This window comes from Diabrotica undecimpunctata, chromosome 1, assembly GCF_040954645.1.
Source record: "Diabrotica undecimpunctata isolate CICGRU chromosome 1, icDiaUnde3, whole genome shotgun sequence".
Classification (NCBI taxonomy): domain Eukaryota; kingdom Metazoa; phylum Arthropoda; class Insecta; order Coleoptera; family Chrysomelidae; genus Diabrotica; species Diabrotica undecimpunctata.
The window spans coordinates 54318331-54562123 of record NC_092803.1 but is presented as its reverse complement, the minus strand read 5'-3'; the positions used below and the strand labels follow the sequence as shown (position 1 = coordinate 54562123).

At 32.4% G+C, this 243793-nt stretch overlaps 3 protein-coding genes across 3 annotated transcripts; all 3 read right to left on the bottom strand.

Annotated features, from left to right (window-relative positions):
- Positions 1–5307: 5307 nt before the first annotated feature.
- LOC140447602 (transmembrane protease serine 9-like) lies at positions 5308–87007 on the bottom strand. Its single transcript, XM_072540389.1, has 12 exons — positions 86895–87007; positions 86551–86713; positions 86137–86263; positions 84052–84165; positions 77031–77177; positions 71462–71597; positions 67896–67993; positions 30808–30842; positions 28014–28140; positions 15778–15897; positions 15361–15501; positions 5308–5613 (listed from the first exon to the last, which is right to left on the bottom strand). The coding sequence occupies exons 1-12, from the start codon at positions 86965–86967 to the stop codon at positions 5467–5469; spliced, it is 1428 nt and encodes a 475-aa protein (XP_072396490.1). The 5' UTR covers positions 86968–87007; the 3' UTR covers positions 5308–5466.
- A 10091-nt stretch (positions 87008–97098) lies between these two features.
- On the bottom strand, positions 97099–122615 carry LOC140447527 (trypsin-1-like). The gene is made up of 4 exons (XM_072540268.1): positions 122460–122615; positions 110604–110723; positions 106558–106695; positions 97099–97371 (listed from the first exon to the last, which is right to left on the bottom strand). The coding sequence occupies exons 1-4, from the start codon at positions 122613–122615 to the stop codon at positions 97219–97221; spliced, it is 567 nt and encodes a 188-aa protein (XP_072396369.1). The 3' UTR covers positions 97099–97218.
- An 18973-nt stretch (positions 122616–141588) lies between these two features.
- On the bottom strand, positions 141589–205186 carry LOC140449357 (trypsin-1-like). The gene is made up of 6 exons (XM_072542504.1): positions 205050–205186; positions 176152–176299; positions 173230–173371; positions 170740–170853; positions 158881–159033; positions 141589–141855 (listed from the first exon to the last, which is right to left on the bottom strand). The coding sequence occupies exons 1-6, from the start codon at positions 205168–205170 to the stop codon at positions 141709–141711; spliced, it is 825 nt and encodes a 274-aa protein (XP_072398605.1). The 5' UTR covers positions 205171–205186; the 3' UTR covers positions 141589–141708.
- Positions 205187–243793: the final 38607 nt, after the last annotated feature.

Sequence of the window (243793 nt, the reverse complement as noted above, 5' to 3'; positions counted from 1 at the left end):
ACAATTACTATTTTACAACGATATTCAGATATAATCCAATTATAACGAGGACTAAAAACGACTTTACCATTCTTCCAGTATGTTCAAACAACTAACGTATATTACTCGACATAGATATGAGTTGGATGATCACAAACCGACAAGGACCTAAACGTTCTCTACAAGCCACATCTAAACGACCACAACTATACACAAATCTCCACTGAACGTATAATTCGACAAGAGTCTCCGCTGAACACTCACTAATACACACAGATCTCATCTGAACGTATAATTACTCAAGAGTCTTATCTACATATCCACTACTATACATAAATCTCCAAGATGACTATTTTACGATTTGTTGCATATTATATTTTATCTACAACAATTACCATTTTACAATGATATTCAGATATATTCCAATTATGACGAAGACTAACCAACGAATGATTACCATCCATAAATTATGTTCAAACAAACTAACGTGCCAAAAGACCATTACAATATATCTTCGTTGTTATTTATCCGATTTTGACGTACAAGGCGTTAAATAGAAGGTGAAAGGAAAGCGTAAATATGTGCATACTATAGTTTATCTACGACGAGCAAGTAATTTATTGTTTTAAAGTGGATAATAAACATTGGTCTCTGTAAGAATATATGTTGGTCATAGACGGTTCTTCGATAGCCATCAGGCAACAATTTCCCCTGATCATGTTTATAAAACATACGGAATGCACTGTATATACTTAACCCTAGTTGACAGCGCACTTTGCAGGTCCCGTCTCACGATCAACTAATAGGTTTAAGTACAACTCCCTTCGTGAAGGTACACAGGCGTAAATCCGTGCAAGAAAATGTCGACCAATCTTTTTATACTCCGTAAAGGACCATCAAATATTCAACGTTAAAATATTTCGGGTGTATTAACAAAGAAAAATTAAATTAAATACATTTTTAGAGTATATATAATTATAGAGTATATATAGTTTTAGAGTATATACTTTGGATGTGAAAATTGAAAGTAAATATATTATGTTAGATAAAAGAAAAACTCAGCCATCGAGTAAAGAAATGACTACCACAATACACTACGGTAACTCTAAGACAGAAATGATGTACATGAAATGATAGAAAAACATGTATAAAATATCTGATATAAAAGCATGTAAGACAGAAAGCATGGACAATAATGATGGAGAATGTACACAATATCCGACATAGAAACACATAAAAAATAAACGCTGTACATAAAATGATAGAAAATGTGTGAAATATCTGAAATACAAACACGTAAGGCAGAAAGCATGGACAATAATGATAGAAAATGTATAAAATATCTGACATAGAAACATGTAAGACAGAAAAGCTGTACATAAAATGATGGAAAATGTATAAAATATCCGACGTAGAAACACGTAAGAAAGAAATGCTGTACATAAAAATGTATGAAATACCTGACATAGAAACACATAAGGCAGAAAGCATGGACAATAATGAATGAAAATGTATAAAATATATGACATAGAAACACGTAAGGCAGAAAGCATGGAAAATAATGATAGAAAATGTATAAAATTGCATGTTTTAAATAATACATAAATTAATAAACAATATGAAAAAAACCTGGAAAAAAAAATGGATAACAGATGTGGTATAAAACCAAAATTTTAAAATATTTTTTGTATGTCTCTATTTTTTTTAATCAACAATTACTTTATTATTTGTCAAATGCACTGTTCCATTTTAAAAACGAGAAAATTAAACAACATATTTACAAATAATATTGCATGTTTTAAATAATGCAGAAATAAATTACATACATAATGACAAACTTAGAATGATGGTGTATAAAATCAAATACAAGCCCTCTAAAATATAAAATAGTACTTACTTTGTTTAAACTGTTTTACTTGTAGCACAAATTTTTTGTAACACAAAACGAACACGTTATTACAAAGGTGAACTGCAGACTGAGTATAACAGAATGGATTCGTTCATTAAATAGGCAGGCTGGTATGACGTAACTCGACTGGAAATTATCGAGAATTGCAAGCTGAAGCTTGTTTATACGTTCACCGGATAATCTCGACTGTTAAAACGCTGAATCGTGGGAGAATGTTAAAAAGGAATGTAATAATATCCGCTAAAGTTCGCGTTAGCAGTGTTTCGCATCATATTACGTCCAGCCGTATATGTATACCTATATGACTAACAAGCTGATTCTTGAAAAATTGTTGCACGTGTTTTCGACGACCGTGTGAGAAATGTTAAAGGGAAATGCACATCCGCTGGTTAGAATATTTATAAAGATTTATAAGTTTAACTATATAATATACGAAGTTACTCGCAAATTACTAGTAATATATAAATTGAAAAATCAACGAATTTTTGGTATTAGACTATTCGTTGTAGATAAAATATATACGAGGTTGATTAAAAGTTACTCGTAAAATATAAATTGAGAAAATTTAAAAGTTCTTAGAATCACGTAAAAAAGAAATGTACATAAAATGATAGAAAATGTATAAAATATCTAACATAGAAACACGTAAGAAAGAAATGCTGTACATAAAAATGTATGTATTCAAACTCCTAAGCCATATATTTGGTTATTTAATTTATTAAAGCGATAGCGGCTTTCGCTAAAAGATTTTATCTTTTACACATTTCGCATAGCGCAAAGGATACAGAAAATGATATTATCATATCGTTTTCGTTCACGGCCGCCAAAGCAGGTGGCGCCTTTGTAGCTAACTACTGTTGTAGTGAAGTTTTGGGAGACATTCGTTGGACATTCCGAGTTTGAATTTGTATCAGCCCAAAGTGTCTGATGAGGCTGGGCTAGGCCGAAATGATCATAACACTTTATTGATACCGATTCGAGCACGGGAAGTTTAACGAATTTGTCCTCCTAAGCCATATATTTGGTTATTTAATTTAATAAAGCGATAGCGGGTTTCGCTAAAAGATTTTATCTTTTACACATTTCGCATAGCGCAAAGGATACAGAAAACGATATTATCATATCGTTTTCGTTCACGGCCGCCAAAGCAGGTGGCGCCTTTGTAGCTAACTACTGTTGTAGTGAAGTTTTGGGAGACATTCGTTGGACTTTCCGAGTTTGAATTTGTATCAGCCCAAAGTGTCTGATGAGGCTGGGCTAGGCCGAAATGATCATAACACTTTATTGATACCGATTCGAGCACGGGAAGTTTAACGAATTTGTCCTCCTAAGCCATATATTTGGTTATTTAATTTAATAAAGCGATAGCGGGTTTCGCTAAAAGATTTTATCTTTTACACATTTCGCATAGCGCAAAGGATACAGAAAACGATATTATCATATCGTTTTCGTTCACGGCCGCCAAAGCAGGTGGCGCCTTTGTAGCTAACTACTGTTGTAGTGAAGTTTTGGGAGACATTCGTTGGACTTTCCGAGTTTGAATTTGTATCAGCCCAAAGTGTCTGATGAGGCTGGGCCGAAATGATCATAACACTTTATTGATACCGATTCGAGCACAGAAAGTTTAACGAATTTGTCCTCCTAAGCCATATATTTGGTTATTTAATTTAATAAAGCGATAGCGGCTTTCGCTAAAAGATGTTATCTTTTATATATATATATATATATATATATATATATATATATATATATATATATATATATATATATATATATTTATAAGTATTTTAGACATTATCTCTTTGAATAAATGAGTTTTGCTTTGGAAACAATATACAATTGTAATATCACTTTCAGTTAAACATCAACGAGAGTAAAGGTTCCCATATCATGTTCTAATGGTAACAGAAGGGACTATTCAACAAATCATAATAAAAGTAAAATTTCAAAAATTATCTCTTTGAATAAAGAAATCTAGTTTTGCTTTGGAAATAATATTCAACATTTTAAACTTTACCCGACAAAAAATAAGGTTTTACTTTTGAGGAAAGTTGCATTCCCTCTTCTTTACTATTTTCAACAGAAAACAATAATGGTTGAGCAATAGCTCTTAACTGTAGCTCACTACAGTACGTTACTGTTAAGAAAAACTGTCATATTTTGAACGATATATTACAAAAATAACAAAGAGATCTTTATTAATTTTTTTGGTGTAAAAGTGAAACGGCTAATTATTATCTACAATAGAAATGATGTAATAATCATGTAATGTTTTTGAAGTTAAATTAATCATTGGTAATACGGCCCAAAGTATTCAGCAATATTAAAAATTTAAATAAAATTTACCACGGCTCGGATTTGCTTCTGGCTCAAGTTTATCGTTTTTTAACATGTCCAGTATAGGCTGTGCTCTCGATGACATGGTTAAACTTTTAGCTAAATTTCTTCAACTAAACCAAACCTTAAAATATGTTTTTTTCAGATTATCCTAATAAGATCTCTTAATTGTTACAAACAAAACAGCTATCAATTAAAAAAAAAACATGCACTAACTTCGTCATAACGTGCACTAGGTTAAAATTTTTTCTTCTAAATTTCTAAAGAAATACAGCCTTTCTAAATAGGAAATAATATTTTTTTTGTAGCCATTGGTTAAAAAGTTATTCCAATTGTTTATATGCAATAAATCGATATGTTTTTGCAAAAATATTTTGAAATATTTAAAATAATTTTTCCTTAGTTTTTTACAATAATAATTATCAAGTACTTAAATCTCTTTTTTATATAAGCTGTCCATATAATTACTATAACTACATAATTTTCTGACTTATATTATTGCAAAAAAATTAAATTTTGAATAAACAAATTAAATAACTTTTTAACTTTTTGACCGATTGCTTTGAAATTTTGGTTATATTTTAAGCACTACATGGTCATGTAGTCCTTAAAATGTGATGGTTGTAGGTTTATTTTTAAAAAAGGTAATAACATTTATATAAAACCAACATTTTTGATTCATTTTGCAATTTTAAAAGCAATAAATAAGGATAGAATCATTTAAAAAACTCTATTTTAAAGAATTTTATATGACTAATAAATTTCTTACTTTCTTCAAATGTTGTTGTCTTTAATTGTTTCAAATGCTTCACTTTTTGCCGATAGGTGAAAAAGGCGAAAAATTACCGTTTTTTGACTTTAATTTGTTAATAACTAATTAAGTCAAAAAAATCGACTGAAGGAAGCATACAGGTTTTTGTTATCAATACTACTAAAACAACTGTCATTTGCCTGGCCGAACGAGTGCCACGAAAAAAAAAGCTTATTTCCCTGGGCTATAAGTAAACAATAATTAATATGATTTTTGTCGGGAGATATTTCCAGATAATAACAAACATATAGTAAAAGAGTAGATATGCAGAAAATTTTTATTGAAATATTTTCATTTATTTTAAAATTTATTGTTAACTATACTTAGTTTATTATAATTTTTGTAACAAATAGTCTCAATATTTTATTAAAGAGATTTTCTGCCACAACTATAATACTAATTAGTTTACAATAATTATTTTCGATAGGCACTAAATGTCAATGTTTTTGTTAATCCATGATACAAAATCTGATACTTTGGTATAAATTCCAGGTGAAAAGGGTGCTCCACAAATTCCTCCGGAGGATACGACGCCAATTAATGTACCATTTAACTCCAGTGGTCCTCCCGAATCGCCCTGTAATAGTAAATATTTCATACTAGTTCAGTAGTACATACTTATAGTAATTGTTAAGGAAAAATAAAATAAACATGTTTAAATACACAATTTGTTGTACTTTCAAAATATTTCACCAAAAACGGCAAATTGAACCTAAAGAAAAATTATTTGCTATCTCTAATCAGAACAAAGCACAATTTCAGCTAAAAATAGGTTAACATATGTAGACTTGTTTAATTCTACATGTAAATATGAATCTCAGGTTCTAGAAGTAGCTAATATTTAAAAAAAAATTCTACATGACAAACAGAATACATATAAAATCCATTTAAAACTTCAACTGAACTTCCCTCTCTCAAGCGTAATATGCAAAATAGTTCCCTAGCTTATTTTTATCAATTTATGGAATCACAAGAAACCATAACATAAGTAGATAAGTTCTTTCAAAACAATAATTTAAGAATAAATATTTGTAAATCAGGATATTACGACGACGGAACCAAATAGAAACAAGCTAATAATTACTTAAGTAAATGTCAGCATCTATTAACAATTCTTCTACATACATATTCTACAAACTACATTTTATTTCTTATTAACTAACAAATAAATTCGCCTCCGGTAAGTGCTGGGTGGATTGAGTAGCTCAGTAAATGCCGGTGCTGGTTCCAAGCCTGGATAAATGAGGAGGGTTGAGGCGATGGGCTAGCAACTCATCCCTTGTCAAAAGAACTAGATGCTAAAAATTTCGACCAGAAGCCTCGAAATACAAAGGATGGATCATAACAAAGACGACTAATGCAACGGAAAAGGAAAATGATATTAGCTACATGGAATGTACAAGGACTTGTTACCAAACAAGCAATAGTATTCAACGAATTAGCGGAAAGAAAAATAGAGAAAAAGACCAAAAAAAAAAAACGTCAATAAACGTATTTTAACCTTTAATTGTGGCTTATTCCCATTTAAATATAAATTAAAAAAAAAGAGAAAAGGAAATGAAGAGATAGGAGAATATATAAGTATCTACAGTGGAGTGAGTATAATGAAGATAACAGAGCTAAGAGAGGAGTCTCTATTGCCATTCAAAAAAATCTGAAAAACAATATTAAATCGTGGACTGAAGTAAATGAACAACTGCTAATACTGGAAATAAAAAAGAATGGGCACAACATCGTAATTGTCTGAGTTTATGCCCCAAATGAAAATGCAAATCCAGAAAGTAAAGACGATTTCTACAACAAGATGAATGAAATACTCTCTGAAGTTAAAGAAAACTGTGAAATCTTTATATTAGGGGAACAAATAACCAATGACAACGGAATGCGTCTTAGAGATTTTTGTGAAACAATGTCCCTCCAAATTTGGAATGGATTTTTTCAACATAGAGACATCCACAAATTTACATGGATACAACCTACCAGGAATCTGCGCTCGATAACCGACCAAGTAATCCAACGTCAAACTTCCCAGCTGAAAGCAACTGACGTAAGGGTATACCGTGAATCAGAATGTGGATTCGACCATCGTTTACTTATGGCCAACGTGGAAGTTAGTATAGAAAAGGAACAAAAAGTAACATCTCTTAAATATAACCTAGAAAGCTTAAAAGAAGAATCAGCGAAATTTTTTACAAATTACGGCTGGCCACAAAATTACAAAATGTAGATCGAGAAAATATATATCAGCGGAAGAATTATACCAGTAACTTAAAAAATGCATTCATGAGGCTGCAAGTAAAAAATCAAGAATGGTGGCCAGAGAATATGCAAACATTAGTAAACAAGAAGAAAATTGCTTATCAGAAATGAATGTCAACGAGAAAGGAGGAATATTACAAAATATATAAAAAATTAAATCTAGATGTAAAAAAGGAAGTAGTGAAAATTAAAAATGAGATGTGGGAACGAAGATGTACAGAGGTGGATAGGTATATAGGTGAAACAAGAGTTGGGTAAGCTTGGAAGGTGATAAAGTCTCTCCGGAGGGAAGGAGAGGAAAAATTCAACTTACAGTTAGTAGATCTAAAATAGTGGAAACACCATTATGAGGTCTTACTGACATTAAAAGAATTCGTGTTCCCTCCAATGAAAACATTGGCAGGACCCTGGTTTACCTGGCCTTTCGGCATACGACCGTAAGCGGAACTACTGGCCCTTAGAGTCCGACACCATTATGAGGGTGGCGCATTGCACGAAACATCGCGGATCTCCACCCTCTCCGTAGTACCTGCGTTGGCGATTACGCACACCCATCCGTTAGTCCCCCCACCCGGGGGCGGAAAGGTGAACGCAGTTAGAGAAATTCTTCCTTGCACGGAGGCAAGTCGTCGCCGAGGATCTCTATTCTACCACTCTTGTATCTCCCAAGGTGGATACATGCCGGTCTCAGCACCCCTAATGGGGAAGGATTGCGTCAAAGTCGCAGCGTGTTCAACCGCACCTGGCTCTTGTGGAAATAAGAGTAGAGTGGTACCACGAGAGTCTCGTCTCAGATACTAGAAATGTAGACCGGTGACCGTAACACCAAAGCACCCTGCGTGCGTTTCTACAAACCCGACACCTCAAGCGATGGCTCTCCACCTCTCATTTTCTTCCGATTAGTCGCCTTTTACGACAGGCAGGGTGAATTGACTCGGCCGTATTCTTATCTCCGCGAGCCGAATGGAGGGTCTTACTGACAGAGGATAGAGGTAAATTCCAAGAGATCGAAATGAAAGAAATGTCCGAACATACACAAATAATTGAGATAACAATCGGAGAGTTAAGCGATGCCCTCAAAAGATCGAAAAACAGTAAAGCAGTAGGATCTGAAGACATCCAAATTGAGTTAGTAAAGTATGGACCAAAAATATTATACGAGATGTTGGTTAAACTATTTTACAAATCAGAATGACGGTATTAGATTTTTGTTTTGATAAAGTGCAGCAACAACCGTTGATACGTATTTCGACCTCCTTAAGTCTCTTCAGAACGGTATAGCCACTGCTCTGAACCAAAACAAAAATCTTTCCCGTCCTAGACAATAGTTATTAAAATAACTATATACAGACGTAACTACGCCATCTAAAAACAAAAAGAGAAATCAAACGATTTCTACTTAGCGAAACCGAATTCAAATCTTAACCACTGTGTTTCCTAAAATTTGCGAAACAAACAGCTGGATGAATTAATCGGCAAGGGAATCTAAAATTGCATTCCACAAGCCGTTCATCCTAGTCAAAATTCGTAGTGAATTCAGTTTCTCGTACTTCCAACGAAGTAAATAACAAAACAGAATGACGGTATTAGATTTTTGTTTTGATAAAGTGCAGCAACAACTGTTGATACGTATTTCGACCTCCTTAAGTCTCTTCAGAACGGTATAGCCACTGCTCTGAACCAAAACAAAAATCTTTCCCGTCCTAGACAATAGTTATTAAAATAACTATATACAGACGTAACTACGCCATCTAAAAACAAAAAGAGAAATCAAACGATTTCTACTTAGCGAAACCGAATTCAAATCTTAACCACTGTGTTTCCTAAAATTTGCGAAACAAACAGCTGGATGAATTAATCGGCAAGGGAATCTAAAATTGCATTCCACAAGCCGTTTATCCTAGTCAAAATTCGTAGTGAATTCAGTTTCTCGTACTTCCAACGAAGTAAATAACAAAACAGAATGACGGTATTAGATTTTTGTTTTGATAAAGTGCAGCAACAACCGTTGATACGTATTTCGACCTCCTTAAGTCTCTTCAGAACGGTATAGCCACTGCTCTGAACCAAAACAAAAATCTTTCCCGTCCTAGACAATAGTTATTAAAATAACTATATACAGACGTAACTACGCCATCTAAAAACAAAAAGAGAAATCAAACGATTTCTACTTAGCGAAACCGAATTCAAATCTTAACCACTGTGTTTCCTAAAATTTGCGAAACAAACAGCTGGATGAATTAATCGGCAAGGGAATCTAAAATTGCATTCCACAAGCCGTTCATCCTAGTCAAAATTCGTAGTGAATTCAGTTTCTCGTACTTCCAACGAAGTAAATAACAAAACAGAATGACAGTATTAGATTTTTGTTTTGATAAATTGCAGCAACAACCGTTGATACGTATTTCGACCTCCTTAAGTCTCTTCAGAACGGTATAGCCACTGCTCTGAACCAAAACAAAAATCTTTCCCGTCCTAGACAATAGTTATTAAAATAACTATATACAGACGTAACTACGCCATCTAAAAACAAAAAGAGAAATCAAACGATTTCTACTTAGCGAAACCGAATTCAAATCTTAACCACTGTGTTTCCTAAAATTTGCGAAACAAACAGCTGGATGAATTAATCGGCAAGGGAATCTAAAATTGCATTCCACAAGCCGTTCATCCTAGTCAAAATTCGTAGTGAATTCAGTTTCTCGTACTTCCAACGAAGTAAATAACAAAACAGAATGACGGTATTAGATTTTTGTTTTGATAAAGTGCAGCAACAACTGTTGATACGTATTTCGACCTCCTTAAGTCTCTTCAGAACGGTATAGCCACTGCTCTGAACCAAAACAAAAATCTTTCCCGTCCTAGACAATAGTTATTAAAATAACTATATACAGACGTAACTACGCCATCTAAAAACAAAAAGAGAAATCAAACGATTTCTACTTAGCGAAACCGAATTCAAATCTTAACCACTGTGTTTCCTAAAATTTGCGAAACAAACAGCTGGATGAATTAATCGGCAAGGGAATCTAAAATTGCATTCCACAAGCCGTTTATCCTAGTCAAAATTCGTAGTGAATTCAGTTTCTCGTACTTCCAACGAAGTAAATAACAAAACAGAATGACGGTATTAGATTTTTGTTTTGATAAAGTGCAGCAACAACCGTTGATACGTATTTCGACCTCCTTAAGTCTCTTCAGAACGGTATAGCCACTGCTCTGAACCAAAACAAAAATCTTTCCCGTCCTAGACAATAGTTATTAAAATAACTATATACAGACGTAACTACGCCATCTAAAAACAAAAAGAGAAATCAAACGATTTCTACTTAGCGAAACCGAATTCAAATCTTAACCACTGTGTTTCCTAAAATTTGCGAAACAAACAGCTGGATGAATTAGTCGGCAAGGGAATCTAAAATTGCATTCCACAAGCCGTTCATCCTAGTCAAAATTCGTAGTGAATTCAGTTTCTCGTACTTCCAACGAAGTAAATAACAAAACAGAATGACAGTATTAGATTTTTGTTTTGATAAAGTGCAGCAACAACCGTTGATACGTATTTCGACCTCCTTAAGTCTCTTCAGAACGGTATAGCCACTGCTCTGAACCAAAACAAAAATCTTTCCCGTCCTAGACAATAGTTATTAAAATAACTATATACAGACGTAACGACGCCATCTAAAAACAAAAAGAGAAATCAAACGATTTCTACTTAGCGAAACCGAATTCAATATATATATATATATATAGCTATACCGTTCTGAAGAGACTTAAGGAGGTCGAAATACGTATCAACGGTTGTTGCTGCACTTTATCAAAACAAAAATCTAATACCGTCATTCTGTTTTGTTATTTACTTCGTTGGAAGTACGAGAAACTGAATTCACTACGAATTTTGACTAGGATGAACGGCTTGTGGAATGCAATTTTAGATTCCCTTGCCGATTAATTCATCCAGCTGTTTGTTTCGCAAATTTTAGGAAACACAGTGGTTAAGATTTGAATTCGGTTTCGCTAAGTAGAAATCGTTTGATTTCTCTTTTTGTTTTTAGATGGCGTAGTTACGTCTGTATATAGTTATTTTAATAACATTGTCTAGGACGGGAAAGATTTTTGTTTTGGTTCAGAGCAGTGGCTATACCGTTCTGAAGAGACTTAAGGAGGTCGAAATACGTATCAACGGTTGTTGCTGCACTTTATCAAAACAAAAATCTAATACCGTCATTCTGTTTTGTTATTTACTTCGTTGGAAGTACGAGAAACTGAATTCACTACGAATTTTGACTAGGATGAACGGCTTGTGTAATGCAATTTTAGATTCCCTTGCCGATTAATTCATCCAGCTGTTTGTTTCGCAAATTTTAGGAAACACAGTGGTTAAGATTTGAATTCGGTTTCGCTAAGTAGAAATCGTTTGATTTCTCTTTTTGTTTTTAGATGGCGTAGTTACGTCTGTATATAGTTATTTTAATAACTATTGTCTAGGACGGGAAAGATTTTTGTTTTGGTTCAGAGCAGTGGCTATACCGTTCTGAAGAGACTTAAGGAGGTCGAAATACGTATCAACGGTTGTTGCTGCACTTTATCAAAACAAAAATCTAATACCGTCATTCTGTTTTGTTATTTACTTCGTTGGAAGTACGAGAAACTGAATTCACTACGAATTTTGACTAGGATGAACGGCTTGTGGAATGCAATTTTAGATTCCCTTGCCGATTAATTCATCCAGCTGTTTGTTTCGCAAATTTTAGGAAACACAGTGGTTAAGATTTGAATTCGGTTTTGCTAAGTAGAAATCGTTTGATTTCTCTTTTTATTTTACAAATGCTTAAAAGGACAAAATATCCCTGATGATTGGAATGTTGGATACATCAGCTCAATATACAAAAAAGGGGATAAACGCAAATACTCTAATTATAGGGAAATAACTGCTATCAGCTCAGTGGGAGGGTTGTAAGGAATAATAAAAGCAAGAATAGAATCAGAATACGAAGTAATAGAAGCATAAAATGGATTTTGTGCAGAAAGATCGTGCACGGATGGTCTATTAGTTCTGCAGCAGGTAATTGAAAGACGGAAGGCAAGGAATCTATCTACTCATCTATTGTTTGTAGATTTAGAGAAGGAATACGATACGGACCTTTGAAAACACTTTTTTAAACATTGACGAAAGTTAAGTAGGTCTCAGTAGAGAGTATGTGGATGATATCGCAAATATATACAAAAAAGCAAGAAGTGTAGGTAAAGAAGGAAACTTTATATCTCTGAATCATTTAAAATAACAAAGGGGGTATAACAAGGATATTCTACATCTCCGACCTTATTTAAAATATATATTTAATTATCGCTAGAGCAGTGAAGGAAGCAAGTATCCAGGATGGGAATATACATAGGAGGTGGTAAATGTCTAACAACTTTATTTTTCGCAGATGATCAGATAGTCATAGCAAATGACGAGGAAGACATGGACAACATGTTTAGAAAACTACAGAAAGAATATGAAAAATGGGGCCTGAATATGAATATGTCAAAGACAAAGTATCCTAAAATAGGAGGTGATGAAAAAGATCCACAGTTAGAAATTAGAAACACAAAAACATGCAATGGATATAAATATCTCGGATCTATAATATCTAAAAAAGCCACTACCAAAAGGGACATCGAAAACAAAACACAGCAAGGAAAAAAAGCGTTTCCAAAAAAAGGAACTCCAAAATTCTCACTGATACAGTTTTGAAAATATCTAAAATTGTTTGCTATAGCGGCACAACTCAAAAGTATCGGTATTGTATAGAAACTCGATATCGACAGGTTTCAACTTTCACAGCACAACTAAAAACGGCCAGTACTGCAAAAAACAATTTATCTCAACCGATAACATGTCATAGCGGGAACTAGTGATGTCTAGCGGAAATTTTTGCTAATATTATCGTACCAGCTTTGCAGGTCATAAATAAGGCTCTTTTTGTCAATTTTTGAGTTAAGCCACTATTGCGTACAACCGACGATATTAGCTACTAGAGTAACTGCTGCGCAAACATCAAGGACTTAATCACCTACAGTCCGAGTGGTTTCAGTTTCTTCTGGACAGAGATCAGATACAGATTCACCATCAACTTCCGTAGTTTTATCTCTTTCAGAGGTAGTCAAAGGTTTCAGAGGAGTAAACAAAAATGGAAGCTGCTTTACAAAATAACAATAGTGATTATGACTCAGGTGATTAATTGGATGATACAATTTATAAACTTGATGAGATTCCAGCTTTACGACCCGATTTATTAGATACCAATAATGAAGCCAACGATTTGGAGCAAGATTATGTAGTACCGAACTATTTCACGACTTATAGTTTGGAACCCATTAAGATATAATCAGTTCAAATATACAGATGAATTAGGAAAAATAGTTTATGTAATATAAGTTGAATTTAATAACTACTTCTAATATCCAAGATGTAGCTTTAGGTGACAGAAATATAAAAATACGATTGAAATTGAAGTATGGCAGTAGAATTATTATTACACAGAAGCCTGGACAATTAAAATTTATTTGTTTAATTGACACATACCAAGATATTTTAAGTCAAGTCTGGTCTGATAAAAAATACTTAAATGAAAAAGACAGGTGGCTAAATACTTTGAAAGCTGCGGTAGCAATTGCTTTTTTGAAAAAACTTGATGTGACATGAAATACAAAAATTCTTCTCTACCTGGTTGGAATGGTTACATTTTTCTAAGTCAAAAATAACATTTTTGCCATTTGTTCAACCAGCAAGTAATTACAATACAATATACTTTGTGCTTTAAAGAATGCTAAACGTTATAACCACAAAGTATGTATAATTACTTTTGATCAATCTCTGTATGCGAAAGCTCGCGAGACTGTATCTGCTGCCCCTGAACAATCTGAAGAATATAAGACTAGAAGGATTTCACTTGCTTATGTCATTTTTTGAAGCAATCGGTTATATTACGCAAGGAAGTGGTTTAAGATGATAGGCGCAAAAGCTTGGTCCAATGTTAATTAAATGCATTAATTTTTTTCGAATCCTGAGAAAAGTATTTTTTAAAAATTTAAACACTGAATATTACATTATTACCGAGGGCCAAAAGTCCCTAAAAACTTTTATATTGTTTATTTTAATAAGTTAGAGGGATGAAAAGAGAAGAGAAAATGTAGTGTGATTTTTAATTTCAAATATTTTATTCAAAAGAAAATTTTTGTTTATTCTGAGGGTCTTTCGACCCGCGGTAATTAGGTAACCTTTCATTCTGCGTTTAAATGTTTTAAAAGTAGTTATTAGTTTTCTTAGGATTCGAAAAAAAATGAATGCATTTAAATATTATTGGAGCAAGATTTTGCGCCTACCCCCTTTACTGGCTGAAGTTTATGCACCTAAATCTTTAGAGAAAATACTTAATGGTAATGCTTACGCGAGAGCCGTTCCAGCTCATGCAATACTTCGACTCACTTTAGCACTAAGAATATTAAAAGAGCTCGCTATTGATGAAGTAATGGATGCGAATCTTAGTATTACCGTTGAAAATATCCTAAATAACATTCTTTCATACTATAACATTAAAGAAGATAATAAAATATGTGAAAAATTACTTGATCAGTTTAATAATAAATTAATTCAATATTAGAAACGAGGGTCAACCGCACAATTATGGGTAAAAAACGCGCCGAGTACACTACCTCACAGGTGGCGTGAAAATAGTGCATTATCATGTATAATGTGATTCTTAGAATCGCCATATCTCAGGAATGGTTGCTCTTAAGAAAAAAAGTGTGGAAATCATTTTTGTAGAGAATTACAAGATCTACAAATTTGTTTAGAGATTTTTTTGATAAAATTTACTGGTTTCGAGCTAAATCTGAAAACCCTCAAATTTTGTCCTCGTAGCACACATAAAATCGATGGAGATTTTTAAAACTTTATTTGTAGTAGTAAATCCCAGCTCTTCACTAATATTTGGTTTCCGGGAATTTTTATTATTTTAAATGTCTATATTCAGCGGAGTATTAAATGTATACAGGTTTTAATAAATTAATTTATTACGTGACATGAATCTACTCCTCCATTTAGATCTCCTGCACAGATCACTCTTTCTGTTAGTTTGGCCTTGTAAAGCATATTACATATTTTCCAGTCAATTATGTTGATCTTGACTTCCATCAACACATCCGATCCTCTAGAAGCCTAGAAAATAAGAAATAAAAAATAAAATTAAATGATTTAAAAGTTTTTATTAAAACTATCTCTAATAATATATATATATATATATATATATATATATATATATATATATATATATATATATATATATATATATATATATATACATATATATTATATATATACATATACATATATATATATATATATATATATATATATATATATATATATATATATATATATGTATATATATATATATATATATATTTATATATATTTATGTATTAATATATTTACCCCTGCAACTGTATATCCCCATCCCGCAGTAATAACTGATGTTCCAGTTGGTACGTAAATGTCGGGTTTTGGTAGACGTATGGGTTGAACCTTGGACGAAAATACAACTTTTTGTGCCAACTAAAATTAATAAATTTGTTAAATAATTTTTATAACAAAATGCAAATATTGTGAAAAATATACCTAATGAAGCAAATACAAACAAGAAAAATAAATATTGTTCTGAACCTATTTCCTTATGGCGTCTTAATACAATTACTGTTTTTATTTCGCATAAGCCACAATCTAGGTTTAAAATAAGTTTATTTTTGACGTTTGGATTTCTACTTCGGAAGTCGTTCTTAAAATTAAACTTATAATTACATTAATAATACAAACAAATTTTGTGTTTTGCTGTGAAAAATTCTTTTACTAATTTATTTAATCATTTAACCTCATTTATATTAACAGTTTATATATTGACAGTTCATACACAAATGTTGTGTTTTGCTGTGAAAAATTCTCTTAATAATTTATTTTATCATTTAACCTTATTTATACTGACAGTTAATACATATATTATAAATTTTAAAATTCAAGACTTTAAAATAATATTTCCAATATTGCTGAATTGCGTTCCTGATACGACTTTATTGTAGGATAGTCAATTCGAATACATGAAATCAACTTTAACTTTAGAATATCCGTCAGAAAAAATCATAGCAGGTAAATCGTCTTTAAAAGACAACCACACGCAATAATGACATAACAATGACAGTAAATATATTCCATTCGCTTAGCTCGGGCATATTTTGACAGATTCATTGTCGGAAACCTACAACACAACAATTCCTACTTCTCAGGATTAATAGCTCAAGTATCCTACTATTGCAGACTTCTTTCTTTAAAAAAATAAGAATTATTCTAAATAGTGGAAGTGTATACTAAACCCATTAAATTTTGGGTAGTATATATTTTTATTGTATCGACTACAAAAAGGCATTTGATAGAGTAAAGCATGGTAAATTTATAAACATCTTGAAATAAGTGGGGTTTGATGATAGGGACTTAAGAATCATCTACAATTTATATTACAACCAAACAGCCAATATTAAAGTGGATGACCAAGTAACAGAGGCAATCTCCATAGATAGAGGAGTGAGGCAAGGATGCATTCTCTCCCCGGTGTTATTTAATACATACTCTGAATACATCTTCGAGCAAGCGCTAGGCGAACTACAAGAAGGCGTATTAGTCAACGGAATACGTCTAAATAACATTAGATATAATGACGACGCAGTAGTTTTTGCAGATAGTCTGGACGGTTTGCAAAGAATAATGTCGCGTATATCAGATATAAGTAGAGAACACGGACTTGATCTCAATACGAAGAAAACAAAGTACATGGTAGTCAGTAAGGGCGAAATAATAAATACACAGCTTTTGGTTAACCAACATCCAATTGACAGAGTGGACAGCTACACATACCTTGGTACCAACATTAACAGCCAATGGGATCACTCCAGTGAAATATAACAACGCATAGGAAAAGCGAGATCGGCGTTCATAATGATGAAATCTCTTTTCAGAAGTCACTATTTACCACTTGCTACCAAAATCTCTCTCATTAGATGCTATGTATTTTCTACGTTATTATACGGAGTAGAGGCCTGGACACTTTCCGAAGCTTTTTTAAGAAAACTCGAGGCATTTGAGATGTGGTGTTACAGACGTATTTTAAGAATTTCATGAGTGGATGGTGTGACTAATGTTGAGGTCCTACGTAGGCAAGGAACGCGAGATTATTAACACCATCAAAGAGCGCAAACTAGAATATCTTGGCCATGTTATGAGGAATGAACAGAGATACGGCTTGTTGCAACTCATTCTTCAGGGCAAGGTATTTGGAAAGAGAGGACCGGGGAGAAGAAGAATATCTTGGCTTCAAAACCTGAGAAAGTGATTTAATACATCGACACAATACAGTGCAGATAAATAAATATTGATGGTCGGTATTTCGCAAAGTTCTATTTTTTTACTATTTAGTTTGTTTACTATTAATATTAGCTATGAGTACGTGTGCTTGGTTGTATAGTAATTTCCAGCCACTTTTAGTCTGTCCAAAAGTAACTAACTTCGCAAAACAATAATTACTAAATTCACTAGACAGTTCTAGGACTGGGAATACCGAACCGAGTATAGCAGTAAAATTCTCCTGTTAGTGATTCGATAGTAAATCCTGAGGAAAAACTCAAAACAAGCCTCATAATTCTATCCCGACATAGTAAGTATTTGGTCTTAAATTAAGTTCACTCCTAATAAATAAAAACATTAAAAAATACCCCTTTTACTTAGCCAATATTATATCGAGGTTACATCATTTATGTTTTTTTAGATAACATACACATAAATATAGAATTTGGTGTTTATTGAAAGTAAACTAAATGTAAGACCAAATACTAACCATATCGAGATAGTATTATGAGTTTTTTTTTCCTGGTGTTTTCCTTATGGTTGACGGATATTCTCAAGTTAAACTTGATTTAGCCAATAAAAAACATATAAACCTAATAAAAATAGTAATTGAAAAAAATAAACATAGCGAAGGTGTAGCTAAATATAGCGATATCTCATTGCTGAATGTTGGGTATAAAATTTTTGAGAAGATATTAAAACGAAAACCGAATCCTACTACTTTGAGGGAAAAAATAAATTATTACACGGAAGAGTGAATATTAACTACGTAGATGAAAGAAAAGATTTAAAGTAAGTCGCTAAGATATATTGTCGAAGCTGACGTAGTGAAAATCAAAACATTCTGATCAAGATAAGCAGGTAACGTAAAAATAATGCAACCAGAGTTGTTAATCGGTTCATACACACCACTTTTGAACCCCAAGAGCAGCAGAAATTGGGAGAGATTTTTTTTAACTAGATCTGTAGTATCTAAGAAGATTTGTTGAAGCTATCAAGATCTATCTGTATAAAAGCAGATAGTTGGTTAGGTCCCGGACCACTCACATAAAAAATATGCAAACCCGCTGTTCTTGGAGAATTAGTTTCTTGCTTAGAATATTGAAAGATTCTAAACTTCTTGGTCTTCTTCTTCATTTTTGTATGTATGCTTTACAGCCTGTTTCTTTTTCAATATTAGCCTCCTTAATTGTATAAATTGTCGCACCATCTTTTTCTTGGTTTGCCAATACTTCTTCATCCATTTTGTGACTTACCTCGTGCTATTCGTACTATACTATCCTCTGCCATTCTTCTAATGTGTTCCTTCCACGCTTGTTTCCGTTTTTTCACCCATCCATTTATGTCTTCTATATTGCATGCTCTTCTTATGTTTTTGCTTCACTCCCTATCCAACAGACTTTTCCCTGATATTCGTCGTAGTATTTTCATCTCTGTTGTTTCTAGTAGTCGTCTGGTTTTAGATTTGTCAGCTCTTGTCTCCGCCATGTGTGTTAATATAGGTCTAATTGCTGCTTTATACATTCTTGTTTTTGTGTCTTGTCTTAGGTGTTTGTTCTTCCAGGCTGTGTCATTAAGAGATCCTGCCGCTTTACTTGATTTTAAGCTTTGTTGTCGTACTTCTTCTTCAACATCTCCGTAACGAGTTATACCTATTCCCAGATATCTAAACCTTGCTTCCTGCTTTATTATCTTCCCATCAATTTTGATTTTACATCGTAGTGGATATTTAGATGTTGTCATACATTTGTTTTTTTTTTCTGCTGATATTATTGTATTGTATTTCTTGGCTGTTGTATTGAAGATGTGTGTTAATCTTTGGAGTTCTTCTTGTCTTCTTCTCGGCGATTAATGTGGCGTTGTCTGCATAACCTAATATTTGGATTTCTTTGTTCTTTACTCTGTAGCCATGACCTTTACGTACTGCTTATATTATTTCGTCCATTATTATATTAAAGAGAAGTGGGCTTACGAGTCCCTTGCCTGACTCCGATTTGAACTGGTATACACTCTGTTAGTTTTTCATTTACCTTTGCCTGTAGTCGATTATGGAAGTAAATATTTTTAATGGTTTGTATAATATTGATTGGTATGTTTTTTTAATACAGTAGATGTAAGACGTCTTCCACTTGGTTGCGATCGAAAGCCTTTGTCAGGTCTATAAACATAGATATGCTGGTTTATTGTACTCGATGCTCTTTTCTGCGATTTGTCTTAGTGCAAATACGGCGTCTACGCAGGATCTTTCGGATCTGAATACTTGTTGTTCATCTGATAGAGTTGTTAGTTTATTGATTTTGTTGGTTAGGACTTTTGTGATAAGCTTAAGTGCAGTGTTTAGGAGATTTATATCTCTATAATTGTTGGGGTCTTTATTTTCTTTCTTAAACATCATTATGCTGTTTTGTTATCTGCAATATTAGTTTTTGTATAAGTTTTGTCATCTGTAGCGTTACACTTTCTGATTAGTGTTTTAGAAGCTCGTTGGTTATTCCGTCAGGTCCTGGTGACTTTCTATTTTTGAGTAAATTTATGGCTATTTCTACTTCCTGAAAACTGATTTCTATTTCGTGCCCTAATTCAGATATGTTATAGAGTTGATTATTATTTTCCTTAGCTTTAAACAGTTCCGTAAGTTATCTTTCCCATTCGTTTGCTGGTATGTTATTGTATTCCTTCAATTCTGCCATTTCTTTCCGTTGGTTTCTTATGAATCTCCATATTTGTTTTTGTGTACTGTAGAAGTCGCTTTCCATCCTTTTTGTAAACTGCTTCCAGTGTTCATTTTTTTTGTTCTTCTCACCAACTGCTTTGTTTTATTTCGTATTCTTTCATAAGTGTCTCGGGATTCTGGGGTATTTGATGTTTGGTACTTCGTGTAGGTCTCTCGTTTTTCTTTAGATTTCTTTTTTATTTCTTTTCTGAACTTTGGTGTACAGTTGTTGTTTTTTTGTTCAGTATAACCTTGCGTTTTCCTAGAGCTTCTGTTGCTGCTTCTTCAATGTTGTTTTTAATTTTCTCCCAGCTCGCGTTTATATCTTTAATGTCGTCTATTTGTTTCAGCTCTATTTGCTAAGCTATTCTCCTTGAGTATATTTCTCGTGAGAGAAATAGAGTCGTTCTACAGTGACTCTACATTGAATTTTTCCTCGGAGATTTCCTGAAAAAAATGTTTTGGTGGTATTTTCATTCTTAGCTTTGCTAGTACCAGTTTGTGTTCACTCCCTGCGTCTGCGGAGTCTATAAAATCAATCAGATTTATGTCCCCTGGAGTTTTTAAATGTATATTTATACTGGAGCTTATGGTCGAAAAATGTATTATTGATTCTCAGTGCGTTAAAAGCATAGAGATTAGCCATGAGTTTTCCATTTGCGTTGACATGGTTTTCAATAAATCTTTGTTTTACTCCTGAAACTATTTGATTTCCGATTTGTGCATTAAAGTCACCCATGCGAATTAAGGGCTTTTCATGAGGTATTTCATCCAGGATGGTTTGTAATTGTTTTTTTAACATTTAATTTTTGATAGTCCATTGTGATGTTCATATGTATTATTCTTTCGGAGATATAACGGCAGTTATTCATGTTGTCTTTAAATTTTTTATGGACAAGTATACCTACTTCTGCTCGTGCTCGTTCTTCCTTCTTTACTCCACTGTATGCTAGAAAATATTGGTTATAGTCTCATTGGCCTTTACCTTTCGTCTTGGTTTATTGGATTGCACAAATGTCTATGTTTTTATTTATTAGTTCTTCTACTATCTCTTGCTCTTTGTTATTGAAATAAGTAATGTTCCATGTTGCTAATCTGATTGTGGGCTTATTTTTTCTTCTCGTTTACCTTTTCTTTGCGTGGTTCGTCATCTTAGGTTTTTATCAGGTTTCTAGGTATTTTATCGGTTAATTGAGCCTTGTTTTCTTTTACTATGGATAGGATGCTAACCTGGCCCATCAAGCCTCCTCTTTTATCCGGGCTTGGGACTTACTGTGGGCATGAACGCGGCTTCTGAGCTACTCAATCCACCAATCATCGCGCTCATAACCCCCAGGAAGATTCTAAACTTCTTGGTAAATATGATTAAAAGAAAAAGTGTACGACTTACTTGCATTCAAACAATTTATATAAGCAGATTATATAATACAAAGCTCAAAAGATCTAGGTGAATGATACAAATTGTGGTATGTAGGGAAACGTAATGAGAAGTGGAGTTGGAGAATGTTTGCTGATTGAGAAAAATTAAATAAGATATGAAACAATACAAAAAAAGGAAAAGTATGAATTTTGCAGAGGCCTTGGATCGTTAGATGTAGTGATAAAGTTAATTACAAATATACAAATTCGCTGTCTAAAAATAGGTACCTACATAGTTTGTTTCTTTCTGGATATAAAAGAAGCTTATGATATAGTAGATCTTAATATGCTTTAATATAAAATGTGTTCACTTGGATTCAATAATAAAATCTGTAATAATATAATAAATACGAATAGAAATGCAAGGACAGCGTTCTTAAAATTCAAGCAATTGTTCTGTGACACAAATCTGAATACTGCGCTGAGACTGTGGTTTGTTGAATCTTACCTCTGGTCCCAACTAATATACGGGGTAGAAATATGGACGTTAAAAGCGCAAATAGTTAAGAAGCTTGAAGCCTTTGAACTTAGGATATACCGGAAAATGTTGAGAGTTCCATGGACTGCCAGGGTCACCAGTGAGAAAGTGCTGAGAAGGATGGGTTAAGACAAAAAATTGCTGAGAACAATAAAAGTACGCAAAACTGCATACCTTGGACACATACTGAGGAATGATAAATATAGTCTTCTGCAGGTGATCATGCAGGGTAGAGTCGATGGCAAAAAGGGAATAGGTAGAAAGAGGAAGTCATGGCTGCGAAATGTTCGAGACTGGACAAACATGACTGTAGACGAATTATTCTACATTGCAAAAGACAGAGAAACTTTCAGAAATGTGGTCGCCAACCTCCGTTAATGGAGACAACATAGGAAGAAGAAGATATTAAACATATATTATCACAGAATACTATAGTTAAAATATCCTTGAAATATTGTACATGAAGCAAGAGTTTTAAATCAAGGTCTGCCACAAAGTTCAGTACTAAGTTCAACATTAGTTTACTTATATTCTGCTAGTGTTCATAGATTGTTAAATGAATACTAAATGTTTACAATATGCTTATTACATCATTTCTATTGTAGATAATAATTAACCGTTTCACTTTTACACAAAAAAACAATTATAAAGCTCTCTCTGTTTTTTTTTAAAGATCGTTCAAAATAGGACTGTTTTTCTTAAGAGTAACATACTGTAGTGAGCTACAGTTAAGAGCTATTGCTAAACAATTGTTTTCTGCTGGAAATAATAAAGAGGGAGAAATGCAACTTGTCTCAAAAGTAAAACATTATTTTTTGTCGGGTAAAGTTTAAAAAATTTGATATTGTTTCCAAAGCAAAACTAATTTTCTTTGTTCAAAGAGATAATTTTTGAAATTTTACTTTTATTATGATCTGTTGAATATTTCCTTCCGTTACCATTAGAACAGAAGATAACAATACCTTTTCTCCCGTTGATGTTTAACAGAAAGTGATATTTTTGATAGAAGATGACAAAAAATGTTTTAGGTTCAAGTCCTGCTCCAAGTGTTTCACCTTATCTAATGGATCTGATTAATTTAGATGACTCAGACACAGATGCCAACTACAGTCCACTCGAAGACCTGCTTGCTTATGAGTCATAAGGTGATTATTACGAAGTACATAAAGAAAGAAAGTCGATGGACAGTAAGGCCCTTACACAGATTTGGTACTAGTAAGTGCTAATTATTTTGGAGCATATATACAAACAAAACCAACTGTTTTATCATTAGAATATAAAGACACGGATAATTTTGTAAATGAAATTAATCAAGGTACTTATGAAAAAGAAAACTCTGTTGAGACATCCAGTACTTGTATTACAGCAATACGTGCACAAGTTTCTCTTACAAAAGCTGAAACTAGAAGAAAGAGAGGATTAAAAGGTGAAAGCAGGAAAGTAAGAGAAGAAAAAAATGCTTTAAAAAATCAAGGCATGGAATACCAGACAAGCAAAGGAAAACCAGTAAAAGCTAGAAAGTTAAAAAAATTAGATTTGTGTAGGAACAAGTGTACTGAAAAGGTTTCGGACGATATCTGTAAAAATGTCTTCGCAGATTATTGGGACATAAATGACTATAACAGGAGGTGTCGATTCATAGCGTCATTATCAAAATGAACCCTAAACAAGAAGAGAAAGGAAAGAAAATAGTGACAAATTTAGACAGACTAGTGTCAAGTCACATTAAAGTTGATGGTAACAGAGTTGTTGTTTGCAAGACCTGTTTCTTAAAAGTATTCGGAAAAAGTCGGAGATTGCTAGAAACTAAATTTTGGAAAAGAATAAAGTAAATCAATTTTTAATTGAAATTCCGGCTTATAAAAGCCACTACTTAAGACGAGATTGTGGAAAAAAATTTGTTTCTACACATTTGACGATAGTGGCACTATATGATGAATACAAGCGTACCCTATCTGAAACCAGTTCCAAACCAGTAACCTATACTAAGTTTTCTAAGGAGTTCCACAACTTAAATTTAACAATTAAAAAGCCTAAAGTAGATACTTGTTCAAAATATAATAAGTTAGATGTGCAACTGAAAATATGTTCTGAGAATGAAAATCGGGAGTTTAAAAAAAATGACCACCTTGATAACGCTGAGCATGCGTACGAGTCTAAAAAGTTAGAAAAAGAAAATTCTAAAGTTAATGATTCAACCGAAAGAGTGACATTTGACATGCAGCAATGCCTTCCCACTCCACTCGTGCATACTTCTGTGGCCTTCTATAAACGACAACTTTGGACTTTCGATCTAACAGTTTACGACTGCAGTAACGGCACAACTTGCTGTTACCTTTGGCATGAAGGTGTAGATGGCAGAGGTGCTAATGAAGTTGGCTCATATGTAGATAAATTTATTTGTGAAGCTATAAAGCCTGTTGTAAAAAGTTTGACCATGTACTCAGATACATGCGGTGATCAAAACAAGAATACTTAAGTAGATGTGTGTATGGTAGCCCTGCAAAATTCCCCTAACTTAGAAGAGATTAACCATAAATTTTTGGTACCGGGCCACACGCATATGGACTGCGATATATCACAGGCTCTTATTGAGAAAAAGAAAACAGCTTTTGCTGGAAACATTCAACATCCTCATGATTGGGTGCAACTTATACAAAGCACTGGTAAGAAACGCCCTTTTGTTGTAGAGGAGATGAATCAAGATAGCTTCTTTGACTTTGCTAAGCTGCTAAAAACCGACCTTCAGCAGCGAAAAGACGATGTTGTTGGAAACAATTTTAGCTGGAGAGATGTATAGTGGCTGAAGTTTGTTAAAAACAAGCCTGCAATAATATACTGTAAGAATTCTTTAGATCCCAATCAACTGTTTTAATGCATTAGTTTTAAAAGAAGAGGCAAAGAAACCATTAACAAAATGAACCCTAATTTAGGTTACCAAGGAAAAAATCCGATACCTAAGAAGAAAAAAATGACCTCCTCAACCTGCTTTTATATATTTCACCAGTATTTCACCAATTCTATAAAGACTTAACAATCTCAAATGAAACAGAGGATACCTACCCTGATGAAGGAAATGAAGAGATAGTGCAACCAATTGTCAAAAGAAAGAAAGTAAATGTGAAAACCACAAAAAAATGACAGCTGACCAAGAAAATAAAGCAAAGAAACGAACTGGCAGGAAAAAGGAAAAAAATGTAAATACTAAATAAAACTTTAAAAAAATATTGATTCGTTTTTCATATCAGTTTTTCTTTATTTTTGTTATTAAACAGAACTTTTGGTTTAGTGTCACTTAAATGAATAAACAGAAGTTTTTTTTCTTGCTAAATTTTCTTGTATTAATATTTATTAAAACTTACTTTGGTCTCAAGAATCCCATTATTATTATTAAATATTATTTTTTATGCTTTTTATAATAGTTTGTGTTATGCGATAAGCGTGTTAACTTCATGTTATTTGTGCAAATTGTGTTAAGTCCATGAAGAAAAAGTTTAATATTTTTCTATGATACTTACATGGTTTGTTTATATTATTTATTGATTATGTTATTCAGATAAATAAATATTTAGTTGATCAAAAATATTTAAAATAATTTATAAAATCTCCAAAAGTATAACTCGAACAGATTATTGCAAACTTGAAACGCATTTTCTTAAAACAGTGTTTTAGGACTTAACTCTCTGCGCACAAAGCACAAATATTTTGACAGTTTATTTAACGAAGAATTTAAAAGAAAACAAGTTAAACCAATAAAGACAGCATAGGTGCAGCATTAGTTAAACACCATGAAAATATAGTAGTAATTGATAGAATTATACGTTAAGAAACTGAAATATCCAAAAAGTTATTTTAATTTGTGCAGGACAGATCAACAAATGATGAGATTTTCGATGCAAAGCAACTGACGGAAAAGTACAGGAATAAAGAAACATTCTATTCATTGATCTTGGGGAGATAATATAATAGAATTACACGGCAGATTCTAAATAAAGGATGGGCTCTAAATAAAAAGGCGTGTCCGGTGGGTATGCAAAGACTAGGAGAGATATGTAATAGGACGTAATAACTAGTGGTGTTTAGTTTAATGTTTATTTTAATGTGTGTTAATGTATGTAGTGATAGAAGAAAATACTGTTAGGAATTTTGATTAAAAACTGGAATAGTCGAGATTTATATGTTTATAATCTTACATTCATTGTTATTTCCTTTTCTAAGACAGAAGTTCTAGCCGGTTTTTAAGCTTAAATTTGTTTCCGTTTTTTATCAATTTTTATCAAGGATATCTCAGCGGATATTTCTAATAATCGTAATGTTAGGATATCTAATATCCTAATATCACGTGTATATCACATATATCTGCAACATTATTAAACATGAACATTTACACTACAAGTGCAGAAAACAACATTCATATTTTAGCCATAACAGTGGACAATATAAGGCTTAGAAATATAAGGCTCTAAAAATGACAAGATAAATCAAAACTAGCTAAATCTGGATAAATCAAAAGTAAATAACTTCTCGTTTATAAACCCAACAATATCAGAGACTTTAACAGCAATCAATCGATATATCAGCAGATTCGACCGCCTGGCGAAGAGATTAAAATCTAGACCTTTGATTTGTTACCATTGATAACGAAAGAAAACCACTGCCTACACGTAAGAAGAAATATACTTAGAAAAACATATTCTGCCTACCTAAATGCTACCACTATTTAAAAAAATGGTATAGCATTGTTAAACTAAAAGCATATTCATAGGGAGTTTAAAAGAGAATATATTTCAGGATGTAACAAACAATGTGAACAGCTTTATGACTATTTTATTAGCAGTGACAAAAAAGAAAACAATAACAATCTCCGTAACCTATGTAACGCAACAAGACACCGTTGGACTTAAGCTATATTAGCGTTTAGAATAATTAAGTGTTGTGGATGTAAAGTAATTTTTTAAATTTTAAACATAGAAATAGGTTTTTTATATTGAACAAAGATGACAGACTGTGATAAATTTTATTAACATTACATAGCATCATTGGTGATACAACCTCATTAAGTTTCTCCCTGATGAAGGACATAAATAAAAATTTACAAGAGTACACGTTTCATTTTTTATTGCTGCAAACCCAATATTTAATGTTTACTTCCTTACGTTGTCTCACTAGCACAGCAAATACTTCTGGTTCATTGTATATATATATATATATATATATATATATATATATATATATATATATATATATATATTAATTGTATTGCGTATATCCATATGCTACATAAATATATGTATACAGAAATAAAATTAAATAATGTACACAGATTGAACTTTTTTATAAATAATTTAAAGAAATAATAATATTCTTGAGAAATACCTAAAATAAATTGTAAAATCCATAAGGAAAAGTTAATTTCCTGTAAAGTCTGTGTATACCATATATCACAAAAAATATTATTTCAAACAATTTTATGCCATTTATGAAGAAAACACATTTTGGAATTGGAAACGTACCGACTCAAAACAAAAAGCAATAAGAAAATAGATCACGAGAAAAGAAAGTGGAAAACTACAAGTAGCTAATTAAAAAAAAAAGTATAAAATATAAATAATAAAAAGTGAAAATTATGAAAGCTCAGACAAGCTACATTGTATTATTTTTAGGACTACCAACCTTCACAATCGCTATATCATTATCTGATTTACTTCTTAGGGAGTCGTATTTCTCATGCAGCTTAGGTTTTTTAAAAGATAGGAAATTTTTTTCTTGTCTCAAATCAGAAACCCCAACTACGGCGTACCTAAAAATATGTAATTAATTAAGACCTGAATTAAAATAAAACAATTGCTATTTAAATGGAAATGAGTCACAATTAAAGGTTAAAGTACGTTTATTGACGTTTAAATTTATACTATCATTTTTATAATTTTCAAAATAATATAAAACAAGATCTGATGACTCGAACACAACTACGGAGCAAGATACAGTTACCTCAGGAAAGGATCACTCAGGAGCAGTGTTACCAATTGTAGCAACAATTTCACAAGATTTTACAGTTCTAAACGATAATTCCACTATTTGGAAGAGTAATTTCATCGTTTGAAGGCAGGGAAGTAGTGAAAGACGCATGAAAATCCAGTGGCGTATACTCACTTTTATTTCAACGTTAATTATATTATATTTTTTAAATATTATTTGTTCGAAACAGGCCACAATATAAATTTATTTACAGGTTTTTTTACTGACGTTTCGATCTCTATATCCAAAGACCATTGTCAGAAATATACACGATAGTTACATTTATTTTATTTGTTTTTTATTATATATCTATATAATATTATTTATAGAATCTTACATTATTTATTTTCTTTTTTCTCACTTTAGAAACAGTCGGTGGAATAGAGATCGAAACGTCAGTAAATTAACCATATAAATAGATATATTGTGGCTTATTTTCAAAATTCTCCGTAAAAGTATAGAATTCCACAAGCAAAAAGGTATAAAAAATAAATATATCTATCATTTATATATGAAAACGGTCTCTTTATAGAGATCGAAACGTCAGTAAATTAAACATTTAATTATATTTTGTGGCTCATTCCCTACATTCCCCTAAAAATACAGAATGCCATAAACTAAAAGCTATAATTGATGGATTCGACCGTTACTTGATGGAAATTTATTTTATGTAACAATAAAACACTGAAAACTTTGTTTTCGAAACTTTCACAAAAATTGTTTCACAAATCACTACAGCTGTTTCGGCAGAGAGCCTTTCTCAAGTGATCTATTTTTGATATGCATTTACACTTTATAGTCTTTAACCAACTTGAGACAAACAGTTCTCCCCTCCTCAACCTATTTCGTTAAAGACTCTAATGTATAAGTCCATACCAAAAATAGATCACTTGAGAAAGTACTCTGCCGAAAGAGCAGTAGTGATAAGATTTTATAATAAATTTTGTGGAAGTTTCGAAAACAAAGTTTTCAGTGTTTTATTGTTACAAAAATCTATAAAAAACAAATACATTTGCAGAAAGCTTATTGATGCTACCCGGCTGTCGCGGAAGTTACGCTAAAACGTCTATTGACGTGCCCTGACCAGGTTCTAATTTTGTTAAGATTCTCTTAAACCAGCACTCAAATACTTCGGAAGTCATTTCTTCATGATAATCTCCTGTTTTTCTTGACTCATAATTGATTAAAGCAAACCATTATCAAGGAACCCTGTATCACTTCCTATATGGATAATGATTAAACGTCGTCCCTTTCCTGATGGAGCTTTTAATCCTGTAAAGCAGCCTTCTATAAATGCTTCGCGTTTGCATTTGACATTTAAATCTTGCCAATCTTTTCCAACTGTATGACCTTCGTTAATCCAGGTTTCATCCAAATAATAGTGTTTTCCGTTCAATGCTGCGAAGTGTGCACACAATATTTTTTTTTTTCTAATAACATACTTTTTCTGTTTTTACATATCGAAAGTTCATTTCGCACATAGTTCTGATTAATACTCTACGAGATATCTTGGGTAAAAAGTAATTGTTTTCGAGCCCTTGAGAAATTTTTTCAGTGTTGGAATTTTACTCCGAAAATAAAATGTCTTATCTCGTCATCCAAAACAATGTTTTTTCTACCTTCAGTTTTACGTTTTATTTGTTTTTTTATTTTCGATGTATTTTTAGGCACATGATAAATACAGCTAATGGATACTTTTGTTAAACTGCTATAAATATCGACGGCTTGGCTAATATTTGATGCCATTTTAATGCATCATGCAATTCAATTCCTTCATCACTCTACAAATCACTCTTCCAAATAGTGGAATTTTACTATAGTGCTACAACTAACATAGCCACAGAAGATTGCGTTACATAAGTGAAGGAAAGCTGAAACGGTTTAAAAACAAAAAGGCACCATAATATTAATGCGAGGCTAGTATAACATAGACAAGGAAATAATCATTGATTAAACTCGTACCTCAGTAGAAATAAAAATAGATGAAGGTGAAAAGTAACCGTATTTTTTACTATTTAATGGTTATCAGTACGGTACAGCTAAGTTACAAAACGAGCAAATTAATTTGGGAAAGGACCTACAGGAGCCATGTGACCAATTATGAGAATACTGTTAGATCTTTCTTTTCTACTGAGTTGTGAGTTTTGCCAATAATTGTTTCCCTATTTATGTTTAGCATTAATTAACATTTTTATTTTTTATTAATTTTTTATTTTTAATACTGTAGGGTCTTCCGACATTATTGGGACGATTGGTAATACTGCTCCTGAGTGATCCTTTTCTCAGGTAGCTGTAGCTTTCTCCGTAGCTTTGTTGAAGAGTCACCAGGCTGGAATGCAGGGGCTTCTGACAGTACTTCCACAATTGGTCAGTTAACTCATGTAGATTTCTTCTTGAGTTATTTTACTCCACACCGATTGCGACCAAATAGACAGAAATTTATATTTACGATTGCTTTTCTCCTTTACCTAATACACCTTTTAGCTAATAGAATTATATAAATGATCATTCTTATCGAGGTTTATATAATATATTGTTGCATTCTCTCTTGCTTTTAAATTACGCGATATTTATGCCTGCTAGAACTGCTTAACTCCTTCACTGCCGGTCACGCCACTGTGGCGTGGTCGGCTATATACGCCATGTGCCGACCACACGATAGGTGCGTGGTGTACGTATGCGGAGAACGTATTTAACGATGTCTTTAAGTAGTCGGCACTTGCTTTATAGCTATCAGACTTCATCGACACTGCGAGAATATTTATTGTGTCTCAAATTTCATATCGGTTCGAAAGTCAGGATTTTATTTTGTAAGTAAATAAAAGTGTTTGATTATGGCTTCTGACAATAACCCAGGTCTGTCTGGCGCTAAAAAAAGGAGAACACAATTCGAATTGAAGAAGCCTTTAACGGATGAAGAATTACGACAAATACTGTAAAAATCTGATGATAACAGCTTTGATGATTATGAGTCGAGTGGAAGCGAAACGCCGATGATGAAGATTTAATAGATTTGACGGATTTGTATTGTGAATCACAGCATTCTAACCATGACATCTGACATCGCTACTGAGGTACAGGTACTGATATTTACTAATCAAAATAATTATATATGGGACGATCCACCTCTGATCAAACAAAATATAATTTTTATGGGAAATTTTGGATTATTAGATCAACCTGTAGGCAATAATCCGATAGATTATTTTAATCTCTTGGCAGATGACACATTTTTATCACTTATCGTTGATAAAACAAATAGGTATGCTGAAGAAATTTTCTTCGGTTCGGTTGGAAAAGAGAAATCTAGGATAACAAAGTGGAAACCAATTACTATAGGGGAATTGCGTATATTTTTTGGTTTGGTTTTACATATGAAAACAATTAAAATTAACCAAATAAATAATTACTGGAAGAAACACAAATTGCTCAATCTTACTTGCTTTAGTAACTATATGGGAAGAAATCATTTCCTGTTGAATCGTTTCCATTAGAAGTTAAAAAAAATTGTGAAATTAATTTTCTGGACCTGACTTAACATAGAGAAAACAGCACTATAACTACTTCATAGTACACCAAAAAAACCTGGTCGTCGAGATTTCTGAATTTCAACTCTCATCATCCCTTGTCTCAGAAGAAATCTGTATTTATCGGACTCGTTGATAGAGCTATCAGATTATCCGATCCTATCAATAGACCTCTGGTCATTAAAAAAGCAAAAACAGCACCAACACTTAATTTATACCCACACCACCCGTATGCTCTATATAAAAGGTTTATCTAAAGAACTTGCAAATCTTCTGTCTAAATATAACATTACGGTTGCTCAGAAAGGACACAATCTTCTGAAAAAGAATTTTACAAGATTAAAACCAAAAACCCCTCTATTAAAAAAATCGCATATTGCGTGTGAAATTCTCTGCTCGAATTGTGAGAATAAATTGGACAAACCAGTCAGCTACTTAACTTAAGAATACGTTCTCACAAATATGACAAAAAAAAACTCAACCGCTCTCACAAAACATGAAAACAAAAAGAAACAGAAACATAAATTTGAATTTGACAAAACCAAGATCCTAAAACTAAACATAACAGGAAGAAGAGAGAGCTCCTAGAGTCTATACAAATCAAATCAAAAAGAATAATAATGCAGTAAATGATAAAAAACATGTCAAAAATTTAAACAAGATATTATTTTAATTTAATTTAAAAACATACAAAAAAAATATCTTAAAACACCTATGATGTTAAAATAACTGATTGTTTAAATGATAAACTAACATCAATAAAACAACATAATAAATTTTAAAATACGTTTTACATGTAGTGACTTAGTGGGTATGTCCTATTCTTTTATTATTATTTTAATTGTGACGTTTAATGTAGACTTGTTGGGAACGAACTTTTATATGCTTATTAAGTCAAAAGTTTCTCTCTTAAACCTTATAGTGTCTTTTAAAAAAGGCATGGATTTTCTGCCGAAACCTAGAAAAAGATATATAAAAAAGTCTTAGTATCATGACAATCTTTTTTATAAACCTAAGCCAAAAAAAAATCTACTAAAAAATATATGTTAAGGTTCACGAACTAAACTCAAACTATATATAATATATAATAACTAATATATATTTATTTACAAGTTTTATATATAAATCATAAAGAAAGAATATAAATATAAATTTTGCTTAGATTTTGAATTTCTGATCTTTTGTTTAAATTATTATCACTTTTGCTAATACAAACCATTTCCAAAAAAATCCATTTAAATTTATTACTTTCACTTTGTAATGGTTTGTATTAGCAAAAGTGATAATAATTTAAATTAAAGATTAGAAATTTAAAATCTAAGCAAAATTTATAATTATATTCTTTCTTTATGATTTATATATAAAACTTGTAAAATGTCATATTTAATTCTCCATATATCTGTTACATTTTTTCAGACATCTATCAACGGTGAATAAATCTTCTTTTTTTTTGTTACTAAACAAAAGAGAATGTTTAAACGAGATTTTACTTTTGGCAATATAATTGTCAAAAATAAAAATTTTATGTTGGCATTTATGACATTGAGGCTTATTTGTAATTGGTTGCTATTTTAACATATTTATAAATTCAATTATTTTTGTATTAAAAAAAAGTTTTCAAAATTATAAAATTTTTTCAGAGAAGCATTTATTAGATTAAGACATTTTTATATTAATTATTTTTAAGATGTATTAGCAGCAATTTTTCTTTACTAAACTAATTTTTATTTGGTAAGTTAACAAAAATTGTTTTTTCTTTCTAGTTCAACCTTGTAAGATATTTTGTCTTTTTTAGCTCTTGATAATAATTGTAAACACAATTGAAAGCTCGAGATTAAAAAAATAGTTAACCAATAATATATATTTGTTCCAAACGAGTCACAAGTACTTCTTTTTTCTTATGTATATATATATATATATATATATATATATATAAATATATATATATATATATATATATATATATATATATAAATATATATATATATATATATATATATATATATATATATATATATATATATATATATATATAACTGTTTTGGATGGGTTGGAGTCAATAATAGGGCTATTGGTTAACTATTTTTTTATTCTCGAGCTTTCAATTGTGTTTATAATTATTATCAAGAGCTAAAAAAGACAAAATACTTACAAGGTTGAACTAAAAAGAAAAAACAATTTTTGTTAACTTACCAAATAAAAATTAGTTTGGTAAGTAAAAATCACTGCTTACATCTTCAAAATATTTAATACAAAAATGTTTTTATCTAATAAATGTTTCTCCGAAAATTAATATAATTTTGAAAACATTTTTTTTAATATAAAAATAATTGAATTATAAGTTCAAATAGCAACCAATTACAAATAGCCTCAATGTCATAAATGCCAACATAAAATTTTTATTTTTGACAATTATATTGCCAAAAGTAAAATTACGAAATTTTACTTTTGGAAATATAATTGTCAAAAATAAAAATTTTATGTTGGCATTTATGACATTGAGGCTATTTGTAATTGGTTGCTATTTGAACTTATTTATAAATTCAATTATTTTTATATTAAAAAAAATGTTTTCAAAATTATAAAAATTTTCGGAGAAACATTTATTAGATAAAAACATTTTTGTATTAAATATTTTGAAGATGTAAGCAGTGATTTTTACTGACCAAACTAATGTTTATTTGGTAAGTTAACAAAAATTGTTTTTTCTTTTTAGTTCAACCTTGTAAGTATTTTGTCTTTTTTAGCTCTTAATAATAATTGTAAACACAATTGAAAGCTCGAGAATAAAAAAATAGTTAACCAATAGCCCTATTATTGACTCCAACCCATCCAAAACAGTTATACATTTGTTCCAAACGAGTCACAAGTACTTCTTTTTTCTTATTCTTATATATATATGTATATATATATATATATATATATATATATATATATATATAGCGGAAAGGATAGAAGACACATTAAGTTGTCAGATAGTACGAGATAAAGCTATTTCTTAGACGTGGCTATTTGACTTCAGTCATAATTATACGGATGACCTCGAAAATATTTTATTTCAATAATTTCTGATGTTAGAATAAATGATTGAATAAATTAAATATATTATAGTAAAAAACATTAATTAGTAGCGATTTTAAATTATAAATCTTTAAGTTTATTTAATAATAAAAATAACTCAACTGAAATATTTGACTAAACTAAAGGTGGGTATGTTCTGTCCGAAAACAATTATTGTATGTGGAATCAGTGTAATAGTTAGAGACGTGGTCTATTGACAAGAAGATTGGAGTTCAATTCACACCAAGGATAAAATTTTTGTTTTACTCAATCAAAATAATACAAAAATTTGATACATATTAGGTAACAAGTTTTCGATTCCAATGTTATAAAATAGAAATACAAAATAATTCAAATTCAATTCCAGTTTTACAGTCTTCAGTTGTGAATGCAAAATAATCCGGTAAAGACTGGCTAATGTCAAATCCATCACTTAATTCTCAGTGTTAATATCAATTCCTCTGTACAGGTATTGATTTTCAAAACAACTGACAACATTGAAATGGATGCGCGCGAACAGCTGCCTGCTTTACAGCTAACCAAATCATTAAGCCTTCAGCCATCAAATAATAACATATCGAGAAGTGTTTTTGCTCGGTAAACAGAAACTTTTATTGAAAAAACAATTCGTGAAAATGGTTTTAACGGTCGAGGAAAAAGTGCAAATTGTTGTATGGCATGTGAGTGGATTATCAGACATGATTAGACAACAATTTGTAAATATGTTTCCAAATAGGCCGGCTCCAGCACGATCAACAATTCAGTCTATTATACGTAATTTTTTTACTTATGGATCCGTGTTCGCTCCAAGAGGAGTTCGTAGATGAAGGGAGGTAAATCCAGATTTGGAACTAAGGGACACTTTGATTTGTGCAAGTATTGAGCAAAATCCTACCCAATCAACATCTCGTCTCCGAGAACAATAAGGAATGTCAAGATTTAAAGTAGGTAAAATTTTAAAAAGACATGGATACCGTCCCTATAAACTTCATAAATCCAACGAACAATTCGCTGGGGATCAATATAGACGTTTAGAATTTTGTCAAACTGCAATGAAAATGTCACATCAAGATGAACATTTTTTAGAGAAAGTTTTGTTCACCGATGAATGTACGTTTTCATTGCATGGCCGTCACAATTCAATGAATGCTCGGTATTGGTCTCGAGGAAAGCTTCGTCAGATTTATGTCGCTCGTACCCAGCGTCCTCGAAAAGTAAATGTTTGGGAAGGCATAATAGGAAATCATGTCATTGGTCAATTTTTTATAGACGGTATGTTGACTGGGCGGAAATACTTGGAACTTCTGCAAAATCAAATTGTCCGTGCCCTTCGTAATTTACAAATACCTTTCGATTCCATATGGTTTTAACACGATGGTTGTCCTGCACATAATTCTCGCATTGTCAGTGAATATCTCAGTGCGACTTTTCCTAATCGATTGATTAGTGGCCACGGAGATATTTTTTGGTCAGCAAGATCACCTGATCTTGCACCTTGTGATTTTTTTGTGAGGGGATATATCAAGTCCAAACTATATGGAATTGAAGACGATAAGCCTAATTCTCTCCAAGAATTAAGAGAAAAGATCTCTGATTCAATGAGAGGTATTAGAGGTATTAGTCCAGAAACATTAACTAATGTTAGACGAAACTTTTATAATAGATTGGGTTATGGTTCTGCTGCTAATAAAGTCTTATTCAAACATTTTTTGTAAATACATTTCATTAGAATAAAATACGTTTATTTAGAATATTTTTATAGAATTTCTACCTATTTAAACATTTTTTGTAAGTACATTTATTTAGAACGTTCTTTTATGTTTGAAGAATTTTTACTTTATTTTCGAAAGTACGAGGTTTTTTCAATAAGATTTTCATGTTTTACTATAAACACTCCTAATAAAGACTGAAATAAATGTTTATTGATTTAAAGCAAAACGATATAATATCTGCATAATTTCAAATTTTAATTTTTAAAAATAAACCTTCATGTTGGATTCGAGACCTGAGCGCCTGGATGAGAACAACGTGCCTTGAACTCTGATCCATCAGACTTTTATAATTAATGATAACAGTTTGGGTTATTGTTCTGCTGCTAATCAAGGCTTATTTGAACCTATTGTAAATACGTTTATTTACAATATTTTTTTTAAATTTGTAGAATTTTTACTTATTTAAACATTCTTTAAACGTTCTTTTAATTTTGAAGAATTTTTACCTTATTTTCGAAAGTACGACAATACTGTTTTTTCAATAAGATATTTATGTTTAACTTTAGACACTTCTAATACTAGTAACGACTGAAATAAATGTTTAGTGATTCCAAGCAAAACGATCTCTGCATAATTTCAAATTATTAAAAAAAAAAAAGAAAACCACATGTGGGTTTTGAACTCTAATCGTCTGCAACGTCTGTGTCGCAGTGTCGAATTCTTACCACTAATCCACGAAAGATTGATTATTATTTCGTGACAAGAGTGTATGAAACTCCTCAAATCATAGTAGAAATTATTCTTGGTTAATAATTTAAAACTTTAGAATAAATAATCACTATTAATTAAATTATTTTATTCACATTTTTGCTTAATTGTGGTCAATCAGTTTTTACTTAATGCGAAATTAAAAAATGGAAATACGTCACACATACGACGTTACACTTAATAATTATGACCGATTTGATTTAGCTCGAAGCTAACGTCTAAATGTGTGAGACTATCGATAGTGGTAATGTAATGTAATGTAAATTATAGGTTTCTATCGATTATTTCTCACCTCTACAAGTTTCATCTCTTTTTATTTCACAAGGTAACTGTGTTTTCTATCTCTTACGTTAAAAAGCCGGGTGGTAAGACACTCATCACTATATATATATATATATATATATATATATATATATATATATATATATATATATATATATATATATATATATATATATATATATATATATATATATATATATATATATATATATATATATATTAACGTGATTATTTCGACCAAAAAACAATTTATAAATATGTTGGAAATATCGGGTATGTGGTCTATATTAAATAAAAAATCTTTGTTTTTTCTAAAGCTCAATATTTCGCCATTTATTTGATGGCTTTATCGGGAGTAACTGTAAAAAACAAACATTTCAAAACACTGACGTACACTTAGATTTACAATACTTACAGAAATTAAAAGATTATACACATAAATAAAATTGAATACTAAAATAACATTATTGTTGATGAAACTGTACATTTAATAAAATGCATGTAAAAATTTAAAATATCTTTGAGCACGTTCGTTAACAATAAATAAGATGGAACAAGTAAAAATTATTTCAAAATGCAAAAAATAACAATGTAAGAAAACATTAGAGGAATAGTATTTCTTTAATTATTCATTAAGGCTAGTTAGTATGATTAATCATTGAGGTGAGTGTAGTTTTAAATTTTGTTTAATATATTGCAATATATGTTGCTTAATTGCCCCGTGTCTGTTTTATAATTTAAAGTTTGTTTATTTTTGTTAATGTGGTACATCTCCAAAAATAACCTACTTTTGTAATTTTCAGTCTGTGCCAAAATACGAGTATTGTTGTAGTCTAACAGATGACCGGTGTTTTTGTAGTGCTCGACAACTGCGCAAGAATTTTTTCCTAAGCGGCAATCACTTTTATGCTGTGTGATACGTTGTTTTAGCCACTGCGATGTATGGCCAATGTAGCTTTTTCACATACTAGACACGGTGTTTCATATAAGGTTGGTACTGGGTCTTTAATTTTAGAAAAAAGTTGTTTGCTATTTATGGTATTGTATTTAGCTATATTAATATTGGAAACATCTTTAAATATGGATACGACAGACTGGGTTAGACCGTTAATAAAGGGGAGTTTTTTGTATTTGATTGACTCATTGTTAGAATCAAGGACAGAACCATCATAGAAATTACTGCTGTAAATCAGTTTTTTTTAAAATATGTTTAGGATAGCCGTTGTTTCGAAAAATTTTGTATAATATGTCCAGATTTTTTTGTAACAAATTATCATCAACAATGGACATTACCCTGTTTTTCATACCCAATACTGTATTATATTTTTGACGAGTGGTGTGGTTTGAAAAGTAATTCATATACCTTCCCGATGCTGTTGGCAATGAAAAATTTTACTCCCAAATTTTTGGAACACCTATGGGTTCCCATTAGTCCCATCCTTGCTACTATTGTAACTGATCATCTCTTAGACAATGTGATCACACAATTACCTTTCGAATTACCTTTTATATATAAATATGTCGATGACATCATATGTGCAGTTCCATCTTATCACATCAATACCACATTAAACATTTTTAATTCATTTAATGAACATCTTCAGTTCACAATTGAAACCGAGACAGATCTTAGTATACCATTTTTAGACACAAAGGTAATAAGAACAAATGACAATATTCTGACATTGGATTGGTACCAAAAGCCAACAGCATTGGGAAGGTATATGAATTACTTTTCAAACCACACCACTCGTCAAAAATATAATACAGTATTGGGTATGAAAAACAGGGTAATGTCCATTGTTGATGATAATTTGTTACAAAAAAATCTGGACATATTATACAAAATTTTTCGAAACAACGGCTATCCTAAACATATTTAAAAAAAACTGATTTACAGCAGTAATTTCTATGATGGTCCTGTCCTTGATTTTAACAATGAGTCAATCAAATACAAAAAACTCCCCTTTATTAACGGTCTAACCCAGTCTGTCGTATCCATATTTAAAGATGTTTCCAATATTAATATAGCTAAATACAATACCATAAATAGCAAACAACTTTTTTCTAAAATTAAAGACCCAGTACCAACCTTATATAGGAGTAATGTAATATATGAAATACCGTGTCTAGTATGTGAAAAAGCTACATTGGCCATACATCGCAGTGGCTAAAACAACGTATCACACAGCATAAAAGTGATTGCCGCTTAGGAAAAAAATCTTGCTCAGTTGTCGAGCACTACAAAAACACCGGTCATCTGTTAGACTACAACAATACTCGTATTTTGGCACAGACTGAAAATTACAAAAGTAGGTTATTTTTGGAGATGTACCACATTAACAAAAATAAACAAACTTTAAATTATAAAACAGACACGGGGCAATTAAGCAACATATATTGCAATATATTAAACAAAATTTAAAACTACACTCACCTTAATGATTAATCATACTAACTAGCCTTAATGATTAATTAAAGAAATACTATTCCTCTAATGTTTTCTTACATTGTTATTTTTTGCATTTTGAAATAATTTTTACTTGTTCCATCTTATTTATTGTTAACGAACGTGCTCAAAGATAATTTAAATTTTTACATGCATTTTATTAAATGTACAGTTTCATCAACAATAATGTTATTTTAGTATTCAATTTTATTTATGTGTATAATCTTTTAATTTCTGTAAGTATTGTAAATCTAAGTGTACGTCAGTGTTTTGAAATGTTTGTTTTTTACAGTTACTCCCGATGAAGCCATCAAATAAATGGCGAAATATTGAGCTTTAGAAAAAACAAAGATTTTTTATTTAATATAGACCACATACCCGATATTTCCAACATATTTATATATATATATATATATATATATATATATATATATATATATATATATATATATATATATATATATATATATATATATATATATATATATATATTATTGTGATATTTAAAGTCTTGGTGCGCCAAGCAATAATTAGCTAATTAATTTTTTTGATTAATTAAAATTATTTAAATGATATGATTATTACTCTATCACAATTTTAATTCTTTTATCTCAGGGTTAAATTCGTGCTTCAATATCTATGCTATTACATGTGAAAGGTAAGGTCCAGAGAATACCGGAATAATAAAAAACACATATGATCTAACACTATATATTGAAATAAAAATAATGAAATAATTCACACTCAAAAGTTTTCAATAAACAAATCTCATATAAGGATTCTCAAAATTTTGTTCTCCGTACGTGAACAATCAAAATTAATGGTACAAACAATATTAATTGAAATCTCAAAATCCCAAACTATTCTAACTCTCCTAATCAAAATATTTATATCCTTTCCAAATTACGTGTAAAAATTGTGTTATCAATAAAAGGAAAAAAACTGCAGAAACAAAATATCTCTCTCTGATGATGAGTGGTCCAAATCCTTGTTCCTTGTAGACTATATTATCTCCTCTCAACCGCTCCCTATGTAATCAGCAATCGTACAACAGATTGTTGCAAGTATATCGTCCTTAATGATCTCCTTCAAAAGCACAAATCATTCAAATTATGATAGCCTTTCTCCTCTCGATAAACTGAATCTCTCGTTGGCCCGAGTGAAAAATGACTCTTGGAATATCTTCTCTTTACGATAAACTGAATCTCTCGTTGGCCTGAACAGTGACTCTTGGAATATAAGTAGGAAAATATGACTTACAATATTTTGCTGCTCCAGCTTCTGTCAGATACACTAACTCCACAAAAACTCACTAACATTCAACACTACTGCTTGCTACTTCTCAGGAACCGCCAGAGAACAATCCTTGTTCCTCTTACAGATTTGGAAAACCAACTGATTCTATCTTTTCTCTCTCCTCAATCTCGCTAAACTTTTTCCTACATACTTATCCAACCTTTTTCAATCTCCGCCAATCAAAACTCGTCACAATTCCCCCATTTTTTCATTTCGATAACAAACAAATTTTTACCTATAATTATAAAATTTCCTAAAACTTATTTACAAATAATATTTTCTATAATTCTTAAAACTAACAAAAACCACTTTCTAAAATCTCTTCTATTTGTCTCTAATCACTGCATTAATGTATTTTGGAAAGCCCCGTTCAATTGTCTTTTTGTTTTCACTTAAAATTATGCGGGTCACTCAAGTATAACAAAGAAATAATTTATGCAAAGCTTATATTTTGTTTAGTACAGGTAATTCAAGAAATTAATAACTCTCCTTCTTCGAAATGTTTGTTGGATATTATCCTACTTATCTGAATTATTTTGATGTTATTGAATTTTGAAATATTTTTAAACAAACCAATATTTTTCTCGATTTTACATATCATAACAAATCCCCGCCATTTGATCTGCCGAAAACTCTTTGTTAAATTTTAAAAATGACAAAAGTTTTCTAGGATCAAATTATTTCACTATGTTATTAAAATCTACTTATGATACTGACAAATGTCGTGAATGTTAAAATACCCCGTATATTGCCTGTCTTTATACGGGATTGGATATATTTTCGTTTTAAATTTTTCCAAGTATTTTCCCTTAAAAGTAAGTTCATAATTTTTAACCACTTGATTTATTTTATTAACAAAATCTCCATGGTTTCCTAAAATCTTCTCTATTTCCTTCTCCATGTTTTTTCCACAATTTATTTTTCTTTCATCCACCTTTTGTTCACATGTGTTCACTGTCCATAATACTTCTTCACAAAATTCTGGATTCTCGTCCATCAGTGCCATTTTTTCTTCTGTTTTCTTTTTATCCTCTAATTCCCTTTGGTATTCCGAGCACCATGTTTCTATTCCTTTCATTTCTCTGATGATACCTTCCTTTTCTTCCTGCTTCCATTCTGTTTTATCGTCGGTTGCCAACAATTCTTCTGTACCTTCTATTTCCTGTTTTTCTCTGGTCTCCATCTTATTTTCCTGCTTTCTTTTCGAACTCTTCTTCTTTTTCTTCCTTCTCTTTTTCTTTTCTGTTAGATCTTGTTTTTGTACTTTCGGTTTATCCTCTACAGTCATATCGATTTCTTTGCGTTTTTCCTGTGCATTGATCCTTCCAGAATTTGTTTTCCTATCTGTTTGCTTTTCTTCTCCTGTGTTGTCTGGTTCTGCTCTGATTTCCAGTTTATTTTCCGAAAAATTTATGGTGATATCTTTTTTCCTCAATTCATCAATTCCCGCTATCATATCATGATTTAAATCTTCAATCACCACACATTTCATAATATGGAATTTGTTTCCCACTCTTATCTGTACTCCCAAGCCTTCGTTTACTGTCGTCAAATTTTTATTGTTTGCACCCACTAAATCAACCCTAGGAATCTTATACACAAATCTGTCCAAATTTAATTCTTTTACTAGTTTTTTATTGATTAGCGATATCTCCGATCCAGAATCAATCACAATTTTAATCGCTTTATGTTTTATAAATGCATCTAAAAATATTAGATTAGAATTAGAAATTTGTCTGTCGTTTCCTATTGCTACATGATTCATCTCCCTTCTATTTTGTTGTTGGAAGCTCTGGTTATTTCTATCGTCCCTTTGTTCGTTAGTATTCCTATTCGGAGGATTTTGTGCATCTCTATTCCTGTTGTGATTTTCATTTGTTCTATTTTGTGTATCATTCCGGTTATCGTAATTTTGTTGTCTATTGTAATTATTGTAATTTCTCGGCCTATATTCGTTTGTAGATCTGGGATGTCGGTTTCTCTGGTCATAATTTGATGAATACCTTCTTTCCGGTCCATTATATTGGTCATGTTGTCTTCTATTTCTCACTTCTTTTCTTTTCGCTTCTTTTAATTGAAGGAATTGGCACAAACTATCAATATCTTGATAGTTTCTCAAAATCACGTGATCTTCCAACGTTTCCTCAAAATGTCTGCTGATCATTTCTACCAGCTGTTCGGTAGAATATTTGTATTCTAGATATTTTGAATTGTTATATATCTGCAAAGCATATCTTTCTTCAGATATTCCCATTTTTTCGTGATATTTTCCATTCTGTAGCTCTTGGTTGATTTCTCTCTGTTTATTTTTTCCCCAGAAATAGTTGAGAAATTTATTTTCAAAATCTGTCCAATTTTCAAACTCATCTTCCTTGCTTTCATACCATAACGCTGCTCCTTCTTTCAAATGGTTTCTAATTGTTTCTTTGCAATCGTCAAAATATCTAATATGTTGTAATTTGGTTTTCAAATTTTTGACAAACGGTACTGGGTGTGTTTTCCGAATATCCCCGCCAAATTGTATTTTCGCCTCGCTTGTTCCATGGATGATAACTTCTTTTCTCTCTACCCCTCTTAGTTCAATTTCTGCCATTTGTTTTTCATTTTGCTTTAATCTTCTTTCTACTTCCTTCCTGTCTTCTTGTAGCGCATTTTCAAATTTTATTTCTAATCCCTCCAAATTATCTTTAATTCTCATTTCTTGTTCTTTCATATTATTTTTAATTTCATTAATCTCTTCTATTTGTTGTATCAGTTCTTTCTTTATCCCCTCAACACATCCTTTAATTTCCTGTTCATAGTTTTCCAGACGCTGCTCTATATTTCTCATTGTTTGTTTTGTTTCCCGTTGGTTTTCTTGTTGATTTCTATCCATTTTATCCATTTTCTTTGATGTTTTATTTTGGTTTTTCTCTATTGTTTGTGTCTGTATTTGCATTAGTTGTAATATTTTCTCTATTCCTGATAATTCTTTTTTCTCCTCAACTATTGTAACATTTCCTTCATTATCCGATCCTTCTTCAACAATTGTTTCCTCTTCTCTGTTATCCTCCTTCCTTTCTTGCATTTTGCTTTGACTCCTTGTGGTCGACATGTTGTTTCTTTTTGTTAATGTTTTTGTCCCCGCCAAATGTGAAATTTTACAACACTCTATATGTTTCAGAACACGACAATATTTCTCCCCAAATGTATTAAATTTTCACGACAAATATCAAATATGCAATCAGTAAAATTCAAATAATTCAAAATAAATATCAAATGTACGATTGGTAAAGAAAATAAAATCAAATAATTCAATAGCAGTAAATATCCACTAACTACGATCAATCAATAAATCAAATTTATATTTCCTGGAAAAATTGTCAAAATACTTTCAAATTCAAATTCCCTCAATGTTATATGTTTTTATCTCTGGATCACCTGTACTTATTCCAGATCTCTTTCCCTTCCTTCAAATGTAAAGCTGCGATATTTTCAAGCCCCACGTTTTGGAAGCCAGTTATTGTGATATTTAAAGTCTTGGTGCGCCAAGCAATAATTAGCTAATTAATTTTTTTGATTAATTAAAATTATTTAAATGATATGATTATTACTCTATCACAATTTTAATTCTTTTATCTCAGGGTTAAATTCGTGCTTCAATATCTATGCTATTACATGTGAAAGGTAAGGTCCAGAGAATACCGGAATAATAAAAAACACATATGATCTAACACTATATATTGAAATAAAAATAATGAAATAATTCACACTCAAAAGTTTTCAATAAACAAATCTCATATAAGGATTCTCAAAATTTTGTTCTCCGTACGTGAACAATCAAAATTAATGGTACAAACAATATTAATTGAAATCTCAAAATCCCAAACTATTCTAACTCTCCTAATCAAAATATTTATATCCTTTCCAAATTACGTGTAAAAATTGTGTTATCAATAAAAGGAAAAAAACTGCAGAAACAAAATATCTCTCTCTGATGATGAGTGGTCCAAATCCTTGTTCCTTGTAGACTATATTATCTCCTCTCAACCGCTCCCTATGTAATCAGCAATCGTACAACAGATTGTTGCAAGTATATCGTCCTTAATGATCTCCTTCAAAAGCACAAATCATTCAAATTATGATAGCCTTTCTCCTCTCGATAAACTGAATCTCTCGTTGGCCCGAGTGAAAAATGACTCTTGGAATATCTTCTCTTTACGATAAACTGAATCTCTCGTTGGCCTGAACAGTGACTCTTGGAATATAAGTAGGAAAATATGACTTACAATATTTTGCTGCTCCAGCTTCTGTCAGATACACTAACTCCACAAAAACTCACTAACATTCAACACTACTGCTTGCTACTTCTCAGGAACCGCCAGAGAACAATCCTTGTTCCTCTTACAGATTTGGAAAACCAACTGATTCTATCTTTTCTCTCTCCTCAATCTCGCTAAACTTTTTCCTACATACTTATCCAACCTTTTTCAATCTCCGCCAATCAAAACTCGTCACAATTCCCCCATTTTTTCATTTCGATAACAAACAAATTTTTACCTATAATTATAAAATTTCCTAAAACTTATTTACAAATAATATTTTCTATAATTCTTAAAACTAACAAAAACCACTTTCTAAAATCTCTTCTATTTGTCTCTAATCACTGCATTAATGTATTTTGGAAAGCCCCGTTCAATTGTCTTTTTGTTTTCACTTAAAATTATGCGGGTCACTCAAGTATAACAAAGAAATAATTTATGCAAAGCTTATATTTTGTTTAGTACAGGTAATTCAAGAAATTAATAACTCTCCTTCTTCGAAATGTTTGTTGGATATTATCCTACTTATCTGAATTATTTTGATGTTATTGAATTTTGAAATATTTTTAAACAAACCAATATTTTTCTCGATTTTACATATCATAACAATATATATATATATATATATATATATATATATATATATATATATATATATATATATATATATATATATATATATATATATATATATAAGCTGAATTATACGTTTAAATTTATTCTTCGTCTAAAAAAACGTACTTTATCGTGTCGTCCTCAAAACAATGTGCAGCAGTGACAATAGTGTCGTCATTTATAAGAGATCCACCGCAGAATTGACGTTTAGAAGCAGTCAAAAAAGAAACCATCCATGGGTGGTCCTCTATTTTGGCCTTTGTTCCTCCTATTATTCGCAGATTTTTACCTAGAAGTGTAAAAAATCTAAGAGTAAGTTGCGTATAATTTCAAATAGGGGTATAAATATATTAGAAATAGGTGTAATTTATCGTACGAATAATATAATTCAATGAATATAATATATTTGTTTAAACCGTCATGAAAATTTTAACTGTAACTAGGTAAAAAGTATGCCAAAGAAAGCAGTATTTAAGTCAGAAAACGCTGTAGCAAATATTAAAGCACTGCGACGAAATATTATAAACTATTTTCAATAACTGCAGCAATCACTCTGTTTAAATGTGTTGGATCATCTGCAAAAAAATTCTTATTTGAGCAGTAATGGTGCAATTTTTGAATATATAAGTTATATATATATATATATATATATATATATATATATATATATATATATATATATATTTATATATATAAGGTGATTAAAAATGGCTCCTCAGAGAAACGGTCGTGTTTACAACTCGGTAGTTAAGTGCTGTAAAAAGTGCTAAAAGTTGCACAAAGTGGTCTGTTATGTGCAAAATGTGGAACGTTATCACATAGTGACTGCCTGAAACAGTTAAAATGTAATAAATATATCGACGATGAACAGTTATATGCTGTGAAGAAAGTGTTAGGTTAAGTGATATATCAAACGAAATCTTGGATAAAGGGGCTGACGATGAGGATTCGAGGATAACTGAAATCAGGTGCTTAAAGAAAATTATTAATCATAATAATATTATAATATCAAATCAACAAATAACGATAAATTTACTGAAAGAACAAGTAAATTTATTTAAATATATGCAATTAAACGACCAGTCGCCATCTACTCAACAAAATCTGAATTTGATAAGCCATTCTAACAAAAACTTCAATTTTGAACGAACGATAGAGTCTAGCAGTAAAGAATACCCAAAAAACAAAAAAACTACACCTGCAAAAAATATTGCTGTTAATAAAAGTCGTAGTTGTTGATAACGAAAGGAGTTTCCCAACAAAAACTGTGTTTAAAAATGTTATCAAAAAAAATAAACAAGTTGTTTTCATTCGAAAATAATAAACAATTACCATCTGATATTTTAAGAATACAAACGGAAACAAAATGTTCAGATATTATTAATTTAAGAAACGATGAAAATTTGATAAATGTTGAGAATACAAATTCGGTTACAAATAATAGTGAGCAAGAATGGAAAATGGTTAGACAGAAAAAAAGGAATGGACGTTTTGTTATAGGTAATAATGAGATCTCAGAAATCAGTGGTGTCCCAAAATTTAGCCATCTCCTTGTTACTAACGTAGACCAACATACAACGGCATAAAATCTTAAGAAGATGTTAGAAAAACACTTTCCAGAAGTAATATGTACGTTATTAACTGCTAAGCATCTCAACATATATTCATATTTTAAAATTTTAAATTTTTGAACAAAATTTCGGTAAAGCGATGGACCTAAAATATGGCTAGTAGGCTCCTATGTAAATAGGTTTTTTATGAAGCGCCCAACACATACGCAAATAAAGTAAAGTCGGAAGAAATGAATTTTAAACAGAAAAAAGAAAATCCACAAGGAAAATAATTCCTGCAGCTGGCTGTATACCACGTATCACAAAAAGAGGTTAATCTTTGTAAATGGGTATATTTTATAAAAAACCCTTAAAAGGGCTACATCAAAAACACGAACATTTTCGGAACAACAGTTCCATCATCAGGTTAGAAATACAGGTTACCATGCCTGAGCCACCAAAATATTAGGGTAAAAACCCTTTAAAATATATAATGTTACCAAAGATTGTACATGATGGTTTTAATATTATTTGATGTTTAATCTTTTAATTAAATTTTTAAATTTTACTTCAGGTAACATACACTCATGCTTTAAGTGAGTTCCAGTGTCCGGAGAGTAAACCTCTTCAAACGAACTTCAGCTGGTAACCGCGGGTGTATGTTACCTGAAGTAAAATTTAATTAAAATATTAAACATCAAATAATATTAACAACATCATGTACAATCTTTGGTAACATTATATATTTTAAAGGGTTTTTACCCTAATATTTTGGTGGCTCAGGCATGGTAACCTGTATTTTTAACCTGATGATGGAACTGTTGTTCCGAAAACGTTCGTATTTTTGATGTAGCCCTTTTAATGGTTTTTTTTTTATAAAATATACCCATTTACAAAGATTAACCTCTTTTTAGAAAAAAAGAAAGGAATGAGTACGATCTCCTACTGTCAAATATTTAGGGACTAAATCAATTTAAAATGGATTGTTTATTTGCTGATTATAAAGAGTCTGCTTTGAAATTTCTTTGTATGACTGAGATGTGGTCAGCAGATGGCGAGATGACTCATTATAGCTTTCCAAATTTTAATATTGTAAATTCTTTTAGTAGATCCCAATATAAATTTGGTGACGTTGCAGTTTGAACAAGGGATGATATGAAGGTTAGTTCCATTTTACTCGATCAGTACTGTGTTGAAAAAGACCTTGAGGTATGTGGGCTGAAGTGGCACTATAATTCAAATCAACACACAATTTTAGTTTGCTACAGATCTCCTAAAAGTAAATTTGATGTATTTTATGAAAAACTTTATCTTATTTTAAATTCAAATTTTAAACCAAATCAATTCATATTTTTAACAGGCGATTTTAATGTAAATTCCGTGACACTAAATAATTCACTATAGGAAATTAGACGTAGACATCAGTAACACTCAGATGGGATTCAGAAAAGGGCTGGGTACAAGGGAGGCTCTGTTTGCAATGAAAGTTCTCTCACAGAGATGCTTGGACATGAACCAAGAAATTTACACCTGCTTTATTGATTTCGAAAAGGCCTTTGACAAAGTACAACATGAACCACTAAGACAAATTCTAATAAAGAAAAATATAGTCAGCCGAGATATTCGAAATATATGCAACCTATATTGGAATCAAACAGCAAATGTGAAGGTGGAGGGTAGGCTAACAGAAGAAATTCAAATCCGTCGAGGAGTCCGGCAGGGATGCATCTTGTCGCCACTTTTATTTAATCTGTATAGTGAAGCTATTTGTGAACAAGCACTCGAGGAAGAAGATCTTGGTCTGATAATAAATGGTGAGACGATCAACAATATAAGGTATGCTGACGATACAGTTCTCCTAACGGGAACGCTAGTAGAACTACAACATCTGGTTCAAAGTCTCAATATATACTGTAACAGTTACGGCTTGAAAATTAATTTGAAAAAAACTAAATTTATGGTAATCACGAAATCAAAGAACATCAGAGCTAATCTTGTAATAGACAATACAACGATTGAGCGTGTGTCCTGTTATAAATATCTAGGTGCTTGGATCACAGACGATACTGATCAAACAAAAGAGATTAGATGTAGAATAGAAATCGCTAGATCAGTCTTTAATAGAATGCGCAAACTCTTTTGCAATCGTGATATCAATATAAAGTTACGAATACGAATGCTGCGGTGTTATGTCTTTTCTACCCTGTTGTATGGAGTAGAGGCTTGGACACTAAAACAGTTGACCACAAAAAACATCGAAGCTTTCGAGATGTGGTGCTATAGGCGCATTCTCAGAATATCATGGATGAACCGCGTCACTAACACGCAAGTACTCCAAACTTTAGACAAAAGATGCGAAATTCTAAATGAGATAAAAACTAGAAAGATGGAATACTTGGGGCACATTGTGAGAGGTGAAAAGTACGAACTTTTAAGAAATATCATGCAGGGCAAAATTAAGGGCAAAAGAAGTGTGGGAAGAAGAAAAATATCGTGGCTTCGTAATCTACGTGAATGGTTCGGGTGTAGTTCGATTGAACTTTTTAGGCGCGCTGCTAACAAAGTCGCAGGGGCCATGATGATTTCCAATCTCCGCTAGGAGTGGCACGAGAAGAAGAAGAAATAATTCACACTGGTTTTCTGGTCTTCTAGCATCTTATGGGTTGTCACCGAGGAACTTTACACCTACAAGGTCGACTTCCACATGCGGAAATATTTTGGATCAGGTATATACAAATTGTGATGATTGTATAGGTACTGTAAATATAAATACTAAATCGGATCACGATATATTCCTTTTGAGGTTGAATTTTATTAATCTAACTATGACATCAGTTCGAAATACATTCAGAGTAACACATGAAGGCGCTATAGATGCATTCAACAATCTCTTGAGTAAAGAAACATGGCAAGATGTTTATCATGCAACTGATGTTGAGAGTAAATATAATGTCTTTCATGATAAGTTACAGTTATATTTTATTGTTACTTATCCTATTAGAAAAACCAAACATAAGTTTAAACATAAATAGGATTTCGACTCTGAACATAGTACCTAATACGTGTTTTAAAATCGAGCTCTCATAATTAATTTAAAAACTAGTGAAATACTAAAAATATTTTCGTTAATTAGTGATCCAGCAGTGAAATAACACAAATAAATACAACAGAGATAGTAAGTTACTTTAAACATAACAGTTTTTACAAAAATGGATAGTTCTATTCAATCTGAAATTCCTACAACTAATAATACACCAAACAGCTCCTCATCATATCAATTTAATGGATCACCTACATATTCTTCCGTAACCAATCAAACACCACAATCCAATATATTTCCATCAAGAAAACAAGCAATTATTTTTTATTCAATTGAAAATACCAAACTAGATGATTACTTGTCCGCTTTGAGTCATCTGATACAACCAACCCAGATATCCTTCTGTTTAAAATTATCAAATAATAGAGTATGTATTTATTTAGCAAACGAAAAACTAGCTGAGGATTTCATAAACAGAAATGAAAAAATTCAAATAAACCAACAACTCTTACAAGCTCGTAGACTAATTAGCCCCAGTCAGCGATTAGTATTGTCCAATGTCTGTCCCTCAATCCCACACTCAGTCCTAATATCCGCATTAAAATCACATGGATTAAATCTTCTGTCACCTATAACATTCCTAAGAATAGACACATCAACACCACAATTCCAACATATTTTGAGTTTCAGACACCAAACATACATATCTCCACTAAATAACCAGCCCTTACCTGATTCTTTTCCTATCACATATGAGAAAACGACATACAGAATTTTCCTTTCATTAGATAACCAAGCTTGTCAAACATGTAAACAAACCAACCACTTAACAAAAAATTGCCCAATGTCTACTGCGATTACAACAGATAATTCAACATCAAATAATCCAGTTCCAAATATAAACCCAATTGAAAATACAACTAATCTATCAACTCAAAAAACCCAGACAAACACTAAGCAACAACAATCAGAAGAAGAAAGCACACAACAAGAAACCCAACCACAAAATAACCAACAAGAAAAACCACACATGCAGCTAACCAAAGAAGATTCAGAAACAACAAACTACCCAAAAATAGATATAGAAAATAAGGCAACGCATATAAACACAGGCAAAGCACAAAACAAACGCACAATCTCCCAAGTCTCTCCACCAGCTACTACATCTACAGAGGAACCTACTTTTATTACACCAAAAAATAAAGAGAAGAAAGTAAAATCAGATCAAAATGTCAAACCACAAAAAACACTAGAAGAAATGCTAAGATACTGTAAACCTTTATTTGAGAACCCAGATTCCAACTACCCTATAACTTACGAACAGTTATTAGACTTTTTTGAAAACTGTGAGAACTCACCAGACCCGTTAAGTGTCACCAAAATGTATACAGAAGAAACAGCAGAGGTTACAGATCTATTAACTAATATATACCCTTACCTAAACGACCGAAAAATTAAAGTCAAATGCACTCGAATAAAAAATAAAATATTAAAGCAAATCAACTTAGACCTTCAAACAGACTTAGAAAGCGACGCATCAATAGAAAATTAATAACACATCATTTTCAACTCTCTAATTCAATGGAACATAAATGGGTATTACACCCATTTAGAAATGTTAAAATTATTAATTTCAAAACACAAACCTAGTCTGATATGTTTACAAGAAACCCACTTCAAAAACAACAAAGCTCATGACTTAAAGAATTTCAATTGTTTTTTTAGAAATCGAGAAAATTCGAAAATTGCAAGCGGAGGGGTAGCAATCTACATAAAAGATAGCTTTGACGCTAAACTGATAAAACTCACAACAACTTGAAGCAATTGGATTTAGAGTCACAGACACAATCTCTTTTTCAATTTGCAATATTTACATTCCCTCCAATAAAGAACCCGATTCAAAAGAAATTTTAAACTTATTAAAAATCAACTACCTGCTCCAAGGATAATAATTGGAGATTTCAATGCACATAATCCGTTATGGGATTCAGCAAAACTAACATCTCTTGGTCGAAAAATAGAAAAAATAATAGAAGAAGTCAATAAATATTCTTAACGACGGACAACATACGCGCTTTGACACAAGAACAGGTGAAGGCTCTAGTATAGATCTATGTATTTGCGAACCATCAATTACACATACTCTTACGTGGGATGTGTTACCAGATCTATATGATAGTGATCACTACCCTCTCATAATAAGCAATGAACTACAATCAACTACCCCGCAACAACTAAAATGGAATTTAAAAGGCGCAAATTGGACAGAATTTTAAAATTACGTTGAAAACAACCTGCAAAACCTAAATGACAATGTAGATATAGACAAAACAATATACTCTCTGACAAACGTAATCACAGAATCAGCAAAAAAGTACGTTGGAATAATTAAGTACGATCACAAACATCAGTCGGTACCTTGGTGGAATCATGACTGCAAAGAAGCATTAAAACAATCGAAACAAGCTTTTAATAAATTCAAACGACAAAAAACTCAAGAAAATTCTATAGAATTCAAAAAATTAAGGGCAGTCGCTAGGTATACCATTAAAAAAGCCAAACGTGACTCTTGGAGAGAATATGTCACCACAATACATAGTTCAACTCCTATAACAGCTATATGGAAAAAAGTCAACAAAATGTCTTGTTCCAAACCCCATAAATCAATAAACTTTCTAACTCAAAATAACACTATTTATAAAAGCCCAGAAGAAATATTCAATATAATACTAGCATCTACTTATGAATATAACTCAAGTAACTTAAATTATACTTCCAATTTCTTAAAAATCAAAATAAAAGAAGAAAAAAATCCTATAGAATATTACGATCAAAACAATAACGAACTTAATATACAAATAACAAAGGAAGAATTAGAAAATGTATTTCAAAATTGTAAGAACACTTGTCCTGGACCCGACAATATACCGTTTCTATTTCTTAAAAATTTAGGCCCTCAATCTAAAGAACACCTACTCTATGGAGCCATCGTCTACAACTCCTCCAAAAAAACACATTTGAAGTCACTGGATATTATCCAAAATAGATGTCTACGTATTTCTTTAGGTGCTCACTACACAAGTTCCATTCAAAGTCTCTATTGGGAAAGTGGAGAACTTCCTCTTTCTTTCAGAAGACAATATCTTAGCCTAACATATGCAGCGGCAGTGTCATCAAACCGAAATAATCCAGTACTGCATAACGTTTTTGCTGATCGATTTACAAATAAATTTCAACAAACACATCAAATTGGTCATCCTTTTTACTTTCGTATAAAATCATACTTATCCAAATTAAATTTTCAATTTCCAAAAACCTATGATACCTCTTCAATCCACAACCCAGCACCATGGACAATATCTATTCCTGATATCGACATCAGTCTAACAAACCTAAGAAAATCAGAGATATCATCAACCGTCATTAAACAAAAGTTTTATACACTATTAAACAGATATGGCAATACCTACAACGTATACACCGATGCGTCAAAAAATGAAGACAGAGTTGGAGCAGCAATTTATTCGGAAGACTCCTCAGTTAGTTTCAAATTGCCATCAATTACAACCATCTTTTCGGCTGAATTATTTGCAATTCTAAAAGCACTATTGTTAATACAAAACAAAAACAAAGAAAGATGTACAATAATCACAGATTCTTTAAGTTCATTATCCTCACTGACTCAATTGTACTGTGACAAGCCCCTTCTACTTTTTATTTAAAAAGAACTTAAAAACATTACAAATAAGAACATCCAAGTTCACTTTTTATGGGTGTTTTCTCATATAGGAATTGAAGGTAACGAAGTTGTAGATAAACTGGCTTAAAACGCACCAACTAACCCGATGTCCAAAGAAAGTAATATATTGGTACAAAACGATTTAAAACCATACTAAATACAAAAAATAATTCAAAAATGGCAACAAACTTCGAACAACACTCCATCAAGGCTATACGAAGTCAACAAACATTCACATCTTTGGAAACCAAAAATAAAAGACAGGAGAGAGCAAGTGATACTTACCCGCCTCCGTATCGGCCATACACGACTTACTCATGACTATTTATTACAGCGCAAAAATAAACCAGTGTGTGAAGTGTGCAACAGTGTTTTAACGGTAAAACATTTTTTAATACAGTGTCCCAAATATAATAGTGAACAACTCAAATATAACATATCCAACTCCCTAAGAGATGCCCTAGAAGAAAATACAGACAGTCGAAAAATATTTTCCTATCTTAAAGACTGCCAACTTCTTCAAAAGATCTAAAATGTACATTGTAACACAAAAAGATATTATTATTATTATTATTGTAAACTAATGTATATTTTACTTATTGTATCTATATTGTATTAATCTAAATACGCTAATGACCCTGCGTGGTTAATGCCTTAATAAAATAAAAAAAAAAAACAAACATTACCAAAACCAAATAAAAAAACATTGGTCACACAAGAAGTAAAATCTTCTTCAGATAGATAGTCTGAAGGATTTGTATATTTTGAGTAAGGCATACCCTGAGCTAAAAACTCTATATAGACAAAAAAATATCAGCAAAAGTTCTTGTTGAGACCACAAAGGGTCAGTTTTATTTTAACAAAATCTCTGAATCCTCTAACAAAAACAAGACCACAGAGGCTGTTATAAATGACCTTAATGAAAATCAAAGAAATCACGAAAATATTTGTCTAAAACTAAATGATACTAGGATTATAGATTCAGATATAATATCTAACATATTTCATGATTACTTTATACATGCACCAGTAGATATAATTAGTTAAATAATTAAACCAGATTTAAATTTTCAGCATTCAAAAATAGCATGTTCAAAATAGTTTGTTCCTATCTCATGTAACAGAGGAAGACATCTTAGACATAATAAAATATAAAATTAAAAACAAAGTATCGTGCGGTTTTGATCAAAAATTTCAGTTAAAGTAATTACTAAAATTGCGTCTCAAATTTTGACACCACTTGCTCACATTATAAATTCTTCTTTTAATACTGGTTTTTCCCAGTATGCTGAGAACTTCTATCATTTCATCTGTAATAAAACAAGGTGATGCTGAATTAATGTCAAATTTTCGACCATTGTCTGTTTTATCTGTGATATCTAAGATTACTAAATATGTAATGCTAAAACAACTTTTATTACTTTTAGATATCAACCAAATTATCACAAAGAATCAACATGGATTTCAAAATAAATTTTCTACTTCCACAGCCATTAAAATTTTCTATGAGGAAGTCTTAATCTCTATTGAAAACAGTCAAAATCCAACTGCCATTTTTTGTGACCTCAGTCGTGCTTTTGATTGTATGCAACACGATGTACTCCTCGATAGATTGTACAGATATGGTGTTAGGGGAGTTGTCCATAGTTGGTTTGGTTCCTATCTAAAAGACCGGCACCAAATAGTTAAAGTGAAAAATAACTTAAATTAAAAATAATTAAATAAATAAGTGAAATTAATAAAATTTCAATGTCTAATCCGATTGTCAATAGCAATGGAGTACCACAAGGCTCCATATTGGGCCCGATATTATTAATTTTGTATATTAATGAACTACCATACATAATGTCTGATGCATTTGTATCAGTTTATGCGGATGACTCAACAATGCTATATCGCAATGAAGACATACATTTTTTACAAGATAAAATAACAAACTCACTGAAGACCTTCTCTGATTGGTCCAATAATCAGTCGCTCCTGTTCAATGTTCACAAAACTTTTAAATGGAACGGGATGTAAATTTTTATCATTTACATCCCGTTCAAATCCTACTAGACGTGATTTAAGTATATCCATCAATGGTGAGGGTATTTTGAGTTGTAGTGATGTGAAGTTTTTAGGAGAACTTTCGACTCTCATTTATCTTTTAAGGCTCATTGTTGGAATGTATGTAAAAAACTCAATTCTAAATAATACCAATTGAGAAATTTGGGTAGAATACTTTTACAGCCGGTTTCCGAAAGGCTGATCATTATCAAAATTAGGTAATCTACTGTTAACAGTCGATTAAATGCATTTTGAGTTGCAGAAACATCGATCAAACTTCAATCACATAACACACGTTAACTAATCTAACAAGCAAATAATCGATGATTAACAGCCTGTCCGAAGTATTTTGGGTTTCCGAAACGCTAATTATCGTTTTATCTATGTCAAACTTCTATCATACTAGCTTGTCAGGTAATCTGAGATTTACACAGTATAGATAACAACATTTGTTATCTATACTGTGCGATTAATCTTATAATCTTTGGTTATGTACCAATGGTTGTAAGTAAATAAAATAAAATGTTTGATTACGTTGTAAGATACATAAACCTAAGGTGTTTTATAAAAAGCTGTTGTTTGGAAAGAACTCAAAAATATTGTTACAAAGGTTCAGTTTAAGAATTAAAGATGATAAATGACAAATTGGTAAACATTAACGAACGACACAAAATTATTAGTTAGTTAGGTTATGTTTGTTTGTCGATTTTCAGAATGCAGATTACACATAAACAGGAATGATGGTAAAGTGAAACAGCAACATTACTTTCTTAATTTAGAGCAAGATAAAGAACAATTCGTACAGAAATAATAAACGATTACAATCGATTCTACTGTTTCCATGTAAAATCGTATGTCAAATAATCTATAATCGGTGATCACGTAATTTTACCATAATTTTCGTTTCGGAAACCTGTCGCTTGTTTACAATTGATCAAATTTGATACTTGATTACATGATTCTAGATTTGAATAACGTTTCGGAAACCGGCCGTTAGTCTGCAACACCTTCGCCTTTTTTATTTTACTGAGGTACAATCGATAATAAGTTACGGTGTAACTGTCTGGGGTGGCTCTTCTAGTATAAAGGACGTTTTCAAGGCTCAAAAGGGTATTGTCAGATGTATTGCAGGTGTTCCGTATGGTTGGTCTTTTAAAAATCTATTTAGAGATTTATATTAACAGTGTATGGAATCTACATTTTGGAATTATTGATACTAATTCATAAAAATAAAAGAACTTTTTATGTAACAGTGATATTCACTCACACAACACAAGAAATAAGAGACAGTTTGTAGTACCCTATCGACATTTTGAAATAAGTAGGAAGTTATCTACTGTCTCTGGTTTACTACTGTATAATGAACTTCCTCAAAAATTTAAAATCATTAATTCAACTACAGCTTTTAAAAACCAAGTCAAAGAGTACCTAGTGACCAGGTGTCCTTATATATTAGGTGAATATTACGAGAGTGTATCTGTGAATGCCCAAGCTGCAACATAACCAAATTTAATATTATTTTAATTATATATATATATATATATATATATATATATATATATATATATATATATATGTACTGTACTTTTTTATGTATTTTAATGTTTTAAATATTTTTAGTGTATTGTTTCCATTTTTTTTTTTGTAATTGTTCTGAAGCTATTTTCTTGTGGCATTTTAAATTAATTTATATTTAAATGGGAATAAGCCACATTAAAGGTTAAAATACGTTTATTGACGTTTCAATTTCCACATTTTATTCCCATTTAAATATAATTTTTTTTTGTAATATTTATAATTTTAGTTTTGACTTGCTTTAACGCTTGGTGTAACCTACAGTTAAATAAACTATCTATCTATCTATTTAAATTAAAAAATAAACGTATTGTAGGCTTTCAATACTATTTATTTTGGTAAATACTGTATACATAAATATTACTAATATATTTACCTGTACTAGCGTTATTGCTTTTAAGCACTAAAACACAAACCAACAGTACTATATTCCATTTTGGACTATTCATGGCAAATTAAATGGATTTGTCAAAGTGATCCAAAAAATAAGTAAATACAAAAGACATATTCAGCAAGTTATATAGTTGGCTCATATCTTTAGTGACTATAAATTATACGTGCAAGGCATGATTTCGTGAGTATTTTTGCAAGAAATTTCGTGAAAATAGAAATAAATTAAAAATAAAGATTAATAATTACCCAATATTCAGTATCTCGTACGCTTACCATTTATAACCTAGTCATGCGAGCCATGATTTCGTTACTAATTTTTTATTAACGCTAGGAAGCCAAAAATAGTCACATTCTACAATGTTACTAAGGGAGGGGTGGACACCGTTACGAGAGGCTAATTGCCAACTTGCATTCCATCTTCTCATTTGACGGCTGGATGACATTTTTGAGACCAGTTCTTGAGGTTAGGTATTTATTATTATTTTATACCCTTCTACCCTGTATTTTTCCTTGCATTATTAATTGCAACACGTTATAACGCTCGCCCCTCATCATGACATGTCCCAGATATTGCAGTTTTCTTTTTTTTGTTTTACTTTAATTGTATTTAAAACAACTTTATCTTTGCCCATTCTTCTCAACGCCTCGACATTCGTGACTCTATCCACCCAGCTTATTTTTAATATCCTTCTGTAACCCCATAACTCGAAGGCTTCTCATCTGTCCGAAACATCTTTTTTTAATGTCCAAGCCTCCAACCCATAAAATAATAAGGATAACACGTAGCATCTCAGAAGTCTTATCTTTAAAGAAATTGAAATTTGAATTAAAAGAATTTCTTGCCTGTCCTATTCTTGCCTTAATCTCTTTTGTGTACTCATTATTTTCGTTAATTATTGTACCCAGATATTTTTATTTTTCAACTTTTTTAATTTGTTCTCGATGTATTATTATGTTTTCTTGGCACTGTTGGGCTTTTGTAATTACCATACATTGTGTCTTTTTTGTGTTTAGGGACAGTCCGTTTATTTCACTGACTTCTACCGCTCTGTCAACTATTTGTTGTAAATCCTCAACACATTCCGCTAATAAAATAGTGTTGTCGGCAAACCGTATTTTATTGATTGGTCGGCCATTTACTTTTGTTCCCATAGTTAGTTCTTCTAGTGCTTCCTGGATTATTTTCTCTGAATATAAGTTGAACAAAGTAGAAGACAGGACACAGCCTTGCCTGACGACCCTCACAATCTGTATTTCATTTGAAAAGACGTTGTTTTCTTTTACCACAGCGATCTGATTATAATAGATATCGCTAATGATCTTGATGTCTTTCATATCTAAGTTTTTTTTTCAAGTAATTCGATAAGACTGTTATGTCTGACCTTATAGAAGGCTTTGTTGTAATCCAAGAAACACATATATACTGACTGATTAACATCCATGCACCTTTGCACAACTACATTTACAGCAAATGGGGCTTTCCTCGTTCCCAGTGCATTTCTAAATCCAAATTGTGTGTCACTTATGTCCTGCTCAAGTTTGTTGTGTATTCTCCGGTGTATAATTTTTAAAAATATTTTGAGCGTATGACTCATTAAACTTATTATCCGGTGGTCTTGGCATTCTTTTGCATATTGTTTACTACAGATTGTTTAGGTAAATATATACGAAAAATAATTGTATTAATTGTATTGACATACCAATAAAAGTACCAAATTAAAACTGTTAGTTTCAAAAACTTGGTTTAATTCAACAAGGAAAAATGTCACTAGCGTTTACGTTGCGTTACATCAACAGGGCTGAAGTGTTGAATAAATATTGGTCTGATGAGATGTGTATTGATGGTACTCATGGGTTGAATGACATGAGTTTTGAGCTCATAGCATTGTTAATTTTAGAGGATATAAGACAAAGTTCACCACGGTGTTTAATAAGCAATCGCTCCGATCAAGCTGCATTGTCTCTATTTTTTAAAATCATTAAATAGAAATGTCTTATAAAGAGAGAAGCTGAGTTGCTTATTTTTTTAGATGCATTTGATTTACCAATACAAGAGCCATCTTCATCATCAGCTACCCCAATTGGTAAGATATTGTTTTATTAGAAAGCTGAGTTACTTTATATGTTTTTTTAGATACATGCTATTTCCCACTACAATCTAGATATTGCATCTCCAAAGTAGAGGGCAAGTTTTATTGGAGAGTCCCAACCAAAGTATGTACTACCAAAAATTATTTGTAGAAGGATAAAGACTAACTGCTTGTTTTGATTACAGTTTTGATCCAGTTGAACTGTGGTGCCAGCTGCTTAATATTGAAGTGGAGACAATGGCGGAAGCAGGTAAAAATATTTTATTCTAATGCACTATTTTAAAATTTCGTTGGCTTTGTCTAAAAACATTTGATAATGTTAACACAAAATTCTTATCTTACAGGAACACTAGCTAAAACTAAAACGAAGGGTTGTCTTCTTAAGCATAAAGGAGGTAGATGAAGTTTGGGGTAGGAGCCAATCTAAAATCGTAGAAGAAATAAGGTCAAGAAGTTGTAAAAGGCAACCATTAAGGGCAGAGTGAAATTGGAATATTTTAAAATATTACAATCTTTTGACAGATTTGAGGACTTTTGGGGCAATTTGTAGGTAGTTTGTGACAATGCATCATTACCATCATCCGTGTCATCACATATTTCTTCAAAACAATCCTCCATTCACCCGTGTGTCTGCCAACTCTTCTCCATGTTCTAATTCCAATAGATTTAAAATCATCCTCTAGGTTGTCTTGATACCTAAGTCTTGGTCTTCCTGTCAGATCAGCCCTCTTCTTTCAAAAACCTTTTCGACTGTTGCACCTACTTCTTGTCTGATTAAATGCTCTATCCATGTAAGGTATGCTACCTTAATGAATTTTCTCAGGTTTCCCAAAGCTTCTATACAACCCAAAGTTATAATATTTGTGTTACAAACCTTGTTCTTTGTAGTAGTATCTTTTAGGTGTATTTGTAGGTTTACTTTGTAGTATATTTTATGTTTGTTTTAAGTTTTAAATTTGTAATTGATTGTAACATACATGATATTATATTTTATTATAAACATTTTTATTTAAGAGTTTTAACATGAAGTTTGTAGCTATATTTATTTATATATATATATATATATATATATATATATATATATATATATATATATATATATATTATATATAAATAGTAGTTTTTGAACTACTTTGTAATATATTTTAAATTTGTTTTTTTTTTTGACCTTTTTGCAATTAATTGTAACATACAGGTGTTATGTTTTTTTTTATTTAACAATATATAAATATATTGATTATAAAACGATATCTTAATTATGATTTATTATGTTCAAAAACATTTTTATTTAAAAATTTATAATAGGGGAGAGTGTTGTACCTTTGGGCGCTTGTACCTCTGGACACTATTGTTAAAATTGTTGTTTTCTCCGTGTTGGAAAGAGTTTTTGCTTTAACGTTCTGCTATTGACCACTTGAGGTCGGTACAATAGTTTCTCTTCATTAATATAAAGACTTTGGAATTTAGTCAGGCTTGTGAATTTTTCGTGTTAAAAGTAAATAATTAGCGAGAACATAAAGAGTCAGGTGTGTTACAAAGTTGTGGCTGGTTTCATCTATAATTTCCCAGGTAAGAAATATACTATGTTGACTATTTAAAACTTGTATTCATTAATCCATAAAGTTTCATCATCATCATCATCCAGCCTTTATTTATCACGTCCGCTGTTGGACATAGGCCTCCCTTAAACTCCTCCATTCTTTGCGATTTTTCATTCTTTTCTTATAAAGTTGACATAACCTTAAAAAATTAATGTGTTTTGGTAGTCGTAAACATTGCTGTATCTTGGGACATTACGTTTGTTGTACCTTTGGCCTGGCCAAAGGTACAACTGGCAATGCCCAAAGGTACAACAAGACAAAACATTTTACTTTTTCTAATGTATCTGTAATTTCACTGGAAGAAGACACTAAAGTAAGGCGAAATCGGCACTGACGTGTGTTTTTAATGCATAGGCAATAAATAATTTCCAAATCAAAGGAAGCTCAGTAGTCTCTTTGCTTTAATATGCATTGCGGCATTAAGGCAATTTTAATCGCTCCTGTGATTTATTAACCTCACTGCACTCGGCAAATAAACTCTACAAAATTGAACTTTAATGCGTTTTTACTTAAATAACAAGTAAACTAAAACCAAACTTCTTTACAGAAAAAAAGCCACGAAGCAAAAGTGGAATAAAAAAAAAACAAAGTGGATGTAGGTGCTTTACAGAAAGCTGTCGAAGACGTCCTCGAAAATAAGATTCCTGTTCGACAGGCTGCCAAAAAATATGATATTTGTCGATCAACCTTATCTAATCATATTCGAATTCTTGTAAACTCCGTACGTTCTTCTATTCGAATACAACGCGAACAACGATGTTAAAAAAGTGTTTTCACTTGAACAAGAGTCACAGTTGGAGCAGTACTTGACACAGGCAGCGTCGCTCCATTATGGACTCACAAAAAGAGATGCAACAATCTTAGCATTTTAATACGCACGTGAAAACGTGAAAAGATAAAAATAACAGACAATTGGACTTAAAATGAAACTGCAGGCAAAGAATGGCTAAGACACTTCATGAATCGGCATTCATCATTGTCGTTAAGGAAAACCGAGGCTACAAGCCTGACAAGGTCAACCAGTTTTAACAAAGAAAATATCCACGCTTTTTTCAATAATCTTAAAACAGTAATGTCACACTATAAGTTTTCCCCTGCCAATATCTATAATTTAGATGAAACTGGGAATTCTTCAGTCCATGCCCCACCTAAGATAGCCTTAAAAGGTGTAAAGCAACTGGGTAGTATGACATCCGGAGAAAGAGGGATCAATGTAACATCGATTGGTGCTGTTAATGCCATCGGTAACCATGTGCCGCCCATGTTGATATTCCCTCGCGTGTTTTTCAAGGACCACATGTTACATGGTGCACCACCGGGTTCAATTAGAGGTGCAAATCTATCAGGATGGTCAAACAAGAAGCTTTTTTTACACTACTTGCAGCACTTTATAGCCCACGTTAAGCCAATAGAGCAAGAAAAAGTGCTACTAATACTCGATAATCACGAGTCCCATATTGGAGTTTCCGTGATTGATTTGGCGAAGGAAAATAATATTGTCCTATTAACGTTGCCGCCACACACCTCGCACAGAACTCAACATCTTGATAGCACTGTTTTTGAACCATACAAAACCTACTACACCATAGCTAATGAGTGGATGATGACCCATCCTGGACGTCCTATAAGTTTGTATGACGTAGCTGAACTCGTAGGCAAGGCATTTGCAAAAGCATTTACCCCCGCAAACATTATCAAAGGATTTGAAAAAACAGGGATATGGCCTGTTAATGAAAATACATTTGGCGACCACAAATATCTGTCGTCCCATGTAACAGATTGCCAAATTCAGAATCAGAAGAGAATACTAATACGGTATCTTGCTCATCAAGCCTTCAACTATCCGCAAATCCATCAACATCAAACTTGATACCGGCACCTCCACTGTAGTCCAATGACAACAAGGCAAATACCGCTGACTTCAAAAGCCCGTTTGTAGTGCGCTCATTCTCTAAAGCCGTAGCTCGAAAGACTTCTCAAAAGGGACGAAAGCGTTGTAAAACAAGAATTTTGACAGACACCCCGGAGAAAGAGGAACTATTGGAAAGTAAGTGAAAAAACCAAAGTCAGTAAAAAGGAAGGTTCTCTGCGATAGTTCAGATAAATCTGATGAAGAGATAAAAAATATAACAAAGGATTCAAGTGACGGGGATTTAGAAACTTTTCTGGCAAACGAAAATGAAAATTATTCATTAGAGCAACAGGAAAGCAAAGAAATACTGAGCTCTTCTAAGTTAAAAGAAGGTGATTTTGTTCTCGTAAAATTGGCCAACAAAAAGATTATTGCACACTATGTTGCCAGATAGTTGAAGTTTTAGATGACGAATACAAATGGTCAAATATTTAAAAACAGTTATTGGAAACAATAAATTTGTCTATTCAGACGAGGAAGTCTGTAGTGTCTCCGAAGGCGACATAATAAAAAAACTGCCTTTACCAGGTTTGGTTGGAACATCACAACGCCAACAAAATATGATGTCCTTTAATGTTAAATTTGATACATACAATGAAAAGTAATCATGTTTGTTATCTTATAATTCATGTAATAAATAAGATTCCGTTCGTTTGTGTTGTTGCTTCTTAATCGAAGGTAATTTGTTCTCTGACCACAGGTACAATATAATGTGGACAAAGGTACAACACAGTGTCGTACCTTTGGACGACCTGTCAAAAAAATTTTAAAATTTCTTTAAAAGGTAACTGAAAACAATCCATAGACCTATACTTTGCCATTTATAGATAAAGGTTGTACCTACTTCTGTATGCTTCAATGGTCACTATAAAGCAATTTTTAAACATTTTGAGCCAAACGACATGAAATTTGCCCAAATACACTCTCCCCTACAAAATTTGCAGCAATGGTCAACCAGTTTTATGTCATGTCACTAATCAAGTTATACATTAAGTAGATTTAGTAACAATAGATCAATTTAATAAATTTTTAAAGTCGTCTCCTTTCATTTCAATACATTTTTGAATTATATCAGAGAAATTTCTCCTAACCTTCAGAAATATATGTTCAGTTGATTTCTAATAAAATTAGCGGTATTCTCTTTTTTTTGTGCCATAATTCTTATAATACAATTTAAAAATACAAAAATTAAGGATTAAAAATAATTAAAAAATACAATTTAGGATATAGAGCGAGGCACCGCTGTACCAGCGTGCAAGTAAACAAAAATAAAGTATTTTTTGAGTATTTATTTAAACACCAGATTCGTTGCAAAGTACGAACTATCCCTATTTCCAATTAGTGCTATTGCTAATAATTACAAATTTAAATACAATAAACAAAACACAAAAATGCTGATTACCTAACCTCAATAACTGGTGTCAAAAATGTCATCCAGTCGTCCAAAGAGAAGATGGAATGCAAGTTGGCAATTATACACATGATGTTTCCCGTAACAGCAGAAGATAGCCGTTGACGGTGTTCTATGCGCCATTGAATATGTGTGAAAGTAATTACCAAGTGATCTATAAGATCAGCAATAATGACTACATTGAAGCGTCAAAAATATTTGCAATATTTTTGACTAAGAAATTGAGAGACTGGGATATAAGACTGCAGATAGTGATGAACCCTTGCCTTAACGTCAGAAAATATAAGGTAAATCTGTGGTGTGTCCCAGAATAAGAGACAGAAAAAGTTACTACGTGTGTTATTATTGCAGGCATTTTTTTTACAATATGCATCTTTTAACTGAGATACTTGGTCAATAAGGAAAGTCAGTAAATATTGTTATAACTTGTGTTGATGTATTCATATTTTCAATGTTGATTAGATTATAAAAAAATAAAGATAAATGTCTTTTGTTTTAAGTTCAGAAGTCGTAAGTTTTTTTTTTATTTCAGAAAAATGTTATGATTTTAAGCTGCTATTTTTGTTATTTTTGAACTGTGTAATAAATTGTTTGAGCTGATACTACTTTTTCAATTTTTTTAAAAGTATGCTCCCTTTCAAATAAAATGTATATCGTTTTGATGAAAATACTCAAGTATTGGATTTTCCAAGACCTATTTTGCTATACTTAGTTTATATCACACCCCACCACACTAGGCACGTAAGGTTTAGGCACCACACCAACGCAGGGTTAAAAGGTAATATTTTAGTCCAGTCGTCAGAGAGTTGACCCCTAAAAATTATACGAATCAGCTGAATTTGGCACAGAATATTAATTTTGTGTACAGATTCTGTGTAAATCGATTTTTTTGCGTTTTTGTCCTGGCAGGGGTGTTTTAGAGGGAAGCCCGGAGGTAAAAGTGGTAAACTCTATAGCATCTTGTTTGGGGTCCCAAATTAATATTCTTGTCAAAATTTGGCTTGTTCGTATGATTTTTAGAGGTTCAGTGGCATTTTCGTCTCTGACGACTGGAGTATTTCGCTAGGAAATTTAATTTCGAACAACTTTTCTGTTGATGTATATGTACGCAAAGTGCATATAATTCACCCAAATGCACCCTAGTGCAACGGAACTAATTCACTTCTTTCTCAAAAACTTCTCCTTTCAATGGTAGCGCTTTGTGTTATTTTTTTATTTTGGGGTCTATTCATCATATAAAATAATAAAACCCCTTTAACGTTGTAGTTCATTTAAGCCCTCCTTTTTTGGACATAATTAATAGCATATTACTGAAAGTATGTTTATTGGTAAAAACCATTCCCACTGCTTTAGATATGGAAACTTTAAATCGCTTGCCGTAGGATCATTCTTCTAGTTTTTTTTGTGGCCTTGGGTTTAAGACCTATTTAGTCAGAGAATTCGTTGAATACGTAAAAATAGTTAACTACTACACTTCCTTTAAATTCATGACTATTTCTTAACCGTTCGTTCGTTCACTCAATTTCCTAACCTTCCCATTGAAAACACGATTGAGTGACTATACAAAACGGATTGAACAGGAACACACGCTTCACGCTAAGGTGCCCTTCATAGCGACTTTTTTTAAACAAACAATACAGGCAACGGTTAAAGGTAAATGACATAAAAGGAAAGACAATGGGAAATACAACAACTAGCGTCTTACCATTTCGGATTCACACAACACTGAAAAAGGCAGTTAAGATTTTCCGTTTGGTACGTTTGAAAAATTCCCATAAAATCAATCTAATAGTTGGATTTTGACTACCTAAATAGAGAATAGAATAGAATCAACGCTCTGCGGCAGTATGATTTTTTGTTGGAAGATGCCTTGAAATAAAAATTTTATGGCTTCTTGATTATACCGACATTGAAACATCCAGTGGTTAAGGTCGTTATAACTGCCATTACATTCACATATATTAGTTTCGGAAAGTTTTGTTTTATATAGGTAATCGTTTACTGTAGCATGTGCAAAAAGGCATCTAACGTACATAGTATAAATTTTCCGAGAGATGGGATTTCTGTCATTTGGGGGAGTAGATGGAAGAATCGGATATATACTGCAGTATATATTTTTGCTACTATTAGTAAAGGATTACCACTAAATTTCCCAATTAAATCTTACATGTTTCTGCCTAGCTGAAACTAAATCCCATTTGGGCAACTCGTATTCTATACCCACTAAAGTAGCTTCTTTAGTCAAATGGTCTACTTTTTCATTGCCTGGAATATTATAGTGACCTAACCAACACAAAGTTAATAATTCTCTTTAGAAGAGTTAGGAGTCTTAGCTTTTCAAGCGCATCTACAATAAGTCTGTTGGTATACATGTGTTTAGAGAAGTGTCTTAATGCAAGAAGGACGGACTTTGAGTCAGATAAAATTATATATCGTTCGAAATATAATGTAGTGTATTAATTATCCAATTAAACGCCTTGGCAATGGCTATTAATTCAGCTGTGAATATTGACCAATCTGATTTTAATTTGTACTGAAAATAATCTTAAATATTGTCTTTGTAAATAGCACAGCCAACACCAGCAGTCGATTTTGAGCCATCGGTATAAATTTTACAAGAATGGTTACAGTCTTCCAGCTTGTTCTGTACTGCTAAATGCAATTGAAATAGATGAAGAAATTACAACAGCAGGTATATATATTTATATAGTATGTCATAATTGGAGCCAAAGAATGGAATCACTTCTCCATTGAATGAATATTGTGATCAATTGCGAAAAGCAACAGCTAGAATTGGAGAGGTTTTATTTGCCCACCATTTGTTTGTTAGATTTTCAACAGAGAGACAAGATATTTTTTTGTAATAAGCTGTTTTGATTATTAAACTAACATTTAAGAATAAATTTTTCTGCCAAAATAGATGTTTCAAGATTCTTTTAGTTGTTTTAGAAAATTTTGTTACGATTTCAACATTAGAGAGGAGTCTTTTCTCTTAATATAAACCATTAAATAATTATCTGCGTAGAGAAGTGCTTTTAAAGGTTTTTGTAAATTTTTAAATATATTATTTATAAAGATTAAGAATAACGCCGGGCTTATTATAGACCATTAAGCAGTCACGGTCTCTTCAATGTGTTTTTCAGAATGTGAACTTTGAACTTTTATGTTAAAAAAGTTTTTAAGAAAAGAAATATTTAACCCTCCGTTAGGCACTTGGTCTACAATCGTAGACCTCCTCTTTTCAAACACTTTTATATCTCTGTCATTTTCTCTTACATGTGCGTGCATCTCAATAGTTGTTGCTAACGGGCTTCTTATTCTAATTTATGGTTTTATATGTGTTTGGTACTTTACTTGAGTATTTCGTCAAGCATAGAACAGTACTGGTCTACGATTGTAGACCACGTGTCCACTGACGTTACAACATCTGGCTACACTGCAGATATTTGATTCTATTGTTTTCAAAATTCAAGGTAACTTTTATTTATTACCATTTGGTACACTTGAAGTTACTGTGATATATTTTAGATAATACTATGTCTGATAATAAAAGAAGACCGTATACCTTCTCAGAATTTCATCAAACTTATGCCTGGTACAAAAGGAAACGAACGCATTGTTGAAACTTAAATTGATTGCCTGAAGTTATTTCTGTTAACAGTAATTAGAGTAATAACTGTCTCGACAAATATTTTTATTGAAAGATACGGAGCAATTGCCAAAGAAATCAAGATTGTAGACAAACTAATAAAACTGAAATTCGTGCATGTATTGGGATATTCTTCTTGATTGGTGTTCTTAGAAGTTCCAGCAAAAATTTACATAAAATATGGGATAATTCTCAAGGATCCGGAGTTGAGTCATGCTACGTGGCAATGAGCGAGAAAAGGTTTCGATTTTTCATAAGATGTTTACGGTTCGATGATGTGGAGACAAGAACAGAGTGAAGAGAAATTGATAAGCTTGCACCCATTAGAGAACTTCTGGAAATATTTTTGGCGAAATTCCAAAATATCTTCATTCCTAGTGAGTATCTTACAGTAGATGAACAACTATTAGCATTTAGGGGACGTTGTGCGTTTAAGCAGTACCCAACGAAGCAAGCCAAATATGGTATTAAAACATTTGCTTTGGTAGACGCAAAGTTTTACACATTCAATTTGGAAACTTACGTGGGAACTCAGCCAGAAGGTCCATACAAATTTGTAAATACCAGTAATGTAGACACAAGGTGTCCTCGAGAAAGAATCCGATGATGCAATAATCAGGACCCGTCTAACGAGGCAAAATAGTGACTTTAAGACGGAAGACCAGTTGTTAAAGAATTGGAAGATTGGAGAGGATGCACAAATCCTCGTATATACGATGGCCGGGGTCTCCTACAACGCAATAAAGACTGCTAATTTTAAGGCGTATTATGGACTTAACAAGGCTTTATCATTTAAAATCATCAGAGGCTGCGATATCTCCAATTAGTCCTGCAAACAAATCTCCAGCATACGATAATTCCTGCAAGCGCAATTTATTATAAAAAAGTTGAAAATAATAAAATTTGCAGGTATAACGAAATAACTTATTTAAAATGAATATGCAGTTATACAAGATAAAGTTCAAGGGCTGGTGAAGAAGATTTGGAAAAGAAGAATAAATAGCAAAAAACGGTCTAAAGAAGCAATATTACGAATCCTAGAGCATATTATGCATACTGAAGCATATTCTTCTTCTTCTTCCTCTTTACACGCGATTTTGCTTGTTCATTGGTGGATTAGTACCTCTATGGAAGGTTGTCACTCCATCTTTTGCACGGTCGTCCTATACTTCTTCTTCCGACTGGTGACTTATCTCTTGCTATTTTGACGACAATGCAGCATATTTTAGGACAGAAATAATACAAATTGCAAGAACTAAAAGGGCACTACTCTGCTTTATGTAATATACAATACTCTTGCAAGCCTAACAAAAAAAAATTACTAGTAACTACACACAAAAGCTGTCGATGGTTATTATTAGGAAAATTTTAGAAGAATCAGATCCGTTTCCGACCACATTTTCATATTAAAGCAAATATTAGCAAAGTTTGCTATAATTTATCGGTGCATTCTGTATTTATAGATTTTAAACAGGCATATGACATAATTTGCAAAAACCTAGAACTTTGTTAACGTAAACTTTATACAGAAGATGAGATGCAACCGTCTTGCCCTAATTATTTTGACGCGTAAATTACTCTGATAATTTTTGTCCTAATTTTACATTACTTTTGCGTTTTTTATAGATGCCTCACCGCATTCTCATTATATTCTTATCTTTATTCTTCAGCCATAATTTTTTTAACTGGTACGTTATTATATGTTTTATCAATTTTTAAATATTGTATGAACTTCTTGTCTATACGCTATTAATTTTTCAGCTAGATCTTCATTATCCATACTGGACGTGTCTGGTCGAGAGCCACTTTGTTCCTATAATTTTATTAACTGTTTTTTGATTCTTGTCTTTAGTACGACTGTATTGTCTATCAACTAAGGAATAACTTTGTTAAGGAAATACTGCTTGTTAGAATCTCTTCTGTTCCTCTCCTTATGTATAGAGCTTATGTAAGCTAGCCTCTATAAATCGAGTAATTTATGAAAAGAAAGACAAATACAACATACAAATAAATATTAATATTTTATTAAAAGTAATATATGTGACAAATATATTTACTAAAAAAAATTTAATTTGATCGCCATTACAGGTCAATGTTTTTGTTTATCCATGATACAAAAGATGCTACTTTAGTATAAGCGGCGGGTTTTCCACAGTCATCTACCCAAGATGCGATACCAACTAATGTACCGTTTAACTCCAGTGGTCCTCCCTGGTCACCCTGCAATAATAGTAAAACATACATTGCAAGTATTTACATACAACAATTGTTTAGATATAAAAAATGTTTAGATAAAATAAAAATAAATTAAACATGTTTAAATACACCGTTTTTTGTATTGTAAAAATATCCCACCAAAAATAGCCAAAACGTATCTAAAATAAAATTGACCTCACCATTTTATTATAATTAATCTCACCATTTTCGAGAAATCAAATCAATGAAAAACAGTTTGGCTTAAACCGAAACCAAACTTATCTTAATTAGTATTTTTATTGGGAATACGCCACAATTTAAATTTCAAATTAATTTTTTCTTTTGACGTTTATACTTCAACTTCGTAAAATCGTTCTCAAAGTATAAAAAATTAACATTTTAAATAAATTTTAAAATAATGAATTGGTTCCCTATGTGAGTTTATTTTAAACTGGGTAGTAAAAATAAATAACAGACTTACTTACGGCGGCTAAAGAATAGGTCCTCGAAATGGGGGTTGTGGCGTTAAGAATTAGCAATCTAACACACAGAAAAACATAAGGGTAAGAAGAACGAAAATCACCAGATGAAAAAGCCAAATACGAAAACACATCCCCGGGTGGAAATCCACACCTCTGATAGAGGGAGCCCCATCGGATACGGGGGGCAATGTTGCGAAGAGTTCGGAAGACCCAGCCTTAACAAAAGATAGAACATCCATATGTGCAACATGGAATATACAAGGATGGAACAAAAAGGCGACGGAAGTGATCAAAGAGTTTAGAGAAAGCAGCATCGACATACTAGTAACAACAGAACAAACCCAAAAAGAAAGAAAATGGAACGGAAACAATAGAAGACCATATCCACTGCTGAAGCGGAGTTAATAAAAAATGTAGAGCAAAGGCCGGAGTGGGAATACTAATCAAAAATAAGTGGAAGAACAGGGTTAGAACATGGGAACCAATCAACGAGAGAATAATTAAAATGCATATAGACATATACGGTAAAAAGACAGTGATACTCTGAGTATATGCACCAATAGACGATTCCCCGAGAGTAGAAAAAGAAGATTTTACAGAACAACTTCAACATCAAATAGAGCTAATTAAGAAGAACGTGGAGATAATTATAACAGGAGACCTTAACGGCAGAAGCAGAAGGAAAGAAAACGATAAAGTAGTGGGGAGATTTGGAGAGGATGAACAAAACGATAACAGAGAACGTCTGATTGAATTATGCGAACTAAACAACCTAAAAATCACCAACGGATTCTTCGGACACAAGAATATTAATAAATATACATGGACGCAAGAAACATGAAAGCTGAAATCGATAATAGACTACATAATAATCAAACAAGATACCACAATAAAGATCAAAGATGTGCGAGTCAGAAGAGGAGCATAATGTGGGACGGACCATAAACTACTGACAGCAAAAATGGGCATTAATTGGAGACATGACAAGGCCCCCTCTACAGAAGAACCGTTGAACACTATAAGAGAAAAACAAAACAATATAGAACTGCTCCAAGAACAATCAATAAGAGAACTATACCAACAACGTCTAGACCAAAAATTAATAGAATTTAGATACGGCAACATCGATATATACAAGCATATAAAGGCGAGTATAAAACAAGCAGCCTTCGAAGCCCTTGGAGAAAAAGGACATATAACAAATAAACAGCACCATTATGAAATAAATGAATCAACAAAAAGAATAATTGAAGAAAAAAAGCAACTATACAGAAAATGGCTGACTACAAACGACGAAGAAATTTATAAAGAATATAGAGAAAAAAATACAGAAGTAAAAAAACAAATAATACAACAAAAGAGTGAAGAATGGGAAAGAACCTGCTTAAATATTAAAACATACATGGGAGGTACAAGAACTTCGGAGTCATGGAAAGTACTGAGAGGATTGAAACAAAACTCAAAAGAAAAAATTAAATTGGGAAATATACAGGACAAAGAATGAAAGGACTATTACAAGGAACTGTTAACAGAACAAAGACCACAATTCATTGGAAAAGAAAACAGGCGAAGACGAAGCAGATCCTCACAACAAGAAATAAAGATAACAGATAGAAAAATGAGAACGGCCATAAAAGCAATCAAAAATAAGAAAGCACCGGGACCTGAAGGCATCTTACCTGAGCTTATAAAATACGGATCAAAAAAATTACACCGGATGAAACAGTGGATATTTCAGAAAGCCATAAATGAAGAACAACTCCCAAAGGAATGGACGGAGGCATATATGACATCTATATTTAAGAAAGGAGATAGAAAACGATGCGAAAACTACAGAGGCATAAGCGTAATATCATCAATAGGAAGATTATATGGAAAGATACTGCGAGAAAAGATAGAGCAAGCAATAAAAGGCAAAATCGGAGAGGATCAGGTAGGCTTCACGGTAGGAAGATCATGCATAGACCACATATACACACTGGAACAAATGTTGGCAAAGAAAAAAGCAAAAAATAGAGATATGCATTTGGCATTTGTGTACTTGAGAAAGGCGTATGACTCTGTACTAAGGTCAGAACTATGGGAGGCAATGTACAAATTAGAAATACAGACGGAACTCATAGAAGCTCCAAAAACTCTGTATAAAGAAAATAAAGTGTCCCTTTAAATGGGAACAAGAATCATAGGAGACTTTACCACAACAAAAGGGCTCCTGCAGGGTTGTTCCATATCTCCAACCCTATTTAAAATATACTTAGAGAAAACCTTGACTACATGGAAAAGAAAATGCGACGGCATGGGAGTTCCGATACGGAACAAATACCTATATACGTTAAGCTTTGCAGACGATCAAGTACTGATTGCACAAGACCAAGACGACCTCAGCAACATGATAAAGAAACTACAAGAAGAATATACCAAGGCTGGCCTAGATATTAACCTCGCGAAAACAGAGTACCTATCTACAAGTGAAGAAGACATAGAAGATCTACAGATTGATGACAACGTAACAATCAAAGGAAAGGATAAATTCAAATACTTGGGATTTATAATCACGAAAAAGGCAACAACAGAGGAAGAAATTACACAAAGATTAGGACAAACAAAAAAAGCAATCCGACAACTTAACTCAGTATGGTGGGATAGACACCTAAATATGAAGACAAAAACACAGATTTATAAAACATTAGTGCGAAGTATTATGACATATGGGGCTGAAAATTGGATTTAAACAAGATGTTGATAAAATTATTATGAAAAGACAAATCTACAAAACTACAATGAGCATAGAAACATAGAGAAAATACAGAAAAACCAGCTACACACAAGACACCACACAGAACATAAGTTGTAGATTGATTTGTTCAGTACATATTATGGAACATATTGGATGTTTTTAGGAAAGGAAGAGAGACTTTGTTGTAATTAGAAATGTACCATTTTTTAGTGAAAACCTCATTAAAAGTATATGTGTTTCAAATGTCAATTAAGACAGGTTAGGAGGACAGCTCTTCTTTCTTTTTGTGAATTTGCTGTATGCTTTTAATGTTATTGAATCTATATTATTAGAATGGAGAAATTTGTAATAGTAGCCTTAATTATAAAATATTAAATAATAAATATTTTGTGGAGGAACACATACTTGAAAATAGGAAAAATGCGTAAATATACAGGATAACAATGTAAAATCCGAACTGCTGAGGCATATACTACAGAAAGAAGATTAGACACAAGTAAAATAAATATTGAACAAATAATAAAATAATAATCATAGAAAGAACGAGTACAAGGAAGAATGAGATTATGGTATTAGAAAATTACGCAGAATAAAAAATAATATTAAATGCGTGCAAGAAAGAAAAAGAGAATGGAATAGTCCTATCAGTCGAATAGTAAAGAATATAGCAGCTATAATAGCTCGAAATAGGACGCAAATTGAAAAAACAGGCAAATTCGTCTTCCAAAAAGAAACAGCACTTAGTCTTGAAAATTATTTTGTCTTCTCAATTTTGAACCAAATTTCTCATCACTCGCTGAAGATAACCCTTTACCGCTTGGTTCACATTCGTCAAAAAAATATAGAGATTATTGAATTCTTCTTCATCATCGTTGTCGGAAATTATTTAATCCTTAATTAATTAAGTATTTGTAATTTGACCTTCTCCTTGCATAATCGCCGAACATAACTTCTAAACGTGCACTCAGACCGAATACCACAGACCAATTAATCACAAACTATACTAAACTGCTCGTAATTAAAATAAATAAAGATAAGTACTGCACTATTTGAATGGAGAATATTTGCAGTAAGATATACAGGGATGAGTGCCTTAAGGACCGGCAAAATAACGCAAAAAATAGAAAACATAATACGTTGTGAAATAAAAAGAGATGAAAGTAGTAGAGGTGAGAAATTATCGATATTAACCTATAATTTACTTTACATTACATTAGAATTATCGAAAATTTCCCACCTTTAGACGTTAGCTTATGAGGTGGTTGACTGCAGTCATAGTAATACGTATCACGTAATGTAAGTAAAATCAGTTCAAGTAGGAGTATTTTTTATCCAAAATTAAAGTATTGATCAATAATAAACTATGATTTGAGACGTCGCATACACCCTCCTCAATACAGTATTATCATAGCTTGTGATAATTTATTCGTCAACACAGAATTAATTATCAAATTACTACTAATTAAACTGTTTACTTACATTTGCTTTACTGCCTTCAATAAGTTTTTACTTTATGCGAAATTTAAAAAATGTAAATGTTCGACGTTATACTTGTAATATTATGACTGAAGTCAACTAGCCCATAAGCTAACGTCTAAAGGTGGGAAACTATCGATAGTCATAATGTAATTTAATGTAAATTAGAGGTTTCTATCGATAATTTCCCACCTCTACTACTTTCATCTCTTTTTATTTCACAACGTATTATGTTTTCTATCTTTTGCGTTGTTTTGCCGGTTCTTAAGGCACTCATCACTGTACATAATATACAACACAGAGTTAAAATAAATTAAAATACTTCTGCTAAGTGACCCTTTTCTGTTTTGTACACCAGTGCTCAACTTGTTAATACGATTTGGACAGAAGAGAAACTTGAAGCAGCATATACCTAAGAGGTACAATATGGTTATTCTGATACTAAAGCCTAATGTTCCAAACGTATACTGAATCTTCAGACTAATTGCAATAACAGGCGTTGTGCAACGTTAAGTTACATTGCCATATTTGTGCATACATTGCAATTTATATTATCATTGTTTTTGGTGTTTAGTTCTTCAACTATTTTTATTATTTTAGAAATATTATCTTTCCTTTGTAGAAGAGTGTTATATCGGTTACTTTAATTTCATCAACGAAATTACTTATGTCAATAACATTAAAAAACATTGAATGTTTTTTTCTACTTAATTAAATACAGAAATTAAATTGATTTTATGTTTTATTAAATTTCTTTATTACCTGACATACACCTACTTTCCCATTTAGGTCTCCAGCACATATCATTCTCTCTGTAAATTTATCCCCATGTGAAAGTCGTTCTTTACATATTCGTGAGTCCATAGTCTTGATATTAACTTCCAGCAAACCATCCGAATTTTCTGCTTGCTAGAAATTGACAAATAAATGCAATAATAAAAAAATATAAAGAAATTTATACTAAAACGGTTTGAAATAATCTACATGTCCACCTTTTAAACCGTTCTTTACAGAAGAAAATTACCAGTAATTTGTATTTTGGGAAACTTTTAATTTTAAAAATGTTCAGATTTCAATTCATTATATATAGCTGGTTCCTAAAAAAGCTGCTACGACTCTTAGTAAGATTTGATCATTTTGAGCAGTGTATTTGATTGGTCTGACATTATATTATATTTATTACGACAGACAAATAAAATAAACAAACAAACAACAAACAATTGATAGCATAATGTTAATTCATAAATTTTAACTCAACAATGTATTAAAAAAGTTCGACTCGAGCAGCCGAACAGTACGGACGTGAGAGAGAAGCGTGCTTAGGTGGGGGCGACTGACCTATTGTCAACGGAGCTTTTCAGCTCCCGGTGGGTAAGACACCGAGTGTGGCATAGGCACTTGTCCTACATATTAGCGAAAAGCGGATGCGAGGTTGTTACTAGTTAAACCGTCGAGGAGCTGTTTTTATAGGCTCCTCGCGGAGGCTATAATAGCTTCGCGTTTGCGAAGAATTCGGGATCACCTCAGTGTGTCGTCAGGGATGACACTGTAAGGCCTTGACATTTGACAAGGTCGGACAGAAACGGCCCCTGCTCCTGAGGTGTGAGAAACAGGAAGAGGATCCCTCACTGTGAATACAGGGAGTGAACTACCGCGAGGTACCTGGGACGGCACCCACTAAGCCGTACTGACAGCGGTCAGTCGGTGGAAAAAAAACAGAGTCGTCTAAGTAGAATTTTCTTATATCTTATGAACTATTTGTTCACTGCCTTACGGCAGTATGAGTGATATTCCCCCCCCCCCCCAGAAAGTGTTGTCACGCAGGTGACAACACAAGAAGAAGAAGAGAATGATTTAGCCGAATCATCAAACCCCTCTGTTGACAGCTCGATCGAGCTATATAATAAATTTATTAAATCGACTAATCCCGCGATCGACGACATAAAAATCGTAATATCTGACGATGACTCCTATCTGCCCGAGTCGGAGGAAGAAAAAAGCGAAATCGACACCGATGACGATATCAATACGATGGACGCCATCGACGAAGAGCCGAGCCCAGCTGCAGAATCGCGCGAAGCCCTACCCCCAACTGTAGTAGAGACACAACCCGCCGTGGATAACGTCTCCAAAAATGAAGCCGAGCCCGAAATCGGCAAGAAAATGAAAAGGCTAAGGCCCAAAGAAGACTCTTCGGAAGACGAAGAAGTAAAGAAAAAGGCCAGAGAAATGGCGGAAAGGGAAAAGGCCAATGAGCTTTTAAGGTCGGTCAATGTACTGACGGAACAGATCAAATCCCTTAAAGAAGAAAGCCGTATCCGCGAGGAAAAGGCAAATAAACAAATCCAAGACCTTCTCGCTCAGATGACTGAGCTGAGAAACGAAAACAAAGAAAAGGACAAGGAGATACAAAAACTTGTACAACATATAATGGCATTAACAGCAGCCAAGGAGAAAGAAGAGTCAATAATGGAAATCGACCCGTGGAAAGCCTCCCTCGATAATGACGTTGTAAAGCTAGTGGAACTAGGAATCGGTTCACCTCCCCCCGTAAAGCCATCCGGTAGCAAAGGCAAGCCTAAAGAGCCGGAAAGAATCGTAACAACCAAAGAACCTGCAGGTTGGACACAAGTCCAAAACAAAAAAGGAAAAAAGACAGGCACCACTACTGAGAAATCAGACAGTAGTGTGAAAACAAAAATAAGCGTCGCCGAAAAGCAGACGCAGATAATAAATCAGCGGAAAGAAATCGAATTTAACAAGGCTGCGAAAGAGGCTCATGAAAGAAGCCAGAAAAAGAAAACTGCCCAAAATAACTTGAGCAAAAATTGCCAAGTTGAAAAAGAAAACGACGTACCAAAAGACTCACCGCAAACAAGCGAGGAGCCTATAGTAAAAGAGCCGAAACCACCGGCGATAATCCTAAAAACTGTAGGAGAACACCAAAAAATCCTGCAGAGAGCAGCCAACCAAGGCATAATATCAGTCAATAAGTTTGCACGATCAGGCAGATCGATTGTTATTAACACAAAAACCAGAAAAGATTACCTAGGAATGGTACACATCCTAGAAGAACACAGTCCAAAAGTAGAATTCATCGCATATCCCATAGATAGCGATAAACTAAAAAGAGTCATTATAAAAGGGCTATTTGCTACTACTAGCACAGTAGCAATTAAAGACGAACTATACAATAAAGGAATAGAAGCAACAAGGGTGATCAATATGATCTCCAAAAAAGCTGATAAAAAAGTACTGCCACATTTCATCGTCACCCTCAAAGAGGAAGACGTTGCAAAAATTAAAAAAATATCTGATATATGCTACATGCGCATCTATGTGGAGGATTAATTCAAAATCACAAAAGACACCCTACAGTGTTATAACTGTCAAGGTTTCTATCACAGCTCAAAGGCTTGCCATTGCGGATCCAGATGTGTAAAATGCGGAGAAAACCACATCAGTAACGACTGTGAGAAAAGCCGGGAAACCGACCCCAAATGTGCAAACTGTGGTGAAGCGCACACAGCAAATTATAGAGGATGCTCTAAGGCCCCCAAAAAGAAAACACCTGCCGCAACAAGACCGGTAGGAAGACCCATAAACAGCGCTCCAATCAACAAAGGAGTCAGCTACGCACAGGCAGCGAAAAAATTCAGATTAGAGCTCGATATCGTAGCCCTTCAAGAAACCAAACTAGTGGAAAGGAAAAAAACAAAATTTCCAGGCTACGATATCTATAGAACGGATCATAGAGCATTATCAGGAGGAACAGCTATATTAGTCAAAAGGGGACTCGAACACGAGCGCATCCCAACACCAGACGGACTGGTGACAATGGAAGCCACAATTATTCGACTTAAGGCCAACAACGAAACACTAAAAATAGTGTCAGCTTACGTTAGACCACATGATCCGATTTTCAACGAAGATTTGAGCCTAATACTGAACTCAGAAGAGCCAACTATAATTATTGGAGACCTAAATGCTAGATCTCCCAATTGGTTTGACAGGACGACCAACCGAAACGGAAGATATCTCTGCAACCATCTCGAGAACAGACCGAACACATATGTCATCGGACCAACAGAACCGACATGTTTCCACGGAGAACTCCCTACGTATCTCGACATTGCAATCCTACACAACGTGGGTCAACAATACGAGATACACTCTCTAAATGAAGGCGATTCGACACATAACCTAATCGTCCTGACCCTGGGCGCAACAGAATTGAACTATTTGCAGCCCCACAACAGAAAGAAAACAAGTTGGCCAAACTTTAGAAGAATTGTGAGCGAGAACATCGGTAACATCCCAACAATTAATAATATTACAGAACTAGAAGACAGTGTAATAAAACTAGAACAAGCAATAAACAATGCTATCGATGCCAGCTCCAAAACCGAAACAATCACAAGACAAAAAGGAAGATTCAGGGATATAAGTATAGAACTTCAAAACCAAATCAAAGAGAAAAACCGGAAAAGAAGAAGAGCCTACCGCACAAGAATGGTAGAAGACAAAAGGATGGCAAATGAGCTAGACAGGGAAGTGAAAAAACAACTTCAAAATCATAGAAATGAAAGCTGGGACTCCTATATCGATGAGCTAAATCCTAACAAATCCGCCTTCTGGAAGTTATCTAAAATCCTTCGAAAGGACAAGAAACCCATACCTCCCCTACACGGAGTAAACGGGATTGTCCATACGGAAATCGACAAAGCCGAAGTCATGAAGGACGAACTAGAAAGGGCGTGTAGAAACAACGAAGACCCCGACGATGACATAGACTTTGAAGAAGAGGTAGAAAGAACAGCGAGAAGACTTAGAAGGAAAAAGGGCAGAATAGGTATTACACATACATCTCCCGAAGAAATAAAGGAACTTATAAAAATGACAAATGCCAAAAAAGCCCCAGGACCCGACAACATCACAAATAGGACGCTGAAAAATCTACCAACAAAAGCTATTGTTTATATCACTAACATAATAAACAACATGCTAAAACTACGATATTTCCCAGATAGGTGGAAAGAGGCACACGTAATAATGATTGCAAAACCTGGTAAAAACGGCACATTTCCGCAAAATTACAGACCTATCAGCTTATTATCATCTATAAGCAAGATAGCGGAAAGAGTTATACTAAAAAGACTCAATGAAGAATCACAAATGCTAGGAACCATACCAGAGGCTCAATTCGGGTTCAGAAGCGAACACTCCTGTGAATTACAGGTACTATGACTTACAGAATTCATCACCAAAGGATTTAATGAAAAAATGTACACAGCTACAGCTTTTCTGGACGTCAGCAAAGCCTTCGACAGAGTCTGGCACCATGGACTCATCTATAAAATGAATGAATTTGGTTACAGTGAGGCGATAACATGCCTCCTTGCGTCATATCTTGCCAACAGAAGGTTCAGAGTTCGAATAGGGGCAACCCTATCCGAAGTCGGGACCCTGGAGGCGGGTGTGCCTCAGGGAGCGGTGCTGTCGCCGTACCTGTACACCATCTATACGGCCGACACGCCAAAAGAGCCAGGCTCTCTGTTGAGTCTTTACGCTGACGACACAGCAATAGCTGTTAGCTGGAGAAACCCGGATCATGCAGCTAATCATCTGCAAAGAGCACTAAACAGATTCCAAAGATGGTGCATAAAATGGAAAATAGCCCTAAATCCAGATAAAACACAGGCTGTAATGTTTAGTCACAGAAGAAGTGTACCAAATCGCGAAATTACAATCGAAAACACCCCAGTAGACTGGACCAACCAGGCTAAATACCTAGGGGTACATCTAGATAAGAAGCTAACGTTCACTGAGCACATCAATCAGCAAATACGCAAAGCCAAAGCGTTGAAAAGTCAGCACTCAACACTTATTGGAAGGAAAAGTAAACTACGATTTAAAACCAAAATCAGGGTTGCGAATAGTACTATCCTGCCAGTCCTAACATATGCATCCGCTGCGTGGGGACACACCTGTAAAACAAACAGGAAAAAGATACAGACTACTCAAAATCAAATAGTCAGAGATGCCCTTAAGATACCAAGGTACGTACCCTTGAGATATGTATATAGAGACTCAGGACAAACAAGAATCCTACGCACGCTAGACGAGAGAGCATATGAAATTTTTAACGGACTAAGAAACCACCCCAGCAGAATGTTAAGAGAGCTGACTAACTACAATGAAAACACAAGGACGGTACACAGAAGACCAAAACAACAGATAGCTCGATATAGGGAGAACCCGAACGAATAAATAAAGAATGAGATGGTTGCAAGAAGAACGAACAAAGAAATGCAGTCAATCAGAAAACACACCAAAAAAAAACTCTGGCGAGAGGGTACGCTTTTCTTTTTTAGGTTTTTAGGTTTTTAGGTAATTATAAGTCCAATATACACCGGGGTGTGTGAGAGCATTATACACTTGGGAATGCACACCCCAATACACGCACACAAATAGGATTAAGGAAAAAAGGATAGAATTGTTGCCCAGGCATTTTATAGTCCCGACGCCACAAGGAAGTCCACAAAAAAAAAAAAAAAAAAACAAAAAAAAACAAAAAAAAAAAAAAGTGTTTTCTGATTAAATAACGTAAATTCATATTGATACATTCATACTTTTCATTAAACCGTTTAACGTAAATTTACCTTATATAGCAAATATAGAAGGGGCCCGCCAGGCCTTCTATATACCGCTCCGCGGACTAGGCCCTTAAGGCAGATCGAAATGAAAGATCTACTCGCGAAATCCGAGCACTGAGGTCATGTGCGGCATGCATGGGCTTGGTGGCCGGACCCCTCTCGGGTGCTCAGCCGGCGAGGAGAACAAAATTTATTTTGCCAAATCGGCGGCTGAGTGACCGAGCACACACTCTTTTCCGGACATAGAGTCATCAGCTCAGGCTGATGGCTCTATGGTCGGAACACACGCTCTTTTTTCCTTTTTTAGGGACTCAAGTCCCGACGTAAAGCTAGAGTAAAATCAATTGAGTCAGTAAAGTAAATAGGGAGAAAAGCCTAGATGTGGCTACCCCTACAGTTAGGTGGCATAACCACATTCACTAAAAACCGAGGATGTCCTATTACCCAGGGCATCTTAAGTAAATTTCAGATCATAAGCCTCCTCACGTAAGTCACACGATGAGGAGGGGTGGTGGAAAAGCCTGGGGGTCAGATAGGTACCACTTCGACTAGCGGGGTGTGACCGGTTTGATCTTCGGACATGTGGATCCCATTCTTACATTGGTATACACATGTTCCTAGGGGCAGGGTTGATCACTGCGTGTGTGTATGTATGCAATGTATTAAAGCATGAATTGTAACCAAATTAAAAGATAACTGGGCACTATCAGAGGCAGCAAAACATTTTAACATAAGCAGAACCACAGTTTTTCTATTATTAAAAATGGAGGGAACAAGAAACTCTCGAAAGAAAGCGAGGATCTGGAAGACCAAAACTATACTAAATTTAGGTATGTAAAAATAAAATTAATATTGTGTACTATTTCTATCAGCATTAATGATAGCCTGTAGTCTTCTTGGTCTTGGTCAGAAATACGTATATACGGTTACCTTTCATCGATATACCTTTTTTGGTTTTTTTACATTTTACATTTTACTTTTACTTAAATATATATATATATATATATATATATATATATATATATATATATATATATATACATATATATATATATATATATATATATATATATGTATATATATATATATATATATATATATATTAATATATATGTATATAAATTTACCTCTGTAAGCCCCCAACCTGCAGTAATAACTGATGTTTCACTTGGTACTTCAGTGTCTTGTTTTGGTAGACGAATGGGAGAAACTCTGGTTGGCCATACAACTTTGTCTATCATCTAAAATAATAATTAATTGAACCTATATATAGTATAAAATACAAGTGAAAGGATTATCATATTAGTAATAAAAGTGAATGTAAAAAATAACTTTACGCATTAAAACGTCAATGCAAAAACCAAAACAAATTGTAATAGAATGATTAGATCCAATGAATGAATTCTCTTTAAGGGATATAAAGTTAGTCATATATAACTCCTTAAAATTTGAGATACAAGAATATTTTAATATTAATAATAATAATAATAATAATATTAAAATTACCAACTAATTTTTGAATACTTAATTATTCAGTCAATTTCTTTAATTTTCTTTAATTTATCAATAATTTTATCAACAATGGTTTATTTACTTATTATTTAAGTTCCATACTAATATATCAGAATTGGAATAAATATTTAAAAATACTTATACACACCATGACAGATGACTCACACCAACAATTATTTCAAAGAAAGTTTGTAATTTTGTTATACATTATACATTTTCATTACAAATGTACATATTTAATTTAATTAACGAATAATCACTTAAGTTTGTTCTGTAACTTTGACTAAGCTGAGTTTGTTATCATAGAATAAGTATTACAATTATTTATATTGTTACATTGAAATCAATTATTTAAAGTTTGTTAAAGTATGCCAATATTAACACATCAAATAACTTTAATATCTAAAATTAAAAAAATTTTAGATTTTTATTAATATCAGCTTATTTCATAAACTGGATAACTTAATTTACAGCATTTAAAATAGAAGAAGAACTGTCACACTTTAACCTACATTTGTCAAGTTTACCTCTAAAATCTGATATACAGCACATAAAAACTCATTGTCTCCTATTAAGAAATGTAGTTCTTTTGGAAATCCACTCCTTTTAAATTAAATGTCTGTTTCGTCCCCCGTTTTTTTAAGTGTCTTCTGTGTGTTTCTGTGTGTGTGTAATTGTGTCTTAATTTAATTTTAACATAAAAATTTTTGGACTTTACAATAATTTGCCAGATATTGCAACAACTTTATCAAAGAAATTTTGATAACTACAAGATTATACTATTGCACACCCACACAATCGGTACATCCATTGAAGATCATACAATCTGTCTCCTCAAGAACTTCCCCGTTTATTGTTAAATAATTACAATAGTTGACCTGAGCTCTCCAATCTACAATCCAAGATAGTTTGAACCATGTTCTTTCAACCATCAACTAATAGAGTACCGGCATGTAAGTAATGTTTATTTATTGGTTTATTTATTAATTCATTACAGTTTAATAGACTATGTTACCAATTTGTGGGTCGTACCTTGTCTGCTTAAACTTTTTATTCATTTATAAAACCACAGACATGTAATATTGGCATAATTACTGTAATTTATATAATTTATATCACCTCAAGAGTTAGGTGGGTAGACGAAATCAGAAAAGAAGTTGAGAAGAAAGGATTGACATGGGAAAGTGCACGAAATCTAACACAAGACCGGATAGCATGGAGACAACAGTGCAAATCTTAACCCCACCAGCCTTACACCTAACGGTAGAAAGGCTTAGGACTAAGTAAGTAAGTAAGTAAGTATATCACCTACCTATGTTTTTATCTTGGTTTTATCTTTATTAGACAACACCCTAATATGGGATTATTATTTTCAGCATTTTAACTTTGTATCGTGACCTGAAGATGCTTTGCATATTATAGAAAGCGAAACCGGTCGTCTGATTAGTTAAATTAAATTGATTGTGAGTAAGTCTAACTTATTATTTCTTTTACCTTTATTAAAGTATTTGTTTAAATATTTTTAGGTCATTTTTAAAAAACCATTGATCTGAAATAAGAAAACCGATAAGCCAGAACGAAATAATGTAAAAAATGTAAGATAGGAGGAAGAATTTATGTGCTACAGTAATATGTTTTAGGAAGGTATGAAAAATATGGGAAAGGCTAATTTATTTTGTACTATGTTTAGGATTACCTACCTTAACAATTGCTATATCATAATCGAAACTCCTTGCAGGGTCGAATTTCTCGTGTAGTTTAGGCTTTTCAATTCCCATAAAAATTTTGGGACGTTTCGGATTATGAACTCCAAAAAATATGGCAAACCTGAAAATATGTAATCAATTGTGACCGTTTTTAAAATAAAATGTTATCAGTTAGCTAATCGATGTTTTACGTCTTTATATCATTTGCGACATCCAATGTAGGAGAAGTGATTGCGACAATCGGTCTTAAAGTAACATTTTCTTGTGAATTTTAAATGGGTTGTACGGTCGTAAATGTAGGAAATCTATTTATGTATATTTTCCTTTAGGTGTAGATTTCCGTTGATACTTACGTAAAAAAACTAGTAGGTATGTCTTATTTCATATCTACTAGTTAAAAACACTTACAATATATTATTGTTGATAAAGCAATGGGCAGCTGTTACAATAGTGTCGTCGTTTATAAGCGATCCACCGCAAATGTGTTGTTTGGAAGGATTTGCAAGTGATACCATCCATGGGTGATCCTGGAGTTTTGCCTCTTTTCCACCTATTATTCGCAAATTGCTTCCTAAAAGTAACGAAAAATTTAAAATATAGTGAAATATGTATTATATTATTATTATGTATTATAGTAAAATATAATACCTAGAATTCCACAATTAAAATAATTTGAATATTATTTATAATAAAAATAAGAAATTTTATTATTTATTACATATATCATAAATATGACTAGTAATATATTGTACCTGCACTAACAAGATTTATTTCCAGCAATAAGATACCAAACAATAGCAGAATATTCGATATCGGATTCTTCATTGTAAATTATAATGGATTTGTGCTATATAAGTGAATAAATGCAATAACTAATTGCAGCATATGCATTTAGCTCCTTTTATACCGACCATGTATATTATACATACATTAAATTATTCCGTGACAACATATCTAAGAAATGTCACGAAAATTGAATTAAATTAAAAAAAATAATGATAGTTTTACTTGATGTATTTAATATCTAAGTTTATCTTTAATGATTTATTTTTTATAGCCCCATCACGATTCCTACACTTTTCCTTTTATTCGGACGATAACGTTACGTTTTATGAATTATCCCTTTTTTTTTAGCTAGAAAAAATAATGATCACTACCAAAGATTTCGTTATATCTAAAAATTAATTATACATCCATGATTGATTACTGCACAAACATGGTCAAAAACACCAATATAATCAAACAAAATGGTTGCTTTAAAAAACACTTACCTGGCTAGAACATAAATATCATAGATATATACATTTTTTTTTTTAGTTTAAAAACGCCTATTGAGTTTATTTACTCATTTGACCTATTTTCTCTAATAGCTTATAAAGTCTTTGATTATTATTTATCAAATATGTCAGTAGGTAAAGACGGAATACCAAGCGAGTTACTAAAATATTGTGGAGCAGCAATGACAGAACACAGAACAATTAATAGTAACTCAACGGGCCATGAAGGGCCATGTTATATATTAGCCTCAGAGACAAAATTCCTAACACCAAAATACGTCGAAGAACTAAAGTAACCGACATCATGGAAAAAATAGCGACATTGGGATGGCAATGCGTAGCACATGTACCAAGACAAGACACCAACAGACGGTCTTATAAAGTGACATTCTGGAGACCTCGAGAAACAAAAAGAAGCGTGGGAAGACCCAAAAAGAGACGGATAGACGATATAACAGCTGTAGCTGGAAAGCAGTGGATGAGAATTTCAAAAGATAGAAAAGCGTGGAAGCAATTGGAGAAGGCATATATCCAACAATGGATAAAGGAAGGCTGAAGAACAATGACAGAACAATTAACAACATTAATTAATAAAATTATAAAACACAATAAAATACCGGAAGAATGGAGAACGAGCGAACTAATTTTACTATTCAAAAAAGGAGACAAAAAACAGCCAGAAAACTACAGAGGTATAAACTTGTTAAATACTAGGCTAAAATTTACAACTAAAATTTACAACTAAAAGTATTAATAAATCACAGGATAAGTTTAGCAGATGAACAATGGGGTTTTCGTAGTGGAAGATCGTGTACAGATACAATATTCGTTATAAAACAAATTACTAAGAAATCAATAGAGTATAATAGACCAGCATTTCTGTGAATAATTGATCTAAAGAAAGAGTTTGACACGGTAAGACTCAAAGATGTAATCCTTCTTCTGTATAATAGAGAAATTTCCCTAAATATTATAAAAACTATCGATTACATCTACCAAAACAACAAAATGGAAGTCAGAGTAGATGGACAACTTACAGAACCTATAAAAATAGGCAGCAGAATAAGATAAAGGGATTCATTGAGCCCCATGATTTTCAATTTATTCATGGATGAAATTATCAAAACCCTTAACAAAGGAAGAGGATACAAAATGAGAAACAAAGAAATCAAAATACTATGTTACGCAGACGATGCAATACAGTCATTCGGGGTAACTTTGATCCACAGGGTCTAACTTTGTACCATTTAAAACATAATGACGGTATAAGATTTTTGTTTCGATCTGTAATTTATCAAGCTGTTTGCTTTACAAGTTTTGGAAGGCACAGTGGTAAAAATTTAAATTCGGTTTTGCCAGGTAGAAATCTTTTGATTTCTCTTTTTGCACCATCTACTTTTTTTGATATTAGTGTACGTTATAAGTAGTATTCTTACTGTTAAAACTATTTAATTTGGATAAATTGCGGAAAAATTTATTTATTGAATTTAATTTTTTAATTTTGTATTTCAGGATTTCCCGAATTGCCTAGAAAACAGAACAGTCTACATACTGGGGTCTATCGGTATGGAACTAAAAGCCGATATACAGAGCAACACCTACAAACAGTACTAGAACAGGTTAAAAGTGGAATGCTGAGTGAAAAGTAGGCCTCAAAACAATACGATATCCCTCGTTATACAATTCAAAATAAATTAAAACGAAATCATTCAAAAAACGTATTACAGTACAGTAATACAGTATTTTCTCAAGAAAAAGGAAAGTCGATAGCCAATCATGTTATTTCTTTAAGTGATAATGGAATTCCAATATCTTTGTTTGATGTGAGATGCATTGCACAAAGTTACCTAAATTCTCAAGGGAGAAAGGTATCACAGTTTAAGGAAAATTTACTAGGCTGGGATTGGAGCCAATTATTTTTGGAGAGAAACCGCACAGAACTTGCTCAACGGTTTCAAACGAATATTTCGAGAAGGAGGGCTCAAGTAAATGAAGAAATAATAAGTAAATTTTTTAATAACTTAAAGATAGAAATTTCTGATGTCGCACTCAACAATATTTACAATTACGATGAAACAGGGTTCCATGACGTTTCAACAAAAAGAAAACTTTTATTTAGGAGGGTGCAGGAATCCAGAGAGAATCATAAAATTTAACGAAATCTTGTTTCACCACTTTGTATTGTGCAAATGCAGACGGAGAGTTTCTACCTCCATATGTAATATTGAAAGGTAGTCAGAAGTGGTCAGATTGGATTTTTGGTGCACCTAATGGTACGAAGTTGAACACCTCAAAATCGGTCTGGATTGAAAATTCTGTATTTGATGACTGGTTTGAGACACATTTTCTACCGTACGCCAACAAAGGAACAAAATCAATACAAATAAATAGAGGCGTGAGACAGTGTGACACAATATCACCGAAACTTTTCAATCAGGCCCTGGAAGATATTTTTAAAAGATTAGAATGAGAAGAAAAAGCTATAAAAATTTGTGGACAACGCTTGAACCGTCTAAGGTACGCTGATGATATTGCAGTGATAACCGATAAAAAAGAAGAATTATTTAAAATGATGAAAGAACTGGACGTAGAAGCTGGAAAGATATTCCTTAATATGAATAAAAGCAAGACCAAAATCATAACAAATACAGATAAAGACAACACAATGAGGATCGGACAAGATGAAATAGAACAAGTTTAGGATTATATATATTAGAATCAAACTATAAAACTTAACAAAGAAAACCAAACAGCAAAGATAAAAAGACGAGTTAGACTGGCATGGGCAGCATTTCATAAACTAAGCTACATTCCTAAAAACAAAAGATATCCACAGCATCTTAAGACCAAAGTATACAATCAATGCGTACTCCCTGTTCTCACTTATGGTTCCCAAACGTGGACATTTACAAAAGCAAACATGGATAAAATCATAAAAACCCAAAGAGCAATGAAAAGACAAATGTTGCACATAAGACTAATGGATAAAAAGAGAAACTAGTGGATAAGTGAGAAAACAAAAGTGGGGGTTGTTAGACAAGAAGTTGCATAATTGAAATGGAGATTTGCCGGACACAATATAAGACAAAAAGAAGACCGATGGAACAAAATTCTTATAAGTTGGAGACCGTAAGAATATAAACGAAGCCGAGGAAGGCCCCAAATAAGATAGGCAGATGATATCAAGAAGCACGTGTGCTCTAGTTGGATGACTGTCGCGACAGACAGAGAAGAATGGAAAAGGATTGAGGAGGCCTATGTCCAAAGATGGACTGAAGAAGGCTAATTAGATAGAAAGATCTTGATAGGCGACAATATGGCAGCAGATATTTCAATAAAGACAATAACACTTGCAAGTGAACATAATGTTCGTTTAATATTTTTCCCTCCAAACTTCACCCACTTACTGCAACCGCTGGATGTGGGGTATTTTGCCAGTCTTAAAACATACTGACGCCAAATTTTAACCCAGTGGAGAGCGACCAAGGAAGAAAGAAAGACAGTAGCTATGCCGAAATCAGTATTTTGCCAACTTCTCAAAGCAACGCTAGACCTCGAAAAGGACACCGCAGCTCTTAATCTCAAAAAGAGTTTGAGGCTTCAGGAATTTATTCCACTGACAGAAACAAGGCATTGCAAGAACTTCCGCTGTATGCTTGACCAATCGACAAAATAAATGAAGATATTGGAAAAGAATTTAAATTATACGTATAAAAGATTCGTGAAAATGATTTGCAAAACGTTACGGGGACAAAAAATTCTGGGTTTCAATAACTTCTGGCAAAAGTGTTTCAGTCGAAGAAGTAAACCAGTATTATCAAAACAGGAAAAATAAAATATATACAAAACATTGCTGAGACCGGTCCTCACATATGGAGCAGAAACATGGACTCTAACGCAGAAAGATGAAAGACTTTTGGGAATATTGGAGCGTAAAATACTCCGCAAAATATTTGGAACTATAAACGACCAAGGGCAGTGGCGCAGAAGATATAATTTTGAATTGTATCAGCTCTTTAATGAGCCAAATGTCATAATGTTTATTAAAACACAGCGACTTAGATGGGCTGGACACATAATACGAATGCCAAAAAATACGATTGCTAAAAAGCTAACCACAGGAACACCTGTAGGAAGAAGAAGCAAGGCCGACCGCGAATTAGGTGGTTAGATGGAGTTGAAACCGACTTACGGATATTAAAAATCAGAAGATGGCAACATGTTGCCAGAAACCGAACAGAATGGCGACGAATCTTAGAGCAGGCCAACATCCACAGAGGATTGTCGAGCCAAAGATGATGATGATGATGGTTAAAAGTTACACCCATAGCGGGTCTAACTTTGAGTCGTATCGTCAAAATAGCAAGAGATAAATCACCAATCGGCAAAAGAAGTATTGGACGATCGCGCAAAAGATAGAGTGACAACCTTCCCTAGAGATATTAATCCGCCAATAAACAAGCAGAATTGCTTATAAAGAGGAAGAAGAAGAAGAATATGTCAGTAACGACCAACAACAAAGTCTTAAAATCTCGATAATCTATAGGTTTGGTTTATAGCAACAAGCTTTCTCTATTCTGAATTCAATAGATTGCTGATAATAGTGTTTTTCCTTATTTGCCAACAAACCTGTAGCTATGATATTTAATTTGGTTTGTGTTTCGTTCTCTTTGTTTTTTTAAATAATCTCTACAGGTGTTTTTTAATTATTATAATATATAATTATAATTTACCTAAATGCCCTATTAAAATAAAAGATTGCATTGATATTAGGAGAACAGGGACACACTCTTCTCGCCTAGGGACCTATCAAGACATTGATTAATATCAGACACAACAACACTAGGTCACGGAGAGAAGGAAGTTGTGCAGGGAAAGATCCAAGTAAAGAGAAGCATAGGGAGGCGTACAATGTCATGGCTGCGCAACCTGAAAGAGTGGTACGGATGTACATCAAATGAACTTTTCAGAGCAGCCGCCTCAAAAGTCCGAATAGCTATGATGATTGCCGACCTACGCCGCGGAGATGGCACTTGAAGAAGAAGATTTTGATTTACAAAAGAATATTGCTTCCACTGGTAGCTCCACTCTCGAAGCAATGTTGACTTGCAAGAAATAATACTATCAGAAAGCGTTACTTTATGTAGAATACCAGTATCGGTTGAAATGCTTTGTTTGGTTAACAAGTCGACATATTCATTTTGTTTAAATCCTATATGTGCTTAAATCCCGAGAAAATGTACGTTGATTCCTTTGGTTAGGTTCCAAGAGTTTGAATAATATGTTTAATTCTACAAATATATGGGCAGTCCTGTGAGTTTGGTGGTCCATATTTACCAATAGATTTTAACACTGCTAAGGAGTCAGACAAAATTATAATATGGGCAAAATCAACTTCAGCTACATATAATAAAGCTTTATATATTACTAATAGCCTCTGCTGTATAAATCGAAGTCTACGGGTTCAGTTTGAATTTCTTTGCTATATGTTCCGATGGTATAAGAAAAGCGAGCAGATACACCTTCGTCCAGAATATAGTAATGAATTCAGTTTTACCTTAAATTTTTACCTAAAGAAATAACACTTTCGTCCAAGTCAAATATTTTTGCATACACGCTTTCGTCCAGGGGTTGAGCTCCGCGGGGATCAATCCCATAATTAAAAAAAAAGTTGTCTTACTGTAAAATTTATCATCTTAGATTAGTGAATCTCATTTACAACTTACAATATAAATAGTAAATAATAAACTTACTTAAAAACTAAAATAATGGGATATATATTTAACATATTCTAGCCTAGTAAAGATTTTTCATTAAAATTTTCTATTTTACTTTTCAAAAATGTCTCACGAGCTACAGTTTTGTTATTAGGTCTGTTACATTTATGACTACTTTGAATCCTAATGTAGATCTCATTTTGATATTGATTGATAGCCTCTAAAACACGAATATATTCGGATGGTATGTATTAAAGGATTTATGTAAATGTGAATGAAAAGAATCACATGCATTGGTTGTTCTCGTAGTTTCTGATGATTTTGCAGCCCAGAGTATCGGTGGAAATGTTGAGTTTTTATCAACATATGTCTAAACTAAATAATCAACAAAGCATTTAGTTCGACACTTTCGGGAATAATGTCAATCAGGTCAAAAACTAAACAATCACCGACTTCTTGGTGATCTAAAAAAATAAGACCAAAGCAATGACCAATCGATTTTCTCACTTCAGTTCTGTTTTTGTTATCATTTGTTAAGCCAAGTTCTTGAATTTTACGCCGCCAAGCCTGCGAAAGATGGAATCTACATCCGATTATTTTAGATTTAACTGATTTAACATACATCTTTTGGAAGAAAATTTAAAGTTATCTCTGAACATTTGGTCCTTATCATGTCTTATATATCATCATCCTTAAACATGTTTCATATGTAGATGATAATTTATCTGGCAATAAACAAAATACTAGTGGAATGTAGTGGCCATTGTAGTATCAATGAATTGTATACATTTGATAATAGAATTTTGGGCAACATTTAAATGTACCATCCATATATATTCTAGAACACTTACATAAATATCTGAGATTTGTCTTAGATATAATAGTCAATTTTGCACTTTTATCATTTACCAATAAAAAGTTTTCATTTCTAGACATGATGATAGGGTCCTCTAATTTTTCCAATGATTTCAGTACTTCTTCTAACGTTTTTGGTAAAACTGGGGGTAATTTTTTCTTACACTATAAATACTTCGTTTCACTGATTTCAAATTTATAATAGTTAAATTGGTATTTTCTTTTTTACTTAAAACGCAATGCAAAATTTTTCTGGGTTGAGTACTTATATTTTCTGCCGCTTTACGCTTAGCTGCTACTCTTGCAAACTGTTGTTGAATCCAATTTCTCCAGATTTTCATGAGAATGATTTAAGTTTTGTCTAGAAAGAAATTACTACATCATTCCCAATTGTGTAGACGGCAGCATTACAACCTTTGGTACGACATCTCCAGCATGATTCCCCACTTTTTAACTTTTCGGCAAAATTGAATTTATAGTTATTCACGAATAAAAGAAGACCATCTCCTTTCGTTGCACTTTTTTTCAGCACCATACATTTGTCGAAATTCTCCATAACGTTTCAAGAATAAATGAGTTTCATAACACAATTCAAGACTATAGCAATATAAACACTTTGAGAATATTTTCACAAATGAATAAACTCAAAGATTCGTACATATTTATATATTTAATATTAATTGCTTCTTCGGAAAGCATTACGAAAATTTACCTAACCATTTGGACGAACTTATATACCTCAATTTTAGGGACTTGAACGAAAATGTATAACTTCTTTTATGACACTCATTATTTTGGACGAATGTGTAATCGCCGAGAAAAGCGCATCCATTTCCATCTGGAGATTCAGGAAAAAAAAAAAAGAAATCTCCCTTACTTTGCGAAGCGTATAATCAAAATATAGCACTTTTAAAAAATACAGATAGAACGAACTACATATTCAAAAACTACTCTTCTTTCTTTTTACATACAGTTATTACTGTACTAAATGATAGTGAAAACATTTGAATAAAAATATTGTTCTATCTATAACGAGCAATTACAAAGAGGCAATAGCTCTATATACAGATACGTCTAAATCTCCAGATGGAACCGGGTGCGCTTTTTTTATATCATCGGGACATATAGAAAAAGAATTGAAATTCTTTACAGGTTAAGTTCCAGGCATTTTTCCCGTAAACTCAAAATATTGTGTTTTTCCACCTACATTATTCGACAAATATCAAATTTTTGCTTATTCCCTCCCAATTTAGATGTACAATCATAATTTATTAACTAAATTAGTAAGAAAACATCTGTCGTTGAAAGGGTAAAAATAAAATCTAATAACAGAATTTACCAAAAAACGTGCTCTCATGCACCCATATGGGTGGACATTTTTGTTTGATTATTATCACGGTTGGGCTAAATATGAGTGATTTATTTTTATATTTTTATTCATAACTAAAATAAAATGGAACATGAAAAGCGTACAAGTAGCAATGACATGCCATTTAAAAAACCAGTAAGTGGGTTTTATCCAGTTATTCTGACTCCTCCTCCTAAGTGCCTTCTCTGTTGAGGTTGGCGATCAATATGGCAAATTTCTCTCTATTCTGGGCTTGATGAATTAATTCATTTCCTTTTGTGTAAGTCCAATCTTTGATGTTTCGTAGCCAAGATTTTTTCTTTCGTCCTATGCCCTTTTACCTACAATCTTGCCTTCTTATATTACTTGGAGCTGCTCAAATTCCCTATTTCGGATTGTGTCCTAGATATGACGCCTTTCTATTCTGACCAATATTATTTATCATAAACTAAACAAAGTCAGTTTTCTAAAATGACAATAACTGAAGTGACCTTCTGATTTATCTAAAAATAAAGATGTTATTGGTAATGCGAGCAATAAACAGTAAAATATTTATTCCAAATGACAGAAATTTTCTTGAATATTTGAGGAAAAACAGAACAGTTGACAGAATAATTGAACAACTCTTAAGTATCAGGATATAAATAGGGTTGGTACATATAGCAACGGGCTTATAATATTGGTCGAATAATAAAATATGTAAAAATGAAATGTATGCCTTTTTGACCAGAAATCAGTTCCAGATTTTGTTAAAACTTTGGAATTTTGGGGAAGATATTGAAGAAGACAGCTTATTATGCAAGTTTCAGACAATACTCTATTTGATATACGAAAAATTTCAACACACCAAAACATAAGCCAACATTTTTTGAAATACATATTCTAGTAAAACATTTACATATTTTGAGTTTTCTGAAAAAGTTTGTAATGCAAATAAATATATAGGAAATATATTTGAATTATATGTATTTATGTCCACCCATTTGGGTGCACATTTATGTCTACCTATCTTTTGTTATTAATAAAACAAATTAAACTTTATGTTGATTCTCCTTATGCTATTTCTCCACACCTCCTGATCTCGTTTACTCTCGTACCAAAACATATGCGACCTCGCCTCAAATAATTCTTATATTAAAAGTAAGACTTGCAAATTGTGGATTTAAAGATCTCTTCTTAGACTGTCACGGCTTTCTGCTGTCACAAACAACTTCACAAACTTTATTTCACGATTCACCACTTTATCTCGCAACGTCCACATCTTTCTTTCTTATCACAGGAGGCAACGTAACAACCTTTGGTAGGACATCTCCAGCGTGATTCCCCACTTTTTAACTTTTCGGCAAAATTGAATTTATAGTTATTCACGAATAAAAGAGGACCATCTCTTTTCGTTGCACTTTTTTTCAGCACCATACGTTTGTCGAAATTCTCCATAACGTTTCAAGAATAAATGAGTTTCATAACACAATTCAAGACTATAGCAATATAAACATTTTGAGAATATTTTCACAAATGAATAAACTCGAAGATTCGTACATATTTATATATTTAATATTAATTGCTTCTTCGGAAAGCATTACGAAAATTTATCTGATCCTTTGGACGAACTTGTATACCTCAATTTTAGGGGCTTGGACGAAAATGTATACCATCTTTTATGATACTCATTATTTTGGACGAAAATGTAATCGCCGATTTTAGCATAGAAGCATCTAAATTTACTATCGCAATATAAAGTAAAAAAGTAGATATGCAGCATATTTTTATTCAAATATTATTAGATGTACAATTTAAAAATTTTTGTGAACTAAATTTAGTTTTTTACAATTTTTTTAATTAATTGAAATTATTTTTACAAAAGTAGCAATATTTTATCTTAGATATCAATATTTTTGTTTATCCATGTTAGAAAATCTGTTACTTTGGTGTAAGCAACAGGAAAACCGGCAGTTCCACAGTCGAATCCAGATTTATAGGATACGATCCCAATTAATGTACCGTTTAACTCCAGTGGTCCCCCGGAATCAGCCTGTAACAATTTAAGAATAGATACTTCGTAGTACATACTTATATTAATTTTTAACGTAAAATAAAATGATTAAATGAGTTGAAATTAAAATTAACATGTTAAGGTATATAATTTACTGCACTTTCCAGATATGCCAGTGACACAAGCAAAACCTCATTTCATTCCATTGAAAATGGTAAAAATTATTTACCATTTTCAATGGAATGCTTATGAATGATTATGAATGGAATGGAATGAATATTTAAATGCACAAATTCCACATGCGCATAACAATCGCACCGCGTTGGCGAGAACTAATATTTAATTAATAATTCTACATGACAAACAGAAAATACATAAAATGCATTTAAAACTACAACTTAAGCTTCTGTTAAGCGTAATATGAAAAATACATCATTTACTAAAACCACAAGAAACCATCAAATACGTAGATAAGGTCTATCAAGGAAATATTAATAAATATGACATGACATTACTGAATGTTTTAACCTTGTTTAGGCCTGGGCTTCAAGGAACGCGGTTCTTCTTTTTTTTTCTGGAGTAGTGGGGGTGTGGTAAACGTCGATTACGTGATGTAGTTGTCAAGAAGTAGTGGACTACTAAGAAGCAAGGGGGAAAGCAGAAGGTGGCTTTGTTTATGTGGTCGATCTAGAGATCTAGGAGCGCACAAGAGGAAGTGGGAACTGCCTAGCATGCCAATTAAGGTACTTCAGGGGTTACCAGCCAAGTGGTTGGAACGCCCCTTTATCAGCGTTTGTGGTGCGCAGTTTTATCTGCGGTATTGGATGGGGAATGATTCTAAAATAACAAAATACTCATCAGGAAGTTCGTGTCCAGTGTTGTGAAAAAGTTTAGTTGGAGGGAAAGGAACTTTTCTAATGGGAAGCCTGGTGAGTATTTGCCATTTATGGTTGCAAGGTCTCTTTAGTGTTCGTTTTGCTCTGTTGTTCGAGCCAGCTATGGTTCTTAGGACATACTTCCTGCTGAGGGTTAGGATTCTGTCCTTGATTGGTGTTATATTGGCTAATATGTATACGTGGGCTGATGTATACTACCAATTCTTTCTCATGCAGTATCTTAGTATTCTGCGTTCAGTGGCCATGATGGAGTTGAGTTGGTGGGTCTTCAGAGAGACATGGACGCATGCCTTGTATTCGACGATCGGTCTAACAAAAGTTTTGTATGTGTGTAACAAGGTTTTGGAAGATGTCCTGCCCAGTTTACTGGACAGCACCTTCAGGAGGTTGAACCTCTGTCTCATCCTATCTAAGCTTTCCTAAACGTCGGCCTTCCAGTTAAGAGTCCTTGTAAAGCGAACTGCCAAGTAGAGAACTGAGGCTCTGAAGATGAGGTCTTCTCCTAAAAGTGATATCCTGCCCCGGACATCGCGAAAATGGAGAGATTTGAATAGTATTGCTTGTGTTTTGAAGGGATTTATGGTCACTCTCCATTTGCTGCACTATCTTATTATTCTGTCGAGGTAGTTTTGTGATCGTTAGAATACAGACCGTTGTCGCCCACGCTCCCTGTGAGAGCCCGAGGTGAGGATGGCCGTATCATCAGCGAATAATAGGAGAGACTCCGATCCTTGCTGTGGGCGGGGGATGTCACTATTGTAAACTGTGTATAATAGTGAAGCAAATATTGAGCCCTAGGGTACTCCAGCTTGTGGAGTAAAAAGAGTGGATAAGTGGTCAGCTATTTTCATCTTGATCGTCTGGTGAGAGAGATATGAATTGATTAACTTAACGAAAAGTGTGGACAGTCCACGAGGTGGAGTTTTTTAAACAGGCCTGTATGCCAGACCTGATCGAATGCCTTCGAGACGTCTAGGAATATGCCTATGACGTGTTTTCTTTCGTAAATTGATTGTAAAATAAAGGTTGTTGCTTCTACCAATGCATTTTGTGTGGAGTGACCAGCCCTGAATCCAAATTGGTAATCTGGAATTTGGAAGTGAGCGTCTAGGAATTCTACGAGTCTCTTCTTGAGGATCCTTTCGTAGACTTTACCTAGGGTGCTCAAAAGTGAAATAGGTCTATACGATTCAGGGTTGGCAAGGGTTTTCCCTTTTTTAGGGATCATGACTGTACTGGCTACCTTCCAAGGAATAGGAAAGTAACTCAGTGATAGAGATGCATTGATAATATTGGTGAGCAACGGGATTATATTCTGTGGAAGATTATGATGATATGATGGATGATATGATGGGATAATAAATATGACAAAAAATTGCATCTTACATATCAAAATTGTAAACAAAGAGTTTCGAATTACAAAAATTATACCCACATCTTCACTGATTCATTTAAGTCTTCCCAAGGCATAGGAGCAGCAGTATTCATAAACAACGATATCAAATATTTATTGAATAAGCTTTCCAGTTTATACAGTATCTAACATGGAAAACCTTATTCCATATTACGAGAGTCAAAATACGTGTCCAAGGCACAAACCAAACACTCTTTAATAATATATGGTTTACTCCATTTACTGAGACTCATATACCAAACCTTCACGGACAACACTATAGCCATATTCATCAAAGAAGTATTACATAGTCTTTGTAAAATAGAATTAAAAATAGTTTTCGTATGGGTTTCCTCTCAGTCTGAAATCAAAATGAAATCTGGAAATGAAAACGCTGATCGTTAAGCTTACATAGCTGAGCAAATACCTTCATTGGCAGAACAATCAATTCCAGCCCCGGATATAAAGCAAATATTAAAATCGATGACCATCAATTTACGGAAAAATAGACGATATCTACAAGCAAACTAAGAAAGATAAAAGCTAAGTTATCCTATATCCTACTTCGTTAGTCGTTCGAGCTGATTCGGATTCAAACCAAAAAGTTCAACTAATGTCTCTAAGATCTTCCTACTTTTAGTGATTCGAGCACAGACGTGCCCCCTGCTTTCGTGGCGAAGAACTAAAAAATTAAATAACTTGTTTTCTGTCCTCTTTTTTTCTTCTGTGCTCAAACCACTGAAAGTGAAAAGATTTCGGGGGCATTAGTTGGACTTTTTGAATTGAATTGGAGTCAGCTTGAACGACTGATAAAATTAAGACACTGAAATAACTGTTATATCGTTCTATTGATTCCGACGTGATTTAGACGTGAAAGTTTTGACTCATTTGTGCTCCGATTCCATAATATGTATATGTTTTTATGAAATTTGGAGCACCTTTGCAGCAAAAAAGAGCTTCATATGTGCTCGTTCTTGTTCAATATTATGTTCACACACAGCGTAAATTTTATTTAATAGGATTTCAACAAATTTTTAAAGTATGGCTCAATTGTTCTGTCTTATGAACTTTTATTAGTGTCTCTTGTTGTTGCATGGTTCGTTGCCACTCATTACATAATGTCTAGTTTGTTATCAATCAAGTTCCTTTGTCGTTACCCAGTGTCGATGCATATCTATAACTGTATAGATCAAAGCGTTTTTTATACAAATTAAAATTATCATGAATTATTATTTTATTGTTTTTTTGCAGTATTTCCGTAGCCAGATCTATTTTTCCTTTTTTTTTTTTTATCTTTTTGCGAAATAAATGATCTTTGTTTATGTATTTTTATTATATTGTTTCTGGATATTTCTTTTTCTACACGAAGTTTATTATATCTTGCTTCCATCCTTTTTTTAATTTAGTTTTCTTCGACACTGTTGTTTTTCAGGGAGAATGGGATATTTGTATTTATATTACTGTTTATGATCTGTAACTGTTTCGGTTTTTGTTCTTCTTAAGTTATGCGTTTTATTCTAAGGAAAGCAAATTATGATCAGACTGCCTCAGGAGAGGTTTTTATTAGCCTATTGTATCTGCGAAAGCGCCGGTTAATTAAACTGAAATCAATATAGCTACTTTCTATATTTTATTGCATATTTTGGAGGGAAGTCCATAGGTATAATGTTTTGTATAGATAATTATACCAAGTATCCGTAATTATGAATTCTTCTTCTTGTTAAAAGGATATAACTTGTTTTTCTTTGTCGTTAAGAGTACTAAGTGTACCCAGACGGTACTGTCCAATGACGCCTTCAGTTACTTTCTTCCCCAATTTAGAATTTTATTGCATTACATTGACGCCTTTGAGTGATTTTGTGTTTTTTGTCTGTTTTGTAGTAGTACGTCTTTGATTTTACAAGAAGGACACTTTAATTCATTTATTGCGATAGTCAACGCTGGGAGCGTAGATCTTTTTTTCTTCTTTTTCTTTATCTTCTTCTTTTTATTCTTCGTGCGACTAGGATTACTCCTGTTTGTCTGCCTCTTATTCTGTTTCAGTCGTTGTTGACTGTACATTATCTTTCCACCTATTTGGCGGCCTTCCAACCCGTTGCAACGGGTCTTCTGCTATACAGCTTGTTGTTTTTACAGATGATCGCTAATCTATTTGGTCCCATACGGTTTACATGTTCGTTCCAGTTTTTTTTCTTGTTTGTATCTTGTTAATATTTTGAATTTTACATTGTTCGCGTATACTTCTGTTGGTTTGTCTGTCTCTTAATGAGAGACTTGTCTGTCTCTCTCTTAATAAGCGTGTTATTGATCTTAATACTTTCATTTCGATATTGTTGATTTGTTGTTTCGTCTTTCTTGTATCGGTCCTTGTCTCCGCTGCATATGTTAGGATTGGTCCTACTATACAAAAACGGGTGTACATATGTGAAATTATAAATATAATTTCAGTTAATGAGGACTGTATTACATAGGGCTGGTTCAAATAAATTAGGATATGTGGTAAAAGGTTATACTTTATATTTAAGAGAGACTGGCCTATTATATCTTGAGTACTAATGTTATCAGAAGTGTTTTTATTGCGTCTGAGCTTGAACAATTGCAGAACTAAACGAAGTACTTATAGTTATTTCTTTCATCTCTTTGAACTGATTGGGGAGGGAGTCAGAGTAAAATGTATTTTTAACTTCTTTTTGGCCATTTATATTCAAATCAGTACTTTTAACAATGTATTTACTGGAAGTATTCGCCTTAAATTTTGTATCATCTTTAAAAGCCTGTTTAGCTTCCAGTTTTTCTTCTAAGAAACATAAAGCATCCATATATTTATCATAAGTAATATCTACTTCCTCACTTTCGAGAATAGTTTCGTCGTCAGCCAGGTTTTCCAAAGTATCCAAATACGATTTATAGGCTGCCCTAAGCTGAGTAATATATTCCCTAATTCTACAATTAGAGAGGCCTTGTTCATTTGAACTAACAACGTTCGCAATTCTGGCGATATTTCTTTGTGAAACGTGCATTGCATAAAAATATTCTGCAATTTCTGCCATTTTAAATTGAAGTATATTATAGTTATATAGAGTATAATAAGAGTGTACCAGACAGAAATGAATGATAAAGAGAATAAAACCTAGCGACTCTTGGAACGAGTAGAAAGAGCAGAGAAACAAATATGTATATATAAGAGTGTAATGAGATTATCAGTTTCTTGTTTTTATTTGTGTGAAAATTATATTTGGTATTGTGAATTTAATTTAAATTAACACTAATAGAGATATTTTAATTTTCATTGATTTAATACAGCAATTAATACGCAAATAGTTTCTGAGAGCAGAGATTATTGTAAAAATTTAGTTTGTGTCATCGAGCGATTTGAATAAAGCAATTATTATGCTAGGGATTAATGACAATAACAGCGGAGAATTCTTGTAAAAATTTATTATTCAGAACAATGGGAGAAAATCCCAAATTATTTACCTAGATGTGTACCTATGGCGAAGCGTGACAGAGAAAAATACAATTAGTTGGGATTATAATGAGTATCTTTGGTTGACAAAGGCTGGGATTTTTACTACGTCACAGGTATCTATCAATGGGTAATTTTACCTGACTTTCTAACGTCCTTTAACAATAGAATCAAAAAATTGGAATTTACACAGATAAGAATTATTAAACAACGATCTATCAATACATCGATTTATCAATACATATGTATACATATATATCAAAAAACATATACACATATATGGAAATACATAATTTCGAAGGACCAAATCTAATGAGATTTACAGCAGAGATAAGATTTATTTGAACCGAATTGGATCAAAATATCTTCAATCGAACATGAGATAAAACAGAGAGAATGAGGATTTACATATGACTCAAAAGTGTACCAAACTATGTAGAATCAAGATGTGAGACAGAGAGTGAGAGAGAGATTATGATATTATGATTTATATCCGACTCGAATAGACCACAATATGTACAAAAAGGGTGTACATATGTGAAATTATAAATATAATTTCAGTTAATGAGGACTGTATTACATAGGGCTGGTTCAAATAAATTTGGATATGTGGTAAAAGGTTATACAGATTATAGCGAATTAAGTTTATATAAAGTCTTACCAATTCTTCTGCTGCACATACACACACTCGCGGTATTTAGAGGCTTTCAGTCGCGGTTGTTCTTCATACGGGGAAACTGTCCGGTTACCGGTTTCTGAACACGTGTTTCGCGGTATTAACACTTAGATCACGATGTAGAGCACATTTGCGTCTGTACACGATTTAAAATAGTACTTGCGGTATTTTTCGCGTAACTATAAGCGAGAGAGATAATTAGAGTGGAGAAAAAGCTTGGTAAATCTGAACCAAGCGATAGGTAGCGATAGAGAGATTATACGTCTGCCTAGTAGGACTCAGCAGACGAAAGAGAGGACGACTGTTTCTCAATAGTCAGCAGTCAAGAGAGAGTGTCCGTTATCATCGAGAGACAACAGGCAAGAGAGTGTCTTTCTTCTTTGCTATCTTACAACTGTCTGTATTTCTAATGGAGTGGGGTTAAAATGTGAGTAGGAAGGATTGGAGAACGGGAAATAATTGTAAAATTGTGGTAGAATGGTAGCTAGTAATACAGCGAAAAATTTACATGATTTTTCGCATGTGAAAAAATTGAACACCTACTATTGTCTTGTATACTTTCATTTTGCTTTCCGTGGTCAGATATTTGTTTCTCCATATGGTTTCTTGAAGGCAACCTCTTAGTCTTGTCGCTTTTGATGCTTGCCTTGTGTTTTCTGTTCTTATATCCCTGTCACTAGTTATCTCTACTCCTAGGTAATTGAATTTCATTACTTGTTCTACAATTTTGCCGTCTGAGGCAAACTGAAGCTTCATACGTTTCTTTTTTCTCTTAGACTGGAAACTTCTAAAAATATACCAGATTAACCCATCGCTAGGGTTGGCTGGCGTGTATTGAATTCAGAGTAGAGGAATAAATCCGAGCCCATTCTAGCTTAGAAGAAGTAGGTCCTGCAAACAGATGCCTTCCTGTTATCCTGCCTACCATCTAAAATCGTCCTATTCTACTTGTGCGCAGTTGACTGTGGCACGTACCATACTCCGAAAGTGAGATAGTGGGATGGCCACTGTAGGGCTGACGACACTATCGGAGCACTACTTTCTCTTATCCATATCTTATCTCTGTCGTTGGTCCGGCTGGTTATTCTCTCCTTCTTTATTCTTATTAATTACTGTTTGAATGTAATAATGTACAATATTTTATCCCTTCTTACTTCCCGTGATCTTCACGGTCATCTCTATCACAGCAACAGGTTCATACCTGTTTTTCTATATATTCTGTTTCTCTTCACTGTCCATCTATTACACTTCAGCATTGTGTGAGTAACAGTGTTGAGAATTCACAGTATAGGCACTTATCTGTATCTGTCTTTCTGAATCTATGAAGATATGTCCTAAAACGCCCATATCCTGTGAGTACTTGTGTCAGGAAGTAATCCAGTCGCCTATAAATACAGTACACTTAGCCTCTTAGGCTCGGGATCAGCATCTTGGTCCACTGAGCAACATCTTCCCTGTTGTTTTCCTCCTTTTATCATCTTTCTGTTGATCTTCTCTCCTAGAGATGTCTTCGTTCTACTGCTAACACATTCAGTCATGCTAAAAATAGTTGATAGTCGACAAGGCCACCGCAGATAGAGTCCTGTAGATGCATGCTACTCGCAATAGACTTGTTCTGTCATATGATACTCGTATCATAAGCACTTTGTAGGTCGGTATGTCTATCGCCTCACTCCTCCTTCTTTCTGATTTAGGTCCTCCAATGTTAGGCATTACACTCCTAATCGCAGCCACACTCTATGCTGCCTTCTGGGATACCACCCGTATATGCTCCCATCTTCCGCCATATTGTGTAGTGTCACTCACTAGATATTTGACGCATTTTTTTGATGGTCTTTGTACTCCTGCACATTGGAGTTTCATCCCTTGTCTTTTCCGTTTACGCTTTAGAATTATGGCTTCGGTCTTCTCTGCTGCAAGTTGTAGTCCGTGATCTGTCATTTAGTCCTTCTCGACGTTGCCCTTATGTCTTATCCGAAAACAGAGATCCGGTCATATGCCAGGCTTCATAGCGTCGGACCCAAGATCGATCCTTGTGGGACTACAGCCGTTAAATCAACATGCGTGCCCTTCTCAGCCATGATATTTCTCTCGTTAAGATATTCCGCCATCACGTTTATCAGATAGTTAGGATACTTCCTCTCTTCCAGTGCCCGTATCACCTCTTTCCAGTACAGAGTATTAAATGAATTCCTAAGATCAAAGAGGAGCAGAGCTGCCCAGCGCTGTTCGTCCCCAATGTTGTGCAATGCCTCGATTACATACAAAATTGCGTCAACTGTGTTCTTCTCTTTACAAAAGCCGAATTGTCTCGGGGATAGGCCTCCTGATCTCTCAATCGTGTCGTTGATCCGCCCTCGCTGATCTAAATAATGTTTATATTTACAGGTTGTATTGTAAACTTTATTAATGTTACTCTCTCTCTATCAATTGCACGAGATTTCGTATTTAACTACTGAGGGATTTAGTAAGTATTATATCCAATGCTATACAAAACTACAAAAATACAAAACTGATGTAGAAAATTTTTAAAAGCAATGTTTAAGCTTTTTTTTTAAAAGAATCGATTAGAATACCATTTGTTCAACTTACAAGTGGGAATAATGTATCACATGCAGAAGATCACATACCTTAAGTAAATCTACTTTCTATTAATAACTACGGAAAATATAGTTTGTAAATTTAAAATATGTTGAGTAAAAATTAGACCATATATAAATAAGAAAAATAAGATATTATATATGTATAAATTTTAATTATGTTATGTATAAATTTTAATAAATTCATTTCTTACGTGACATGAACCTAGTCCTCCCTCTAAATTTCCTGCACAAATCATTCTTTCTGTAAATTTGAACAAACGTTGTTTACATATTTGCCTGTCAATTATGTTGATATTAACTTCCATCAAATCATCAGATACTGACGGGGACTAAAAAATAAAATGATTTAAAATTTTTCATCAAAACCGTTCCCAAATAATATAATATTATATTAACTATAAATATTTTTAAGTAGTATTTATTAGAAAAATAGACTAATTAATCAAATTATGGATGAAGTCATAAAAAGTGTCAATAAAGGAAGAGGATACAAAATGAGGGGCGATGGAGACGTTGAAAAAGAAGTAAGGGATGGAGTACAAGAAGCAAACAAATTAGTAGGATGCCTTAATAATAATATAGAGTGTAAGCGATACATTAACTGTAAGATAAAATCAAAAATTTATAAGGTTAGCATAAGACAAGTAATAGCGTACACATTAAAAAAAGACCCAGACTGCTAAAACTCAGTATGCTGGAAACAGCAGAAATGAGAGCAGAAAAATTACACGACACCCAATGAGTGACCGAATAAAGAGGGACCAGATAAGAACAAAATGTAATCTACACAGTATAAACAAGTGAATACTAAAAACAAAATAAAAATGAAAGAATCGCATCAGTAGAATGACATAAGAGCCATTCAAATAGCAAGAGACAAATCACAAGTGGCAGAAGAAGTATCGGTCTACCGCGCAAGAAATGGAGTGACAATTCTCTATAGAAGCAACAACACCAATAAATAAGCAAAATTTCTTATACTTTAAGAGAAATAATACTGGTAACCAGATACGACTGCATTTCGGAGTAAACTACGCGAAGTAGTTTTTCTTAGAGTGCCATAGGACTACTTATTTGTCATATCATGACTGTTTTTATTTTTGAAGTTGCTGCTCTAACAAATTAATCGATCTGCGTTTATACTAATCACGTGAATTCTTCAACCAAGAATTCTGACTTCGACCAACAGATCTTTTCAGATAGTTTCATTTAATATATATATATATATATATATATATATATATATATATATATATATATATATATATATATATATATATATATATATATATATATATATATGTTGAGGATGCAGTCAGTCTATTTTTCCCACAAGACAAATAAAACTCCTTGACTTACTGTCAAGCTTTCGAATTTATTTTCATTCTTTTATATTTAATATCTTTAATACTATCAAATTATCTAGTTATAATTATTAATTGTCTTACTTACTAGTCGTGAGATTACAGTTTATGTTGTAAATGGTTGTACTTTATGAAACGAAACATTAGACATACTTATATTAAATTTTTTTTTTAAATTTTTAAAATGAAGCTGAATTCTTTACCTGCGTTTTTACCCGACTACATGGGGATTTTAGGGGGAAGTCAGGTGGTAACAGTGGTAAACTTTTTTGCATCTTTTTGGTGTCTCAAAATTAATATGCTCGGCAAAATTCAGCTTGTTCGTATGATTTTTGGAGGTCAACTCTCTGACGACTGGACTAAATATACAGTGTGCAAAATTTTCTATTTTTTTTTGTAATAGAATATCCTGTATATTAGTAATGTATTTTGTAAAAACATCATAACCTTTTTTTTTGTTAAAGGTTTTTCACATATGACATGTTTCGTTTTTTAGTTATTTAGGTAAATATAGATTTTAAATTTTTGGAAATTTTTTATTAATAAATTATGTGTACACACCAAAATATAACAGACAAAAATTATAAAAATGATAATTTAATTTTATAAACATAAATCAAAACAACAAAGATGATACAGTAGGCGGTATAGTAGAGTATCACGAAGCTTCATACTGTGTTTTCTGTATTTTTTAAATTTAAATATTATTTAAAATTGAATAAAGCAATTTTATTATTTATTTGTTATTTTTTGTAAATTAAAGAAATCATATTTTATAAAATCATTTCAGTAAATTATTACCTACGTTTGTTTATTTTTACCAAGAGACATATATATATATATATATATATATATATATATATATATATATATATATATATATATATATATTGTTATGATGTGTTGTTTGTTTGAATGATGAGCAATGAGTATTTTTAATAATATAATATATAGGGTTTTTATCGCGGTTCTCAAAGAATTAGCTTGTAAGTACTTTTTTAAATTATCTTTATTATAACTATTATGAAACACACATATATATCTAACCTAGCCAATGTAAATTTAAAATAAACTATCTTTAAATTGATATTCTTATAAAACTAATTAAATTCTATAGACAATGTAAAATTTAAACAAACTATCTTCAAAATTGAAATTGTTATGACACTAACTAAATTATATTAACAAAATTTTGTACCTTTCTTTCACTGAATGCCTAAATGAACTGTTTTCCACTATATAGATTCTAATCATCACTGAATGTCTTCGTACTTCGGTTATCCTTGTTTTTGTGAAATTACTTTTTCCAATTATCAGCTTCTACCAATTTAAGATATAGTTTTCTTCACCAGCATTTATACACCACCAAGCAAACCAGCAAACACCATTTATATTTATTCTTCTTTTCAATATACCAATATCCAATTATTATAAGTTGATTTATACTAATCTCCAATCATAATATAATTTTAATTCCTTCCAATGTCCATCCAATATTCTTCTAATATACTTTTATAATCTTCAATAATTATTTGTGTATAATTATAAATGTGCATTAAATATATGCATAATTTTTAATCTTCATTTAACTCACTATATTAAACAATTTGATTATTTGTAACTGATTCACTGACTCCAACTAACTTTCATATTTCTTACTAAACTTTTCTGACTGACTTCTTGAAAATTCTGAACAATTTACTTCACTAACTAAATGTGTCTACTAACTTTCATAATAAACTGGCCTGACTTCTGACTAAAAACTCCCATCTTGAATCCAAATCACGAGTATTTATATCTTTTTGGATATTCTAGAACCATCTGGTAAGAGATCATGTTCCAATTTGTTCTATTTCTTCGATATGGATGTTCTCGAAAAATTATCTGTTCCATCCACCGACATAATCATTATTCCAGAATATTCGACCGTAAACAATGGTCACACTCTGCACTCTGGAGAATTCGTTAATGTTCCATTGATAATTTTGTTGACATTTAGGCTTTTCAGATCAGAATAAACATTTAAATCATTAAATATATATAAATTAAACATTTTAAACTAACATTATTATTATAACCCCACTTATATTCGTATTATGATTAATTTCTATCTGTCAATTTACTGTATAGTTGGTTGCCTATGCACATGGCTCACTTAAATATATTTACAACATTAAAATACAACTTTTTACACTTATTATATGCTAATTTATTAAAAATGCCCTCACATAAATATATTTTTATTATTAAATTCTCTAGTATATAACTTATTTAAAATAATCAAATACTTTTTTATATCTAATATTATGTAGTATATAACTTACAAATTAATTTTTTTAAACAATATCATTTCAATATATATATATATATATATACATATATATATATACATATATATATATATATATATATATATATATACATATATATATATATATATATACATATATATATATATATATATATATATATATATATATATATATATATATATATATATATATATATGAAATAAATGTCATATATTATGGCATGGAGCACAAATTAGTGAAACTTTTCACGTCTGAATCGGAATCACAAGAACAATATAACAGTTATTTCAGCATTTTGACTTTGTCAGCCATTTGAGCTAACTCCGATTTAAACTGAAAAGTCCACCTTCTCCAAAAGTCCCCAAAATCTCCCACTTTAAGTGCTTTTAGCAATGAGATGCTACCTGCTTTGGTGGCAAAGAACTAATCGATTAAATAAATTGTTTTCTATAGTTTGTTTTCTTATAAAAAAAATTACTAGTTTGTACTCCAATGCCATACTATATGGCGTTTATTTCATATTTTGTATTTTATAATATTATTATATATTAACATATTTACCCCTGGAACTGTATCTCCCCAACCGGCAGTAATAACTGGTGTTTCATTTGGTACGTGAATATCGTGTTTTGGTAGACGTATGGGTTGAACCTTAGATGAAAATACAACTTTTTCTGTTAACTAAAATAAATAAATTTATTAAATAATTTTAAAACAAAATACAAAAAATAATCCAATTAAATATAATGAAACCTATCGATTAATTAAAAAGAGAATAAAAGAAGCTGAGGGAAGAAGTGCCCTGTTACATGAGCAGTGCCAAGAACTAGAAGAAATTGAAAAAAAAATATGATTTTTTTAACATGCATAAAAGAATTAGAGAATTAACAAGACTCAGAAAAACACTTCAAAGTAGGCAACTAAGAGATGAAAATAATGCACTTATAAAAGATATAAACCAAAAAATGCAGAGATGGACTTAAATAAAATGGTGGACATATCGAACACTTACTTTGACAAAAAATTATGTTATTTAGTTTAACTATTTATTAATTTGGTTTGTAAACAAAATTTTTTGATTATGACTTTAATTTAACATAAAACGTAAAATGTTTGATGTAAAATCCTATTATTCTGTTTTTGTCAAATCCTATTATTAATTATCCTGCTGATATATTTATTTTATTTAATATTTCGTTAACCATTAACTTTAGTTAAAGGTATTTTATACCAAAATTTAGATTTATTAATGTTTTTGTCTATTTTTCCTTCGTTGCCTGGAGTAATTGCCTTAAATCAGAATTATGCAGCTGATTTTTAAAATTTTAAAACGCGATTATCCCGAAAACTGTTAAGTTTTAAAGTTATTAACAAGTATACCTTTTTTTGTTAAAATAATGTGTCTTTAATATTTTTTAACATAAATGGAGCTAACTCAAAGAGCAAAAAAGTTAACTGCAAATGTATGCCACATATGTGGCATATGTGGCGTCCTCTATCAGCTACATCAAAGTGTGCATCAAATTATAATTTCTTATATTTAAAAGTACCCAGTTGTAAATTTTTATGCATAAATCTTTACAAACATGAAAGTTATAGCGAAAAATAGAATTTTAAATTTTAACTTTAACACCCTGTATCTTTCTTAATATCAACATTTTATTAAAGAAAGTTGACTTAAACCGTAATATTTTAAAGTGTAGAATTTACGGTTTTCGTTTGTACAATTACTTAAGGACCACCCTGTATATATATATATATATATATATATATATATATATATATATATATATATATATATATATATATATATATATTGTAGGTAAAAGTGAAAATACATGAGTGGAAAAAATAAAAAAGGGGAAATTCAACGTTGCCAAACTTATTGGTTTTATTTGACCTGTTGTCTTTTTAGCATTTGAACAATGTTCTAAGATAATAGAATTTGGGCGAAATGGATTTAAATAGCAGCTTACTGTTTTTTATTGGAAATATGCCACAATTTTACTTAACATTACTTAACTACAATAAGTGTTATTTAACATTTTGATTTCCACTTCGGAAATAGTTTTATATAAATAAAATTTATTAATGTTTCGTATTTTAAGTACGATTTCCGAATTAAAAATCTAAACATCAAAATAAGCTTATTTTAAAGTCACATTGTGCCTTATTTCCAATAAAATAATAAACTACATTATAACGCCAACAATAAACAAGCTTCATACAAAATCATTTGGCAACGTCGCGTTGCAACATCAGTACCATTTCAACAACTTCAGAACCGGTATTCCACATGCGATAAATAAGAAACTAGAGGTAGGACGTTGAAATTTTTATCGTTAACGAAACTGAATCGTTTTTCGTAAACAAGTAACTAGTTGATTGTTACCAGTAGTTTCAAATAAACAAACATAATGGATATTCTCGTTTATGTGTATATTTATTGAAGTAAAAGAAACTAATGAAGGATACATTTATTATAACTTGAAAAATAAACTAAACAATACAAATAGTAAATCGTACATTTACATTCTTCCTACTTTCACTACACTGTCCGATAATCGAACGTTGGCGATCATATTGGCAATAATAACTTTGTTTACAGCGGCTCTAAATAAATTAGCGGTGGTCTCTTGATACCATTCCCGGAGATTTCGGAGCCAGGATGTTCTTCGTCGGCCTGGGCCTCTCTTTCCGGCGATCTTACCCTGTATTATGAGGTGTAGAAGGTTATACCTCTCTGGATGTCTCATGACCGAAATATTGTAACTTTCGAATTTTTATCGTTTTTGTTATTTCTGAGCTCTTTTTCATTCGATGTAAAACTATTTCATTTCTTATTTGATCAACCCAACTTATCCGCAATACTCGTCGATAAATTCACATCTCAAAGGCCTCTAATTTTTTTCATTACTGTCTCTGTAAGGGTCCAACTCTTTATCATCATGGATAAAATACCATCGTCCACAAAATGATTTGTAGAATTAAAAGGGCGATTTCTTGTAGAAGTTTTGGTCTAATTGTTTATGAAAAGCTGAAGAATTTTAGTCCTCAAATGTAAATTTTTGTAAATTTTTGATGTTGACCGGCCCCCAGACAATAGCTTCATTCATTGCATTGGATACTATTGGTCGTTCTAGTTCTAAAATTTCCTATTCGGAGACTTCATAATGTTGGGCAATGACAGAATCTATAGTAGTATATTCTTTTTCTTTTCTGGTGGATGCCGATACATCTCGTCCCAACGTTTTGGTATTTCCGGCCACAGTTTTTTTTTATTCTGTTCCAGAGTACTCGATTTATTTTCACTGTCACTCTAATCAGTTGGTTGGTACTTGTCCGAAAGCTACGTGTCGCTAAACTAATCCGATTCTTCATCTGACAGAATTTCTTGACAGAAGTTTTTGTTGCTATTTCTCGTACGACTGCATTAAACTGCTCTAGCCCACTCTCCTGCCCGAAATAATTCCACGGCAGCATTTAAGGCAAATGACTGTTTACATAAAGCTACCATAGTGCTGCATCAGTGTACCATCAGCAATGGAGGGCATAGAAATTACTGCAACGACAGATCTGTGTGTTTTACGTATACAAAATGTTCTTAACGTTTTAAAAACCAATGAGGTAGAAAAAAAAACGTCGATGTAGAAAAAGTCGTTTATTTAGATAATAATTTGATAATGGCTTTAAACATTTTTTACAGAGAAAATACGACAACCTTTTTCAATGAACTGACTTGTGAGGATTCCAGGGAATTTTTTAACTTTTGCAGAATGTCAAGCATAGATTTTGAATTTTTGCTTTAGAAAATTAAACCAATAATAAATAAACAGACTAAAGTAAGAATTCCAATACCACCAAAAATACGCTTGGCAATAACATTAAGGTGTTTAGCCACTGGGGACAGTTACCAAAGTTTACATTATTTATTTAAAGTATCATCACCAGCAAATTCGCTGATTATGCAGGAAGTTTGTAAAGCAATGAATATCACTTTTAAGGGCCAAATTTAAATTTAGAGGAAAAACCGCATCTGGTACATTGTGCTTTTTTTCGTGGTCTTTATGTGAAGAATCCTACAACAATCTCTCACTAGCATATAGCTCGAAAAACTTTAGTACTTGGTCATTCCTCCACTCAACCATAGCTAAAGAAAAATTTACCAAACCATAAACAAATAAGTCCGTGCACCAACAAGACAGCGAGCAGCATGTAAACATTCACTATCACTCGCAAGGCGTTTGAGTTCCGCCAAAAAAAAAAACACCAATGAAGGGAGCCTACGATAGCGGCAGTGGCATGAGTAATGGCAGCGCGAGCGACATATTTACATACACAAGCTGCCAACTTTCCTGCTTAATTTTCTGCTCACGGCCGCAGTAGTAAGCTGCATGTAAAGGGGGTATAAAAACTTCAGCACTTGGTTATTGCTCCAGTCAACCATAGTTAACGAAAAATTTACCACACAATAAACAAGACAGGTAGCAGCATGTAAATAGTCACTGTAAACACCAGCGAAGGGGGCGTACGACAGTGGCAGTGGCATAAGTAATGGCAGCGCGAGTGACGTATTTACATACTCAAGCAACCAACTTCACTACTCAATTCTCTGCTAACTGTCAAGGAAGAGAGCTTCACGTAAAGTTGTTATTAGAATTGCCGACATGTTATCAACAGGAATAGACAAGTCGTGATGCCACGTTGGACTCTCATGTCTCATAGGCATTTTGTGATAAAAATCTTGCTGGTGGCCGCGAGACTCCAACGTGGATTCACATTTTTAAAAATGAAATTTTAACCAAAATTCGCATTTTAGAGTGTTAGATTTTGATCTAAAAGTCAAAGAAAGAAATACTTTAAAAGAAAGTGATCAGCTAATGAAGACATTAAATAAATTTTATGATGACACTTAACCTGTTAACTTATATATATATATATATATATAATATATATATATATATATATATACATAAGCTGATTATACGTTTAAATTCATCCTTCGCCTTAAAAAACTTACTTTATACGATTGTCTTCAAAACAATGTGCAGCAGTGACAATAGTGTCGTCATTTATAAGAGATCCACCGCAGAAATGATATTTAGAAGCATTTAAAAAAGAAACCATCCATGGGTGGTCCTCTATTTTTGCCTTTGTTCCTCCTATTATTCGCAGGTCTTTACCTAGAAGTGTAAAAAATTTAAGAGTTATTCTTCGTTCACAAATTGTTGAGAGCACGAAATATGCCTCAAACTCATAAAACGGTCGTAAATCATAGGCGTTCCTAAGGTGTTTATTCATTAAATAATAATATAATGTTTTAATACTGTTATATATAAAATTGATAATATTTTAATACTAATATATTTAGCAAAAAAACAATTAAAACTTTCACGACTAATTTTGGTTATTATATTATATTAATAAAAATAAGAATTTAACCATTAACAATTTTGTAAATAAGAATACCTTATTTCAATACTAATCTTCGCGTTTAATCACTTTACTAGAAAACCTGGAATTCATATCCGAAGGTACTATTCATTCCAAGATAATTAAGATGGAATTCCCCAGATTTTTAATAATATAATTATATTCGAAACTTAACTTGAAAGGGTGAAGTTATTACGAATGAAAACAATTTTTTTGTTTAGTACGTTTTTGATCGCATGTAATTTACGGCTCGTCGGTGTTTCCGCGTCTACGGCAGTAATTAGCGTCTCGAATATTTCTTTTGCGAATTATATGCAGTGCGTGAGTGATTTTTTATTCCATATACCTACGAACATATACGTACCTTTCGCTCGTGCTCGTTTTGTTGGATTGTTTGTGATGGCTTCATCATCAAGTTTTACACCGGTACTGTTGCGTACAGTCAGTAAGTCTGTCTATTCACTAAGAGAGAAGACTATTGTCCTGAATGTTCACGATGCTCTGGTTTCTCAGAATCCCACAAACACTGTTCGCAACATAGTCGAAAGTTGTGCTAACATGACTGGCGTAGGAGAGTCAACTTTATATAGGTTCCTATCAGAAAGAAAAAAACACGGTATAGCTAACCCAAACACAAACGAACACTTAAAGAGAGGGAAAAAGCCTATTGAAATTGATGAATTTGCCAAAAATGGTATTCGAAGGAAAATTCATGGATTTTTTTTTCAAAAAAGAAATACCAAACCTACACAAAATTTTACAAGAAGTTAGAGACGACTCGGATTTGCCTCATATCGGACGAACCAAATTGTGGCATGTTTTAAAAGAATTCAATTTCCAGTGGGAGAAATCAGACCGAAAATCACTTTTGATTGACCGGGAGGAGAAGATGATGTTGGAGAAGAAATTATCTAAGATTCATACGAAAATTCCGGGTCGAAGAAAGGCCCATCTTCTACCAGGATGAAACGTGGGTAAACTCAGGTCATACTCTAAAAAAAATTGGTCAGATAAAAATATATTAAGCTCCAGGCAAGCCTTTATGGAAGGTTGGTCTACTGGTATCTCCCCACCTTCTGGTAAAGGCAGTAGATTAATAATTTCTCACATTGGCAGTGAAAAAGGATTTTTTAAGCATGGTTTGTTGGAATTTCATTCCAAAATCACAAAAGACTATCACGAGATGACAGCTGATGTTTTCGAAGACTATTTTGAGCAAATGATTGAACACATACCACCAAATTCAATTATAGTATTAGATAATGCACCTTATCATTCACGATTAGTAGAAAGACTTCTAACGAATGCGTGGAAGAAACAGGATATTCTTGACTGGCTGCGGAATAAGTATCTGCCTTACGAAGATGGAATGGTAAAAGCAGAACTTTTAAAAATGGCCCGGCAACACAAATCTAAGTTCAAGAAATACGTAGTTGACAAAATGGCGGAAAGGCGAAACATCACAGTCTTTAGACTTCCAGCCTACCACTGCGAAATAAATCCAATTGAACTCATTTGGGCACAAATGAAAAGTTATGTGGCTAGAAAAAATACGTCATATAAAATACAAGCTGTACGTAAATTGTTATAAATACGAGTCTTTATAACATATTACAAAACAAAACTGGAAAGATGCAGTAAGACATGTAATAGAAGAAGAACAAAAAATGTGGGATCTTGATAACATAATTGATGCGACCGTAGAGATTATTAACCTAATTATTAACCCTCAAGACGACTTAGATTCCGAAGTTGATCCTATTTATTTTGAATTTGAATAGTTTTCTAATCGTAATTATATAAGGTAAGTAATAGTAGTTGTAATCGTAAGGTATTAAAGGGGAAAGGCGCAAAATGTCGCCTGTCAAAATGTTCAATGTGTTTTAAATGTATCCGTTTTTTTTTTCAAATCCTGAGAAAACTAAAAAGCATTTTTGAAAAATTTAAAGGCAGAATTAAATATTTTTTAGAATAAATAAAAAGTTTCTTTTGCATGCAATATTTTCAATTAAAAATTATACTATATTTTCTCTTTTATTTTCACCCCTGTTACATAACATATTAAAATAAACATTGTAAAAGTTTTCAGGGACTTTCTGCCCTGAGTAATAATGTAATCTTTCATTCTGCGTTTAAATTTTTCAAAAATATTTATTAGTTTTCTCCGGATTCGAAAATAATGGATACATTTAAAACACATTGGAAATTTTGCCAGGCGACATTTGGCGCCTTTTTCCTTAATTAAATAAATCTATCTTTTATAAATGGCAAGAAACTTTTTATTTTTGAAAAAAATAAATAAGTTTTATTAAAAAATACAATTTACATAAGTAAAATTTAAAAAATATATTTATTTAGTTCAAATAAATGTTTCAATCATATACTCTACGACACTGGTCATTCATTTCTAACCATTTAAAATACCCCCGTAATAGGATTATAAGGTATTGTATTCCGTCAGATATAAGGTGGGTTAGTCGAAAACGTCTTAAACCGTCAGTTTTAGGTTGGTTTTTACTATTATATCGTATTACCTATCCTCTCTGTATTTTAGTTTTCTAATTAGGGTTAAACTTGTAGTAAGCTATCAACAAATTGTGAACCGGGTATAGTTAAATTTAATTTCAAATAGGAAGATATTAGAAAAGGTATAAATTTAATTTATCGTAAGAATAATTATTAATTTCAATGATTATAGGATCTTTGTTTAAAACCTTCATTAAAATTTTAACTATAACTAGAAAATGTTTTGTAGTAGTGCATAATTTCCGCTTACACTAAAATAGAAAAATGGACGGAATAATGGTTCTAGTTTAAAACAAGAGGCTTAAAAAATAGCAATGGAGCATGCCGAAGGAATCACTATTTAAGTTAGAACTTGCCTCAGCAAATATTGAAGAACTGCGACAAAATATCTCTTGTGTTAGGACAAAAGGACTAAAGTCAATTTTTGGCCAAAATGAGTTATCTACACAACATGAGTTGAAAATTGTGAGGAAGTTGGTTCTGGTAAAAAAGAATTAAGTCTATCTTAAAATACATATGGTTATATATAGGGTAAATAAGGTTAATATTAAGACTGATTCAACGAACATAAATTAGATTCACAATTTTTGTTTAAGCAAACGAACATATGTAACTTAAATACCTTTTAACGAAAGATTTTTTGTGGTTTTGTCGGATAAAACTTATAAAACTTAAGTCCTCTCTATCAATATAATGCGTTGGTTTAGGTGTTTCTGACATTAATCTTATTGACCCTGCTAAACACCGATTGGTGATTGATATACGCTAAAAGTAACGTGACTTTATCTATTTCTAAGTGTGTTTATTTTTACAATAATGTCTAAATGTATCTGATTTTATGTAGAAATAACGTATAGTGGTAAGTAAAATATAATAAAAATATAGCTATATACATTGTAATTAAATAGAAATTTTGAAGTTATGACTGAGAGTATATTACAAATTATTAGTTTTATTGATTTTAAACATATTTAAAGCCAAATATACTCAATAATATACACTTCTCCAAAAAATTAACGCACCATTTCAATAAATCAATTTTATTTGTAAACAGGCAAAAAATAAAAAATTAAACTTCGCCAGATTTATTCTATATTTTATTAGTAACTATAACAATTTGTCTAATCATCAGAAAATGTTGAAGTACAGGAGAAAAAAAAAATAAAACGGAAAATTCTAAAAAAATAATGATAAGAAAAGTAAACTAAGATATGAAAAAAGTCTTAATACCGAGTGTTTTCACCTCTACTACGTATAACAGCCTCACATCGTAGGCCGATATTTAAAATTAATTGCCGTATTTCATTTTGGTCTAGTTCTCTCGAAATCTGGATCAGCCTCTCTCCCACTTCCTGTAAGTTGTTTGGTTGGATCGGTGTCGCTCTTAATCGCCTAACAAGGATATTCCCGAGATTTTCAATCGGATATAAATCCGGACTCTGTGCTGGCCATTCCATAGTGTTAATTTCTACCTCTTCTAGATAATTTCTGACGACCTGTGCAGCGTGAGGTCTGGCATTATGTTGCATTAGTAAGAAATTTTCACAGATAAAAGGAGCAAATGGTACTACATGTTGCTCCAGGATCTCCAATATGTACCTTTCAGCTGTAACAGTTTTATTTTGTATGACCACTAGGACCGTACGTGCGTTCAAAGAAATACCACCCTACACCATAACGGGTCCTCCACCAAAAAATGTAGTGTGTGAGAAGTTACACTGAGCGTATCGTTCGTTGGGTCGTCGCAACACACGAACACGTCTGTCGTTATTGTACAAACAAAATCGGGATTCATCAGTAAATAGCATTCGTTCCCGGTCAGCCTCTAACCAATTAACGTGTTCTCTAGCAAAATGTAGTCTCCCCCTTCGATGCTCTGCAGTTAATAGAGGACCTCGGGCGGCAATCCTAGGTGTTAAGTTGTATTCCTAAGTCGCTGGCGAACAGTTTCAGTACCAATTTGTATAGCATGCACGTCTCGAAGCTGAATTTGTAGACTTCGATGTGTTACAAAACGTTGTTGGAGAGCAGAAATTCTTAAAAATGGATCTTGAATAGGGGTAGTTACCCGGTTTCGTCCTTGCCCTGGTCTGGGAGTATGATCCCCTGTTTCGAGGAATCTTTCTAACACCCGTGAGACGGATGTGTGGGACACATTAAAACGACGACCAATTCTTCGGTAACTCCAACTTTCTTCCGACAGTATCACTGCTTGGGGACATTCATCTCGGGTTAAATTACGTGATTGACGCTCCATAATAAACACAATTAACAATAATCAACAATTAAACAGTACCCAAATAAAATTCGTGAACACTTGAAAATTTTTTGCAAAAAAAACTATAGCGATAAAACACAGTCAATAAATATAAAGTGTACGAATAGCATATACAAGGGGCTTGCAAAATATAACATTACAATGAAAATTTTTATTAACGCTAATAAAATAATTTAATATTTCAATGCGGTGCGTTAATTTGTTGGAGAAGTGTAATTTATAAACAAGTTTAAAGCATAAGTAACCTTTTTAATAATAATGTTATCACAACTAATAAGTTAAGTAATAAACTTCTCAATAAATTGGGTATATAAAGTAGGTAGAAAAAACCTTTGTCTAATCTATAATTATTTTCTTTTTAGAAGAAAACATTGGTGAAGATCTTAACGAAAGTGAAACACTGCCAGGAAAAAGAGACAAACTTACAGAAACTAGCATAGATGAACCAGTTTTAACTCGTTTGGCTGATTAACAACTTTAATTGACACAAATATAATATCTGAAGAGAAAAACACTTCGAACAAAATAATATAAATATTATAAATTAATGATTTTTTCGAGATAAATGAAATAGACGATGATTATTATTGGGATGGTTATGATTCTGAAAAATATCCGTCTTATGTTAATTCAGAGTATTACTCTGCTAGCGGCGAAATATCAGATAAAAATAAAGAAATTCCCGAATTACTACCACAAAAAATAAAAATTTGCTACCACATAGACCATCATATCATATAACTGCTGAAAGTGCGTACCACATACAGTTCGTCGAAGTTAGCTCTGTCTTTCAGTTGCTCTAGTGATGCAAAAAATAAACAGAGAACGCATTCGGAGTAAAGAAGATAGCAACTGCGTTCGGATTATACTTACTTACTTACTTAATCAGTAGACCCATTTGTACCTTTCGGTGTTGGGCCGTTTAAAATACAATTCATTAAATTACAATATTTGACAGTCTTCTGAGGTGTCCTAGCTCTTAACGAACTTTCTCCATTCCTTCCTATTGGATGCCATCTGTGTTGCTTCCTGCCAAGTCTTATCCTTACTTTGCAGTATCTGCGAGATGTCACTGTTCCATTCTTTAATGGGTCTTCCTCTTCTGTTCTTCCCTATTGGTTTGGCGTCTCACACTCTTTTTACTTGTCCATTATTGTCCATCCGGGTTTGATGTCCGAACCATGCCAATTTTTTGATTGACTCGAGTATCGGTTTGATTTTGAGTCTTTCTCTTATTTCTTGATTTCTGATTCTATCAGTTCTGTTTACTCCTATCATTCTTCTGAGGTATTTCATCGCTGCTGCCTGAATTCTGCTCTAATGTCTTTTGTATAATATCCAATTTTCTGCCCCATATGTCACTGTAGGTCTATTTATTGTTTTGTATATTGTCATCTTGGTCTTTGTTGATATTTCTTTGTTATTAAGGAATCCTCTATTTAGTGCTGGAATAGTTTTCCTGTGTTTTCCATTCTGTTGTTAAGTTCGTCCTTGATGTCTTCTTTGTTGTTGATTACTGTTCCTAAGAATTTGTATGAATTTGTCTGTATTATTTTTTGTTGGTCTATCATTATTTCTATTTGATCTTCCGTCCCTTGTTTCCTTGATATTTTCATTACTGAGTCTTCTCTTTGTTTACGTTTAAGTTGTATTTGTTTGCTTCTAGGTTCCATTTCTCTAAGTTGTATTTCAGTTTTTTTGTAGTTTCCGCAATTAATACTATGTCGGATTTTAAAGTTATTTTATTATGGAATTACGACCGGGGAAGGGTCAATTGAACTCAATAGGTATTGAAATTTAAATAATTAGGAGTAATTATTCCACGTAATAATATGTGAGGAAAATTATCGATTTTAATTGTTTTTAAATATGAAATATATTGTAAAAAATTGATATTTAAAAGCCAAATTAATAATAAAATCATTTCAAACTTTGTTTGCTTTTACAGTGGAATAGATTTAGATTTATTTTATTTCATTACGTTACACATATAAACCTCTTATGCCCCTCAACGTAAGACCATTTTTGGTCTACAAATTCCGAAGAATTTCCTTGTCCATATTATCCAACTTAGTTTTGGTCGCACTTTTTTGTATTTTAATATTAGGTGTATGGAACAAATTACTATCACCATCTTCAACTGATCTTATTTCCTTTAAAATTTGCTTTACAGAACTAACACTAACACCAGTTCCTCGCAAAACACGTTCTTGAATTTTCGTTAGTTCTATTATCGGATGTTTGGCCTTCGCTTCTCGTTTCATAAAATATATCACATTTGCTATAATTTCACGAGGTTGACCACTCAAAACTTTACGATGACCTTTAAATTCCATAGTAACGGTACCGGATTAATAAGTCCTACACCAGTGTTATTGATATGCGTCTGATTTGTTTGCTTTTGCTAACAAAATGGAACTGAGTATATTCGGGCTACTGACGGATCCTCCCCTCCAAATTTATATTCTTGTCAGAACTCAGAGACATTGGTATTCTTGACGAGCTGTACATAGGTACAACAAGTATTAAAGAAGTACTCCAGAAAACTCTTCTTCTTCTTCTAATGGCGCTACAACCCTTTGTGAGTCTTGGCCTGCTTAACAATGTTCTTCCATTCTGCCCTGTCGGATACTTTCCTTCGCCACTGCCTGATGTTCATGGTGTTAAGATCCCTCTCTACGTCGTCTATCCATCTTTTACGGGGCCTTCCTCTTGTTCTGTTTCCTTGGGGCTTCCATCTCTGGACTACTTTTACAGCTCGATTATCTGGCATTCTTTCTAGGTGAGCAAGCCAGTTTAGTCTTTGTGATTTTACAAATCTGACAATATCTGCGCTCTGCATTAGTTCATCCAGCTCGTGGTTCATTTTAATTCTCCACGAACTATCGCTGCATTGGGTTGGTCCAAATATCTTCCTTAGTATTTTGCGCTCAAATATTCTCAGTTGATTTTCATCAGTGGTTGAGAGGGTCCACGTTTCACATCCATATGTGACCACTGGTCTAATTACTGTTTTGTAGATTCTCAGCTTAGACTCACGATTCAGTAACTTACTTTTCATTAAGTCTTTGTATGCATAAAAGAACTTATTACCGCTAAGAATCCGTGCTTGTATTTCTTGACTGATGTTGTTGTTGTCATTTATTATTGAGCCTAGGTAGGGAAAAGTGGAATATTTGTAGGTATGGTTGTCTACCTTCAGATTCTCATGTTCATTCGATTTTGTGCACTCCATATATTTTGTTTTGCTTTCATTTATATATAGACCAAATGACGCACCTTCTCGTTTCAGTTCTATAACTTTTTCGCTTAATGCCCTTTTGTTGCGGCTTATTATGGCAACATCATCCACATATGCGCATATTTGCATAGATCTTGTATTAATACAGCCGTTTATATCCAGTTTTCTAACAACAGCTTCTAAAGTTAGATTAAAAAGTATTGTTGATAAGGTATCTCCTTGTCTAACTCCATTTTCAATATCAAAGGCCTGCGTCATATCTCCATCTATTCTCACCATAGCTTTGGAACCCTCCAGAGTCATTCGTATAAGTTTAACCAACTTATACTTCAGAAAACTAAGAAAGAATAAAACTTTAAAACGACATTTAGGTCAGAAATATGCTACAGCACACTTAAGAATTCAAAGAAAATGCATATTAAAAAACTTCAGAGTAAAATGTAAGTAATGTAAAATGTAAGTAAAGTGACATTTTTGAAGGATATTAGGGACCAAAAGTCATGAAAAGAGACAATATCTTATATCAAATTGCTACACGTCAGCGGAAGTTGAAACACATAGAAAGAAAAGGCACAAAGTTCAAGGGAAAGAAACAAAGCTTAAAATATTTTTTCAAATAAACGGACAGTAACGTAAGACTTATAAACAATGTTTTCAATCAACTTTGGATGAAACTGATAAAATACAAACTGCCCTGAGAAACAAATCGAATACTGTAACTAAAATGTTCATGAAAGACCAAGGAGGAAAACACAAACTTTCTAATAAACATCTGACGAAAGGTTTCAAGAAGTTATTGCTCATCTTAAATAATTTTCTAACTATGAAAGCCATTACACAAGATAAGTCAATAATATACATTATTTAAACCCAGACCTCAATTTGATGAAAATTTACCAACTTTACTTGAGATGTGTCACAATCCAGTAGGAAGCACTATATATAAAAAACATTCATAAACTTAATCTAAAGGTTAAGGTCCTTTCAACTAATATCTGTCATAGTTGTAAAGAATTAAACATGAAAATTGCTGGTATTAAAAACGAGGAAAAAATAAACCAGTTAAAGGTCTCTCAAACTAAACACCACTTGCAAAAATGGTTTATAAATATAAGCTGTCGGATATAGAGAAGACCAAGCAAGACCCCTCATTTGTCTGTTACACTTTCGATTTTCAGCAGTGCCTGCCAACCCTTTTTTTGGGAAATTATGTTACTTTTTACAAGAGAAAGTATTGGACTTGCAATTTGACTGTACATAGTTGTGCTTCAGAAGCAGCTTGTTGTTATATGTGGCATGAATCAATTGCTCACTGTGGTGCAAATGTGATTGCTTTTTATATTTTCAAAGAAATAATGAACCTGTCATCTGATGTCATTTAAATAAGCGTTTATTCATATACATGCATAGCATAGAATAAAAATTTCCATGTCGCTGCTATGTTTTGTCCGTAATGCAAATGAAAGCTCAATAAATAAAATCAACCATAAATTTATGATTTCTGGACATTCTCACATGGAATGAGATGTTCCTTCCCTAATCGAAAACCAGAAAAGACAATCAGGAAAAAAAATGCTCATACTCATGACGAGAAACTCTCATTAGATGCACAAACAAAAAACGTCCATTTAATGGCAATAAATTAACTTCAAATGTCTTTTACGATTTTGCTTCTTTGTTAAGGATAACATTTGTAAAAAAGCAAAAAAATGTTGATGGAGAATTGTTCAAACTATAGAGATGTCGATGATCGATGAAATTTCTCTGGAAGAGAAAAAATATGATACGTTGATACATATAGCTCTTTCATAGGTAAACAAAAAAAAACCAACATCTTCTAGATCTCTTACCGCTCATACCAGACAGATACAAAAAGTTTTATCAAAAACTACCAACTAAAAGTATAAACGATATAGACTCAAGTTTAGAGGAGTTTGTTTCTAATGATGAGTAACTTGTTATATTATAATACAAAATCTATTTATTATTGCTATTAAAATGTAAACCTGTCTGTTTAATTATACTAAAATATCTGGTCAAAAAGACTTAAGTAATTTATTCTCTGATCTAAAGAACACAAGTCAGATCAAACTTTGTTATTTTACTATATTTCGTATCAAACTAAATATATGTATTGTAAATGAGCTGTTTTAGACCCATATGTGCTGAAAAAATATATAATTAGGATGAAACTAGATGAACCATATGTCATGAAACCTTAAAAATTATTTCTGCAATATTCCTCTTACTGACTTAAGTTATTTTGCCCTAACGATGGAGGTTATTATATTATTTAGTCAGAATCCAGACATCTAGGCAGTAAATTCTTGGCAATATAAAATCTAGGCAGTATTAAATAAATATATCTTCTCCTTCTTAAAGTGCCTATCCGTCCCGGATGTTGGCGATCATCACGGCTATCTTTACTTTATTTATTGCAGCGCGGAACAGTTCAGTGGTAGTCGTGTTATACCACTTTCGTAAATTTTGAAGCCAGGAAATGCGTCTTCTTCCCGGTCCTCTCTTACCATTTACTTTCCCTTGGAGAATCAGATGGAGAAGGCCGTAACGTTCTTGATTTCTCATTACATGTCCTAGATATTCCAACTTTTTAGTTTTGACGGTCATGAGAATTTCACATTCTCTCCCCATTCTACGCAGGACCTCCACATTAGTAACTCTGTCAACCCAGGATATACGTAAGATGCGCCTATAACACCACATTTCGATGTGGTGTTATAGGCGCATTTTCGAAATAAATATATACCTATTTATAATTATGTTAATTTTAATACGATTATTGTTGACATTTGGGTTATTATATATATATTAATATAATATACATGGTGTTTGGTAACGAATGGCCATAACTTAATCTTAGATTCCTGAGATTAAAATAGGCCGAGTTAAATCTAGTATAACTTACTTTAGTACGAAAGTTGATAATAACCAAAATAAATGGGGTCAAAGTTAAACTTTTATTTTTAAATATTTCGTGTTAGGCATGGGATAACAACACGAAATTTGGTAAGCTGGAGTTTATTGGGACGAGAAATCAAAATTCGCCACTTAAAACGATGAAGGACACCACATACATCTGTCAGTGCTCGTTTAATACGTTCAATTTTTTTTATCTTCCACTCGACATAATTTTAGAATCAAAACTTTTATTCTCTTAATATTTTTACTTAGAAAAGATATACTACATCGCTGTACAACCCATTCCTTTTTATTATTGTTTTACAAATTTGAATTAATTACAATAAATAATAATTTTAGTTTAGAAGGTAATAGTTACACCTCCCTAAAACCGCGATAGTCGGCTACTCAGGTATTCAGTTGTTTTGCTATCGAAGTAAACAGTGGTGTGATGACGATGAGTAGAATACTATTTTGCTGACGTTACGTTGCCCAGCAACCGTCGATTCTATTCGTCGTTGCTACGCAACGTGACGTCAGCAAAATAGTATTCTACTCATCGTGGCTCCACCGTAGGACATGACTCACATATCGATTAGATTATCTAAGCAGTAAACACTTATTTTACTGTTGTGAGTAATATGGAAAGTGAAAGCAGTAAAAGTAAACCACGTCCAAATTTTTCGATGGGAGAAAAAACTATTATATTATTATTCAATGCGTATTGTGGACTCCGTGAAAGGAATAAAAGTATGTCGGTCAGCGATGTAGTTACCCTGTGTAGTGATTTGACTAAAGTTTTGACGAGAAGTATATACAGAATTGTAAACAATTTTAAACAAAGTGAAGGCAAATTGAATGATGGACCTGTTGAAACCATTGAAACCAGAGGTAGAAAACGCATTCAGCTTGAAGATCATACCAAATATGCTATTCGGAAGAAATTCCATGCTTTCTTTTTTCGGAACGAAATCCCAACCTTAAAGAAAGTTCAAGTTGAAATAAATTACGATAATACAATACCCAAAATATCACGACGTGTTTTATTGCGAACATTCGAACAAATGAACATTAAATATATAAAAAGAAGCAGGAATAGTGTTCTTTTAGAAAAAGATGAAATTGTTTTGTGGCGGAGAAATTACTTACAAAAAATCCGAGAGTATCGTCGTGAAGGACGAAAAGTATACTACTTAGATGAAATTTGGCTAAATCAAGGTCATTGAGTGGGAGCCTTATAACTGGATCCCTACATTCGAGGGTTGGAAATCTTTTGATTCCAAGCCTTACTTCAAAGGACTTGTGAGTGGATGTATCTCCATAGGTTTGGTTCTTCAGTGACCGTTGAAGGATAAGGATTGTTAAGGTGAACAAATATTGCTCCAGAGAAATAAAAGCACTTTAAGTTTATCGACTTATAATTAACTTATTTTTAGAGTAGAGAGGTTTAAAACGACCGTAGCTGACAGTACAATTTCAAATAATTCTTTCTTTATCACACGTAAAAGAGAAAACCGTATTTATGATAAAAATGTCCGATTTCGGCGTTAAGAAATATTTTATACATGAATTGAGAGTGTTTTAAAATACACATGCCTCAAGGGCATGTGAGAACGAACTAATAAAATAATACTTGGTGCGTAAAAGTGTAGATTACCCCTCTTGTATTTAGGTGTGAAAACTATTTAAGAGGCTGTGGTGGCGCCAACAAGTCGGCTATTCCGAGCATCTTGATATTAGTGAATATTTTACTTATTCTACACTAAGAAAAGTGTAAAGAATTATATTTTTATTTTATATTTTAAAATGATATGTTCATTTCTGGAACATAGACTGCCCGCGTTGAAGTATTTACTTCAAAACGAAAGAAAGAGTGATTTGAGAAAGTAAGCAAATTTAACTTAAATGTAATTTAAGAAATAACTATTCCTAAACTAGAGTAATACATATAAATGTGACAAAATTTAAAATTTTAATTTTCTACTTTGTCCACAGGAAGAGGACAGAGTTTTGTAATGGGTCTGTTAAAATATCCATCTCTAGTCTTTATTTTAACACTACGGACCTTATCGTCCTTACCAGTAAACAATTCAACAATTCTTGCCAATGGCCAGTGTAGGGGTGGAACTTTATCTTCCTTTAATAGAACTAAGTCGTTAACTTCAAGATTCTTCTGTGGTGTTAACCACTTGGGGCGATTCTGAAGTTGATTAAGGTAATCAATTTTCCAGCGTTTGGCAAATGATTGCTGAATCTTCATGTAGTTTTGCCAAATTGTTAATTTATTGTCAGGTATTTCCGTCACTATCTCTTCAGGAAATGACGTAATTGGTTTTCCTATTAGGATATGTCCTGGAGACAATGTGTTAAAGTCATTTGGATCATTTGACATAGCACAAAGAGGGCGTGAGTTTAGTACTGCTTCTATTTGTGCGAGAACTGTGCTAAAGGCTTCAAAAGTTAAAGTGGTATTGCCTAAAAGCCTTAAAATGTGATATTTGGCACTTTTTATGGCTGCCTCCCAAATTCCACCATGATGCGGAGAATGGGCTACAATAAATTTCCATTGGATTTCAGAAGAGGAGAGAAAACTGAATATGGACTCAGAGGTTTCCTTTTGTTTAAGAAATAGTGCAACTTCCCTCAACTGATTTCTAGCTCCTAGAAAATTAGTGGCGTTATCTGAGTAGATAATTTGTGGACAGCCTCTCCTACTGATGAATCTTTTTAAAGCAAGTAAGAAACTTTCGGTGGAGAGACCTGTGACTAATTCGATGAGCACTGCACGAGTAACCATACATACGAACAACGCTATGTAGGATTTTATTTTTGGAGCCTTTCTTAAATTGGAGCTTTTTATAAGAAATGGACCACCAAAGTCTAGACCAACATTGGTAAATGGAGGGGAGAAACATGAACGTTCCCGTGGTAAATCAGCCATTAACTGTGTGGCTGTCTTTGCTTTAAATTTAAAACAATCGTGACATTTATTAATTATTCTTTTAGTTTCTTTGAGACCATTTAGACACCAATATCTAAAACAAAAATTTGAAAAGAGTATTTTGAGGGCCTGCATGACATAATCTTATATGTTCTCTATGCAGCAATAATTTTACTATGTGATTATGAGAGGGTAGAAGTAATGGGTACTTCTGTTCATATGGGACGTCTGAGTACCTTAGACGACCACCTACACGAATCATTTGCTGATTATCTATGAATGGGTTGAGTTTTAAAATTGTTCTATTTGAAATTATCTCCTTACTTTCAAGACAAGAAAATTCTCGAAAAAAGTGTGCCTTTTGCAAAAGTTTTATTATTAAATTTTCAGCATTTTTTAATTCTGAAACAGAGAAGGGTCCAACATATTTTTCATTTGGAAACTTGAAATTGTGAATGTACCTGAGAATAAGTGCGATACTGCGTTGTAGTTTTGAGAAGTTTGAAAATTTGAGAGATAAATTTTCAATGAAACTTATTGGGCTTTCTTGTGCTAGATGAACTATTTTCTTTTCCTCGGGTATTTAACTTACATTTGGTTTTAAAACATAAGAAGTTAAATCTAAGTCATAATTAAGTAGAAATGAGGGACCTTGAAACCAAAATTTTGAGTTTAGAAGTTCAGGAGCAGACATGCCTCTTGACGCAATATCTGCGGGGTTTTGTTTTGACTTTATATATCGCCACTTAAATTGTGGGTTCCCTTGTATTTCAGAAACTCTATTTGCAACAAACTGTGACCATCTCGAGCTATGTGAGCCTAACCAAGCAAGTACGATTTCTGAGTCCGTCCAGCAGTTTATTGAGTCTATTTGAGTTAATTTATTATTTAGAATTTCAACTATTCTTTTAGTGAGTTTGCTGCATAAAACAGCACCCATAAGTTCTAACTTAGGTAAAGTTAATGTTTTTATTGGAGCTACCCTACTTTTAGAGGTGACGAGTGTGGAAGAGACATTCCTTGAGCTATAAGTAACTCTAATATATATGCAGCTGGCGTATGCCTTTTCACTAGCGTCGGAAAATGCGTGGATTTGTATACTACATACATAATTTTCAATAAAAAAAGGTCTGTGCATTTTTAAATGTTTTAGTGCTGAAATATGTTTGAGAAAATTTAACCATTCATTTAAGAGTGTAGAGTCTAAACTTTCATTCCACTGAATTTTTGAAAGCCAAATTTTTTGCATTATTATTTTTGCAGTTACTATTACAGGATTAATTAATCCCTTGGGGTCGAAAAAACTTGCGATTATCGAGAGCACTTGCCTCTTAGTGTAGGAATCTTTTATTTCGATTTCTGGCACTGAAATAGAGAAACTATCTAATTTAGAGTCCCAACAAAGACCTAATATTTTATTGGAATGATTTTCTGAAGATATAACATACGTAGAGTCAGTTGAAAATTGTGAAATATTTTCTAAAAATTGTGGTGAATTTGAACACCATTTGTGAAGAGATATGCCTGCCTTTTGTAGCAGTGCAGTAATTTGCTCATGCGCAAGTGTGAGTGTTTCAATACTATTTGTACCATATAGTATGTCATCAATATAGCAAAAATTAATGAGCATATCATGAGCGAGAGGATATCTTCCTTATGCATGTTTGCAAGTTCAATTAAACATCGTGTGCTAAGGAAGGTAGCTGGTTTCGTTCCATAGGTAACCGTTTCCAATTGTATACATTTTAACGGCTCCGAGGGAGAGTTGCGCCACAAAATATTTAATAAGAAAGTTTGGTTGGGGTTTATTCTGATTTGTTTAAACATCTTTTTTATATCAGATGTGAATACATACTTGAAGAGTCTAAAGTTGACTTAAGTGTCAAATAGTTCTGGTTGTGTGGTATAACCCTTTAACATAATATCATTAGGGCTAAAACCAGAAGTGGTTTTCATGGATACGTCAAAAACTACGCGCAAACGAGTTGTGAGAGAAGTTTCTTTTTCTACACTGTGGTTAGGCAAGAAATATTTGTTTTCTGAGTGTACATTCTGCAGAGACAACGGAACATATTTTGCATGTCCTAATTCAACATACTCATCTATAAAAGATTTATATTGTTTGTAAAGAGAATCATTTTTTGAGAATTTGTTCTCCAAATTTAGAAATCGCCTTCGCGCCATTTGGAAAGAGTCGCCCAATTTATTATTTTTATTAGGCGTGCATAGGGGTAAATCTACTTGGAACTGTCCATTGGGTAGGATTTGTGTTGTGGCTTTTCTATAATATTTTCTCAGCCTTTTCATCATCAGGACTTAAATGCTTTATTTCGGGAACTTCTTCAATGTCCCAAAACCTCTGGAGAAGATTATTTATATTTTCTTCTTCAGTGTGAGATTGAACAAATAAAGAAATATGATGCGAGTGTGAATAGTTACAGTTTGAGTGAGAGTGCATCTTTTTCTTAGATGAAACTTGTGGAGATAAGTTACCGAACATGACATATCCTAAATGAGTGTTTTGAAGCACTGGAAGACCTGCTCCAATATGAATTAAACCATCCTTTAATAGATCACAGTAAATTTCTGCACCTAATAAGAGATCAATTCTCCCTGGGGAGGAGTAAGAGGGATCACTTAGCTTTATGCCAGCTGGTATTTATTTTGCTACGATCTAGAGGCACCTGAGGTATTTTATATGTAATATTATCCAAAACTGCACATGATACTTCAAATTTCATATCATTGTTTTTATATGGGAAAAATTTAATGTTTACCATTTCATTTGAGATGGAACAATTTTGAGAGATTGTGGAAATTTGTAATATTTTATTAGTGGTAGAGTAATTTAGTTTATTTACTAAATCTTTTGTTGCAAAGCTCGATTGAGATCCATTATCGAGAAGACATCTTGCGTGTACAGGTTGTCCACTTTTAGAGTAAGTTGTTACCAGCGCTGTGGCTAGCAAAACTTCGTTTTTTGGATTGAAAGTGGAGAGAGAAGAGATGCAAGATGAATTTTGACTTTGTGTGTCTAAGAGTAGACAATATTCATTTGTCTGAGTGCTTAAGTGAGTAGAAGAGTTTGGTGATTCATTATATGAATGTGGAGAATTAATTCTTTGAGTAACTTGGGCATTATTACTCCTTTGAGAAGCATGAAAATGACTTTGAGAGATATGTGGTGCACTATGGCGAGTTTGTGAATCACCCTGTATACTTGCGGAGGATTGAGAGGTTTGTGGTGCATTAAAGCGTGATTGTTGCCTATTGGCGTGACTTTGATTACCATCATGTGAATTTGAAGCACTTTGATTGCTTCGAGTGGGAGAAAATAAATTATTTTCAAGAGTGTGAGAAAAATTATTTTCTTCATGCAGAAGTGTATTGTGCTTTTTATTGCAAATTTTACATGTGTATTTAGAGATGCATTTATCAGTAAAATGCTTAGTGCCAAAACAGTTTCTGCAAAGCTGTGCTTGCTTTACAAAATTAAACCTTTCTCGAGAATTTGTGTCTTTAAATAAGTTACACTGATATATTTTATGACCAGTTTGTTTACAAAATATGCAATTTTCATAGCTAGATTTATTATTATTTATAGTGGAAATATGAGCAGTTTTTTGAGTGACTTTATTATTAAACTTTGACTGAGTTTCAGTGTAATTAAGTTTCTCTAAAACATCACATCTTTTTTCTAGAAATTCAAAAAATTGTTTGAGTGTTGGAACATTCTTAGAACCCACTTCATATTCAAAAGCCTTGTGAGAAGCAAAATCTATTTTTTCTAAAAATATTTCTATTAAAAGGAGGTCCCAATATTCAATTGGAACTTCGAGATTACTAAGAGCTTGAAGTGTTTGCTTCGTGTGTACAAGAAAATCTATTAGTACCTGAGGAGTGCATTTAACTAGAGATTGAGACTTTAACAGCTTTTTTATAAGAGCACTAATCACTCGTGATTTGTCATCATATCTTTATTTTAGGGTTTTTATAGCGATAGCAAAATTTGCATCTACTACTTCGATACTGCTAATTAAGTTTAAAGGTTCTCCTTTGAGAAAGGATTTTAAATATATAAACTTTTGTACATTATTTAAACTTGAATTGTTTGTGATCAGAGTTTCAAATAGTTGAAAGAATTCATTGAATTCTGAGAAATTTCCGGTAAAGGTTTTCATGCTAATTTCAGGCAGCCTCGCACTGGAAACAGCATTATTATTTGAGCTAGGTATTTTATTTTCTGTTAAATTTAATTCTATTATTTTTCTTTGCAAACCTTTGAATGTGATGAAGTATTTTTCTTCAACATTTGCTCGATCAGCTGATTGTTGGTCGCTGTCATCTTCGATTTCTAATTGAATTTGTTCATATTGTGTGAAAAAATTGAAAAGTTTTTCTTTCCTATTTTCAAAATCAAGTATTTCGTTTTCTGTGTCTTTATTGGCTATAAACCATTCTGAGATACGTGTAATTGATGCTTTAAGTGATTTGCGCTTTTTCTTTAAAGCTTCCATATTTTATTTAAAAGTGAATTTATTTGCAAATATATGCTGAGCGAGAAATAAGAGTGAATGATTTTGTTTAGTGTAAATGTCTTTTTCAACTAAGACGCGATTTTAATTGTAATAGAGTATTTTTACTAGAGTGATAAATAAATATTTTTCGTGAGAGCGGGCTGTGAGACAATCTGTATAATAAATAATTGTCAGCTATCTTTAGCGATATTGAGAGGAAAGATCTGTTGTCAAATCAAAGCCATTAGTTAATATTAATATTAATAAACAAATAAAAGTCGAGACAAATATCTATTAATATAAATCATGTGCATGCAGTGACTATAGAAAATATAGAAAGAGTTTTAACCTCACCAAATGTTTTTCAAGTATCCAATTTAATTACCGCTGTCGCTTACCAACACATAACGCACTTTTCACAAAACACACGTGTCTAATCTTGAACGAAGGTCAACTTGTGCAATCGTTCTTCTAGGGACGAGAAACCATTATTCTTTCTTCCTGTTGCTCTCCGGCGTGTGTAATCCTTTTCTTTCTTCAGTCCTGTTTCATCAAATAATCTGTGCTCGATAGGACCACGAATGAGTGGGAGCCTTATAACTGAATCCCTACATTCGAGGGTTGGAAATCTTTTGATTCCAAGCCTTACTTCAAAGGACTTGTGAGTGGATGTATCTCCATAGGTTTGGTTCTTCAGTGACCGTTGAAGGATAAGGATTGTTAAGGTGAATAAATATTGCTCCAGAGAAATAAAAGCACTTTAAGTTTATCGACTTATAATTAACTTATTTTTAGAGTAGAGAGGTTTAAAACGACCGTAGCTGACAGGACAATTTCAAATAATTCTTTCTTTATCACACGTAAAAGAGAAAACCGTATTTATGAGAAAAATGTCCGATTTCGACGTAATGAAATATTCTATACATGAATTGAGAGTGTTTTAAAATGTACATGCCTCAAGGGCATGTGAGAACGAACTAATAAAATAATACTTGGTGCGTAAAAGTGTAGATTAACCCTCTTGTATTTAGGTGTGAAAACTATTTAAGAGGCTGTGGTGGCGCCAACAAGTCGGCTATCCCGAGCAACTTGATATTATTGAATATTTTACTTATTCTACAGTAAGAAAAGTGTAAAGAATTATATTTTTATTTTATATTTTAAAATGATATGTTCATTTCTGGAACAGTCATACTGTCTCAAATGTGTGTTACCATAAGGAAATGGACGCTCAAAGATTCGAAGGTTGGTTTTCAAGTATTCTACCAAGCCTTGAAGCAAATTCTGTCGTTGTTATGGTCAATGGGTCATACCACAGTCGACGGTTGAAGCCATCACCAACGACTGCCTCGCAAAAAGGTGAAATAATCAACTGGCTCTCTCACAAAAATATACCATTCAATGACAACATGTTGAAAGTACAATTATTAAACCTCGCGAGGATACATATACCCGTTTTCAAGAAATATGCAGTCGATGAAATGGCTTGTGCAAACAACATAATTGTACATCGCCTCCCTCCTTATCATTGTGAGCTAATCCTTATCGGCCTTATATGGGCTCAAATAGAAACTAAGTGGCAAGGGAAAACTTGAGTTTTAAAATGGATGATGTTAGCTACTGCCATACAAAATGTCACACCTGAGTCTTGGAAAGATTGTATAAGACACACTATAAAAGAAGAAGATAGAATGTGGGACTTAGACACAAGAGTGGACATTTCGGTTGAACCATTAATTATCAATGTAAATAATAGTGATCGCGATAGCTCTTCATCAGCCGACGAGTCATCTTCATACGATGATTATTATTTTAACTTCCTGTGGAGGTCGAACAATTTTGTTAAGATTAGTTTCGTATGTAAGTTTGTTTTGTTAACCTAGTTTTCAAACTAAAATACATTTTGTACCAATATACTTTGATCTTAAAAAAATGAATACTTCTTATATAATATATTAGGTGTATTCGATTCTATTTATTTTATTTAATTATAATATATATGTGTGAGTGTAAATTTCATAGAAAGTTTCTTTGTCTCGTATGTTTTGTACAAAATTATGGAATTTGAAAGTAAGTGTTTTTTTATGATAAGAAGTATACAATTCAAAGTTAAATATAAGTCTCATATCATATTATATTAAGATTAATTTTTAACGTTGATCTACTATTCCTTTCTACCGGTCCTAGAATGCGATGCTGTCATGTATGACTTTTACAAAGAATATTATCGTACTTTAGATGTTTTTTATATATACAGTAAAACCTCCGTTAACCGAAATAATTGGGGGGGAGGCCGTTTCGGATAACAAGAATTTCGGTTAAAAATAACATTGTTTTTTATAATATTCTTGATCAAAGTATTGGTATTAAAAAATACTATGAGTTGATTTCGTAATGTTTTCTAATAAGTAAATCCAAAATAAAGTAATAAAATTAAGGAAAATGAACAAGTATAACATGCTTTTTTAAAAAAATCTGCTATTTTTTTTTGCGTTTTCGTTTGACAACGATGTTTCTCTCTCCCTCCATCGTTAATTTGCAGAACATCATGAGTTTGCCTCATTCGATTGTTCGACGAAACGTAAAGCAATCTGAAAAGGACAAAACTTTATGTAATGACAACAAAAATTAAGAAACTAGCCGTGTCCCTAACTAATTAGGCCTACTGTATAAAATTCTTTCCTCTAAAGCATTGAAAATCTCGTCGACGGTCTTGTGCTGCCTGTTGCCTCTTGGATCTTCGTTATCTGATGTGCTCAGGTTGTCTTGATAAAGAACCATATCAATGATGTCCTGGTCGATGTCCATGTTCACGTTCTGAGTCATCAGCTGCTAACCAGTCACGTATCTCTTCTTAGTTAATTTCGTCATGGCCCGGCAAATTTTTAATGAAAGGTTTAATTTCTTCTGTCGTTTTCTTACCATTTTCTTCTTCAGGATCGTCAATCAAAATCTTATCAAAAAGTTTGTTCCAGCATTTTTCCAAAGTTGAAGATTTGATCTTGGCCCACGACTCAGCTCACCAATAAAATTGTTTTATTGTTAAATATTTGAGAATTTCGGGAAAACTTTTGGATTAATTCGTCTCCTGTAATAACAGATGTCTCAAGAATGCTTCTCTATAATGTCTCTTGAATGTCTCTATGACTCCCTGGTATAACGGCTGGATTAAGCTTGTGATATTCGGTGGCAAAATCTGACAATTGTCACCATTTTGTAGATTTTGAGGGTGAGGGCGCATTGTCAACAAGCAACAATGCTTTGATGAGAAGGTTTTTTGATTTTAAAAAGGATTTTACACTTGAGACGAATTCATTTTCAAACCATTCTAAAAATAAAGTGGTCGACATCCATGAACTTTTTTGGCTTCTATACCTTAAAATGCCTTTTCGGAAATATCTTTTAGAGCTCTTGGTTTTTGTGATTTCCCAACACACATAGACATTAATTGGTGAGTAAAATTAACGGAATTGTTTACGTTTTGCGCCAAACATTTACTTTTTATTGACGAAATTATTGAAACTGTCAGCCGTTTCGGTTAAAAAGGTTTCGGTTAATAGAGGTTTTACTGTAAGTATTGTATATAAATATAATATTATACATAAATATTGATGTTACTAAATACATTTTATTATATACCTTAACAAATACAAAACGATCATTAATATGATAATTTTGCTGCATGTCAATGATTAAATGATAAATTGCTAGAATATCTATCATTACAAACTGGCAACGATGTTGTTGGTTTATCGCATTCACAGTTAGGAGAATTTACTGCCTACAAATTTGATTCTCAAGTATAATAACTAGACTTCGGCAAATATGCATATTGCATATTTTGCATATTGTGCATATTTTATGCAAATATTTCATATTTTGGCATATTTGTATAAAAGTTTGCATAAACTGCATAAAAGTTCAGATTTTTATACTGTATTTGAAAATTTTTAAACATACCAATTTATTTCAATTCTTGTATAAAATTTTGTAGTCATTTTAATTAAGAAATGATCTAAGTACGTAATCTCTACAGATACAAAACATTTACAGTTTCAAAGAAAATCAATTTAAGTAGCCCTCAACATTCTTAGAAAGTCTCGGTCACTGAGGCATTCAGTTATTGGATAATCGCTAAGGGTTCGCTCATTTGCATTTTATGATCTAATCCCCAAATCTATCTACAATTTATTGTATCTTAACAGCAGGTAAACGGCTAATAGTTTTGTTCCTAATTTAGGGATTTCCAGTTTATTGAATTAGGTACCTAAACATTTCTAATTTGATGCTCAGATTTGTAAATCATTTTTGTTTTGATATTCAAAGCGTAAATACTCGTTGTGCGTAACAAAAAGGAAGATTGTGATTTTATAATGCCTAAAACAACCAGTGCTTCAACTTGGATTAAACCTTATAAAGAGCTGTCTATGGATATGGGAAAAATCTACTGTTCACTCTGTGGCAAAATTGTAAGTATCTAATATTTTCTATTAAATATCTAATATTTCATACATACAGGGTGTTTCCAAATGACACTTACAACGTTTGACTGTAGATACTTCTCGAAAAATTGAACAAAACGATATAGTTAATGAGGGGTCAAACTTATTTACTTTTCGAGATACAGGGTGTTAAAATTTAAAAAATTAAATTCTTTTAGTTAATAACAACAATAACTTTAAAACCAATAAACGTATTTACTTGAAATTTAGTACTCGTAGGTTGTTTTTAAATGAAAAATAGCTTCCTTTAGTGAGAAAAAATTGTCCATGGTGCAATACAATGGTGTGTATTTAGAAACATTTTTCACCTTTACTTTTTTTTTATGAAGTCAGCTATTCTAAAACACAATTATTTTTATTGTAATTGAATTAACAAAAAAAAACTTTTGTTGAATTTTAAAATAAGTTATATGATGTACTAATGGTTAGTAACAAAAACTAATTTGTGGATTAATACTGCATTTAAAACACTTAGCGAGTGTTTTTTTTCCAAACCAGTTATTTGATTAACCAAAAACACCTTGTATATTTTTATATTTTAAAGGTTGGGTTAAAATAAAGGTTTTTATTTTTATTCATAGATAGCATGTGAGAAGAAATTTCAGATAGACCAACATGTGAGAACTGCTTCACACATTGCAAAAAAAGGAAAAATAGGAGGAAAACATCAAACTTCAATGGCTAAATGTTTCCAATCTACTTCAAAAAAATTAGATGAGCAAGAAACTTTTAATGAAGACTTGTGTCGCGCATTAGTGTCTGCAAACATACCGCTTTCAAAATTAGCAAATGTAAATTTTAGTTCGTTTCTAAAAAAATATTTCAAACTTAACGTTCCAAGTGATCGGTCTCTAAGAAGAAATAATGTGAACGGGCTATACTCGTCGGTGTTAATTAATATTAAGGAAGAAATTGCAGATAATTATTTTTACATATCTGTAGACGAAACCACTGATTCCTCAGGAAAGTATATTGCTCATTTATTGATTGATGTTCTTAAAGAAGATACCTTACCAAAATCTCATCTTATTTCATGCCAGCAACTTGAGAAAACAAATGCTTTAACAATTTCGCGTTTTATACAAGAAACATTAGCAACTTTTTTTCTTCCGACAACTATTCCTTCTAATAAATTACTGCTTATTTTATCGGATGCTGCTCCTTATAGGGTGAAAGCAGGACAAAATTTAAAAATATTTTTCCCAGATTTAATACATGTTACTTGTGTAGCGCATGGATTAAACAGAGTTGCAGAGGAAATACGAAAAAAGTTTCCTCTTGTAAATACCATGATATCCAGTGTCAAAAAAGCATTTCTTAAATCTCCTATAAGAATTCAACTTTATAAAGAAATGCTACCTAACATTCCTCTTCCACCACAACCTATTTTAACGCGATGGGGAACATGGTTAGAAGCAGCTAATTTTTATGCAGATCATTTTGTTAAAATAAAGAACATAATTGATACGTTAACAGATGAAAGTTCCCAATCTCTTTTGGATTCTAAACAAACTTTTCAGAGTAACTTGCTTTCAATAAGAACTTTCATTTATAAAATCAAATTTTAGTTTTGTTCAAAAAACAATTACTCAGTTAGAATCACCAAAACTGTCATTGTTTGAAAGTACAGCATTAATAAAAGAATTTGCGTCATGTTGTCGGAACGTTAGAGGTAATATTGGAAAAGATATTTTAAAAAAATTTGAAGCTACTATGGAAAAAAATAAAGGTTACCATATTCTTTCTGAAGTAGTCAGTGTTCTAGCTGGAAATATTTCGGAAACAATTAATTTAGAACCAAATGTTTTGGTTAGTTTGAAAAATGCTCCCGTTACATCAGTTGACGTTGAACGAAGTTTTTCCATATATAAATATATGTACTCAGACAGAAGCCACAAGTTTTTGTTAGAAAATTTTGAACACGACTTGGTCATTTATTGTTACCATAATTCTAAATAAGTTTATTCATACTTAAAAATAATGTAGTTACTTAAAATAAATGTAAATCTTAATGAATAGTAGGAAATATTTAGTTATGTACACTTTTTTTTTAAATAAAATTGTTACTATTTTACGATTTTTTTATTTATTTGTATGCATATTTTGTAAAATATTTGCATATTTTCGGGTAAACACGTGCATATTTATGCGCATATTTTCTACATTTTTATTTGCATATTTGCCGAAGTCTAATAATAACCTATTTTTATTAAGTGCAGCAATCAATATCTTTTAAATACGTTGGATAATCTGCAAAATAATCCTAAAGCTTATTTATGCTGCAATGATGCATATTTTTAAAATGTAAGTTATGTAAGTTAAAAAATAAATACCTTGTGGACTTTCAATACTATTTATTTTGGTGAGTACTGTATGCATAAATATTACTAATATTATATTTACCTGCACTAAGGCTATTGCTTTTGGGCACTAAAACACAAACCAACAGTACAATATTCCATTTTAGACTACTCATAGCAAATTAAATGGATTTGTAAAAATGATCCAAAAAAATAAGTAAATAAAACAAACATATTCAGTAACTTATATAGTATACACATATCTTTAGTGACTGTACATTTTACGTGCGAGGCATGATTTCGTGACTATTTTTGCAAAAAATTTCATGAAAATAGAAATAAATTAAACTTAAAACTTAAAAATTACTTAACATACACATTCCATTACGATTTCCATTTATAACCTAGTCACGCGGGCCATGATTACGTACTAATTTTTTTGTAAAAAATGTGATGAAAATATAGTTATAAAATAAAATACGAATAGGCCTATCATAACTTCTACATTTTAACTTCTACTTACTTCAAAACAACGACGTGGGGTCTTTTTGAAACCCCAGGATCATATTTTATTCCAAAACATGTTTTTACAAAACATTTCACTACAATGTTGCCACTTGTTTCGACAAAATCATAAAAAATGTGATACATCTTTTTTTCGTCAACGCCTTTTATCTTAAAAAAGGGGTTGCGTTACAAAATATTTTTATCAAGCAATTCTTAATTATTTTGTCAGTTTTTTAACTATCCGAGAGACATTGTGTTACCTTTTTTAAAGAGCCTTGTATAAGTATATATTTATATTATTTTATAAACTTTTATGAGTATCTTACTTAGAGAAAAAATATTCTCAGTTATCAAGAATAGCTGAGTTAAAGCAAAATACTAATAAATTGTGTAAAGTATAATTTTAGCTTTATTTACATTTAATGATTTAAGACATTACAATTTAGAGTAGAACTGCAAATACGAATAACAAATTTATCCGAAGATAATACTTCGACAAGCACTAGACGCCAGCATGTTGTTTTATCCATGATCTGAAACGTGCAACATGGGTATAAACTCCAGGATAATCGGCTTCTCCGCAGCCACGTCCCCAGGATACAATGCCAATTAATGTCCCGTTTAGTTCTAGTGGTCCTCCCGAATCAGCCTGTAACAGTTAAAGGGGTATTATCAGTTTGTATCGACAGTAATTGGTGCGTAAGGGAATGCGGAGATGATGGATTTAATGCCATCCTCATTTGCGATTCTAGTTAATTGTTTATGAGAAGTAAAAATGTTTAAATGATGATATAGTGAACAAGTTTCGATATAAAAACTTTTACGGATTTAAAAGTCTTTTTTTAAGGCTTACCGTTTCTTAAAAAAGTAACTTATCTATATGCATTTGTAAAAAAAATTAGATTTATTTTTTTAATATTATAAAAACAGTTAAAAAAAATAAGGGATTAGCTGTACAGGATATAGGGTTTTTCAGGTATCTATCCGGCCAATTTTATACCCACAAGCCGAAACTTATTTTGTAACCTCGGAAACTTTTTCTGGATGGTGCTAGAAAGGTCACCAATGGAGACACTACGGACAGCCAGATGGTTGGTGGAGAGCGAGTCATGGGTTCGAAAATAGATTTTGGAACCGGGAATGGGTCCAACGGACGAAATAAGTAAAGATGGGACAGGATAAGATATACTTATTAGAAAAGATACAGAAATAAACAAACAGATAGATGAGTAAAATTACCAAAGATAAGATAAGATAGAAAAGGGCGCCACTTAACTTTTTGGGGTTAGGGGAAAATTAAGAAACCTTAGAAACGAAAAGAGATAAGGAAAGATATTTAGGTTCTGAGACTAAATCCAAGGAAAGATATCAACAGTTAATTAGTAAATAAATTTTGTCAACACACTACATAACCAAATAATAAATATATTAGGTGTACTCCGTCCACCTACTTACCTACGAAGCTTAATCAGCCTAATCTTTCTCCTGGTCCAAGGTATAATAATAATTTATTGTAATAAGCAAATATTCAAAGGTATTTTATTTTATCAGAAAACTTATTGAGAGTCCAGAAATAAAATTCATGGATAAAACAAAACAATATATTCAACAACACAATTAAATACTCGGCTAAATGTAAACAATTAAAAAAATGCACCATCAATTATTAAATGGTTGTATATACATGGAAATAAACAGTATTATGATCAAGAAATACCTTTACAGATACAATATAACAAAATCATGTACAACAATTAAATTATCAGCGAAGAGAGCCTGGTAGTATTAAAAAAAGTTAAAAAGCTGATTAAAGATTTTAAAGAATTAAAAAAAAGCTGATTAAAGAAATCTCTCTTTGCTTTTTATGGGCTTATCTCGAGATAACGGGTACAGTAAATTTAAAAATGAATAGCATTTATAGAAAGTAAAACAAAATTATTCAAAATTAAATTCAAAAGAATACAAAAAGATTAGAAGAATTCTGTAGTATAAAAATGAAACCAACCCGCACTTGGTTAAAGTTAAATGTCTGTCTCGCACTGTTTTTAGTTTAATTAACGTTCTTACTGAATATTGAATGTTCGTAATGATTATTTGTGAGAAGCTCTTAATTGAAAGATCTGATTGAAAGTTTATATGAAAGAATTAAATGTCCTTTTAATTGAATTGATAAATCGGTAGTTAACCTTAACCTTGACCTTAACTACAGGTGAAGAAATGGTTGATGCATATTCGTCCAGGATTGGGTAGTATGATTACAATATTATACGCCCAGATAATTGAAGGTAATATGATTACGATAACTTACAATAAATCTCGATGACTGCTGCACTTATTCACTGATTCTACTGTACTTTACTAGTATCAAACACTGAACTTAATCAAAATGAAGGTACAATATTTTATCTAATATGGTATTAGATTAAGATATTTAAAAGATTTAATTGTACACACACTTAAAGAAAAAATTCACAGACAACAGTAAGATAAGCAAGCGTCTTTACTCGAAGACTGTCCTGTCCAGAGTCCTTTTCTTTCTCTTAAAATTTAACAAGCAAAAAAAAAATGGGATATCCCCCACTTAAAATTGACAACTTGCCTAAAAGAAGACCAGGCTGTTTCCATTTCTAGGAAGATACCCGAACATAGAAAGATTCTAGGTAAGTAACGGGACTCTTGTAGTTGGAAACCGTGAGAGAAGATAAAACCTTTTGAATTAGACTTTTTCAGAAAGATACTATAAAGAGCTTTTACGACTGTGTTAAAAGTATAGCAAATTTTTTCATGACCACCTTTTTATTTATAAATTTTTTTAAACAAATTATAAAAAAATAGTTTTCTTGCTTCAAAACCAATGTTCTAATAATTTAGGTTATCTTTAGTCGAAAGATATTCTTTTAATTTATTTGAAAATTTAGTGTTTGTCGAGGCCATTTTTTAATAAGTAAAACATCCAATTAAAAAAAAACTGAGATAAAAAAAAAATGAGATAAAAGCTTATGTCAAGTAGTTTTGAAATGTGCAATTTCATTTTGATTTTATATTGCAAAAATCACTTTAAAAAATCCATTGATATACCGTTGCGTTTCGGGATATAATATAGTCTTGATGAACGTCTGAATTTTAACGTTAGTTTCGAAGTTTTAAATAAATTAATATTTTTACTTAATTTAGTAAGTCATCATCATTAACAACCTGTACGCATCCACTGCTGTACATAGGTCTCCCTCAGCCCTTTCTATACGTCTCTGTCTTGTGCGGCTTGCATCCAGTTATTGCTAACACGCTTCAGATCGTTAGTCCATCTAGTTGGTGGGCGTCCTCTGCTGCGTATTGCTGCTTGCCTTGGTCGCCACTCTAAAATACGTTTTGTCCATCGGTTATCTGATAATCTGGCGACGTGTCCTGCCCAATTCCATTTTAATGACGCGATTTTTTTGATAGCTTCTGTTGTTTTTGTTCTACGACATATTTCTTCATTTGGGATTCGGTCTCTCAGAGAGACACCCAATATCTGGCGCTCCATAGCCAGCTGAGTCACGCGAATCTTATTAACTACCTTTTTTGTAAGTGTTAATGTTTCCGCTCCATGAGTAAGTACAGGTAACACACATTGGTCAAAGATTTTTCTTTTGAGGCATGTGGGTAGATCCGATTTAAATACATAGTTTAATTTACCAACCGCTGCCGAGGCTAATCCTATGCGACGTGGGAGCTCACATGACTGCTTATCTCTGACCAATAGAATTTCATGTCCTAGGTACTTATACGATGTAGTCTGCACAATATCCATTCCATCAACAGCATTATTTCGATTTAGCACCAGATTAGTCATTATCTGCGTCTTGTTCATATTAATCATTAGTCAGACCTCCAAGAAAGCGTGATATAATTTTTCAAACAATATTATTGCATCATCATTACGATCAGCCATAAGGACGATGTCATCTGCAAATCTCAAACGACTGAGCTTCTCTCTGATTTATGTTAATACCAGGCTCGTTCAGATGTGTCTTCTTACAAGTATGTTCTAAAAGCGTCGTAAATACCTTTGGAGAGACTGTGTCTCCTTGCCGTACTCCTCGCTGTATACAGAATTTATTTGTTTCTTGTTCAGACAGTCTAACGCTAGCTGTGGCATTTTGGTAGATATATTTGATTATGTTAGTGTAGCGATGGTCTATTCCGCATTCTGTCAATGCTTTTAACATTTTCTGATGGATTATGGTCTCGAATGCTTTCTCGTAGTCGACAAATATCAGTGCCAATGGTTTGTTGTATTCTGCACACTTTTCTATCAGGTTCTTTATCACTAGTAAGTGGTCGTTAGTGATATATTCCGATCTAACTCCAGCTTGTTCTCTAGGCTGATAGAAGTCTAATTTAGCTTCCAGTCTCTATTTTGATAATTTTTGTGAAAAGTTTTTATATGTGTGAAAGCAAACTGATAGGACGATAGTTTTTTAAATCTGTTGTTTCTCCTTGCTTGTGTAATAAAGTAATGACGGCATTATTCCACTGAGAAAAAGTTTTTTCTTGGTAGATGCATTCGGTGAATAGCTTGGCCAAAGCCTGAATAATTTTATTTCCCTTTAGTTATATCGCTTCGATCAGTACTTCGTCATCGCCAGGGGATTTGTTATTTTTCATTTCTAAAAGTGCCGTTTTGATTTCGTAGAGAGTTATTTCTGGCATTAATTCTGGTCCCTGGTTTGTGATCTTATATCTTCTAATTAACTAAATTATGTCGGATAATTTCTGCAACATCAAAAATTCGCCCCGTAATTCAGCTTCTGTTTTGGTTTGATCTCGGTCATCATAAACTAACGATTACAAATAATATTTCAAAAATAAAAATCCAGTACCTTGCATTCGAGACTTCGTGATCGCCACTGAATGGGTCCATTCCTACCAATTCAACGACGAGGATAAGTGGTATTAAAGAAATTTTTAACAGCTCAGGTAAGTTTAAATAACCAAATTTCATGGCGTGCAAAAGCGTGCAAAAGCACGTTTTCAAGAAGTACCGGCAAAACATTTTGTAAGAAATTATACTAGGCTTCTCTATTTAGTGTTCTGGTTAATTCATACGGTTCTATCAGACGACTGATAATAATTATTCCAGCCCTTAAATGTATGCAAAATTTTCGTTGAAAATTTGTCCTACGTATCAAATAATGGATCTCTTCACCTTATATGTGGCAATTATAAATACTATTCGCCCAGTTTCTCGTGAAACATGCTTCATCCGCAAATAACATTATAGATGGATTCAGATTCTCTAACGAGTATATCTTGAAACCACCTACAAAATTATAATTTTAGAGGAAGAGCTCCTTGTTGTAAATCTTGTACTCTTTGATAGTAGTATGGATGTAGAAGTTTTTCCCTAAGTGTTCTACGAACAACGGTTTTTGACATTCCAATATACATAAATTCTCGACATAAAATTGTACAGTTAAATTACTGTTATACTGCGCTTGTCCATAAATAATCAACATATCATGATACTCATGATTCGAAAACATTTTGACGGTGTTGTTCCAAAAATCTGTTTACCAAAGTTGTGACTTTCTACGTTTAGATTTGCGTACTGCATGTAGTTAACAGATTTTTTTACATACACCATATCTATATATTTAGAAAAAAATGTTATAAGACCATTTTGCTTTAAATGGTGCCTTCTACCTATACTTTTAAGGAAAGTATTATTATCGTGGAAACCCTGCATGGGTTTCCACGCATGTATATAGAAATGTAGCCATAAGCTCCCTTACTATTAAGAATCAGCAGATTCCGATATCCGACGTTATAAATAGGAAGAAATCAATATTTTTATTATTATTGTAATTATTATGTTTCAATAGTCAAGTTTAAAATCATTAAATGTATTAGTTTGTAGAATTTCTCAAAATTGTAACTTTTAATTTTCGAAATAAAGATTTTTTTTGGGAAACTCAACGTTGAAGAAACATTTCTGGCGCTGCGAACCACAGGATATTTCATACAGAAACATAGTCGTTTCCTGGTCTACATTAGTTTAATGAAATCCTGAAGAACCTGGTAAAAGAGAAAAATGTATTGGAAATCAAACACGATCATCCTTGCGTAAGTTTTTCCTTTCTTTACCATTATTTATGAGCATTTATTATTTTAATCGAATTCTTAAACATTTACATTGAATTTATTATTTATTGTTTATTGAATTTATATTATTTATAACATTTTACTTCAACGAATTTTTTATATATATTTGCATTTATATTTTTACATGTTTGCATATATTTTATGAGTACATTGAATGATATTTCCCAAAATAGTATCGAAAATTTAAGTTTACTATTCGACAATTTAAATTTAAAAATAAAAAGAAATCTACAAACCCCTAAATCTAAGCCTGCATCTAAATTACGTTCCAAAATGCCGATGACCAATAGCGATATTGCTAGCCTTTGCTCAACTCTGCCCGAATTCTCTTCTGGAGACAACCTCTCCACCTTTATCAAAGCAGTAGATAATTTAATAGTTTTCTTAGGCACCCAAGATTTAAATCGGTCCCAAGAATTTATCTTAAATTCCCATATCGTATCTCGAATTAAAGGAGAACCTAGAAATTTCTTAAACTATTCTAATAAAACCAATTGGACAGAAATTCGTCCAGCGTTATTAACTAAATACGGAGACAGACGTTCGGAAGACATATTAGTAACACAACTATCCACCACCTTTCAAAAACATAGTGAATCCTACGACAATTATCATCAGAGAATAACTACAAATCTGAACGATTTACTCCAACACATCACCCTAAACGATAATCCCGCGACAGTCACTTTTAAAACTCCATACTTTAAAAACATTGCCCTCAAAGCCTTCTGTACCGGAATCAACGAGCCTTATTGCGAATACTTATCCCATTTTAAATTAAATTCCCTAGAAGAAGCCCTTCAAAAGTGTATTGCCTACGATAACCACAAAAATCAACAACAATACATGAACTTCCTTAAGAGCCAACAAAACAAAAAGGTCCCACTCAAAAATAAACCCTATCAATCTTCGAATAATTAAAGATCCACAAACTTCCAACCCACACACTCAAACTTCCAACCCATGCATTCAAATTATGTGAGACTTTTAACTCACAACACAGAGCCCAATTTTAACTTCACTCCACAACAGAACTACAATTTTCCTTAGAGACAAAATTTCAGTTCTCACGAACAAAATCAATCCTTCCAACAAAACAATGTTCCGAAAAACAACCAACAAAGATTAAATAAATATAAGCTCCTCGACCCCAACCAAATTTTGCTACTCCAATGAGCGGTGTTCAAACTACCACAACCAGAAACCATCAGCCCATGACAATTACAACTAATAGAAGCCACAATTTTCACATAGACTCAAATGATACCCAATATTTCGAAAATGATTTTGAAAATTACGAATCCGAACAAGAGCCCGATTTGCATGATGAAAATCATCAGGATTTTCAAGCCATCCCGTTAGACGATCATCCACCGACTGTATAAACCTACATAATATCGAAAGTTCCCCTGGCTTACCCTGCTTCGTTACACCCAAAACACATCTACGCGTTTTAATCGATACCGGCGGTTCCCATTCAATTTTAAATCCGCGAGCTCTCAAACTATTTGATAAAAATCATATTTATCGAAAACCTTTTTCGCTAACATCAATGAAAATTACTTCCAAGCACGACATAAATATTAAGACGCCACTATTCCTAGAATATGGAATTCCACAAACATTCTACGTAAAAATCGCCGACTTTAGTCAGCACTTTAATATCCTCCTTGGAACTTACGATCTGAAAAGATTCCACGCCACAATTAGCTACGCAACTCCTATTTTAACCTTTGAGAATCCTCATGTTAGCATTCCATTTGAAACTTTATACCAAAAAATTTCAGTAAGCGTTCATAATGGTGAAGTTTTATTGCGCGAAAGACACTTTCAAGGTATCAAAATTACCCATTCTATTTACGTTGCAAAAAACGGTTTTATAGACACTATCGACTTACCTATGCCTATGAAATTTAATAAGAGAATTGAAGTTGAGAACTTCTGTAATTATAATATAGTAGAAATTCCGACAACGCATATTAATGAAAATAAAATCCGTACTTCGCACTTAAACAACGAAGAAAAGTATAAAATTATAAATCTTTGCAAAAAATATAAAGATGTATTTTACGATGAAACAAAAATTTAACTTTCACGTCAGCTGTTAGACACGAAATTAAAACCAAGGATGAAAATCCGATTTATGTAAAGGGATTTCGGCATCCCAAAGCAATGCAGGAAGAAATAAAAAAACAAATAAATAATTTATTAGATAATAAGATAATTCGACCGTCGATTTCACCGTACTCAGCTCCAGTTTGGATAGTACCAAAAAAAGCTGCTGCCTCAGGTCAAAAAAATTTAGATTAGTAATTGATTACAGGAAGCTCAATGATCATACTGAAAGTGATCGCTACCCACTTCCTCAGATAGATGCGATACTGGATAACTTAGGAAAAGCCAGTTATTTCACAACATTAGATTTAGCTCAAGGTTACCATCAGATTGAAGTTTATCCGGATTCTATTCGGAAAACAGCCTTTTCAGTTCCGCATGGTCACTTTGAATTTTTACATATGCCCTTTGGTTTAAAGAATAGCCCAGCAACATTCGAAAGGTTAATGGACAATATTCTTAGGCCCTTTATTCATAAGTTTTGCTTCGTCTACATGGACGATGTCATTATTTTTTCCAAGTCACTGCAAGAACACTTAGTTCATATTGCGACTATTTTTGACACTTTCAGGAAAAATTCAGTTAGACAAATCTGAGTTTCTCACGAAAGAAGGAAGTTTCTTTCTTAGGTCACGTAGTGACAACTGAAGGAATCAAACCTAACCCAGCAAAAATCGAAGCTATACAAAAATATCCTCTACCAAAAACAGTAAAAGAAATTAAATCATTTCTTGGTTTAATCGGTTACTACCGACGATTCATACCCAACTTTGCAAAAATAACATTCCCCATTTTCGAGATGTACTCGAAAAGGAGCAACTATTGACCCTACCAATCCAAATTATTTAGAATGTTTTGCAAAATGCAAACAATTGTTAACTAATTCCCCAGTTTATATTACCCAGACTTCGAAAAGCCTTTTGTACTGACTACAGACGCTTCTAATATAGCTATAGGATCAGTATTATCTCAAAATAATTACCCTATTGCCTACTATTCTCGAACTCTAAATTCCGCAGAATAAAACTACTCCACTATTGAAAAAAAACTTTTAGCCATACTAGATTCTTGTTAACACTTCCGTATGTATTTATACAACCAAAAATTTACTGTAGAATCAGATCACAATCCTCTCGTATGGATCTACAAAATTAAAGACCCAACTTCTAGATTAGCCCGATGGAGACTTAAACTAGAAGAATATGATTTTGAAGTTAAATATAAAAAAGTCAAAGAGAATCAAGTTGCTGATGCTCTTAGCCGAGTCCAAATAAATGCCCTAAGCTCAAGTTCAGAATGTGCTGAACCACCGAATTCAGAATGTGCTGAACCACCCGACAATTTCGACATAGACGATTTCCTTGCCGATTTTGACAACTTACAAAACAGTACTAACACACAACATACATCAGTTGAGAACCCTATCACTGGAATAGAGATTTCACCTGAACCAATTAATTTATCCTCAAACCAAATTATTTTTAAACCAGAGTCAAATAGTTTTAAAATTAAATACAAAAGAATTTTTAACAAACACCGTTACACGGTCACTTTGACAAATTAAAAATTTCTTTAATTTAAAGATTTCTTTAAATTAAAAACAACTTTTATTATCTTCGTCAAGAAAATCAGTTTGATGTATTTGTATAGAGGTAATAAATTTCTTAAAAGGTGCCATAAACTTGCCAAGATGAATTATTATGAAAAATGCTCCGAATTGACTTTAATTCTTCGTGTGATTTTCAACCCATAAACTTTGCAAATAAACCAAAGTGTCTAATTTATTACTAGAGGAAATGATAAAAATATGTGGTATTATGATTTAGTTATTTAATATATCAACAAGACATTTACGTTTTATTAAAATTTGATTGAAGCATAGTAAAAAAGGTCTTATGCAAAGAAACATTAAAAACATTAAAAACAGGTAGTAATTATAACAGATCTATAAGAAATATATGAAATTATAGAAACTTAAATAAGCGCCCTTATATCTTAGCTTATGTTGGAAGTAAAGGTAAATACAAGAATCATAAAATCAAACAAATACAAATATGATAATAATAAAAATAATATAGTTGGATGGATTGAATTGTTTGGGATCGATAATAAGATCCGTTTATTAATAATTTTTTAATTATAAAAAATTTGTATGTTAGAGACACAGACATTTTTATTTGGAATTTTTTACTGGGATCTTTTTTGTTCATTTGCATTTAAGAAAATATCAATATATTGAGGACCGTCTTAATATATCGGTTATAAATTGGTTTGATTGGTTTGATTAAAGATAACAAACCGATAAGCTTAGCTAAGTTCTAGCGTGATTTAAAAAATAGAGTCGGAGTGATTTGAATCATTTCGGCACTAGAACTTTAAACACTAATGTGGTCTGTTTTACGTTAATGTGTCCGTATTATCAATTTACCTCTTTCTTCAGACATTGCGAATTTTCGCGACAGATCGAACAATTTACTGTGCAGCGCACTTGACTAAAACATAACATAGACTTTGTACTATAGTAGAAACCCTCAATTCAGAAGAGTGATATCATAGTTTAAACGCGGAATATCCTCAAATTTAAATGTACACAGCGGCCCTCGAAAACTGCCTGTTTTCTCGATTGCAATTTGCGTTTCCTCATAAGAAATTACAGAATATATAAAGTAGTATATTTATTTGTGCTTCTCTATAGTAGACATGACCAGAAGTTGTCGAACAGTGTAGCCAAATCTTGTTCACAAGTAGTAATTATGGTCATACAAAACCTGTATTCTTCCACGCAGCGATTATTACCGTCATAAAAATACCAAAAAAGATGATTTTTTCAATAGTAAAAATTAAGCACAAAATTGTAATAAAATAAATTTTATTTATATGTTCCGTTTCGTTACGTATTTAAATTTATAAAATAAAAATCGATATTTTAAAACATTATTTTTCGATCGTTTGGCAATGTTGGAATTAGCGAGGGAACTCGGTTTTACAATTCGGATCCAGACATGCAGTAAAACTAGTTTTTATTATTTTTTGCCCAAGAAATGAACGAAGAAAACATTGGTGTTTCTATGGGTAAATAGTGCATGTGTTTTTGTGAGTATATTTTATGTGATAAGTTTGTAAACTTATTGTTGTCAATACTGTTTTATCAATACTGTATTGTAGTATTGATAAAACGTGTTATAGATAATAAGAGTGTTATATTTTGTCGTTTTATAGTAAATATTTAGTTATATTCTTTGAAATTTATGTATATATAGTATATATCCAGATTATTGAAATACAATGGACGAAAAACCGAGTTGTTCCAAGAGAAGACAGCAAAATTCTGATGTTGATTCCAAGAATGAAAAGCCGCAAAAGAGACGGAAAATGTTAACGTCCGAAGAGAAGGTAATGACACGAAACGTTTATGAAGGAATTGTCGGCAGAAAAATGGCATTAAACGTTAGCCAAGCGGTCGACATTTGTAGCAGTTTAACAAAAGTATCCGTTAGCTGTATTTATCGTGTACTTAAAAATACATCGGAAAATAAAAAGCAAGAAAAAGGTGAAACTAGAGGTAGGACAAGCATTGTTTTGGATGACGAGACAAGGAATATTATACGTCGAAAAATTCATTCATTTTATTTTCGAAGTGAAATTCCAACACTGAAAAAAATTTCTCAAGAGCTCGAAAATGATGACTTTTTACCCAAGATATCTCGTAGAGTCTTAATCAGGACCATGCACGAAATGAACTTTCGATACGTAAAACGCAACAGAAAATGTATGCTATTAGAAAAAAATGAAATTATTCTGTGGAGAAGAAAATATTTAGAAGAAATACGAAAAATTCGCAGCACTGGATGCAAAATATATTATTTGGATGAAACCTGGATTAACGAAGGTCATACAGTTGGAAAAGTTTGGCAAGATTTAAATATAAAAAGTAAACGCGAAGCATTTATAGAAGGCTGGTCTACAGGATTAAAGGCTCCATCAGGAAAGGGACGGCGTTTAATCATCACCCATATAGGAAGTGATACAGGGTTCCTTGATGATGGTTTGCTTCAATTTGAGTCGAAAAAACTAGGTGATTATCATGAAGAAATGACTTCTGAAGTATTTGAGCGCTGGTTTAAGAGAATCTTACCAAAATTGGAATCTGGGTCTGTGGTTGTTATGTACAATGCGCCATATCATAGCCGCAGACTAGAACAATTACCGACGACGGCATGGCGGAAAGGGAGAATTCAAGAATGGCTTACAGAAAAGGGGATTGCATACGAAGAATCAATGCTCAAAATTCAACTACTTGACATTGCACGGTTAAGGAAAATTGAATATCTTAAATATGCTGTAGATGAAACTGCAAAAGATTATGGTGTCAAAGTTCTGCGTCTACCACCTTATCATTGCGAACTTAATCCCATTGAACTTATCTGGGAGCAAGTGAAAGGAGAAGTAGCACGCAATAACAAAACGTTCAAATTAAACAAAATTAAGAAACTTTTGATTCAAGCAATCCTTCATGTAACTCCAGAGAAATGAGCTAAATGTATAGGCCACATAATTAAAGAAGAACATCGTATGTGGGAACTTGACACTCATATCAAAGTTTTACTAGAGCCAATTATAATTACACCAGGTGGTGAAGATAATGACAGCGATAGCAGCACTGCATCTTCAGGTTTAGACAGCGAATAATATTTTCTAATAGTTTAATAAGAACATCAGCATAAAAAAAACCAAAAACAAAAAAAAAACGAGAAGAACATAGTAAGTGTGTATAGTGTTTGTGTTTAAACACATCAAACATTATTTTTATTTTGTTTTTATAGAATTTTATTTTGTTTTATAGGATTTTATTTTGTTTTGTTTTATACTGTTTAAGTGTTTTGTTCATTTTATTTAATAAGACAATATGGCTCTTGGCGATTACCCATTTAAAAAAAGTATCGCGCCACAAGACATACCTCTGGGGTGGTGTGGAAACTGTCTTAAAATTTGTTTTAAAAAAATTTCATTGTGTAACTCTTTAAGGACGGGTCACGTCAAAAGACGTTTTAGCGTAACTTTCGCGACAGCCGGTTGGCATCAGTAAACTTTCTGCAAAATTAATTCTTTTTTATAGCTTTTTGTTTGTGGCATTCTGTATTTTTAGGGGAATGTAGGGAATGAGCCACAAAATATTTATTCATCCAGAGACCGTTTTCAATTATACAAATGATAGTACTATTTATTTTCTATGGCTTTTCGCTTGTCGTTCTGTATTTTTAGAAATAATGTTGGGAATAAGCCACAATATATTTATTCAAATGTTTAATTTACGGACGTTTCGATCTCTATAAAGAGACCGTTTTCAAACATACAAATGACATATATATTTATTTTTCTATAGCTGCTTGTTTGTGGCATTCTGTATTTTTAGGGAGAAGGTTGGACATAAGCCACAATATATCTATTTACATGTTTAATACATTGACGTTTCGATCTCTATTCCGTTTTTAAAGATAGAAAAAAAAGAAAATAAACAATATAGGATTATAAAAATATATAATAATAAACAAATAAAAAACAAATTACTATCATTTATATCTTTGAAAGCGGTCTTTGGATATAGAGATCGAAACGTCAGTAAAAACTTGTAAATAAATATATTGTGGCCTATTTCGAACATTAATATTTGAAACATAAAATATAATTAACGTTAAAATAAAAGTAAGTATACGTCACTGGATTTCCAAACGGCTTTCCGCATTTCTGGGTCTTTAAACGATGACTCACTCTCTCAAATAGTGAAATTATACTTTAGACGAATCAAGGAATGGAGGTCCAGAAATTATAAATGAAGCCAAGGACGACCACTGACTGGATGCACGGACGGCGCGACGTAAAAAAGTAGCGGAAAACTGGCTGCAAGCGATCCAGTGTAGATAATATTGGAGGAAACTGAGGAAAGCCTATATCCAGCTGTGAAGCGATTTAATGAATGATGATGAACAAAGAAATTATAAAGGTTTAATATAGTTGCTTACTAAATTAAAGACTATACGATCAGCACCACATTCCTTCTACGTGTTGTTTCGTATCTTCTGCGCCTGTCAGTTTTTTACTTATTAATTCAACTGTTAAAACCGACTACCCTTAACGCACTTTGTTTTTGCCTCCTCAAATAGAAGCAGGCAAGTCTAACTTCTTTTTCAGCTTCTCAAATAGAAACAAGTAATAGTTCTTCTCAAGCTTTTAAAATAGAAGCAGTTTTCAAGTATAACTTATTTTATTAAATAGTTAACTATATTAAATTCAGTGTTAGTGCATCTAATATGTAAGTATCTGAAATTATTCTTTGTCAGATATACAACAAACTATAAACTTATTTGCTCTATAAGATGCATTGAATTAGTTTTAAGAACAATTAAGCGATGAGTTGTGAATTTTATGAAAATTTATGTTTTTATTATCAATAAAAAGTTCTTTTTAATTTTTATTAACTAAAGTGATTTATCTTTTATTACTTCTGTTTGACCCCCTGGGTGTGATCAATCCGCTAATTGTACAGGGAAAACTTACTATACAAAAACTATGGCAATTCCAAGTATCCTGGGACACGCCCGTTTTTGATGATTCTATTTTGCAAAGTTGGAAAAAATTTCTTTCTTTGTTATCCAGTATCCATAGACATTTCCAATATGTCTATACCTAGATATCTAATTGAGAACAAAATATGTTCCCTTTCCTAATATGGCTTTTGTGATGCTAGTCAACTAGCCTATGGAGCCTGTGTGTACCTTGTTGTTAGCTATAATGATAATACTTTCTCTTCAAGATTAATTGCCGCAAAGTCTCGAGTCAATCCATTAAAGAACAAACTTATAATTCCCAAATTAAAGCTGTGCTTTATGAAGCTACTTGCCATCCTATCTTCTAGGATTATACAAATTTTCCATGATACTATCAAAATTGAGTCAATTCATTTATGGTCCGATTCATTAGTTGCCTTAACATAGGTTAAACAGTCTGAATTTTAGAGATATCTCCTTTTGTTAGGAAACGAGTCCTAAGTGCTCCTGATAATAGTAGGAATACCACATGGCGACATATCAGATTTCCTTTAAATCCCGCCGATCATTCGTCGCGTGGGAATTTTTCATCTGATGTTCGTCAATTCTGGTTTCATAGTTCTCCCTTTTTATCTCAAACCAATGATTTTAATTCTATTGATTATTTTGAACTTCTAAATGAAGTACCTAAATGTATGCTTTTCCATTACTAAATCGCCAAAAGATTTCTGGAAATATATATTTTTAAAATTTTCGAAATTTTCTAGTCTGTACAAACGAATCGCTTTTAGTTTTAAAGTTATCCTCAAATTTAAAAAAATAAACGTTTCTGGCAGTCCTTTAACAGTGGAAGAGCTTCAGCATGCCCATGATTTTATTATGAAACAGGTCCAATCTTATTCTTCTTCCAAAGAAATCAAACTATTATAGGAGGAAAAATCTATTTCAACTCCCAAATTACTTTCTCTTAATATCGTCCTTGATGAAAATAGAATACTCCGTGTAGCAGGTCGACTTGAATATACCGAATTAGGTTTTCTTCAGAAATTGCCCATTTTACTCCCTGAAAATAACCATGTTGTCGATCTACTAATTAATCGGGAATATATGCGTTTAGGACAGAGTGGAACTCAAAATGTTCTTGAAAATTTTCATCTTCGATATTGGCCGTTAAATCGTATACGAGGAATTAAAACTATCATTAAAAAGTGTGTTATTTGTCATAGATTTAATGCTTAATTTGCATTACAGATAATGTCCCCTTTGCCTTTGAATCGCGTTCAACAGGCTCGTCCATTTTTTAAGACCGGGATAGATTTTGCTGGTCCTATTATGATTCGCTCCTCCAAATCCTCAAACAATACTCTGATAATGGCACCAATTTTATTGGAGCTCATAATCAATTACAAGACTTAGGAAATTCAGGATTTTCTTTCTTTCACAAAAATTACCTAGAAATGAATTCCTCGCAGATCTTCACATTGGGGCAGAGTCTGGGAGGCAGATGTAAAGAGTGCTTAATCTCATTTGACTAAATTGCTCGGCAATACTTGCCTTAATTTTGAAGAACTTTCTACTTTATTAGTGCAAATTGAAGCCATATTAAATAGCCGTAACCTGTATGCTTTTTCCAACGATCCTAATGATCTGTTGCCTCTTACTCCTTGTCATTTTCTGATTGGAGCATCCCTTACTTCTTACTCAGAAAGGAACCTTTGTAGAACCCCTACTAATCGACTTTCTTATTGGAAAGTGTGTTTCAAACTGAAAGACTTTTGGAGAATAAGGTCTGTGGATTATTTGCACCGTCTGCAGTATAGACCCAAATGGCAACTACCCCATCAAAATTTGGCGATCAATCTCATACAATCTGAAGATCGCTCTCCTTTAAATTGGCACTAGGTAGAATATTGGAATTATTGACTGGAAGGGATGGAAAAGTTCACACTACACGTGTAAAAACACCAGAAGGTGAATATGTTCGCCCCATAATAAAATTAACACCTCTTCCAATTTCTGATTAAACCTTATCTTCTTAACGGTCGTTTCGATAAATTGCTATTTGTATATATTCTAACTTTTCCCCGCTCCCAGTATGTAGAAAATTAATTGTATTTTCTACAATAGTTGTTAAATGAATAAACGATAATAATTATTATTCTCACCATTATATCTTACTAAATTAAATACTATAAGATCAGCACGACATTCCTTCTTCTTGCTTTTTCGTATCTTCTGCGACTGTCCGTTTTTTTATAATTTAACTGTTAAAATCAACTACCCTTATAACGCACTTCGTTTTCGCCTTTTCAAATATAAGCACGCAAGTCAAACTTCCTTTTCAGCTTCTCAAATAGAAGCAAGTAATAGTTCTTCTCACGCTTCTTAAATAGAAGCAGTTTTCAAATATAACTTATTTTATTAAATACTTAACTATATTAAATTCAGTGTTAGTGCATCTAATATGTAAGTACCTGAAATTATTCTTTCATGCAGAAGAAAATTGACAGTTTTTGTGTCATGATTTCATTAATGCCGGTCCGACAAATTACAGAGTTGCCGAATATACAACAAACTCTAAACTGTTTTGCTCTATAAGTTGCATTTAATTAGTTTTAAGAAAAATTAAGCAGATACCATAATTCTTATTTTAATAATTATTCTAATTTCAATTTTACTATTTACTACATTATTGCTAATCAGCAATTTTGCGATCTATTGGTCGCTGGTCCTTCGAGGTTTATATTTATTTTTTATCTACCAAATATAGGAAGGCGAGACTATAATTGTTCAAATTTTTACTTCTAAATCATCGAACCAGCTATCTCATTCTTTCCCGTATAAATACAATTTAAAAGTTTTATTACCTGGCATGTATCTACTCCTCCTTTTAAATACCCAGCACATATCATTCTCTCTGTAACTTCGCTTTCGTCTTGAAGAAGTTCTTTGCAGGTTTGCCAATTAATGATTTTGATGTTGATTTCCAATAATATATCCGAAGTTGTCGCACCTCCTTCCTAAAAATAGTAAATAGTAAAAAATAACGAAACTATAAATAATAGTACTTGCATTAAAAAAATTAAACATTTTTTAAAAGAAAGTTTAGTTTTACCAAAGCTGTATCGTTAAGTTTCCAGCCTTCACTTAAGAAATATTTGGATAAACAAATCAAAGTTTTGAATTTTCAATATTATATTTTTTTTATGTTTAAAAATTCCCAATTTTTCCCTGTCTTTTTGCGTACGCTTTCAAGACACTATTATGTTGACTAAAATTCTGAATAGTCTTATCTACAACTCTTCATTAGAAATAAACTACAATTATATTCTTTCAATAGTTTAACTTTATCTGCCTTATTTATATTGACAATTCAGACACGTAATATATATTTTAAACTAAAAGACCTAAAAATAATATTGATAATGTTTTTAAGGTACGTTCTTGGGACAACTTTGTTGATGGATAGCTTCTTTGGTTAGTGCAATTAACTTTAATTTAAAAATAAATGTGAAAAATATAAAAAAGATATATGGTTTAATCCTAGAGGAATGGCTCTTGTCAACATTTGTAACACTACCAAAAAAAATATCTGCGAAAACGTTTGAAGATTTCCGAACCATCAGCCTTATGAGTCATGCAATTAAGATTTTTCTTAAAATCATACATGCCAGGATTTACAAGAAATACGAATGAAATGTCAGTGAAATGCAATTTGGATTCCGCAATTCTATGGGTATACGTGAAGCACTTTTCACCTTACAATTTCTACTTCAGAGATATTGCGATGTCACTTGTGATGTCTATATTTGTTTTATTGACTACTCCAAGGCATTTGATCGTTGTCAGCACCAGAAGATGGTCATCGCCCAACAAAGAGTAGGATTGGATGAGAAGGACATTTGGATCATCATGAATTTATACTGGAACCAGCGTGCTAAACTCAAGGTCGAAGATTACCTGACCGATTAAGTAAGGCAAGGCTAAGTACTCTTGCCGACTTTTTTCAATATATACTCTGAGGAAATTTTTATTGAAGCCCTTACAAACCTAGAGATGGTAATCCGAGTGAACGGTGAATACATCAATAGTATGCGCTACGCCGATGACACTGTGTTACTAGTAATCAGCCTAAATTATCTACAATCCTTACTAGCCCAAGTGAGGACTGTGAGCATAACATACGGACTAGATCGTAATATAAAGAAAACTAAATTTATGGTTGTCAGCCGTGCAAATTTAGATCCTGGGGTACTAATGGCAGGTAGCGAAGAGATCCAGAGAGTGGACAGATTTACTTACCTCGGAACTACCCTCAACTCACAATGGGACTAGGCTTAAGATATTAGATCCAGAATTGAAATGGCATGGTCTACATTTATCAAGTTGAGATCCTTGCTGTGCTGCAACGATCTCAGTTTGGGAACCAAGATGCAGATAGTGAGGTGCAACATTCTTCCAGTGTTACTATATGGAGTTGAAGCCTAAACACTGTCGCAAGACACTAAAAAGCGGATTGAAGCCTTCGAGATGTGGATCTACAAGAGGATACTAAAAATATCGTATGTGGACCACGTCATCAAGAAAAAGAAGTGCTTAATTTAGTGAAACAACGTAAGCTTTAGTACCTCGGCCACATGATGCAGAACGAAGAAAAATATCGAATTATTCAACTCGTTATGCAGAATAAAGTATTTGGCAGAAGAGGACTGTTTTGTCGACCAGTCAACAACACCATGATAGCCTTGATGATCGCCAACATTTGGACCGGATAAGGCACTGAAAAAGAAGAAGGTTTAACTACAAACATCTGCTTCTTAATCTCTTTTTACACTTCATAGATTTCTCTTAGTTCTTATAGTGTAGTTCTGTAGTGTTTAATTTACTTTTTATCCCTTTTAAGACTGTGTATAAGTATATCTAGTAGTTTAGCTAAAGGGTCTTCAAATAGCAACTTCCAATAGAAAAGAATGACACATCAGATTCTTTTCCTTGCACAAAAATACGTTACTTTTAACCTTCCCCCGGTAACGTGAATTCTTATAACATAGTTGGTAACGTCGGTCTACGACACCGACTATTTTAATAATGAATATCTTAGGTTGTGATTTTCTGTTAATACACTTCTCCAAGAAATTAACGCACCACTTTGAAATATTAAAATATTTTATTAGCGTTAATAAAAACTTCCATTGTAATGTTATATTTTGCAAGCCCCTTGTATATGCTATTCGTACACTCTATATTTATTGACTGTGTTTTATCGCTATAGTTTTTTTTGCAACAAAACAAAAAGAAGCAAAAAATGTACTAATTCTATATACTAATTTCCAAGTGTTCACGAATTTTATTCGGCTACTGTTTAATTGTTGATTATTGTTAATTGTGTTTATTATGGAGAGTCAATCACATAATTTAACCCGAGATAAATGTGCCCAAGTAGTGATACTGTCGGAAGAAAGTTGGAGTTACCGAAGAATTGGTCATCGGTTTAATGTGTCCCACACATCCGTCTCACGGGTGTTAGAAAGATTTCTCGAAACAGGGGATCATACTCGCAGACCAGGGCAAGGACGAAACCGGGTAACTACCCCTATTCAAGATCGATTTTTAAGAATTTCTGCTCTTCGACAACGTTTTCTAACACATCGAAGTCTACAAGTTCAGCTTCAAGACGTGCATGCTATACAAATTAGTATTGAAACTGTTCGCCAGCGACTTAGGGAATACAACTTAGCACCTAGGATTGCCGCCCGAGGTCCTCTATTAACTGCAGAGCATCGAAGGGGGAGACTACATTTTGCCAGAGAACACGTTAATTGATTAGAGACTGACTGGGAACGAGTGCTATTTACTGATGAATCCCGACTTTGTTTGTACAATAACGACAGACGTGTTCGTGTGTTGCGACGACCCAACGAACGATATGCTCAGTGTAACTTTTCACACACCACATTTTTTGGTGGAGGATTCTTTATGGTGTGGGGTGGTATTTCTTTGACCGCACGTACGGACCTAGTGGTCATACAAGATGGAACTGTTACAGCTGAAAGGTACATATTGGATATCCTGGAGCAACATGTAGTACCGTTTGCTCCTTATATCGGTGAAAATTTCTTACTAATGCAAGATAATGCCCGACCTCACGCTGCACAGATCGTCAGAATTTATCTAGAAGAGGTAGAAATTAACACTATGGAATGGCCAGCACATAATCCGGATTTAAATCCGATTGAAAATCTCTGGGATATCCTTGGTAGGCGATTATGAGCGACACCGATACAACCAATCAACTTACAGGAAGTGGGAGAAAGGCTGATCCAGATTTGGAGAGAACTAGAACAAAATGAAATACGGCAATTAATTTTAAGTATGGGCCAACGATGTGAGGCTGTTATACGTAGTAGAGGTGGAAACACTCGTTATTAAGACTTTTTTCATATTTTAGTTTACTTTTCTTATCATTATTTTTTTAGAATTTTCCGTTTTATTCTTTTTTCTCCTGTACTTCAACATTTTCTGATGATTAGACAAATTGTTATAATTACTAATAAAATGTAGAATAAATCTGGTAAAGTTTCATTTTTTATTCTTTGCCCTTTTACAAATAAAATTGATTTATTGAAGTGGTGCGTTAATTTCTTAGAGAAGTGTATTTTGATGTTACTAAATATTTAGTATATTTAAATAACAATATAGTAAGAAATGATTAATATTTATTTATTTTCGAGAAAAAAATGCACATTAACCCTAGGATGCATAAGCAAATATTACTACGTTATGCATAACATGAGTCTCGTAGACTAGCTTTGTAAATAAAGTAATAAAATAGATATTTTCTTTAATTGTTGTCTAATACTTATTTAGTATTTCTTTATTTATAATAATATAAGTATAAATAAATAATAAATACCTGGTAAAGAACTACTTAATACAATTCTTGCATATTAAAACACTGTGTTCTTTGCAAATTGGACACTTACACTTCTGACAAATTTGTGTGCTCATTCTTGCAATGTATGAAGGGCGCTCGGAATATCTCTTTTTCTTTCTAGAAGCCAAATCTATCCCTTAATTTAGTCGAGGAAACTCGATAAAATTACCCATATGTCTTTGGATTGTGTTTGTAAATTTAGGGTTTATAGCCCTTCTTTTCATAAATGGTAAAACTTACTTATTTATTAAATCTTTGAGAAAGTATCGTCTTTTATTTGTTTTTCCTGCAGCAAAATTTTTATTTTAATTTGAATAAAGTAGAAACGCGTTAGGATCTGCTACATCCATAATGTTGTACCAAACGGCAAGAGGCTAACGTCTAGTTTGACGCTTTACCGTGTAGTTACCGATCATCTGGTCCACTTTATTGTCCCAATACAAGTTATTCCTATATACAGTAAATGCTGTGCTAAAGGGATGCTATTAAAAAAGTTGTCAATTGTCAAGTTGCGACTAGAATTTTTTATGGAAGCGGTCAAGGACCTTACAACATTTTCCCCTACATTTTGTTGAATATTTTCACCAGGTTGACGACCTAAGTATATCGGTCCATCAACTGCATATCCTATTTCACTTTCACAAAGCCAAAAAAATTTAATGTCGTATTTTGCAGGTTTCGATGGCATGTATTGAATAAAATTACAACAAACTCTAAATGCAGGTAACTGTTCGTCAATGGTTACATTCAATTCTGGTACCATAACTGTTCGGCACTGTTTCACAAACAACTCCCATATATACCGGACATAAGTAAATTTGTCAGTTTCCAACTTAGTTGATCGTATTCGTTGGTCGTCAAATCGTATGAATCGTCTTATATTTTTAAACCGATTGACTGCCATTGTAGTTTTATACAGTGGGTTTGATGATTTATCTAAGAATGACTCTCTGACAGACGTATCCTAGTTCTTCTCGATACCAGCCAGTAGCAGCAGGCCAAAAAATGCGTTCATTTCGTCTTTTTCAATTGTTGGCCATACCTTTCCCTTGGCCTCCAATATTCGGTTGGCTTCTCCATTGGTACATATTATTATTTCTTCAACAATTTCAGCATGCACAAATTTATCCCAACCATTTTTCGGAGACAACATTTCGTTTCTTACTTTCGGCCAGGCCGTGAAACGATATAGATTGTGAATTTTTGTCCTTCCTTGCAAAGGTGGCGTGGATTTCCATTCAAAATTGTTTCTGCTAATAAATGATGTACCTGCTGTTTCAATTGTTGAATTATTTTGATTCAAGTTTATATCATCACCTCTCGACGAATTTTCGGAATACTCGTCTGAACTATTTTTGTATACTGCTGTCTGTTCGTATTCTTGATCAGCCTCCGATACTTCACTTTCACTAGTTATGGAATCGTTGTCATACTCGTCATACTACGTACGTAAGATTTCCTCATAACTATTATCGTTGGGGTGAACGGATCTTTTTCTACTCAAGGATGCCATAATGCTGGCCGGAAAATATAGAGTATTTTACTTGAAAGCTAACTTTTTGCGTTTAAAAATACAAATTTTGTATACTACTTTTGTTTTGATATCTGTAAAAACAAAAACACAGAAGTCTATCGCAAAAGAGCACTCGTTATATAAAATGATTTTTCTAAGAAGTGAGCCCAAAAAATATTTATCAACATTTATTATCAATTTTGTACTACCTCACTTATAAAAATAAATTTTACTTTTTTATAAAAATAAAATTGTGGATGAAGATCCAAAATTATTGCACTTACTTGAATAATGCTGCGAATTCCACAAATATAAACTATGAAAGCAGACAACGTACTAATACCTTGACACTTCAAAACGTGACTAAATTCCTTTTCTCTTATCTTTACAGTTCAGGCAATATATAAATATGCGTAATGGAATAGCACCGAAGGATCGCGGTGATTCTCGACAAACCTTTGACCACTACATGTTGCGAGAGATCATGAGGTACGACGCTTTTCAAAGATGAAAGTACAAGAGAGCCAAACAACAAATAGTAGAATAAAACCAAACGTACTAGAGAAAAAATCAGTAAATACATCAGAGAGAATACAAAACACCAGAGAGAAAACACTACAAAAAACAACAAAAACAACGCACCAAGAAGATCGTTCGTAGCTCAAAAAACTAGTGGATAATCGCAACGTACAGCGTGGACCCAGTTAATTTTAAGTAGGTAATTATTATACTAATATGCACTAATTCTGATATTATGTTTCAGGCGTCCTACAAAAAAAAATCTAAAAAACACACAAAAAACGGCATCGGTCACCAAAAAAAAATAAAAAAACTACTAACAAAAACCGGCTCAAGCCACATAAAAATAATAACAAAAACCATTAAAAACCCGGCACGTAGGGCCCAACCCCTTGAGCACCAAGTCGCCGAAGTGAGCCTAGCTCAGAGCGGAGACTTGAGGCCCAAGTAAGCAATTTTAGTTCGCGGATAAGCCACAGTGAGATAACAGGATTATAGCTACAATGCGCTGTCCTGAGTTTTGAATTCGGTTAGGAAACCATGTTGGAGTCTATTACCCAGGACTCCCACATGAAGATCATTTGGCTGATAGTTGTGCTCCTATCGCGCATCAGAGAGCCATAAGGGGGAAGGGATGGTCTGGAGCATTGGAGCGCGGTGGAGTGACTCCTGTTTTTACTCGAGTTAATACACTTCGTTCCAATGAATTGTTATACCCGAACGTAATTCTTATAGGTGAACATGTCTCACAGGCTGGGTTTAATTAAATTGCTTGCTTGCTTGCCTTTGACCACTAATTCGATAAGAGTCTCCCGGACTCATGTTATGCATTATGGAGGTATGAATGGAAATTATTTTTTTTTAGTTTTTTTTGCATACTATTTAAATTTTTATACACTAACAAACAATCATACATGTCAAAAATGAATTCTTAAATCGGCAATGATTGGTATAGATTTAATCATATTTTACGAAGATGTAAATGTACGCCAGTATGTGTAGGGTTTAAAAAAAATTGGCTTGTTTAGGTACTAACATAATTAATAAACAATTTACAAAACATGTCAAGTTTTTGAATACAAAATATCAACAAACATAAAGAAAAGGGTTGAAATGTCACAAAAAAAATAAAATTATTAAACAGATGTCCAACATAAACTAAAACTATTGTCCGTTTGCTTCCTCATTTTCTTTTACACTGCACACAACGAATAGTCCGGTTAAATGTTCCAAACACATATATTTGCCAAACTGCCTACAAAGAAACCGAGTTTTGCAGTTTTTCTTACTACTGTAGAACGTACATCTTCCGTACACATTATTCCGGATAGGTTGATTTCTTGTCTGCATGCCACAAATTTCCACTAATCTCATACGAATTGTCCTTGGAATATTTTGTTCTAGGGCTCGTCTGCGAATATGTTCGTCATTAAGTTTTCCAAAAACTTTAGTCTAGGAATACGTGTGTATGTATTTTATTTGTATATTATGTAGTAATTTATCCCAGCGACATTCAAACAACTGTAAAAAATGACCACTGGCCAGCGACGGGTTGCTCTAGCGCAATTGTATGCCGCGCAGAGTTTGTCCACGATATCCACGCCCTCTTTAGTCTTATTATATTCTATGATTATTTCTGGTTTACCTGTTGCATTATCAATGTTGTCGTCGTAATGTATAGTAGATAACACTAAAATATTTTTACCTTTTCGGGGTACATATGATACAAGGGTACACTTCTCTTGAAATGCGAACATAGTGGTATTTTCTGGCATTTGTTGTGTCAGCACTAGATGAGTTTGAGGTTTATTTTTTCGTAACGTTCCTATAACAGTTAGGCGATGTTCACGTTAAAGTAATCGCGCGAGCTGAACGCTTGTGAAAAAATTATCCATGGTAACGTTCTTTCCCGTTCCCCAAATCGGATCACACAGACGAGGTACAAGTGACATATTTGACGTATCAACAAAATATTTTCCTGCTGGCTGTATACCAACATATACTTCCATCTTGGACGTATAATACATCTCAGCGTCTACTAAAGCATATATTTTTATACCATAATGATTTGATTTATTCGGTATGTAAACCCTGAATGAACATTTTTCGCGAATAGCTTTTAATTTTTCATTTATCGCAGTATATGCTGAAAGATTGTAATGGTTTGGTAGATTAAGATTAAAAGCTTTAAAAATCTCACGTGTCGTGGCCAACTTGTCGACTTTTTGCCTTTGTATTGTAGTACTTTTGTTATCGAACCGAATGTGTCTTAAAATGAACTGCAACCTCTTTAGCGACATCGTAAGGCGATAAATCTCCATTGATCTTCTATCTGTTCTAAATAAATCATCAGCATTCTGGTGATTGCTTTTGTTAGCGCCAGATATATACAACAGACCAAACAGAGCTTTTAATTCTATAAGATCAATTGGCCCAGCCGTTCTGTTATTGACTGTGTCATAGCGTTTCAATGCTATGAACTTATTGGTGCATTCTACTATTTTTCTAAAATATCTGTAGTGAAAAACATTCCCAAATCTCTTTTCTCGTACGAGTTCGAACGTTACGATTAAATTCATGATGTTTCCTTTACCTTGTTCCATCTTTCCAAAACAAACGTAGTATGCGCGGTATTACTTCTACTGGTACATGATTTTCGACATATTCTTCATCACATAAATCCTCCTTTGATTTGGTATCATATTCTAGAACTTCTGAACAATCATTTTGCAAACTTGCATCGTCATCTTCTGGTTACGGTTCGGAATTAGCAACAATTTCGTCAAAAAGTTGTTGCAACCTGATTTGTTCTGTTTCGTTAGCCATATTCACATACAACTCCTAAAATGAATATCTATTATTTAAACTGACTATGGACCAAAAACGACAAAACTTACCGTTGAGTATAACACAAATGGTAACCTCGGTCGCTCACACCGTCAGGTCGAATAACATATGAACTATCCGCACTCGGCCACAAATTTTCAAGACTGAATAGCGGGATGAGGATTCTAAAGCTACCTGGCCGCGTGGACAAAACAATATGCGCATTTGAGTTTTAGCGCGAAAAATATACTATGTCGGTGTCAGGGACCGAACGTTACCACTTAAATGTTAATAATGAAACTAAATAATTTTTATTTAATAAAAATTATTCAAAAAAAAACTGTCAAAATAAGTTAGTCAACACTCACATTATATTTCGATAACAATCGTAGGGAACATCTGATACGACCAAAACAGATGGGCCTCGATAGTAGTAAGGGTAAAAGTTAGTGCTTTAAAAATTTCCTTTATATCTGGTTGGCTAATAACCATATTATGTAGAAAAAAGGTATAGTTGCTCTCATCGGCAAAAATATCGATAAAGGCGGTTGGCCTCGACATTGACAAAATGGGATGCTCTGTGAAACCGTATAATATATCGAATTTATTAACGACAAAGAATAATTATTTAGCTTACCGCATTAATTGCAGGTATCATCACAACTAAACAGCACGAGATATTGGCTATGAATATAAACATGATAGGCCATTTCGACAAACAGCTAAGAACTCAGAGTGAAATTGGGCGCTGGTTTTTGTTCGAATACAATTTCGTTCTAAAACGAATTATAGAATTTTAAAAGTGATTATGTAAGATCCCTCACAAGTAGACTTAATTAAAAAAGAACCGTGCGAGTGTGCATGGAAAATTTGAATATTCTAACCCCAAACATAATCTACTATAAAAAGGGTACTTATAAGTACATACACTTGACATATTTGAATGACGTTGGCCAGACCATCACATTCAATGCTGAAAGTTATAAATTAATGATTATAACTTCTTTTGTCCTTAATTGGAGGGAGACTAATGATATGTGGTTTCAACAAAATGGCCGTGCGAACTACACAGTACATGCTACATTGGATTTTACACACGATCAATTTAAGAGCATGGCTATCTCACCTAAAGGCAATGTTTACTGGCCACCGAGATAATGTGCCCCCGTTAGACCCTTTCTTGTGGGATTTTCTTAAGTTGACAATTTAAGAGAATAAGCCACAATCCACAATGGCCCTCGAAGCCAAAATAACTCATGCTATCGATCAAATTCAGCATGATTTTATGCGCTATGATGCGCCTAATATAGTTTTAACATTCGTAAATATGATTTCTATGTAGATAAATTTGGTATAATTAAAAGTTGACATTCTAGAATATGGTTCCTATATAAATGTGGTATTATACTCGGTTCGCTATTCCCAGTCCGAACTAAATAGTGAATTTAGTAATTATTGTTTACGAAGTTAGTTACTTTTTGACAGATTAAAAGTGACTAGAAATTACTATACAACCAAGCACACGTACTCATAGCCAATATTAATAGTAAACAAACTAAATAGTAAATAAAATAGAACTTTGAGAATTACCGCCAATCAATATTTATTTATCTGCACCATATAATAAATAGTTATGTTAAATTATAACAACTAAAATATATGTTTTAAATATATACTACCCAAAATTTGATGAGTTTAGTATACACTTCCACTATTTAGAATAATTCTTCTTTTTTTAAAGAAAGAAGTCTGCAATAGTAGGATACTTGGGCTATTAATACTGAAAAGTAGGAATTGTTGTGTTGTAGGTTTCCGACAATGAATGTGTCAAAATATGCCCGAGCTAAGCGAATGGAGTATATTAAAAATTTGCAAACCGATATTGATATAAATTCTAAATATGTTATAAAAAAATTTGTAAAATGAAATGATATAAAATGGTAGAAGACTAGATTAACATTTTGTGATATACCGTTAGGAACGGATAGTGTCAACATCCTTAACAACTTTTACATAGATTTATTGAACAAGGCCAAATCATTCCACACGATTATATTTGCCTTGAAAACAAAAGATATAGCAAGTTATCATAGCCAGCTATCATAGCCGGCGATATAAAATATTACGATCAGTAAATATCAGATTATGCGATGTCGGGCCGGAAGGAAGAGAAAAATAATAAAGACTATAATATGATAAAACAAAATCTGTAACTCCGAGACCAAATAATGAATGTTTCAACCTCTCTTTAAAACTTATTTTGACTTGGAGAAACTATTCCAAAACATCAAAAATTAAACGACTGCTGGAAACCACACGAGTGAAGATAGTTTGTGGGATAGATGTAAAGACACCCCTAGATAGAGAAAGAGGCAAACACTTTAGACTCAAATTCAGGATTGAAGTCAATAATAACTAAATATTAATAAACAAATCTTGAATATCTCAACAATTTAGTAAAGGAGAGAGTGATTATAATACATCGAGATAATTTACCGGAATGAGATCGAAGCGTGGAATCTTCTCAAAAAAAGAGAGGCAATGATCTTAACACGAAGGTGACAGATTTAAGGTTGCTGGGAAATGAACCCTCTCACCCCAGTATCATCCCTTTATTTTTTTAATTACTTTCCCACTTTTTTATTTAATATTTGGATTTTCCTCTTTGTACTAATTTCAGAAATGTAAAACAGATTATGTTTGAACTGCCCGAGGGTAAAAGTAGTAAACTTTTTTGCGTTTTTTTTAGGTTCCAAAATTAATATTCTCTCCAAAATTCAGCTGGTTCGTATGATTTTTAGGGGTCAACTTTCTAACGACTGCACTACACAGCAATACTCCAAATTAATTTTGGAACACACATTCTATTTTGTTAATTTATTAAAAAAAATACGATAGTTATCCTGCAGTAGGATCTTGTACTATTAAACTTACCTCAGTTAATCCCCAACCAGCAGTTGAAACTGGTGTATCTTCTGGTACAGCAGTATCCTCTACCGGTAAATTTATAGGTTGTATTTTATCCGAAAATGTAATCTTCTCAGATAGCTAGAAATAATTACAAAATTTATTGACAAAGTATATTTAAATACATTTTAAAAAATTATAATAGTCATTGAGAAAGTTGAAACATTTCTTAGGGGCAGTTCTTTAGTATGTACAAAGTACATACAGCGTTTGATCGATCTGATATCCTTTGATATTAATTTGTGAGCAATTATTTTGTAAGTTTCTTCTATCTACATTTCTATAATTTTTTTTCAGACGGCTTCTAGTGCAATTTTTCTTCCGAATCATTTTTCAGATGGATATTTACTATTTAAAGCTGGTTTCGAACCCATTATATTACATCCTTCTATTACAAATCCTTTATTTTCTATACAAAATTACAAAATCACAATTTTTGGTATCTGAGACCATATATTTAGATCTAGGAATAAGTTTTTATTCAACATTATATAAAGCATTGCTTAAAAAGTATCTTTTAAATAAAAAAAAAGATAGGTAAAGATATATTAGAGCCAAGTAAGAAAGTACTTACAACAACCAAATGTAAGAAAAAAGAGTGGATGACCGAGGAAATTCTAGAGTTGATAAATGAAAGGAGAAAAAACAAAACCATCAATACGATCTGCTATAAACAGCTTCAAAACCAAATAAGAAGAAAAATTAGGGAGGCTAAAGAAACCTACTTCTCTAAAAAATGGAAAGAAATAGAAGAACTGCAAAACAGATATGACCACTTTAATCTACATAAAAAAGTCAAAAAACTAGTTGGAGTAGGAAGTAGAAGAAACTCGAATATATTGCTCGACAAAATTTAAAATATTATATTGGAGGCAGAACAAAAACTACGACGATGAAAAGAGTACATCGAGGAATTATCTCATGACCAGAGAGAAGCTAGTGCATCTGTAGACAGCCAAACGGGAGATGTAGGCCCAGAGATAACCAAATCAGAGGTTAGTCAGACATTAAACTTAATGAAAACTAATAAATCTGCTGGTCCAGATGAATTACCAAGTAAGCTATTAAAGTTGGTCAACGAGAAAAACCTGGACATAATAGTAGAACTGTTGAACGCTATCTATACTACGGGAATCATCTCTAGAGAAATGTTGACATCAGCATTTGTGTTTTTGCCAAAGAAAGTGAATGCCAAAGAGTGCAGTGACTATCGAACCATAAGCTTAATGTCATATACCTTGAAAATTCTGTTAAAAATTATCTACGCCAGAATTCACTCTAAACTGGAGCTGGATATTAGTGACACACAATATGTTTTATAGACTACAATAAAGCGTTTGATAAAGTAAAACATGACCGACTCGTGGAAATTCTAAAAAATAAGAACCTAGATAAAAGAGATTTAAGACTCATAATGACAAACCTTTATTACAATGAGCGACCAATAGTACGAATTGAAAAGACATCTGAAGAAATGGAAATAAAGAAAGAAGACAGACAAGGCTGCATACTATCACCTCTATTATTTAACGCTTAATCTTAAGAGGTAATTTGAGAAACTCTGGAAGATGAAACAGTCAGCATAAGAGTAAATGGAGTCTTAGTTAACAACATCAGATATGCAGATGATACAGTAATAATAGCCGATAGTTTACAAGACCTGAAAAGAGTACCATAAATAAAATAGTAATGTGTAGTAGGGAGTACGGACTTTCGCTCAATATCAAAAAGACAAAGTTTGAGAAAATTTCTAAAAACAACCATAATACTAACAAAATGTTGATAGTAGAGGGCCAGCAGATCAAAAGAATAAAAAAGTACAACTTACCTAGGAACACATAACAGAAAATAATTTCTACACTGCAGAAATCAAAGTCAAAGATTTAACATTAGCTTTTAAAATACGCCTAACAAAATGTTACGTATACAGTGTACTATACTATGGAGTGGAATCGTGGACGTTAAAGCTAGACACAATGAGAAGACTTAACGCCTTTGAAATTTGAAATGGGTATATAGAGTTAAGAACAATGAAGTACTTAGAAGAATAGGTAAAGAGAAGGATTTTGAGCTTACAATTAAAGAAAGAAAGCTACAGTATCTCGGACAGGTGATGCGGGGCGAGAAGTATGGCATCCTGCAAATCATAATGCAAGGAAAGATAGATGGCGGAAGAAGCATCGGAAGAAGATGAATTTCATGGCTTAAGAATATAAGAGAATGGTTTGGATGCAGCTCAAAACAACTATTTAGAGATACTGCCTCAAAAATTAAAATAGCTATGATGATTGCCAACCTCCGTAGCGGAGATGGCACCTGAAGAAGAAAAAGGTAAAGAAATAGAAAAATAATAAACTAATGTGTATTAAATTATTGAGGGGAGCTAATATATTCTAAAATATTATATAGCAATGCTACTTGAATTAATTATAATCTTAAAACTAATAAAATACATACCTTTAATATTGCAATGTCATAATCAAAAGGAGCAACATCAGGATTGTAGTTCTCGTGGATTAAAATGCTTTGAACTTTAATAGACGTACCTTCTTGAGTTAAATCAGCAGTTCCCGCTACAATGGTTATCCTACCAGATACACTACAACAGTAGAACTCATAAAAAGCAGCTAAAGGAGAAGGTTATAAAATACCAATACATGTAGCCTGTCATATTTAAAAAAATCACAGGTTTATTCTTTTTAGATACTGATACATCTTTATAGATATATTGTGGTCAAAGTTCAATATCTTGGGAGACCCTACTTCTGGAAATTCCTTGTCACTTATTGGTATTTTTTTTAGTGAGCGGAGATCGGAAATTGATAGTTTCGGCAGAATGATCAATTTTTTAACAAATGTTGTCGACGATATTGTGGTGAATAGAATCCTTCAGAAATAACTAAAATAACAGAACAAACAAACATATTATTTAAAACGAGATCAATATAAGATCACTCTACGTTTCACTACTTCGATTTTCTTCAAATTATACAGAATTTCAGTTGCGTCATCAGAGAACGCCCAATTATTAATATGATTCTAACGAGATTATTTCGATAATATTAAGCCTTAACCCGAAACACAGGGCTATAGTAAAAATATTAATATAAAAAGATTCATTTTTATTGTAGATGCATAATTTCATATTTCTCTTAATGAAAGTAAATACTTGTGCTAAGATTCTGAATATTTTTTTTTAACATGACAATGTTTTTGAAGCACTGACAATGAAAAGCAAGTAAAAGCCAAAAACAAAATTTTAAAGAAGAAGCAAAAAAATTATCTGCCAACTACGACAATGTTACCACCAGTACTGTCTCTTGGCGTTTTCTAAAAATAACAGACTGATGAGAAAGTCACTTGTCTCTTTGTCAATGACATTGGCCTTAGTTTAGACTATATTTTAAAGGAAAAAACGATGTTTTGAAAATTTTGGCACTTACTTCCTTTTTAATGTCACCGCTTGAATTATTATTATTAAATAATGGGCCACGGGAAAGAACGTCAGAATCAGATTTTGTTTATTTTATACAAATCGGATTTTTGAAGTTTAAAGGTGTATATTTTGATTTAGGAAAATGAAATACAACATTTTTAATTATGAGTTTATCTATAAGATTTGTTAATAAACGAATGAAAAACAAAATAGTTTGCTAATTATTTATATGTGCTTGAAATCTTTACATTTTTAATTAGGGAGCTGGACTCTGATCTATTTTACACGTTAAATGTCGATTGGTGGATTCGACAAATTCCACATCACTACATTCATTTGCACTGGCATGGAAAACTAGTCTTGGTAAAAGGAATGCGCTCCAGGGTTTGTCAGGAATTGTGTTAGGTGCAATAAATTATGCAATTTAGCAGTCTTAATCGGCAGAGGTTTATTATTAACTTCTTTAATGGAACCAGGCCCAATTTTCTCTTACGTGCCTGACTTTTCGGGGGGACTACCACGGCTGTAAGATATAAGACAATATAGTGAGCTTTGTATAACAAAACACGTGGGTGTTTTCTTTTAATTTATTTTTAGAATTCTGATAGGCCTGGTTGCCGTAGGACATTTTGACACATAAAAATGGAACAAATATTCGATCCATGTCAGTCCATAATGGATGAAAGGTAACTTCATCCGCACAGTTTATTACCTTAAATGGTGATGGTTTACTGCGAGTTCTCCGGTATTTCCGTATAAGATTTGGAATTCACAAGACCCATGTTCTTTTCGCACTTTAGGTAAGAGTGTCCACGAACAGGAAATATCATTTTCACTGTGTCAAATCAGTTAAGCTTTTTCACTTGTAGTAGATAAAGTGAATTTTTATTTTGGCCGCCGCACGACTCTCAAAAAATTAATAAATCGCATATGTTGGAGTCCAAAATATGCAAAAAAAGTGTTCCAATATCAAACAGACATCATCGGCACCCTTTTGGGCAACACTTTCGTCGTACGTATCAAACACTCAAGTTGCATTTGACAGAACATGAATATTAAGTGATATGAAGTTGAGTTGGCGGCAATAGTAAACATCGGATGTTGAGATGTTTCGAGTGATCATTTTTTCGTGATTTTTTTATATATGTTTTTCAGTGAATAAAACTTCTTACTTTTCCGTAAATGGATCGTCTTCTAACACACTAGTGTTTGCAGTGTTGTCAATGATTTTTTGTTTTCTTCATCGGTGCAGTTAACTTCTTTATCCGTAGTAACTGAAATATTGCAATATGCATGAATTTGGCTAAAATTTTGATAGTACATAGAAAATAGCTCAAAGATCAAAATCTACTCTATGTCAATATGTGCAGTTTTGGTACTTTTTTTAATTGTTGGGCTATTATAAAAAAAAGGTAATTTTTTGAGAAATTCCAAAAGTAGTGTCTTCAATTTAAACTCGGACATTTAAAAAACTTAACCTTTTAAACCACTTAAACTTCCAGAATGTATTGTTTGTATATTAATGAAGTAAACTGGAAACGAACAAGGAATAGTTTCAATCTGGGTGGTTTTGGCAGGAGTGGGTTTGTTACTTAATGAATCATAAAAAATAGAAGCAGACTTTATTTTAGTAATAGCTTATATTAATTTTCATGCAAAATTACTTTTAGCTGTGGTTATTTTAAAGGTTTTTTAAGATCTTTAACAAGTGTTTTTAAGTTTTCCATAGAAAACTTTCCATTTTATGATTATTCAATATCATATGTTTGGATTTTTGTATTCGATGAGTAAAAGACTACTTTAATTTGCGAACTTTCAGTCACGAATAACTCCAAAAATATTGTCGAAAATTTTCGAAAAATCTCTAACGAACAGGTTGATCTTTAAGTTCACTATTCTAGCAAGTACCATGGTTTTTTATTTACACCTAAACCTTAACTTACTCATTAAAACAATGGGCAGCTGTTATAACCGTTTCTTCGTCTACAAGAGCTCCGCCACAAAAGTGTACTCTTAAGAACTGGATTGACACTATCCATGGATGCTTCTCAATGGTGGTATCGTTACCTCCAACAATGCGGTAATGGTTACCTAAAAATATATGTTATGTATTTTTAAAATATTTGCTGGTAAAAGAAATAAAAGATATGTACAAATGATTTTTAAACTCCTTTATTTAGTGCCACTCGATATAAAATATAGCGATAGATAAATATATTATATACAAAATGCATATGCGTATATATATATATATATATATATATATATATATATATATATGTCAATTTTATTTTATGTATTTATAATAAATACAAAACTGGTGTTGATAAAATGGATCAAATGGTCGAGATACATTACGCAACTGCTATCGTATAGGTGGCCACTTATTAATTTCGACAAAATACGTAACATCTTCTTACTTGCTGCTTATATTGTTTATTATGAAAATAATACCAACGAGAATAAACCAAAGGAGACTTTTTTCAAAGAAGAACTGACTATGTTATTGATTGAAGAACGAGCTTAAAATAAGCAGATCAGGCAGTGCTAAAGTCATGCATCAAAATATGTCTCTACATAACCTGTCTATAGCAAATATTTATCTAATTTGTTTATCATTTCATTTAAAAATTGAAGCTAACAAAACTTTTAAGAGTTAAGCTTTATTTTATTCGTCTTAGAGTATCACTGGGCATTATATTGTCTTTGTCTAGAAATACGTATATTTGTCCATTTTATTGTAAGCGCGGATTAATCCAGGATTTGCAGGTTTTTTTTATTTTATTGATAACAGCATTAACCACTTTGGGTTATTAGCTGTACTATAGCTAATACATAGATAGTTAAATCTAAACAGTATTTTTGATTAATTGCAGGTTACAAGGTAATTAAAGGTTTACAATTTGGTAAGAATTTCATATCTTACAATTTTTAATGAGGGTTAACGAAACATTAATAGTTACAGTTTGTTTAAAACATTAATATTTTTAGGTAACTAAACATATATGTAAATTTACAATGTGCTCCTAAGACTGCTTTTATATTCATACTTATACTCATACTCATACTTTATTGTTCCTTTAAGACATTCAAAATAAATGTATAGGATACGTCACTACAGAATTCAGTATAAAAAACATTAATGTGTATAATACAATATTCACAGTGTAAAGAATAATATGCTTTTCTTAAGAGTAAACCTTTCTTCTTCTTCATGTGCCTTGTCCGTTCCGAACGTCGGCAATCAACATGGCTATTCTGACTTTGTTTACGACAGATCTGAATAGTTCAGCAGATGACAATCCAATCCATTGCCGCAAGTTTTGGAGCCACGAGTGTCTTCTCCTCCCTGGACCCCTTCTGCTGTCTATTTTCCCTTGAACGATCAGCTGTAGTACTCTATATTTATTATGTCTCATAACGTGACCCAACGTGTTTCTTTTCTTTATACTTATTTCTACCTCTCTCCCTTTACCTATCCGACATAGTACCTCTTCGTTGGTCGCGTGCTCAGTTCAGGATATACGTAATATACGTCGGAAAGCCCACATTTCGAAGGCCTCTACTTTTTTCATCAATGTTGCGGTCATTGTCCACGCCTCCATTCTATATAACAAAACCGGGAATACATAACATTTCAGAAGTCGAATTTTGAGAGGTAGGGTGAGGCTTTTAGAGGTGAAAATTTGCTTCATGCTAGTGAACGATGCTCTTGCCTTTTCTACATACGTATTTCCTTCGCTTAATCCCAATTTGAGTTAACTGTTGTTCCCAAGTAGATGTACGAATCCACGTGTTCAATTCTTTCATTGTCTAATATCAGTTGTTGTGGTGGTTGTTGGGTTTTGCTTACTAACATTCATTTGGTTTTTGTGATATTTAGTCTGAGTCCGTATTGTGCACTTGTTTTTTGTATCTTACTCATTAGGCAACTCAGTTCCTCCATGCTACTTGCTAGAATCACAGTGTCATCAGCATACCTTATGTTATTAATTATTTCTCCATTTATCTTTATGCCTTCTGTGCTTTCCTCCAGCGCTGTCTTAAATACTTCTTCTGAGTATATATTAAAGAGAATAGGAGACAAGATACAGCCCTGTCGTACCCCTTTCTTGATCTCAGTTTTATTGGTCAATGTAGATCCTACTTTCACTTTAGCTGTTTGACCCCAATAGAGACTCGCTATTGTTCGAATGTCTCTGTAGTCGACTCCGATCTTATGGAGAACTTTAATTATATTTTCGTGCTTTACGTTATCGAATGCTTTTGCGTAGTCTATAAAGCATATGTACACGTCTTTGTTCATATCTCTGCAGCGCTGGATGAGTACCTGTAGACTAAAAAGTGCTTCTCTTGTCCCAAGAGAATTCCGAAACCCAAACTGCGAATCTCCAATGTTATCCTCGCATTTTTTGCTTATTCTGTTGTAAATAACCTTGGTGTATGCCTTCGAAATGTGGTTAATTAGACTTATCATCCGATGTTGATCACAAGACTTTGCTTTTGGTTTTTTCGGTATGACAACAAAAGTTTACTCTAGCCAGTCTTCAGGAAACTCCCTGCTGTTATAAATATTGTTAAAGAGTCTGATGAGTGAGTCTAGAAATTGACTGTTTGTTTCGCACAGCATTTTCAATACTTCCCCGTATACGTTATCGTTGCCTGGTCTTTTGATATTTTTAAGACCCTTTATAGCATTCTCCACTTTTGATTTTAGAATAGAAGGGCCAGTATCATAATTGCTCAGTGCATACCCACTAGGACGGTCATCATTAAACAGTTGTTCCACATAAGTTTCCCAGATTTTAACTATTTTGTCAGGGTCTAGTTGTAGATTTCCATTATCATCGCATAGCCCTTTCGATAAAATATTGTAGCTTTTCTTTGTTGTGAGTTCCTTTATCTTCTTATGCATATTGTGATAGTCGTATACCTTTTCGCACTGTTCGATTTCTTCGCATCTCTCCGAGAACCATTTCTCTTTAGTTTTTCTTATCTCAGCTCTTATTCGTCTATGGGTTTCACGGTATTTGGCAGTATCTTTCGTTTTATATATCTGTCTCTCTTCCATCATGTCAAGGATTTCTGCAGTCATGCAGTCTTTCTTTTTTCTCTTATCAGGTAGTAAAAACTTAGTGCTTGAAGTCCTAACCTCTTCTTTAATTTTACTCTACTTTTCCAGCGGTTTATTGTTATTTTTAATGATTTTTGATATATCGGTATTTAAATTCTCCTGCATCTGTTGTTTAATATTATTGTTGAAAAGCTACCTAATATCTAGCGTTTCGGTCCTGTTCTTTACATTGGGCTTTTTTGACTTTACTTCAAACTTACATACCACCGGATTGTGGTCTGATGCTACGTCCGCACCCTGGTAAGTTTTTACGGCTTTGATGGAGTTTCTAAACCTGATTGGTGCAGCGATATTAATCTATTTGATTTCTGATTATTTTACCAGGTGAGTCTGCCGGTGATTTCCAGGTATAGAGTCTACGGTGCGGGAGCTTAAAGAGAGTGTTAGTAAGTAGTAGGTTGTGTAACTAACTAGACGATCTCCTCTTTTGTTTCTTTCACCAAGTCCGAAATTTCCCACTGCCTTTCCTGTTTTGCCTCGTCCTACTTTCGCGTTGACATCTCCAATTATAAGTGTTATTTCATTCTTTTGGTTGCATTAATTAAGATTTCTAGTTGTTCGTAGAAGTCTTCCATTATTGTTTCCTCTTTGTCAGCTGTAGGTGCGCATATCTGTATTATGTTCAAATCAAATGGGGACCCATACAGCTGTAAAAGAATCATTCGGTCTGATAGTGCAGTGTAGGATTTTATTGACGATTTTAAACGAGGTGCAACGTAACAGTAAACCTTTAATATTTTTTTTAATTTAGAGGAAAGTGGTATTTCTTTCACAGTTTTTGGCAAATAATTGTATAAGGTCAGTCCCATATATCTGAAGCAATTTTGAAATTTGGATGTTCTGTGTTTAGGAACTCTTAAAGATTCAGCACTTCTTGTATTGTAATAGTGATTGTCTAAATTTACTGGAAATGTATTGATTTCCTCTTTTACATAAAGTAAATATTTATAGATATATAGGCAGTAGAAAATTAAAATTTTATGTTTAATTCAGATTGGTTTACAAGATTGTTGATAATTCAAATTAAAAAATTTACGGGTAATTTTTTTTGGGTAATGAACACTTTGTTACTATCTACTGAGTTTCCCCACAAAATTACATTATAGCACATGTGGCTGTAACCAAGGCTATAATAAAAGTTCATTAATGCCGAGATGGGAAGTGTGTTTTTAATTCTAGAAATAGCATAAAAAGCTTTATCCAATTTCATGTTCACTAAATTCACTTGCTCTGACCATTTAAGATTACAATCAATGAACACACCCAAAAACTTTGTAGAGTGAGTGGAAGATAACATAAATTGTTTCTATCATGGATGGTTAAGATATAGTCATAGATATGCTTACCGTACATCCCGGTTTAACCGGGATTGTCCCGGTTTTAGACATCGGTCCCGGAGTCCCGACCGGTTTGTCATTTTGTCCCGGTTTAACAAAACTGTTGTAATTTTGAATTTTTGTTGATTTGAAGTGATTTCACACCAATGATTTTTTTCCTCCTGGATTCATATTTACTGATAATAAATAAGATTATTCACGTTCGTATTATATAAACAATTCTAATAATGATGACTGCACATCTGATTGATAAGATATTTTAATAGGGTTCCCACAGAAGACGTGCTTAATTCTCGAAATCATCAAAATGACCAATTCAACAATTCACCGTATCACATTTCTTAAACACATCATTTCAGTGAGTCGTTAACGAATATAAACATTAAAAAAATCAAGAATTGATGAATTAAAAAAAAACAGATCTCAGTTTACACTAATCATTTGCAGTGCAATTACATTTCGTTTTTTTGTGAACGGTCGTAAAATACTTTGTGTTTTATTTAATTGCTGTGTTTGATTTAAAATGCCTAAAAGAAATTGCAAATTTACAAGCGAACTTGAAAAAGATTATCCTTTTATAAAAAAGCTTTGTAGTGACAATAGCAGGGTGAAATGCCAGCAATGTCTTTCAGAATTTTCAATTCCACACGGTGGGCGAGCAGATATTAAATCAAAATTTGAGGTTGCGAGAACCAAATGTAAAGCGATCATTTTAAATGTGTTGGCACCTTTGTCTTTATCAGAGTTACACACCGACTTACAGAAGGCTTTTTTCGTAAGTGTTACTAACAACCTCAAGTAAAAAGCACATCAAACTGGCACCGATTATTGTTAGATACTTTTTACCATTAGAAGGTGTACATGTGAAGCTATTGAATTTTGAGTCCGTTCAGGGTGATACATCGGAAATATTGACTCAAAATATAATTTCAACATTACGTCGTCATGACAGTACAAAAAAAGTAACTGCATTTTATGGCGACAATTATTGTAATACAAATTTTGGAGGTGTGCATAGAAGAGGACAAAATAATGTTTACAGAAGACTTAAACAAGAACTCGAAGTAGATATTGTAGGAATTGGATGTGGTGCACATATTGTACACAATGCACTTCAAAATGCTGTGGATGGTTTACCAATCGAAATTTAAACACTAGTTGTCAAAATATATAAACATTTTCATATCTACACAGTTCGAGTAACTCAGTTAAAGGAATTCTGTGAATTTGTAGATGTGGAATATAAAAACCTAATCCAACATGGAAGTACCAGATTTCTTTCTCTTTTGCCGGCAATTCAGAAAATTCTAAATATATTCGAAAGACTAAAAGCATATTTCCTTTCCCAAGATAACTGTCCACGTGCAATGTGACATTTTTTTGAAAATGAAACGGGTGAGTTATATTTTTGGTTTGTTCATGAACAATTAAACAATTTTAACAAGACTGTACTACTCATGGAAACAAGTGAAGCAAGTTCTACTAACATTATTTTGGAATTAAGAAGATTGAAATCTAATCTTCAAGAATGCATGTACGGCAATTTTGTATCACAAAAAGCGAAACAATTATTATTAAAGAATCTTGGTAGTAGCCAGGATATTGATAAATTTCAAACAGAAGTAACTGATTTTTACAGACGATGAATTTCATACATTGAATTGTGGGAAGACAGTTTCGGAGGAGCCGATATTTACGAATGGATTGAACTGAATCACATATTGAAATGGGACGAAATCAAAGAATCTGCTGAAAACAAAATACACGGTTCGGACAATCGACAAAATATTAATACTGACAACCTTTTTTACGAGCTGTCACTTACGAAAGTTTTTATAGCATCAAAGAATGATGAATGGAATTCGACGACGATACAAATTGATTATGTTTACAAATGGGTTCTACTATTTAAAAATTTTCATGAACAACACATCGATACACCCACCTGGTAAAAATGGTGCAATATATTTTGTGGTTACCAGGCGCCTTCGCTCCTTTAGAGCGTATCTTCTCGATGATGAAACATATTTGGTCGGACGATAGAAGCTGTATGTTGGAGTCTACCGTACAAGCATTACTATATTGTAAATTAAACTTTAATATGACATGTAAAGATTTTTACGAAAAAATAAAAAAAAATAACATTTTATTAAAAAAAGTACATACAAGCGAGAAGTATGAATGGTACAAAAAATAGGTATTTTATTAATCAAAATTTTTGGCAGCAGCTTAATCGTTTTTTTTTATACTTTACCCTATCCACCATTTACTGTCCCGGTTAAGAGTTTTATAATTATGGTAAGCCTAGTCATAGATATATGAGTTGTATGAATGAAAATAAATAATTTCCGTCTTGTCAATGTTTAATATTAGTCTGTTGGTATTATACCAGCGTATAAAACAGTCTTCATTGTCATTTTTGATTCCTCGAGTGTATATGCAGAGACTATTAACGAGGTATCATCAGCAAACATTGATATTATAAGTGCCCTTATGTGATCTGGTAGGTCGTTAATAAAAATTAGGAATATTATTGGTCCCAGAACGGATTCCTGTGGTACTCCTTTATTTGTCCTGTATGGTTCTGAGCTTGATTCTTTCATCTTAACAACACTCTTTCTGTCACTTACTTATGTCAATGTTATGTCTAAGCAGTCAAGAGCTCGTGATAGATCAAAAAATAGTCCTGCCACGTGATTTCTACTCTCTAATTCATCATAAATATGCTCAAATAAGCTGCATGCAGCCGTGAGTGTTGCCTTTTTTGATCTAAAGCCGTGTTGGTTTCTTCTTCATGTGCCTTGTCCGTTCCGAACGTTGGCAATCAACATGGCTATTCTGACTTTGTTTACGGCAGATCTGAATAGTTCAGCAGATGACAATCCGAACTATTGCCGCAAGTTTTGGAGCCACGAGTGTCTTCTCCTCCCTGGACACCGTGTTGGTTTGGAGTTAATAAATTGTATTCTTCTATAAAATTTAACATTCTGTTGTATACAACCTTCTCTATTACTTCGGAAATTATGCTAAGGACAGATACTGATCAATAATTTGAAATATTATGAGGGTCATTCTTTTTGAATATTGGAATAACTTTATTGTTAGGTAGTGAGTGTTTTTGTTTTTCACTGATATATTTAGGACACTTTATGAAGATATGTGTTACCTTAATGTCGCAGTTATATAAGTAACAAATAGGGTGATTTGATTTGGAGATTAGGTAGCTGTGAGTTAGTCTGCTATAACCTTTACGTAAATGGGTTAGATTAACAAACAGCTGGCGATTTAAATTTATCTCGCACCAAGATTCGGTTGAGGATTTTACGATGTGTAGTGTCTATTGTGAAAGATTCCATTCGTTTTTTTATTCATTTGTCAATTTTTCTTTAAGGAACGATTTGTAGTCGAAACAGTCGAAAGTTCCCTAACACTGAAAAGGCACTATGTATTGCTTCCCTGGCATGAAAATCTGCTTGTTTGTTTCCTTGAAGTCCAATGTGTAATGGATCCCATATAAAGCGTACTGGCTGCCTCGCGTTGTTTAGCAAATGTAATTGATCTTTTATTAAAATACCTATGGGATTACTTGTAAAGAACTGTCTGTTACAACTATCGTATGTAATGCACTGAAAGACTTTTTTGGGTACGTATATAAATGAGGACTTGAAGACTTATTGAGTATAGTTCTTTAGAGTAAATACTGCAACTTGAAGATAACTTAAACTGTAATACAATATTCGGAGTTATAACTGCTGATTACACACCATCAATAGTTTAGGATAAATCTGTATATATATGACAATGATCTGGGAAAGAAGTAGGTATGTTGTAAAATGATTGAATAATTTTTGCATGGTAAGTGAGTCTCAAGCTTATTGTATTTAGAAAGAGTTAGATCACATATTGCAAGAGATAAGGTCCAGGGAAAAGGTGTGACTGTATTTTGTCTGATCAAAAAATTTTGGTAATTGAATATTATGGAGAGGGAGAGAGATATATCTTTTGATTCTCCCGTAAAAGGGAGTGTTCGTCCTTTATTTATTTATATAAGTTTCTTTGAAACGTTCAGCTATAGTATGATGGAAAGTGGGATGCGATTTTATCGCACATATGGATGATGCATATATTAATGATAAGTACATTTTTCTTAAATTTAACGGTGGTTCCCCAGTTAAAATTATAACCTTTTAATGGGGTTAGTGCAAAATGCAAATGATACAGACGAGAAGAAATATAGTCCCACAAAACAGTATACATAAAGATGACATTGAAACGGTTGGAAAGTTTACATACCTGGTAGTACAAATATATGCCAACAGATCAGAAGATTAAAAAATACTTCAGAGAATAACGCAGGCAAACAGATTTTATTTTGCCCTCTTTTATATATTTCGGTCTAAAAGTGTCCTCCAAAATACAAAAATGAGAATCTATAAAACCTTAATTCCACCAATATGGCAGTGAAGCATGGGTACTGAAAAAAACATCCAAAAGCAAACTCAACACATTTGAAACAAAAGTACTGAGGAGAATACTAGGACCTGTGAGGGAAAACGGAATCTTCAGAAATCGATACAACAACGAGCTTTATCAACTTTATAAGGAATCACCACTGTCAGGCTTTATTAGAATACAAAGATTGCAATGGGCCGGACATGTGATAAAAATGGGAGAGAATAGACTACCAAAAAGAGCACTGAATGTTGGAATGCAGGGAAAGAGAGCAGTTGAAAAGCCAAGAAAGCGCTAAGAAGACACAGTAAACAGCGACACACAAGCCCTTTTATAAGTCCGTGTATGGAGAAGATCAGCCACAGACAAGCAAGGGTAGAGGCAAAAAATAAAGGAGGCCAAGGTTCAGTTTGGGCTGTGGTGTAGTTAAAGAAAAATGAGAAGTACAAATGCTCCTGGAGCTATTATTAGTGTTGTATTTTGTATGACTTCTAGTTGAGCAAGAAAACTCTTCTTTGCAGATAAGTATACAGCTAATCCATAATCGAGTTTTGATCATACTAGTAAGTTGTAAATATGAATTAAACTTTTAAAATCTGAGCCCAAATTACGATTGCACAGTGCTCGCATTAAATTAAGACCAGATTGACAACATTGCTTAATTTGCATAATATGGTAGTTCCAACATAGTTTCTTATCAAAGATCATTCCTAAAAATTTTAAGTTTTTCACATAAGTTAAGTTGTTTCCATATAACTGAAGATCTGGATTTGTAGAGTGCCGTTTTTTTGAAAATAAAATACATTTGGTTTTGGTTGTAGAAAATTGCACTCCCACAGCTTTTGACCAGTTTTCAAGGTGATTTATTGCACATTGTAAGTTTTTCTTTTTAGAAAGAATTTTTTTTTCTTGAATACACAACCAAATCATCAGTATATAATCTTGCCTTAACAAGTTTTGGAAAGTTTTCTTAGATTTTGTTTATCGCTACTAAGAATAGTGTTGAAATAATAGCGGATCCTTGAGGTGTTCCATTTTTTTTATATGTAGTGCTGAATATTGTACCATTTATCTTAACTTTAAATTGTCTCTTGTTAAGAAAATTATGAATAAAATATAGGATGTTACCTTTGACACCTCAATGACTAAGTGTGTTAAGAATGTCGTATCTCCAAGTCATGTCAAACGCTTTTGATATATCGAAAAAGACAGCAAGACATTTCTGTCCAATTGCAAATGATTTTTGCAATTGGACATTTTGCAAATGAAAGCCGCTTTGTTCATTGATTATTAATTTATTATTTTCCAAAATCAGTAATGAAATGAAAGTAATGGAATTAATCTTGCTTGCGTCCATTTTGTGGGAAACTCATTATTTGTAAAAATTCTGATGTATAGGTTAAGAAGATATTTTCTTTCATTATCTGGTATATTTTGTAAGAAACTAACAGGAATTCCGTCTGGTCCTGGCTCCAATTTTTTGCAGGTACTTAAAGACTGATTAAGCTCTTCCATGGTAAATGTTATATTAAGAGAATTATCTTTAATGCAATTAAAATCTATTAATTGATTTTTAGAAATTTTATAGGTCGTTATTAGATGTTACTATCTGTTTATTTTTGCATAGGAATGGAATCATTTGCTTCCAGATATTTTTCTAACATTTTCCCATACGGTGCTTATAGGCATATTGGTATTAATAGAAGACATAAATTCTTGCCAAGATTGTTTTCTGTTTTTTTTTTAGTTATGTATGTAGCTTGAATCTAATTTCTTATATTCTATGATATTTTGAAATGGAAAGTGAGACAGACCTGCAGACGTTACTAAACACAAGTTGTGATACTGAGGAACAGTGTGGTTTAACAATAAACATAAAGAAAACAAAAACCATGGTTATCAGTAAGAGGGGCAAAGTCATAACAAGGCTCCAGATAAAAAATGAAAATATTGAGCAAGTGGACAAAATGAAATACTTAGGAGTCTGGATTACGGAAGATCTAAATCCTAAATCAGAAATTCGCTCAACAATAGAGCAATCAAGAGCAGCCTTTTTGAAGATAAGGCGATTTCGGAGTAACCAAAAACTCAATCTGCAAATCCGATATCGAATGGTAAAATGTTATATCCACTTTATTCTTCTTTATGGTGTCAAATCCTGGACTGTTAATGTTGACTTAATGAGAAAACTGGAAGCTTTTGAGATGTGGCTTTTTAGGAGAATTTTGAAGATGTCATGGACCGATCATATTACAAACGAAATGGTGTTACATAGAATGGGAAGAGACAGAGAACTTTTGACCACCATTAAAAGGCGAAAGACAGCATATTTGGGGCACATACTTAGAAATAATAAGTATGAGTTGTTGCAGCTAATTCTAAAGGCTAAAATCGAAGGAAAAAGGGGTCCTGGTAAAAGACAAATATCCTGGCTGAAAAACATTAGCGATTGGACCGGGTTATACCGGAACCGGAACATACAGACGCTCTTAAGAAAAGCAGAGGCAGTTATGTTGGATATACTTTTTGAACAAATATTAATCGGCTTTCTTTAGATTCCATTTTAGAATTGGAGTTGTATTAATGTCTTCGTAATTATTATTGAAAGATATTTTGATAGGATAATGATTACTTGCATATAAAAACGGGATTACATCTCATGAAAACTTTAGGATCATATATTGACAAGTCGATAGCTGATGAGGTACCTGTATGAATATTATATCGTGTTGACTGTGCATCATTCAGCAAGTTTAGGTTTTTTAAAAGTAATTATGTTTTTTAAAAATTTTTCTTTGGAATTTATTTCGAGAGACCCCCATATTGGATTGTGACTACTAAAATCACCAACAATTATTCTGGGAGTGGAAATTTGATTTAATACATCTGACATATCTGTTTGTGTGATTAGTAAGGCAGGTGGAATATATATATATGTATATATATATATATATATATATATATATATATATATATATATATATATATATATATATATATATATATATATATATATATATTGTTATGATGTATTATTTGTTTGAATGATGAGCAATGAGTATTTTTAATAATATATAGGGTTTTTATCGCGGTTCTCAAATAATTAGTTTGTAAGTACTTTTTTAAATTATCTTTATTATAACTATTATGAAACACGCATATATATCTAACCTAGCCAATGTAAATTTAAAATAAACTATCTTTAAATTGATATTCTTATAAAACTAATTAAATTCTATAGACAATGTAAAATTTAAACAAACTATCTTCAAAATTGAAATTGTTATGACACTAACTAAATTATATTAACAAAATTTTGTACCTTTCTTTCACTGAATGCCTAAATGAACTGTTTTCCACTATATAGATTCTAATCACCACTGAATGTCTTCGTACTTCAGTTATCCTTGTTTTTTGTGAAATTACTTTTTCCAATTATCAGCTTCTACCAATTTAAGATATAGTTTTCTTCACCAGCATTTATACACCACCAACCAAACCAGCAAACAGCATTTATATTTATTCTTCTTTTCAATATACCAATATCCAATTATTATAAGTTGATTTATACTAATCTCCAACCATAATATAATTTAATTTCTTCCAATATACTTTTTTTTAATCTTCAATAATTATTTGTGTATAATTATAAATGTGCATTAAATTATATGCATAATTTTTAATCTTCATTTAACTCACTATATTAAACAATTTGACTATTTGTACCTGATTCACTGACTCCAACTAACTTTCATATTTCTTACTAAACTTTTCTGACTGACTTCTTGAAAATTCTGAACAATTTACTTCACTATTCACTAACTAAATGTGTCTACTAACTTTCATAATGAACTGGCCTGACTTCTGACTAAAAACTGCCCCCTTGAATCCACATCACGGGTATTTATATCTTTTTGGATCTTCCAGAATCATCTGGTAAGAAACCATGTTCGATCTCGTTCTATTTCTTCGATATGGATGTTCTCGAAAAAATATCTGTTCCATCCACCGACATAATCATTATTCCAGAATGTTTGACCGTAAACAATGGTCACACTCTGCACTCTGGAGAATTCGTTAATGTTCCATTGATAATTTTGTTGACATTTAGGCTTTTCAGATCAGAATAAACATTCAAATTAGTAACTTACACTCTAATTTAATAAAATACACAATTCAAACAATATATTATTATAACCCCACTTTATATTCCTTATAATTCTTAATTTCTATCTGTCACTTCGAGAGTATTTTTGGTTGCCTATGCACATGGCTCACTTAAATATATTTACAACATTTAAATACAACTTTTTACAATTATTATATGATAATTTCTTAAAAATAACCTCACATAAATAATTTTTATTAAATTCTCTAGTATATAACTTATTTAAAACAACCAAATATCTAATATTATGTAGTATATAACTTATAAATTATTTTCTATAAACCCTAATCGTATCAATACCCCAAAATAATATTTAAAATAAATAATTTACTTATTATTTTTTTAAATATTAATTTTCTCATACCTTATTAAATTTAATAAATTAATAATTCAATTTTTTTTTTTTATTATTTAAAATGTGTTAAATACATCCCTGTTCGCTGTCTATGTCAAAGCAGAGAACAACGGAGCACAGTTCGGCTATTCTATGGTCAAACTGTCATGTCAAATGGGGCAATGGATGCGATATCAGAGAATAAAATATAACCTTAATTAAAAATATAATCGATATGGTGTTCTGTTTGTTTATAGACAAAATCTAGGAATTATTTCCATTCAAAATAACTTTCATCAATATAAATTGGTAAGTTTTTTTTCACTTTATTATATTAGAAAGACATTTTTATAGCAATTATAGTATCAATTTTGTGTCTAACCCCAAATTATGATTTTTAGGGTACAAATTAATTTCCATATATACAAAATTCAACAAGTATGATGTCAAATTGATTCAAAATAATGAAATCTACCATCTACCATTTAACAAATCAAGTCTATTGAATAAAATGGATATATCAGTAAGTTATTAGTGTTATTATATTTGTGTTAAAGGTATAGAAATCATTATTCAATCTCTTCATGATATTGAAAAATGTCGTTGATATGAAATATGCCTCTTAGTCTGTTCTCTGCATCTATTAACACATAACTATTTAGTCCATTCTGATTTTCAATTGTATATGGACCTTCAAACATTGGTTGTAATTTCTTACAACGGTTTTCTTTAACATTACTTTTTCTAAGTGAACGAATTAACACTAGGTCTCCTTTTTGAAATGTGATTGGTTTTTTTATATTTCGATTTTGTCTTCTGATATATTTTTCAGCTTTCCTCCTAATTCGGTTATTCACTTTCTGCATTACTTGTTCTAACATATCCTGATTATATTCACTAATCCACTTTCTGTTTCCTATATGGCCAAACATTAAATATTCTGGTACTTCCTCTGTATTCAAATTATGTGTATTATTTAAAAAATACTCTACTTGTGTTATATGTTGCTGCCAAGTTTCGTGTTGATTTTGGCACAGTATCCTTAAATATTTTATAACTTCTTTAATATATCTTTCTGCAGGATTTGCCTGTGGATGTCTGATACTTGTAAAATGAATGTTGATTCCCTTTTTCTCACAAAATGTCCGAAATTTTTGGTTGTTAAAATATGTAGCATTATCTATTATGCAATTTCTAAATGGTCCTATTTCTTCGAAAAATTGATTAATATATAATTTTAATGTTTTAACATTTGTTCTAGAGCAGGAATATAGTTTAATAAATTTTGTATATAAATCAACTATCACTAGTATATGCTTTTTTCCTGTTGGACTGAGAAGTAAATTTGAAATAAAATCCATGGAAACTGTATTTAGTTTTTCATATACAACATTAGATTTATATGTGTTCTGGTTTTTGAAATTCTTTTCTTTGTTTAGTTGATATATTGGGCATTGGGTAGTAATTTCTTTTGCTATACTTATGTCATTCTTTGCAAAATAATTGTCCCTAAATAGCATCCATAGCTTTCTTGAACCAATATGCATATAATTGTTATGTAAAGTTTTCAATATTTTCTTTGCTAAAGTTCTAGTTATTACATATACTTCTATGCCATTTATTATTTTATAATATACCCCATCTTTCCTAAGGACTTTTTGTTTTTCACTCAAAGTGATCTGATCTCTTATAATTTCTTCTTTAGAATATAATCCAGTACTTTCTACTAATTGATTTAATCCAATTTTTATTGTTCGCTGCCTTTTTTGTGGTATATTTTCTAACCTTGATAAAGCATCTGCCACTATATTGGATTTTCCAGAAATGTATTTGATTTCAAAGCAGTATTCACTAAGTATTAGACTCCACCGATGTATTCTACTGTTTCCATATTTGTTATTTAATATAGACGTTAAAGCTTGGTGATCTGTTTCTATTGTAAATTCATTACCCAACAAATAAAATCTTAATTTTGTGACACAGTGTATTATACTTGTTAGTTCTAATTCTGAAACTGAGTAACCCTTTTCATGTGGCTTTGTAATTCTTGAAATGAATTGTATTGGGTATTCGACCCCATCATGTATTTGTAATAATACCCCTGATAATCTCTCTATTGATGCATCTGTTCTTAATATGAATGGCTGTGTGTATTCAGGATAGTATATTTTCAAATTTGACAGAAAAATGTTTTTAATCTCTTGGAATGCTAGTTCTCTTCTCTGATCCCATCTCCATTTTACACCTTTTCTCAGTAGTTCAAGTAATGGAATTTCTTTTATACTTAGATCTGGTATCATCCTTTTATAATAATTAATTATTCCAATAAATCCTCTTAAAGTTCTTAAATTGTGTGGTGTTTTATATTCCTGAATGACTTGTGTCCGTTCTGGATCCATTTCGATTCCCTTAGTGTTAAGTTTATAACCTAGATATATGACTTCTTTTTGAAAAAATGTACATTTTTCTTGATTTATTTTTAGTCCAACTTTGTCTAATCTATTTATTATAATTTTTAGGTGTTTCTCATGATCTTCAGCCGTTTTAGAAAAAATTAATATATCATCAATGTAGTGAATTACAAAATGTTCATATTGATCCAAAATATCATGAAGACATCTACATAGAGCACTGCAAGATGATTGAAGTCCAAATGGTACTACTTTGAATTGATATACTACTCCATCTATCTGAAATCCTGTATACTGTCTACTTTTTCTTTCTAGAGGTATTAACCAAAAGCTATGCTGTAAATCAATTTTAGTGAAAAATGACATTCCTGTAATTCTTCCTAGTATTCCATCTATACTCATTGGTGCTTCAAATTGCTTTTCAGTGATCTCGTTAATATTCCTTGCATCCAAACATAACCTGATTTCACCTGATCTTTTACGCACTACTACTATAGGGTTGATAAAACGTGTATCTGCCTTCTCAATGATTCCATCTTCTAACATATTATTAATTGTTTTGTTTACTTCTTCTCTGTATTTATATGGTATTGGGTATGATTTTGTTTTAAAATCTTTTTCTTCTTTAACTTTTATACTATGGATATAATTTTATGCAATTCTATTTTCTTTATTGACAAGTCCCTTGTGTTGCTGCAATATGGAAATGACGATTGATTTATATTCTTCAGGGCAATTTAAAACTTTTATCATATCTTCTTCTTTACAAATAAAATTATTCTTCATTATGTACTCATTATTCCTTGCTTCCAATTTTACGCACTCCGCCTCGTAGGCATCCATCTGCTTAAAATTTCCATTCCTTAAATATTCACTACAATAATTATTCTTTACATTCTTTTGGGACATTTCCCTATCATCAAAATACATTTCTTCTTCATAAACATCATTATTTTCTTTTAATAATATCCTATCAACTCTTATTCCTTCTTCTACCTCATCTTTCTGCATAAATTTAATTATTTGCCCTTCCAAAGTTACCATTTTTTCTTCAAAATCTATCTTTACTTTCTTCTTTTCCAATTCATCATTTCCCATTAATATATCAACACATAAATCCTTGACAATAAATCCTTGCATATTAATTTCTTTATTAAGAATATTAATTTTAAAATTGGCTAGTTTATCAATTTCACCCAATTTCTTATTATTTGCACCAATAATTTTAATTTTTGGAATCTTTATTATATCTGATAGTTTTAATGTATTAAAAATAAAATTCTCCGAGACTAATGTACTTTCTGAACCAGTATCTATCATAATTTTAATCATTTTATTTTTGGCCAAAGCATTTATATAAATTAAATTAATAGAATCAATAATTTTCTCTTCATCTAAAGAAATAAATTCAGAAGGTTTTTCATAATAGCAATGGCCTAACTTGTAATTCAGAAAGTTTACTGCACAAAATTTTGATTATTAGAATTGTCAGATTGTATCTGACCACTTGGATCTGATGTCCTATGTCTTTCCCTACTATGACTTCTACTCACATTTTCTTGCCTTGTACGATTTCGTTCCCTGTCTTCGCAGCTCCTATTCCTTCGAACACAATTTACCTGTCTGTTATAGTTAGGTCGCTCTGTATTTCTTCTATTGTTAAAATCTTGTCTATTATTATTAGTACTGTTATTAAAATAATGTTTATTATAATTACTGTTATTATTATTAAAATTTTGTAAATTATTACCATATCTATAATTATTATATGATTGTCTATATTGTTGGTTATCATTTTTATTATATTGAAAGTTATTATTGTTTTTTCTGTTGTTATTATTACTTGTCATATTGCCTCTTTGTATTCTTTGAATAAAATTAATAAAACTATCTATTGTTTGAATATTTTGTACAGTTACGGTTTGCACAACATCAGCATCAAAATGTCTAGATACATTTAAGACTGTTTCATCCTCTCTAAGTGGTGGTTCTAAATATTTTGCAACTGTTATCAATTTCAATGCATAATCTACCATATTTGATTTTAAATTTTGATTATACTTTCCAAAATATAGAATTTCTCTAAACTTGGCTTGCTCTAATTCACCCCAATAATAATTTAAAAATTTATTTTCAAATGTTTGAAAATTATCTAAATCATTCTCAATACTAGCAAACCAAGTTGCTGTATTGTCATTTAATGTCATTCTAATATAATCTTTAATATCATTAATATTATTCACAAATCTTAATTTATGTTTTAAACTATTTATGTATACTCTAGGATGCAAATTTTTTATATTACCAGAGAATTTAATCCCAGTCTCATTTGTTAAATTTAAGTAAGGTCTCCCTATGTCTCTCATTTGTGAAATATCATCTATTCTCTGTTCCACATTTCTTATTTGATTACAATTTATTTGGATATTTTGTTGTATATCGTCTAATTTTTCTTCTGTGTTTCTCCTGTCTTCGTTAATTTTTACTTCTAAGTTACATTTCTGTAACTCTATTTTCTGTTCTATATCTATCTAATTATCTTGAATAATCCTCTTTACTTCTGTCCTCTCATTGTCTATCCTTTTCTTGTAGTCATTCCGTATACTTTTTATTTCATTTGCTACTTTTTTCTCTGCAGCTTCAAGTTTTTTATCCATTTGTTTTACAATTTTATTATTATTATCTTCTATTTTCTTTTCTAATTTTCTATAATTCTCTTCCAATTTCTGTTCCATTTTTTTTATGTCTTCTTTGACTTCTTTTGAATTCTCTTCCAATTTTTTTATGTCTTCTTTGATTTCTTTTGAATTCTCTTCCATTGTCTTGTTCATCTGCATCATTAATGACATCAAAGCTGCCATATTGACATTTTCCTCTCTTTCTGGATTCATTTCTGCAGTATCTTGTGGAACTTGAACTAAACTCTCCTCTTGTATAGGTTGTGTTTCTACTTCCACATCTTCTTCATTCTTTTTGCTTCTTGTACCTTTCTTTCCTTGAGACATTTTGAGACTTTACTTGTTCAAATATAATTAAAAATAAAATCTATAATTTTTTCTTTCTACACATAATTAATTTAATTATATGAGAGCACTTATCTTCCCAAACTAATTCTTTTAAATAGAGAGCCACCGCGTTGGGTGCCAAATTGTTATGATGTATTATTTGTTTGAATGATGAGCAATGAGTATTTTTAATAATATATAGGGTTTTTATCGCGGTTCTCAAAGAATTAGTTTGTAAGTACTTTTTTAAATTATCTTTATTATAACTATTATGAAACACGCATATATATCTAACCTAGCCAATGTAAATTTAAAATAAACTATCTTTAAATTGATATTCTTATAAAACTAATTAAATTCTATAGACAATGTAAAATTTAAACAAACTATCTTCAAAATTGAAATTGTTATGACACTAACTAAATTATATTAACAAAATTTTGTACCTTTCTTTCACTGAATGCCTAAATGAACTGTTTTCCACTATATAGATTCTAATCACCACTGAATGTCTTCGTACTTCAGTTATCCTTGTTTTTTGTTAAATTACTTTTTTCAATTATCAGCTTCTACCAATTTAAGATATAGTTTTCTTCACCAGCATTTATACACCACCAACCAAACCAGCAAACAGCATTTATATTTATTCTTCTTTTCAATATACCAATATCCAATTATTATAAGTTGATTTATACTAATCTCCAACCATAATATAATTTAATTTCTTCCAATATACTTTTTTTTAATCTTCAATAATTATTTGTGTATAATTATAAATGTGCATTAAATTATATGCATAATTTTTAATCTTCATTTAACTCACTATATTAAACAATTTGACTATTTGTACCTGATTCACTGACTCCAACTAACTTTCATATTTCTTACTAAACTTTTCTGACTGACCTCTTGAAAATTCTGAACAATTTACTTCACTATTCACTAACTAAATGTGTCTACTAACTTTCATAATGAACTGGCCTAACTTCTGACTAAAAACTGCCCCCTTGAATCCAAATCACGGGTATTTATATCTTTTTGGATCTTCCAGAATCATCTGGTAAGAAACCATGTTCGATCTCGTTCTATTTCTTCGATATGGATGTTTTCGAAAAAAATATCTGTTCCATCCACCGACATAATCATTATTCCAGAATGTTCGACCGTAAACAATGGTCACACTCTGCACTCTGGAGAATTCGTTAATGTTCCATTGATAATTTTGTTGACATTTAGGCTTTTCGGATCAGAATAAACATTCAAATTAGTAACTAACACTCTAATTTAATAAAATACACAATTCAAACAATATATTATTATAACCCCACCTTATATTCCTTATAATTCTTAATTTCTATCTGTCACTTCGAGAGTATTTTTGGTTGCCTATGCACATGGCTCACTTAAATATATTTACAACATTAAAATACAACTTTTTACAATTATTATATGATAATTTCTTAAAAATACCCTCACATAAATAATTTTTATTAAATTCTCTAGTATATAACTTATTTAAAACAACCAAATATCTAATATTATGTAGTATATAACTTATAAATTATTTTCTATAAACCCTAATCGTATCAATATATATATATATATATATATATATATATATATATATATATATATATATATATATATATATATATATATAATATATATATATATATAGTGTATATATATTATATATATATATATATAATATATATATATATATATATATATATATATATATATAATATATATACACTCAGGTGCAAAAAAATCGATCCATGGGTATTATTTGCTGAAAAAAGAAAACGTTTAAAGATATTAGTTTTAAATCAGGTATATATGTAAAAGTATATGTTAGATTAAAATAATTTTTACAGATTATCCAAAAAAAAAACATTTATTTATAAAGACATACGCCAAAACTCAAAAATACAAGAATATTCAAAACTTTCTGAAATTAAGAAAAACATTGATAATAAATCAATATCTAGTGTTTCCCCCTCGGGCCCTTATACTCGTGCTCGAAGACGTCTTCCCATCATCCTTCCTATTGATGTTCTATGGAATTGAGATCGGGACTGCAAGCTGACCAGTTCATATGGACAATTCCCACCTCCTCTATATATTAGTTGACGATTCTAGCACGATGAGGACGCACGTTGTCGTCCATAAAAATAAAATTAGGTCCAATGAAAGGAGCAAAAGGTATCACATGCTAATCTAAAATACTTGTTATGTATCTTGCAGCAGTCATAGAACCTCTATCTACAATAACTTAATCAGTATGGGCTTCTGAACTGATACCAGCCCAAACCATAACGGAGCCTCCCCGATAACTTATTCTTTCCGCAATATTACATTGAAAATATCGCTCTCCGTGTCTTCTCCAAACTCTTTCTCGGCCGTCTGGTGACCTTAGACAAAATCTGGACTCATCTGAGAACAATACATTGCTCCAATCTGCATCACTCCAGTTTTCATGTTCTCTTGCAAAAGCAAGGCGAGCTCTGTGATATTCTATGGGAACTCTGTGATGTATTGGAGATATGGCTGGCCTTCTGGATAATAAATTACCTTCTACAAGTCGTCGACGAACTGTCCATCTGCTTACATCCACATTTCTCACTTCGCTCAGACGATTTGCCAGTTCAACTGAAGTTAGATGCCGATTTCTCAAACATGATGAGACCAGAAATCGATCATTTTTTTCAGATGTTACCCTTCTATGACCTGATCCTGGTCTTCTTGTGAAGTTACCGGTGTCGCTAAAACGCCGAACTGCTCTTTGAACCTAAGATCGACTAACACCCAACATTTCAGCTGCATAATATTGGCTACGACCATCTTGAATTAAAGTCACCGCCCTTGCAGCATCTGTCGGAGTTAGAGACATTTAGGAAGGATAATTAAATAAAAATATAACACGTTTTGAAAATAAAATTACTACACTAGTATGGTTGTTGAATTAAAAACAACATTCAAAAAATATCTACTTGCTTCAGACCCTTTTTGACAAAAACCTGAAATACCAATTTGTTTTAAGAAATATAAAAAGCAATATTAAAAATATTATTTTATTTCTCGTATACGAGGATACACCTAAATTTACATACGTAATTTAATGTCTCTAAAATTATACAACTTCAAATAAATAAGAAATAAGGAATGGATCGACTTTTTTGCACCTGAGTGTATATATATATATATATATATATATATATATATATATATATATATATATATATATATATATATATATATTTTATTGTGGAAAGGACACTGATACTCCTACTACTTCTAATTTACTATTGATTAATAATGCTTCCGATTCATGTTTTTGGTTAACATATGTAATAACTTCTCCACTGGCAATATTTGCGTCGTTTCGGTGATTTGCAGTTTTCTTAGACCATTCAGAGCGATTTTCACTCTAAAATACTTTCCCATTCTTCTTTATGTTCTGACTATTGGTTCTTCTAAGTTGGTGTTCTTTTTTATTTTAGAAAAGTCTCCCCGAAATTTCTGTCACCAAATTTTACCTTCTTTGACGAACCAGCCATATTTTTATTGGTAGATTTATTAGTTGTTAATAAATTAAGTAAAACTTGGAAATCACATCATATGATTAATTTGAACATGTTATTACAGCCGTGCAGTTTGGGAGACGTCAAAAATATTTTTTATGAGTCATTATTCAAGAAGAAACTCCACTTGAGTTCGAACCGATATGGTGTGCGATTTGGAAAAATATAAAGAGTTCGAAAACGGAAAACGTCTAAGAGACCTCACGTTTGTCATTACAGGTCTACTGTCTAACATAATAAACCCTCTAAATTTCATCTCCTTGATTTATTTTTTTTATTGTGATAAGGTCATACAATTCAAGTGTACCATAAATTATAATATTATAGGTCCACTTGACATTTTCCAGTTTGTAATTAAAAATATTTATTAATTCTATTCTCTATCTCTATTAATTACGGACTGTTGAAATAATTTTGGAGCATACTGTATATTCACTTTTTTTGGAAGTTTGTGTAAAACATAATTATTACTCAAACGTTTTTAAATTGAATCTAATAATCTCATTTGATTTATCTAATCTCTTATGACAACAATGGATATATTTTTATTCACTCGTTCAAACTCTTTCTAATAAATATATTAATTTACTATATGTGCTTTTACTCTTTTGAATATAAATAATGCATACCCATTAATTTGTTAAAAGTGTGTACCTATTCCAGACAGACGCAAGTTTCTAAAACCGCTTAATTAAATATATAGCAAATTATCTCGCTGGGAAAACCAAATTTGTTGAGAAAGTCAATTAGTTAATTACAGAAATTCATTAAATCAGGATAAGATCTTATTTTTGGTAAAATTATAAATAATCGGTAAAAAATTATTATATTTGTCCGCCGTACAGTCACAATTGTAACTTTTAAATATTTATATTTCTATACTTTGTTATTTATAAAACATATAAATACAAAACACAAAATGTTAAGATCATTTTGTAATCAAACATGTTCCTTTTGATTGTTATTCTTATTACTTCCACGGAGTACAATAAGTCATGTACGCACTTTGCAATTTTGGGAATAACTTGTTTTCTGCAATTATAAATTTTTTTCTAATCTAATGTTCATCTATCGCTACATTTAACTACACTATTATATATTTTTAGGGTTTTATTAAATGTTTTGCAAATTAACCAGTAATTTACTAACTAATTGTCAATAAGTAGCACAGACTTGCCCTTTTCGTTTAACATTTCACTTTTCAAATTTCTCCATGATGGACTTTTTCTTCCTTAGGTACCGTCTCCTCTAAGGATGTTGGTAATCATCACAGCTATTTTCACTTTTGAGATTGCAGCTCTCAACAAGTCGACGGAACTGCAATTATACCACTTTCTGAGATTGTTGAGCCAGGAGATGCGTCTTCTTTCAATACTTCGTTTTCCTTGTATTTTTCCCTACAATATGGTTTGTAGCAACACATATTATTTATCCCCTTTCATAACGTGGCCGAGATATTGTACATTTCTTATCTTAATCGTATTCATGATTTCCATTTCCTTTGTCATCTTTCTGAAGACCTCAACATTTGTTATTCGGTCTAGCCAACTTATTTTTAATATCATTCAGTGGGTCCACATCTCGAATGCTTCAAGTCGATCGCTCACCTCTTTTTTTAAGGTCCAGGCCTTCACCCCACACTGCAGCACCGAAAACACATATGAACGTAATATTCTTATTTTGAGTTGCAAACTAAGGTCTCTACTGCACAGTATTTTTCTCATCTTATTAAATCTTGCTCTAGCTTGTCCAATTCTCATTTTCATTTCTTCTGTACACTCGTTATTTTCATTAATAATTCTACCAAGATATGTGTATTTTTTTACTTTTTCTATTGGAACCCCTCTTATGTTTAAAATGTCTTGTTAAACATTTTTGCATAAGGACATTAAATAAAAAATAATGCCTCTCGTGTACTCATGGCATTCCTAAATCTAAATTTTGTTTCAGTGATATCATGATGGACTAAAGACATTCAAACTGTAACTAAAGTAATGCCATTGAGATACGCATCACCCCTATCTCTTATTATAAAATGTCAGGAAAAATAATAATTATTAATCTTTTCTTAGAAATATATCACTTGCAATTTCTGACACGGAAAAACTCAATTAGATATTGAATAAGGGAATATGAGCTCTAACTTTATACTACTTTAGTGATAATATCGCTATAAAATTTTAAATAAGAAGTAGTTTTGTATTGACGTAACTACAAAGTTTGAGAAATATTTATTAAAAATTTTACAACGTGTACCTACTAGAGCCATTTTTAAATTATCTTTTTTAAGAAATCCCGGTATTAGCTTATGTAGAGGAAGGACGCTGAACTGAGTAGGGGTACTTTAGTAGTTTGTGCAAGACATACTTGGTGGGGAAGTCTTCAACCCCGACACTGCGCGTCCCAATGGCTGCTAGGGAACGTTCGTGTAGATATGCAGGACAGGTATGAATAAGGCTTTGCCAAATAAGTACCCGCGGATCAACTGAGAACATGACACAGGTCAGCAGCTGTGTCATTAGTAGCCCGTAGCTAAGGAATACAATTCCTGACAGGTGCGGTACCACAAAGTCGCAGGCGAAAATCAAATACTGATTTAACCGGCTGTGATACTGCAAACACTCACCAAACTGTCCGGCAAGCGTAGTGTTTTAATACCAATATACCCCTCAAAACACAACATGTTGAACTTCCACACCGAAAAACCGGTCAGCCTCTCTGAAGGAGACACAAGCTCAACAAAACGCGCTGAAATAGATACGAACAAATAAAAACAGTTACTATTAGACTCATACAACATCAAATCGATGGCTAAAGATGAAAAAGTCTACGAATTAAAAAAAGTACTATCCAAGAATTACCATCGAGAATTACCGACCAATATCCTTGCTCTCACATCTGTATAAATTACTAACTAAAATCATAACCAACCGCCTAACACATAAGCTCGATTTCTATCAACTTATCGAGCAGGCTGGATTCAGAAAACATTTTAGTACCATAGACCACTTGCACACCGTAAGAACACTGATAGAAAAATGCACCGAGTATAATGTTCCAATTCATATGGCGTTCGTCGATTTCCATAAAGCATTCGATTCCAGTAAATTATGGGCAGTGCTTGAATCTCTAGAAAATGCACGTATAGATTCAAGATACACTAACATAACTAAAAACATATATGAAAATGCCACCATGCAGATAAAGCTGGACGAAAGCACAAAAACTAATCCCATAAGACTACAACGGGGAGTAAGACAAGGAGACACCATCTCTCCCAAACTATTTACCCTTGCTCTAGAAGACATTTTTAAGAAACTAGAATGGAACAATAAGGGTATCAACGTCGACGGATCATACTTAAACCACTTGCGATTCGCAGATGACATAGTTTTAATAGCCGATAATATCCAAGAACTAAATGATATGTTACAACAATTAAATGCAGTTTCAGGAGCGGTAGGCTTAAAAATGAACTACAGCAAAACAAAAATACTGAGCCGAGACCAGACAATACAAAATCATACCATAGAAAATGTTGAACATTATGTATATCTAGGTCATGTTATCAAACTAGGAAAACCAAATCAAGATGCTGAAATTAAAAGAAGAACACAACTGGCATGGGGCGCTTTCGGCAAATTAGCATATATCTTGAAAAACACCTCCATTCCTGTAAACTTAAAGAAAAAGGTGTATAACACATAAATACTACCAGTTTGTACTTACGGCTTGGAGACAGTAGCCCTTACCAAAAAATCTGCTAAAAAATTAGAAACAACGCAAAGCAAAGAGCAATGGAACGAATCATGCTTGGAATATCACTAAGAGACAAGATTATAAACACCGAGATAAGACGTAGAACGAAGATTAGAGATATTGTGGAAGAAATTGCAAAAATGAAATGGCGCTGGGCAGGTCACGTAGCCCGATATAATGACAACAGGTGGACACGGAGAATTCTAGAATGGAGACCAAGGACGACAACAAGAAGCACGGGAAGACCTTAAATAAGATGGGTAGATGACATAAGAACAGTGGCAGGTAAACAGTGGATTAGATTGGCGCAAGATAGAGAAAGATGAAAGCAATTGGGAGAGACCTACATTCAGGAGTGGATGGAAAATGGTTGACAAAGAAGAAGAAGACTATCCAAGATAAAGTGGGATATTGTAGCAGTGTCAAAAGTGAAAAGAAGAAGCGAACAATGCATTATCTAAACTCTGGAAATTGCCTATACTATAAAGGGAAAATAGATGAAACATATGGTGGAGTAGGATCTCTTGTCAAAAAGTATCTCACACCATACATTTCTACATATAAAAGCGTTTCTGATGGAGTAACTTATATTATAATAGACCTAGATAATAAAACCAAGATCAAGGTTATACAAGTGTATGCTTCCACAATAACACATCAGGAAGAGGTAGTTGAAATATTCTACGAAGATTTAATAACAGCATTGGAAGAAAATGATACAAAGTATACCATCATTATGGGAGATTTCAACGCAAAATTACGTAAAAAAAAGAAAATACTGAAACTAAAATAGAGATGAGGCCTGGTTATGGCACACGAAATGAAAGAGGAGAAAAATTATATAACTTCTTAGAACAACAAAATTTATATGCCATGAATACACACTTCAAGCAACCAGCAAACCAAAAATGGACGTCGATATCTTCCGATAAAAAGACGAAAAATGAGATCGATTACTTCTTGTGTGGAAACAAAGACATTTTTGAAGATAAACTGCTCTTAATCGTTTCACAACTGGCAGCGATCATCGTCTTTTAAGAGCAAGGATTCTTGTTAAACCGACGAGAACCAGTAGAGACAGGCCACGTAATAATTATTGTAATCAGATAGATCAAACTAAAATGCGACAAAAGGGAGATGAGTACAGAGAATTCCTAAGAAAACAATTTGTAGAACATTATCAACAATAATATTCCAACATGAACACAACTAATAAAGAAATGCAACGAAAGCTCTTGAAAGCAGGACTGACTGTTGCAAAGCAAACAAAAAAAAAAGAAGACAAAAGAAGTGATGAAACAAAATGGTTGATGAAAAAGAGACGCACATTTCTAAGCGAAGGAAAGTGAAGCACCGATGGTTTCAAAGAATTGAATAAATAAATAAAGAAGGGAGCACGGAAAGATTTAGGGATCTACAAACAAAATAAGGTAGAAAAAATAATAGAAAACACCGAGGCCTGAGAAGAAGACCACAAGAGAAGCAGAAGAAGACCACAAATGAGATGAGCTGATAACATTGTGAAGATCAAAGGACACAACTAGAAGCAAGTGGCACAAAATAGAAAACACTGGATTGATTTGGGGGAGGCCTATGTCCAAAGTTGGATTACTTAATGCTGAAGAAGAAGAAGAAGAAATATATGGTCAGAGCGAATCTGCCTATTACCCTTATCTATAGGGTAATAAAATCTGGTTTATGCCTGTAGTTTTACCCGAATACTTTGCGTATAATCCAAATTAACTGGATAATAGGCAAAGGAGATTAATAACTTCTTGATTTATATGAGTCATTCTAGATATATTCAATGTCAAATAGATAAAGCAGTACATTTTAAACTTTTGTATAAATAACACAATTAAGGTTTAAATTTTATTTGCTTGATTATTTCATTATAGAGAAATCACAATACAGACAATTGTATTAAGACAAACGTATGGATTGTAGAATCGCTGCTCTATTGATCATTGTCTTGGTATAACGTATTGATGCAAGATTTGTTTGTTTTTTACCATTGTTTGTTACTATTATTTACAACAACAAATCAAATAAATTCTATAAAATTTGATTAAATCTGAAAGAGGTCACGAAACATTGGAGCATGTAACAATGCTAGAACATTAATGTGTCAAATCTCTTTTTAATAATCTTTGTGGTTTTTGTTTTGAATATTAACAACTAATATACCATAAAATATAAGCTGTAATACAATATGATACTTTTTAACATATTAGAAAGTGGACCATTACGTCCAACGAAAGTTTTTGTGCCATTATTTAGACTTGATTGAATTTATAAAAATTATGCGATCACACAAACGTTAAAAATGCTGTATCTGAACAAGCAGATAAAGCTAAGAAATTTAATGCTGAGTTTGAAGCTATATATAAAAAAAAATATTAGGAGATAAGTGCAATGAAATTGACATTAAATTTTATTTATTTAGGTTTATTCTCCAGAAAGGTTAATTTTGCAATAATACGCAATCTGTAATAAAGATGTGACTTTAGACAACCCATAATTGCAAAGCTATTTGTTAGATCATTTATTATTGTAGTTATACTTAAATTTATGCAATAATTTATAATCTACAAGTTAAGAAAAATAATGCCCTTAGAAAGAAACTCATCCAAAACAGTATATCTTCCATCACTCACCTGCTGACTCACACTGATTTACAATCAGTAAAATACAAGCAGCTACTACATGAAACCTCATTGAAAAGTTCATACCTATACCTACCTTGTGAACCACTATACTGATAACAATATAACACATTACACAAAAACACTTATCCTATGCATTATCTTTTTATAAATCACGTTTTTATATGGATTTTTATCTCTATTAATACTTCAATTGAAATTTAAAACAAGGTCTTGAGAACAGAATATCCCTTATTAAAGGGTTTGTGTGTCTGTGCTTGTTGTGTATGTGATTTATATTTTTTGAGATTCCTGTGTGTTACTATAGTTTGAGATATTATATTCAATTGTTCCTGTTGTTTATAAAGTAGTTTATATAGAAAAAATTATAACAAACTTTTACATAATAAATATAAAAAGTTAAAAAAGAGAAATGATTAAAAATAAAATAAATAAGTATAAAATAAATAAACAAAAAAAAGTAAATAAAATAAAAAAAAAATAAGAAAAAAAGTTCTAATGACAAAAAAATAGAGTCACGTTCAAAAAACTTTTTGAAAAACATTTGACCTAAATGATTCTTGATGGTTTAAAAGGTTATATCATTATTTTAGAGAAATTACATAATTGCAGTTTGTTTTGTTTCTTAAGCGGTATTTTGTATTATAAATTTATAGAAAAGTAAGATAGGCGGTTTTGTTTATTATACATAATAAATAAACAACTTCTAAAATTAAGGAGGTATTTATTTGTTAAACAGAAAATAACCTTGATAATAAAATAGATTTTTTAACTAGAAATGATTTTTTTGGTCTTCTTGGTAAAGCAGAATTATAGTCAAAATAGTCATCAAAATTCGTTTTTACAGTTATTTCTCCGTTACTATTCAGGGGTGGCCAACTTAATCGGACTCGAGATCTACAGCTGTCTTCCTTTCTAATTCTTTGCGATCTACCGACCAGGAATTTTTTAACGATACTGGCGAGCAATAAAACTTTTAATCCAGAATTTTAACCTGAAAATTGAGCTGAATATCTTAGAGTCGCTCAATATATCTCAGAAAATCAATCACTGATTATCTTCTTCTTCTTCTTCTTCTTTTTATGTAGACATCACTCTGTCTGTTTTTCAATGTGATTCTAGCAAGTTGTCGTTCCATCGTTTTCGTGGTCTTCCTACTGATCGTTTTCCTATTGGGGAACTGTCTCTTGCCGTCTTTACTACTCTATTTGTTGTTATTCGGCTTAGATGATCGTTCCATTCTACTGTTTTATTTTTTATCCAGTTCTTGATGTTCTCCACCTTGCATCTACGTCGTATATCTGTACTTCAATCTCTGTCCCATAGTGTCTTGACATCAATTTTTCAAGTGTGTTTTCATTTCTGCTGTTTCTAACATCCTTTTTGTCCTGTTTGTGTCAGGTAGTGTTGCTGCCGCGTATGTCATATTGTTTCATTCAGGCAGCTTGCGGCTCTATTTGCTCTATTCACTTGATCTTCCACTTTTCCACAGTTTCGAGCTTTACGTAGCTAGATAATGTGATTTCTAGATATTTAAACTCCATCACTTGTTCTATTTCTAAATAAATTTGCTGTGGTAACCATGAATTTTGTCTTTTTTGGTGAAATTAACATGTTAAATTTTCTGGGGGTTAAATTTAATTGGTGCTGCATACATTGTAAATCGTCTTCACTTTGAGAGAGTAATATTGCGTCGTCTGCATAGAAGATTATTTTAAGCTGTTTTTCTCCTATTCGGTATACTTTTTTAGTTCTTACTTTTTTTTATTATTTCATCCATAATCAGGTTAAACCATATAGGACTAGACTCGGGGAATCTCCCTGTCCTATCCCATTGCAAGCTATCCAATAGGATCGGTTAGTTCTTCTTCCACTTTTACTTTTATTGTGTTGTTTTGGTGAATATTTTCCATCGTTTTGATTATTCCTAGAGATATCTCTCTTGCGTACAATAAGTGGATAACGTCCTTTAATTTGACTCCGTCAAATGCCTTCTTAAGGTTCACGAAACATAGATTTGCCGGTTTGATGTATTCCAATGATTTCTCTTGCAATTGCCTCATTATAAATATAGCTTTGGTGCATGATCTTCCTGACCTAAAACCTTGTTGTTCTTCTGCCAGTAGGTACTATAATTTAATTATATTTTTGTTGTTTATGACATAATCTATCATAAATCTTTGTCCACGGGTGTTATTAAATATATATTTCTGTTGGTCTTTGTGGTTAAAAAATGTGTTGTTTATTCTATTCTATCTGATTTTAAAAGACTATTTTATCAGCTTTCGAATTCTGAAAGAAGTTTTAATCTGAAACCGATTCGGCTCTGAGCGCTAAAATTATGGATCAATTAGCTTTATTGCTTGCCAGTGTGTAGTAGCAATACCTAAATAAAACAAAAGTATTATTTCTTATTTATTTATTTTTCCAACTATATTAGATTAGACAAAAATTAATGTGAGACGCTCGCGATGATCCATGCAAGATTGCTAGCACTTCGATAATTTTCGTAATATTTAGGACGGGAATAGATAGTACATAATATATTAAACCGATAATTTTTTCCTTGCACGCAATCTACTAACCTAGGGGCCGCGATCGACTGGTCGATCGTGATCAACGGGATATTTTATGGCCTTAATATCCACTATGGTTGGATCACCACCTGATCTACCTGGTCTTATGGAGTCATAATTAAAAAAAAAATTCTGAGAATAATCTTCAACAAGCTTTTAGTTCAGATAGTTACTTCTATATTGAAATTTTTTACGTCGGGCCTCTTTTATAATATCAGAATACTGACATTAATTTTGCTTTAATCGCGTTATGAACGGAATCACATTCTATCTGCGTCCATGGTAAAAAAATTTTGCTCGATAGTAATATTCCATTCTTTACTGAAGTGTAGCAGTGTGTTAGGTACAACTGTATTTCAGCATTGATAGTTACAGCCATTCGACCAAAGGATAACTGGTAACTGTTTCTTTTGCAAAGCGTTTTCCAAATTATGTATATTGCAAGAAGCAAATGAAATTGATACCAATTCTGTGGCTGTTGTGTCGAATTAGTAACAAACCGCATCATGAGTGTGTAGGTTATACGTAGTAAAGTTATGTAAATTTAACTTTTTTATAATAAAAAGCGCTGGTTTGGGTCATCGGAGCAAATTTAGTGGCTTGAAGATCTTAAGTAAAAGTCCTTATTTTATCAGACAGCCAAGCCGCCTTAAAGGCTCTAAAGTCATTTACATACATCTCTCAAGAAGCTGGCGGAACGCAACAATGTAACTGTGATGTGGGTGCCAGGTCACAAGGGAATTGCAGGAAATGAGGAAGCTGACAGCCTCGCAAAAGAAGGAGCTAATACCCCAGTAAAAGGTCCGGAACCCTTCTGTGGACTATCGAAAAGCCACATCAGAGAGGAACTCCGTACCTGGGAACCCAATCAACTAAGATCATATTGGTCTAACACACCAGGACAAAGGCAAGCAAAAAGGCTCATAAAAGTGTCGCCTACTGCAACAAACCGCCTTCTCGAAATGAGTAAAAAAGATATCAAAATGGTCACTGGCCTTCTCACTGGTCACTGCCCTCTGAGATATCATCTCAAGAAGATGGGCAAATCAGATAGTGAGAACTGTCGTTTCTGTCACAATGAAAAAGAAACGGCAGAACATATACTATGCAACTGCGTAGCACTGTTCTGCAAAAGACTAAAATTCCTAGGAGGGGTCAGTCTGGCGTCCTCTGACATAGGAAACAAGTCACCTAGGAAGATAATCAACTTCATCAGAAGTATTGGCATTCTAGAGTTTAACTAGATTAAGGTATGCACAAAAGATCTCTATAGGTCGAAGTGCGGTGAGGCCGCATGGCCTTCACGACCTCACATAATCTAATCTAATCTATGTATATTTAACTTTTTTATAATAAAAAGCGATGGTTTGGGTCATCGGAGCAAATTTAGTGACTTGAAGATCTTAAGTAAACACATGTGCTTTACCTTTTAAGGCTCTTTCTTTGTCGTGTCCTTTTTCAATTCCTGCTCTTTCTTTATTTTGTTTATCTGTATTATACTCAGCTTCAGAAACGTTTCTACTTTTATGAGCACAACATAAATCACACAGATATTTCCTCGAATTAAACAGTGACAAATTTCTTTTTTTTAAATCGATTATAAAGTAAATCTACTGACTTTTTTCAAATTTTCTTGTAGCAATCTTTCGAGATAAAGATTGTACAGTTGCGAAAGTGGTGTTACAATAGGCTCTAAGTACTTCCTTGTTGTTGTTTGTTTGCAATAATGGGACGGCATCTTTGGCAGAGAATTAAAAAAACTTTTAACAAAATCTTTGCCCTTCGTCTGTCTCTTTGCAGCAGTCTATGTAGATTTTGAGTAAACTACATTAGAAGCAGGAGAAATACCATTACTATTTTCTTCAAAGTCAAACCAGTAGCGTACTGTCCATATTTTAATACCAAATGTACTTAAGTAAGTTTTACAACAAACTTGTCTTCTAGTCCCATTAATAATTAGGAAATATTGTAGCAATGAGTGGCGTCTAGAATTATCAACTTGGTTTGAAAGTGTGTTTGTTAACTGTATTTGCAATAATTGTTTTTCGTTGGTCCCATGTCATAATTTTCCAAAACGAACTAAAAAGTATTTGCCTTTCCTGCTCGGTAATTTCATTACAGGCTCTAACCTTCAATTTTTGGCACATATCAGAAGAACAGGGTGATTTCATTTTGCGTTGACCTCTCTTAACATCTTGATATATTTTCCTTCTTTTCAGATAATATTAGAAAAATAAGTAAAAACTAATATATGATTTGTAAATTTACCATTTGTATAATATAGAATTTTTACTATTTTTATATATTTTTTTAACTAATATATTTTTTTGTTCTAAGAATCAACGTCAAATATACCTAATTAAGCGAATGAAACCACAGGTTTCGCAAACAATATGCCAATCACACCTACACATATCAAATATATATCAATAAATTAAAATCATTTTATTGTCCGTATTAACTAATCTGACATTCTAAGTCTTTTTACCTTAATTAATTGTTGCCAAGTTAATTGCTTTTTTATATTTTTCTCCTTAAATTTCTCCTACAATTGCTTACCTTTTTATGTTCTTTTATTTATTGTAAATTGCTTCTGTATTTCAATAAAAAAACTTTATGTGAAACATTATTCGAGTTTATATTACCACGCCTGTGTGTTTAATGACTCTTTCTCAGATTAGAGCAGCGTTTTGTATGTTTCTCAAAATTCGTAATATATACACCTACATGCGATACCGGGCAATTTATAGTTTCGCATACCAATAAAAATAAATTTTGGCCTAAGCTCTCGAAACGGAAATTAGTTTTAGCATCACCTGTGGTAGGTATTCATTGAGGGTTGGCGGCAGCCCGCTGCCTTCCTTCCGGTCTACAGGCGGGATATTTAGTGGTAGATGCAAGGAGAACAACGAGGTCGGTGCGGTCGATGAATGAGCCTTAAATGCGCCTATTTCTCAGACACGGACTTCCCAAGAACAACTACAATTTCTTAATATAAAATATGAAATAATCCTCATCTATGTATATGTTTCCCAAAATATTCTTACAGAATAAAAGAAACAGATTGTTAAAAAAAAAATAATATATTTGTAAAATAATATAAATATGATATCAATAATAATTAAATAATAAAATTGTTAAATAATAAAATTGTTAAATATATATTTACCTTTATTAAAAATAAAACAAAGGAAGAACAAACATTGCGTCATGACGACCAGAAAAAAATCAATCAAAAATGTACGAGGGCATATCGAAGGGAAAACTATTAGCAGAACTTCAGAAAAATTCTACATAAATATAAAAGAGATGACTTGGAAAGTAAAGCAAATTTATAGTCTAAAGCAAAAAATATTTGACGGTTTATTTTTTTGCTACACGTTGTAGGCAGCTATGGTCTTTTTCTCCCTAAAGACAGAAGGTTCTCAGTGGTCCCTACAGGTCTGTTATTATGCAATGGGATAAGTAAAACATAGAAAGTGGATCTCTTTCTGTTCGTTTACATAGAATAAAGTAAGATATTTAAAAAGTTTTATTTAAAAATCCTGTATAAAAGATATATAAATATAACGACTTTTTCGGGCTACATCGCAGAACGTTTTCGGACTAAAAAATGCATTATCAGTGTATTACCTGGAATAAGTATTATCGCTTTAGTGAATGCAAATGTAAACGTTAAATTTTGAAAGGTTCTTGAATTCTTAAGTATAGCATACAACTTCAGTGAAAACGCGCTATCAGGTTCTATTTTGCGCTAAGGCCTTCACCTCATTCCAAGACTTTCCTTGACCTCTTATTTCGTCCATGATGGATCTTTTCCAAGTTTGTACAGGGCGACCTCTTTTTTTCTTCTTTCTTGGGGATTCCACTCTAGGGCAATCTTTGCAATACTGGAATTATTTTCTCTGTGCGTGTAACCAATCCAACCTCACTTTCTGAACTTTATTTGATGTTCTACCCTTTTTTGTTCGGTCAGGTGTAGTAGATCTTTGTTTCTGATTAATGTTAGGCTAGAAAATACGAACAATTCGTCGTGGACATTTATTAATAAATACCTGCAGTTTATCTGTAAGGGTTTTGTCACTTTCCAGGTTTGACATCCGTAGAGTAGAAAAGATATTTGACTGGAATATGCGGATCTTTGTCCTTGTAGTATACTCGCCAGATCTCCAAACAAGGTTGATCATGCTCAATGCTTGTTGAGCTTTTTATATCCTCATACGAAATATGATAAATATCTTCCTCTATACCTCCGCTTTCTGTTATGACACTTCCAAGATCCGTAAAGTTTTCCACATTTTAAATCTGTATGTTGTTGATAGTAAATAGCGTGTTGTTTCTTGCATTTACTCGCCTGGATTTCGCCGTTTTACTAATATTGATTTTCAAACTTTATTGGCTTTAGTGGAAAGTGTTTCCAATTGATCAGCCACATCTTGCAACCTTTATCCTAACAGGCAGATATCGTCGGCGTATTCCAGATCTCTTAGGCCTGTGGTTAACGTCCATTGTATCCCTCTTGTGTCGGAGTCTAGTTTGGAGAGAACATAGTCTACTACTATGGTAAAAACAAACGGAGAAAGCACGCATCCCTGTCTGACTCCAGTAAGTATGTCAAATTCGTCGCTGTTGCTTCCAGCATTTCGTCTCAGTGTACAGTGACTTAATAATGGAAATTATTTTATGCTTGATGATTCTTAGCTCTAAATTTTCCATAAAGCAGCATGAGATAAGCTGTCAAAGGCAGGCTCGAAGTCAACAAAAACAACAAAAACCATGTATAGGGGTGTGTTTCATTCAAACGTTGTTCCATTATTACCCTCACAGTATTATTATGGTCTATGCAGAAGGATTCTGGTCTAAAGCCTGCATGACCAGCTCAAAATTCAATCTTGTTTTTTAATCTTCTAAGTATGATGGTCGTTAAGATTTTATTTATTGCGCGGTAAGCAACGTTACTTCGGACCATACTTCAAGGTAAAGTGCATGGGAAAAGAGGTCCAGGACGAAGAAGAATATCCTGGCTGCATAACCTGCGAAAATGGTTTAACTTAACCACTACCGGACTTTTCAGGGCAGTAGTTAACAAAGTCAGAATAGCCATGTTAGTGTCCAACATCTGTAACGGATAGGCACCATAAGAAGAAAGCAACGTTATTCCCCCTCAATTTTTGCACAGTCTGAGGTTGCCCTTTTCTTAAAGCTTAATAATGTTACCCCTTTTTCCGCTCGCTGGAATGCGGTTTGTTTTCCATACCTCTAGGGTTATGGGGAGCAAAAATTCAGTAGTTAGATGAGGATCAGCTTTAAGTATTTCGGCAGCAATGCTATCGTTTCCTGGAGACTTGTTATTTGTTATTGTTTTCGATAATTTCATCTTAGTTTTTTCTAGGCGTACCTAACATCTCCTGAAAATGCTTTTCTATTCCTCTACTTGGTCATTTGTTGTAGTCAGTAATTCGCCTGTCTTGGATCTTACAATGTTTAAACAGTAGGGCCCATTTTCTGCTAGTCGTTTAGTAATTTGATATAGCTTTATAGTTCTGTTGTGTGGTGCAGCTGTTTCATCTTCTTTTTCTATTTCTTCAGCCCACCTTCTTTTATCTGTTCTTGCATTTCTTTTAACTGCTTTATTTATTGTTTCATATTCTTGTCGTCGGATCGCTCTTTCTTTTGCAGTTCTTACTTGCAAAATATCTTTCTTTTTCTGTTTTATTTCTTTGATAAGATTCCAAGTTTCATCTGACATCCATTCTTTTCTCTCGTCGCCAATAGAGGCAACCAATTTGGTGGAAAGTTTTTATTATATTTTGGATTTCGTTATTTTAGCCACAGATGATTACTTGGGTGCAGCTACCGGAACAATCAGATACAGGCTACAATCAGATAGGAAAGCTTCTTGTAGGTAGTTGGGATGTTAGATGGTTGATGTATTACAGTAAACATTGTTTGTAATTTGCTTTATGTAGAATATTCCTCTCTAAAGTTAGCAGCCTAGTCATGTGCGAAGTCATTACTAAGTAGAGAATAGATGTTTGCTATATAATCAAGCAGAGATACTATGTACATTATTTATGTATATTAGTGTTTTAGGTTCGATATTTGTCATATAATGTTAAAAAGGTTAACCCTTCTTATTTTTCTACCCAGGGGTTGCTTTTAAATCAGAACTCCAGCACCATGTTCTGCGCCAAGTAATGTGGTTTGATTGCTAAAAATAACGGCAAAATTTTATATAAAGTAGGAATGTCTAAAGAAGAAAATATTCATACTTTATATAAACTAAAATAGGATATTGCCGGATAGAGTAATATCAACAATAGATGCTAGAAAATATTGCGCATTCAATCGAAAAATGTTATGAACATAATCTGGAATTCTACTCCGTCTTCATAGATTTTAAGTACGAACATGACAGTACCTATAACCTTAAACTACGAGCTACAGTATATTCAGTACCATAAACGTATATGTTAACATATCCATATATACAAAAAACTGTGATGACAGTGACAGGTAACACTATAATAACGGTCACCTAACGGCGCCATCTAGGAAATAAATATGAACGACCACATTTCAATCATATTTTGTTCTTGACACACTATGTATTGATGTATTAGACACACTATAAGGTAAAATTTGCTTTATTGACCTGAAGAAAACCTCTGGCCGAGGGCAAAATAAACCACTAGTTGAATCCTAACATATGACTCATCAAATAAAACGACATGAGACATGTAGTAGAGATAATGAATATAGTGTGCCATCACAATATACACTTCTTTAAGAAATTAACGCACCACTTTGAAATACCTATTAAAATATTTCATTAGCGTTAATTTCCAATTCCATTTCCATAGTAAAAAATTTCCATTGTAATGTTATATTTTTCAAGCCCCTTGTATATGCTATTCGTACACTCTATATTTATTGACTGTGTTTTATCGCTATAGTTTTTTTTGCAACAAAACAAAAAGAAGCAAAAAATGGACTAATTCTATAAATATACTAATTTCCAAGTGTTCACGAATTTTATTCGGCTACTGTTTATTTGTTGATTATTGTTAATTGTGTTTATTATGGAGCGTCAATCACGTAATTTGACCCGAGATGAATGTGCCCAAGCAATGATACTGTCGGAAGAAGGTTGGAGTTACCAAAGAATTGGTCGTCGGTTTAATGTGTCCCACACATTCGTCTCACGGGTGTTAGAAAGATTCCTCGAAACAGGGGATCATACTCGCAGACCAAGGCAAGGACGAAACCGGGTAACTACCCCTATTCAAGATCGATTTTTAAGAATGTCTGCTCTTCGACAACGTTTTGTAATACATCGAAGTCTACAAATTCAGCTTCGAGACGTGCATGCTATACAAATTAGTACTGAAACTGTACTGAAAAGATTGCCATGATGATCGTCAATATTTCTAACGGGTAGGCACATCAAGAAGAAGAAGCAGAACTTCTTTTTTTAGTTTTCTGTCACTCGTTATATTTAAGCACAGGTATTTAAATCCCAATATTTGTTATACGCTCTGATTATTGATGGTGAGTGTAATTTCTTATGTTTTTTCGTCAACTTTAAGATAAAATAAACTTTTTGCAACAAGAAATAAGTTATTCTCCTTCAGAACAGAAGCATATAAAAACAAACAAACAAAAAAAACTGTCTACTTTTTAACACTGTCATTGGCGTTGCTTCGTCTGCCATAAATCCGATATTTGTTGACGTTGACCTTGATAAAGCAAATACTTAAAAAATTGGCAAGGCAAGTTACAGGGACATTTTTTTTATCTAGCTAGTCAACCATGACACGCCATCTTAGACGTGAACAATGTAGATATATCCGTTGATAGATTTTAGGTTTAATGATATTTTACTCTCGACAAGAGACTGTTTTTTACCTAGACATAGATCTAGAAATAAAAAATTTCTAAAGATATTTGGACCTAAAATTCAAAAACTGATAATTGAGAAAAAAAGCCCATAAGGCTTTTAAGCCCCCTGGCTCTATAAATGACTAGGTTAAATTCTCTTACTTAATAGATACAAATGCAAAATGAGTTTAGTTACCAACAAAAAACAACACATTCAGGATATTGAAAATTCAATCCTTAATGACAGTTCTAGTTCTCACGTCCATGAAAAATATAATGACAACATTTCAAATACTATGTCATATAAAAATATTACTTTTCAAAATACACATTACAAGTTCAAGAATAAACATGAATATTTAAATCTCCCCGATCCGCTTCTGTTCCTATTCTTTACAGGTAATGTATCCATGATTTACGAGAATCCACAGAAACGGGCTATGTATATTTTCCAATGTAGTTTAAAGCGTAAAATCTAGTGGGCTAAATAAACCGAGATTTACCAGCTAATCCGCCGATATTATAATAAATAAAAGTAGAGACGTGTGCGGTAGATAAAATTTGCGGTTGGTTGCCATACACACATAGCTAGAACTACAATAAACCATGCCAGAGAATTAATGTTTGCTCTGGTATAACGACCTGCAATGGATCTAGAGGGAAAAGGCAAATGGTTTCGTGCCAGCGGAATGAGGAATATGTACAAAGCAGAATAAGAAGGATTAAATATTTAGTATATTTTAGATTTTAGTGATAAAATTATTAAAATTTTCTATTGTATAATATCTTTTTCATATTTTTACATAATCCGGCATTACGAAAGTGAGAATAAACATATTATGCATAACTGTTCTGCAGAACTATACGTAGCGTGTCAAAAAATATATTTGAACATCAAGAAATATCAAGAACATAAATTTATCGATATAAAAGGCTAAAATGACAAGTCACACCGTTTGTCCAATAAAGTAACTACGCCATCTAGGAAAGAAATCTGAACTACCAACATTGGACATTTCAATTATATCTTTTTCTTGAAACAATACGTTTAATTAATAACACTAATAATATTAATTACATTTTAATACAATTATTAATGCGATTAATTTTTTGGCAAAATTGCCAAAAATATTGGTTGCAGTAATTTTAAATTAAGATTTAATAAACAAAATAATTTAAAGCTTTATGTTAGTTTAGAATTAAACACCTAGCACCACCTAAGAAAGAAACCTGAACTACCAGCTGACAGATAAAATTAATTAAACGTAAATTAATTAAAAGTTATTCGAGAAATAAAAAGTAAAATATTTATTTGTTAAATAAAATACCGAATATAAGTTATCTGGAAAATAAAGTGTTTATTGTAGTTTGTTATTATGTTGTAGGTAATCGCGAAAACATATTGTTGTATTTCCTTGGGTGAGAGACATGGATCCGGTATTAGAGGATTTAATTAAAGCGGAATGTATGTAATTAATGTAATATAATTAAACGTCAGTATGATGTCTATTCTTTAAAATATTAATTAAAATCCTTTGTAAAAGGTATATATTTAAAAACCCAAACGGGCTGTGTTAGACAGAACGTTTTTGGAATACATCATTCCATCATCGGTGTCCTAGAAAATATGTAACCACTTAATTAAAAAGAACATGAAGTTAAAATCTTGTTACCTTGGTCAAAATTTTGGTATACAGCCAAATACAGGAACGTAGATTCCTTGTGGATCTTTAAAATATATTAAATAAATAATATTTAAATATATATATACATACCTTTTAAAGCAGAATGGAAGATTTTAATTTTTGTAATGATAAAGCCTTTTTAAGAGGTTTAGATTAAAGACATTAAGTGAGATAGTGAGATTAAAGATGTCATAGGGCCCAATGAATAAAAATAGTTTAACTAAAACACAAATTTTGATTTACTGACTAACAGAAGGCTTCAGACTGGGTACCAAATGAACAACTGATCGAATCCTAACATGTGACATAGCAAATGCAAGGGGAGGATATAACGAATCTATTACGATAGAAAAAACAATCAAGTCGACTACCAAAAGGACACTACACAGTGTCTTCTTTATTAATGAATGTATAGCGGTATACGAGCTATCATAGGGTACTATAAATAAAAATAGATTTACTAAAAGATAAATTTTGATTTATTGACTTAAACAAGACCTCTGGCTGTATACAAAATGAACAAATGATCGAGTCCTAACATGCGACATATTAAATGAAAGAAGCGAATATAACGAATACCTATGTTTATAGAAGAAGAAGAATACCTATATATTTATATGTTAGATAGAAATAAAAAACCAGGCAAATACCAAAAGGGCACTACACAGTATCTTTATTATTAATGAACGTATAGCACAAAATGAACAACTAATCAAATCCTAACATGCGTCAGAGTAAATAAAAGGGAAGGATATAACGAATATATTTAGATAGAAAAAACAAGCAAAGAGACTACCAAAAGGGCACTATACATCGTCTTCGTTAATAATGAACGTATAGCAACATAATACATATCACATATGTAAATAATGGGGTAAATTTACTTTATTGACCTGAAAAAGGCTTCTGACTGATTTCAAAATAAACAACTAGCCTAGTACCAGCATATGACACATCAAATCAAACAACAACGTGAGACGTATAGTATATAATATAATGTATATAGCATGCTATTAATATATATATATATATATATATATATATATATATATATATATATATATATATATATATATATATATATAAAACTCTATTTGTTCTATGTCTCAATATTTCTTCACAATTTTGTGACTTCTTCAGGAGAAAACTGCAAATGTATTAGAATAATTATTATATGTAAACAAAGTGAATATTTCAATACTTTACAACTATAGGAGTAAAAATTTAAATTTTGTAGATAAAAAATAAACATATCTAGGCAAATGACATTTTTGGTTGACTTTAATTTATTTAGGAGTTATGGTAACCGCAATATTTTATAGAGTGAATTTTTATTGTACAATTTTTAGTGAATAAGTTAAAATAAACAATTATTATGACAGTATTATTCACACTATAAGGTGAAAAGATGGAATTAATGGTAGAGAATTGAGAAAGAATCAGGAACATTGTAAATTGATCTATAAAAAATGTAATTGATGGTACGTAGTCAGTTATTGTAGTACTGATATTTAGAAATGGAATAAAATTGTAGGTAGGGTTACTAGAAGATTACTGAGTTTGTTTTTAAAGGTTCTATTAAAGGTTAAGCTCTATTCACGTTTCCTTGAAATGGTACACATTGATAAAACTCCTGAATCTATCAATTATAAGACATTTATGTCTGCTGGAAATTTCCACGTATATAATCTCTGTTTAGGTAGTTTGAAAAAGGTATTGATTTATATAAAGTATATTCTTTGAAAAAATCTACAAAATAGTCCCCTTTTATTTTTATCGCCCTGTCCAAAATCTTCAATAATGTTACTTATTCTGTTTTTTCTTCTATCTTAGCATTAAGATCACTCATCAGAATGGTGGAACTTTTACATCTACTTATGACTTTTCAATTTCTTCTAGTTCACTTTCCGCTGTCGCTGGATTATTGACACTTGTTTTAAATTGATATTTCTTGGTTTCGCGTTTAACTGAATCATTATAAATCGTTCAGATACCTGGCATACAGCGCTAATTTATTTGCTAACCTCTCTTGAGACCATAAATCCTACGCTATTACGCTGTTAATTGCTGTCTTCTTCTTAATTATATACTTCATGATTCCTCATATTACATTCGTCAGATCCGGGCCACCTTGTTTCAATAATGGACAAAATTGATATAATCAGTCTTCACATCTCATTTATTGCATTACGTATTTTTCCGAGATCATATAAACTCCGCACTTTTCACGTGCCAATTCTACAATTAAGAAGCGCCCGTACTAGGGGTCATCATTTAGTTCCATAATACTAATCCTGGGAAAAATAGTGTAGTGGTCATTCCATTGGCTTTCTACTTTACTGTGTACATGCTGTTTAGAAGGTTGCCACCGCACCGGGTACTGTTATGTATTGACTGTTCTGGCCTACATGACTTCTGATCAATTTAAACACTAAAAAAATAGCTGCTGATTTCCAGGATTGATTTTATATTCGCCCTTAAACCAACTCTGTACTTCAAACCTTTCTAAAGACTATCTTCTGTGCCAAGGATGCCATTGTTAACTTCATCTGTGACGCTGGATAAAGAACCCCTAGCAGGTACTAGTTTCCCGGGCAAGGAAACACCTGAAATCTGCGGACGACAGATTTAATTAATTCACATTTCCTCATAGGACTATTTAGAAGAAGTTCCTACTCGCTACCGCAAAAAAAGATTACTAGCGTAATTAAATCCACGGTAACACAATGGGTGGAATGCATAAAACGTAGTAGATGCTATTGCTTTAGCAAATAGTATCTAGTTTGTAGCATTTTCTTTTACATAAAAGGAGGAGCTTTGTTGAAAAGACCGTACTACACAACCGAAGTACTTGCTACTGACCAGAAGGATCTACTACTTAAGGTAGCGCCAGCCGTAGTGTCCTTGTGTGGACATTACACTAATCGTAATAAGAACTAGTTTTTCATGTGGATTTCATATGCTTGTGTTTTGTGAATAATTATTATTAGAATAAGTGAGTAGTGAGTAAAAATGAGTGGTTCAGATTCCGAAGCGACAAAAAAAGTAAGGCCAGGACAAAAATGAACAAGTATTGTTTGTTAATCTTCTCGCAAATTATGAAATTTTATTTTATAAAAGAATTATCCCAAAAATTAAACATGAGAAAAAAACTGCATTGAATAAATTAACTGCTGCCTTTAATGAAATTATCGAAAAAAACCTGGATTCAAAACAAATTATGAAGAAATTCAACAACATGAAAACAAAGGTTAAAAAAATTGTTGACGTAAGGAAAAAATCGTACTAACTGACTGGCAAAGAAAATTTTATGAGTTATGGAACATTGGAGAAAATCCAGTCTTGCACAGGTTACCAGGTGCTTGTCAGGCCGGTGTAACAGAGGAGATTGGGGTTTCATCACAAAAAAATAATGATAAAAACGTTCTTTTTAGCTCCAATTCTGGTTGCCAAAAACTAGCAGGCGGGGCTCCTAAATATCCTAGTGCGAAGGAGGAGTCTCTGATTGAACTACAGAAGACTTGCTTACGAAAACAAATTGAAGCAGCCGAAGCTCAAATTTCTTGTGCTAGAGCTCAACAGTCTTCTGCAGTAGCTCAGGAACGAGCCGCGAATGCATTGATAGAGTTTTCTAAAGCTGGTGAGCAATTAGTCAACCATATAGTTTAACGTGATATGGTACAGTGACAACATTTGTATGTAGATATGTATTTTTATAAAAACAAAGTTAAAAACTAAATATTAAATAAATATGTTATTATGTTGTATTTAGTTTAATATTAATAGAATAAAAATCAAATTATTCGTTACAAATTTTTATTAGACCCTGTATATATGGTAATAATATATGTGTTAGTTGGCATTTTGGCATTACAAAATAGAGCTTCCGCAACCTCATTTCTACGTTGTGTGCCTCGATTTCGAATTTGTGCTTGATTTCCTTCAGGTATCACTTCATTTGCATCTTGCACTACAATTTGAACTGGATCAAAATCATGGTACGGATCCTGCAGATGTTTAGATATGTTGTGAAGTACAAATGCACTTACAATATGTTTTGGAATGTTTTTAGTTTTTAGGCGAAAAGTATACTGTAACATTGGAAAACTCCTTTTCAACTGACCAAAACAGCGCTCGATGAAACAACGTTCCTTCGCATGAATTGTATTATAATTTTGTTGAATAGGTATGGTTAGATTTTTAAAAGGTGTCAACAACCACGATGCAGTACCATATGCTTCATCACCTATCAAGGCTTCTCCTTGATTGAGTTTCGTCAAATTCTACTATCGTGCACGGAGCCTGGCAAACTCGCATCGGCTGTGGTAAATATTTCTTGTGCGTTACAAGTAGCTTGTACATTTATGGAATATACTCCTTTTCTATTCACATATTCTTCACCATGGATACGTGGCTTTGTTATTTTAACGTGGGTACAATCATTAGCACCTATAACATTGGGCATTTTCTTATTGGTATTGTCCCACTGATTGAAAGCAACTTCAAATAACTCGTTAATATTAGGAAATGTTATCCAGTTATTTCTCTTTAGATAAATTGCTTCTGAAACACTGATCAAGGTTCTGGATACATTACTTTGGTTAACATTTAAATCAACAGCAACTCCCTGCTGATATCCAGGAACTACTAAAAAGGTAATATTTATATTTTTCAAAGTTTACAACTTATTTCCAAAACTAACCTAAACTTCTCAAAAATATCTCCATTTTCCGAGTGGGTGACAAGGCTTCACCTCTTGTTTCTACGGAATCGTCATCCTGAAGAGAATGACTAGCAAGCCACTCTACATTTTCTTTGTTGAATCTAAAACAAAAAATATGGAAGTAACTTTTTATAAAGATTTTATATTAATACCTACATATGCAGTGCGCTGAAATAAGTCTTACCCCCACCCCTACTTTCCTACTTTCCCATTTAAAAAATTAAAGGTATGACTGTCACCTGAAGACGGATTGCTTAAAGTTCGAAACATAGATGCTATAATATACTATGATTATTTTAAAAATCCGAGCCTTTTGCTTATATTCTAAAAATAAATGAGTTAATATGGGGGTAACATTTATTCCAGTGCACTGTATGAATAAAACTGCACGATTCCTAATAATTACCTGAATATTTTACGATAAATATCGTCATTGTATATTCTTCCTGGTTTGTAGATTTTTCTACGACGAACATTTATAAATGCTGTTATTTTTTAACAAAAAACACCTACGCCGAAGTCGTTCATCCACCAACTTCACCGAAACTGAAGCAAATTCTACTAAAATAGCAAATACTTCAGAAGCGTAGTACATCCTTCTATGTATCTGGTAAATAGTAGCAAATACTACGGAGGAAAGCAAAATGCTTTTTAAGTGTAGCAAGTACTACAAAAATGTAGAATTACTTGAAGCATTAGCAGATACTACGTTTTATGCATTCCACCCAATATCTTTTAATAAACGACAATTCACTGCCACACCTTCACTGATTCTATACGCTGACAAATGAACAAATAACAATTAAAAAGCCATAGAGAACTAACAATGCACAAAATGAATAGGAGTCAATAAAAATCAATCATAGCCTTTAAAATCAACGAAAAGAAATGAGCAGATAAATTCAGTTTAGCATGACCAACAAGTAGCATCATAAATTGCCTGAAACCGTAATTATATTCTACATAATTGAAAGTCTCCGTGACTTCAAACTATCGCGCAAAACTTGGGGCACACTAAATTAGATTAGGTCCCAACATGGTCGATGTGAACAGCTACACCAGTTGGACAATCTCCTCTGTATGTTTTTTGAAATGGTGAGAACCATGAAAAATTTGGAAGGCATCCAGCAATTGTATGATGGTACTCTGTAGAATTTTGTACTTGATACACCACAGTTGATAATTTATATAACTAACCTCGATCTCACACGTAACATTTAACTAAAATTTTTAGTCTGGTCTAAAATCAATTTTTGAAGTTATTGTGTATTTTTATGTATATTATTGTCATTTTTAAATACTTATGAATATTGCATTTTAATTTGTATTGTATCATTATATTGAATTATGTTGCAGTGTATTGTATTGTATTTTTATATTAATAACAAAATAAACAATGAATTTTACTGCAGAGTATGTGTAAAAAAATTTTTGCATTCAACTCCTTTCATACATATATGAAAATAAAAATATACATTTTCATCAAAATATTGATTCAATCCTTCATTTACTATACTCCTATTACAGGTCAAATGTTGTTTATTAATTGTTAATAAGTTGTTTCTCTTTCTGCTACGTCTTACCTATAGCATTACATATGTAATGATTGTACAGATTGACTCCCAAATAAATTTGTAACGGTGAATGCGTGTATAGAAGTGTAACTTCTACCGGCAGTCCCACTTGACTGCCACACCCGTTTTTTTTTATTTCCGTTTTCGTACATTTCATAATTTTTCTTAGTTTGGTAACATACTCCAAACCTGTACACCAAAATAATTTAAAAGTTTTCATTTGTGTTTGTTGTTACGAGAGTGGAAGCACTAATTTTATGACAATTCGGCAATCATATGTAAAACTACTTATAAAACTCTAATTCTTGTTACGTAACAACTAGGGGTCGGCTATTTATCACGAGATATATCTCTAGATGCTATCCAGTAATGTGTATGTGTATATGTATATGTGTGTGCAAGTCACTTAGGGGAGAAGCAGAGAGTCGATTAACTATGACCACCATTGCAGTTAACCTCAATTTATACCAGGGGTATCCACCCGTGAACTGTTTATATTCACGCCGTCGAACAAATACAGTGTGTTTGGAGGAAGCTGTATAAGATTTAATGCGCTTTAAGTGTGAATTATGGTCTGAAACTTGTGTATTTTACAAAATTAACACTGTCTTTATGAAATTATTGAACATAATTTTGAAAAGATTATTCTAAAAGGAAAATACTGTAAAGTAAAATAAAAAAGATTTTAAAAATTTATAGGAACTAAAATGAAAAAGACAGCAAAGATTTGATTTCACGTACAAAGCGTCTATGTATCTGTTGATACGTATTTCGACTTAATAAGTCTCATCAGAACAGTTATTCATAGGCGTTCTCAACGTAAAAAATAAATCTTTTCTGTCTTTTAAGAAACAACAATAAAATGGCTCCGTTATGGACGCAATAGCGACATCTGATAGAAAAATCGGTAAGATAGTTTCGAAACAAATTCAGATTTCTGCTTTAATCTGAACCTTCTAAAATTGCAAGGTATAACAGACGTTCATAAAGATGTTAATAGAGACATGGGGAATCTAAAATTTGTATTCCACGACATGTCTATCAACTAAGCAGAAATCCTTAACAAATTTGTTTCTTGTACTCATACAGAGTAGATTCGAATAAAATGAAAAAGGCAGCAAAGATTTGATTTCACGTACAAAGCGTCTATGTATCTGTTGATAAGTATTTCGACTTAATAAGTCTCATCACAACAGCTATTCATAGGCGTTCTTAACGTGAAAAATAAATATTTTCCGTCTTTTAAGAAGCAACAATAAAATGGCTTCGTTATGGACGCAATAGCGACATCTGATAGAAAAATCGATAAGATTTGTTTTGAAACTATCTTACCGATTTAATATAAACTAATTACTATTTAAATGGGAATAAGCCACAATTAAAGGTTAAAGTACGTTTATCGACGTTTCAATTTCCACTTCGGAAATCGTAAAAATAAAAATTTGGTATTTTAACCTTTAATTGTGGCTTATTCCCATTTAAATAGTAATTACTTTAAAATGCCACAAGAAAATAGCTTCAGAACAATAATAGAAACTTAACTTGAAAACTAGTCTAAGAAGGCATTTACAGAGGTGAAGATTATTAAACCGCAGAAGACATTAGATTACCATATAAATGAATAAAAATGCTGGAAAAATGAGAGGAAAGTGTTACAGATGTAACTGTAACAAAAAGGTTAAATATAAGAAAAACTAACATAAAAATATGCATATAACACCATAATTAAAAAAATCTTACACAAAAAAACCATTTATGAGAATCACAAAAATTATGATGTGGTAATAATAAATATAAAGTAATTACTATTTAAATGGGAATAAGCCACAATTAAAGGTAAATGTAAGTTTATTGACGTTTTAATTTCCATTTCGTAAATCGTTCTCAAAACACATTGTATTTTGAGAACAATTTCCGCAGTGGAATTTTTTTTTTTTTTTTAATTAAAGTGTCTCGGCAACTATGGGCAATTGACACTGCTACAAAGTTTATAACAATATGTTTATGTTTACATACATATACAATCTGATTATATACAAGTTAAGAAACATTGGTAACGTCTTAATATATTTACACTAAGGAGTAAAGGTGACAGTCTTTTAGGAAACGAATTATGGCACTGTACATATTTGTAGAGCTGAGTAGATCACTTAAAATCTTTTGAAAGTTGTAGTAGTCTCTTTGAGGTTTGTAGTGGATACATTCTAGTAATATGTGCTGGACTGTTAACGACTCATTACAATGTTTATAGCGAGGATGGTTTTCAGAAGCCATGAGATATCCATGAGTAAGACGAGTGTGACCTATTCTGAGCCTTCTGATATTAATATTGTCTTTTCTGCTCAATTGAGGCATGGTGATAAAGGTAACAGTTGGTTGAATTGTGCGTCATTTTGTATTTTGTAGTTTTAGTGTATTTGTCAAGTGCTTAGTACGTTGTTCTTGATACTGGCCTTTAGGTCTTGGTAAAGTTGTATGTTTTCCACATTTTCTAAGAAGCAGGCCAGTTTTGCTGAATGATCAGCCTTCTCATTTCCATTGATAACAACATGGGATGGTATCCAGATGATAGTTACTGAAACACCATTTTTTGACTGCTGTTGGCAGATACTGTGAATGCACTGTACAATAGGATGTATGGAGTATATATTTCTGATTAAGTCAATTGCGGAGAAAAAATCGGTGAATATTGCTACCGATTTCTCATTAGCAATGGGCGAGTCTAATGCCTTGAGTATTCCGTACAGTTCGGCTGTATGTATACTACATCTGGGAGAAAGCTGATATGATGCTGCTATTGTATTTGAGGTACTGACGGCACATCCGACGGCCTGTTCTTCTTTGGAGGCATCTATGTATCGATGAATTTTGTCATAACGCTTTGTCTGTATAAGTTTCTCAAATGTTTGTACCAAGAGAGTTCGCGGCGTTTCTTTGCTTTTGTATCGGTTTAAGCTAATAAGGACAGTAGGTAGCTTTTTGGTCCACAGGGGAATTCTGGACGTAGTAAACGGAGTTGTGAGTTTTAGGTCTGTGTCTTTGAGCAAAGTTGTTAAAATTTGTGAAAGAGAATGTGCTCGAGGGTGACTATTATCTGGGACAGGGTGGGGAGTATTAATTAGTTTAATTACTATGTTTTTTGGATTAGCGGAAATTCTAAAGAAGTAACACAGTAGTAAACGTTGCCGTGTTATAAAAAGTGGAGGTTCTGAAGATTCGATATATATATATATATATATATATATATATATATATATATAGACTTTCAGAAGGACATGATTTAATGGCACCGAGGCTAATGCGTAAAGAAGTGTTATGAATTGTATTTAAACTTTTAAGGTGAGTGTCGGAAGCAGATATGTAGAGAATGCTTCCGTAATCAAACCTAGAGCAGATCAATATTCTGTAAATTCTTAAGAGGACTTCCTCTTCTGCCCCCCATAGATGATGAGCTAGAGTTTTTAAGATATTTATTCTATTTAGGCAGTTTGTTTTTGTATTATGTATCTGATCTCTCCATATACGTCTTTTATCGACTATTACTCCGAATAATTTGTGTTTATCAACCACTTGAAGAGGAGATCAATTTAGGTAAAGTAGAGGAGGTTGAGTTTGACGTCTTCTAGAGAAGTTTAAGACTTTAGATTTTCCAGGTAAAAATTTGACTCCAATTTTGGTGGATCAGTTGTGAAGAATGTTAAGAGTGTTTTGGAGTAAAGAGCATGTGCTCCTTGTAACTTTACCTTGGCAATAAAGAACAAGATCATCTGCATATATTGAGTATTTTATTGGAGGGAGAACAAGAGAGTTTATATCGTTAATGCTAAGAAGAAATAGTGTGGGGCTGAGAACTGAGCCTTAGGGAACTCAATTTTATAAGATATTTGATGTAGATGTTTTCAATGATCTCTCTTGTAAGAAATTGTTTATAAAGATGAGAATATTACCTGCTAAATTGAGTTGCTCAAGTTTTCAAATAAAAGCAGCCTTGTTTATTGTGTCGAAGGCACTTTCTAAGTCTAAGGCAACTGTGATGACGTCATTCTTATTTGATATAGCTTGGGTTATTTCTGTATGAAGAAGTATCAGGTTATCCATCGTACTTCGATTGGGTCTGAATTCCGACTGTGCTGCACCTATCAGATTGTTTTCTTCAAGAAACCAAAGCAAACGTTTATTTATCATCTTTTCTAGTAGTTTGCACATTGTGCATGTTAGTGAGATTGGCCTGTAGGCACTGGCAGCGTTGGAAGATGAGTCATTTTTTCTGATCGGTATGTTAAGCGATTGTCGCCAAAAACTCGAAAAGCTTTGGCTGAACCATATCTTATTGTAGAGCGCAAGTAGCTTCAAGAGGATTCCTGCCTGTAGATGTTTGAGAAAGATAAACGGGATGTCATCAGGACCGGCAGATGAGTTTTTCATTAATGAGATTGTCACAATTGATTTGATGAATTGATGATTTGTCACATTGTAACAAATTTAACTCCACGAAATGGAAATTGAAACGTCAATAAACTTACTTTAACCTTTACTTGTGGCTTATTCCCATTTAAATAGTAATTACTTTAAAATATTACAAGAAACTAGCTTCAGAACAATGATAATAAATATAATTAATAAAAATTTACAGTAAAAAATTCGTCTTTGTGTTACCACATGGAACTCTAACTGTCTTGCTAGCCACACGCAAGACATTAAAATATTTCTACAAAATAACAAAATTCATATTATACTCATATTGAAAACGTAATATACAGAAAGAACTGCTTTCAAAATACCACGCTTCAAAGTATACCACATCAAGCATCCAGATGGTTCTAACTATAGAGGAGCAACTTTACTCTACTCTACGTCGGAACTATGAGTCAAAATTTGATATCACACTATAAGATGTCAATCTTTCAGACCAATAAAGTTCCATCCATAATATGCCACGTAATTATGAACCCTCGACCATACTCCGTGGTTGTAGTCTACATTCTTTCTAGAAAAAGTCATTACTTCTTATGAACATGTAAATTGCATACAAGAAATACATAACAAACTCATTGCAGGAGGACTGGAATGTAAATCACACTGACTGGGTTTCCACATTAACGATACGAATATTAAAAAATCTTTTTTGTGCGATTTAAAACATAACACTGTTTATATCTTTGAGCTGGTAATTCTTCATATTGGCAACCCTATCAAGCATTAAGACGTGCCTGACTTTTTATACCAAAAAGCATTGGACAGCGTTACGTAAACAACAGTAGCGGGGTGGAACTCCGACTGGTTTGGTTGTACCACAAATAAACTATTTAGAACAGCTATATACAAAGTTCAAATACTTTTGCTGATATCCAGGCTTTAATAGGAGAGGAATGGAAAATAAGAAAAGACAAAAATAACAAAAACAAGCTGAAATATGTTTACTAAACATATTAATAAATTACTAAATATTTGGGCAATCAATGAATATTAAAAACAAGTAGTCGAAACCCTTTTATATATCGAGAAGGCATTCGACAGGTCTGGTATGCACGTCTGATTAAGAAACTTTACCAAACTGTGGTGTCAATTCCATTTTTGAGAATATTTCGCTAATACCTTTTTTGTTGAACTGTCTGAGTAAAAGTCGCTGATAAACTTGATTTCATCTTTCACTCCTCAAGCAGGTATTCTACAGGGCTTGATACTAGCGCATATTCTGTATACAGTTTACAACAGCGAGCTTCCTATCCCCACAACAGATCTCAATACATACTTCTTTGCTGACGACACTGCCCTACTGTCCGCAGGACCTACAAGCGGTAACGGAAGAAAGCATTTAATATCACAAATGTCTTCAATCATATTATGAGGAGAACAGCCAGATTTTGGTCAACAGAGAAAAACACATATCCATCGATGCCCTATTTAAGTGTTCAATTTACAATGTCAATTAAAAAACCGATATTTAAAATATCCTAAATAGAGTGAGAGATATAGCTAATCTCATGAATATTACAAATTTACCTCACACTTGTGTGATTACTTAGGGAAGGCTAACAATGTTTGTACTCCTAAACACATTTAAAACTATGATCATGCAAACTATTAAGTACAGAGCGAAATTATCCAAACATCACCAAAAGATAAATGAACTGATCGCAATAGAGATAAAAACAAAAGGAGAATCATGGACAAAAAACGTGATTATTCATTAGTTTTAATCCACCAAGTAGCCAGCATCGATACAATCCAACTTATGATCGACACTGAGAAAAAGATATGTTTTGCGAAATATTGCAATCTCTAACACCAGAGCAAAAGAGATTCATAAAACAACTTTTCATTGCCGAGGAAAAGTACTTACCAGAAATCCACAAAAAAAAAGTTCCGTTTCTGCCAGCTAAGGCAACGAACTGCCCGATGACAACTTTAAAATTATTCAATCAACCATCCTAAAATATCGTAAGAAAATCCTTTATTTACCAGAAACGTTAAGTTACGATTAAGATTAACGGAGAAGCAATAACCAACCTCAATAGCAACAAAATGTATTTTAACTCTCTTCTCATCTTTACTTTTTTCCTCAAATATATTACAACACAACATGATCTCCACAAAACACATCCAGACTTCCACAACAAAAAAGAGAGCAGCCATTTTTTGAAGAGATGTGTATCTAAACAAGCTTATCATAACTTGTGCTGATAAAAAGCTGGTCTGAAAAGTTTATAAGAATGAAAAATTAATATAGTATTGTAGAAATACTTAACTATGTAAGTTACATCTTAGAAGATCCAAGATCTTTAAAGTAAAATCTTATAATACACACGAAAAATCAAAAACTGTACTTATAAACTACTTCGTAAATTAGAACAGTTTTAAGGTGAAACCACAAAAACAGCAAAGTTTCATCTTAACATCGGATCAACTCTAGCAAACACAGAAAACCTTTTTCTCTGTATAGAAAAATATATTAAAATTTTTTCTGTCGTATATACAAATTCTTTTACCTATTATTCAAAGTCCCAAACACGACTTCCCCTCCTGTCACAAATTGTCAGCGTTTACTTATGTCTTTTATAAAGAACTTTTTAAAGAGTTTCCCGAAATTCGAAAAAAGAATAAAAAAGCGAAGTCCCCGAAGCCGAAGCTGGGGCACTTACGCATTTTCCGAAGGCCATTAAAATGTCATTTTCGGTGATGTCGTAATCTCCAGAGGTCTATTCAATATTTGTAATCGATTTGTGGCAAATAACCCCTTTTCTTAACCGAAAACGCTGTTGACATGCAAATGGAAAGGGAATTATCTTGTTTCCTTTGCCAGGGATTTCTACGTGATTGCCTAATGAAGTTTTTGATTTGTTAAAACGTTTTGGAATTAAACTCAATGCTGATCTACCCACTTTATCCACCTCTTATTCAAATGCTGAATCAGGTACATCATACAGTATTTAAAATTATTTTAAATAAAAAATTTTAACTTTTGAATACAGCTGTAATACAAAAAGTTGTTTTAAAAATTGTTTAGAGAGTTTTCTAACTTTGTTTTAAGATATACCTCGCCTTGGCTCTATGTTTTTCAACATAAATCAAGTTTTTGTCACTTTTGTTTTGGCGGTACTAATAAAGAGCAGATTTGTATACTTTTACAGTAGTTGCACAATGTTCATTCCACCAAGGTATTAACTCAGATATGCCCAACGTCCTACACATAGAACGCCTGAAGCAAGTCCGATCCTGTCTCATTCTTGCTCAGTAACTAAATGCTGACTACAGGTAATCGATCTCTACTAACCACCCAATGTAATAAAATATAAAACGACTATTAGTTACACCATAATTATTTGTATAGTTACATCAAAAATTGTGTAAATTTGAAAATGGCCGAGTATGGTGTTGCGTTCATAAGGTAAGCAACATTTTTATTTTTAAAACTATATAAATAATATTTTGGGATGTGCATTTTAAAGTAAAAAGGAGTATATTTGGCAATATAGGATCAGCAGTAATGTACAAATATGTTATGATATATTTTTGAACCTCTTTTCCTCAGCGTCCTACATGTAGGACGTTGGATACATAACAGTACTACATACAGAACTTTATTTTTGCGTAAATTACATGCTTTTATACAAAATATATTAATAATTTAGCATATGTCATGTATATTTACACATCCAGGGGTTTTTCTCTAAATGATGCACTGGCTATGCTGGAGGACGAGGAAGATATGATAGAGAACGTTGAGTCATTGACTATTTCTCCGCCAGAAGATGCCACGGATTCTCAAACTGATGAAGATTCTGGTGACGAAGACACACTTACCATAAATAATCTACCTGTTAAACAGCTTAGAGCGCCTGCTGAAATAAATTTTCATAAATATAATACATGGCAAAACATTTCCTCTAATACAGAAGATGACAAAGATGGCCCATCAGTGGAAGAATATGAAACGCCATCAAAGAGAACAAAAACAATAAAGAGAAAAAAGATTTATAAATTTGAAGATTTGGTGTATGATGGTGAAAAATTTAGTAACGATGAAGAAGAAATACCTCCGCAAACCCCTTTAGATATGTTTTCTTTATTTTTGATGACAAAATATTGGACCTAATAGTTGTCGAATCAAATCGATATGCAGGGCAACAAAACCATTGCCTGAAAATAGAAAGACGTAAGATAAAAGTATTTATTGGAGTGTTATTACTCAGTGGATATGTGCCAGTTCCGAGGCGGAGAATGTTCTGGGAAAACGAAAGAGACAGTCAGAATGAACTGGTTCCTGAAGCTTTGTCAAGGAATAAATTTGAATATATTTTATCTTACTTTCACCTAACTGGCAACGTCACTATAAATACATCCGACAAATTTGCTAAAGTTAGGCCATTGTTTGATCACCTCAATGCTGCATTTTTGAAATTCGGTAAATGTGAGAAAATACAATGTGTTGACGAAGCCATGGTACCATATTTCGGCCGCCATGGCTGTAAACGATTTATTCAAAATAAGCCAATTCGCTATGGCTAAAAACTTTGGGTAGAAGCCAGTAGATTGGGCAACGTAAATTGGATGGAACCTTACCAAGGTGCTAGCACAAATATTAGCGAAAAGTGTATTGATTATGAAGTAGGGCCATCTGTTCTATTGGAGTATGTTGACGTTTTACGAACTAGGTGGCCTAATAAACGGATGCATCTATTTTTTGATAATTTCTTTTCCACGTTATCTTTGTTAGAATTTCTATCGGAGAAAACTTTCAACGCTACCGGCACAATACGTGAAAATCGCATACCTAATGGGCGACTATTAAACTTAAAAGAAATGAAAAAGCAAGCTCGAGGCGTTTTCGATTTCAAAAAAACAGAAAACCAGAACAATATTGTCTTAAAGTGGCATGACAAGAGCATTCTCACCCTGTTCTCAAATGCAGTAGGCGTAAATCCCCTGCATAGGGTGAAAAGATTTTCACAAAAAAAACGGAGAAATATTCAGGTAAGTTATAATTTTTTAAGATTATTATTACAAACGCATTTAGTTTTTATTTTCAACAACGTGCTTAGTTTTATAACATTTTATAATACATATTTTAGGTGTCGCAGCCACATCTGGTGAATTTGTATAATGCAAACATGGGAGGAGTAGACATATGTGACCAAAATTTGAGCCTTTATAGAATTTTACTAAGGGACAAGAAATGGTATCTCTCGCTGGTGGCACACTGTACTGATGTAGCTCTGCAAAATGCTTGTCAGTTACATAGACAAAGAGGTGGGGACCTAGATCAGTTAAAATTTCGAAGACGAGTTGCCACTGCGCTATTAATAGAAAATAAAAAAAAATGAAACACAATCGAAAGGTCATGAGTCATCCACCAAAGGTTTAGACATTAAGTTTGATCTTATGGATCATTTGGTAATTCCTCAAAATAAGCAAACACGCTGTGCACATTGCCATGAAAAAACAACCATCAGATGTTCAAAATGCGACAAAGGACTCCACGTCAAATGTTTTTTGGTAAACCATACAAAAAGTGTATGGTTAATGTAGGTACCCTTAAGTGCCCATCATCCTACATATAGAACGCCCAAAATTTTTTATATTTCTACTTCATTTCTGAAACTTGCCCAGTCAGCATTAGAAATCTTCCACTTTACCACTGTTGCTGGTTATTTTTCTTCGTTATTTGTTATGAGGACGAGAAAATGGTTATTATTATATAGACCATCTAAAACATTCCATGTTAGAGAATGATATATTTTAAAATCACATAGACTTAGGTTAATCGCTGAGAAACTTTCTATTGAAATATTGAAATGAGTTGGAACCATTATTTAGTAAACAAGTGTCGGTAATGTTTAGTAAATTCTATACAATTTTTCCTCTACCGTACATGATTTGTGAACGCCAATCAAATTTTGTGGGCATTAAAGTTTTCGACAGTTACAAATGGTGCTGGAATGGCGCTGGTGCACCATATTGTTACTGCGATTTCTTTCAGGTTTGTAACTAAAGACAAATGTGTTGAATAGACGTCTTTTTCAACAAAAGTTGAGGTTCCTCTACTTGATCTGGGTTATCCTTCATAACCCCTAAGATCAATATTATGATTTTGTTTGAAATTGATTTTTTGTAGGCATATTATATTTGGATTGGTGTCGCTGATAAGTTGTTTGATTTTTTCTAAGCAGCAAAAGAATCCGTCACAATTCCATTAAATAAGTGTGAAAGTTGTTAGTGATTGGATTTTTCAGAATGTTGTGAATGTTCGGTTAAGTGATCATCGTCAGAAATATCAAGAGATGCTTGTAATACTAGGCTATCTGTGCGGTCTAATTCTAAAGATAATTCCCTTTAGAGCTTTTTGATATTCTTGTAAACTTAATTTTTAGTAATCTGGTGGTTAGGTGCCGATAAATTGCATTAAATGTCAGAAAAAAGTGAATTATCTGTGGGATCGATTTTTGACTTCTTCTTCATGTGTCGAGTCATCAGTGACGAGTTTTCATACTAAGGATTAGATATTAGTTAATCAATAAAGTAGGAGTTTTTTTGTTAGGTGAGCTAACAAGGGCTCTTTTTTGTCCTTGTATAGGTTCACCAGATAATTGTTTTAAAGTAGTAGCTGATAAGATTTTTGTTAAGAATGATTATTCACGAATGATTATTCACGAATGATTATTCACCGGCAGATTAAGGAACATTAGTGTTTTGAAAATTTGTACAACTTTCTGCTCTATGGCCAGTTTGCTTACAAATAAAGCATTCCATTCTATCAGTAGATAAAAATATACGGTATAATGTGGAATCAAATTAAATGACTGGTGAGGTCTGAAGCTCATAAGTTTTATTAGATGGAATTGTGTATACTTGTATTAGATGGAATTATGTATATTTGTGCTTCATAGATTATAGTAAAGCTTTCGATTTGGTCAACTGGAGTAAAATGTGGCAGGTTTTGTCTGAAATGGGAGTCCCCAATCATCTGATACTGCTAATTAAAAGCCTGTAAAATAACAATTATGCCAGAGTTAGAATAAACGGGGAACTAACCGATAGTTTCAGGGTCACAAAGGGCATGAGACAAGGCTGCATACTAAGCCCAATTCTATTTAACATCTATGGTGAATGGATAATGCGGAAAGCTACTGAGGACTGGAACGGTGGCATCACCATTGGCGGGAAGAAGATTTGCAACTTGAGATATGCAGATGATACTACTATCCTCGCTAGTTCTGAAGCTGAATTGATTCACATGCTACAACGGATAGTAGACGTAAGCTTAACGATGGGCCTTAAAATAAACAGAGATAAAACGAGAATCATGATAATTGACAGAGCTAACAACAATCAAAATCATCTGGTCATGATAAACAATATCGCTGTTGTAGATAAATTTGTGTACCTGGGCTCATTAATAACCAACAAAGGAGGCTGTACTGAAGAAATAAAGCGGCGGTCAGCAATCGCAAAAAGCGCTATGGCAAAATTAACAAAAATTTGGAAAAGCCATGAAATAACTGCCGATACAAAAATGAGACTAGTAAGAAGTCTAGTTTTTCCAGTTTTTACTTATGCATCGGAATGCTGGACCCTAACTAAGAAAGACAAAAAGAACATAGATGTATTTGAGATGTACTGCTGGAGACGAATGCTGAGAATACCATGGGTGGCCCGAAGAACAAATGAATCCATACTGGACCAGCTAAACATAAAGAAAAGACTAAGAACACAAATATCAGAACAAATAATAAGCTATTTTGGACATGTCCTTCGAAGAAATGGTCTTGAAAAACTTATCATCCAGAGAAAAGTAAAAGGCAAAAGAAATAGAGGTAGATCTCCCACACGATACACGGACCATATTGTTGCTACCATTGGCGCTCCATTGTCAGAATGTGCTAGAATGGCAGAAGATAGAAAAACGTGGAGGAACATTGGGAAATTTAGCTAATAGCTTCATGATATCACGATACCTGCATCAGGTTAACGACTAAGAAGAAGAATGTATACTTGTCTTCAAAATGAGAGGATGTGGCTATATTCATCTCCTTGAATTCCAGCTTCTAAGAAAAAGATGGGAGAAGGGAATTTTAAACTAAGGCCGTTTAAAGCATTTTCTGTGAGATCGTAAGGAACTGAAGGACAGACATTCTAAATTATGATACGTTTTGCGGGAGTAAATAATCTCCTAATAGGTAGGTCTAGATTGTTTACTTTAATATTAGGATTGTTGGTAATAAGCTGGTCAAGTTCAACTTTGCATAGATATGTGCAGATTTGGTTGTTCGAGATTCTAGATGTAATTTTTTTTTAATTTTTAGGGCCAACAATATTACCAGTATAATATTGAACTTATCGAATAGTTTTAAGTTTTCTTTTGGGTGATAAATGATTGCTTGCTCCTTTTAGGGAAGGAAGGCTTGGGTCTAGATTTCATAGCAACAACGTAAGATGTGGGTGTTGAAGATTTGGTGTTACTGGATGCAGGCATTGCTGCGATATTGAGTGTAGATGTCTTATTCATAATTTTATTGCTTTTGTATTTAAAAGCAATGGAGTGATCAAGATTGTTTCTCATGAAATGTCCGCAAATATCAAACTCATATTGTAAAATATGTTACTTGTATTGGTTTGCCACAAGTCTGGAGCTCTTGGTGGAATTAATTGCTTTCTTATTGTTAGGTTGATAAAAAAAACTAAGCAATTTTTTATAAATATTGCAATACCTGCTGGTTGCTTGAAACACATTGCATGCAGCAATGAAAAAATATTACCAATCTGTACACAAATGTTTGTTTATCACTATTTATTGTAATTAAATACTAATAAAGCTGGTATTTACGGTAACAAATTGCAAAAATCGACAATAATTTACAGAGCTATACGTACACATTCACTCTCTATAGGCTAGTCCTTTTTTTCTGTTGCTGATATTATTGTTGCTCTATTTATTATATTCGGTTTCGTAGTTTCTGATCTTAACGAAGTAAAAAATAAAAATAAAAAATTCATGTTAAAAATATTCCAAACAACAATAATCAACAACTCTTCTTTCCAACCCTATTCTAAATACAATATTGATGACCTCCAGAAACATCTCTTCCCAATGGTGAAATTTACAATCCCAATAAAATCGAGATTTTCATTTGAAAAATAACAGAAGGAAATATTGATAAACTAAATCCCGGCCTAGGAGGTACTTGAAGTGAAACGCCAGCGAATGAAAATTCCCGAAAGCAATCGCTTTCGAATAAGGTCATTAATTTTTTATTACTACATTTCTTTCAACAATCAAGATCCAAAAATGAGTTCTGGTAATAGCTCGTTGGGGAAATAAGATCCAGTATAGTATCTACCTAAGTAATTTACTGCAACAAAGTTGGGCAAGCCATACAGGGATGGTTCTAGATTTTTTGTTTGAAGAGATTTTTTTTGTATGTTTATTTGACGCTGTATTCAAAACTTTAAATTCTTCTATCACAAAAATCATAACGGTTTTTTAGGATTTTTGCTTTAGCAAAATATTTTAAATGAAAAAAGTTCCGAGAGGATAATTTGAGTTTAAGATTTTAAAAACTTTCTTCATATAATTTCGATCATATTCTGGACAGATATCTACTTTGTCTTTGTCTTATTTATTTACTGTTCGATTTTATTTATCTTTAGGTACACATTTTCTATAATTATTCCTGCCTTGTGTAATTTTTACTGACTACTTTATGTATACCATAATATAGTCTTATCATCGGTCAGCATCGTTTGCTTTTTTCTCTTCATCTTCTCTAATTTTAGAGTTTTTTAACTTATCCTATGTTGACCATACTCGCTACTTTGACAATATCATTCTTTTTATTTTATAGGGGCGTATCTCAAAATGTGGCTAAATCAAACTACGGATGTCATCGGGTTCCATGTAATGCCACCTATCGTTCAATCTAAGAAACTGGTTTCTATCTAACTTTCACTTATAGATTTGAGTATCTCTATCGAAATAAACGATTTTTAATGAAAATTTATTTCTATACGGAGAGTATCAGTGTTGCGTCTTTCTTCGAAGGGAGTGGTGGTGTACGAGCTGTCGCATTGCAAAGAAGTAGCTGTGTTAATACAAAAGAGCGAGCCAGGACGACGACAGAATTTGAGACTAGACGGCCATATTTCGAAATACAGATATATAGAAATAAGTTTCTTTAATTTTTTAATGTGTAATGCGTAAAGTGTCAGTATGGAATTAAAACGAAACGCTGTTTCTGTGCATTAATCAAAATATGGCAATATATAATTAAGGTATAATGTCATTGAGAGGTCGCTTTTGGAATTCTGATAGGGTTGTGTTACTTATATAACACATTTTATATGCCATTTTTGCCTCATTTTAATATGAATTTGTATATAATTAAAAAGCTTCAGATTGCTTCGAAGTAAACCATATTGTGTCTGCGTAGAATTAAAAAATCCCAATATAATATGTAAATATTTGCAATAAAAAAAATATTTGTACTGTATTGTTTTTCAGGAAAATGAATCTGACAATAAAACGTAAAAGAATAAACTTAAATAAAGATGAAAGAATTCGTCGCATATTAGGCCTACTTAATACAACACAAGTAAGTTTTTTGTAGTGACTTTGATGTTATGTAAGAATTTATTAGTCATGAAATTAATTTTTATTTATTTTATAAATTTTCCATTTATTATGTTCACAGCCAACTAATACCACAGAAAACAGAACTGGCATTCGGCAAGCCTGATACTACAGAAGCAAAACCATTGAAACAGTATGCCAGTATAAATGTAAGTGTGTTTTATAAAACTCGTGTCTGTCAACTTGCTTTTACCTTATCTCTACGTTTTAATTTTTTTACTTATTATATATAGTAATATACATTACTTTATGTACGACAGGAGTGACATCAAAGTACAAGTACAGCAACACAGAAACGCTCAGAAATCCGAATAAAGCTTATCATCTTACAGTGGAAGGTATTAAAGTGAGAGTATGCAAGCAGTTCTTTCTTAACACTTTGGACATTTCTAAAAAAATGATTCACACTGCTTTAGCCAAGAAGACTTCATCTGTTACACTCACGAAAGATATGCGTGGACGTCACGAAAATCATCACACCATCAACCTCGTTCTAATAGAAAATATCAAGAGACACATAAATTTAATCCCACGAGTGGAATCCCATTATTTGGGAGCTTTCACTTCTCGTGAATATATAAATGGGAGCAAAACAGTGACTGATCTCTATCAAAATTTTAAGCAACAACAATAAACTAATCATAAGGAGGTGGGAATCTATCATACATATTTTCACGTGTTCAACACTAAACACCTAAAAAAGACCAATGCGACCTTTGTGTCGCATATGGTTATGCAGATTAATCAAGTCGAGAAGAAATGAAGGAGAAATATGGCAAACATCATGAAGAGAAACTGGCTTGCAGATTGCAAAAAGAAGCGGACAGACTAGGCATAACCCCAAAAAATAAAGTAGTAGTTTACGACCTGCGAGCAGTGTTCCAGTGTCCCAATGGAAATGTGTTTTCATTCTATTATAAATGTAAGCACAATTCGTACAATTTCACAATAACGGAGTTGTCAAACTCACAACAGAGCAAGTCGGCGTACGGCGATGTCCACTATTTTTTGTGGACTGAGGTCACAGCTAAACGCTGTGCCAATGAAATTGGATCCTGAGTGCTTCAATATTTGAAAAAATGCAGTGATCCAAGTCAGAAACCTTTGGACATAATATTCTTATCTGATAACTGCTGCGGACAACAGAAGAACAAATTTTTCATTACTGCCTACGTGTTTGCCGTCCTAAACTACAATATTAGATCAATTACACATAAATTTATGATCAACGGTCAGACACAGAACGAAGCCGATAACGTTCATAGTCTCATCGAAAAACAAGTAAAGCGTAATTTGAAATCTGGCCCCATCTTAACACCGGAGCAGTAAAATGTGTTACCGGAGTAACATTGATAAAAAATTCGCGAAAAACTAGAAAATCATTCATGGTACATGAATTATCGTGTGATAGTTTCTATAATTTAAAAAGTCGACAAGAGGAGTGAGGGAGTAATTTCAGCAAAAACAAAAGTGGCAATACAACGTTAAAGTAATTCAGGTCGAAAAAATAAGCCATCATCGTTTTTTTATAAAGAATCTCACAACGCAGAAAATTATAAAGAAGTTGTTGTGAGAAGCTTTAAAGCAAAAAAAAACTAAAGTCTCTGGAAACCCTAAATTTGTAGCCTGTGTACTTGCAAAGAATTCCACTATCGGAACACAAAAAAACTGATCTAAGAGACCTTCTCAATAAAAATCTTATCCCGGACTTATGCACATTACCATAATGACATACTGCAAATAGAATAGGTAACGCAAGATTAATTCACGAAACAAAAACAAATTATTAATTAAGACAACATTTGTATCGAAATTATTATTTCCTTTTGTAATTTTTTCTAGTTACTAAGTTCTAAATAAATGTTTATTTTTCAGCTTGGTTTTTCTCTTTAACTTGACTATTGAAAATATAAACTTGTAAAAGATAAAATATCACATGCTATTTCACATAACTTGAGTACTTTTAATTCAATAGAGACTCAAATTTTAATGCAAATAGAAAATTTTATTTTAATTTTAATTCTATGAAGACATTTCTCATTATAATATAAAAGTCGAAACTAAGTTATGGTTCTAGAGAGACACATTTCTTCATAATGAGTTATTTGGGCATTTCTTATTAATCCAATACTGACGGATATCGCAATGAGACACACCTGCTTCATGCAATTTTATTTCAATAGAGGTACATACAAAATAGTGGCCAATGTTCTTATTACATTTTTAATTCAATAGAGACGTATAATACATTATTTGATTTTAATCGAAAAAAAAGACTACTTTGAATTAAGAAATTAATTTTTTTCTAACCGAATTTTATAGAACAATTCTCATACTCAACAATAAAAAAAAAAAAATTTTAGAAATAGGTATTTTATAAACAAACAAAAATTTAAAGAAAGCATGGCTGACACGCAAAAGCGTTTTTTGCGATTTCCCAACAAGTTAAGTTTTTGACATACGTCCCTATAGAATTAGACGTGCGATATTTATACTGATAATTTACGATTTTTTTATATTTTGCTGACATTTAGGAAAGCTCTGGGTATATTTCTTTGTGTTATTTACTCTGGATAATCATCGATACGTTTTTTAGTTTCTGTTGCATAATTTAGTTTACGTAAAACCCTTCTTTCATTAGAACTGTTGGTATATTTTCGGTGTAATGTTAAGCCTTAACTGCTATAGCCAGAAATATTAACATTTATACCATGGCAAGGTCAGATTTGACCCATTGTTTTTTGTATAAAACCTAGTAATTATTTTAACTTGCTTTTATTTTAAATTACTTTGTTTACAACTACTTTTACATTTTTACAGAAAAAAAAAATTGGGTAATAAGTTATTTATTTAAAAATACTTTGTTAACCAACCTAATTAACATAGCTATGGACGTTCCAGAGTTATCAGAAATATATTAAATATTTGTAGTTTTTTTTATATCCACTGCTGAATTCTGCGTATCATAGATCCTACCTAAAATCAAAAAAATCTATTTAGCTTTCGTATCAAAAATCACAAGTATATTTTTACTTTATTTTTTAATATAACTTATGCATAACGTCTTTATGGTGACATAATTTTTGCAAATAATGCCCGTTAATCTTTTTTATCTTTTGGTTTTTTGATAAGTAGAGCATTGGATCTGGAAGTTAAAAGAAGGCGAAAAGGGGACTTCTAGGAATAGTCCTCACATCATTATTTGGAGTAAATGATGTAGTATACAGAGACATCGATAACTTGGACGAAAATCAGAAGGAAATAATAAAACATTTAAAAACATCAGACGAAGATGATGTTACAAACGATAGCTTCGATTATTTCTACAGAATAAAGAATAAATAAACATTTAAATAGGTTCCAAGAAGCACTGATAAAAGAAACCAAGGAAATGTCTAAAGACCTAAGTAATGTCTCATATAGAGCTGACACATTAGCAAAAGAGTACATACGACTAAAAGCAATATGCAATAGAATATATGAGCACAATATTTGAAACAATATTAAACCTTCATTTCAATCTTGGGCTCTTCATAGATATTATAAAAACAAGACAAATAGAGTCAATTATGTTGAATGCTATCCTGAACCTGTTCAATAGTAGATACAGTTGTACAAAATAAAGAAGGAGAAATTATCATTATTGGCTATTTCCTAATAATTGACAACACTATATATAACCTACTGAGAGTCACAGCTCTTCTGTTGTTGGTGGCAAGTGGCGTTGTTCGCTCTATTTTGGTCCCAAGGAATCTACTTGCAGTAGATTATAATAATTTATACTATTTTGAAGTGACACATGAAGATAAAGAGAGCCAAAAAACAAAGGCATTAAGAACATTAAAGCCATTACGTAGAACTTTCGGGACAGTCTCGCCTAGATCAGTTTCACTGAATGAACTTTGATTTAAATTGGATAGTTAAACTGAATCATAAATTTTAAATATTTAAGTTATAAGTAGCACTGCTCGGGTGAGATAATAATTCAAAAACCGAGTAAATTAGTACTATAATGTTATGAAGTGTGGTTATTTTAAACTATTAATATTATTTTATATTTTATGTATTTAGACATTTTCTTTTGGTTGTCTTGTTCTTATAGAGTGGCCAATATGTTCAATCACAAATTACTTACTCCATTAACTGGTAATCTCACATTAATCTTAATTTTCTAAAATTTTATAGTTTCACCGTGTATAATTGTAAAACATATCAATTAGTAGCTTAGTTACAGTTTTTTTTAACTTTCTGCAAACTAAAGATTGCTTAATAGGTATTGAGGAAATGATTGCAATAATTTCCTCGGTTCAAATTATATTTGCCAGCTTTTACAAGTCTAAGGTTTCTGTTCTATGCAGAGGGCAATACACTTATTTGGTGAATTGTATCATTTTAGTGAGATTATAAAAATAACTACGGGAGTAGCTTTGGACGCAGTCTATTATAAATTTTTACCTCAACAACAACTGTAGTGTAATATTTTACTAGCTATCAATAAAGCTATATTTTACTCCACGAACATTTTATTTTATCATCGTCGGTCGAGAAGAATCAGATGCAGGGCATTAGAAACAATTCTAAATTATAATTACATTTGATTTGTACAATACAAAAAAGAAAAATTGCAAAATTGTTAAGTAAAATATCTCAAATGTAATTTTGTTTTTGTAAATTTAATACTTTTTAACTTGAGTACGAACGACAATTTCAGTTAAATAATAACACGACAATATATAAAACTCTATGCTTTCACATAACTATCTATATAATTTTGGTATGCTGTGCCGACGTAGGTACTGGTGAACAGGAATCTCGTGAAACCGGCTGAGTTTCTAGTGCGCAGAGAGAGAAAGTATTCGGATAGAAAAGGATGGAATTTACTCAAACATTACGATCATTGTACGGCTTGATAATGATTAGGTACATATTAAAAATTTTACAATGTTGTAAATATATGGATGATCACAGTAATATTGGGTATTTTTAGTTTGATATCTGAAAAAATGAGTTTCAAATAATTTACACAACAATTTAATGACTAAGAGGACAAGGGAATAATTTTTGGTGAGGTATGATATACAGTGTGTACCAAAAAATTGTATACAAATTAAGAAAAGTTTATCTTACATTTTACAAAAAAAAACCTATTCTTGATACCTTAGAAGAAAA

What these genes read in the sequence shown, in the direction of transcription:
- LOC140447527 (XM_072540268.1), bottom strand. Translation starts at nt 122,615, where the DNA reads ATGGAATTTAAAGGTCATCGTAAAGTTTTGAGTGGTCAACCTCGTGAA. An exon ending in GGGGAGATACAGTTCCAGGG is followed by an intron (nt 106,696 to 110,603) that starts GTAAATATGTTA and finishes TTTATTTTTTAG; the next exon opens with TCCCCGTCAGTATCTGATGA. An exon ending in GAGGACTAGGTTCATGTCAC is followed by an intron (nt 97,372 to 106,557) that starts GTAAGAAATGAA and finishes AAATTGTTACAG; the next exon opens with GCTGATTCCGGGGGACCACT.
- LOC140449357 (XM_072542504.1), bottom strand. Translation starts at nt 205,170, where the DNA reads ATGTGTTATATTGTTATCAGTATAGTGGTTCACAAGGTAGGTATAGGT. An exon ending in GCTGCCCATTGTTTTAATGA is followed by an intron (nt 173,372 to 176,151) that starts GTAAGTTAAGGT and finishes CTACTGTTGTAG; the next exon opens with TGTATCTGGTAGGATAACCA. An exon ending in CTGGTTGGGGATTAACTGAG is followed by an intron (nt 159,034 to 170,739) that starts GTAAGTTTAATA and finishes TACTATTTTTAG; the next exon opens with GAAGGAGGTGCGACAACTTC.
- LOC140447602 (XM_072540389.1), bottom strand. Translation starts at nt 86,967, where the DNA reads ATGAAGAATCCGATATCGAATATTCTGCTATTGTTTGGTATCTTATTG. An exon ending in TTTATCAACAATAATATATT is followed by an intron (nt 86,264 to 86,550) that starts GTAAGTGTTTTT and finishes ACATATTTTCAG; the next exon opens with GTTTGCCATATTTTTTGGAG. An exon ending in GAGGAGTAGATTCATGTCAC is followed by an intron (nt 5,614 to 15,360) that starts GTAATAAATTAA and finishes TTACTATTACAG; the next exon opens with GGCGATTCGGGAGGACCACT.